The sequence below is a fragment of the Cervus elaphus genome, chromosome 23 (assembly GCF_910594005.1).
Source record: "Cervus elaphus chromosome 23, mCerEla1.1, whole genome shotgun sequence".
Classification (NCBI taxonomy): domain Eukaryota; kingdom Metazoa; phylum Chordata; class Mammalia; order Artiodactyla; family Cervidae; genus Cervus; species Cervus elaphus.
Window position 1 is genome coordinate 36,772,727 of NC_057837.1, and position 219,121 is coordinate 36,991,847.

At 39.5% G+C, this 219,121-nt stretch overlaps 1 protein-coding gene and 1 long non-coding RNA gene across 5 annotated transcripts; one reads left to right on the plus strand and one right to left on the minus strand.

The window, feature by feature from the left end:
- Positions 1 to 991: 991 nt before the first annotated feature.
- LOC122682008 lies at positions 992 to 8,415 on the minus strand. Its single transcript, XR_006337187.1, has 4 exons — positions 8,302 to 8,415; positions 7,213 to 7,311; positions 6,452 to 6,568; positions 992 to 3,896 (listed from the first exon to the last, which is right to left on the minus strand). It is a non-coding gene; the product is annotated as an uncharacterized LOC122682008 (long non-coding RNA).
- Positions 8,416 to 8,591: 176 nt separating this feature from the next.
- On the plus strand, positions 8,592 to 158,606 carry ODAD2 (outer dynein arm docking complex subunit 2). 4 transcript variants are annotated; one of them, XM_043884662.1, is made up of 20 exons: positions 8,592 to 8,683; positions 12,617 to 12,879; positions 19,996 to 20,153; positions 22,482 to 22,683; positions 23,298 to 23,404; positions 23,572 to 23,708; positions 26,445 to 26,561; positions 38,259 to 38,455; positions 47,733 to 47,831; positions 53,315 to 53,462; positions 69,484 to 69,630; positions 70,057 to 70,266; positions 74,483 to 74,725; positions 75,289 to 75,399; positions 77,694 to 77,848; positions 78,874 to 79,116; positions 99,975 to 100,089; positions 114,344 to 114,532; positions 116,410 to 116,631; positions 158,112 to 158,606. In XM_043884662.1, exons 2-20 carry the CDS (start codon positions 12,656 to 12,658, stop codon positions 158,223 to 158,225), a joined length of 3,138 nt encoding a protein of 1,045 aa, XP_043740597.1. In that variant the 5' UTR covers positions 8,592 to 8,683; positions 12,617 to 12,655; the 3' UTR covers positions 158,226 to 158,606. The 4 variants fall into 4 exon arrangements, with proteins under 4 accessions (XP_043740597.1, XP_043740599.1, XP_043740598.1 ...); XM_043884663.1 differs by having other exon boundaries at positions 8,641 to 9,144; XM_043884664.1 differs by lacking the exons at positions 99,975 to 100,089; positions 116,410 to 116,631; positions 158,112 to 158,606 and having other exon boundaries at positions 114,344 to 114,526.
- The last annotated feature ends 60,515 nt before the right edge of the window (positions 158,607 to 219,121 follow it).

Below are 219,121 nucleotides of genomic sequence, written 5' to 3' on the forward strand. Positions count from 1 at the left end.
TTGTTTTCCATAAAAATCACAGAGATGGGCAAGACTCTTACTCATCTTTGGTATTGCTCAATATTTCTAAATTTCTAAATGACATCCTTAAACTACTATGGCTTGGTTTTCCTTTTTAGGAATTATTGTTGACTTCTCACTTTGGAAGTAGAGGGTATGATTCCGTTGGCACCATTCCTGCCCCCTGCTACCCACACATGTTCCCTCTTGCAACACTTGTCTATTTGATTGGAAGAACTCTCAAGAGACAGCTCCTGTTGATCTCTGCCTCCATGCTGGTCAGCGTCAGGCCTGCCTGAAAATAGACATTGGGTTGCCAGTGTGAGGAAGGGGGCCAAGAGACAGCAGGGAAGGGTGTGTGTGTGTGGTCGGGAGCCCGTATTTCCTTAGTTCCATGATTCCCATAGTGTGTGTGTGTGTGTGTGTGAGTGAGTGTGTGTGTGTGTGATTGGGAGCCCTTATTTCCTTAGTTCCATGATTTCCATACAGTGTTTTCAGCTGTTTCTGGTGCTCTGAGTGATAAACCTTTAGATTGGGGGAAAAATTTATATGTCCAGCTACTCCTTGAACAAGGTTTTCAAGCTGTCTTCCTGTTTTCAGTCCACTCTGCACCTTCAGAGATGCCTCCAAGTTCTGAGTTTTTCCAGGGTCCATTTTTCTGCAAATGTTTTATTTTTATTGGCTTTGATCCCTTCAAGCTTTTAGGTTTCAGCTTTCTCCTCTCGGTTAAGCCATTTCAACCCTTCTGTTTTCTATTACCCACGTTCTGTTGGTATGTTTCACCCATTTCATCTTCCCTCCCATTCTCTTTCCTCACTGTCATTTTTGTGGGTTTGGGTGATGTGCACAATGCACATGTTTGATTAGAAATTTAGGTTTAATTAATCCTACAGACAAGTTTTTATCATTATTATAGGTGTGGCTCAAACTAGTAAGAGAATGCACCTCTCTGGGTTTATTTTTTATTTTTCACTTATATGGAAATGAAGCATACAACATACTAGCCCTAGTCCCCCCTCCTCCCACTCAATTAGAGACTTCTCTTATTTTATCTTCTCACTCATTACAGGCCAATCAATTGCACAATGTGTAAATGCGAGATAAAGATCAGGGGAAACACTTTTGTGTTTTCAAATGTTTAAGGCAATGCTACACTTTTATTACCTTAGAATAAAAATCATTTTGTTTGATGCATATGAAATGACCATTGATATATGGCCTAAATTTGAATAATCTGCATAAAGAATTTAAATTTACTTGTGCTTTCTATGACTGCTGTTTCTTACACAGTCCTCATCATTTACTGTAGGAACACAGGCTCATTGCAACACACCAAAAGATAAGAAGGTATAAAAACAAAAGCATTCATATTTCCTCCCCATCCATCCACTTTCTGACAAAATGTACAGTATTGATTTGTTCTGCACATCATCCACAATTTGTACATACACCTAAGAAATAATATGTTAAAATTGTTTCACTCATTCAAGACATTAGGATTCAAGATACAATAGATAATTTATTCCAGAGTACGGCACTAGGCTGAGACGTAAAATTGTAGAGGTTATAACTGGAAAGTCAATTTCCTGCCTCACCCATATTGAAGTTATAGAAGGGAAATGAGTGGATTTCCAGGGAAGAGCTTTTTGGAGAGAGCTGTGCTGGCCATCTCTTCTCTGTTCACGTGCCCCTCAACCTCAGTTTAGAAGGAAGAAAGAAGAGGGACTTTAAGAAGACTACTTAGAGAGCTTAATACATGTCCTTCATACTGTGCAGTTGTGAGTGGGGGAGGAGACAGTGGATGAGCCTGGGGGATAAGAGACATGCAGAGTACAACTGAGGAAAGCCTCAACTGTGACAGGACTGACCTGCAGAGTTAGTTGAGCAGATAATGTATGAGTGCTTCCCATGGGTCAAATTTTGGCTGTGGATGAAAAATATACTAGGGGTTGGAGGAGGTGGGATGGCAGCTATAAAACCTCAGCAGAAAGTAAATGTATGAACAGCTAGATTCCCAGGAATAAAGTCAGGGGAGGAAGCTTGTTCAGGGATGGCACAAAATACAGTGAGAAGGACACCAACACTGCAAGATTTTTGAAATCCCAAGAAAAACATTCATAAGAGAAAGAGCCAGATCAGGCTTAATGCAAAGAATGCAGAGTTAGTTTTTGACAGGACAGACAATTTATAGAGACTCCTTGTCCTTCTACTTCTCCCTTCACTGTTCTTTCTCACCTAAAGGGCCAGAGTGGGACTACAGGAAGGAAATAGTGAAGACCAGGGACAAATAAGAAGCTGGCCATGCTTATCCTATAAGACCAGTATCATCCTGATGCCCAAACCAGAGAATGATGTTACACACACACAAAAGAAATCACAGGCCAATACAGATGAAGAGGTGGAAAAATCCTCGACAAAGTATTAGCAAACCAGACTCAACAATACATTCAGAAGATTACACACCATGATCAATTGGAATTTATCTCAAGGATGCACGGATAGTTCAGTATCTGTAAATCAATCAATGTGACACACCATACTAACAATTTGAAGAATAAAACTGTATCATCTCAGTAGGTACAGAAAAAGCTTCTGACAAAATTCATTATCCATTTATGATTAAAACTCCCCCAGAAAGTGGGTATAGATGGAGCATACCTCAACATGACAAGGGCCATATATGGCAAGCCCATTGCTAACATCATTTGTTGCTCTTGTTGTTCAGTCGCCCAGCCATGTCTGACTTTTTGTGACCCCATGGACTGCAGCATGCCAGGCCTCCCTGTCCTGCTAACATCATACTCTATGGAAAAAGCTGAAACATTTCTTCTAAGATCAGGAACAAACCAAGGATGGCCCACTGTCACCACTTTTATTCAACACAGTATTAAAAGTCCTAGCCATGACAATTAGAGAAGAAAAAGAAACAAAAGGAATCCAAATTGGAAAGGAAGAAGTAAAACTGTCACTGCAGACGACATGATATTAATACTATACAGCGAAAATGTTAAAGACACCATCAAAAAACTACTAGAACTCATCAACAAATTTGGTAAAGTTGCAGGATATAAAATTAATATACAGAAATCTGTTGCATTTGTATATACTAGCGACTAATTATCAGAAAGAAAAGTTAAGAAAACAATTTCAGTTACCGTCCCATCATAAACAATAAGATACCTAAGAATAAACCTACCTAAGAAGGTAAAAGGTTTGCAAACAAAAAACTATAAAATACTGATGAAAGAAACTGAAGTTGACACAAACACATGGAAAAATATACTGTGCTCACGGGTTGGAAAAATTAATATTGTTAAACTGACTATACTCCCCAAGGAAACCTATAGATTCAATGCAATCCCTATAAATATCAATGGCATTTTTCATAGAACTAGAACAAATAATTCTAAAATTTGTACAGACACATAAAAGATCCTGAATCATCAAAACAATTTTAAGAAAGAAGAGCAAAGCTGGAGGTATCACACTCTGATTTCAAATTATACTACAAAGAAAGCTACAGTAATCAGAACAATGTGGTATACACATAATAAACAGTGAGGTCAGCATGTTCTTCCTCACTCTTCTAAAACAGCTGTGTAATAGTCCTTCCCATGGATACACTGCATCTGTTTAAACCAGTGCCATATTGGTAGATGGAGCTTCACAAGTGCTGCAGTGGTAAAGAATCCACCTGCCAATACAGGAGATGCAAGAGACTCAAGTTTCAATCCCTGGGTCAGGAACATCCCCTGGAGTAGGAAACGGCAACCTGCTCTAGTATTCTTGCCTGGAGAATTCCATGGACAGAGGAGTCTGCTGGGCTATAGCCCACGGGGTGGCAAAGAGTCAGACACGACAGCATATGCACCCATAGTGTTGCAGGTCAATTACACCTGAAAAACAAACAAGCAAACTCATAGAAAAAGAGATCAGATTTGTGATTACTAGAGGCAGAGGGTGAGAGGAGGGGAATTAGATGAAGGTGGTCGAAAGATAAAAGCTTCCAGTTATGACATATAATTACTAGTAATGCAATGTACAACATGATAAATATCATTAACACAGCCATAGATTATATATGGAAGTTCTTAAGAGAGTAAACCCTAAGTGTTCTCATAGCAAGGGAAAAACCATTCTCTAGTTTTACAATTTATATCTATAGGAGATGATTGAATGTTCACTAAACTTGTGACAATAAGACATTGTGATAATGTATTGTGACAATCATTTTGTGATGTAAGTCAGATTATTATGCTGTACACCTTAAACTTACACAGTGCTGTATGTAAATTATATGCCAGTAACACTGGAAGACAAAAAGGTGAACTTAGTGTGTAATGGAGATAACAAATGAATAAAGATTTGGATGTGCGGGTAGAAAACGTAAAGATAACGAGATACAAAGGCCCACCAGTCCCCTTGCCTCAATATGGGAAAACCCTGTAGGGCCATCCCAGACCCAGGGCAAACTAGCTTTTCTCCCCGTCCAGTCCTGTTGCCTTCACGCCCCTCGAAGGGTTCCTCAATGCATCTTTCACAGGCCTCTCTCCATCCTGGACTGTTTCTTAGGGGCCTGACCCACCGTGGTAGGCTATTAATAGTCATCCTGCTTCTACTCTTGCACCTTAACACCTGGACTTCTTAGCAACATGAATCAGATCATGCCACTCTTTCCTTAAAACCCTCCAATAACTTTCACTTGCTCTTGGAATACAATCTGCCTCTTCATCATGGCTTCAAGGTACTACCCTCTGTGACTGCCCACCTTGCAACCTCTTTTCCTCTTTGCTTACTATGCTCCCTGCCACAGGCCTTACTCCAAGGATTTTGAATAGAGTTTAACAGACTCCTTTTTTTTTTTTTTTCCAGAACTGGAACTGGACAACCCAGTTCTGTGAACAGAGTGCCTGGAGGCACATATCAGTATCCAAAAAAAATACTTATCAAATAAATGAAAGTCTAGGAAGTTAGAATGTACACAGAAAGAACCATTTCATTTCCAGACCATGGACTTGGTCCATAGTCCATCAGCTGAGGCTGCATTCTTTGATGGCTGGTCTCTGTCTCTAAGCAAAGGTTGGACTTGGGGAATTTGGCCTTTAAAGCTTCATCAGACTTCATGCAAATATTCCACCATCAGAATTCTGTTGAAGTCTGAAAAATTCCATTAACAGGGGATCTTGTCCCCTCTTGAGACTTAACTCCATTATTGCACAATAGAGTGATTGTACTTTCAGGCTAGATTTGTGAGGTTCCACTGTTGGTCCCTTGGACTGCAAGGAGATCCAACCAGTTCATCCTAAAGGAGATCAGTCCTGGGTGTTCACTGGAAGGACTGAGGCTGAAGCTGAAACTCCAATACTTTGGCCACCTCATGCGAAGAGTTGACTCATTGGAAAAGACCCTGATGCTGGGAGGGATTGAGGGCAGCAGGAGAAGGGGACAAGAGAGGATGAGATGGCTGGATGGCATCACCGACTCGATGGACATGGGTATGAGTAAACTCCAGGAGTTGGTGATGGACAGGGAGGCCTAGCGTGCTGCGATTCATGGGGTTGCAAAGAGTAGGACACAACTGAGTGAACTGACTGACTGTCAGTCCTTTGCGGATTGAGGTAGACACTCAGGCCAACCTTCTCCTGATTCTGGCCTGTATATGCTCCTGTTGGCTACCCCACACCAGGGGGCCCCACTCTAACACAGAAGAATGGGCCTCTGAAACCCACCGACTCCCCTGTTTACACAATGCCGTGTCTGGAACTGTATTCTCCCCTCCCCAATCATATGTTGAAGTCCCGTTCCTCAGAATGCAAACCTGTAGGAGACAGGTTCTTACAGAGGTAATGCAAGTTAAAATGAGTTAATGAGGACAGACCCTAGCCCAACATGATGATTGTCTTTGGGAAAGGGGCCTTTTGCACAGACAGATGTACAGAGAGGACATCCCAAGACATGAAGATGGCCGTCACAAGCCAGGGAGAGAGGCCCTGAACAGATCTTTCCCTCACAGCCTTCAGGAGGAATCAACCCTGCCAACACCTTGATTGTGGACTTTGAGCTCTTAGAGCTGTGAAACAATGTATTTCTGTCGTTTAAGGTCCATGGTATCTTGTTAGGCAATCCTAGCAAATGCTTACATGAAATCTGTGCCTCAACATTTACTGTGCGCTGGGGGAGCTGAGCCACCCTGAGCTGGGGTGGATGGTTTCATGGAGAGCTTATTTAGCCAAAAACGTTCCAACCTTTCTCAGATGTCTACAGCAGACTTTCTCTAAAGTTCCACTGGACAAAACTGGGTCATGTTTCAGCTGCAGGCAATGCTGGGAGAGCCCTCTGCTACAGCAAAGACCTGCGCGCCCTCAGTGTTGAAAGCTCTTTTCCATAACACAGCCACTCAGAATCGTCAAACGGGTTCTATCGAGTGTGTCCAAGGAAACGTGGGCCTTACCTGTCTGCTTCCTGGTTCAACAAAGAACGTCAGGTAGCAAGCCATCTTCGGTCAGATGATTCATCAGTTTTGCTCCTTCCGCAGATCAGTCTGTCTTCCAGCTTTTAGGGATACACACTGGAAGGAAAGAGAAAAGGTCCCTGTTTCATGGTGCTGACTGCAGTGGCAGGAGACAGGCAAAAAGACAAAGAGGAGTTAAGTTCTACCGGGAGGCTTCTTTAGGTGGGATGGTGTGTACTCTGAGAAATGGTCAGTTAAGCTGAGAGCTGAAGGTCAGCCAAGTTAGTGCTTCCACGAGGACAGAAAAAAACTGGAAGAAGCCAGCTGGTAATTCTACAAATTTAAATATTGTTAGAATTTTTTTTTTTTTTAAATCTCAAAGCTAATAAATTCCAATTTGGAATAGGAGTAAGCAATGATAGATTCTGACTCGGCATGAATGTGGCCAATGCTCAGATCTTGGTTGGTGCTGATTTGTTCCCACTTTGCAAACCAATGTCAACTGCCCAGCATTCTGTAGATCTCTGGCCAGTTTCTACACTGGGCACAGTAAATGTGTTCTCATATTCTACAGCTGATTAAAATGCACAAGTGAAATGAAATACCAGAAGAAGCTTCATGCCTCTGAAAGGTGGCCCCTCCCCAGCTTGTTGAACTTCACCAGGTCATGACCCTGCTTCAGCCCTACAGGTGTAGAATGTGCTCCTGAATGTAATCTTACCACCTTTAAAAAAAATTTTCATTGGGCCCCTTACACTTACTGGCACATAATCTTCCTTTCTGGTGCTTGCAACTCTAGGCTTCCCTGGAAGGCAGGCCCCTTCAGGCAAAAAGATTCCACTGCTGAGAAGTTTCACAATCTCAAAAAGAGAAGAAAAGAACCCAAAGCAAAGGCCACATCAACCTTATTTCTCTGTGTGTCTGCAGAAAGCTGTTTTTGAGTGGCAAAAACATACTACCCTCACACGTGACACTTGACATCCTCAGACCTGCTGGCTTTAACGAAAAACAATCCAGTTCTAGTTCCTGAACACTGTCTCCCTCCCTCCTTCCCTGCTGCCCCCCACCCCCCAACCATCCCGGCTGTCTCCAAACACTCCATCAGCCAAGACAGTACACTGTTCATTCCTCCCCCTTTTTTTTCACCCCAAAAATATTTTCCTTTTTCCCACTCCCTCCCTCTGGTTTTTCAAGGTTGGTCTCCTGTTAGTGGGCTTCCTAGGCGGCTCAGTGGTAAAGAAGACATCTCCCAATGTAGGAGACGTGGTTCAATCCCTGGGTCAGGATGATCCCCTGGAGAAGGAAATGGTGACCCACTCCAGTATTCTTACCTGGGAAATCCCATGGACAGAGGAGCCTGCAGGGTTAAAGCCCATGGGGTCGCAGAGTCAGACACGACTTACCCAACTAAGACTTAACAGACCAAGACTTAACATCTCCTGATGGTAGTGTCTGTTGGTGGAGTCAAACTCATCCTGGCACGCAGAGGTGAAAGGCATTTAGAAACACGGGGAAATGTCCTTATTTCATTCTAGTTCTACGAACTAGAGTATCCAAGAGCAGTTTTTGCTTTTCCAGTGAATATCCCAGAATTCTAGTTTATTTGCTTTCTGGAGAGAAATATGTGCACCTCAAACATCCTCTAAGAGGCCCTGTGCTATTTTTCAGAACCCAGGAAATATTTCGGGTACACAGAACTCCTCAAGGAACGCGATGGGACTTCTGTCTAGAAGCCTAGCGGGAAACAAAACGGCGTTTCCAGTGACTATTTTCCATCTGCTTTCGGTTCTACCGTGAAATTGCTGCTAAAACCTCTCACCGCGCGTTAGGGAAGGTGACAGGTTTCCCACCTGGTGGAGCCAGGAGGACGCGACTTCGGGGAGCTGGAGAAGAGAGAAGAACGGAGCGCGTTTGTCTCCAAGGCGGCGCGGGGCTCGGGGAGTGGACGCGGGGCTGGGGCGGGGGCGGGGCTCGGGAACTGGGCGCGGGGCTGGGGCTGGGGCGGGGGCGGGACTCCGGGCTGGACGCGGGGCTGGGGCGGGGGCGGGACTCGGGGACTGGGCGCCGGGCTGGGGCGAGGGCGGGACTCGGGGCTGGACGCGAGGCTGGGGCGGGGGCGGGCCTTCGGGCTGGACGTGGGCGCGCGCCGGGCGCCTTGTTTACCCGGCGTCCTAGCAACCGGCGGGCGCGCGGGCGGAGTGCGGAGCGCGGGGCGCGGAGCCGGGTGCTGCGGTGAGTGCGACCGGCGGGCGCTGGCGTCTTTGCAGCAGGCCGCGGGGATGGAGAAGTTGAGGAGCCGCGCTCAGCCCTCGCTTCTGTCCCCTCCCGCCTTCCCTTTCTCCCCTCGGACCCGGTATCCGCCCCCTCTGCGTCTGTCCCATCCCGCCCAGCCCCTGCTTCCCCGCGGACACCCCGCTCCTGCCGGGCCTGGGACCTCGGCTCTGCAGTCTCCAGCCTGGACCGCATCCACGTCCCCTTACCCGGCTGCCGCTCCCGCCGCCCCTGGCCTGCCTTCCCTTCTCCCTCCTCCGTCTCCGCAGCTTTGCCTCCATCTCCGTGCGCCTTCGCTGCCGCTTCTTCACGCCCGTCTCTGTCCTCCCAGCCCAGGACCGCGGCCTCCCGAGCAAATACTTGACTAGACTTTACTCAGTTCGAGGACCGGCTGGTGCCATCCTTGCGCATCTCCACATCTGGTCTGTTTGTTTTTATTCAGGGCTCGATTCCTGTCAGCCCTTAAACCAATCTTTCTGCAGGTTTCACCGCCTGGTATCCTCGTTCTCTGGACGCCAGCGCAGGCACTGCTCCTAACCCGCCAGATCTTAGAGTGGACGCTTATATTCCCTAGTCTCGTAAAGAATTGAGTTTTGCTTCTGCTCAGGTGTTCGAGAAGTTATTCACGAATGGGTTTTATTTTATGAATGATACTGGAGGCTTGCAACGGACCCTTAAAAAGAAAAAAAACAAACTGTTGTATCTATTGGATGAGTAGACAATGTGAGTGTAAAGTGATTTCTCAGTTTATGGAAACAAACATGCACAAAAACCTTTTCCTTTGTCACTGTTAAGTTTCAAAATCTTGGTTTAACTCAAAATAAGTACTATGTATTCACATATGTTCATTGTAACCATGATTCTCAGGCCCTAAGATCTCATGGATTGGTGCTGGGTGTAAACGTCCCATCAACCTGTCTTGATAAAAAAATGTTACTGGAATTAGAGGAATAAATGCTGTAGCTTTTGTTCTCTTTGCAAATTAAGAAGTCATTGGAAGTTCCCATACTTAAGAAGAAAAAAAAAATATAAGACTACCTGTTTTTTCTTTTAAAAACTCAGTTGAGTCTGCAAAGCCTTTTTTTTTTTTTAAATCTTTTATACATGGTCTTCTTTTGGCGATTCTGTTCCACTCCGCACCGCGCCCCCCCCCCCAATACTAGTCTAATAATATTGTGCTTGTCTTCTGGATAGTCATAGGCTCACTTGTTGTTGTTTATTGACTAAGTCATGTCCAACTCTTTGCAACCCCATGGACTGTAGCCTGCCAGGCTCCTCTGTCCATGGGATTATCCCAGCAAGGATACTGGAGTGCGTTGCCGCTCCTGGAGTTCCTTCTCCCGGGGATCTTCCCGACCCAGGGATCGAGCCTGCATCTCCTGCTTGGCAGTCAGATTCTTTACCACTGAGCCACCAGGGAAACCCCAGTTTTTTCTTAGGCCTCCTTAAGTCAAACCTGTCCATTGCTGCACCTCCTGGGTTTATTAGACTCAGAAAAACAATTTGAATAGTGTCAAATATGTTACGCACATTCCTAGAAAAATTTATCATGATGAAAAAAATAACTTTTTGCGTTTCTTAGCTCCTTTTTAAGTGTCTTCCAGAAAATTAGTATCTGGTATGTGAACTGCTATAGCCTTATGTAATTTCACAAGTTTAAAAAAAAAAGGTGCAAGAAGGAAATGATTTAAACAATAACTTTATAAACTGAAACAAATTTACCTTTAGTTTAAAAACAAACAGAACCATCCACCTGAGCCTTTCCATATGAAATAGATCTATCTGCACTTTCTTTCATAGTATTGCGAAACTCAAGAGTGTCACACAGAAACATCAGTGCTTGCTTATGTGTTCAGAATGTAGCAATAGAAACTGGAATACTAAAATGAATGCACAGAACAAATTTATATATTTTTGGTATTCATTTTATTTCACTAGCATTTTTACAGATATACATATGTGTGTATATGTATATTATGTGTATGTATGTATATTATGTTGTTCTAAACTTTATCTGATCCAATACTTGCTGCTTATATTTTGTAATGCTCACTTTATTCTGAAATCAAAATCATAGTTTTAAATCTCAATGGTGCTCTAACTGTAAAATAGAAGAAGATAATTGTAATAAAATATCAGCATGCAAATGCTCAGCTAGCCGCTATACTAGAATATAATGAAGCCTGGTGTGCTGCAGTCCATAGGGTCACAAAGAGTTGGACACAACTTAGCGACTGAACAACAAAATCAATTAATTACTCCAGTCTTATGTTGAATTGTTGTGTATGCAGTAGCCCCAAATACAGTCGTGTCACAAACTTAAATTGTGTGACTAGAATTTCAATCAATGATATAATTTTTCAAAATGCTGACCTCCTGGTAAAGTTCCATATAAAATAAGTGTTTACAACCATCCTTTGATTTATATGGTAGTTTCAATTCTGGAAAATTCAAAGCATATTTAAACTGTGAAAAATCCTTTGTGATTATTTGTAAAGTAGCAATGGGTTTTAGGCTTAGGTATGAATTGTCTGAAATTGATGACGTGCTAAATGTTGGAGTTTGCATCACGGTTCTTCCTTCTAGGGAACCGTCCTGCACACGGCAGGACATCTGACATTCTTGGTCTTCATCACTAAGTGCTCACAATGTCCCCTTTCTATCATTTTGAAAATAAAACATCTGTACAATACTTCTTCACTGCTGCTCAGCAGCCAATACTGCCCAGTCGAGGACCTCTGATCTAGATATCCCTCTTACTGGATTTGAAGATATAACAACAGGCTGAAAAGTAAAATCTCCAAACCATTTCTGTAGAATCTTGGTTCTGAGCTTTTGTAATAATTATGGGAAGTGGGAAGCTAATTATATTTTTTATTTAACTTTTAAACCATTCTTCTATTCCAGGTGAAAGGTTTTAACGATCAGTGTTAATTGCAAATGAGAAAATAAACAAGTATAGATTATCTGAAAAAAAAGACAAAGTTCCATAATATAGTAATATCAGGGCTTATTTATTAACTTGGCTCTTATTTAAGTATGCAGATAATGTTATCTTTTCAGATATCTCTTTTAAAGGCTAATTTCTATTTATCAAAAATGAAATTTATTTCAATTTCTGTTTTACACATTTTAATGCTAGAATCATCTGATAATTGACTTAGATAAACAGGCTAAAAAGATTCTCATTCATGCTTATATTTGCTCTTAAACAAGTTATGAATTATGATAAAATATTCTGGGCAGGATATATGCAGGGAGTATGGAATTTGAATTACTCAAATATTTTGATTAATACGGTCAATATGTGCCTTGCCAATTTTCAGAAAGAAATTAAAATTCTATTTTATTTAATGTTCTTATTCTATTTCTTATGAATTCTGAGGGCATTTGGGGAACGTTCATCAGCCATCATTGCACAGATACAGATGTATGTTACAACAAAGAATAACAGAATTCAGTTTAATAGCATAATTCTAAACAACGTGTGATCCAACTCAAAAGAGCATCTCTCAATCGCTGGCCCCAGCAGAGTTGCAAACCAGAAGCCGTGCCTCCTCGGATTCTTTTTTTCCTGCTCTTGGACTTTTCTGTTTCCATTTTCTGACCGGAATTCTCTGTCTTAGGCTGAAAATGAGAAAGAAGTTATTCATTCCAGGGCAGGCAGATATTGGAAAATCCTTATGTCCTTGGGTCAGTTTTACTTAGAGCTGGTTCAGGGAGCATTAACTATTTTATTGACTTGAAGAGCGATTGGATAATTTTTTTAAAAATCCATCTCTAAGATGAACAAGCAGAATGCGGGTTGGGTAAGTACTAGCTTAAAATCTTGAAAATGAGAAATGTCCTTCTAGGAGGATGGATGCTATTGTCTGTCTCTCTGCTCTATTGCAGCGTGTGTGCTGAGCTCGGGTTTGAGCATCCTGGGATCCCATGGGCGTGGCACTGACCAGGTCTGCGCAGTGGACTGCTGCGGGGCATGGGGCTAAGACCCTGGAACTGACTCCTCTCAATGAGGCTATAGTGAAGGAAATCATGATGTTTGTGGAGAGTTTTATCTATAAATATCCCCAAGAGGCAAACTATGTTTTTGTAGAACCGCTGGAATGGAAAACAAATTTGGACCCCTCAGCATTTGGATCAGGCTATGCTGTCAGGTAAGCCAATGAATTGCTTCTAGAGTTTAATGTCTTCAGTTGCATGTTTTTTATTGATTGGTTGTAGGTTTAAGGCAAATCGCTTAACCTGTGTAAATCACAGCAATCTCAGAAACCTGGAGGGACTTGGATGAAATCTGAGGATGTGTAGTTTGGCCAATACACTATCTAATTTTTACATTTGAACTTTCTTTTGATTGGGAATGTGTTTCTAGGTCACTGTACTCTCCAACATTTGCTGTTGCTTTGTGACTGGTCTTTCCACTCACACCACCTGCCAGATGCCACCAGGCATTGGTTTCATGACCTGAGATAAAGACAAAACCCCTTCTGGTATTTAAATCTGTAAAATCTGTGGGGCAGCAAAGGGAGAAATGTACATCTTGCTTAAAATAAGGAAAAGACTTCCTAACAATTAGCGTTGTCCTTAAATGAGAACCTTCCAAATCTGAGATTCAAAAAAAAATCCTACCTCCACCTCAAACAGCAGGCTAGCAATTTATGTCTTTTGATCATAGCTAAATATATATTTTATATAAATTACATAGGTTTATAGAAATATAATTATACTTGTATAAAATGTATTCTGTAAATATACATTGTAGATGATAAATATATATAAATTCATATATTCTTTTTTTTTTTTGGTCAACTTCAGTTTATGTGTCACTTTAGGCATTCTGATCCTCTTCTTTTGTTCCTCTTTAGTTTTGCATATGAACTTTTAAAGTCTGATCTTATGAAAAACAGTTCTCTAGCCAAAGTTTGCTATACATGCCTTATCCATTTGGGATTATTTTTGAGCATAAACTCAGAATTTAATTTTTAGAGAATGTAAAATCATTCTTTTTTTAAAAAGTCTTTATTGAATTTGTTACCATATTGCTTCTGTTTTATGTTTTGGGTTTTTGGCCCCGAGGCATGTGGGATTTTAACTCCCTGATTAGGAATCAAACCTGCACCCCTTAACTGGAAGTCTTAAATCACTGGACCACCAGGGAAGTCCCTGGAAAATCATTCTTGAACTGTATTTCAAGAGCACTTTGGTTCTGATATCATGGTCTATTTTCTCTCTGAATTTTCATAAATCTTTTTTTTAAATTATATTTTATGTTTAACTGTGCTAATGGTCAGTTTCTCCAAAGTATTTCATTTCTCTCACCTAAGTTCAATGTAGCATCATGCATTATTTTTTTTTTTAATTTTTGAAAGATGAACTCACCTGAAAAATCAATTAAAAACATAGGAACTACTTAGTACAACCATGGATTTTAAAGCACATGTCAAAAAAAAAAAAAAATAAATAAAGCACATGTCAGAAGAGATCGTGATTATTGTTGCAACTTGCCTTGGTACTGATTGTGTATTCCAAATACAGATGATCACATCTGTGACCTAGTAAGGGAGGGCTGACATTCACATGTTAATGTTGTTCAGTTGCTCAGTCATGTCCGGCTCTTTGCAACCCCATGGACTGCATGCAGCACACCAGGCCTCCCTGTCCCTCACCACCTCCCTTGAGTTTGCCCAAGTTCATGTTCATTGCATCAGTGATGCTGTCCAGCCATCTCCTCCTCTGATGTCGTCTTCTCCTTTTGCCCTCGATCTTTCCCAGCATCAGAGACTTTGTCAATGAGTTGTCTGTTCGCATTAGATGACCAAAATTACTGGAGTTTCAGCTTCAGCATCGGTCCTTCCAGTGAATATTCAGGGTCCATCTCCATTAAGATTGACTGGTTTGATCTCCTTACTGTCCAAGGGACTTTCGGTACTCTTCTCCAGCACCACAGTTTGAAGGCATACATTCTTTGGCATTCTGCCTTTTTTACGGTCCAGCTCTCACAACCATACGTGGCCACTGGGAAGACCATAGCCTTGACTATACGGACCTTTGTGGGCAGAGTAATGTCTCTGCTTTCCAACACACTGTCTAGGTTTGTCATTGCTTTCCTGCCATTTTGACATTCACATAATGCATCCCTATATCTCTATCCCCGTCCTAATGCATCCCTATATCTCTATCCCCATCCAGTTTCTTTTTGCTTTATTTCTATTTTTGTATCTCTACATGTAGTCTCTAGATGCAGTATTCCCTCAAGCAGGATGTTTGGACATTTTGACACCATGTATGTTTTGAACCGGCTACCCCTTTGTTGTGATCCTTCTGTCAAGTTTACCATGCAGCTTTTCCATGGGCTGGTTTTTCTATTTGTCATTCCTGTTTCTGACTTCGGTCGATGATCTCTTTGATGATAGCCGAAATGAGAGGGGTGTGATAGTAGCAGTTGCTGCATAGGGTGGAAACTATTCCTGTGTGTCTTGATGGAAACCAGTCTTCTTTGACTGACCCAAAGAATACAAAAGATATAGCTGAAATTTTGGTGGCCATTGTCATTTAGTCACTAAGTCATGTCTGACTCTTGCGACCCCATGGACTATAGCCCACCAGGCTCCTCTATTCATGGGATTCTCCAGCCAAGAACACTGGACTGAGTTGCCATTTCCTTCTCCAGGGGATCTTTTTGACCCAGAAATTGAACCTGGGTCTCCTGCATTGCAGGCTTTACCGACTGAACTCCGAGGGAATGAAGGAGAATACCAAATGCTCTCACATCCAGGTCCTGACCCACCCTGTGCTCTATCCCCTAAACCAAAGAACCTTCAGCACCTAAAGTCATGTGGTATTTGGTCCATCCAGCAGCATATCACGTGATGTAAATCAGCGATGCCCTCAATGATGAGAAGAATGTGTAGTTAAACAGTCCCTCTGCTTCTTTCTTTGCTCTTTGGTTCATAGGCACTCTTTTGCTTAGCTGCAGGGCCTTAGAACACATTTATTCATTTATTTAAAGTGGAGGAAGCCCCCTAGTCAAGATTCATATCTGTAAGACCATGTGGATACCCAAGTCATCATGAGGATTTAAGCCTGGAGTTTCCGGACATGTTTCTACCAAATAGTAATATCCTTGGATGTTTCAGAACAAAGGCAGATTCTTCTTGGGGCTATTCATTCTCTCAGTCCTCTTCTTCCAAAGCAAGGCCATTTCATCTATACCAAAACTCTGTTAAAGCAGTCAAGCGACGCCCCCCCCCCCTTTTGCTGATCTCTGCAGATATATCGGAGACCACACTTTTACTTGTGGCCTTATTTCTTGGCTGCTGTGAATCTCCAAGGGCACACTCTGTAGCCATCAACACAGGTGTGATGAGCCTTCTTCTGAGCTAGACTTATTGGCATCTGACGTTGAAACTGATCCTTTAGTCACACAGGAAGTTTTATGTTTCATCCACCATCTTCTTTCCTTTTGTGCAGTTGGTTATTAGTTGACTAGATGAGCACAACACTGGCCCAATTCTTTGATCTCCTTTAGACTCTTTCCCGAGGTACACCTGTTCATCCTGTATTATCTCTCCACATTCAGTGTTGAGGAGGAAATATCTCTTTCATTTTGATGGAAATCGTAGGTCTCTTTTATCACTGTTTCCAGTTGTTTTTGTTCTTATCACACAGGATGAGATTAATAATCTTCCTAAAACACCTCAGAATGAACCCCAAATCACTGTAAATTAAGGACAGGTGACAGCACTCAGCGGTGACACTCTCTGTGGGTGATACCCAGAACTTAGTTACTTAGAGTCGCTACAGAGTAGCTTGGGCATTTTTTTCTTGTTTTTAAAAAATTCTATTTTATATTAGAGCATTGTTGATTATCAGTGTTGTGTTTCAGATGTACAGCAAAGTGCTCAATCCTTGGTAATAACCTAAATGGGAAAAGAATTTGAAAAATAATCGATTTATGAATATGTATAATTGCTAGTTATTTTTGAATAGTTTTTTATTTGCTTATTTGCCATCTGTAAATCCCTGTTAGTGTGATGTATGTTCAAGTCCTTTGCCCTTTTTCTTTTCTTTTCTATAGTTTTTATTGGCGTATAGTTGCTTTATCTTGTTGTGTACAGCATGTGAATCAGCTATGTGTGCACACACATGCCCTCTTTTTTGGACTCCTTCCCCTTTAGGTCACCACAGAGCATGGAGTAGAGCTCCCTGTGTTACACAGTAGGTTCTCATTAGTTGCCTATTTTATACATAGCATCAACAGTGTGTGTATGTCAGTCCCAATCTCCCAGTTCATTCCACCTTCTCTTTCCCCCTTAGGATCCATACTTTTTTTAAATCGGGTAAGCAGTTTTTGATTGGGTAAGCATTCAGAATCACTTGGTGAAAATGATGTTACCTGTTCTTTCCTCCCCTCTGGTAGAACTAGGATTTTTGAATCATGTCTGCTTTAATATTGCTGTATGTTAGTTGTGACTGACTGTCTGCTATGTCTCAGTGATCATAAATAAATGATTTGGGAGAAATTATATGCTGGTATAAGTTCTGTGTGGATAAGACATCAGGACGTTGGAGCAAGATGCCTCCTCTACTGGAAATGCACATTTCACACCCAATTCACACCTTTATGGTCCTTAACCTTCTGATCAATATCACTAAGGGCTGAAACATGTGATCTCCAGCCTTAAAATGGTATTGTTTGATGAGACAATGATTATTGTATTTTGATTAAAATTTCAGAGTCACAGACCAGTGGCCTGAAATTCTGTTACTGAACTCTTTGCTTCTCATCCCTGAGAATTACTGAATAGTTTCTCAACTACAGCCTTATTTCCTATGTTACTATTCAGACATATATCTGTGGAGTGATTACTGTGTTCTGGACATGGAACTTGACGTTGGGGATTAAATAAATGAGACATTTTTCCTGCTCTCTATTGTATTAGCTGAGCATTTTTAGCTCCCTTCTCAATTCCAGTTTAAAAGTCTTCTTGATCAGGTCGACGGATTTCATTTATTCTTTCTTTCATTCTTCTTAACCTTATCAAGATGGCTACAGTAGTTTTCTTCCAAAGAGCTCTGTCTTCAGGGCTAGAGACTGCGAGCCTGAAGTGGGAGCCTGCTTTTCAAGAATCCTCTCTGTCCCTGGCATTTTAGCTCCTCCGGCTCTGTTCAGCTGCATACTGCAGCTGGCAGGACAATGAGACATGTCCCCATACCCTGCCGTTCTGGTCTCCCCAGGAGTGTCACTTTCTCAAGTTTAGGAGCTTGCTCCTGTGGGTATTTATTCTGCCTGTGACTTCATCCTCTCCTCCTTCTTTTAGCACCAGTGGTCCTGCCCCAGTACAGACCTCTAAGACTACTCCTCAGTCCTAAGGGAGTTTTTTCAAAAGCTTTATTCCAGGGAAAATAAACATTCTATAAATTATGCCTAGCACTGGCTAATCTAAAACCATTTTGCTCCTTCATTTATTCCTTGTGCATCTGTCAAACACCTTCTGTGCACAGTTACTCTTCAAGGTCCTGGGAACGGAGCAGTGGGGGGAGACTAATAAAGCCCCTGTCTTCCTTTCTGGTTGCTGCTGCAGCAAATTACAATGCACTTAATGGCTTAAAACAACATGGATTTAAATCTTACAGTTCTGGAGGGGACAAAAATTCTACAAATGAGTGTGGGCAGGGTTATGTTCCTTTATTCTTACCTTCTGCAGCTTCTAGAGGCCACTAGTATCCTTAGGCTTGTGGCCCGCATCACTGACCCGTTTCCATTGTCATGTTGCCATCTCTGACTTGACCCTGCTACCTGCCTCTTCTGAAGGTCCTTTTGATTACATTGACCCACCTAGATACCCCAGAGCAGTCGTCTCATCTCACAGTCTTTAATGTCAGCCATCTGCATAGTCCCTTTTTCCACATAAGGTTACCGGGACACCCCCTGTCCCCCAGTTTCAACCCTCTTTCTATTTTAGTGAAATAGTAATAGATTGACTGAATCTGTTGGTTTACTTTTTATGATGAACTGTCAACATCTCACAGCTATTTATCTGTGTTACAATTTAAAATAGCAGGTCTTGAGACTTCCCTGGTGGTTCAGTGGTTGAGATTTTTGCCTTCCAATGCAGGGCTTCCCCAGTGGCTCAGATGGTAAAGAATCTGCCTGTGATGCAGGAGACTCAGGTTTAATCCTTGGATCGGGAAGATCCCCTGGAGGAGGGTATGGCAACCCACTTCAGTATTCTTGCCTGGAAAATCCCATGGATAGAGGAGCCTGGCAGGCGGTAGTCCGTGGGGTCACAAAGAGTCGGACACGACTGAGTGACTTCACTTTCTTTCTTTCTCAGTATTCTTGCCTGGAAAATCCCCATGGACGGAGGAGCCTGGCAGGCTATAGTCCTTAGAGTTGCAAAGAGTCGGATGTGACTGAATGACTAAGCACAGCAGGGAGTGAGGGTTCCATCCCTGGTCAGGGAACTAGATCCCCACATGCCTCAGCTAAGACCCAGTACAACCAAGTAAATAAATAGATGCTATTAAAAAATAAATATCAGATGTGGACACTTTTACTAGGGATTATCAGTATGTGATGAAAAACTGGGCAGTGTTAGTAATGTTGTTAAGTAGTATAGATATATCGTGGCCATAAAAAAAACTTAATATTTTAGAAATGACAACCTAAAAAAAGTTAAAATGGGAAAAAGACCAAGAGCTAACAATTTCTGATCAGGAAAAAGTCTAGTTAGAAAAACTTCTTGTTATCCTAAAGTAAACCAAATTAGGGGTTTGGAGGGGGGAAATAATCCACAGAGGGGATCTAGTTTGTCTTTTTTTCATAGCACTTTTTTTTTTTTTTGGCTCAGAAACAGAGTAGCCAAGAAAGTTCCTAACCACTAATTACTGTGGTGTAAAAATTTTATAAATAAAATAACATTGGAAATCCACAAAACATAAATGATTCCCACAGAACCAGTGATTTTAAAAGAGATGTCCAATGCATTATTGGAAAAACAAAACCCAAAACTGTGAATTTACATAGGTATTCAGGAGATTGCTTAAAAATTTTTTCCTGGATATATCATATTGCTAAAGAAGTTTGGGGATTTAAGGGCCTAAAAGTGGATGAAAGTGGGAAAATAGATGAGCTTCTGACAAGACCTATTTATATTCTCTGTATTTTATCATGAGACACGGAAATAATGTGTTGAGATGTCTTAAATTAACCTCTACTGGCCTTCAGGTAACCCTAAGCCTTCAAGAAAAATTTTTTTTTCATTTTTTAGTGGAACAACAGTCAAATCAGAAGAAGTTGATAAAAATGGAGAGCCTTTGCTATATCTCTCTGTACCACAAATTAAAATTAGGAGCTTTGGGCAGCTGTCACGTATGTTATACATTGCTAAAAGTATGAAGCTGAAGGAAGCACAAGCGTGTATTGAAGGTGATATTTATACTCCAGTCTGTGATTTGAACTTTCAGAAACATAATCTTGGGGGCTGGGGAGGGAGTCATTTGTTACAGTATCTTGAAAAAGTCCTCTAAGCTAAAAGGTAAAAAGTACTAAGTTCAGCTTTGTAAAAATGTCCTTAATTTTTCTTGGCTGAAATGTTATGCTCATATCAGCTTTCCACTTTAAATGAAAACCCTGATGCTTTACCATTAGTCAACTTCTAGATTTCTAATTTCTGTGTGTGGTTTAAAGCAAGCCTTCTTAGCTTCTGGAAAGACCTGAGGCCTTTAAGGTTCATGTCAGGGAAAGAGACAGATGTCCAGGGCCAGCGTTAGGAGCCATCCTCTTGCATCCTGCTGTACCAGATAGTGATCAGTTTCCTTTAAAATGAATGTAGCCTCTTCCTTTAGCAGACAACCCATAATAATCTCACTTCCCATTTGTCTCAGCCCAAATACACAGCTTTCTGTGAATTGTTACTTTCATTCAGCGGGAAATATTTTCCCTCTTCACTAAAGTTATAGAATGTTCTTCTTATTGCCTAATCATCTGACATGCAAAACAGAATGTGATTGCCTGCTATAACTGCGCTTTAAATATTTCTTATGAGTAGAAATACCTAATAGTAGGTAATTATGTCCTGTGTGTGCTTTGCTTCTTTGTGATCATGTGACGTGTAGTTCCCAGGCATAATGTACATGGGTTCTGTCTCTCATCATTCTTTGCCACTATCTGTGTCTGTGAGATGGAAAGTTGGTCATTTTATATTCTTTTGATTTTTTGAAAGATGTGAACCTTAGGACAGCAGCCTCTTTTTATGTCTTCTCTACTCTTCCTATACATCAGAGCTACTTTTCTGAAGAGGGATGGTATCTTGAGAATAAAACTGAATTTCAGTAAGAGTTAATTGAGGGCACAGCCCATTCATTAAATTCAACTTAATGTGTAAACTTAAATCCACAAAGTGTTATATACCCAATCCGGCTAAATATTGCAACCTTTGCTGCATTTTGCCCTTTCTGTAAGAGTTCTAGGTAAAGCTCTTAGTTTTAGGTCCAAATTGTATAGTTCCTGACAATTTGGAGGTCAGCTCATGTCTTTCCCCAGAATTCACCTGGTATTTCTCTTCATAATCTTTAGAGATGACAGCTGTAAGGTGATGAGTGGAGATGCTCACTAAGTGCTTGGCCCCTGGGTCTCCTTCTCGTGATGCCCGCGCCCTACCCCGTGCAGGTTTTTCTAACAGCCCCCAGCCTCTCCTGCCAACAGTTCATTTGCTGTGGGAAAGTTAAAAACCATGCCGTCTTCTCTTCATGTCCATCAGGTCATGCTTTCTAAATTAGTCCCATGAGCATTCCCCCTCAATCCAAATGCATATGTATTTTCATCTGGCTTGCATTTCTCCTTCCTAAACATGGTTTTGCCCATTTCTCCCTCATTTTCAACCGTATAGTTTTTTGAAAGTGTTAGTGGCTTAATCATGTCCAACTTTTTGTGACTCCATGTACTGTAGCCTGCCAGGCTCCTCTGTCCATGGGATTCTCCAGGCAAGAATACTGGAGTGGGTTTCCTTTCCCTTCTCCAGGTGATCTTCCCAACCCAGGGATCGAACCTGGGTCTCCTGCATTGCAGGCAGACAGACTGTTTACTATCTGAGCCACCAGGGAAGCCCCATTTTGACCTTTATTAAATTCTGTTTTCAACATCTCTAGATTCAACTTTCAGCCTTGGTTATGAGTTGGGATTTAAAATTTTCACTGTAATTTTAGCATTTATGTAAATACTTGTTATATTTGTTTTCCCAGTTAACATCTAAGGACACTGGAAATATAAGCAGTTCAAACAGGTGGAAATGATTGGCAGTAGATTTGTAGACTGAGAAAAACATGCTAGTTTGGAGAGAAAACATTTGTGAATACTGTTCACTGATACCACACACAGACACACACGGTTCTAGTGATCATTTTTCTAAGGAGGCCAGTATTTCTCTATCTTCAAATCTGGATGCATTAATTGAATGCCTATTCTGAATAAGGCCCCAGAGTCAACTTAAAAAGAAACAGACCTCTTGGCTTCTGGCCTATTAGGGTGATGACATATATATATGATATTATAGCACAAGGTGAACATCTCAAGAGGAGTAAGAAAGTTTCTAAGTGCACTAGAATCTGAGAAATAGAGATTAATTCAAATTGGGTCAGTCAGAGAAAGCTTAATGAAATAAACGTGTTTGAGTGGGCTCCAAAGGACTTAATATTCTATATGACTCTAGTAATAGACAACAAGAAGATAATTTTCAAAATTTACTTTTTTGGTCAGCAAACAGAAATCCAGTAGCAAAGATCTTGGGCTTGGATTATAATTTAATAAATGGAAAAAATGGAAACTCATTTGTATCTAGTGTTCTTGACAAAATGAACAAAGATGATGATCCTGAAAGTGAGATTAAGATGAAGATTGCCTTGCAACTCAAGCAGCTGGATCTGCACTTACTCAATCATTCTCTGAAACACATTTCCTTGTGAGTCTTTTCTTTTTTTTAAGAAATCTCTGAAAATTGGTTCTAAAAAGTACTTTTAGAACTTTAGGGGAAAACACAAGAAAAATAATGCTTAGAAGTGTTTGCTATTGATTTAACATTACATTATTTGGAATAAAATTTTAGTTCTTGCATGAATATTTCTAGTTCCAAATGTAAAATTTTCAGCTAAAACATTCTAGTAGAATTTCATCTAGTTCTGAAGCCATTATGTGGCTTTTTATCCCCAAAGTCTCTCAAATCATTAGATAAAGTTTTAAATTATCATACACTTATCATGTAGAGTTTGTAAGATTTAAAACTTGTTCATCTTTCTAGTCTTTTCTAGTACTTTGATAGTTTCATTAAGAAATTAAGTGACTGTTTCAATGAGTGTATTTAAGTGTTACATTCAACATTCTCAGCATTAAATGCAAATCACTAATTCTTTAATGTCTGGCAAAGTTATGAGATTGTAACATGGTTAAAATTCACTACAATTTTGTTGATGTATAACTTAACTGATATTTTAATTACAAAAACTATATAATAGAATGTTTTCATGTTGTTTTCTGTGGATTCTCTTTTAAAATGGATTTCTTAAACATTTATTTCAGAGAAATACGATTAAATTCAGGGACTGTGAAGAATGACATAGAGCTGCTTAAACAGTTCTCAGGAAAGGGAGAACAGACAGTCTTGGAATCTATCGAGTACACCTCAGGTTCATGTTACATTCTATTTATCTTCATAATTACATTTTCAAAATGCTTCAATAGCTAAATATTTAAGAAACAAAAACTTGAAGTATCAATCCTATTTTTTGAAGCCAAGCTGTGTTGCAAGTTGAGGTTAAGAAGCTCCTTTTACTTGTGTGATAATTGGTTTCAGATTATGAATTTTCAAATGGATGTCGAGCCCCACCTTGGAGACAGATTCAAGGCGAAATTTGTTACGTGCTGGTGAAACCTCATGATGCTGAAATTTTGTGCATTACTTGCAGCAAAGAAGGAGTGTTTTTAAATGGTGTAAGTAATTTTTTTTTTAAACCAGTATTGACTTTGGTCCTGAGGTTCATCTGTAAGTGCCGGCATGTCTCCAGGATTGAACCCCAAAACCAGGCAATTGAAGGATTGTCCTGTAGGATTCAAGCAGATCCCCTTGCTGTGTTTGCTGCTTCAGTGGCCCCTACAGGTCCTCAAGTCAGCATTCTAAGAAGTGACCTTCAGAGTGACCCATTCTGCTATCTAAAACCTCTTTAACATGATCAGTTTGCTGATTAATGATACAAGTATTAGAGGGGAAAAATCTAAGTCAAAAAAGGAGCTCCAAGGTAATACAAAAGCCATAACTGGCTTCTGTCCTCAGTGCTGACGGGACCAACAAAAGAGAGGAGGGGGTCCACAGGGGAAAGGCTCCCGCAGAGGGGACCCTGCTACCCAGGGAGGGGCTTCCAGGCTGTGCTGGGACCTCAGCATCTCAGGACAGCGCCTGCACGGAACTGGGACTTACACCTCTGAAGAGTGGGCCCTGCTTGCATTTGGTGGTGGTCCCTTAGATGCTCAGAGGGTCCCCACAGAGCTGGGGCTCACACGTCTGCAGAACAGGCACCTCCAGGCAGTGCTGGTCCCCTCGGAGCCCAGGTATCTCCCTGAAACCAGCTGGGGCCCCTGAAGAGAGGGTGCTGCCCAGTTAGCAACTGGCATCTCAGGGGCTGAGTAGGATTTGACAGAGCCGAGTCTCTGAGCAGGGGCCCCAGCAGCTGTTGGTGGTGTTTCTGAGGGATCCTGATGAGCCTGGTTCTGGGCCTCTGGGAGAAGCCCCCAGAAACTAGAACCAACTGTTGCTACTGGAAGCAACTGCCACTGTGGGGTGAGGGGCCGTTGCTGGGTGACTGAGAGGATGTAGGAGGGAGCAAGTCCCTCCTGCCTCGTCCAGCCTCCCCGGCGACCTCTCCCCTCTTGCTGACGGAAATTCAGCCAGCCTGGCAATGGAGAAACAGCTCTACAGACTTTGGCCCAAGTGTCAGCAGAGTGTGGGGTGGGTGGCCCTCCACCTGAGGGAGGTGGCACATGGCCTTCTGAATCTTCTGGATTAAACCCTGGATGTTGAGGCCCACACCTACTTACTGAACTTGGCTGGAAGGAACCGCTCAGCTTTCTTCTCTGCAAAGCCCTGCCCTCGCTGTCTTCATGTAAACTTGGGACTCACAGCAAAATTCTGCAGGGAGGATCCAACTCCTTAACGGGGACCCAGCCTTCCCAGAGGACTGTTTGGAGAGTGCTCATGCCTCGGCCTGGGTGGGCATCGAGATGCGGGGCCGTGTCCTTAGTGGCAGGAGGCACGTCTGCTAACCTGCCTTTCGGTGCTCATCTTGTCAGTGTGACCCTGGGCTTGTTCCTGCACAGACAACCTAAATGTGATTTTGCTTTCAGTTTGTTTTTATTAATAGAAAAGCAGAATATCCAATTGGAAAATAAGAGACTGAGAAAAAAAGAGGAATGCTTTTCTTTGGCCTTCCAGAGTGGGGTGAGGAGCCTTTGCTTCTATAAAAGGCTGTTGATGCACATACAACGTGGTTTGATATGGAAATATCCGGGTGTTCCTCAGCTTAATAAATGGAAGACAAGGAACTGAAGCTGTTCAGTAATCACAAGGAAATGTATTAAACACTACAGTTTATATGTATAACTATGTTATATATGTGTGTATATATATATACACACACACACACACAGGGGGCTTCCCCTGATGGCTCAGTCAGTAAAAAAATCCCCCTGCAATGCAGCAGATGTGGATTCCATCTCTAGGTTGGGAAGATCCCCTGGAGGCGGGAATGGCACTCCTCCTCCAGGGGACATGACAAAGAGTCAGACATGACTGAGCAACTAACACTTTCACTTTTCATATATATCTGTGTGTACGTGTGTGTATGTATACATACATGGTGGTGTGCAACTCTTTGCGACCCCGTGGACTGAAGCCCACCAGGCTCCTCTGTCCACAGAATTCTCCAGGCAAGAATACTGGGGTGGTTGCCTTTCCCTCCTCCACGGGATCTTCCTGACCCAAGGAATTGAACTCAGGTCTCCTGCATTGCTGTCTGAGCCACCTGAGAAGTTACATATATATACACACACGCAGTTTTATACACACACAGACACAGTTATATATATAACACACTACAGTATATGTGTGTGTGTGTGTGTGTATACATATGCACACACACACATATGGTATAGGAACAGGAAAGGAAAGAGACAAGACAGACAGACAGAGGCCAAGGGAAGGGGGACAGATGGACATGGAGGTCAGACCCCTGGTAAAAGAACCTATAGCAGTCATGCTCCACACAGAATAAGAGCAGGGTGTGACCAACAGAAACATAGGCTTTTGTGTGGTGACATTCTTACCTCAGAGGCCTTTATGACTTCGTCAGTCTTATGAAGTCGTAATGCATTTTCACAGGACAGAAGAGCAGAGAGGAGGGGCTTTCAGGTCTCTGCTGTAGCAGCGAGCCCTGTGTGTCTAGGAGGTCCTGTGTGTCTAGCAGGCCCTTGGTAAAGGCTTGCTGAAGGAGTAAATAGATAAATGAATTTACATTACATTAAGAGGGAAGGGTTTGCCTGCACATTTCATGTGTAAAGACAAGCACATGGATCCTCTAGAGAAGAAAACATTACTTGTGGTTGGGTTGTGATTTATTGATCAGGTTCTTATGTTGCTAGTCCATTAATTACAGCACCAAACTTTTTCTTCCAAAGGGCAAAACAGATGATGAAGGGCAAATTAATTATGAGAGAAAAGGAGAAATTTATAAAGACCTTGTCACACTTTTAAAAGAAAAATCAGCAATATTTTCAGAAAATATGTCTAAACAGGTAAGTTTTACAGTCTCTTTTGAACTTTTATAGCATCATAATTTTTGGCTGCAACTTTCTGTAGCATAAAAACTGGAGACTAATGCTGCCTTGTTTTGGACAGTACTTTCAATTATTGGAGTGTTTTCCACAATATAATATAAAGTAATACATGTTGTAAATGTAGCAATTTAAGAATGTTTCTGGTTTTCTTTAGATGACAGGAATGATATTTCAAAGTGCTTTCTAAATAGGACTTTTTCATTTTCTGTTTTGAATTAATTACACTGAGAACAGAGGACTCAGTCCTGGTAATGAAGCCTACATGTTTTGATTTCATCCTTTCCGGGACTCCTGTGATTACTGCCTAGTTGGAGTGCCTTGATAAGTGTGTCAACTACATGTGCATAAGAACAGGGTTTTTGTCTCCCATGGTTTGTAAAATAGTGCTGCTAAACAAAGAAATCAGTCAGTGTGATATTTTGTGAAATAAAATTTTGGTTGAAGCTGATGTAGGTAGAAAACAAAATTCTAAGAATACTAATATGATCCACTTATGCTCTGGGCTGATTCTCAGGCTGATGGCAACTCTATAGACCCCCCACAAGAGCACATTGATCAGGTTCATAGTCTTTGTGATGCAGCTGCTTCTGCTGTTTCCTTGCCAGACTGTTGTCATTCAGCCTAGCGTGGCTCCTTGTCATCATTTCATGAATTCTTTTTGTTTCCTGGTCTTTGATCACGTTTCCTGGACCCCAGTTTTCCATTGTTGTTGTTATTATCATAAAACACATATATACATAAAATAGAAAATGTGCAGTGTTAACCATTTTAAGTGTACCATCCAGTGGCATGAAGTACATTCACAAAGCTGTGCAACTGTTGCTACTATTTCCAAATCATCTTCGTCATCTGAAACTAAGCCATAACTCCATTAAGCAGTAACCCTTCCTTCCTTCTCCCCCCTAGCTCTTGGTAAACTCTAATCTACTTTCTGTGTCTATGCATTTACATATTCTACGTATTTCATATAAGTGGAATCACATGATGTTTGTCCTTTTGTGTTTGGCATATTTCACATACCGTAATGTTTTCAAGGTTCATCGGTGATGTGCCTTTATCTGAATGTCATTCCTTTTTATGGCTGGATGGCATTCCATTTATGTATGTACCAAATTTTGTTTCTCTGTTCATCTTTTGATGGACACTGGGTTTTCCACCTTTGGTTATTGTGAAAAATACTATGATTATTGGTGTACAAGTATCTCTTTGAGTCCCTGTTTTCAGTTCTTTTGGGTGTACACATCAGGGTTGATCTTCTGGCTTATATGGTAATTATATTTAACTTTTAGAGGAACCGCCAAGCTGTTTTCACATCAGCTGAATCATTTTACATTCCCAATAGCAGTGTATGAAGATTCTAGCTTCTTTACATCCTCACCAATGCCTGATATTTTCTGTGTGTTTGTGTTTACTATAGATATCCCAGTAAGTGTGAACATGGTGTATCCCATTGTGGTTTTGATTTGCATTTCCCTAATAGTGATGTTGAGCATATTTTCATGTGCTTATTAGTGATTTGTATATCTTCTTTGAAGAAATGTCTATTCAAATCCTTTGTCCATTTTATAAAATTAAATTGTCTCATTTTTGAGCTAGAGTTCTTTATATATTGTGGATATTAATTCTTTATTAGAAGGTTTGCAAATGTTTTCCCCTTTTCTGTGAGTTATCTTTTTACTCATCTTGATAGTGCCCTTTGGTATACAAACATTTAAAATTTTGATTAAGTCTAATTTATATTTTTTCTTTTGTTACTTGTGCTTTTGGTATCATATTTAAGGAACCATTGCTAAATCTGTCATAATTAAGATTTGCCCTTAACTTTTTGACCTTCCTACAATTTTTCATTTCAGTTTTCTCAAGTTTAGGTCTTTGATTTGTCTGGAGTTAGGTTTTGTGTATAGTGTTAGAGTCCACCTACACTCCTTTGCACATGGATGTTTGGTTTTCCCAGCACCATTTGTTTCAGAGGTTATTCTTCCCCCACCGAATGGTCTTGTCATCCTCATTAAAAATCAATTAACTAGTAAATTTCAAGGTTTATTTTTGGGCTCTCAATCCATTCCCATTGGTCTATATGTGTATCTGTATACCAGTATCATACTCTTGACTACCATAGCTTTCTGTTAGTTTTGAAATCAGGAAGTATGAATCCTCAAACTTTGTCCTTGTTTTTTCAAGACCGTTTTGGTTATTTGGGGTCCCTTGACTTTCTGTGTGAATTTTAGTCTTGGTTTTACTATTTCTGAGAAAAACATTGAGATTTTGATAGGGATTGTTTTGACTCTGTAGATTGCTTTGTATAGTATTGTCATCTTAATAATATTATCTTTTAACCCACGAATGTGGAATGTTTTCCCACTTGTTTATGTCTTCTTTAACTTCTTTCAGCAGTATTTTGTAGTTTTCATGTACAAGTCTTTTGTCTTTTTAGTTAAATTTATTCCTAAGTATTTTATTCTCTTTGATGCTATTGCAAATAGAGTTGTTTTCTTAATTTCCTTTTTGATTGTCCACTGCTAGCATATAGAAATACAACTGATATTTGAGTGTTAAAATCAGAAGTAATTTTTGAATGTGAAATTCAAAATCGAATCCAGCTAATGTGCCAAATTTATTTAATTCAGTTTCTTTTGAATCTTTAGGTTTTTCTACACATAAGATCATGTCATCTGTGAACAGAGGTAGTTTACATTTTCTTTTCCAATTTGGATGTTTTAAATTTCTTTTTCTTACCAAATTCCATGGCTAGAACTCTCAGAACTATGCTAAATAGAAGTGGCGAAAGTAAATTCCTTGTCTTACTCCTGATCTTAGGGGAAATGCTTTCAGGCTTTTGCTATTGAATGTGATGTTAGTTGTGGGCTTTCCATATATGGCCTTTATTGTCTCATCAGTTTTCTTTTTCTTGGTGTACCCCATCATTTTGGTAGTGCTTCCTGAGTAAAAGAGGCACATAGGAGGAGAAAAATTGAGGGTTAGCATGTTTGAAAATATCTTTATTCTTCTCTCTTAGCTGTTGTTTCTATAATGACAGTTTCAAAATAATTTTTTTTCTTAGAATTTTAAAGGCACTTTCCTATGTGACCTGTTTGTTTTGGCTTTTCCCATATAATGAGCCTTTAGGATTTTCTCTTATCCCTGATGTTCTGTAATTTTCATGATGATATGGTTGGTGCTGGTTTCTGTTTGTTTTTCATTAATGATGACATATGTCTTTTAGAACTGGAAAATATTTTTGTATTACATCTTTAATCATTTTTTCCCTCTATGTTCTCTTTGTTCTCTTTATGAGATTCTAGTTGGATTTTGGGGCCTCTGAGATTGATCTTCTGATTTTCTTTTCTCTCATACACCCCACCCCACTTTCTGGAAATACCTTTACTTTGTCTTCCAAACATTGTGTAAATCTTTAAAATTTAAGCTTTCATATTTTTAATGTTTTGTTTTGGGTGTATATATATTTTTTCAGACCATATTCTTTCATTTCTCTTGGGTAAAACATAGGACTGAAATGGCAAGGTTATGTGGTGGTTATATGTTTAACTTTTTAAACAATTGGTAAAGTGCTTGCCAAAGTGATTGCAACATTTTCCATCCACTCTGTGCACCAGACTGACAGCTGAGCCGCATACTTGTCAATGAGTGATACTGTCAGTCCTCTATTTTAGACCTCCTAATAGGTGTGTACCGGTAGCTCACTGAATTTTAATTTGCAGTTCTTGAATGCATCTTCTTATATGCTTATTGAATGTGATTCATATATCTTAAGTGGTAAAGTGTATATTCAGATCTTTTGCCCATTTTTTATTGTGTTTTTTTAAAATTTCTTATTACTTAGTTGTGAGATATATACCTACCTACCTACATACATACACACATACATATAAGCTTATATTTTCTTTCAGAGCTAGGATTTATAAAATACTTCCTCCCAGGTGGTGGCTTGTCATTTCATTCTCCAAAAAGTCTTTCAAAGAACAAATGTCCTCAATTTTGATGAAGTCCAACTTACTAATTTTTTAGAGTGTTGTATCTAATTCAGCTTCACCAAATCCAGTGTCACAAAGATTCTCTCCAGTGTTTTTTTTCCTAAAAGTTTTTAAATGTTAGGTTTTATATCTTGGCGTATGATCCAGTTTAATGTATTTTTTGTACATGCTGTGAGGTATGGATCAGAGTTCATTTTTTTCTTCTGCATACAGACACCTAATTGTTCCAGCATCATTTGTTGAAAAAGAATTGTCCTTTCTTTGCCCAGTTGTCCATTTGCATGGGTGTATTTCTATTCCACTGATCTGTTTATTTTTATATCAGAGCCATGCTGTCTTGGTTACTGTAGTCAGTCAGTCTCGGGTCAGGTGTTGTCAATCCTCCAATGTTGCTGTTCTTGAGTTCCCAGCTGTTACATATCTTCTGCATGTCCATTTGAATTTTATAGTCAGCTTGTCATTTTTTTCATAAAAACCCCGAAGGAATTATGAATGATACTGTATTGAATCTATAGATCAATTTAAGACCTGATGTCTTAACAATATTGGGGTTTCCAGGTCATGGAACTCAGTGTTTCTTCCTGTTTATTTAATGTTACTCAGCATGTCTCCTCATCTTATTCAGTTTCTCTCAGCACTGTTTTGTAACTTACAACACACGTCTTACACATCTTTTGTGAAACATCTGTAAATATTTCCTATTTCAGGGCTATTGTTAAACAATAGTTTTAAGGTTTCAATTTCTGGTTATTTGTTGCTACTATATGAAATGCACTTTTGTATATTGATTTCACATCCTGAAACCTTGCTAAAGTCACTTAATAGTTTTGTCTGGTTTGTAGATTCTGAGGGGTTTTCTACATAGATGATCATGTTGTCTCTGAATAAAGATCATTTTACCGCTTCCTTTCCAATTTCGATCATTTTATTTTTTTTTCTTTCCTTAATGCACTATCTGGAACCTCCAGTACAGAACTGAGTTGACATGGTTTCTTTGTTTCTTGTGGTAAACGGAAAACGTTCAGTTTCTAATTATTGTCACTGGTCAGCTTTTCATAGATGAAATTTATAAGGTTGAGGAAGTTCCCCTCTATCAAAGTTGTTGAGAACTTTATTAGGATTGGATGTTGGATTTTATCAAATGATATTTCTGTACCTGTTGCATTAGTCATTTTATTTTATTTTAGTTTAACATGGTTAATTATATTGGTTTTTGAAAGAGAAGCCAGCCTTACATTCCTGGGACTAACTTCATTTGTGCAGGGTGTATTATCATTTTTATTTATTTATTTTAAAATTTTAATTTGCTAACATTTTATCAAGAAATTTTGCATCTGTCTAGGATTATCAGTGTGTAGATTTCTTTTCTTCAATATCTTTGTCTGTTTGGGATATCAGATTAATACTGGCCTTATAGAATGAGTTGGAAGATTTTATCTCCCATTCAGTTTTCTGGAAGAATGCTTAGAATTGGTGTCTGTCTTAACTGTTGTGTAGAATTCACCAGTGAAGCCATTTGGGCCTGGAGTGTTCACTGTGGGGAGGTTTCTAACTACAAATTCAATGTACTTACTAATTATAGGGCCTTGCAGGTTATGTTTCTTCTTGAGGGTGCTTGCTAGGTTGTCTTTAAAGGATTGTGTATCCCTTTTGTCTAAAGTTGTTGAAATGATTGGTATAAACTTGTTTATAATATTCTTTTGTTAACCTTTTAACAACTGTAGAAGCTGTAACTATTGTTACCGGTCTCGTGCCTGATATTAATCATTGTGTTTTATTTTTTTCTTGGTCCATCTGGCTAGAAGTCCATCATTTGACTCAATTCTCTCAAAGAAGTCACTTTTGGTTTCATTTACTCTTCTCTAGCTTTTTTTAAAACCATACATTTGTCTAGTCATACTTGCATTGAAAGGAATTTTGGTGATTTCAGGTATGACTAATATTAAGATAAAGATTTCTCTTCATTCTGCATTCATCTATAGAGAAGCTATTTGCCTTTTGGACACACATTCAGACATTTTGTCTGTCAGACACAGTGAGCACCTCTCTCGGGCATGGCAGTGGTAAGACGTTGGGAACACTCCACTTTGCTGCTCTCAGCAAAGCATTGACACTTCAGAGATGTGTCTGTTTTTATATCCTTCTGCCTGTTTTGAGTTTATATTGCTCTTCTTTTTCTAGTTTCTTAGGTTAACAGCTTAGAGTCTTGATTTGAGAGCTTTCTTCCTTTCTAGGTAAGTATTTAGTGCTATAAATTTTCCTTGCAGAACTTCACCTACCTACCTGTCACACATTTTGGTGTTTTATTATCATCGTTTTCATTTTCATTCAGTTTTTGTATTTAAAAAAATTCCCTTAAGTCAACTATACCTCATAAATTTTTTTTTCCTTGAGGCTTCCTCTTTGACCCATGATTATTTAGAAGTTTGTTACTTAGATTTTCCCATTACTTGATTCATTATTAGTTTGATTCCACTGTATTCAGAGAACAAACTCTGAACAACTTTATAAATTTGGTTTTTGGTGTGGTTGAATTCTTTATATCCTTGCTGATTTTCTATCAGTTTTGAGAGGGATTTGAAATCCTCCAACTATAATGGTAGATTTGTCTGTTTCTCCTCTTCATTCTGTTTTTGTATTTGCAGTTCTGTGTACACATTTAGGATTACATTTTCTTGATTGACTATTTTATCATTATGTCATGTCCCTTTCTGTCTTTGGTGATTTTTTTTTTTTTAAGTCTAATCTACTATTCATATAGGTACTCCTGCTTTCTTTTAACGAATGTTGCATGGTATATCTTTTCCCCTTCTTTTACTTTGAGGCTACCTATATCATTATATTTGAAGTGAGTTTCTTGTAAATAGCATAGAGTTGAGTCATTTTTAAAATTCACTTTCTGAAACTCTGTATATTAATGTATCATATCCATGGTGTGTTTAGATCATTTACTTAAAAAAACTTTATTTTCATTCATTCTTTCATTTTTGGCTGTGATGGGTTTTTGTTGTTGAGCTCAGGCTTTCTCTAATTTCTGTGAGTAGGGGCTACTCTCTAGTTGCTGTGTGAGGGCTTCACGTTGCGGTGGTTTCCGTTGTTGAACCCTAGAATGCTGGCTCAGTAGTTGTGGCACATGGGCTTAGTTGCTCTGCAGTATGTGGGATCTTCCTGGACCAGGAATTGAACCCATGTCCCCTGCATTGACAGGTGGATTCTTAACAACTGGATCACTAGAGAAGTCTGTAGATTATCTGCTTTTACTTATTGATATTAGGGCTTAAGTCTGCCAGCTTAGTTTTATTTTCTGTTTTTTCCTTCTGTTTTCTGTTTTGTTTATCTTTTTCTTTTTCCTGGTCTACTTTGGCTTACTTGAACATTTTTTTTAATACCATTTTGATTTTTCCATAGTATTTAAGTATATCTCTTTGTGTAGAGTTTTTGGTGGTGGTTGTAGATATTGTTATACATAATTTGTCATAATATACTGGTTTAATATTTTACCACCTGAGTAAAGTATAGAAATCATGTCTCCCTTTAAGTCCCTATACCCTCTCTTATTTGTATTTGTCTTTATTTCCTTCATATTGATAAACTGTATTAGACAATGTTATAATTTGTGCTTCAACCATCAAACATCATTTAGAAAATTCAAGAGGAGGATGAAAGTCTTTTGTGTTTACCCATGCTTTTTATTCTTTCTCTGATTCTTTCTTTCCTTTCTGGTGTTGCCAATTTCCTTATTTTATCATATCCTTCCTGTTTAAGAACTCCTTATTCTTTGGAGGTAGGTCTGTTGGTGACAGATTCTCTTTGTTTTCCTTTATTTGAGAACATCTTGAATTCCCCTTTATTCCTAATGAATATTTCCACTATATATAGTATTATGTGTTGACTGCTCTTTATTTTCAGCACTTGGAAAATGTTTCCAGTCTTTCTGGCCTCCATGTTTTCTAATGAGAAATCTGCTCTTATTTTAATTGTTTCTGTCTTATAGGTAAAATATTTTTTCTCTCTCATTGCTGTTAATTTTCCTTGACTTTGGTTTTATGGAGTTAGATTATTATATCTCTTGATAGGATTTTCTTTGGGTTTATTCTGTTTAGGGTTTGCTTAACTTCTTGAATCTTAGATTTATGTCTTTTTCCAAGTTTGGGAAAGCTTCTGACATTCTTAGAATGCATTTTCAGCCTGACCTTCTTCCTCCTCTCCTTCTGGTGCTCTAATAACATGAATGTTGGATTTTTTTTTCTATTGTCCTACAGATCTTGAGGCTCTGTTTATTTTTTTTTTCAATGTATTTTCTCATTGTGGTTCAAACTGGGTAATTTCTATTGTTTGTCCTCAAGTTCATGGGTTCTCTCTTCTCCATCCTGTTGCCAAACTATCCAGGGAGTTATTTTGATTTGTAAATTTAAATTTCAAAATTTCTATTTGGTTCTTCTTTATATCATCTATTTATTTGCTGAGACTTTCTAATTTTTCATTTGTTTCAAGTCTTATTATTGATTGTTGAAGCATTTTTATGATGGCTACTTTAAAATCTTACTCCAACATCTGTTTCAGATTATTCCATCTATTTTATCTTGGTATAAGCATCAATTATTCATCGTCCTTTCTCATTTAGGTTGTGACATTTCCTTGTTCTTGGTGTGATGAGTGATTTTTTTGAAATTGTGTCTTGGACATTTTTGGATTATATTATGAAACTTTGGATTTTATGGAAGTCTTTTGTTTTAGCAGGATTTCTCTAAGTGTAGGTCTCATGGTACTAGGTTTAGGGTACTGCAAAGTGCATGTGAAAATCCAAGTTCCTTGCTTGGACTCCATTGAGAACCTGGTAGTGTAGGGTGCCTCAACACCACTGGGCAGTGAGTGGAAGTTTGGTCTTCCTACTGAGTCTCTGCTTACATTCACCTGGACAGGAGGACATGCTTCCCATGGGGCCTCAACTTACACCATGGGAAATGAGTCCATGCTTGGAGGTGGTGATTTTACTGCATCTCTTCAGATGATCACATAGTTTTTCTTCTTTAGTCTGTTGATATGGTCATTGATTTTTGAATTTTGAACTAATATTGAATCCCAGGATAATTCTGACTTGGTCATGATGTCTTACCCTGTTTAACATTGCTAAACATAGTATGATAATATTTTACTGAGGATTTTTGTAGCTATAGTCATGAAGGATATGGGTTAGTAGTTATCTTTTAATGTCTTTGTCTGGTTTTTGTATCTGGGTAATGTGGCCTCAAATGAATTTGGAAGTATTCACTACTTTTCTTCTTTCTGGAATCCTTCATATAGATTGAGTCTTATTTCTTTGTTAATGTTTGGTAGAGTTTACCAAGGAAACCATCTTTACTTGAAGGTTTCTTTGTTGAAAGGGTTTATGTTGAGAATTTTATTTCTTTAATAGATACAGAACTATTCATATTTCTTTCTCTTGCTGAGCATTGGTGGTTCATGGCTTTCAATGAATTTGTACATTTTGTCTAACTGATCTAATGTATTGACATCAAATGCTACGCCACTATTATCTTCTGGTGTCTAGAGGATCTGCTCTCTTGGAGGATCCCTCTTTCATGCCTAATATTGGTCATTTATATCTTCTCTTTGTTCTTAACTCATCTGGAAAGAAGTGATCAATTTTATTGGTCTTTTCAAAGAACAATTATTTGTTTCATTGATTTTCTTTATTGTTTTCTTTCTATTTTATTTTATTTCTGCTCTTATAATTTTATTCCTTCTGCTTTCTTTAAGCTTAATTTGCTCTTATTTAATTTCTTAAGTTGGAAGCTTAGGAATTTGTTTGAGACCTCTATTTTTTAATATGAAATTTTATGCTATGAGTTTCTTTATCAGCCCCATATGAACTGTCTCCCAGAGACTCTGATATGTTTTCATGCAAATCAATATAGCTGAAGATTTTCCACATATCTTTTTTACGAGTTTCTAGCTTATGTCCATTTTATTAAGAGAAAGTGTTTTATATCATTACGGTTCTTTTAAATTTGCGGATGTTTGTTTTATGGCTTAAAATTTGGTCAGTTTGCTATTTTCCTTGTGCTTTTGAGAAGAATGTGTATTCTGCTGCTGTGTGTGGTGTGTTCAGTAAATGTCAGTTACATTCAGGTGGTGGATAATTTTCCTCAGGTCTTTTATATTCTTATTAAGTTTTGTTTTGCTCATTTTGTTGATTTCTGAGAAGGGAGTTTTGAAGTTTCCTAATGGTGGATTTATCTGTTTTTCCTGTTCTATTTCTGCTTTATGTCTTTTGAAATTCTATTGTGAACATAATTAGAATTGGGTGGTAATTGGCTGTGTCATTATGTGTCTTTCTCTTTACCACTGATAATATTATTTGTTTTGAAGCCCCTTTTTGTCCGATGTTAATTTAGGCATTTCTGCTTTGATTATTGGTTTCATAGAATGTTTTTCTTCAGCCTTTTACTTATAATGTATTTATATATTTATATATAAAGTGGTTTCTTTTAGACTACAAATAGTTAGGTTTTCCTTTTACATCCAATCTGATGATTTCTTTTAATTGAAGTCTTTAAATCACTTTCATTTAAAGTGCCTACTGATAGAGTTAAATTAAATTTACTATTTTGCTATTTGCTTTTATTGGTGTCATTTATTCTTTGTCTCCTTTTTTTCTTCCCCTTTTGGATTAATTGAACTTTTAGAAACTATTCCATTTTGTTTATGCTATTAGTTCATCAGTTATGCTACTTTTAAAAAGTATCTCACTTGGGTATATATGTCTCTAATTTATAGAGTGTGCCTTTGAACAATATTATACAGTTTTGCCACTAGTCCAAGAACCTTGCAAGTGGCTTCAAGTGCCACTCCCAGTCCTTTGTACTATTGTAGTCATGCATTTTACTTTGACATGCTAGTAACCCCTCACCACAAAGAGTCTTTTATATTTATTTTTATCATTTCAGCATTATTTTATCTAGATCCATGTTCTGTCTGGTATGAGATTCCTTCTGACTGAAGAGCTCCATGAACAATTTTTATCCTAGGTCTTTCTGACAGTGAATTCTCTCAGCTTTTCTTCATCCGTGAATGTCTATTTTATTCTTATTTTCAAAAGATTTTTTTCCTCTGTGTAGAATTTTGAGTTGAGAGGATGTGAATTTTTTTCCTTTTCATCACCTTAACTGTATCCCTCCCTTGTCTTCTGGATTGCATTGTCTCTGATGAGAAATCTCTTTTAATTGTTATGTTTCTTCCTCTATCTATAAAGTGTCTTTAATTTCTGGCTACCTTCAAAATGGTCTCTTTATTCAGCAATTTGATCTCAGCAATTTGACTAAGATGCATCTCAGCCTTTATAGGGTTTGAGTATAATTTTTTTCAGGTGGTGGTAAGGGGCGAGTCAGTCCAGCCCTGCTGCAGTATCTGTGTGGGCTGCATAAGAGCTGTGAGTTTAGGATCATCCCATTACTGTCAGCCTAACTCCAGTAGAGGGCTTAGTCTTGAAGTTGCCCAGATTCAATTTGTGTTGCTAAGCAACACAAGTTAGAGCATCTTGAAACATCTTCAATTTATCACCAGGGTGGTGAATTTTCAGTTAGCATGAGCTAATTCAGAAATGGTATCATTATAAAAATATGCTCTTTTTTTTCTTTTTTTTTTTTTTATTTAATTGAAGGAAGTTAAATTCAGTGAACAACTACAAAAGGATCAGCCTAACAAGGCACCTAAGGAGGAAGTGGCCGTTACACATAAAACTAGTATTACTTCCCGCAGGAGTGCACAGGAGAAGAACCGAATTAATCTGGGAAGGAGTCAACTGACCAAGAGATTAGAGCCAAGTTTAAACTGGAGGACCAGTGTCAGTTCCAAAGAGTAGGTAGATATTAACATAATGGGTTTTCTGATACATACTTCCCTACCACATGTTTATCTAACTTTTCACATCACTTTATTTCATTGGAGGAAAATACAGAGTATTTACATACACCTCTTTCCAAAGTAATTACAGGTTGGTTCCCTTTTCCCCTCTTCATGTTTCAAGCAGAAAGATTTGACATCAAACTGGGTTTGTGTACAGAGGACCACAGAAGGAGAGCACAATTCACTTTCATGTGCTTGGTGAGTCAGGGCAGATAACACATGAAAATGATGATAAAACACATGGAGGAATCGCATGGGGGAATGTAAACATTGTGGTAGGGACCTGATTAAGTAAGTGTTAAATTATGTGATTAAATATAAAATCAGGAGGCGGTCCTAAGATGCCGGCGGGATAGGAAAGTGGTCTCCCGACCCACAAATTCATTGAAAGATCATTTGAACACTGAGCAAATTCCACAAAACAACTTCTGAATGCTGGCGGAGGACATCACGCACCCAAAAAGGCAGCCCATTGTCTTGAAAAGGAGATAGGACAAGATGTAAAAGATAAAAAGACAGCCAAAAGAGTTAAGGACTGAGACCGGTCCCGGGGAGGGAGTCGTGAAGGAGAAGTGTCCAAACACCAGGAAACCCTCTTACCGGCGGGTCTGTGGGGAGTTTTAGAATCTCAGAGGGCAACATAACTGGGAGGAAAAAATAAATAAATAAAACCCACAGATTACGTACCTAACCACAACTCCCAGCAGAGAAGTAGCCCAGACGCTCGCATCTGCCACCAGCAAGTGGGGGGACGGGGCGGGGGGGGGGGGAGCTGAACAAGGAGGTGTGGGCTGCATTGCTTAGGTTAAGCAACGGGCCTGAATGCCCTGAGGGCAATCTGAGGGAGCTAACGTGAGATAGCAACCCAAACTGTGGGATAGCCAGAGAGGAAAAAAAAAAAAAGCAAGCGAGACAGAACTTTCCCGTGAAAAGCTCTAACCTAAGGAACTGCCGGGCCACTCACAGAACAAAGGACTGAGTGAATACCAGAGGAGAGTTAGCCGACTGTGGACCAGCCCATTTCCCACCGGAGGCAGAGAGGCAGGCAGGCGGCAGCCAGAGCCAGCAAGGGGCAATCTTGGCCCCAGAGATGGCATTCTCTACCAAACTGCGAGCAGGCTTCCAGTTGCTAACCAAGTCTTCCTGGGATCCTGGATGGTTGACATCCACCAGGAGGGTCGCAGCCAGAGATCAGCTCCCTAGAGGAGACACACGGCACACCTGAGACGGCACTCGCTTTGCGCACCCAGGAAACCAAGCGACTGGGACAGGGGAGGAGATAATATGCACCGCCCAGCTGGGAAGAGTGCACTCTCCACTGCTCGGACCTGGGAAGGGCACAAAACGCAGGCCCAACTGAGTCTGTGCTTTTGTAAAGTACCCGAGAACCTGAACCTGAGTGGCTTAGACGTGGGAAGTGCATGCAACCCAGGGCCCGCTTTAGACAGTTCCCCTGCAGAGCAACCTGGAGCTTGAGCAGTGTAAACTGGGAAGGCACACATGTCAATGAGGGTAAACCCAGTGTGGCCCAGACACTGCAAGCGCTCCCCACACACGCCAATGATATTTGTCTGCAGTGTTCCTCCCTCCCCACAGCACAACTGAACAAGTGAGCCTAAATAAATGACCACCTTTGCCCCCTTGTGTCAGGGTGGAAGTTAGATACTGAAGAGACTTGCAAACAGAGGAAGCCAAAATAAACAGGGAAGAGACAGGTGTAACAGATTAAAACCCTGTAGTTAGCATCTACTACATTGGAAGGGGCCTGTAGACCTCGAGAAGAAGTATAAGCTGGAATAAGGAACTATCTGAAACTGAACTGACCCCATACTGCCCGCAACAGCTCTAGAGAAATTCCTAGATATATTTTACTATTATCATTTTAAATTTAAAAATTTTTATAAATTTTTAAGCCCCTTATTACTTTAATTTTCATTTTTATAATCTATTACCTTGACAAAAAAAGACCCTATTTTTAAAGCAAATTTCATATATATTTTTTATAATTCTTGTGATTTACTTTTTTTTTTTTAATATTGTATTTTTGAGAGTCTAACCACTACTTTTAATCTTTGTTTTTTGGTATTTGTAATCAATTTTGTACCTTTAAGAATCCAATCTTCAGTACCCATTTTTACTTAGGTGTGTGACTACTGGCTTGATTGCCCTCTCCCCCTGACTCGCCTTTTTCTCCCGCAGGTCACCTCCCTCCCCCTTCTCCACACCCAATACTGTGAATCTCTGGGTCTTCTGGGCTGTGGAGAACACTTAAGGAACTGATTTCTGGCTAGATCTGTCTCTCTCCTTTTGATGCCCCCTCTTCTCCTCCTGGTCACCTCTATCTCCTTTCTCCCTCTTCTCTTCTTTGTGTTACTCTGTGAACCTCTCTGGGTGTTCCAGCCTGTGGAGAGCACATAGGGAATTGATTACTGGCTACATTGCTCTCTCCCTTTTGATTCCCCCTCTTCTCCTCCTGGTCACCTCTATCTTACTCCTCCCTCTTCTCTTCTGTATGTAGCTCTGTGAACCTCTCTGGGTGTCCCTCACTGTGGAGAATCTTTTCTCCATTAACTTAGATGTTTTATCATTGGTGCGGTATAGGTGGAGAAGTCTTGAGGCTACTTAAGAATAAGACTGAAAACCAGAGGCAGGAAGCTTAAACCCCAAACTTGAGAACACCAGAAAACTGACTGAAAGGAACATTAATTGACAAGAGCTCATCCAAAAGCCAAGCTCCACCCAAGAGCCAACAAGTTCCAGAGCAAGACATACCATGCTAATTCTCCAGCAATGCAGGAACATAGCCCTGAGCATTAATATACAGGCTGCCCAAAGTGACACGAAACCTACAGACACTTCAAAACCCACTGCTGGACACTTCATTGCACTCCAGAGAGAAGAGATCCAGCTCCACCCACAAGAACACTGATGCAAGCTTCCCTAACCAGGAAACCTTGACAAGCCACTCGTCCAACCCCACCCACAGGGAGGAACCTCCACAATAAAGAGGAACCACAAACTTCTAGCATACAGAAAGGCCACCCCAAACACAGCAATTTAACAAGATGAAAAGGCAGAGAAATACTCAGCAGGTAAAGAAACATGATAAATGCCCAACAAACCAAACAAAAGAGGAGGAGATAGGGAGTCTACCTGAAAAAGAATTCCAAATAATAGTAAAAATGATCCAAAATCTTGAAAACAAAATGGAGTTACAGATAGTCTGGAGACAAGAATTTAGAAGATGCAAGAAATGTTTAACAAGGACCTAGAAGAAATTAAAGAGTCAGTCAATAATGAAAAATACAATAACTGAGATCAAAAACACTCTAGAGGGAACCAACAGTAGAATAACTGAGGCAGAAGATAGGATAAGTGAGGTGGAAGATAGAATGGTGGAAATAAGTGAAGCAGAGAGGGAAAAAGAAAACAAGAATTAAAAGAAATGAGGACAAACTCAGAGACCTCTGGGACAATGTCAAATGCCCCAATATTCGAATCATAGGAATCCCAGAAGACGAAGACAAAAAGAAAGGCCATGAGAAAATACTTGAGGAGATAATAGTTGAAAACTTCCCTAAAATGGGGAAGGAAATAGCCACCCAAGTCCAAGAAACCCAGAGAGTCCTGAACAGGATAAACCCAAGGTGAAACACTCCAAGACACATTTTAATAAAATTAACAAAAGTCAAACACAAAGAACAAATGTTAAAAGCAGCAAGGGGAAAACAACAAATAACCCACAAGGGGATCCCCATAAGAATAACAGCTGATATTTCAATAGAAACTTTTCAGGCCAGAAGGGAATGTCAGGACATACTTAAAGTGATGAAAGAGAAAAACCTACAAGCCAGATTATTGAACCCAGCAAGGATCTCATTCAAACATGAAGGAGAAATCAAAAGCTTTGCAGACAAGCAAAAGCTGAGAGAATTCAGTACCACCAAACCAGCTCTTCAACAAATGCTAAAGGGTCTTCTCTAGATAGGAAACACAGAAAAGGTTTATAAGCTCGAACCCAAAACAACAAAGTAAATGGTAATGGGATCATACTTACCAATAATTACCTTAAATGTAAATGGGTTGAATGCCCCAACCAAAAGACAAAGACTGGCTGAATGGATACAAAAACAAGACCCCTATATATGCTGCCTACAAGAGACCCACCTCAAAACAAGGGACACATACAGACTGAAAATGAAGGGCTGGAAAAAGATATTTCACGCAAATGGAGACCAAAAGAAAGCAGGAGTAGCAGTACTCATATCAGATAAAATAAACTTTGAAATAAAGGCTGTGAAGAGAGACAAAGAAGGACACTACATAATGATCAAAGAGTCAATCCAAGAAGAAGATAAAACAATTATAAATATACATGCACCCAACACCCAACATAGGAGCACCACAATATATAAGGCAAATGCTAACAAGTATGAAAGGAAAAATTAATGGTAACACAATAATAGTGGGAGACTTTAATACCCCACTCACACCTATGGATAGATCAACTAAACAAAATTAGCAAGGAAACACAAACTTTAAATGATACAATGGACCAGTTAGATCTAATTGATATCTGTAGAACATTTCACTGCCAAACAGTGAATTTCACCTTTTTCTCAAGTGCACACAGAGCCTTCTCCAGGATAGATCACATCCTGGGCCTTAAATCTAGCCTTGGTAAATTAAAAAAAAAAGTGAAATCCTTCCAAGAATCTTTTCTGATCACAATGCAATAAGATTAGATGTCAACTGCAGGAAAAAAACTATTAAAAATACAAACATATGGAGGCTAAACAACACGCTTCTGAATAACCAACGAATTACAGAAGAAATAAAAAAGAAATCAAAATAGGCATAGAAATGAATGAAAATGAAAACAGAACAACCCAAAACTTATGGGATTCAGTAAAAGCAGTGCTAAGGGGAAGGTTCATAGCAATACAAGCTTACCTCAAGAAACAAGAGGAAAGTCAAATAAATAACCTAACTCTACACCTAAAGCAAGTAGAAAAGGAAGAAATGAGGAACCCCAGGGTTAGTAGAAAGAAAGAAATCACAAAAATTAGGGCAGAAATAAATGAAAAAGAAACAAAGGAGACCATAGCCAAAATCAACAGAGCGAAAAGCTGGTTCTTCAAGAAGATAGATAAAATAGACAAACCATTAGCCAGACTCATCAAGGAAAAAAGGGAGAAGAATCAAATCAGAAATGAAAGTGGAGAAATCACAACAGACAGCACAGAAATACAAAGGATCATAAGAGACTACTATCAGCAAATACATGCCGATAAAATGGACAACTTGGAAGAAATGGACAAATTCTTAGAAAAGTATAACTTTTCAAAATTGAACCAGGAAGAAATAGAAAATCTTAACAGACCCATCACAAGCACAGAAATCGAAACTGTAATCAGAAATCTTCTAGTAAACAAAAGCCCAGGACCAGACAACTTCACAGCTGAATTCTACCAAAAATTTAGAGAAGAGCTAACACCTATCCTACTCAAACTCTTTCAGAAGATTGCAGAGGAAGGTAAACTTCCAAACTCATTCCATGAGTCCATCATCACCCTAATACCAAAACCAGACAAAGATGCCACAAAAAAAGAAAACTACAGGCCGATATCACTAATGAACATAGATGCAAAAATCCTTGACAAAATTCTAGCAAACAGAATCCAACAACATATTAAAAAGATCGTACATCCTGACCAAGTGGGCTTGATGCCAGGGATACAAGGATTCTTTAATATCCACAAATCTATCAATGTGATACACCACATTAACAAATTGAAAGATAAAAACCATATGATTATCTCAATAGATGCAGAGAAGGCCATTGACAAAATTCAGCATCAATTTATGATAAAAACCCTCCAGAAAGAAGGGATAGAAGGAACATACCTCAACATAATAAAAGCCATATATGATAAACCCACAGCAAACATTATCCTCAGTGGTGAGAAATTGAAAGCATTTCCCCTAAAGTCAAGAACAAGGCAAGGGTGCCCATTCTCACCACTGCTATTCAACATAGTTTTGGAAGTTTTAGCCACAGCAATCAGAAGAAAAAGAAATAAAAGGAATGCAGATTGGAAAAGGAGTAAAACTCTCATCTGTTTGCAGATGACATGATCCTCTACATAGAAAACCGTAAAGACTCCACCAGAAAATTACTAGAGCTAATCAATGAATATAGTAAAGTTGCAGGATATAAAATTAACACACAGAAATCCCTTGCATGCCTATACACTAGCAATGAGAAAACAGAATTTAAAGAAACAACTCCATTCACCATTGCAACAAAAAGAATAAAATACTAGGAATAAATCTATCTAAAGAAACAAAAGACATATATATAGAAAGCTATAAAACACTGATGAAAGAAATCAAAGATGACACAAATAGATGGAGAAATATACCATGTTCATGGATCGGAAGAATCAATATAGTGAAAATGAGTATACAACCCAAAGCAATCTATAGATTCAATGCCATCCGTATTAACCTACCAACAGTATTTTTCAGAGAAATAGAACAAATAATTTCACAGTTTGTGTGGAAATACAAAAAAACCTTGAATAGCCAAAGCAATCTTGAGAAAGAAGAATGGAACTGGAGGAATCAACCTGCCTGACTTCAGACTATACTACAAAACTACAGTCATCAAGACAGTATGGTACTGGCACAAAGACAGAAATATAGATCAATGGAACAAAATAGAAAGGCCAGAAATATATCCATGCACCTATGGACACCTTATTTTTGACAAAGGAGGCAAGAATATACAGTGGAGGAAAGACAATCTCTTTAACAAGTGGTGCTGGGAAAACTGGTCAACCACTTGTAAAAGAATGAAACTAGAACACTTTCTAACACCATACACAAAAATAAACTCAAAATGGATTAAAGATCTAAATGTAAGACCAGAAACTATAAAACTCCTAGAGGAAAACATAGGCAAAACACTCTCTGACATAAATCACAGCAGGATCCTCTATGACTCACCTCCCAGAGTAATGGAAATAAAAGCAAAGATGAACAAATGGGACCTAATTAAACTTAAAAGCTTTTGCACAACGAAGGAAACTATAAGCAAGGTGAAAAGACAGCCTTCAGAATGGGAGAAAATAATAGCAAATGAAGCAACTGACAAAGAATTAATTTCAAAAACATACAAGCAGCTCCTGCAGCTCAATTCCAGAAAAATAAATGAGCCAATCAAAAAATGGGCCAAAGAACTAAACAGACATTTCTCCAAAGAAGACATACAGATGGCTAACAAACACATGAAAAGATGCTCAACATCACTCATGATCAGAGAAATGCAAATCAAAAACACAGTGAGGTACCATCTCACGGCCGTCAGAATGGCTGCCATCAAAAAGTCGACAATAAAAGCTGGAGAGGGTGTGGAGAAAAGGGAACCCTCTTACACTGTTGGTGGGAATGCAAACTAGTACAGCTGCTATGGAGAACAGTGTGGAGATTTCTTAAAAAACTGGAAATAGAACTGCCATATGACCCAGCAATTCCACTCCTGGGCATACACACCGAGGAAACCAGATCTGAAAGAGACAAGTGCACCCCAATATTCATCACAGCACTGTTTATAATAGCCAGGACATGGAAGCAACCTAGATGCCCATAGGCAGATGAATGGATAAGGAAGCTGTGGTACATATACACCATGGAATATTACTCAGCCATTAAAAAGAATGCATTTGAATCCATTCTAATGAGATGGATGAAACTGGAGCCTATTATACAGAGTGAAGTAAGTCAGAAAGAAAAACACCAATACAGTATACTAACACATATATATGGAATTTAGAAAGGTGGTAACATTGACCCTATATATGAGACAGCAAAAGAGACACAGATGTAAAGAACAGTCTTTTGGGCTCTGTGGGAGAAGGCAAGGGTGGGGATGATTTGAGAGGGTAGTGTTGAAACGTGTATATTATCATATGTGAAGTGGATTGCTGGTCCAGGTTCGATGCATGAGACAGGGTGCTCAGGGCTGGTGCACTGGGATGACCCTAGGGGATGGGATGGGGAGGGAGGTGGGAGGGGGGCTCTGGATGGGGAACACATGCGTGTCCATGGCTGATTCATGTCGATGTATGGCAAAAAACCACTACAATAAAGTAATTAGCCTTCAATTAAATAAATAAATTAATTAAATATAAAATCATGTGGAGTTAATTACGGGAAACTTCATAGAGGTAGTACCATGTGTATTAAGAGAACTTTAAGTGAATACTATAAAAAGGATAGAATCTGAAACATGTGACAGGCCTGAGTAAAGTGGACACTGGTTTTATGAAAGTCTGAAATGTACAAGCCTAGCTCCATTCAGGACTCTTTGTAAATTGGTGCCAAAGCAAAGAATAAAGGCCAATGTTACCAACACCACAGCAGTCAGAAGCACCTAGAGCACTTTGTGAAGTTTTAGCAAATGGGTTACAAGTTTCAACCTATTTTTAATGTTCCATGTTGTCCCCTTATTGATTTAAGAACGGGCTCCCTACTGGTCATGTGGGGACACTCACCTATAGGGATTCCAAGAACCACAGGTGATTGTATTTTGGACACAGGCACAGAGAGCTGAGAGAGGGGAGACTTGTGGGAGGTGAGACACCTTGCTCCTCTGATTCTCCCTGATTTGGGGGTATTTGACCTTTTGGCTCTCTATGAAAGAGTGAGTCTGAAAATGATAAGTGTATGTTCTCATCTGTTAACTTGGGGATGAATTATAAAATACTGCTTTTTCCATGTGCTTATTTTTTTTTCAGTTAAGAATTTACTAAACAAGGATTTAATGCAAACCAGTATGTGCCAAGGAGTATACTAAGCTTGAGAATGTCCAGAAAATCAGACACAGGCCCTGCTGTGATGTCGGGTGGGCAAGGAGAACACAGGCAGTTGGGACTCAGGGCAGAAGACATAGACTGAAGGACCTTTCCAGTGATAGCAACCTGTGAAGACCTGTTTCTGGCACGAAGAAATACTGGACAAGTGTTTCTCTATTATATAAAATGCATGGCTCTGCTTGCAGGGCAGAAGGGACCTCTCAGGTGTCAGATGAGACTGAAACTCATAGTCATTCTCTGTCAGGAAAACACATCATTCGGGTGCATGATAATGATGGAATATTTGTACACATTTATATTTTTAATATTATATTAGCATAAAGTAATTAATACAATTGATATTTCTTTAGGAGCAGAAATACACTAAGAGACACCCAAGTAGAAAAACATGGAGGAAAACTTGAAAAGTCCAGATCATCTCTTTCACCTGGAAGAGCACAGTTAATGCGGTGAGTTTCTGTTAACGTGTGCGTGCTCAGTCATGTCCAACTGTTCGCAACCCTATGGACTGTAGCCCAGTAGGCTTCTCTGTCCATGGGATTCTCTAGGCAAGAATACTGGAGTGGGTTGCCATTACTTCCTCCAGAGGATCTTCCCGACCTGCAGATTGAACCCATGTCTTCTGAGTCTCTTGAATTGCAAACAGATTCTTTACCACTTGAAGATCAGTTCTTTAAAGCCACTCCTACTTAACAGCTAGTTAATACTGGTTAATGGTGTTTTACTTTCACATTAGGGCCTTATGATATCTATATTGATATAGTAGAAATGCTGTAAGAATGGTAATAGTGGGTTTGTTTAAATATACAGGATAATTTTCTTCTTTTTTTTTCATTTATTTTTATTAGTTGGAGGCTAATTACTTTACAATATTGTAGTGGGTTTTGTCATACATTGACATGAATCAGCCATGGAGTTACATGTATTCCCCATCCTGATCCCCTCTCCCACCTCCCTCTCCACCCGACTCCTCTGGGTCTTCCCAGTGCACCAGGCCCGAGCACTTGTCTCATGCATCCAACCTGGGCTGGTGATCTGTTTCACTATAGATAATATACATGTTTCGATGCTGTTTTCTTGAAATAGCCCACCCTTGCCTTCTCCCACAGAGTCCAAAAGTCTGTTCTGTACATCTGTGTCTCTTTTTCTGTTTTGCATATAAGGTTATCATTACCATCTTTCTAAATTCCATATATATGTGTTAGTATACTGTATTGGTGTTTTTCTTTCTGGCTTACTTCACTCTGTATAATGGGCTCCAGTTTCATCCGTCTCATTAGAACTGATTCAAATGAATTCCTTTTAATGGCTGAGTAATATTCCATGGTGTATATGTTCCACAGCTTCCTTATCCATTCGTCTGCTGATGGGCATCTAGGTTGCTTCCATGTCCTGGCTATTATAAACAGTGCTGTGATGAACATTGGGGTGCACATGTCTCTTTCAGATCTGGTTTCCTCGGTGTGTATGCCCAGGAGTGGAATTGCTGGGTCATATGGCAGTTCTATTTCCAGTTTTTTAAGAAATCTCCACACTGTTCTCCATAGCAGCTGTACTAGTTTGCATTCCCACCAACAGTGTAAGAGGGTTCCCTTTTCTCCACACCCTCTCCAGCATTTATTGCTTATAGACTTTTGGATAGCAGCCATCCTGACTGGCGTGTAATGGTACCTCACTGTGTTTTTGATTTGCATTTCTCTGATAATGAGTGATGTTGAGCATCTTTTCATGTGTTTGTTAGCCATCTGTATGTCTTCTTTGGAGAAATGTCTGTTTAGTTTTTTGGCCCATTTTTTGATTGGGTCATTTATTTTTCTAGAATTGAGCTGCAGGAGTTGCTTGTATATTTTTGAGGTTAATATTTTCAAAGTGGACCTATTTTTGGGGGGATAAAGTAGAAAAGAATACCTTTATTGCTTGGCCAGGCAAAGAGGGGTACAGCGGGCTCCTGCCCCAGAAAACTGTGTGTCCCTAATGTGGAGTTAAATGCACTGATCTACTGGTATTAGCTAACTGTTTGTGAACACATATATTTAATGCAAAGAGCAGTTAACTGCATGCATGTTCAGTTGCTCCATCATGTTCAACTCTTTACAACCCTTTGGATTGTAGACTGCCAGGCTCCCTTGTCCATGGGATTTTTCAGGCAAGAATACTGGAGTGGATTGCCATTTCCCACTCCAGGAGATCTTCCCAACCCAGGGAATGGTAACAAAACGGGACCCTTAGCTAATCTCTTGCCTCTGTCATAGCAAAATTGTCATCTTTCTGAGCCTTACTTACTGATCACCAATGGCTCTGCTAATTCTAAAGTTACATATGTTATTTCTCATTAAAACAGCCCTTAGTCGAAGACCAACTGTTAAGCTTCTTACCCAATTTTCAGTTTGACAGTAAAAGTGACATATCTGGGGAGAAAGTTCAGCCACTTTTATGTTTAGGAGGCAGGGAGAAATGGCAGGAATTTCATATTATAAAATTTGCACAGTTCAAAAGAAAACAAACTTTAAGACACTCTACAACATATATGCCATCTTGGGAAGTTAGGCATAATAAATTATTCAACTTTTTTGACAATTCTTAAAAAGTTCTTTGAAATATTTGTAGATTCACAGAAAGTTGCAGAGGTAGTGCAGAGAGATCCCATATGCCCTCCACCTAGTTTCCCCCAACAGTTAAATCCTGCATCTTACATAACTACTGTACAAGATCAAAACCCAGAAATTAACATTGGTACAATGTATATGTGTTTTGCTGTATCACTGTTCACTGAACCCAGGGTAGGCAAAGAGAGAAGCCGGAAGAAAACTTAAGGAATCGTAGAAACTGCAAACATGTTTATTCTCTCCTGACTGGCATAGCAGCTGTAGCAGCAGACACGCTGCATTCTCTTGTTGTTGATCCAGCAGACACAGCCATAACACGTCCCTAATGCGGCTATAACATGGCCGTAACACAGACATAAGGCAGCCTCTAGGGCTTTTCAGGTATACAGAACAGAAGTGGCACACGGCCAAGTGGGTACATCATCATATTGATGCACAGTGCTGTAAGTGATGTCAGCTGTCACATAACCATGTATTTATAAAATGTGGGGCAAGATGAGAGGCTGTGGGGCAAGAAAGCGAGCTGTGGGGAAAGAGAGCCTGACCACCACCATCTTGGCTAATTTGCTCTTTCCCTCTATTGGTACAACATATAGTCCAGTGTCATTTTACCATGTGTGATTTTGTATGGTGACCGTGGCGACCAGGCTAGAGAAGTATTCACCCCATGCATGTCCTCTGGCTACCCTGTTATGGTCACAACCACTTTTGTTCTCCCATCATCCCTGATACTAGAAAAGACTGAAGGCAAGAAGAGAAGGGGACAGCAGAGGACGAGATGGTTGGATGGCATCACTGACTCAATGGACATGTGTTTAAGCAAGCTCTGAGAGATGGTAAAGGACAGGCAAGCCTGGGGTACTGCAGTCCATGGAGTCGCAAAGAGTCAGACACAACTGAGTGACTGAACAACTGAAGATTTTGGTAGAAGTTACACTGAAACCCTGTATCAATTTTGAGAAAATTCATATCTTTACTGTGTAGACTGTATGACTATTTATTTAAGGCTTTGGTTTCTTTAACCAGCAGTTTGTAATTTTCAGCATAAAAGTCCAGTACATGTTTTATTAGATTTACATCCAAAAGTAGAAACACCAATACTATGTTTATTATCAGTGATCAAGGTGAAAGTCCTTCCTTCCTTCTTTGTCTTAAGAGGACAGCATTCTGTCTTTCACCAGTAAGTATGATGATAGTTTTTGTGCAGATATTCTTTATTAAGTTGAGGAAGTTCCCCGCTACTCTCATTTTTCTGGGTGTTGAATTTTGTCAGAAAGTAATGTCTTTTGCACAGATTTGGACACAAATAATGCAGCTTAGCAGCAGCAGCAGCTTTTTAACATGTTGTTTAAAAGGTTTGTCATAGCTTTTCTTCCAAGGAGCTAGTGTCTTTTAATTTCATGGCTGCAGTCATCATCTGCAGTGATTTTGGAGCCCAAGAAAATAACTCTCACTGTTTCCATTGTTTCCCCATCTATTTGCCATGAAGTGACGGGACCAGATGCCATGATCTTAGTTTTCTGAATGTTGAGTTTTAAGACAACTTTTTCACTCTCCTCTTTTCACTTTCATCAAGAGGTTCTTTAGTTCCTCTTCACTTTCTCCCATAAGGGTGGTATCATCTGCATATCTGAGGTTATTGATATTTCTCCCGGCAATCTTGATTCCAGCTTGTGCTTCATCTAGCCTGGCATTTTGCATTATGTACTCTGTATATAAGTTAAACAAGCAGAGGGACAGTATATAGCATTGATGTACTCCTTTCTGAATTTGGAACCAGTTTTTTGTTCCATGGCCAGTTCTAACTGTTGCTTCTTGACCTGTATACAGATTTCTCAGGAGGCAGATCAGGTGGTCTGGTATTCCAATCTCTTGAAGAATTTTCCACAGTTTATTGTGATCAACACAGTCAAAGCTTGTGGTGTACCCCTTAATAACTTTTATACATACATACATACATATATATATATATATATAGTGGAATGATTGCAATAGGTTCAGTTAACTTCCATCTCCTTATATAGTTACAAGTAATTTTTTTCTCATGATGAAAACTTAGATTTACTCTCTAAGCAACTTTCAAATACACCCCACAGCAGTGTTAACTGTAGTCAACATATTGTACATTACATCCTTAGTACTTATTTATCTTATAACTGTGTACCTTTTGACCTTCTTCCTCCAATTTCTCCTCCCTCCAACTCTGGTAACCACAAGTCTGATTTCTATGAATTTGGTTGTTTTTTGCTTGTTTTTGTTTTGTTTTGTTTTGAGATTCCACATATAAGTGGAGTGATATACTATTTGTTTTTCTCTGACTAATTTCACTTAGTATAACGTCTTCCAGGTCTACTAATCTGATCTGTCAGATTTTCCCTTGTAACCAATTCAGGTTTCCTGACATCTTTTGGACAAGAGAATACGTAAAACTGACACTCAGTTCATGTGGCTTGTTCAGTTGGACCAGACACTTGGTTCAGGATTTCACTGCACTGTGTTTCAGAGAGCACAGTTGTACCTTTCTGACTTTTGAAAGTACAAGAATTGGAGCTCTCTGTGCCAAAAAGTCTTTGAGAAATTAAGAAAATGGTAGAACGTTTTGAATTAATGAAACTGGAAAACTACCTGTCCTCCTACTATGCTTCCAAATGGGGGGAAAAAAAGATGTTTATGGAGAGCACACTTGGGGGGATAGAGAGAGAAAGAAAGAAAATAAGAGTGAATTCAATATATTCCATGTGTCCATGACCTTGATATTGAGTTAAAAGCCTCAGAGCAGAGTGGAATAAAGTGAACTCTCTTTGGTAAGGGAATAAATGCCTTTCCCTTTGGGGCACTGGCAGTGTTGCCCAGCTGAACTTCCTGCAATAATAGAAATGGTTTATTTCTGAGCTGTCCTGTGTGGTAGCCACTAGACATACATGACTGTTGAGCAATTGCAATGTGGCCAGTGGAATTGGAAAACTGAATTTTCAATTGTATTCAATTTCAAGTAAGGAAATAGAAGAAACAAATATAAATAGCCATACATTATTTAAGTTATTTAATCACTATGACAAGTAGGAGTCTTAGATCATTTACCTAATACCTTTTTCATTTTTTACTACTTTTTTTTATTATTATTGCACCATAGCAATAATATTGAAATGCACCTGCTATAAAGGCATGTGTTTATTCATCCCCTCATATAGACATTAACAAAGATCATCCACATTTCAGATGGTGTTGGTATCTTATCCATAGCTTACATATCAATGTATGTTCCTGAAATAGTAACATAAACATACTGTAGCATAAGCATACTTATTATATGTTGTTGTTCCTAGCAAGAGTGTTGAAAAGATTGAGGAAATTATTAGTGACAGCTCCTCAGAAAGTGAGGAAGATGAAGAACAACCTGATCATCGTCAGGAAGCAAATGCAGATTTGCCATCAGAATATTGGCAAATTCAGAAGCTGGTGAAATATTTGAAGGTGAGAGAGAAACCTTTTATACTGTATTTGCAATGTTTATTTTAAATTTTTTCCCCAAAATATATATTCTACTTTCAAGTTTACTATATATTTCTTTCAAGTAAGGATAGTAACTATCCCTATTATTATTTAAGTGTGCACATAGGAAGGTCTTATTACTCTGAGGATAGTGAGATTTGTCCTCATGGAGCAGTTGGGCTGCCTGGTACCGGCCCTCTCCCCTAGGTGGGGAGAAGGCAGTGGACCATGGCAGCCATCAGATATTGTGACTTACACCATTGTGTGACTAGCAGTATGGCATGATGGAAAGAGCAAGGGGTTTTGAAATTGGATTTAGACTGAATTCTAGATTGTGTCACTAACTATCTGTGACTGTTGAAACGTTATGGTTTGTAGTCTTAATCTTCCCGACCCATGGAATAAAATTAGTAATATCCACTCTAGGATTATTTTAAGGACTGAGAAAACACACTTGAAAGATGTGGTGTGGTGTCTGATACATTGTATGTAGTTAAAATATGTGTTGGTCTGTTTCTGCTACTCTCTTAAGTGAGATGCCATGTGTGAAAACATTTTGTAATAATAAATGAATGACCCATATAATATTGTATTTAAGTCCTCGAATGTGGGGTGGGGCAAGGAAAATGATTTGCTCAAACCCAGATCAATGTTAATTTCTGATGTTGGACAGTGAATCTTGGTAATAGCTAGGCCCTGTCTAAAGTTACCACCCAGAAGTCCTTATGAAAACAACACTCTGACTTACCTCAGCTTGTCCTCCTGCATTTGCTAGGCTTTGCATATTTAAAGAAACTTACATGACTCCTAAATTACTGAAGGGTACTTTTCCTGTACCTTTGAGGTCATCCCAAGCTGACAGCTCAAACAGCCCATATGCACATTTTCATGAATTCAGAAAAGCTCCCCCTGCCGCCAGGTGAGCAGTCTGGTAGGTATAAGTAAGCTAAAAAAGTTTTTCCTAAAAGAAAAATATGTCCACTTCCTCTGTTGGCATCATCTCAGCTGCAGTTCTAAGCTCTTCTCAGAAAATTCTTTTATGTTTCCCTGAATCCTGAGAAAAATTAGTCAAGAAATTGGGAAAATGGGAAATTAGAATTAAAGTTGACAGTTAAAGTTTGATAATCTTCCTGAAGACATGACGGGTTCAAAGGAATCTACTGACATCGTGGAGAGCAGGACAAGTTGATTATCTTAGTAATCATTCTACAGTGTTTGTGGTTGTCAAAGCAACACACTGTGCACATTAGATACACCAAGGATTCCCAATGTATCAGGGTCCCCTGTGTCAGGCCGTGGACTGTTAGCAACTGGGCACACAGCGGGAGGTAAGTAGCAGATTAGTGAGTGAAGCTTCATCTGTATTTACAGCAGTTCCCTATCGCTTGCATTACCACTTGAGCTACACCACCTGTCAGGTGAGTGGCAGCACTAGATTCTCATAGGAGCACGACCCCTATTGTGAACATTGCATGTGAGGAGTCCAGGTTACATGCTTCTTACGAGAATCATCTCAAAAGCATCGCCTTCCTGGTCCATGGAAAAATTGTTTTCCATGAAACTGGACCCTGGTGCTAAAAAGGTTGGGGACTGCTGAAATATACAATTCAATTTGCCAGTTAGCCCTCAATAAAGTTTAGAAAAAGAAAATTCTGGCAGCAGAATCAAAGGTGAAGGTAGACATTTCCAGGCATTAGGACAGGAGCCAGTGAGAGAAAAGTGGTCCCAGCCCAGGTGGCCAGCCTCACTCATTGCCGTGCTCTGAATGTGTATGTGCAGGATGGCGAGTCTTTCTTGCAGAAATAAATGGTACATTTATATGCATCGTATCCTTTACACAAATCCTGTGAGTGGTGTTCTAAGAAGTAACAAATTTGTGAAGCAAAATAAGTCATTAAATGTGAAATTTTGACCTGTGATTCTTGTAACCTTGCCGAACTTGCTGGAAATCTGAACGGTAAGCCATTTGGATGTACTTGGGCACTTTTTCAGTGTTTACATATTCACTGTATTGTATATATTATGTATTACAATTTGTTCTTTGCAAGTAATTTAACAGAGGAAATGCAAAGTGAGGAAGATGTGAATGTGGGTTGTGCAAGTCCATCATGATATCAGAAACTGATCTAAAATCTGAATTAGCAAACGATCTGATTAGCTACTGATAATTAGCAAACCATTTAACCTCAATGCTTAAATCAGAATCAGGGCAAGCAGATAACATATTTTCATCATTGAAAAAGAAAATGAGGGTATATGAAGCAAACCCTAATGCCCACCTTGGCTCTGCTTTTGGAAGTTTCTTAACAATTTGACTGATGTCAATGCAAAATGAAAGAAAAAATTTTTTAACATCTGGCATATTTGTACTGAAATAAAAATCAAGACTATTGGATAGGACAATTGATGCTTTGCTCTGTGTATTTTAAAATTATATTTTAAGAATATCTTATAAATGATAAATATCTTACTTTTTTCTTTCAACTCTTAAAATGGCTTTTATTTAGCATTTATTTTGTGTGATATTCCCTCTTCTAGTGTTTACTGTTATCAAATATCAGGTGGAGATCACTTTTACATGTCAATGTAATATGTATAGTTTTCTTTTTTTTCCTTAAAAAAAAACCTCTGAAATTTTTAGCATTTCTATCACAAAAAAGACTTGTGGTTTATTACAGAAATAATTTACCATTATAGTCATCCTTACTATTTAGTTACATGTAAATAAAGTTTAGCAACACATATGAAATAACATGATTTCAGGAATTCCTGGGCACTGCTGGGAATTCCAATTTCTTATTCTGGAATCTGGAAGAGTCACATTTGCTGGGAATTTGGAAGCAGTCTTGTGGAGCACACACAGGCTGACGTTTCAGTCCCACAGTTCTGCCCCCACCTTGGCAGGAGTCTTTCTTCACAAACCATCCAGTCAGCACAGTGGCCAGTCCTGCAGGTGGGGCAGCCATGTCCAGACTCTGGAGACCTTCCTGACCTTTCCTGAGTCACAGGGCCACCCATAGCCTCTACGCACAAGGAGTGTGTTATCTGAGGACACACTGGCCGCAGTGATCTCTGCCACCAACACTTGAGTCAGACAGGCAATGGGGCTTGGACACAGCCTCTGGAAGAAGATTTGGAAGAACCCTGGTGTTTATGCATAGAATTTGGATCTGTTAACTTTTTTTCATTAATAAAAGTAGATAAAGAATTGAACAGCAGAAGCATCAGCCGGACCAGGAGGCAGAATAATGGAGCAGTTAGAGACATGACCTTCAATGTCAACAAGTCTTCAGCTGAGTTGGGCTTCCACCGCCTACTATCTCAGCAGCCCTGGGGGTGCTGGACGTCTTCTGTAAGCTTTGGTCTCCTAGTTGTTCAAGATGGCAAGATAAAAGATCTCACCTTTTAGGATTATTAGTACTATTAGGTGAGCTCTAACACATCTAAGTGCTTTAGCACGAAGGGCTCAGCCCCTGTTGGCAATGATAATTCTTTCTATTGCACATTATTATTATAAACAACATAAGGTGGGGAGTCTAATGACCTGCACAGATGGTCTTTGGCTTTTGCTTTAAGATTCTGGTAACCAATAAAAGGAAGAAATACAGTGAGTTCATACAGTGAGGGACTCTTTCCATCACAAGGTAAAAACAACCCCCTTGCCAATGAGTGTAACTGATCCTGGTGCTAAGAACAGAAAGAATTTCCTCCCCGAAGACATAAGGGGGCAAATCGTGGGTTGGTGGCACCCGGCATCCTCCACAGTATCCTCCCCATTAACACTGCTGAGAGTGTTTCATTATTGAGTCACTAGCCTGCATTTTTCAACTATTTGGGATAAATGCATATAGTGGTGGATTAAAAAGAGATGCACTGTTGTGCTCCCAGACAGCTCAGGAAAGTGTGTATTGATGAAGTGCTACTCAAACTCACACAAGTTACCCCTCAGTAACTTGTGTGCAAATGTTATCCTTTTGGCCAGACAGTAAATGGCTTGGAATTATTATAGTTCCCCACAGGTAAATATTCTTAACATAGCCAATAAAAGAAAAACTATATCTACAAAAGCTTTCAGGATTTTCAACACAGATAAATGTTTTTCTGTGGAGACACAAAAGGATATGAAAAATCTGTGAAATGCAAATTTGAATCTCTCTACGTAATCTCAAAATAAATAAACCTGATACTGTAATTTACAAAATTATGTAAATTTAAACTTCATCCAGCAGAGAAATGTTCATGTTGACCTGACTCTTCACTTACCGTTTTCCAAGTACAGCAATGTCTCTGATTGTTGAAAAAGTTTTGATGAGTTCATTAATACCCAAACAAGTCAATGAGTGATACAGCTTAGTATTTATCCAGAGCTATGAGCTCAGATCTTGGCACATGATAAAGGGACTAAGTCTTTAATAATTTGGCTTTGATACATGTCCATTTCAACTTGCACATTTTACATCTGTGTGTATTCTTTTAAACTGGAGTTTTAGAACACGATTTAATTTTTAAACTAATGGATACATTGCATTTTTATTCACCAGCCTTCCAATGTCTTTTCCCCCACATCACTGATGACTCTGGGCTTCAGTTCTAAATGAAGTAATAAGTTCCTTATTCAGCTACCTTCTATACTTATCTTCTCACAGCTTGTCTGTCTCATCAGCTACAGCTGATTAATCTTGTTTCTGAATCTTGCAGGATGTCTCCAAGGCTTGCCTCTCCATCTTTTGCTCAGGAGGGACAGTGACAAAATGAGGTTCCCAAGGGGCCAGACCATCCTTCACTCTCAGCTCCTTGAGAATAGTGCTGTTCCCTCTGCTGTTGGTGTCCTTCTCCACCTTCTCTTGCTCCCCCTTCTCCCTTTCCTGCTCCCCTTCTCCTTGAAGACATATTGTTTCCTTGCTGCATTTGTATGAATATCATCTTTTCCCCATTCATGGTTGGTTCAAAATCTTGCAACAAAGATATTTTGCTATATATGAGTATCAGTGACTGGGGGAGACAGTTGTTAAGGTCTGTACCCCACACTAATGCTCTAAAAGTACAGCAAATTTTACTCTTTTCTAAATCAGAAATGTATTGAACACCTTTGTGAGATAGGAGGAGAGTTGGGGGATTTGTTGTTGTGGCTTGGAAATGTGGATTTCATCACAAGTATTCTAATATTATTATAAGTAGGTACTCTTTGGGCTTCCCAGGTGGTGCCAGTGGTGAAGAACCCGCCTGCCAATGCAAGAGACGTAAGAGATAGGGGTTTGATCCCTGGGTTGGGCAGTTCCCCTGGAGGAGGGCACAGCAACCCACTCCAGGATTCTTGACTGGAGAATCCCATGGATGGGGGAGCCTGGCGGACTACAGTCCATAGGGTCTCAAAGAATCGGACATGACTGAAGTGACTTAGCACCCATGCATGCAGGTACTCTTTAGTAACATGATATAAAATGCTGAAAGATCATAATTATAAGTAGATCTACATTTCATACGTCTTAGTGCAGTAGTCCCCAGCCTTTTTTGGCATCAGGGAAAGGTTTCGTGGAAGACAGTTTTTCTATGAACCAGGAATGGGAGGATGGTTTTGGGATGATTCAAGCGCATTGCATTTATTGTATACTTTATTTCTATTATTACTATATCAGCTCCACCTCAGATCATCAGGCATTAGATTTCAGAGGTTGGGGACCTCTGCCTTGGTGTAAGTATCCTTAAAACTAAAGAATGAATTTCTGGATCCAGAGTTGAAAGCCTGTTGGAATCCATTTCTTTGTGGGTTGAAGCTGGTTTGGATATGGAATTTAAAACTATAGGATAGGGAAATTCAAGAGAACATAGAGGAGACTAGAAAATGTTTGGTGAACTTTTAGATAGCTGGAAGGGATCTCAGAGGCTAGGTCTAGAATCCTGCTTTATGTACCCTGTGGGCATTTTGGAGGGATGTCATTTGAGGATAAGACCTCTGCCCCGTAGCGCCAGGCTCATCTGAGATGACATCAGCAAGCAGATTTGGAGCCCTACTGGGAAGGGCTTTGTTCCTCTGGGCTTATTCTTGAGGACTTGCTGCTCAAGAGGAATCCAGGGTGTGTTCCCCAGGGCCACTTCCCCAGGTGTAACTCCTCCCTGCAGAATGACTGTTTCTGCACCTGAGATTTTGATCCCTGGGGACGTGCGCAGATAAAAGCGTTGCTTTAAAAAGCTGAATTCAGCAGCAGGTGGTTTGCAAAATGAATCCCAATGGAAAGACCGGAAGCCAGTGACCTGTGGCCCTGATGGAGAGTGTTGGGGCCTTGGAATGGGGTAGTGTTCTTGGAAGCAGCCAGGAAAGGGCCAAGAGAGAAGGCAGGCCAGTTTGTCAGGAGGGTCTGGGTTGGTGCAGATTAAGTTTGGAGAGAGTGAAATATCCAAATAGAAAGATCCATACGGTAGTTGGAAATAAAGGGTTGACGCTCCAATTTTCGTTAGAAATGGGGTTACCTTTTTGATAGAGGAATGAAAGGCTTAGGAAAATGTGAGCAGATGGGCCTGTTTGTGTCTTTTTATTCATGACTCAATGTGACCTCTTAACAAGCTAATCAGAAACTATAGTGCTTGAATTAGTACATACAACCAACACAGTGTTTATGAATCAAAATATTTATATTAAATGGCAGCCTTTAAATATTAGTTTGCCACCTTATAAGAAGATTGCTTTTTTGGTCTGTTTTTTTTTTTTTTAAATCTTAAAGAAAGTAACATCTGGGGACTTCCCTAGCTGTCCAATGGTTAAGACTTCGCCTTCCAATGCAGGAGGTGTGTGTTTGATCCCTTGTCAGGGAGTTAGGATCCTGCATTGCCTTGTGGCCGAAAAACGAAAACATAAACAATATTGTAACAAATTCAATAAGGACTTTAAAAATGGTCCACATTAAAAAAAAATCTTTAAAAAAGGGGTAACATTTTATTTGGTAATTTTTTGCAACCTGTTAGTGGATTAAAAAGATTAATTAAAGGAAGACAAAAAATTAAAGTTTGAAGCAATAAGAGAAAAAATAAAGTCATTTTCCCTTCAATTGATAACTCCTACATGTTAACACTGTGAAGAGCTAGGTATATGAAGGCCGGGGAAAGAAGGGCTTTTTAAATTCAGAAGTGTGTTATCAGCCTAGAGTATGATGGTGGGGCAAACTTTGTTCCCAAGTTCTAGAAGGGTGACCATGGCATCTGATCACAGGTCACTCAGCGGAGAGTGGCTGGCGTGGACCGCTGAGTGACAGCTTATGATCATGGTGAGGCATCACATATTAATCCTCTCCTGCCATCCATGATGTGTTGGTGAGAGCTAGTGACTAATTTATTTATTCTATGTGATTAAACTTGTGTTGGTTTCACCTTTCACGTGAGCCAAGGATCTTGCTGGTTCTTCTTCTGTTATGTATCCACAAGCTCTGAATCCTCAGGCCATGAGATGTGAAGATCCATGGTGGTTCCCCCAGCTCAGCAGTGACAAGGACTCTACTTCAGGGCAACATCTATTAATAGAGGACGTCCCATCAGAAATCCTAGGAGGCTTCTGAAGAGACTTTCCAGGCTGCTTCCCTGGAATGTTTCGATTTCCTCTCTGGAGGAGTATTCTTGGCAAAGACATTTTCAGACTTGAAAACCTTTGTTAAAGACTGCATTTGTGGGGCTCAGTTCCTGCATGATCTTCCAGGAATTGATTAAGACACACACATAGACATACACACACACACACACACGACCTTCATTGGTTAGAGAGTTCTCCCAAGTGGAAGCTGGGAGTTATATGGTTTTTCATCAGAGGAATTTTGATGTAGTTTGTGTCAATTACAGTTAATTAAATTCCTTTCCCATTACTTGGTTTTGGGGATGGAGTGGCAGGTAGTGTGATCCCTGTTTCATTGGTGGAAAAGTTGAGAAATGCTTCACTCCAGGCCACACAGAAGGTGGCTGTGGGCCGGGAAGGCGTCCAGAGTCTATGGTTATTGCTCGTTGCCTGGTTGCTCTGTCCCTCGGTCCAGAAGCTCAGAGCCCAGGGGACCCAAAGGCCTCAGTGTTGAACACTCCTATTTTCTCTCCTGTTTGGCTGTTTTTCACTCTGAGTAAGTGACTAGTTATGCATGGACTACTACTGCACAAAGGAATTCTGTGTTCATTTTTGGGAGGCAGTATCAGAGTGCACTAGGTTTTTACTTAAAGAGATGGAGAAGAATGTGACAGTGCAGTGTTATTATTATTAAAAAGAATCTTCCAAAAATGGAAAACAGTGGTCACTGCCTATGCATCCAGATAAACTCCAGTAGTTGAGAAGGAAAATTAGTACCACTTTCCTGAGAAACATGCTTTAAGTTAACACACATGTTTTGACACTGTTATGAGTTGATTTTTAAAATAGTCTCCAAGATGAAAAGAGTGGGAGGACTTTTTTAAAAAAGTTACCTGATCATCATCTGAAGATGTTTCTATTCCATTGTCTAATGTAATTCCTACTCAGCAGAGCCTGCATTTACATTTTCTTAAATAGTGTGACCTGGAAGTGTTAGCTACTCAGTTGTATACAACTCTTTGCAACCATATGAATTGCAGCCTGTCAGACTGTCCATGGGGTTCTCCAGGCGAGAATACTGGAGTGGGTAGCCATTCCCTTCACCAGGAGACCTTCCCAACTTGGGATTGAACCTTGGTCTCTTGCATTGCAGGCAGATTCTTTACTGTCTGAGTCACCAGAGAAGCCCCTAAATAGTGTAGTGTAAGAATTTTACTTATTCAGTTTGAGATGTGTGTGACTTGTATAATGCCCACTAGGAAAGGATTAGTCATCTTTTATTTTTATAAGAGATGGTGGAAGTGGCGAAGGGGCCTCACCTTCTGAGCTTTATAGATGCAACAGTAACGTATTTTCAGTTTTTGAGCTTTAAACTTGCTTTGCCCCAGGGCAATCATAAATTAAAAAGAGTGGAGAAAAGGCAACGCTAACTATATGGGTATGGTAAATACACCACTGAATCATAACCATGTGTATGGCCCCTAGCTCGCATTATACAATCACATACACTTAACTACTGAAAAATGACAATATGAAAAATCTCTAGGGAGGTCTCTTAAGGTTTAACTCTATTCATTCTCTCAAGAACACGTACCACTAACTAGTCCAGCTAGAGCATAATTAGAGCATACACACTGCCATCTAGCAATTCATATGATTTTTGATTAGAAAGAATATTGATATCTAAGGCAGTTTTGTGTAATGATCTGAAAATGTAACAGATCTGTTCAGGAAATTTGCTGACTGATGTGTTTGCAACAGCAATATTTTTTTATTCCTCAAAGCATGCCTCCAACCCAAAGCTATTTCAGAGGCTAAATAGAGAAAAGAAGTTTTTGTCTAGTTCCCGATTTATGTAACACAGTGGATTGCTTCACTTTTTTGGGTTAAAAACACATGTTACAGAAGTTTGAATGCTGAAGAATTTCTAAGTGTAGGGGTTGAGGAGTAGGAGGTACCAGATTTGGTATAAATGATGTTTCATTTCACATATATCTAGAACTCCTCTGTCCCTTTTTCATCCACTAGCCTTTGAGTTTCCTGCTGGCAGGGGCTGTGGATCCTAATCCAACTCTTGGTCTGGCTGGCCATGCCCTGCTGATACTTCCGTGACACACAGAGCCTAGCAGAGGCTTGTGTTCCTCTTCTGGTCCATCCTTTATCTCCTCTGTGTTTAGAATATTATAAAATAACACATTGACATATACTCATTGTACCTATTCAAGCCATGCAAAAGAATAAAAGTGAATGCCCTCCAGATGTTTGTGTATATACATACACATATGTAACTTTTATACATAAAATGAAGTCGGACTGTGATTCTACAGTGTATCTTTTGTCTCAATATTTCATACTATGTCTTGGTGATCTTTCATATCTACCTTACTCCTTTTAACTGCTCCATAGTATTTCATTATACATATATCAGTAATTTAACAATTCCCTTGTTGGTAACCTTTTAGGTTTTCTCCCCAAATCAGTTTTTGTTCTAACAGTGCAGCCGCAAATGTTTTTACATATGCTTTGGACGTTGTATGTATTTCCATAGGATGAATTGTTTGAAATAGAATTGCTTGCGTGTGAAATAGAATTGCTTGCGTGCTACGTGTATTAGTGTACAATAAGTGGGGAGGCATAAAGAAACTTTGGGAGTTGATGAGTATATTAATTGCCTTGATTGTGGTACTGGTTTCACAGGTATATGAATGTGTCCATCTTCATTAAATGTGTGCATCAAATATATGTAGTATTTTTGCATATCAATTATACCTCAGTAAAGGTGTGTTTTTTAAAAAAGAATATATGCACAGTGAAGTTGGAGAAGTTCTGCATTTTTTATTTTATTTTAGAGGGAAATATATTGAAAAGTAATCAACCACATAAAAAATTTTTGATAACTCCCTTTGGAAAGTAAACATCCATTTACACTCAATCAGTAATAACATCAAAGGTTTACAACCTCAGACACAATGAAATCAAAAACCCAGCTCTTAACAAAACAAAGACCTGATGCACAGGTACCATTCATGGAAGTTTGGATTGAATTGGTTTGGAATGGGGTCTGGGCATTGATAGTCTTTAAAATCTTCCCAGGGTGTTAAAATTACTCACTGAGGATTTACTGTTATAAATTTTAATCCGCAGTCTTTTTTTGTTTTATAGGGGAAAAAATGTATCTTATGTGAATTTGCATGTTCCTGATTGTTAGTGAGATTGATACAGTTTTCATATGTCAAATAGTCATATTGTGTACCTTGCCTGTTTTCCTGTGTGGTTGTCTTTTGATTCTTGATGCAAATCAATCCTTTGTTATATGCAGATTTCTCTCAATTTGTCATATGTCAAAGTCTGAAGACAGGTTCATCCTCTCTTTCCTTCAGTGATCTGAGTTGCTTCTTTTATCAAATATTGTCATTTCACTTTAAGGGTTTATGTCTAGGTTTTCCTACATTGATTTATTTGGATGTTCCCATGCTGTTTTAATTATTATAGCTTTGGTATATTTAAATATTTGGCCAGAGAGTTTTCTTAAAATATTTAAAACTACTTTTTGCATATTTTCCATTCCAGATCATCTTGACAATGAGTCCAGAACCAAGATTTTTTTTAAAAAAGCTAAAAAACGATGCTAGGATTTTGGTTGGCTTACATTTATTTGTAAATTATTTTTGGATAAATTACAGTTTTAATAATGTTGAATTATCCTATTAGGAAATAATATGGTATGGTATGGTATAATATGGTATGACCATTCACTTATTTAATCTTTAATATACTTCAGTAAAACTTCATAGCTTTTCCTGCATATATTTGCAACACATTTCTTGTGAGATTCACTGATAGATATTTTTACTACTATTATTTTGCCAATACTGGCATGGGAACTTTTTTCAAATTACATATTTTGATTTGTTACTCTCAGTGTGTGGGGAGCTACTCATTTTTGAATATTGCCTTTGTATCCAGTCACTTTACTGAGCTACTTTTATTATCATAATGATTCAGTTCACTCTTGTGAATCTTTCTAGAATGACTGTTAAATTTCCTACAGATTTTTCCTCATTGAAGTAACATTCCAGTAAATTATCAATTTCTGTAAATGTTCCATGGTGATTTAAAAAGAATGTGTAGGGAATCCTTGCATTGTTCCTTAACCATTCCTGACCAAAAAAAATAAAATAAAATTCTTAGCAAGCCTGCAATCCAACAATCTGAGCCTAATTTCTTTTTTCTTCTGCAACAGTATTTTCTCTTTTTCCTTGCAGTTTCCTTTTGAGTCTCATCTCTTGCAGCCCAGGTTTATGAGTGCCGAATCTCAGCATAAAATCAGTCTGCAAATAAACAGAAGGCAAAGCGATATGTTTTACTACCTCAACTTATGTGGTTCTGTGCTGCTCACTCAGGGCTCTGACTCTCGACCGTTTCTGCTCCTGAGAGATGAAGAGTGTCTCTGAGCCAAGCTCCGCGCTGGGTGCCTGCCTCCCTGTCATCATTAATAAACAGTAGTTGGCAGGGGTCATGGCTCTTGCTTGGTGAGTGGCATGTTTGGAGGAAAAAATGCTGAGGACCTTGGACGCCAGTTGGATGGCTGTGATGGTTGCGTCACCACACCAGGTCTCACCCCCGCCTTCTGATTGTGGACGGTGGGGACAGGAACAGAGGGATCTCTGCTCCCCTTGCCACCCCTGCCCACCGCGCTGTCTTCCTGGGTCTCACAGGACTCCAGGAGGGATGACCCTGGGAGTGTGTCTGCCATCACAGTGCCGTCTGCCAACTCTGGCATCCTTTCCTGAACTGGGTCACTCGAAGCCGTTACAGCGCCTGATGAATCACCTGAGCCTGCTTTCTGTCCAGACCTCAGCCCAGGCATTCTTTCCTCAGGGGAACCTTCCCTGATGCCCCCTGGCCTGGTTAAAGCCTCCCTGGTGTGGGTTTCCCTGGCCCTATGCCCCATTCCCTTACGGCACTGCTCAGACTTAAAGTTTCCGTTCACCGGGATGGACTTTAGAAAATTAAAATCGGTCTTCTCTACTAAACTGTGAGCTCCATAAAAGCAGAGCCCAAGTCTGTTTTTGTTTCCCAGGATGTCTCCAGGGCCTGGCATCAGACTTGGCAAGTAGCTAAGTAAATAGTAAGCAAATTTGTTGAATGAAAGAATACAAAAGTGATTTCAGGCAGCTTTCTCTCTGTTTTACTCCTGAATACATTCTTCATCTCAGCTTAGACAATGTGTATTGCTTCTTTATCAGCAGTAAGGGAGGATATTACTCTATACTGGATGGGGTAATACTTATTTCAAAAGTTTTATTTAAGTCCAGGAAAACATTTTTATTATTATTATTTTTAAAAAATCCTCTATTCATCTTTTAAGAAGAAATTTTGAGAAAAGCGAGAAGCAACATTCATCTTGTCTCGTCATGTTTGAAGCGTGATTGCAACCACGAATGAGGGCCTGCTGGTCATGGGAAGGAGCATGAACTGTAAAATATCTGAAGGTGGGCAGAGGTTGGAGATGTTTAAGAAGCAGGAGGGGAAGGAGGACAACTAGCAAAGGAATTGCATTAATTCAAGACACGGAAAAGCTTATTGGAAGCATTCTTCAAAACCCTTCAGAAGCTAGTAAAATAATACTTTACTGTGTTTTTCTCCAGCTCTTAAAAAGCCTTACAAACGTAAATCCATGATAAAATGTGAAAATAAGTATTGGCAACTAATTACATTCTCGGGAAGATTTAATTTAAAAGGAGCATATTTGTATATTTGTACTACTCTTCAGTAAGATGTTTATGGCGTCTGGTCAAAGTAGAATGGACATTTGAAAATCCTTCGACATAGCTGGTATTTAAAGAATAGCAATTGGCTAACGTTTGTGGCTCTGTACATTGAATATTTTGGCTCCCATCTGCTGGTATTCATTCTGAAAGATTTATAATCCTTTGGGGAATGTGGTCAGTGACAAGAGTAGAAGTAAATCCTGAAATGTGGAAAAACTAACTTTCCCTCATAAAAAACTGTTCTAAAAAAAATCCCTCAAGCCTATGAATATGTTTCCAGATTTTCAGAAAAAGCTGATGATTTACAGAAAAAAAAAATTTTTTCTATAAAGATCTAACTACTTAATGATAAATGTATATTTTCCATCATTTGGTTTCAAAATTGGCCTGAAGATAGTTCAGCAAAATACAAGATCTTATGTTTTGGGCATCAGCTGCAATTACATGACTTTTAAAAGTTTATGTCATCCGTTATAGTGTAAATAATGAAGTAAAACTCAAAAGGTGGAAATACTCTACAAGAGAAAAATGAAAAGAACTTGAAAGAGGAAGCCAAGCTGGTGCTGAATGTCTAAGCAGAAAACTGCTACCAAAGAAACTCGATGCAGGAGTAGGGAGTCAGGAAGGTTCCTCATCATGTATGACTGGGAATAGCAGGACAGAAATTCTTCAGGGAGTTGGACCTGGTGGGAAGGACTTTCCTGGCCTGACCGGGGCAGGACATGTTGTTGGACAACTACTTGCTTCCTGCTCAGACTCCTGCTTGCGCTGAGTCTGAAGCTGCTGCCTGAAGAATCCTCTTGATCTGAGGCTCTCAGCTTCCATTGTCCAACCTTTAATCTAAGAATCCAGCTCTGTTCCTGCAGGTGCCTGGGAAGAACTTTCTGCCTCCTTTTCACCATTTAAATTCAGAAAAAGAGCCTTGTTTCTCTTATCTTCTTTGCTTTTCTTTTTTCTATGTTATTTTCCTTAGTTAATTACAGTTAGTATTTTGATTCTCTCTTATGGTTTACAAAATATCTACCTTTTTCTAAGAGAGGCACCAGAGGAACTGGTGTGTGGGGTCCTGTGTCCCAAACAGGGGGTTCATGATACTGACAGTAATGATAGAGGACGCAGTGCTTTATGTTTTAAAACCAACTGTGGGAGAATTGGTGGCTTTAAAATTTCTCTTGTTATTGAGAAAAAGATGCTAAAACCTCTAAGAACAAAACTTATTATTTTAAATGTAAGTAATAAAATTAAGCCTCTTGTCATTCTAAACTTAGTCTTGAATATAGAAGACAGCCTAGATTACCCAGAGGGAAAATTAGAAGGAAAAGCAGAAATGTCATTCAGAGCACTTTTAGAGACATGGAGGGTATATTCCGGAAGCAAGTAGAGTCTCTGAAACCTAAACATTTCCTTCTTCACTTTTTGATGCTCACCCTCTACAGATCCCACTTTAGTTATGAGCATATTGTGTTGAATTTATAGGAGGATTGGCATGTGTGTATTTGCATGATATGAAGGTGGGAAGCTTGAGTATAGTTTCCGTTTTTTTGTGCTAAGTCTATCTACCTACACATATAATGTATAAAATATATATATAATATATAGCAATGTAAAGCCATGATTAGCAAATGATAGTAAATATAATTTGAAGATGTCTTCCCTCAAAAAAAGAAAAAGATGTATTTAAGCCATTGCTATTGTGTTTTGACATATAAACCCAAGGCTGTCTTTTATGAACACCTTTTGCATAAAATAGCTTTTTCTTGGCTCCATTAGAAGTATTGCTTTTCTGTCTTATTAACTATTTCGGGAACTGTTATTTAGCAGCACTCTCAATAGCAGTAGCAGTAATATATGTATGTAGAAGTAATATATGCTATGTTCTTAAAAAGTTTTCAAAGCATTAATGATCAGTGGATGTTACTTAATTGCAGCAATGAATTCTTATTTAATTTCCTAGCAGGCCTGATTCATTGATCATCATTTAAAAAATTATGTCTCTGGGATTTTTTGAAGAAGCTGTTCCCCACTGCTCTTTACATGTGGTGATTAGCTAAACAGACGTTGATTTGCACGTTGTTGGGCCAGCATCTCATTCATGACAGTGAAACGACCTTTTTCTCTCCTTCAGTCCACCCATTGGTTCCCAGGTTTTAGTGGAATCACTTCCTGTTTCCCAGCCTCACAGCCTCACCCTGCTTATTCTCCATCCCACGTGGATCACTGTGCTGCCTACCAGGCAGTTTGCTTTATTCACGTTTTCTGTGTTCTAGACTATTCTGTGAACATCTGTAAGAATAATCCTCAGACACAGTTTGCGCTGCAGCACACACAGCTCAGGGACTGCCTGTAACCCCACGTAAACCTCACCTTCCTCAGAATCTCTCTCAAGGCTTGCCCCTGGCTCTTTTTCATATTGTAATTCCACCTGATTTTGTAGCTGTTTAAAGCAGACAGACCACCTTAACACGGCGACTCTTAATTGGAATAATGTTTTATGACACCCTGGACAGCTTTCTTGTGCTTTAGCTCAGCATGATCCATTTAACAAATTATAACCTACTCAGAGAATTCTAAAAAACTAAACATGCTGTGTATGGAGACACGCACTTGCCAGTTCGTGGATTCATCAGTGTTTAGTAAATTTCTGTGGGAGCGTGATCTTATTTAACCTTTCTGTGGCCTTGGGTCTTTGCAGGGAGGAAATCAGACGGCTACCGTGATTGCGTTGTGTTCAATGAAGGATTTTAACTTAGCACAAGAGACCTGCCAGTTGGCGATCAGGGATGTTGGAGGCCTTGAAGTTTTAATAAATTTACTTGAGACAGATGAAGTCAAATGTAAGGTGAGTGTCTTGATCACAGTGGATGAGGAGCCTTGATACACACGTGCTTCTGCGTCTCTTCATGTGCTTCTCTTCTCAGTGCTGGGCATCTGCCCTTCCTGTTGCATGTTGCTGGTCTTTTTTTTTTTTTTTTACTGATAACTCATTTCTATTGCAATTAGCTACCCTTGTTGACTCTCTGTTTTTCTTCCTTGTCTTTTTGGCTCCTTTCCATTAGCTTATGCTTCTTAAATGATGAATGTTTGTTTATTTAACTGCAGGAAAATGCGGGGAATTGGGGGATGTGTATAACACCTGGGAATAGGAACAGTTCCCTTAAAAAACTTAATTGGGGAAGGATTTTAGGTAGACTTTGAATTTTTAAAAAATATAGCACTGGTTCTGCATTAAGCACCCATTCATGTGTAACTTTTTCTTCTCATTTAGATTGGTTCATTAAAAATCCTGAAGGAAATCAGTCATAATCCTCAAATCAGACGTAATATTGTTGACCTTGGGGGCTTACCAGTTATGGTTAATATACTTGATTCTCCACATAAGAGTCTGAAATGCTTGGCAGCTGAGACAATTGCGAATGTTGCCAAGTTTAAGAGAGCCCGGCGGGTGGTGAGACGCCATGGAGGCATCACCAAGCTGGTGAGTAGGTGCCACTCACGGGGGTGGGCATCCCCTGTTCTTCCCTGCTCCTCCTGGACACTCAGTAACCCCTGGCTGTGTTCTGGGAATCTTTTTCATGTGTAACATGCCCTTGAAAATTATTTTTGTGTATGTACATTGGCAAGCAGCCAAAAAAACATGTTCAACCTAATTTCTCAAAGAAATAATGAATTTTTTAAAATAGATGTCATTTTCACCTATCACACAGTTGGGGGTACATTCATGTGGGGGCGGGCAGTGTCGGTGAGAAGGTGGTGACTGACTTCACTCAGTCTGAGACTGCCACAACATTGTTCATCAACTAGAGTCCAATATTAAATAAGCAGTTTGAAAAAAAAGAGGGTGACAATGGATGAAGCCCTCTGCAGTGGGACGCCGTCTGGAGACCCACATCCTATGAGGAGATAGAGATAATTGTACCCACAGAGACAGAGTGGCAGACACTCATCCTACTTACAGAAGTGACAACTGTAAGTGTTACTTCAGAAGTGACAACTGAAAACAACATGTTTCACAGGATGAGATTAGTACAACAGTAAGTGACGCATCCATAAGAAGTATCCATTGTCAGCGGTCAGTATTGTATTTTAGAAGTTTATTTAGTAACAAGGAATAAATGTATGTGTGAAAGTGAAAGTGTTGGTCACTCAGTCCTGTACAACTCTTTGCGACCCTATGGACTGTAGCCCGCCAGACTCCTCAAAGAGAGGAACTTCCCAGGCAAGAATATGGGAGTGGGTTGCCATTTCCTTCTCCAGGGAATCTTCCCAACCCAGGAATCGAACCTGGGTCTCCTGCATTGCAGGCAGATTCTTTACCATCTGAGCCACCAGGGAAGCCCCAAATGTATGTTTAATATTATGTAAAATCATCACAGGATTAAAAACTAATGATACCCATGATCCCAATTTTTAAAGACCTTAGCTAACAAGTATAGAAAAATCACTTGAAATACATAAAATTGTTCCTAAGGGGTTTTCTCTGAAATGGCTACCAAATTTCCCCCCTACTGTTCTACATTGGCCAGTTTGTTATATTACGTATATAATCAGAAAACATTATTTCAGTAACTGTCACTGGAAGAAAGAAGCTGGCTCAGGGTCCCTGCCCCAGCAGGAGGGATATTTATAACGTGCAGTATGGAAGTGCGTTTTCATCCTCACTGCGTCTTGAGTTGCTCCCACAGCATTTATCACACTGGATGACATCACCGCTTTCCTACTTTAAATTTCTTAAAGATGAGAGACATGTCTTACTAATCTCAGTGTCATCCTCAGCACCTTACCCAGGACCCCACACACATTAATAGTTAAGAAATATCTATTGAATTAATGCAGATTCCATGTGAATATGTACATGGTGAAACATGTTCAGAAATTTCCTGAAAGAGATGCTGTGTATTCACTGGTAATCTGTAGAGCACTGAAGCTTAGAGTTATTTGCCTCAAAAATAAGATGGACTTGTGGCTGGATAGATGGATGAATAGATAGCTATGTAATGAAACAGATGTGGAAGAATGTTAATTATAGAACCTAGGGGATGGATGTGTGGGTGTCATCACATGAATATTTCAGCCTTCATGAATATTTGAAAATTTTCATAATAAAATGTTGGGGAGAAAGGGAATTATTACTGTGATTATCATTATTCTGCTTAAATAATGAATTTATGTGATAGGCTGGTGTGACTGTCCACTGAAACTACTTCATAAGAATGATACAACACTAAAATGTTTTTATGGGCATCTTATGCAACGTGTGCTGTAGACTGGAGTTTGGACAGTTGCAGTCACCTAATCAAAATAATGACATCCATTTTATTTTAATTTTAAATATATAGCTTTAAATGGAGTATATAGAAATATTGAATGGTGTACAACTGAAAATAATATAACATTGTAAATCAACTATACTTCAATAAAAATTATTAACATTTAAATTACTTACTTAATAAAGATAGAAAATTTTTAAAATAAATTTAAAAAAGAGAGACTGAAGAGAGGAGATGTCACATGCATCTTGAAAGGTAGACAGGTATGTGTTAGACAGATACATCAGGGAAAAGCATTTAAAGATGGAGCTGTGCTGGTAAAGCCTGGAGGTAGAAAACAATACTGCATGTTTGGAAAGTAGGTGGGGTAATGTGGCCAGACCCAGGATGAGATGGGCTGAGCAGTGAGAGATGAAGGTGGAGGACCATGGGGATCATTGCATAGTCTTATCCAGTGGGCTGTGGGAGAGTGGACGTGGTACAGTTAAGGAGGGAGTAACCAATGGGCAGGTCCTTTTAGAAGGTTCTCCCTGTGATCAAACCCATCACCGTGCTGTCCTGTGCCCAGAAGTTACCTGAAAGCCACTACATAGTCTCCACTCTTGTCCTTGGGCCACACTGTTTAGACCATGTGTGTGTGTATGTGTATGTGCTCAGTTGACTTTTTGCCACCCCATGGACTGTGTAGCCTGTCAGGCTCCTCTGTTCATGGGATTTTCCCTCCAAGAATTCTGGAATCAGTTGCCATTTCCTTCTCTAGGGGATCTTCCTGAGCCAGGAATCACATCCGAGACTCATGCATCTCCTGCATTGGTAGGCAGCTTCTTTACCACTGAGCCACCTGAGAAGTCCAATTAGACCATGCATGAGCACTAATTAAAGGCACTGTCCTCTCTCTATGATCTTGGAATTAGGAATCAGTGGAATTAGGAATTGTCTGCTGCTCCCTTCCAAATGGCAGTCAAGATTAAGTGGGCAGTATCCATGGAATTTGGTCTCTGGTGACAGAGGAATGGAGGAGACATGCGGGGGATAAAGACAGTTTGGGGTGGCTGGCTTCACACCCTGTCCTTTATGCGCAGCCTGACACCCCGCTGTGTGCATGTACCTTGCCTCTCCCTTGAGGGCTTCAGTGATTGGTTACTGCAGAGAGGAGAGAGGGTCCTGACAGCTGTGTATTTGGTCTAGTTGGTTTCGAAAGTGCAGGGTGGTGGCTGTGTCCTCCAGAAAGGCCTCATGGTTTTAAGCATGTACAGGCCAGAGAACTTTTCAGTTCTCTCTGTAAAGTTCTCACGGCTCTAGGGAGCCTACTTTCTGAGATACCAAGAATCAGGATGTGGTTTGCAAATCTTCCTCATTAGATGTTACAGCCATATTAAGAAAATGCTATCTTGGGATTAAATTCCATGTGGGAAGGAAATGTAAAAGCTCCCAAATCTGGAGGACGTTGTTTTGAAGGTTCTATTTGTTCCTTTAACTGTTGGAAATTAATTTCTTAAAGGATTCTTATTTTTGAGGGAGGTGAGCTTAGTAGCAACCCTGAGGTGATTGCAAGATGGGTTGTCTTTTTCTTTGTTTCAAATAGTATTTTATTTTTTTAACTTAATTTTTATTGGAGTATAGATGCTTTTCAATGTTGTGTTAGTTTCTACTGTACAGCAAAGAAAATCAGCTATCTATATCCATATATCCCTTTTTTTTGGATTTCCTTCACATCTAGGTCACCATAGAGCACTGAGTAGAGAGTTTCCTGTGCTACACAGTAGGTTCTCATTAATTATCTATTTTATGTACACAGTATCAATAGTGTGTGTGTGTGTGTGTGTGTGTGTGTGTGTGTGTGTGTGTGCGCGTGTGTGTGTGTGTGTGTGTGTGTATTTCCTTTGGAGAAGGAAATGGCAACCCACTCCAGTATTCTTGCCTGGAGCCTGGTGGGCTGCTATCTATGGGGTCGCACAGAGTCAGACATGACTGAAGTGACTTAGCAAATATATATATACACACACACACACATATATATATCTATATCAGTCCCAGTCTCCCAATTCATTCCACCAACCCTTTCCCCTTGGTATCCATACATTTGTTCTCTACATCTGTGTCTCTGTTTCTGCTTTGCAATTAAGATCATCTATGCCATTTTTCTAACACAAAGACCCATATATATGTGTAAATATAGGTATGATATTTGTCTTTCTCTTTCTGACTTAATTCACTCTGTATGATAGTCTCTCAGTCCATCCAGGTCTCTACGAATGACCCAATTTCATTCTTTGTTATGGCTGAGTAGTATTCCATTGTATGGATGTACCACATCTTCTTTATCCATTCCTCTGTTGGTGGACAGTTAGGTTGCTGCCAGGTCCTGGCTATTGTGAATGGTTTAAAGATCCCCATCTGTGTTGTATTGATCTGCCCTCGTAGGTCGCTCTGCTTGACTGTGGGAAGCATTCTGCAGAACCTGCTCAGTCCAGCCTGTATGAGACCCGAGACGTGGAGGTGGCCCGCTGCGGGGCGCTGGCACTGTGGAGCTGCAGCAAGAGCTATGCGAACAAAGAAGCCATTCGTAAAGCAGGAGGCATCCCTTTGCTGGCTCGGCTCCTGAAGACTTCTCATGAAGACATGCTCATCCCCGTGGTGGGGACGTTGCAGGAATGTGCCTCAGAGGTACACAGGCCAGCTCTGCTCACTGCTCTAATTTACCTTGACTTCCTTTAGTGGAAAAATAATTTAGGAAGTTATCATAACTGCTAAGGAATTTTTTTTAGGAAGTCACCATTCTTTTAGAAAAGCAAGAGATTTTCTAATCAGATAGAAAATTAATTACATTGGTGTTAGTCGCTCAATCATGTCCAACTCTTTGTGACCCCATAGACTGTGGTCCACGAGGCTCCTATGTCGATGGAATTCTCCAGGCAGAAATACTGGAGTGAGTTGCCATTTCCTGCTCTAAGGGATCTTCCCGACCCAGTGATTGAACCTAGGTCTCCTGCATTGCAGGCAGATTCTTTACTGACTGAGCCACCAGGGAAGCCCAATTATATTGATACCTGGATGATATATTTTTTAAAATGTTGACTGAATTCTCTTACTGTTATATCAATATGTTAAGCTCAGACTATGGTGTTTATTAAGAAAGTGTGTGTGGTGGTGTTATTAACAAATGTGAATAGACACTTACATTTATGTATATTTATGCGTTGTATAACTATTAAAGTTTCTTTTCCTAGGAAAACTACCGAGCTGCAATCAAAGCTGAAAGGATAATTGAAAATCTGGTAAAGAACCTGAACAGTGAGAATGAGCAGCTGCAGGAGCATTGTGCCATGGCCATCTACCAGGTACAGTGGGCGCTCCTGCGTGGAGTTTAAGGTGCTGTTTCATGAGCTCCCGTTGTCTGGGGGTGGGACTCAGGAATCTGCATTCTTTGTAAGAACCCCTAGGGATTTTGATGCACACGTAGGTCTGAGAACTACTATTCTGTTACAATGTGCTTTGTGTAAAAAAGCCAGATATGTACATGGTGGCTCTGTGTTGCCTTTCATATGTCCTATTCAAACACAGTAGTTTTGGGAAATACTTCTCCCACCAAGATGTGATAGATGAATGACTGTGTGTATTCCTGTTTTATCTTTTTATTAATTTTATCTTTTTATTTATTTGCTTTTTAAAAAATCTTCATTAACTCTTTGTGGGTTACAAGTTCCGTAGTAAACACCAGATTAGAATGGTAAAGGAGACGGAGAGCTGGCCTTAACAGATTCGTCTCTGGCTGGCTACAAGCAGCACCGGTTTCTGCCTAATCAGAGCAGATTTCCTAGAAGAACACATTTTAAATGTGCAAAGTGAGAGAATGAGCCAGAAAGGTGGAGTCAGAGGAGGGTTCATATCAGTGAAGGGTTGTGTTAGTTTCCTGGAGCTGCCATAACTGTACACAAGTGAAAGTGTTAGTCACTCAGTCATGTCCGACTCTTTGTGACCACATGGACTGTAGCCCACCAGGCTCCTCTGTCCATGGGAATTCTCCAGGCAAAGATGCTGGAGTGGGTTTCCACGCGCAGTGGGTGGCTCAGTGACAAGAAAGGAAGTTTCTTCACAGTCCTGGAAGCTGGAAGTCTCAGGGGAGGTATCAGCAGGGTTGTTTCCTTCTGGGCAATCTCTCCTTGGCTTGCGGATGGACATCTTCACTTTCCCCTGCCTTCCTCCCTCTGTCTCCACATGTCTTTCTCTGTGGCCTGAAGTCCTCTTCTTATAAGGACCCTTGGCATTCTGGACTCAAGCCCACCTCCGTGATCTCATATAACGGTAACTACCTTCATCACATTCTGATATAGGGGGGTGAGGCCTTCAACGTCTGAGTCATGAGAGGAAACAGCTCACACATAGCAGGGATATATCATAAACTTTTGTATTTTTAGTTTTTATATAATTTTAAGGGTTACTTTCCATATACAGTTATCACAGGGCTTCCCAAGTGGCGCTAGTGATGAAGAACCCACCTGCAAGTGCAGGAGACGTAAGAGACGCAAGTTTGATCCCTTGTTCGGGAAGAGCCCCTCAAGGAGGGCATGGCGGCCCACTCCAGTATTCTTGCCTTGGAAATCCCACGGACAGAGGAGCCTGGCGGGCTGCAGTCTATAGGGTCGCAAAGAGTCAGACGTGACTTAAGTGACTAGCATGCACAGTTTTTACAGAATATTGGCTGTATTCCCCATGTGGTACAGTGCATCCTTAATCCTATCTCATACACAGTACCTTGTCCCCCCGCCAGTCACCCCCATGATGCCTCTCTTCCCCACTGTAACCACTAGTCTGTTCTCTAGATCTGTGAGTCTGTTTCTTTTATGTTATATTCACGTTTGTTGTATTTTTTAGATTCCACATATGAGCAACAGCATACAGTATTTATCTTTCTCTGACTTACTTTATTTAGCATAATGCCCTTCAAGTCCTTCCGTGGGCTGTACATGGCACATATGTTACATGACATGCAGCCCACAACCTTAGAGACCAACTGTACGCTTAGAACAATATTAAACCTCTGCTACATTTGTCATCTTTTGGCTTTATAAACTGGGAAGGGTCATGAGTTGGAAACATCTATGCAGTCTTAGTGTTATTTCAAAGGATAACACAAACATATGGATAAACATGTGAATAAAATGCGGTTGCTGTCCATACAACCCGCTGTTCTGGGCTCTGTTGGGGAAATTCGTCACTTTGGGGGTTTATTAAAGATCTGACTGAACTCCCTTCTCTTGTCTGTCTTCTCTACTGTTTTCCCAAGGCTGTGGGTTACATCACTGCAGAAATTCTCCAGCCATGCATGTGGTTTTCTAGGTTCCTCACTGACCTTGCCTCTGTCTTGGTAGAAGCCCAGATTACCCCAGAACTGGCTTAGGAGGTTAGCCCAGCATATAGCCACTGTTAATATTGCCAAAACCACGTCAAGGAAGAGAGACGCTGTCAGATAGTGGCCAGTATAGACTAGAATTGCGTCTTACTTGAAGGCTCCTTCAGAAAATGACTCTTTTAAAAGTAGTTTCGTGGCAACTAGATTGGCAGCCTCTTTAGCAGTCCCTGAAAGCTTGAAAAACCTTGACCATGACAGCGTCTGACTTGGCTTTTTGTGTAGTGTGCGGAAGACGAGGACACCCGCGACCTGGTGAGGCTGCATGGAGGACTTAAACCCCTGGCCTGCCTCCTCAACAACACTGACAACAAAGAGCGGTTGGCCGCTGTCACAGGGGCCATATGGAAATGTTCCATCAGCAAAGAGAATGTGACCAAGTAAGAAGACATTCAGTGTTCTGTATCAAGCTGTGGCCATCAAAACACATCCTTCCATTTTAATGCTATTTTAGTAAAGAGTTGATTCTAATGCTACCCCTATAATTTTGAAAGCTGCACATTCTGGACTAAATTGGTAGAAATAAGGGATTCTTAGAATTGAAAGTGTCTGCTTCTCACCCCACCACCCGGAAATGATTTTCATGCGTTAATTGGAGGAAGGGGCTGATGTAATCTCCCTGTTCCATGGGCTGTTTTGCATGTGGGCAGCCATTTAAATGAGAAGCACCCCTGATATTTCCTGTAGAGACCATTCAAGGTGAAAGAAGGAATTTCCCACAGAATCTTTAGACAAGGAACTGGTTTTATTCTTTCTCTAAAGATAAACAAGATGAGTCAGCTAAAGACCAACTAACCAATTAATCTTCAAGTGTAGTCATTTTCAAGTATGCTTTGACTGAATTTTAAAGTATTTGTAAACTTATGATCATTTGATTGATTTTAATCTTTGAATTTATCTTTTTATATATTTTTAGAGTTTACACACTCTATGATGGATGTTCTAGGCAAGCTTTTTCCTATCTCAGGGTGATGATTTTCTTTGACAAGAAATGTACATGTTCTGTTTAACACAGTGATGATTTATTTTGCTTTGATCATGTAAGATAATTCCTGAAATGTGAGAGAAAACCCCTAGGGCCCTGGGATTGTCGATGCTCAGATTTGAAAGAAGTTATAGCTGTCTCAGAAGCTGTACAGTGTGGTACTTAGGAGCACAGACAATGGGTGTGGATGCAGGTTTCACTGTTTACCAAGCTTCAGATTAGCCTTTTGAAAATGGGCGTAATAATAGTGTCCATATCACAGCATTGTTATAATGATTGAATGAGCATATAGTTGGCATTTAGTACATTTTAGCTATTAATATTATCACTGAGATTGCTATCAGCTAACTTTATATCAGAAATAACATTGTTCACCTCTTTCCTTCCCTTCCTACCCTCTTTCGCTTGTGATGAACTCAGATTTCGGGAGTACAAAGCCATTGAAACCCTGGTGGGACTTTTAACTGACCAGCCCGAGGAAGTGCTTGTGAATGTGGTTGGTGCGTTGGGAGAATGCTGCCAAGAACACGAGAACAGAATCATCATCCGGAAATGCGGTGGCATCCAGCCACTTGTGAACCTCCTCGTTGGGATAAACCAGGCTTTACTTGTCAATGTCACAAAAGCAGTTGGTGCTTGTGCGGTGGAGCCCGAAAGTATGATGTAAGTGATCCTCAAGGCGGAAAGGTTTTGTCTGAGAGTGTTAGAAGGAATGCTGAGAAGTCTTAGAAGAGTGTCATCTCTTAGAATTGGTGTGCACGAGTGATGAGAGAGTAAAATGTGCTTATAAATAACTGCAAGGTGACCAAATCGGACTTGCAGAGCCAGATTATTCCCTTGAATAAGCTGGAGGGTACTGACTAAAATACCCAGTGATCAATCAAAACAGTGGTGGAATTATCTTTAGGGGAATCATCTATATTTTATAGATATTGATAACAGTAATATAATAATACAACTGAAAAAAAGAGAAGAGTGGATGAGTAGGTGTGCAAATTCTGTCTTGCACATAAATAAATCAATAGATAGTTTTTAAAACAGAAATTTTATCTATCTATCCATGTGCCTCTTCACCTATCCATCCATCCATCCATCCATCCTTCCATCCATCCATCCATTTCTCTCTCTCTCTTACCTATCCATACATGCTTTTATCTAGCTGTAGGCATAAAGAGATAGCTGAAATAATTTTTTAAAAATAATTTTATTTATGGCTGTGCTGGGTATTTGTTGCTGCTCGGGTTTTTTTTTAGTCGCAGCGAGCAGGGGCTACTCTCTTGGTGCCGTGTGCAGGCCTCTCTTTGCGGTGGCTTCCCTTGTTGCAGCACACAGTCTCAAGGGGGCGTGGGCTTCAGTATTTGTAGCATGTGGGCTCAGAAATTGTGGCTCTAGGGCTCTAGAGTTCAGGTGCAGTAGTTGTGATGCACAGACTTAGTTGCCCTGTGGCATGTGGGATCTTCCTGGACTAGGGATCAAACCTGTGTCTCCTGCATTGGCGGGCAGATTCTTTACCACTGAGCCACAAGGGAAGCCCTGGAATAATTTTATTGATTATTATTTCTGCATGGTGGTATTTGGGATCTTTTGTACTTTCTAAGGCTTCCCTGGTGGCTCAGACAGTAAAGCGTCTGCCTGCAATGTGGGAGACTCTGGTTCGATCCCTGGGTTGGGAAGATCCTCTGGAGAAGGAAATGGCAACCCACTCCAGTACCCTTGCCTGGAAAATCCCATGGACAGAGGAGCCTGGTATGCTACAGTCCATGGGGTCGCAAAGAGTCGGACACGACTGAGCGACTTCACTTCACTTTTATATTTTCTACACAATTTGTATGATAAATATGTATCATCTTTAAAACAAAATAAAGATCTTGTTTAGTACCTTGGACAATCTCATTTTCTTCTGAATAGTGTACAGTGGTTCAGAGTATAGATTCTGGAGGCATTGCCTGGAATGCCAGTCTCATCACTTACTATGTTTCCTTCAGCAAATTATTAAAGTACTTGGTGCCTTGGCTCCTAAATATATAACTTGGAGACAGTCATGGTACCTGTCTCATTGGATTGTTGTAATGACTGAGTGAATTAATGTATGTAAAGTACTTAATAATAGTGCTGGGTAAGTGTTGGCTAGTATCATTCACATAGTCATAGCTTTAATTAATAGCAATTTAAACCAATAATAACACAAATACAAAATTAAAGTCAGAGGGTCTAGTATCTGTACTTATCTATAGATGAGTCCATTTCTCTTATATCAAATTAATCATGTTATTTAACTTGCTATAAATAAAGAATAAGAGGATCTTGAATGGGTCCTCTCAGCTACAGTCAGGAAATTTGAGGGTGTGGCATAGACATGTCAGTAGGTGATTATAATTCAGGCCTTTGTGTATTGTGCTAAGCTTGGGTTTTGTTTTAAAGTTGGTAGAAATTTACTAAAGGATTTTAGGCATAACCTGAAACAGAGATGCTTATTTAGGAAACCATTGTGGGCCAGAGGTGAAGGTGGTTTACACTAAGCATATGGAATATAATATATAATACTAAAGAATAAAAAAGTGACAGATTAAAGAAGAACAAAGTAAGAGACTAGATAAAACCAGGTGAATGGCTGAGCGTGAGTTGCAAAGAAGAGGGAGGAGTCGTGGGTGATAATTAGGTTTCTGACTTGGATAACTATGAATAGATGAGATGGATGTCTGTACCACTTACTGATATAGGGAAGGTAGCTGGAGGAATGGTGAAGGCAGAATGAACTTCACTAGGGCAGAAACAAGGCCAGTTTGTTCATCATGGTACGTTCATTGTCTAACCCGGTCCCAGGCGCTCAGCATAGGCACTCAGTGAACATTTATAAGTACACGAAATGAATGATGAATTCAGTACACATTGAGGTTTTGTGGTGATGATGACTAGTCAATTGGATAGTCATTCATGTCTAAAACTTAGGATAGAATGTGGGTTGGGCATGTAGTATTATGAACATTTGGCAACTTAAGTGATGAATACAGGTGAGGTTGTGAGGAAGAGGAAAGAAAAGGGCAAAGAAGACAAAAACAGAATCCTGTTCAACCTGATCTTCTAAGGAGAATGAGTGAACCAGAGGAGGTGCCTATATAGAAATAGCAAAGGAACAGCCCCAGCTGTGAGGGAAGCCAGGGGAACAAGTTACTGAAAAAAACAAAGGGAAGAGAGAGTTTAAGGGGAGAATGTGGTCAAAAGTGTCCAGTTCTGTGACAGAGTCTCATAAGATAAAGACTAAACTGTTCTTTCTTGTGCACCAAGGAGGTTGATGAACTCTCTTGTACTTGTGGATATGGTTTTCTTACAGATATTTTTAGAAACACACACAGTCTGTTTTAGAAAACAGTGTTTTGAGTTTGGTAAGGATCCAACAGCATTACATGTGGTGTCATATTTCAGACGTGGCTATTATTGCTAGATTTGTAGGATTTATTGAGTCTTCAAGCTTCAAGTTAAATGGTAAGGAAATGACAAATACCTCTCCCTTGTGTAAGTCTTAAATAATTCATAGGTTAGGAACTTGTTTTAATGATTAGCAGTTTTATGTTGTTTTTTGAGATGTCTGTGGCTGTGGCCAAAACTTAGGTGTGGTATATGAGGATGGACATCTATACACATAGCAGAGTTTTATTAGCTCTGTGATAGAATGCACAATTCTCTTCCCATATCTATTTTTCAGTAAGAATACAAAACACGTTAAAAATAACAGTTTAGCTACTGAATCAAAAATTGTTTTTAAGACACCAGTGATTTCAGAAAACTCTACTGACTTTTTTCAGTACATCAGACTACTTAAAGACTCAGTATAAATAGTTTCATATTAATTATGCCCTTCCTGAGGACCTGACATGGAATTGCCGGTATCCTGATGTATTAGGTTCATGAAAAAGTAGATTTATTCATGCTAGATTTTCTTTTTTTGTTGACTTGTTAATGTCTATTTGATATGTACAGAATTCATCTGGAGGTAATTTGTCCTTCAAGTATATAAAAATCACACCAACATTGCAAAAAACTGTTAACACTTATGTTTTGGGGAATGTAACTTTCTCATAAAGTGCTATAAAATTTCAAATGACTAAAAAGTATTGAAGCTAAAAACTTAAACATCTAAAATTTCTTTTCCATACCTCAGGCTCTTTACTTACCTTTAGAAAATTAAAAAAAAATTTTATTGAAGTATAGTTAATTTACAATGTTGTGTTAGTTTCAGGTGTATAGCAAAGTGATTCATATAAAAATATACATTCTTTTTCATATTCTTTTCCCATATAGGTTATTACAAAATACTGAGTATAGATCTCTGTACTATACAGTGGGTCCTTGTTGTTTATCTATTTTATATGTAGTAGTGTGTATATGTTACTCCCAATTCCTAATTTATTCCTCCCCCTCCTTTCCCTTTGGAAACCAAGACATTGTTTTCATGTCTGTGAGTTTGTTTCTGTTTTGTAAATATAAGTTCATTTATATCATTCTTTTTTAGATTCCACATATAAGTAATATCGTAGAATATTTGTCTTTCTCTGCCTGACTTACTTTAATTAGTATGATAATCTCTAGGTCCATCCATGTTGCTGCAAATGACATTATTTTGTTCTTTTTATTGCTGAGTAATATTCCATTGAGTATATGTACCACATCTTCTTTATCCTCTTCTCTGTCAGTGGATGTTTAGGTTGCTTCCATGTCTTGGCTGTTGTGAATAGTACTGCAATGAACATTGGAGTGCATTTATTTTGTTGAATTATAGTTTTGTCTCAATGTATGCCCAGGGCTTCCCTGGTGGCTCAGAGGTTAAAGCGTCTGCCTGCAATGCTGGAGACCTGGGTTTGACCCCTGGGTCGGGAAGATTCCCTGGAGAAGGAAATGGCAACCCACTCCAGTATTTGTGCCTGGAGAATCCCAAGGACAGAGGAGCCTGGTAGGCTACAGTCCACGGGATCTCAAAGAGTCGGACACAACTGAGCGACTTCACTTCACTTCATGCCCAGGAGTGGGATTGTAGGATCATATGGTAGCTCAGTTGTTAGTTTTTAAGGGAACTTTCATTCGTTCTCCATAGTGGCTGCACAAATTTACATTCCCATCAACTAAACTTTTATTTTGAAATAACACTAGACTTACAGAAAAGTTGCAAGAATGTAGAATGCATGGAATAGAGAGTTCCCATATGCCCTTAACATCCTATATACCACGGTGAAATTATAAAAACATTTTATTTGTTCAAGTCTAATGTTTTAGAATTTGAAGAGTGTTGTATGTGGATTTTGTCTTTTTTTGTTCAGTTCATTCCCTAGTATTTAATCTTCCTTATTGGTGGTATAATTTTTTTTTCACTGCCATTATGTTCTTCAATTGGTTGTCTCTATGAGAACTATTGAATTTTGTGTATTAATTCTATATGCTGCTACCTAACAGAATTCTCTTATCAGGTTCACTTTATTATTGATTCTATAGCACAGTTGTTGGAGAAGGCAATGGCAACCCACTCCAGTACTCTTGCCTGGAAAATCCCATGGACGGAGGAGCCTGGTGGGCTGCAGTCCATGGGGTCACTAAGAGTCAGACACGACTGAGTGACTTCACTTTCACTTTTCACTTTCATGCATTGGAGAAGGAAATGGCAACCCACTCCAGTGTTCTTGCCTGGAGAATCCCAGGGATGGGGGAGCCTGGTGGGCTGCCATCTATGGGGTCGCACAGAGTCAGACACGACTGAGGTGACTTAGCAGGAGCAGCAATAGCAGCACAGTTGTTGACTTACTATATGTAGCACATGGACCAAATCCTGTTTTTGTAAATAAAGTTTTATTGGAACATACTCAGACTCATTCATTTATGTATTGTCTTTGGTGACTTTTATGTTACAAATGAAAGGGTTGAGTAGTTGCAACAAAGACCAAATAACCCACAAAGACTAATATACTTGCTACCAGGGCTTAATTTTTAAAAAATTGCTGAATTCTTCTCTAGGATATTCCTGAAGAAGTTTTATGTCTTCTTTATAAATTCTTACTCTTTAGATTGAGTTCTTGTTTGATTTTATTAGCTGATTTCCTACCACGATGCTGACTAGTAATGGAGATTACTGGTTTTACTGGACATGCCTTTAGTGCTATTTTATTAGGTGAAATAATGTCTTGAGGACTAAGGTATATACATTTTATCATATTTTTCAAAACCTCTTAATTTTTATTTTTGAAGAGTGGTTTTTAAGTCACATATAGGTATTGAAAAGACTTTTCACAGAAAAAAAAATAGGTATTAGATTTTGTCAGATATCTTTTTAAGCATTTATGGAGATTATGCTCCATTTGATCCAGTATGATTTTTCCCTTTATGTCTATCAACATCATGAATAATACTCATGGGTTTCTAAACACTGCACCAACCTTGCATTCTGGGAATAAGTTTCACTTGGTCATGATGTGCTGATTTCTTAATGTGGTGTAGGATTCTGTTTGCTAATCTTAGTATTTCCATAATGATATTGAGTTAATTTTGGTCTGTAGTTTGTTTCTTTTCCTTTCTTTCTTTTTTAAAAAAAAAACTACCTTTATTAAATTTAGGTATCAGTATTATACCTCCTTCAAAAAGAAATTACAAAGTTTTCTTTTATTTCAATGCTCTGGAATAATTTATTGAACAATGGGATAAAGGTTTGGTAGAAGTATACTGTACAGTCATGTGGGCCCAATCTGTATGTGTTTTATTAGTTCTTTATTGGTTTCCTCTAGTTCTTCTATGAAATCTGATCCATTTATGCTTTTTACTAGAATGGGGTCAGTTTTGGCAATCTGCATTTCCTCATAAAATGATCAATTTCATTTACATTATCAAATTTATTTAAACAGTGATCTGAAAAGCAATGTCTTGTGATTTTTAAACTTTGTTTTTTTTCAATGGTTATTTCCCACTTGTCAATTTATGTTTGTGTGTGTGAGCGTTCTCCTGTTTTTTCCCTGATCAAATTATCTGGTATAGTTTCCCTATTTTGATTTTTTTCTGAAAAAAATTTTATTAATCAGGTATACTGTGCTTTTATTCTCTACCTCATAAATTTCTTTTATCTTTATGTTGTCTTTTTAGAGTTTATTTTGTAACGATTTTTCTAATTGTTTGAGCTTAGAAGATATTTTATTTTATTTTTTTGACTGTGCTGTGCAGTTTTTGGAATCCTAATTCCCTGACCAGGGATTGAACCCAGGCCACCTGTGGTGGAAGTGTGGACCCCTAACCACTGGACTGCCAGGGGATTCCCTTGTTTTATAATAATAAAAGTAGTTTGTGCTATGAACTTTTCTTTGACACGTCTTTAAATGTCCCTTGTAGATTCTGATCTATAGTGATTTCATTATCATTATTTTTAAGAAATTCTTTAAATTCAATTTGTATTTTCCCTTTAGACCATGTGTTGTTTAATGGAATTTTTTTTTAATTCCACAGAAATGAAGCTTTTTGTTTTTTGTTTATTTTAGCTATTTCTTATTATGTTGCAGTTTACTCAGAGTGTTTTATTTCTACTTTTTATGGAAAATACTAAGGTTTCCTTAATGACTTACTCTAAGATGAATTTTTACAAAACATCTATAGGTGCTTTGGGTGAAGATATATTCCCTTTCAACAGAGGCTAGAAGTGAAGTGAAGTTTTAGTCGCTCAGTCATGTCCGACTCTCTGGGACACCATGGACGGTAGCCTGCCAGGCTCCTCTGTCCATGGAATTCTCCAGGCAAGAATACTGGAGTGGGTTGCCATTTCCTTCTCCAGGGGATCTTCCCGATCCAAGGATCAAACCTGGGCCTCCCACATTGCAGGCAGATTCTTTACCACCTGAGCCACCAGAGGTCAACAGAAGGTACGTAATGAAACAGATCTTAAGAGTATACAATAGAGGGTAGAATCTGATGTATATTCTTAAGATCTGTTTCATTATGTTACATAAGCCCTCTGTCCCTACTATTTACTTATCATGCACATGATCTGTCTCATACTGAATGTGATGGCATTATTAGCGTGCTTCTACCTGTGTTGTCTTACAGCTGATACAGCTTTTGCTTCTTAAAGGCAGGCTGTATATTATTTGGTGCATAAATGTTCTAATCATTGTGAGCTATAGCTTTTAATACTTCAAGAGATCTTCTTTGTCAGGTTTAATGAGTTTTGGCTTGATATTTCTACTTTGATATAAGAATCTTTACCCCTGCTCTCATATTTTTTTCATTTCCAGAAATATCTTGGCCTACCTTTTGTTTTTCATCTTTCTTGAACCACTTTCTTTTAGGTGTGCTATCTTATGTAGTCTATAGATGGGTCTTGCTTTGTACACCAAATTAAACATATTTTTAATAATTGAGCTAAACCCACATACACTTATTGATGTTTGGTCTCATAATATTTTATAATTATTCATATTCTGTTATATTTGCTCTTCTATTTATTTCAGCTTTGCTAGATATAAAATTCTTGGTTCCCATTTTCTTTCTTGAATTAAAAAAAAGTCTGCTTCATTGTTACCTTACTTTATACCTTTCTTGTGAAAATTGTGATATTAGTCAAATTCGTTTTTCTTTGTGAGTTTATCTTTTTGCTTAGAGGCCTTGAGAAATTTTTCTTTACCTTTATAATCTAATACTTTTACCCGCATCTCCAGGTTTATCTTAGAGTTCATTGCTAATCATTTGGTTAACCTGAAATAGAATTAATACAGAAAAATTAGGATAAATGCTTTTTTCTCCCTTTGAAAAAGTCAAATTTCAGATACATGAGTTGTCAGGAGCCCTGGCAAATGCCAATAGTGATGATAAAGGCTGTTTTTCAGACTTACTAGGAACTTATAGATCCTCATGGTTTACTTTAGTCTCTGCTGTTAATTGTAAGACAGAATTCCTGCCATACATGATTCAAAACATGCTAAAGTTCTAATGTCTCAAGTTTTTCATTACTTAAGAACTAACCTTAAACCTACAGATCAGCTTTCAACTCTTAAGTGCTGGCCTACATGCATGCTAAGTCACTTCATTCGTATCTGACTCTTGTGACCCCATGGATTGTAGCCCACCAGGCTCCTCTGTCTGTGGGATTCTCCAGGCAAGAATACTAGAGTGAGTTGCCATGCCCTTCTCCAAGGGATCTTCCAGACCCAGGGATCAAACCTCTGTCTCCTGCGGCTCCTGCATTGCAGGCAGCTTCTTTACTACTGAGCCTACAATGTAAAGGGTTAAATTTCATGTTTTTTTAAAGATAATCAAGAAAAATATTTATATTAATATTCTGTAAATGTCCAAGATTCTAAGAAGTTTTACATAAAAATTTTGCTAAATAATATACTAATTTCCTACAATTTATCCTATAAAATATTTTCCTTCCACACATTATAAAACAAACATTTGCTGAACTGATTGTTACATAGTCCAGTGTTATGTGATCATGTAATGAAAGACTCTTTTATAAAACATATACACAAGGATAGAATTAAAACTTACCATGGAATCTGTAACTCTAAATTTCCTGTCTTCTGTGGTTTAAACATAATTATGTTGCATTTACATAGTTTTTTTTTTTTTACATTTGGGTTTATTTGTTCTTTTTAAAAAGGGGAGAAAAAATAAAGCTATGCTTGTTTGCATACAAACAGGCTGCCCAGAAATTTCATTTACCACAAAACCAGTCCTTATGACATTTTAGGGCTTATGCAAGATATAGAATAGAATATATGTTTCAAATGTTTGTGTCATTAAGAACATTTTTCCTTCCTTTTTACATTTTTGGTTATTTGTTTCTTATCTGCATACTTTTAAAAGTATGTGAATTTAACTGAGATACCGAAATGCCACATGAAAAGTAATTATGTGAATCATTTTATCTTCTGAGTCTTAGTTTCCTCATTTTAAACACGCTCTGAGGATGTTTAATTTGAGGGTTATGTGGGTTTTATTTATCTGCATTATATATCTTATTCATCCAGTTGTAACATGTGCATAAGTTCAATAGCTGAATAAATTAATTGTTCAGTACTATTTCCTGTGTATGAGAGAGTATGTGTATGTGTTTACAATGAAGTTAAAACATTTTTTAAACTTTTAATTTGTGATATGTTGTATACATAAAGTACATGATGCAAGTGTATCCATTAGTAAATTTTAAAAAGGGAAGACTCATGTATCTGCCCCCCAAGCCAAGAAGCAGAATATTGTTGTCACCCTACAAGACCCCCTAGCTGCCTGTCCTTCTCCCAGCCTACCCCGTGCCCACCTCCCTGCAGGCTGGGGAGAGCACACCCTTACCTTTTATGGTAATTTTTATCTTGCCTTGTTTTACACATTTTACAGTTGAGAATGCCTCCCTATAAAGTATAGTTCTGTTTTGTTTCTATTTGGGAACAAATAGAAGCATGTAGTATGTGTTTATTTTTGTCTGATATTTTATTGAAAATTATAGGTTATTTTAATACTTAACTGTTCTGTTTGATGCATTTTAACAATTGTATACAATCATATAACCAGCAGCCAAAAGAAAATGTAAAACATATCCTTCACCCAAGAAAGTTCACTCATGCTATTTACCAGTCAGTCCCCACCCTAACCCCACGCAGCCACTTTCTCATTTCCATCACTCTAGGTTAGTTTTGCCTGTTCTGGGAGTAGAATTTCTGATTCATAGGGTAGAAGTTTAACTTTATTAGAAAATCCCAGATAGCACACAACTGTGGTTGTACAATTTTACATTCCCATTGGTGCCAACATTCAGTGTTCCTTTTTTTTTTTTAATTCAGTCCTTCTAACAGGGTAAAAGGGCTTCCCAGGTGGCTCAGTGGTAAAAGAATCCACTTGCAATGCAGGAGATATGGGTTTGATCCCTGGGTCAGGAAGATCCCCTGGAGGAGGAAATGGCAACCCATTCCAGTATTCTTTCCTGGAAAATTCCATAGACAGAGCCGTCTGCTGGACTACAGTCCATGGGGTCGTCAAGAGTTGAACAAGTCTGAAGCAACTGAGCATGCATGCCCACAGGCTCAGCTTAATGTTCAGTAGGTTAGATGTGTTAAATGTGTTTTCAACATATGATGCTTTTGACTTCCGATGGGTTTATTTTTATTAGGATATAGCTGCATCATCATTCAATTGAGAGAGATCTGTGTGGAGATAAGAAAGTGAAAGTGAAGCTGCTCAGTTGTGTCCTACTCTTTGTGACCCCATGGACTGTGGTCTACCAGGCTCCTCTGTCCATGGGATTTTCCAGGCAGAAATACTGGAGTGGGTTGCCATTTCCTTCTCCAGGGGATTTTCCCAACCCAGGGATTGAACCCGGGTCTCCCGCATTGTAGGTAGACACTTTACCATCTGAGCCACCAGGAAAGTCACAGAGATAAGAGGGGAAAGTCAAATGAGATCTTGAGGAAGCAACCAGACAAACTCAGATGGTGGGACTTTCTACAGCAGTCTTCATCTTTTAAAACAGTCAGTGCCATAAAAAAAATTCTAGATTAAAAGAGACTAAATAGATACATCAAAAACATAGTGTATGATCCTTGTTTGAATCCAGGTTTCGTTTGCTCTTTTAAAAGCTCTAAGGAAGTTTTGAGAATTGGGAATATTTGAATCTGAGCTGGATATTTGATTATATCAGGGAATTACTTTTACCTTTCTTAAATGTAAGAATAGTATAATGATAATGCAAGAGATTGTGCTTATTTTTAAAAGGTGAAAGTTTTAGTTGTACGCTGTTGTATCTGTAACTTGCTTGCAAACAGTTTAAAAAAAATGATACTTGTATTGATAGATGACACAAGTAGATCAGATTTTGAAGGCTGTGTCTATTGGTGTTTACTTTACTGTTTTTAAGAAAACTCTTAAGTGTGTTTGAAATTTTTCATAGAAGGGAGAAAAAAATAAGATCAAAAGTTTTTTGCACTTAATAGAATGGTAAAATATAAGAAAACTGATGGTGACTAGTATTCTCATGATCTGTTTATGGGAAACAAATTAACATAACTTTTATGGAAGATAGTCTGTTGATACGTATTTAAATTTAAAATATATAAAATCCTTACCTAGTGATTCCATTTCTCAGTGTTTGTCCCTCTGGTTCCGCCCACATTGCCTGCTTTCCTGTCCGCTCACCTTCCTAGTCTGCAAACGCCTCTTTCGTCTCTCTTAGTCTATATGCATATAGTTCTGACATTCCTGATGAAGTTGAGATAGGGATTTAAATTCATCACTAAAATGTGGAATTTTTGCAATATTCTAATCAATAGTGTATGATAAATCTTTGTTGTCTAAAGTAGAACCGTTTATTTCACTGATCACATAGAATGTCAATGCAAATTTATTTAATTGAATTCAAATCCAAATCAACTATATTATCTTTGCTATCTCTACTGATAGCGTGGTGCTCATATACTCAAGTGAGGCTGTATGCCTGAATAAAATCAGAATTTTTTGGTTCAATACTTTATATTTCTAGTGTATATTAATAAGTTTATAGTATACTCTGAACAAATATCCACTTTAAATCTTGACTTAGCCTAATTACTGGATATAAATAGAGCCACAGATCAATCTAAGTTTATCTGCATGTTTATCAACCTCGGAAATGAAACTAACATTAATTGCATATCTATTTGTAATTATATTGGATATCTGATTAGTAAGGTAATATGACCTGATTTTAATAGATGAGGAAATTCAAGCTTCAGGAGATTAAATATTTGCCCAATATCGTGATTCTAGGTAGTAGTCCTGGTATTTGAACACATGATTTATAATTATCTAGTTTCAGTTCAGTTCAGTCACTCAGTCGTGTCCAACTCTTTGAGACCCCATGAATCGCAGCACACTGGGCCTCCCTGTCCATCACCAACTCCCGGAGTATACTCAAACTCATGTCCATCGACTTGGTGATGCCATCCAGCCATCTCATCCTCTGTCGTCCCCTTCTCCTCCTGCCCCCAATCCCTCACAGCATTAGGGTCTTTTCCAATGAGTCAACTCTTCACATGAGGTGGCCAAAGTACTGGAGTTTCAGCTTCAGCATCAGTCCTTCCAATGAACACCCAGGACTGATCTCCTTTAGGATGGACTGGTTGGATCTCCTTGCAGTCCAAGGGACTCTCAAGAGACTTCTCCAACACCACAGTTCAAAAGCATCAATTTTTAGCACTCCACTTTCTTCACAGTCCAACTGTCACATCTATACATGACCACTGGAAAAAACATAGCCTTGACTAGACGAACCTTTGTTGGCAAAGTAATGTCTCTGCTTTTTAATATGCTATCTAGGTTGGTCATAACTTTCCTTCCAAGGAGTAAGTGTCTTTTAATTTCATGGCTGCAATCACCATCTGCAGTGATTTTGGAGCCCCCAAAAATAAAGTCTGACACTGTTTCCACTGTTTCTCCATCTATTTCCCATGAAGTGATAGGACCAGATGCCATGATCTTAGTTTTCTGAATGTTTAGCTTTAAGCCAACTTTTTCACTCCTTTGCCTTTCACTTCTCTTCTATTCACAGCTATTTGTAAGGCCTCCTCAGACAACCATTTTGCCTTTTTGCATTTCTTTTTCTTGGGGATGGTCTTGATCACTGCCTCCTGTACAATGTCACGAACCTCCATCCATAGTTCTTCAGGCACTCTTGTCTATCAGATCTAATACCTTGAATCTATTTGTCACTTTCACTGTATAGTCACAAGGGATTTGATTTAGGTCATATCTGAATGGTCTAGTGGTTTTCCATACTTTCTTTAATTTACCTCTGAATTTGGCAATAAAGAGTTCATGATCTGAGCCACAGTCAGCTCCTGGTCTTTTTTTGCTGACTGTATAGAGCTTCTCCATCTTTGGCTGCAAAGAATATAATCAATCTGATTTTAGTATTGACTATCTGGTGATGTCCATGTGTAGAGTCTTCTCTTGTGTTGCTGGAAGAGGGTGTTTGCTATGACCAGTGTATTTTCTTGACAAAACTTTGTTAGCCTTTGCCCTGCTTAATTCTGTATTCCAAAGCCAAATTTTCCTGTTACTCCAGATACTTCCTGACTTCTTACTTTTGCATTCCAGTCCCCTTTAATGAAAAGGACATCTTCTTTGGGTGTTAGTTCTAGAAGGTCTTTTAGGTCTTCATAGAACCATTCAACTTCAGCTTCTTCAGCATTATTGATTGGGGCATAGACTTGGATTACTGTGATACTGAATGGTTTGCCTTGGAAGCGAACAGAGATCTTTCTGTCATTTTTAAGATTGCATCCAAGTACTGCATTTCAGACTCTTTTGTTGACTATGATGGCTACTTCATTTCTTCTAAGGAATTCTTGCCCACAGTAGTAGATATAATGGTCATCCGAGTGAAATTCACCCATTCCAGTCCATTTTAGTTCACTGATTCCTAAAATGTCGATATTCACTCTTGCCATCTCCTGTTTGACCACTTCCAATTTGCCTTGATTCATGGACCTAACATTCCAGGTTCCTATGCAATATTGCTCTTTACAGCATTGGACTTTACTTCCATCACCAGTCACGTCCACAACTGGGTGTTGTTTTTGATTTGGCTCTGTCTCTTCATTCTTTCTGGAGTTATTTCTCCACTGATCTCCAGTAGCATTTTGGGTACCTGCCGACCTGTGGAGTTCATCTTTCAGTGTCCTGTCTTTTTGCCTTTTCATACTGTTCATGGGATTGTCAAGGCAATAATACTGAACTGCTCTGCCATTCCCTTCTCCAGTGGACCACGTTTTGTCAGAACTTTCCACTATGACCTGTGTGTCTTGGGTGACCCTACACAGCATGGTCATAGTTTCACTGAGTTAGGCAAGGCTATTCTGCTTTATTGACTACACCAAAGCCTTCGACTGTGTGGATCACAATAAACTGTAGAAAATTCTGAAGGAGATGGGAATACCAGACCACCTGACCTGCCTCTTGAGAAACCTGTATGCAGGTCAGGAAGCAACAGTTAGAACTGGACATGAAACAACAGACTGGTTCCAAATAGGAAAAGGAGTATGTCAAGGCTGTATATTGTCACCCTGCTTATTTAACTTATATGCAGAGTACATCATGAGAAACGCTGGGCTGCAAGAAGCACAAGCTGGAATCAAGATTGCCGGGAGAAATATCAATAACCTCAGATATGCAGATGACACCACCCTTATGGCAGAAAGTGAAGAGGAACTAAAAAGCCTCTTGATGAGAGTTAAAGAGGAGAGTGAAAAAGTTGCCTTAAAGCTTAACATTCAGAAAATTAAGATCATGGCATCTGGTCCCATCACCTCAGGGGAAATAGATGGGGAGACAGTGGAAACAGTGTCAGACTTTACTTTTTGGGGGCTCCAAAATCATTGCAGATGGTGATTGCAGCCATGAAATTAAAAGACGCTTACCCCTTGGAAGGAAAGTTATGACCAACCTAGATAGCATATTAAAAAGCAGAGACATTACATTGCCAAGAAAGGTCCGTCTGGTCAAGGCTATGATTTTTCCAGTGGTCATGTATGGATGTGACAGTTGGACTGTGAAGAAAGCTGAATGCCAAAAAATTGATGCTTTTGAACTATGGTGTTGGAGAAGACTCTTGAGAGTCCCTTGGACTGCAAGGAGATCCAACCAGTCCATTGAAGGAGTTAAGTCCTGGGTGTTCATTGGAAGGACTGATGGTGAACCCTGAAACTCCAGTACTTTGGCCACCTCATGTGAAGAGTTGACTCATTGGAAAAGACCCTAATGCTGTGAGGGATTGGGGGCAGGAGGAGAAGGGGATGACAGAGGATGAGATGGCTGGATGGCATCACCGACTTGATGGGCATGAGTTTGGGTAAACTCCGGGAGTTGGTGATGAACAGGGAGGCCTGGCATGCTGCAATTCATGGGGTCTCAAAGAGTCGGACTTTGAGTCCGACTGAGCGACTGAACTGAACTGAACTGAATGGTCCATGTGATCAGTTTGGTTAGTTTTCTGTGATTGTGGTTTTCAGTCTGTCTGCCCTCTGATGGAGAAGGATAAGAGGCTTATGGAAGCTTCCTGATGGGAGAGACTGACTGGTGGGGAAACTGGGTCTTATTCAAATGGGCAGCCCCATGCTGAGTAAATCTTTAATCCAATTTTCTGTTGATGGGTGGGGCTGTGTTCCCTCCCTGTTGTTGACCTGAGGACAAACTCTGGTGGAGGTAATGAAGATAATGGTGACCTCCTTCAAAAGGTCGCATGCACGCACTTCTGCACTGAGTGCCCTCAACCCTGCAGCAGGCCACCGCTGACCCAGGCCTCCGCCAGAGACTCCTGGGCACACATGGGCCAGTCTGGGTCAGTCTGATATGGGGTCACTGCTCCTTTTTTCTGGGTCTTGGTGCACACAAGGTTCTGTTTGTGTCCTCCCAGAGTCTATTTCCCCAGCCCTGTGTAAGTTTTGGCAGCTCTATGGTGGGTTTATGGCAACCTCCTCCAAGAGGGCTTATGCCATACCCAGGTCTACTGCACCCAGAGCTCCTGCCCCCAGCAGTCCACTGCTGACCCGTACCTCCACAGAAGATAAGCAAACACAGTTCTGTCTCAGTCTCTGTGGGGTCTTGGGTCCTGGTATGGACAAGGTATTTTTGAGCCCTCTGAGCATCTCTGGCGTGTGTCAGGTTTGATTCTAAAGGCGATTTCACCTCTCCTACCATATCTTGCTGGGGCTTCTCCTTTGCTCTTGGATGTGGGGTATCTCCTCACAGCCACTCCAGCGCCACGCAGCTGCCTATATGGTCTCGTATAGTCTCTTTAAAAGAATACATAGAGATAGAAACATTAAAACTTTGAGAATTTTTATAAAAATGTTAAATTTTTTCTAATCATAGTTTTTTTCCAGTCATTAATTCTGACCAGCATTTATGTTTTCATTTTTGCAGAATTGCCAACCAGGTTTTATTTATTTATTTTTTTTCCAACCTGGTTTTAAAGCGTATAGATTTCAGTTGCAATTTATAATGTGGCTTAAGAACATCATGTTCTTTCAGGCTAACCACATTTAGGTTGAGCCATTGTCTGACAATGGTATTTATCAGCACAATTTGCAAATATTATGACATTTTTAGACATGATGCTAAATTATGGTTTCAAAATAGATGTACTGGCTTTGCCAGACAGAAATTCTGCAACTTCAGCCATACTGGCCATGTGGGTGCAAACTGTCCACATTTGTTCATATATGTGGCCTTGGTGGGCAGGCAAGCCAGCCAGACTTCTTAACAATCCTGACAAGAGTTAACATGACAAAAGAAACTGAAACTCATAACAAGCCGCTGTGTCTTTTCTTGTTTTTCTTTTTTTTTTTTTAAAGAGCCAGAGTATGAACATGTATTCGTCTTTCAAAAACGATTATTTTGTCAGCCCACAGTTTGATTTCTATGATAAAGCTGAGGATTTTGGAAACATGTAATTCAGTTTTGTTTTTATAATATCAGAGTATTAATGTAAAACTCTACTGATAATAAAAATAGGAAGAGTTAACATAGTGCTGGAGATGAAATCAAAGCAAGATAGTAGTAAAATTAAAGAACTATACGAAAGGAGAAAGATCCATTGAAAATGGACAATGGTGTAATTAATACCACCTATAAGCCCATCATTGTATATTCAAAAAGCAATAAAGTTGTAAAGAAGATTTATGAAAATGCACTTTCAACCTAGAAGGAACTCCAAATAAAAATTTACTGGTTAGATTTTGAATTTGAATGTATGCTTTTCAAGTATGAGGTTAAAAATGAGTGTATTTGTGTAGGGAGAGATTTTTGATTCAGTGAAAAAAGGAGTAGGCAAAGACTTCTGTTTCAGGTCCATTTAACCAATATTCACTGGCTCAGGAACGTGCGCTAAGCATGGTGGGCAGTAGCAGATTCCTGCTGTCAAGGAGATTACACGGCACTTGGGGAAATAAGATGCATACAGACATGACCACACTGCAAAGCAGTATATGATGAGAGCCAGAAACGAGGGCAGCAAAACTCAAAAGGCTCTCAGAGGAGGGAGGAACCAGAGGATTTGAGGAGAGGTTTTATTGTAGACCTTAAAAGATGCATTGTCACAGCGAAAGATGGAGGTGGTGTGGGTAAAGGTTTAGAGCTGGGAGAATCTCTGTGACTTGTGAGTTAACCAGTGTCTCCCCTCTGTGTTCACGTGGAACCTGACACCCACATCTCTTAGCAGGGGTCCCCAGTCTCTGGGATCTAATGCCTGGTGATCTGAGTTGGAGCTATGTAATAATAATAGAAATAAAGTAAGCACAATAAATGTAACGTGCTTGAATTACCCTGAAACCATCCCCTCAACCCCTGGTCCGTGGAAAATTTGTCTTCCATGAAACCAGTCCCTGGTGCCAAAAGGTTGGGCACCACTGTCCTATAGCATTTACCAGAACAGATTGTAATGGTCTCTTTATCACCTTCACTAGTTTGCAGTTTCCTGAAGGACAGTGAAAATCCCTATTATTTGCAGAGCCTCTATTCATGTATTCACAGCTTGCTGAAATGTATTTGTGATCCCCCTAACATATCACTTTTGCAGTTATTCCATGCACGTGTTTCCAGCTGGAGTTGAACACGGCCATACTCTGCCTTCTTGTTTCCGCTCTCCTTTTGTAAACGTGTCATCTTCATAGTATTTAGTGCCATATGGTTTGCATTTTTGTGCTTTGAGCTGGTGATCTTCCTGTTTGAAATGGCCCCTAAACCTAATGCCAGAGTACAAGAAGACTGCCATGTGCCTTACAGAGAAAAATGTGTGTGCTGGATTGCTCGTGGATTCAATGTTAATGAATCAAAAATGTATTATTAAGGAAAGTGTCTTTAAATAGAAGCACACATAAAACAAGATTATATGTTGATCAGTTAATGAAAATATTCTCACCAGAGGCTCTTAGGAACAAAACTTCATATTGCCCAAAGAGCAATGATTTGGTATTTACAAATTCACTGCTTGCTGTGACTTTATACAATGTAAGTACCCTGAGCAACTAGAATTGAGTGTATCTATTACTTCTGTATGCTCAGCACTTAGTGTTTAGTAGGTGGCCACAGAGTTTTATGAGCAAACACCTGAATACAGGGAATTGGGAGGAATAAACCAGCTCATTGGAAATGTTAAATGCTGAGTTCAAGACTGGGGTGTGAATACCATGCAGGCAGTGGGAAGCTGTCCGAGACTGTCCCCTGGGAGTGATCTCTCAGTTGTGAACTGTTCACCAAGTGTTAATTGAATGTGTTGGCTGGTGTGATGGACAGAATGAATATCCCTGGGGCCTTGCTTGCAAGGAGATACTGCAGAAGCTCTAAAAATACTCTTTCAGCAGGATTAATTTCCCTGGGATCTATAGGAGGGATTGGAATTGAGAGAAACTGAAGACACAAGGAAATGGCAACCCACTCCAGTGTTCTTGCCTGGAGAGTCCCAGGGACGGGGGAGCCCGGTGGGCTGCCGTCTATGGGGTCTCACAGGGTCGGACACGACTGAGGCAACTTAGCAGCAGCAGAAGACAGAAAACCAAGTTACTGCTGTAGCTGTCCCCACATGAGGTAACAGAGACTACAGCCAGGGTGCCGGCAGGGAGAAAGAGAAGTAGGGGAGACACTTGACTTACTGTGAAGTAAATCCACAGCATGACTCGACTCGGAGGACGAGGGAGATGGAGGAACAAGATTAAACTCTGAAGTCTGCTGCCCTTTGTTAGTCCCTCTGTTCGCAGTTTTTGTTTTTTTTTTTAAATGTTTTCCTCATCTCAGGTAATTACTCTGTACCATGCTATCTTTTAAGTCATCTGTAATGAGGTCACAGTCCTCAGCCATTGTAACTAAGCAGCTGAGGAATTGTCTAGGGTTTGGGGTGACAGTCAAAGACAGCGTATCTGGTTTTAGAATGAACAGTGAATTTTTATTGTTAATTGTGATATTTTGCCTGGGGTAGGGATCCAGAGTTGAATTATCGCTCTTTATAACTGAAAATGTGTGCCATCCCAATGACTTCAACTCTAATGATAAGCTATGTCCTGCATTGTATGGCTAAATATTCCTAATGCGAATATTAGTACTGACTACATTGGTGAGAGAGTAGGACAGATTATCATTCACTGTTGTTCTTTGAGAAATCATACTTGGAAAAAAATACATAGAGACCCAGGGATCTCCATTAATTATGTTTTCAGTGGCATGTGTAAAATAGTAAGCTTTTTTAAGTTGGTAAAGTAAATCCTTCATTGTGAAGTACAGTGTATTCACTATCTTTCTTTATACTTTCTATAAATTGAGAAATAAAACCTTTAATTTCCCTTAGCAAGATAGTGACAGAGAGCTTTAGTTTTAGAAAACTATTTAGTTAAACATGGGGTTAAAACACTTTCTCAATGCACTTTTTCTCATTAAAGATCATCTTTTAAAGAGATAGTTTATGTCTTACTATAAGCTATTTGCCCTACCAATTTTTTTTTAAGGTTATGGAAAACTTATACCCAACTTGGAACCTTTTGAATAATACATTTTTTTTTTCTGGCAAACTCATCTCAGATAATCAAGAAATGTAGTATTTTTAGTCAATTTTCAAGAAAAAATTTGAATGGCACTAAGCTAGGAGTATTTATTCTATCTGTGGCTAAGTACTACATGTATTTAACTCAAGGTTTAAAATCAAAGGAATTTTGATATTCTTTATCTTTTTCCATCTGCTCGTAGTTTAGTATATCTTTCTGAACAAAGCCATGTTTGTAAAGGATATTAAGTTTTGTTTGGCCTTCTTCTCAACTGTGAGTACTCAACGGACCTTAATGCGAGGTTATGCTCCCTGGACTGATTGATGTATAAACAGAAGACAGATGGTGTGGAGATGACTCTGATGATAATTCATTTTTCAGCTAGTCAAGAAGATATTTTGATTACAGTGTGTTTAAGTAATTATAACACAGTCTGCAATGTTAGTCTCTCTGGGAAGCAAGCACATGGAAAACAAGTTACGTGTTATTGCTGCCCAACAAAGGAGGCAGTGTGGCATAATGATTTTAATTCCTAGTGCTAGATTAGGACTGGAGGAGTTTAAAATATGTCATGCCGTACGGTAAGTCAATTAAACATAGACCAAATAAAAAAGGTAACTGCACAGTTTTGAGGCGTAAATATTTGTCTTGGAAAGTATTTAGATGTTACTATATGAAAGAAACCAGTATTTTTGCATTCAGGCAACAGTCTGTATACAGCTAATTAAAAAATTACATGGCTTGATTTTTAGTTTATGTGAATCATAATTATTATAGAGCTTGCTTTTTGCATCATGAGTGTAAAACTGAAATCAGAGAACTGACATCAACAGCATGTAAAGTCCCTGCTGTTCTTAAAGTTTTGAAAAAAAAAATAGCAAGCAAAATGTCAAAAGGAGAAAAAAATAATTAGAACTGTGTGGATAGGCCATTTAAATTTTATTTTCATGTGCTAATTACAGTATATACCTCTGGGTTTTGTTATTGTTTGTTTCACAATAGGATAATTGATCGCTTAGATGGGGTTCGTTTGTTGTGGTCCCTGCTAAAAAATCCTCACCCGGACGTGAAGGCCAGTGCAGCTTGGGCCCTCTGTCCCTGCATCCAGAATGCAAAGGTAAGAAGAGACCGCAAGTCAGTCCATCCTAGAATCTCTTAATACCATGGTGAATGATGTTACCACAGGTCACCAACTGCTTTTCACTTCTTTATGGTCAGATTTTTACCTGGGAAAAAGAATACTGAACTTTTGTGCCAAAATAATTTTTGAGCAATACCTTTTCCTGGTCAGTTTTTAGATGTCCAATGAAACTGGGCTAAGATGGCAGAGCTTACCATGTTCTACCTGGCTGGTGGGATTGAAACAAATATCACAGGTACATCAAGGGGAAGGAAGGTATACTGTTCGTACCTCTTGGGTGGAAAAAAAATTGCATTACTGCTACTTTCAGAAGCCCAAGATAACTTGTGTCTTACTTACTGCCTGACTGACTACCATGAAAAATCACTAAGTTCTTTGTTACCTTGAAAAAGTCACATAATGTCATGAATTGCACTTTTCTTATGTGTTAATAAAGACTATATGTAAAGTCTAGAGATTTCTCTCTGTCGAGTATTGTTACAGAAAGCATTTAATTCCTGGAATAAATTTAACATGCCTCTAACTATCTTCCTAATATTTGTGACTAGAAGTAATTGTAAAAAGTGAACTGTGATATATACTAATATTTAGAAAAGACTTATTACAAACTGGTTAGTGGACTATTTTTTTATAACAACAAAAAAGGGAAAAATAAAAACACCTCAAATGTTAGCCTATAGGGAAGTGAATAACAAGATGACAGCACAGTCATAATATGTCATCTAGCGCAGCAATAAAAAATGAATGTACTTCAGCAATGTCTGCATCGATGTCAGTATATCTCATGAACATACTGACCAAAATAAAAGCAAGTTTCAGAAGCAGAGATACAATATAATCCTACTAAATAGGATCCAAAAATTTTTTTAAAATACAAAATATAAATGATATTATTTAGGGAGCAAGAAAGAAGCCTATTGAAGAAAGGTTGCTACACGTCTTTGAAGGATTTCTTTAAGGATATTCTTTAAGAAAGATCTTAATCCTCCTTAAACAATCTTTCATATCTTTAATGATCCTAATTATCTTTAAGAAAAGCTAACTGGTTTTAGAGACAAGCCAAGACTGATAAGCAGAACTAACTTTAGAGGAACAGAAGACAAAATTAAATTTTTAAAATTAACATCCTTAGAATGACCCAAAGGATACTGCTAAACCCAAAATGGCTAAATAAAAAGTATTCATAGATTAAGAAAGGGCTTTTGGAAATTAAAAATATATTTGGGAAACAATAAATTTAATAAAAGAGACATACTACATTATGTATGGTACTGGGATGTGACTGAGTAATTAATCTGGATGATAAAGTCTAGTAAACAACTAAAAATGTAAAGTAAATATAAAAAGAAAATAGGAATTGCAAGCACACAAAAGGAAAGCAAAAGGAATAAACAATCATTTATAAAAGGGGGAGGTGGTTTCTATAAGCTGAAGAGTTGAAGAAAGACTCCAGTCTCCAGATTGAAAGATCCATTTAGTGCCAAGTAGGGAAAAAGAATTTATCTATACCTAGACACAAATTCAAATTTGGCATTTCCAGAAATTAAAGGAAAGGAAAAAGTTACATAAGAACAAGAATCACACCAGTATTAGACTTAACATCATTCACAGTGAATTCTAAAGCAAATGGAACAAAACTTTTTCTGTCTTTAAAGGAAAACATTTTTTTATCCTGGAATTCTATATCCTGCAAAACTAGCACCTGAGTTAGTGTAGGGTAAGGATGGAATAAAGACATTGTTCTTTTAGAAATGTTGGGATTCAGGAAAGTTATCCTCCATGAATCTTTTCTGAAAAAAAATTAGAATGTTTTCCAGCAAAACAGAAGATTATAAGAAAGGGAGTAACATGAGTTATAGAAATAATAATGAACAAATAAATCATTAGAATTTTTGCTAAATAAGAATTTGTATTATAATATGGCTTTCAGTTTTTATCAAATTGTTAAGAAAGAATTTCTTTAAAAGTAATGGTATAAAATAAAAGCCATTAAAATAAAAGATGGTATTGTCACAGTAACAATCTGAATCTAAAGTATCAGATGATTAGGAAAGTATGTTAGGTAGTGGAAGGTAATAGGTAAAAACATACCAAAGGTCTTTCCTTTTCCTGGAGAAGCTTGTTAGAGATACTGGGTAACTCTCAATCACCATTGACAATAGGAATTTAGTATTATCATTGGTGAGGTACCATTTTGTATGGTTAACATTTCTATTAATGTCGTTATTACATGTTAATTATACCCTTTATTCCTATGGATTTCAACTCTAAATCTGCCTACTTATCTGTAATTGGCTTTAAAAGATTTTTCAATGTTTTCATGTTCATTCTTCTTGCCCAGGATTTCTGTCCTGAATACCCAACTGGTCTTCTTTGCTAACAACCTAAACTGAACCACATTGAAACTTTAAAAATAACCCATCTTGTCTGTGTTTAAGCCCTTGGCCCGAAGGACCAGTCTAGACCCAAGCCTCCACAGAGAGCTCCATTCCTCCTGAACCTCTCCTGCCTTCCACTGCCTTCCACTCCCACCAAAGACCACATGGACTATAGCCAGCCAGGCTTCTCTGTCCATGGAATTCTCCAGGCAAGAATACTGCAGTAGGTAGCCATTCCCTTCTCTAGGTTAATCCACTTTGCAATGTTCAATTTAGAATCTTCAAGTAGTATTTTGTATATTCTATTGTTTGGAGGTGAATTTAAATTGTTTTCAAATAAGAGTAAGTTCTGTGGGAGAACAGAGGCAGGAAACACTTTGAACATGCCGGGCATCCTGCTCACAGTGAAATAACAGAATCAGACGAGGTCCTGCCAAATATTTTGGCCCATTCTTCCTTCCCCCTCCTCCTCACGCCTTCTTGTTTCAGGTAAGTTTATGACTCAGCTTTCTAGGAAAAAATTCCTTTTATTTGGTAAGAAAGCATTTCCACATTTTTCACGTAAGATACTTTTGCAAGTCACTTTAGAATTATTAACTTATGAATCATAGGAGTTGGCATCATTTTGAAATAAATAAATAACTTCTTTGTCTAGATTAATGGCACTGACAGCAACGCGGCAGAAACCAGCTATTGTCAGTTACAGCCAAGGGCAGCCCCAGTGGGAAGAGAGTAGAAGGCATGTCTTCAGACAGGTCATTTCTACTTCAGGGTCCCTGAACATCTGTCAGGCATCATAAAAGCTGAGCACACTACATACGTGTCCATGTGGAGTCAATGTGGTGAGACGTCAGCTGTTGAAGACAGATGTTACCCATTTTTTATACTGTTAACAGCATATCCATGAGAACACATTTTCAGATCTGTTAAGAAAATGAGATGTGAAAATTACATGTAGTGAATGGACTGCCTCTTTTCTTGCTGGGAAATATTTAAAGCTCCCTATCAGTGAATGAGTAAGGCAACAGAGTAGTTCAGTAACGAATCGTGGGATAATTGTGACAAATTAAGAGTCACCACGTAAGCTGCCACTGGACTTGCATTGTATTATGTTGTAATTAGATGTATTAAACAAATGGAATGTGGGATTTTTGTAGGATGAAATGTTGACGTTTTTCCCAGGAGGTCAGTGTCTCAGCTAGAAGCTTCAAATAATCCTTCATTCTGGAGGAAGTCTGTATATTATAGTTTTTGATCAGTTACTGGTGATTAAAAAATGTACGAAGTGAAAGATAAATGTTTTACCAACCTAATAATTATCTGTCCATACCATATATGATTGAAAAATCAGGGTGTGAAATGTAAGTCTGTTTTATGTCCTTAAACTTTAAAGAGTATTTAAGATAGGAAATAAGCATCTTCAGTTTAAAAGCTGCTCAATGTTCTTTAGTCTCTCAAGCTCTAAAGAACAGAGGCTGAACTAAAAGTGAACTAAGTATAAAAATTCACTGCATATTTTTCCAAGTAGTTTTATTTAAAAGGATTTATTTAAGACTTAAGGAAAGTTTGTTGTTGTTTTCCTGTTACGATTACTAAAAAGGACAGAGATTGTAAGATGTGACCTCTGTAGTGATGTTATTTAGCAAAATTCATGAGCTGCAAGTCTGGCTGCAGATGAAGAGCTGTTTTGTAAAAATTGCAAGATATTTGTAAATGGAAGTGAAAAGCTGTCCCTTTCCAGCTGAATGATCAAACACACTTTGGAGAAAAACAGTGGTTGAACAGGTGTTCAGCATTATGAACTTGTGCAGTAAAGAATGCAAAAACTGAATCTGGCAAAGATCCATGTATTAAATTCTTTGTTCTTAAGAACCAAAATTTCCTGCTGCAGAAAATCAACTCAAATTTGTGCTCTGTGAACAATAAGATAATGAAAAATTACAGAATTCACATAAAGAATGTATAATTATGTTACATCACTTACCTCAAGCATTTTTCCAGCATTGATAAGAACATGTTTCTTTTTTAAACTATAACTGCCTTTTGTAATATTTTATTTTTGTGAATGATGTAAGATAATACTTAATTTTCTTAATTCTATTCCTTTTCATTAATGACTTTTAAAAGTTTTTATTAATAAAAAGTAGAAAGTGTTAGTTGCTCAGTCATGTCCGACTCTGTGCGATCCCATGGACTATAGCCCACCAGGCTCTATTGGCCTTTTTATAAGAAATGATTCACATAATTCATATTAATTTGCAGTCACCACTTCCTTGTGAATTAGATGGGAAACAGGTACCTTATTTTGAAATAAATACTCTCTATAATTAAAACAGCTGTCGCACTGGGAAGAAAACTCAACCTGTCTACCAAATCAGTAATGTACCTATGCGATCACTTGGCCTCGTAACCTTCTTAAACCCAATTTTGCTACTTGTTTAGAAAATAATATTTGGTTGTGAATTTTGATCTCAGAGGGAAAAAAAATCTCTAGTAACTTCAAAACCAGTGGCCTCAGGATCTGCCCCAAACAGACGCCAATTAGAAGATGTTTGAGAGCTATTCCCCAAAAGAAACGAGAAAAAGTTAATGTCTGAGAGATTAGAATACAAGCTTGGGCAGTTTTAGCTTCCTGACTACAGGTGTGACAGAACATAGCTGATGAAACCAGGCAGGAATCTGACATCACCCTCTGTTTAACTTCAGCTGCCCAATGAGCCATGCCCAATGAGGAAGCCAGAGAGAACCTGGACAAGAAGTACAGAGAGCTGTAATTTCACACTGAGACGACTGACACAGACACGGCTTAAGGAGCTCGCATTTGGTCTCGTTTGGGCCAAAGAATGTATAGCTGTCCACCATGTGCCAAAGAAGCTGCACAGGTTCTTAAAACACTGAAAAGCTGTTTAAAATGTAATCTGTGTTTGGTGGCCCACCTATCTAGGGTCGGCTGTTATTTTCAAGTCACCAAACAGTTTCAAGCATGCTCCTTATCTAGCCCACAGTTTCTAAAATCCTGTAAACTAAAGTGAACTGTATTACAGATATTTTTTTCTGTGCGCCTGATTTTCAGCTTGGGACTTAAAGGGCCACAACAAGTGAGGGTGTGATTAAGCTTGTCTTCAGGTCCCAGCTGAAAGGACCACTATCTGTGGGGCAGATGTATTGCTTTCACCTGGATTCCCCTCCTGCCCTGCTTCCCATTCCAGGCTTCTCAGTCTCTGTTCTGAAGAGGGCTGCAATGAAGTTGCTAGTTTAGGATGTCCCCTGCTTTGGGAGCATGGAGACTTAGCCTCTGGACCACCAGGGACATCCCCATTTAACCATTTTATTTGAAAATACAGTTTATCTGTCCCATCACTTCATGGCAAATAGATGAGGGAAAAGTGGAAACAGTGACATATTTTATTTTCTTGGGCTCCAAAATCACTGTGCAGAGTGACTGCAGCCACAAAATTAAAACGTGCTTGCTTCTTGGAAGAAAAGCTATGACAAACCTAGAAGGCATATTAAAAAGTGGAGACATCACTTTGCTGGCAAAAGTATGTATAGTCAAAACTATGGTTTTTCCAATAGTCAAGTACAGATGACATAAAAAGGCTGAGCATCAAAGAATTGATACTTTCAAACTACAGTGCTGAAGAAGACTCTTGAAAGTCCCTTGGACAGCAAAGAGATCAAACCAGTAAATCCTAAGGAGATCAACCCTGAATATTCACTGGAAGGACTGATGCTAAAGCTCCAATACTTTGGCCACCTGATGCGAAGAGCTGATTCATTGGAAAATATCCTCATGTTGGGAAAGATTGAGGGCAGGAGGAGAAGGGGGCGATAGAGGATGAGATGGTTGGATGGCATCACTGATTCAATGGACATGAGTTTGAGCAAACTCTGGGAGATGGTAAAGGACAGGGAAGCCTGACATCTGCAGTCCCATGGGGTCACAAAGAGTCAGACACGACTTTAGTGACTGAACAACAGTTTATCCGCTACCAGTTACTTTGTTAAATGAAAAATGTCATCCATTGTTACATCATTATCTCTTGCTCAGCCAGGAACTCCCAGGAACACACCCTGTACTTGACCACCATCAGAAACTGTGCCATCACAGTTCACAGACTTGGACATTGACTAGGACCCCAGTTTCTGATGCAGTGTTGTGTCCCTCCATCTCTCTGGGCACATAGTATTTTTAATTTTTCTAAATTGAAATATGATTGTTTACAATATGATATAAGCTTCAGGTGTACAACACAGTGATTCACAGTTTTTAAAAGTTAGATTCCATTTATAGTTACTATAAAATATTGGCTGTATACCCTGAAAACAGGCACACTTGTTCCTGATCTTGGAGAGAAACTTTCAGTCTTTCACCATTGAGTATGATCTCAGCTGTGGGTTTTTCCTACTTGGCCTGTATTATGTTGAGATCATTTTCTTCTATTCCTAGTTTGTTGAACTTTAAAAAAAAATCATATGAGGATATTAAGTTTTGTCAAATACTTTTTCTCCATCAACTGACATGCTCTTACAGGTTTGATCTTTATTCTTAGTGTAGGGCAGTATATTGATTTTCTTATGTTGAATCACCCATGCATGCATGCTAAGTCCCTTCAACTGTGTCAACTCTTTGTGACCCTGTGGATTGTACCCTGCCAGTCTTCTCTGTCCATGGGATTCTCCAGGCAAGAATACTAGAGTGCGTTGCCATGCCCTCCTCCAGGGGATCTTCCCGATACAGGGATCAGACCAGCATCTGTTACATCTCCTGCACTGGCAGAAGGGTTTTTTTTTGTTTTTTTTTTTTTTTTTCACCACTAGTGCCACCTGGGACGCCCTGAATTAGTCATACTTTCTAGGAATAAATTCTACTTTGTCATGGGGTATAATCCTACTGAATTTGGTTTGCTAGTGTTTTGTCGAGGAGTGTAGTTCTTTTTTATATTGTCTTTATCTGGCTTTGATGTCAAAGTAATGCTAGCCTCATACACTGCCTTTGGGAGTGGTACCTCCTCAATTCTTGGAGGAGTTTGATGATTGCTGTTAATTCTTATTTAAATGTTCTGTAGAATTTGCAAGTGAAACTATCTGGTCTTTTGTTTGTTTGAGGTTTTTGATTACTGATTCAATTTCCTTACTAGTTATAGATCTATTCATATTTTCTATTTCTTTATGGTTCAGTCGGTGTAGGTTATGTGTGTCTCATTGTTTGCTAAACCCAGGGTAGACAATCAGGGAAGCTGGAAGAAAATGGAAAGCTGGAAAAAGTCCCTACGAGGAGCCGTAGGGACTGCAGACAGTATTTATTTGCAGCAGCAAGGGCAAAATGCTTTATTCACTAATGGTTGATACTTCCGCAGTGGGCTGCAAAGGCTTTTCACGTGGGGCTTATGTAGGTATGATGCGCGTGCGCTCTGCTATAAATGATATCAGCTGTTGCATTATAACCATGCAAAGTCATTGTTTACAGACTTTGTAAACAATGTGGGACGAGAGAGAGAGAGAACATGGGGTGAGAGAACCTGACCACTGCCATTTTGGCTGATTGTTATTTCCCTACAAGGTGTTTCTGGAAATTTATCCATTTCTTCTAGGTTATCCAATTTGCTGGCATACAGTTGTTGATGGCAGTCTGTTACAATCCGTTTTATTTCTCTAAATTGTCTTGTGCCTTCTTTCATTTTGGATTTGGAGGGGTTTTTTTTTTTTTTTCCCCTTCCTTAATCTAGCTAAGGATTTGTCAGTTTTGTTGCTCTTTTTGAGTAGCCAGCTCTTGGTTACATTGATTTTTCTTTACTGTTTTTCTATTTTCTTCTTTAGGAAATAGTTATTTCTTCTTTAACTAATTGGTTATTTACAAGTGTATTGTTTAATTACTGATGAGGAAACAGAGACTTAGAGAAGTTGGGTAGCGGCTCAAAGCAATACAGCCGATAGTAATGAAACCAAGCTATGCTCCCAGCTGCTCTCACTATGTGACTTAAAGTCTTAAACCAGGGCTTCCCAAACTTTGATGCACATTGGAATTGTCACCTAAAGACCTTATAGGCACTGGCTCCCACCGCCACATGCTTTGATTCACTTGGCCCAACTTGAGCTGATGAAACATTAAAAGGTCTCCCAGGTGATGCTAATGTGCCACAAAGTTTAAGAACTACTGCCTTAACAACTGTATTTTTACCTTCTTAAGGATTTTTTTTTTTTAAGGTGAGAATGCTTGGATAAATTATTTACCTCTAAATATCCTAGTTAGCTTACTTGGTTTCTCAAAGGACAGTATTAAACAGAAATAGATGAATTTTACCATGTGAAATTTAATCAAAAGCTTCTCTCTTTTACATGAAAATCGTCCAACCCAATTTATACAATAAAAAGCAGCTAGAATCCTCAAAAATGCAGGACAGGAGAGTGCTAGCTACACAGTAACTCACTTGTAGAAGATGTAGGGGTTTTGGCTGAATTGCAGAGCTTAACATGAGTTCATTGGCCCTGTACCTGCTGAAGTAGCCGCCACAGCAGAAGCACCGAGTGGAGCTCTTGGAGGTGAGAAGTCTGCCAACTTCTGCTCCGGTCAGACCACATCTGCTAAATTCTAGGTGTGTTCTAGGTGTGTTCTCAGAGAAGCTGATAAGTAAGAGGGAAGACCGTTGAAAACCACTTACTATGAAAATCAGTTACAGGTACACAGAAGAGGAGGAAGACCAGAGAGCCAGTTTCAGATGTTAGAACGTTCCTGAGCATGAGGATTCTTTGCAGGTGTTAGGTTGGTGCAAGCATAATGGTGGTTTGGGACCATGAATTTTAAATCATTATAACTAGGTTCAAACTCATCTTTATTAATCAAAACAGGAAGCATTCCAGTCAACACCTTTTTGCCAACGAGAAATAAGTTTGCTTACTCCTGTAGCGTGAAAATCCACTCTTCAGGATTTGACGAACTCTGCCTCCTGCTGGTCATGGAAGAGTTTACCCTGCAAAAAGTTGTCAAGATGCTTGAAGTGTAATTGGTTGTCAAGAGGTCAGGTGAATATGGCAGATGAGGCAGACTTCATAACCCAATTTGTTCAACAGGAAAATATAATGTGACAGACCCAACAAGTAAACTGTTGAAGAACCTCTTCATAAATTAAAGACTTTTTTTTTTTTTTTAAGAGTGTAGTATTTCATACAGTTAATTTTTTTAAGTTTGTGGTTTCAAGTATTATTCTTGGCCTGACCTACACAATTCACTGATTAGATCTTAACCAGAAACTGTCTTACACATCTTAATCTGTGGGTTCCTGATTACAAGTGGGAAAAATTCTAAATATATGTATTTTTAATTAAAATATATATAAGCTTATATATGCACAGTTGATTTACATATAATAGCTACTAGATGATAATACATCTTATATTATTTAGCATCTTGTACTTATAAACTTCTTTAAAATATGTCATCGGTTAAAAATGTCCTTTAATTAGCTCTATAAGCCTCTGAATACACAATAGTGAAAGTGAAAGTGTTAATTGCTCAGTTGTGTACAACTCTTTGCCAGGTTCCTCTGTCCATGGAATTCTCCAGGCAGAATGCTGCAGTGGGTTGCCATTCCCTTCTCCAGGGGATCTTCCCAACCCAGGGATGGAACCTGGGTCTCCTGCACTGCAGGCTGATTCACAAGGGTGCTTCACAATTTAGACTTTCTCATTAATAGAATTGCATCTAAAGTAGAATCAACACAAGGCATAGTAAAATGGAAAAAAAAATCCACAGTTGACTGTGATATTTTTAAAAATTATCTTAAATTCAGCTAAGGTAATAGAGAAAAATCAAAACTATTAACTTAAAAAAATTTTATCATGTGCAAATTAATTGGATAAAGTTGAATACAAAGTTTAATACATTTTCTGCTACATAGATCTAGACTGAGCCACTGCATTATTTATTTTACCGAAAATTAATTTATTTCTCCTTCAGTTCAGAAGGAAAGGAATAATAATTGAGGTTCTACTTTCCAGTTTTGAAGGATTATATTTGAAAGTGTCAGGTAATTCCAACTTATGTGTATATATGTGTATGTATGTATATGTATGTGTGTGTATATTTAAGCTGTAGGACTTGTTTACTAGCAACAGAAAAAGGACCTTATTATGATAGAGCCCACAAACTAACTGTTCTTGAGTATACAGAGGTATATTTAGAATTTGAAAAGAAATTTACTGAATTTACCTTTAGGACAAGATTTGCCTGTTCAGTTTTAGCTTCGTGGACGTGCTATTCTAATGTGAATGTAGTATTTTTGAAATTTTTTTTTATGTGCAGTGTGCTATTTTAAAATCTGTTTCAAATGTTATGCATTGTATGGTCTCTATATGGCCCGGAGTAGTGTAGTGTTTTTATAGCCCTTCTGGTCAAAAATTTTTGTCTTAAGTCACGTTACACTTGCCTTGCATGTGCTTTAAAAGTTGCATTGTATGTATCTCACCTCATCAGAAGGCTGCCGGTTCTTTTTGCTGGAGGCAAAAGAGGGAATTTCAAGCCTATTAGTTTACTTGCTCTGAGCCAAACATCCAGTTTTCTGTTTTATTCATTAGTCTGTAAATAATAATCTGCACTAATGTTTTCCTATTAGTTGAATTTTAACCAAAAATATTTAATATTAAATACTTAATTTTGTTTAATTTGAACTTGACCCCTTCCCCTACTTATTCAACCATTCAAGCTAATAGCAGCATGAAGGTGTTTCATATTCTCTTTTTAATTATGGTTTTTGTCTTAGGAAATGTCACTGGCAAACAGCTGCATCCCTTTTGGAATTATTAACTCTCTAAATTGGGAGGCTTCTTCTGACTGTTTATAAACTAACTTTAATGTGACAACTTCAACTATTGGTACTTCCAAGTCCACGCACACAGTGTGTAGTGAAAAGCTACTAAATGAGAAATCGAGAGATCTGCTTTTCCAGCTTTGTCACTCACTGTGCGTGAACCTTCAGACTGCCTGTCTGTAAGATGAGGGTGCCGTGGTTCCTTATGCAGAGCTGTGGACTCCAGAAGAGATAGTGTATGCGGAAGTCTTCAGTAAATTGCAAAAAAAAAAAAAAAAATAGGCTCTTGTTATTGTACTACTATTATTACTATCATCATCATTATCATCATTATTATTAAAGATTTTTCCATTATAGATGAAAAGTTGAATTGTCTATAACCAATGTTGTACCAGTGGCAAAACTGGCCAAGACTAGTTTTTAAGATATGTGAGAAGGTGGAAAATGTAGTGAATTTGCCCAGCCGCTCAGCATTAGTGAAAGACAGTTTTGGCAGAGGAATTACTTTTTCCATCCTCAAGTTTACTGTCTCCCTTTCCATAGAAACTATGTGAGGCAAGAAGTCATGTGTCTAAAACCTTTGAACCTAAAAACGAAAAAAAAAAAAAAAAATAGAAAGCTCACCTTCAAAACAAACTCTGGAGGGGCCCGTAGCCTTGAGTGTAGCACAGATCATCAGTGTAAACTGTTCTAGACCCTGGCGAGCCGCACCCGTGACCTTGCTGACACCGGAGCGCTGGATCTCCTACCACACACGTCAGGGAGCCCCCGGATCAGAGGCAGGTGTGGTCACTGTTGCTATTCGTCCTGGTGCTGCCCCGGTGCTGCGGCCCACAGGCTCCATGATGACCCCCCTCAGAGAGCCAGGAAGTCACCAGACTGGCAGGCCAGTTCATTTACACTCTGTCTTACCAAGCCAGCACCCTCTTCTTTTTAGTGTTTGCGACTGTGGTTAAGTATCTTAACGTTATAATCCCCTTATTCCTTTTATTTTTTCATAATTCAACAAACATTTATTAAAAGTCCTCTGAGTGACAGAGTGAGATATCCCAAATGAGAGTCAAAGACCAGGTGTCTCTCTCTCTTTTTTTTTTTTTTTTAAATTTTTATTGAATATTTACTCAAATAAAATTTTATTTAATTTTTATTACATTTTATTATTTGATTTTTATTTCTATTGTACAGCAAAGAGCATCAGCTATGCAGATACATATATCCCCTCCCTTTTGGATTTTCTCCCCATTTAGCTCACCACAGAGCACTGAGTCGAGTTCCCTGTTCTGTAGGTTCTCATTAGTTCCCTATTTTACACATAATATCAATAGTGTCTGTTTCTCAGTCCCAGTCTCCCAGTCCATCCCACCTCCCCTTCCCCATTGGTATCCATATGCTCTCTACCTCTGTGTGTCTGTTTCTGCTTTGCAAATACGATCCTCTATAGCATCTTTCTAGATTCCACTTATATGTGTTAATATAAAATATTTGGTTTTCTCTTTCTGACTCACTTGGTGATTGGTCTTGAAGAACGGGGAAAGGACCCATAAGAAAATCATTACAATACGATGGAAAAAATGGTTATAGATTCCTTTGGTTCTAAATAGCCAGATCAGACTTTAGCATTACTTGACTCAGCATCTCAGCAGTGTCTCCAAGGACCAGGCTCTTGTCCTCCTGTTCTACCATTCTCAGTGTTGTTATAAATAGGAAAACCCTTCCAGAAGACTTCTGATTTGTCATCCAGAACTCATGTGCCATAATTGGGCCATATGTAGGCTGCCCCTAACCAAATCGTTGGCAAGGGGCAGGAGACTTCCAGGACAGGCTGAAGCTCCAGGTCAGAGGTGGTCTCTCCTGATACTTGTCTGAGAATTAGATAACCAAGCAAAACCAGGACTTAGCAAACACAAGAGGATGAGGAAATGGATTTTTGGAGAAAACTACCTACAACAATGTGGAGGGGAGGGAGTGACCACACGGAGAAGGGAAGGCCAGTGGGTGGGTGGGGAACTTCATGGAGGAGCTGTTATTTAAGCTGCTATCAAAAGATGTCGGATTTTCAGAATGGAGCAGGAGTTTGTAGTTGGGTAGGGCTTAACTCCAGGTAAAGAAAATAACTTGGTAATTTAGGGAACAGCAATAATCCTAGAGTCTGGAGTGTTGTTTATGCAGAAGAGTATAATGGGAAGTAGAGCTTCCCATTTGGCTCAGTGGTAAAGAATCTGCCTGCAATGCAAGAGACACAGGTTCAATTCCTGGCTTGGGAAGATCCCTTGGAGAAGGAAGTGGCAACCCACTCCAGTATTCTTGCCTGGGAAATCCCATGGGCAGAGGAGCCTGGCAGGCTACAGTCTGTGGGGTTGTCAAAGAGTCAGACACGACTTCGTGACTAACAGCAACAACAGCATGCTGGGAAGCAAGACAGGAGATTGGGAGAATACGTGAATGTTGTTTCCACCTGGCCCTGAAGGAAATGAACTCTCCCCCTCTTTTCATCTGTACATTCCTGTCTCTTCTTCCCATTGTCTTTGCCTTGCTCAATTGTGTTTTGTTAATTTTTGTGTTTTGTTAATTAATCAGTAGTGTTTTGTTAACTTCTGTATCCCCAGTAGTTATCACACTGACTCATGTAATAGTTGTTCAGTACACATTTGTTGAAGCTGAACTGTGTCTGTGTATGTGCTGTATATTGTTTAGTCACTCAGTCGTGTATGATCCTTTGTGACCCCATAGACTGTAACCCACCAGACTCCTCTGTCTGTGGGATTTCATAGGCAAGAATATTGAAATGGGTTGCCATTTCCTTCTCCAGGGGATCTTCCCAACCCAGGTATCAAACCTGCATCTCCTGCATTGGCAGGTGGATTCTTTACCATTGAGTCACCAGGGAAGCATGTATTATATGTACATACATACATAAAAATTATATAACATATAAATAAACTGAATTTTTTCATACCACTCACAGTCTTATCATTACTTTGCGCTTTTCAAAAAAATGCTAAATATGGGTTTCTGTTTGATATCTTTATTTTTATTGTTATCTAGGATGCTGGAGAAATGGTTCGTTCCTTCGTTGGTGGTTTGGAACTTGTTGTCAATTTACTGAAATCAGAAAATAAAGAAGTGTTGGCGAGTGTATGTGCTGTTATTACCAATATAGCAAAAGATCAAGAAAATTTAGCTGTTATCACAGATCATGGAGTTGTTCCTTTACTGTCCAAGCTAGCAAATACAGTAAGTAATGCATCTTTTTATTTCAAAATGCATATTGTCATAAGTAGCAGAAACAATGACCTCAGAATCCAGAGACTTTGATTCAAGTTTAATATCCATCACTTGGATATTATGAGATTTAGTGAATTCATTTAATTTCTTTTAATTTCTCTGAGACAAACAACTGTGAAAGTATATTTCAAACTGTAAAATGTTTAATATGCAGAATCTTTGTAAAAATAGAGGCTATTTTTCACTTATCACTGGCAAGTGGTGGCAAGTATAAATGTTACTATCAAAGTGTTAACTATCATATCACCACCATCATTATTATGAGCCTTAAGATGATTATTCATGCCAACTTTAGAAGTTAAATACTCCTTTCTAAGCTTAGCAAGCCTGTGTCGATGGCACCTTTGAGCTAGAAGATTTTGGCAATCACTGTATTCTTTATCCAGAGCTGTGCCAGATAGAACAAGCAGCCTTCAGAGATAATGACTTCACCATGACCATAGGTATTTGAGCATGGCTTGGTCTGCCACTTGGCAGAAAAGTCATAAAGCAGAAATTCAGTGATTGGAAGCTTGTTTGATCTAGAAGACTTTTGGTCCAGTCTGATACTGAATTCCTAAGAATATCTGCCAGTTCCAGTTAAGGACTCCCAAGTCCTTAATCAAGAGAACAGTGTAATTAATAAACAAAAAATTAGAGCGTTATTCAGTTGTATTACACCTGTATGAGGTAATTACATCCAAAAAGAAGGATATAGTCTACATAAGCAGTACAGAAGGACTTCCCTATAGCTCAAAGGGTAAAGAAACTGCCTGCAATGCAGGAGACCAGGGTTCGATCCTTGGGTCAAGAAGATCCTCTGGAGAAGGGAATGGCAATCGACTCCAGTATTCTTGCCTGGAGAATCCCATGGACAGAGAGGCCTGGCAGGCTACAATCCATGGCGTCGCAAAGAGTCAGACACGACTGAGCGACTAACACACAAAAGCAATCAGAAAGGAAAATGGTGGACTCAACACCTGACCTTGTTTACTGCATTGTCTTCTTCCTCTGAGGAACCAAGGTATATTACTGATGTGTAAGTATTCCTAGGGTGAAGAGGTAGAATGAATCCACTTATCCAAGTTATCTGACAGGGTCCCTTAAGAATGTCCAATATTCCTTAATTATTTTTTATTATTTGACCACTTGCTGATCTGTAGCTCTGTGTTGTGAGTAGACTTGCTCAGAAGGAAATTGAGCCTTGAGCAAATAACTAATGCCTGACACCTGATCACCTTTGCCTGCATGTATTCCATTCAATTCATAAAAAGAACCTTGATCCATTGGTGACCCACCAAAATACTAGTTTCCATCAAGACACCAGCTATGTAGCCAGTGGGTAGTTAACACCTGAGAGTGGTTCCCAACCTTTTTGGCACCAGGGACTGGTTTTGTGGAAGACAGTTTTTCCATGGACCGGGAGTGGGGGTGGGGGATGCTTTCAGGATGATTCAAGGGCTTCCCTGGTAGCTCAGATGGTAATGAACCTGCCTGCAATGCAAGAGACCCAGGTTTAATCCCTGGATTGGGAAGATCTCCTGGAGAAGGGAATGGCTACCCACTCCAGTATTCTTGTCTGGAAAATTCCATGGACACAGGAGCCTGGTGGGCTACAGTCCACTGGGTTGCAAAGAGTGAGGCAGGACTGAGCAACTAACAGTTTGACTTTTAAGCACGTTGGCATTTTATTGTACACTTTATTTCTATTATCGGCTTCACGTCAGATCATCAGGCATTAGAGCCTCGAGGTTTGTTGTTGTTCAGTTTTGGGGACCCCTCATCTAGAGCATAAGCATCACAGGGTCATTACGATGCACATACCACAGTTCGTTTTCCTTGTGCAGAATAACGACAAACTGAGGCGTCACCTAGCAGAAACGATTTCACGTTGCTGTATGTGGGGCAGAAACAGAGTGGCCTTCGGCGAGCACAAGGCAGTGGCTCCCTTAGTGCGGTACCTGAAATCAAATGACACCAACGTGCACAGAGCAACAGCCCAAGCCTTGTACCAGCTCTCGGAAGATGCCGACAACTGCGTTACCATGCACGAGAACGGCGCCGTGAAGGTACTGTTGATCAGCTTTGTGCGATAGTCCAAGTTAAGTCAGTGTACGCTGGAAAGAAACTTAAGTAATGTGAAGGTTTTACTAAAAGGGGTATTTGAACACACAAAACTACCCACATGTTACATCACGACTGTGGATGGGTCATGTGTTACCATTATCATGGTTTGTCGTGCCGAAAAGTTGTGTGAAAATAGATTCCTTCTAAATCAAAGAACATAATATGTACTCAGTTAACTAAGTAATTGTTCCATAATTTGAATTGGATTAAACAAAACATATGTTTTCAGGGAGGGACTCTGCTGGCTCAGATGGTAAAGAATCCACCTGCAGTGTAGGAGACCCCAGTTCAATCCCTGGGTCAGAAGATCCCCTGGAGAAGGGAATGGCTACTCACTCCAGTATTCTTGCCTGGAGAATTCCATGGACAGAGGAGCCTGGCGGGCTACAGTCCATGGAGTCTGAAAGAGTTGGACACAACTGAGCAAACAACACTTTTCAAACAAAATATATAGTGCATGAACAATCAGTGATATTCATAACTCTGTTTAATGTTTTATTTACTTAGCACTTATATAGTAAATAGAGGCACCAGCTACACAGGAAAAGAGCTGACAAGCAGCAGCTTGTCTTGCCAGTCTTACCCATAACAAAGAGCCAAGTCAAAGGCTTTTTTTTTAAAGAAAACTGTGTGTCAGATTTTCTTTGCCTTTAACTAATATCCAGTAGGAAAGTTTCTGTGCATAGACTTTGATGTATCTGTGTTGGGAACCACCTTGAGCTTCTGAGTGGAGTAGTTGTATGACAATGTATATAAAAATACTTAAGAGTACATGAATAGCTTACAAGTATTAGGAAAAATTGATTTCAAGTTACAGGTCTTTTCTACAGCTTGTTTCCTTGTACAATGTAATTTTACTGTCCAGTGTCTCAGTTTGGAGCTTATGACAGCCAGAGGCATTTACATTTTGAAGTGTATGTCCAAAGTTAGCTTGATCTGTTAAACAAAAGCTAATAAAATCTTCAGTTAATGTATCTTTCAAGCTTATATGTGCTGAATATGAAGATAAGCCTGGTGAGCTATAGTCCATGGCGTTGCAAAGAATCAGACACAAGTGAGCAACTAACTCTTAACTTACAAAACATCTTCAGAGGAATAAGATTCTTAAAATGCCAGTTGGTAATTTTTTGAGGTGATTATTTTAATTTATCCTTTAAACCTATTAGAGCTGAAGAATATGATGTTAATTTTTCTGAATTTAAACCCAATTAAACCCAAGTGTGTCAGTTTTTCCATCATAAATCCATTTTTACAGCACACAAGTTAGGCCGTATTGATTTCTTCAAGCAAAAAAACTGGCATAAAAAGCACCTTTTAAACCAAGCACCAATTTTTTAAAGTTAATTATACAAGATATACTGGAATGTTAACTTCAAGTTGCTGAAGAATGGTAAAAATGCCATCACTTCTATGTGATCATGTTCACACTTCAAAAAAGATTTTCTAACTTAAAATTATACATTCTATTATTGAATAAGTACAGTCTAATATGCATAGCCTAAAGACTTTTTAAAAAATGAAGCTATAAAAGTTAAGTACCTGGTAGAGTGTCAGACATATACCATGCTTAGACAATTGCCAGTTCCTTTAAGAAGAGAATTTCTAGACTACTCAGAATTCAAATTTAATAATGTTTACCTGTTACACTTCAATTTCCATATATACCAGCTATATATGCAAGTCTCAATGATTTCTTCTAATACAAGTCCATAGGTAATCTAAAATCATTTACGAATTGTGATGTGCTACGAAAAGTGTTGAAACCATGTTCACCCACCCACATAGCTTATGTAAATCAGAAAATAAAGTAATAAAAATGATTAGGGTGAGGGGACAGGATGGAGAACAACACAGAAAGTTGGGTTTGTTGCCCTTGAGACCCCTTCCCAGGTCAACTAAGGGTATCTTGAGGGTCTCTCTGCCTTGCTCACCTGCATTGCCAACTACCTGCCATTTCTAATAGAGGATGAGTGTAAAAATATGATTCTTATAAGCTTATTGTAGGCTGCTCTGTCCTGACACAGAGACTGTCTTTATGGTGGGCTCTCCCTCATGTGGCCGTTGGGGAAGCCTAAGGACCTGTGTCTTCCTTCTTTGGTTTTAAAGAGTTAAAATTGTGGATGATAGTGTACTGGGTGTTGGTAGAACCCAGTGGGGTTTGATAGTTTCATGGATGTGAAGAATAAAGGAAAGTGTTGAGTCAAAATTAACTCCAGGTTTTGGGCTAAGTGAAGAGGAAGGACGTTTCCATCAACCAAGACAATGCAAGAAAATATAGGCACTTGTTGTTATTCAATTGCCAAGTCCTTTCTGACTCTTCGCAACCACATGGACTGCAGCATACAGTCTCTTACCATCTCCTGGAGTTTGCCCAAGCTCATGTCCATTGCATTGGTGATGCCATCCAACCATCTCATTGTCTGTGACCCTCTTCTCCTTCTGCCTTCAATCTTTCTCAGCATTAGGGTATTTTCCAATGAGTCGGCTGTTCACATCAGGTGGCCAAAGTATTGGAGCTTCCTTCCAAAGAATATTCAGGGTTGATTTCCTGTAAGACTGACTGTTTTAACCTCCTCACTGTCCAAGGGACTCTCAAGAGTCTTATCCAACACCACAGTTCAAAAACATCAGTTCTTTGGTGCTTAGCCTTCTTTATGGTCCAGCTCTCATAAGCATATCAGGGTGTTACAGTACCTGTAGTCAGTGTGTCGCATTGTATAACTGCTAACATGCTAACATTTCTGACTTCAAATGCACATGAACTTTATCCACTAATTTGGCAAATCCCTGACTGTTTTTGTTCCTAAATGCTACAGCACCTTACTAGTCAAATGCTGACAGTCAGCCCTTCTTATTGGTGGGTTCTACTCCACAACCATAGATTTAACCAACCATAGATCAAAAATATTTAGAAAAAAAGTTCCAAAAGGTTCCAAAATGCGAAACTGGAATTTTCCACATGTACTGGCAAATATTTACATGTCATTTACATTGTATTTACAACTATTTGCATTGCATTTGCATTGTATTTGTTGTTATTCAGTCGCTCAGTCATGTCTGAGTCTTTGCAACCCCATGGACAGCAGCACGCCAGGCTTCCCTGTCCTTCACTATCTTCCTGAGTTTGCTCAAACTCATGTCCATTGAGTTGATGATGCCATCCAAGCATCTCATCCTCTGTTGCCCTCTTCTCCTCCTGCCCTAAATCTTTCCCAGCATCAGGGTCATTGTATTTCATATTGTAAGTAATCTAGAGGTGATTTAAAGACATACAGATGGCCAACAGGCACATTAAAAGATGCTCAGCATCATTTATCATCAGAGAAATGCAAACCAAAACTGCAGAGAGATAACACCTCATACCGTCAGAATGGCTGTCATCAGAAGACCACAAATATCAAATTTGGCAAGAAAGTGGAGAAAAGGGAACCTTTGTGCACTGTTGGTGGAAATGTGGATTGGTGCCACCATTGTGGAGAACAGTGTGGAGATTTTTCAAAATGTAAACATAGAAATACCATATGGTCCAGCAATTGCACTTCTGTGTGTGTATCTTAAGAAAATCAAAACACTAATTTGAAAAGATACAAGAATCCCAATGTTCATATCAGCATTATTTACAATTGCCAAGATAAGGAAGCAACCTAAGTATCCATCAACAGATGAATAAATAGAATGTGGTGTGTATATATACACAATATGTATATACCTATACACAATAGAATGTATGTATATATACACAATAGAATATTACTCAGCCATAAAAAAGAATGAAAATTTGTCATTTGCAACAGCATGGTTGGATTTGGAGGGCATTAAGTGAAATAAGTCAGACAGAGAAAAGTGAATACTGTAATGTTTTCACCTATGTATGGAATCTGAAAAAGACAACAAACTAGTGAATATAAGAAAAAGAAACAGACTCACAGAAAACAAACTAGTGATTAGCAGAGGGGATGAGCAAGTGGGATGGGGAGAAGTAGGGGTGAGATTTTAAAAAGTATTAATGCAAACAGTGCTTAGTCGCCCAGTCGTCTCTGACTCTTTGCAACCCCATGGACTGTAGCCATCCAGGCTCCTCTGTCCATGGGGATTCTCCAGGCAAGACTACTGGAGTGGGATGCCATGCCCTCCTCCAGGGGATCTTTCCAACCCTGGGATTCAACCCAGGTCTCCCGCACTACAGGCAGATTCTTTTAAGACCTGAGCCACCAGGGAAGCCTATTAATACAAACTACTATGCATAAAATAAACTACAAGGATACATTTTGGTCTTCCCTGGTGGCTCAGTGGTAAAGAATGCATCTGAAATGCAGTAGTAGCAGGAGACACAGGTTCAATTCCTGGGTAAGGAAGATCCCCTGGAGGAGGGCATGGCAACCCACTCCAGTATTTTTGTCTGGAGAATCCCATGGATAGAGGAGCCTGGTGGGCTGCAGTCCATAGGGTCACAAAGAGTTGTACACGACTGAAGTGACTTAGCATGCACACATATATTGTACAGCACAGGGAATATAGCCAATATTTTGTAATAACTATAAAGGAGTATATAATCTTTTCAAATTGTGAATCATTGTATTGTACATCTGAAACTAACATAATATGAACCATCGACTATACCTTAGAAGCACAAGCTGGAATCAAGATTGCTGGGAGAAATATCAGTAACCCCAGATATGCAGATGATACCACCCTTATGGCAGAAAGTGAAGAGGAACTAAAAAGCCTCTTGATGAAAGTGAAAGAGGAGAATGAAAAAGTTGGCTTAAAGCTCAACATTCAGAAAACTAAGATCATGGTATCTGGTCCCATCACCTCATGGGAAATAGATGGGGAGACAGTGGAAACAGTGTCAGACTTTATTTTTGGGGGCTCCAGAATCACTGCAGATGGTGATTGTAGCCATGAAATTAAAAGACACTTACTCCTTGGAAGGAAAGTTATGACCAACCTAGATAGCATATTAAAAAGCAGAGACATTACATTGCCAACAAAGGTCTGTCTAGTCAAGGCTATGGTTTTTCCAGTGGTCATGTATAGATGTGAGAGTTGGACTGTGAAGAAAGCTGCACACCGAAAAATTGATGGTTTTGAACTGTGGTGTTGGAGAAGACTCTTGAGAGTCCCTTGGACTGCAAGGAGATCCAGTCCATCCTAAAGGAGATCAGTCCTCGGTGTTCACTGGAAGGACTGATGCTGAAGCTGAAACTCCAATACTTTGGCCACCTCATGCAAAGAGCTGACTTATTGGAAAAGACCCTGATGCTGGGAGGGATTGGGGGCAGGAGGAGAAGGGGATGACGAGGATGAGATGGCTGGATGGCATCACTGAGTCAATGGACATGAGTTTGAGTAAACTCCTGGAGTTGGTGATGGACAGGGAGGCCTGGCGTGCTGCAATTCGTGGCGTCACAAAGAGTCAGACACGACTGAGCAACTGAACTGAACGGATACCTTAATAAAAAGCTTTTAGAAAGTACATAGGACAATGTGTGTAGGTTATATGTAAATACTACATCATTTTATATAAGGAACTTGACCATCCATGGATTTAGGTCTCCACGGGAGTCTTAGAATCAATCCCTGAGGGATAGCTGTGTAGTTTTATTTCCTAGACCTGCGAACACTCCTGTAGCAGCTGCTTGTGAGCAGTGTGGACAGGTTCCTTGACAATTACCAGAGTCATCCTGTCACCCTGTTCATAAGTAGTTTATTCTAGAGTTAGCTGTTTCCCTGTACAATTTCCTCAACAGTAGCAGCTGCCATTATGCAGTGTATCTGTCTCATGCCAACTGGTGTTTATTCTGTAGTAACAGCGAAGGAGCAGGCTTGAGGGTCTGGAATAGATTGAGTTCAGTTTCTAATGTGTTCCATTCAAACGTCCGGCTTGAGTTTTAGGTCTAGAGCAATGCTATCCAGTAGAAATGTAATGTGAGCTACATATGCCATTTTACATTTTCTAGTAACCCTGGTTTAAGTGAAGGTAAAGAAACAAGCAAAATTAATTTTAGTTATATATTTTATTTAACCCAGTATACTCAAGATATTATTTCAACATATAATCATTGAGATAAAATGCTAATGTTTTACATTATCTTTTTTTTGGTACTAAATTTCCAAATCTGGTGAATGTTTTTACACTTATGATACATCTCAATTTGGACTGGCCATGTTTCAAGTTCTCCATAGGTGGTTAGTGGTTTTCTTATTCCACAGCATCGGTCTAAGAACAGAAGAGCGGGAAGATTCAGGAAGTGTCATTGGAGAGGTATTAAGGCATGATGAAGGGTGGATAAGATGTTTTTGGCAGAGAGTTTAGTGAAGCCTGGGAAATGTCTACATTTTCGGTCATGGAGACTGTAAACCATGAGGAAGAGCCATCACAGTGAACTTAGAAGTCAGCAGGTTAACCAGGAGTTCTGGGAGCCAAAGAAAGAGCAGGTTACCGAAGGGTTTGTGTTTAAACACTGCTAAGCAGTCAACAAGGATTTCCTAATTCAGTTATGATGAAAAATAATCCTTGCATGCTGTCCACCTGAAACTATCATAACATTTTTAACTGGCTATACTCCAATATAAAATAAAGAGTTGTTAAAAAATAATCCTTGCAGTAGAGCCTCTCCAGGTTAAACTCTCTTCTATAGGAACTAGTAAATACTCTGCTCTGATGGATACAATGGGACAGGAATAATCCAGTTGTAATCCTTTTATGGTTTCATGCAGATTCCCTTCTCCAAGTATCAGCCCACGGTCTGTGTCATCACAAAACCCTGTGAACATGGAAACAGAGCTGTTGGCAACTATTTTGAAAATATAAGACATCCAGGAGATATATCAAAGTCATTTGCTGATCATAACAAAACTGTAATATAAGAAAATGATTGAAAGAGGGCAAGAAGTTGTAGAAAATCTGAGCAAGACAAGCCCTCTCCTAAGACAGAAAAGTGATCAAATAGAAAGATGATGAGTACCTTTAAGAGGCATGAAACTGCCTTCTCCATAGTGACACTGGGTTTGTTTATGCAGGTGTCTATACCAGGCAGATAAAAACTACCATATCTTTCTGAAAGGCAGGAAATTGAAGAGGCTGCAGAAATGCAACCTGGAGTAGTCCCAGCAGTGGCAGAGTGAGGGGAGAGTGCTTCTATTTGAGTAGCGTTCCAGTAAGTTAGGTTTTAGTTTATCATATTTAACTTTAATATTATTTATGTGTCAAGTGTTTTCCTCATTTTATTTTTATTTTTAACTTACAAATGCAATAGCTTTATTAAATCTATGTGTAATTAACATATACATGTATATAATTAGAGTATATTATTTGGTCAGTTTTGCCATTTATATGTATGTACTATGCATACACACCCGCACACACATGCAGACAAAGACACACCCCCCACACACATGAAACCATTAAAATATCAAGATAATGATGTCCCAAAGTTTTCTGCTAGCCCTTGGCAAACCTTCTTTCCTCCTCTCTGTCTTGGGGCAACCACTGATCTGCTTTCTATCAATATAGATTCATTTTAGCATTTTCTAGACTTTAACATAAATAGGGTCATACAGTATGTGCTCGACTTTTTGTTTGACTTCTTTCACTCAGCTGAATTGTTTTTATCTTCATCTCTGTTCTTACATGTATCACTGGTTCAGTCTTATTGCTGAGTAGTATTCCACTGTATGGACATACCACAGTTTGTCTTTTCACTTGTTGATGGACTTTCGAATTATTTCCCATTTTAGGTTATTACAAATGAAGCTTCTGTAGATATTCATGTCCAAGTCTCATATGGACATATGCTTTCACTCTTCTTGGGTAAATACCTATGAGTGAGTGGCTGGATCATATGGTACCTGTATGTTTAACTTTTGAAGAAATTGCCAAATCTACTTTCCAAAGTGGTCATGCTGTTTCACATTCACACCAGCAGTGTTTGGGAGCATCCCTACCAACACTTGGTATGTCCCGTCTTTTTTATTTGAGACATTTTGATAGATGTGTAATGGTATCTTGTGGCTTCAATTTCAATTTTCCTAATGACTAGTAATATAGACTATCTTTTAATGTGTTTATATGCTAGCTCCATAACTCCTTTGGGAAAATGTTCACATTTTTTGACCATTTAAAAATTTCACTGTTTCCTTAATATTGAGTTTTGAGAGTTCTGTATATATTCTGGATACAAGTTCTTTACCATAGGTATAATTGGCAAATATTTTCTCCCAGTTTGTAGCTAGTCTTTTTATTCTCTTAACAGTGTCTTTTAAAGAGTAGACATTCTTAAATTTGGTGAAATCCAATTGATCTTAAAAAGTGAATCATGCCTTTGGTGTTACATCTAAGAAATGTTTGCCTAACACATGGCCACAAGGATTTTCCATGTTTTCTTCTGGAAGTTTTACAACTTTTGGTTTTACATCTAAGTCTATGACCCATTATAAGTAAATTTTAGTTTATGATGCTAGGTATGAATTGAAGTTAATTTAGGGAAAGGCATAAGGACATCATTTGTTGAAAAAATTTCCCTTTCTCCACTGATTTCTTTTGCAATTATGGCGAAAGAAATCAGTGAATACGTATCTGTTTTGTTCCCTTGTTGTATTCATCTATATCTCTGCCAGTACCACACTATCTTAATTACCACAGCTTTGTAAAAAGCTTTAAAGTTACATAGTATAAGTCTTCCTACCTTATTGTCTTTTGAAAGTTGTTTTGCATATGCTAGTTCTTTTACATTTCCATACAAACTTTAAAATCAGCTCATCACTTTCTACAGTAAATGCTTCTGGACATTTTTGATTGAAGTGACATTAAATCTGTAGATCTTTGGGGGAAAATTGATATCTTAACAATATTGAATCTTATGACCCATTAAAAAGAACTGTTTCCATTAAATTAGATCTTACTTAAAATCTCTCAGCTACATTCTGTAGTGTTCATCATATGGGTTTTTCACATCATCCCTATGTAATCAAGATTTTTTGATGCCACAGTAAACAGTATTTTTGAATTTCAATTTCTGTTGTTAATTGCTATTATGTAGAAATGTGATTGATTCTGTATATTAATCTTATATCCTGCAATCTTGTGAAACCAACTTATTTATTTACTCTAGTAGGTTTTTGGAGATCTGTCATTTTCTACCTACACCAGGAACTGGCAAACTTTTTCTTTAAAAAGTCAGATACTAAAAAAAAGTCAGATATTGAATATTTTAGGCTTTTGGGTGGCATATAGTCTATATTGCAGATTCTTCTTTCTTTTATTGTTGCCATTTTTTGTTATTATTTGCCATACAAAAATCAAAAAGCCATTCTATATTCTGTAAGCCATAAAAAAACAGACTGTGGCTTGCCAACTTTTCACATAAACAATCTTGTCATCTCAAATAAAGACTTTCTTCTTTTCCAATCTGGATGTTTTTATTTCTTTTTTTCCTGATTGCATTGGCCAGAAAACTCTGCATAATGTAAGAAGCAGTAAGAGCAGATGTCTTAGTCTTAAGGTAATGCATTCAATCTTTTACCATTAAGTTTAATGTTAGCAGTAGGTCTTTCAGAGGTAGTCTTTATCAGGTTAGGGAAGTTCTCTTCTATTACTACTTTAATGAGAATTTTTTATCAGGAGTAGATGCTCATTTTGTCAAGTGCTTTTTGTATATCTATTGATATCATCTTAGGATTATTTTTAGTTTGTTATTATGGAGAATTACATTCATTTTCAAATGTTAAGCCAACCCAGAATTCTTGAGGTAAACCTACTCTGTCATGATGTATTATCCTTTTCATACATTGTTGAACTTAACTTGCTAACATGCTGCTTATAGTTTTGCATCTATATTTGTCTTTATAGTGTTTTTTTTTTTTTTTTTGCTTATAATGTCTTTCTCTGTGTTGCTATCAGGATGATGCTGACTTCAGTGAATGAGTTGGGAAGTATTTCTTCCTACTCAATTTTCCTGAAGAGTTTTATAGCCCTGGCATTATTTCTTCCTTAAATGTTTGGTAGGATCCAATTTCTTTAATCAATATAGGGCTGTTTATGTTACTACTTCTTGAGTGAGCTCTGATACCTTGTATCTTTCAATGAATTATTTCATTTCATCTAAATTGTCAAATGCTTTGGCCTAAAGTTATTTTAAGTATTCCCTTATTCTTTTAATATATATAGAATCTGTAGTTGTAGCACAACTTTCATTCCTGATATTGGTCATTTTTGTCTTATTTTTTTTATCCTGATCAATATGGGTAAAAGTCTATCAATTTTATTGATCTTTTCAAACAACCAGTTTTGTTTCATTGATTTTTCTCTATTGCTTTTTATTTAATTGATTTCCTTTATGATCTTTTTTATTACCTATCTTCTGATTAATTTGGGGGTCTCATTTTCTCTTGTTTGTCTAGTTTCTTAAAGTGGAAACTGAGGTAATTGGTTTGATACGTTTATTGTTTTCCAATAAAGGTGCTTAGTTGTCCAAATTTTCCTCTAATACTGCATCTCAGAAGTTTTGATAAGTTATATTTTCATTTTTATTATTTCATTTCATAAGTTAAATTAGAAATACTTTGTAATTTCCCTTTCGATTTCCTCTTTGGCCTATGGATTATTTAAAGATGTGATGTTTAGTTTCTAAATACTTGGGGATTTTTTCAGTGGCCTTCCTGTTATTGATCCAGAGATCCTTCTGTTATTAAATTATAAATGATCCTTTATATATGATTCTTTCTGTTATTAAATTATAAAATTTAATGCCATTGTAGTCAGAGGACACACATTGTATGACTTGAATATTTTTAAAACATTTTCAGACTTGTTCTATGTCCCAGAACATGGTTTGTCTTGTTAATATTCTATGTCCACTTGAAAAACATGAGTATTCTGGTGTAGTTGGGGTAAAGTGTCCTATAAAGTTTAATAAAGTCAAGTCGGTTAATATTGTTGTTCACGTATTCTACATCTTCACTGAGTTTGTAATTACTTGTCCTACCAGTTATTGTGGATTTGACAATTTCTACTTGCAGGTCTATCAGGGTTTTTTTTTCCTTCATATTTTGATGCTTTATTATTAGTTGCATAAATATTTAGGAATAGTATATCCTATCAATGACCCTTTATCACTCTGACATGATTTTTATCTCTGGTCATATTCTTTGTTTTGGAATCTACCTTTTCTACTATTAATAGAAACCCTAATATTTTTTCCTTGGTTACTAGTAGCATGCTAAATTCTATAGCTTTTTCTATCCATTTATCTGTTTGTATGTCTTTGTTTAAAGTATTTATAGGCAGCATATAGTTGGGACTTGCTTTTTTGTTCAAATTGCAACCTCTGCCCTTGTGTGGGAAGTAAGAGGGAGTTGCTGCTGCTGCTGCTGAGGGAGGGCCTATACTATTTACGTTTAATGTACTTTTGACATGACTGGCTTTAAATATATCATCTTGCTTGTTTTCTCTTCTTCCCTTCTTCTGTCTCCCCTTGGGTTTATTAAGTTCTTTATTATTCCATTTAATCTCTTTTGTCACCTTACTGGTTATGATTCTTTGCTGTATTTTAGTGATTGCTTTCGACTTTGAAGTATGCGTATTTAATTCAGCATAGTAGTGGACTTCAAGTTACAGCATACATAGAAACATATAGTCTGAGAATCAGACAACATAAGTTCATTTCTATCCTCTCAACTTTTGTGCTATTGTTGCCATGCACTTGACCCCTGGTGGTGGTGGTTTAGAATCTGTCGGGTCCGACTCTTGCGACCCCATAAAATCCACAGTACATTGTTCTCATTTTGGGCTATAAATAGTTACCGTTTACAGATATTTAAACCAACAGGAAAAAAGTACTACTTATTCTGTTCTGTAGTGCAGCTTTTCATCCAGTGTCCTATTCTTTCTGCCCAAAGCACTTTTAACATTTCTTAGAGTACACTTCTCTTGATGATAAATTCTTTCAGCTTCTGTTATGTCTATAAAAGATTTTATTTTGTCTTTGTTTTTGAAAAATATTTTTGCTGGGTGTAGAATTTTACACTGACTTTTTTTTTCCTTTCAGAACTATAAACACATCGCCCCATTTTATTCTCACTCACCTTATTTCTGAAAACAATCTGCTGTCATCTTTATGTTGCTTCACCTATATGCTATGTGTCTTTTTTCTTTGGCTACTTTAAAATTGTATTATTTTCACTGATTTTGGGCAACTTGATTATGATGTGCCTTTGTGCCTTTTTTTTTTTTTTTTTTTTTCATGTTTCTTGTGCTTGAGGTTTGTTGAGCTTCTTGGATCTTTGGGCTTAATTTCTTCAAATTTGGAAATTTTTGAACCACCATTCTTCAAATATTTTCCTTTTCTCCATCTCTTTCTACTGTCCTTGGAAACTCCATTTCCATTGATATGTGGCTGCTTCAAGTTTTCCTACAGCTCCCTCCCATGGTGTTAAATTTTTTAGTCCTTTTTCTTTGTGTTTTAATTTCTGATATTTCTATTTCTTTGTCCTCAAGGAGAATTTTTTTGCAGTGTTAGTTAGCCTTTATTTACACTCAGTGAGTTTTACATTTCAGATACTATAATTCTCACCTCTAAAAATTCAATTTGAGCCTTGTATCTCTACTTAATATGGTGAGTCTTCTCTCTGGCTTCTTGCATGTACAAAGTTGAGTTCTAATTACAGTTCTAATATCATTTCTGGGTTGCTTTCAATCATCTGACTTTTCTATTTATCATGAATCACTGGACATCAGACCATGAGTTTTTAATGTGTTGAGTATTGGCTATCTTTTTCTTGTATTTATTTAAGTATCCTTGAGTTTTGTCCTGGGGTGCAGTTATGCGACTCTGACACAAGTTGGTCCTTTCAGTTCTTGCTTTTATGCTGTTTTGGCAGGAATAGAGTAGGTCTCATTCTTCCCCACTTCCCAGGCAAAAGATCCTTCTGGTTATTCTACCTGACACCCTGTAAATTATGAAGTCTGCTACCCTGAGGCACTGTTCCTGACTGTGTGTGAACTTCAGAGATTGTTCCATCTTCCAGGTGGTCCTTTTCCTGTCCTCGAGTAGTCTCCCAACAGACAGGTGATGATCAGTACTGCCCCAGAGGTCCAGGGACACTGATGCGGGTCTCCAGAGGTCTTGCCGCTCCCCTCTAGTAACCTGCCCTGAAGACTCGAGTCACCACAGTCCCCCAGACTCCCCTCTCTGACTCTCAGCTTAGGGAGATGGCTGAGCTTTGTGTGCATTCTCTCTTCCTGTGCTGCAACCTGGAAACTCTCTCCAGGCAGCACAGTTTCTCCAGGCAGTAAATTTTCTCTAGGCAGTAGGCTGGGAGACCCTTTAGGGCTTACCATTTTTGTTTCCCTTTTCTCAGCGATCACTGTGCTTTGTTTGCGTCTGATGTCCAATGACTGGAAGGCCATTGTTTTTTATATTTTTCCATTACTTGAGACAGGAAAGCAAATCCAGTCTCTATTACCCTATCTTGGCATGAAGCAGAATTCTTATTTTCCTTTTAGATTTTCTCTTATGTAATAAATTCATGGAAAGTGATAGCTGGCCGAGGCAAGTTATCCATTTTAAACACATGTTTTGCAGATGAGAAAACAAAGAGCCAGGTAAGTGAAGTTCCTGAAACTATGCAGTCAATAGAGGTCATAACATCATTAATGATTGTGATGTCTAGTTGGGTGCTGTTTCCACTAGATGAGTGAATTTCAAACCATGTCTCATGACCCTTAGAGTTCCCCCAGGGAAAAGTCAGCAGCCGGTAGTCAGGCCCCGGTGTAGCAGGGCAGGCAGGGTGTAGTCATCCATGTTAGTCAGAGCAGTTATTTTTTCCATTTTGTGTATTAAACTTGTGTAGGAGATTGCTTCATAAAAGCTTTGGCTGCTTTAAAAAGAATAGAAAATTACTGCCCGAAGCCATGTTGTCTTTTAATAGTTTTTTATGCAACCTAATAGGAGACATCCTCTTCATATTTATTTTGCACTTTGCTTTCATTTGATAGAAGGTTTCTAAAATAAGAATCTCTCCAGTAGAAAATAAGAATTCTAATCTTAGTTCTTTGTATTCTGACAAGTATGCTGCATATAAAAATCTGATATGAGCATGACTCTTTTTTTTAGTCTAAGTTTTCCTTGGAGAGTTTTCGGCAATGCCTTTGCCCTTGAGGTGATCAGTGGTCTTTCAAGCATTCAGGCAGCATTTGGGGAGAACTGACTGTATCTCAGAGGGTCTGAGCCAACAGAACACGTGTCTTCTTCCACACCAGCTCTGCTTCACTGGAAGGAATCCACCCTCTGTCTGCTCACTCACTCTCCCCACCTACAAAACAACCTCCCTCCCCCCTACAAAACAACCCACCGCCTTTTGAAAGCTAAAGGTGAGACAAGATGAGAGGATAGCTGCATGTAAAGCAAAAGCACTAGATAATAATTAAAGTCATATCATTTTCATTTATTCAGCTTGTTATGTACAGATTCTATTCTAAAAGCACATTCACATATATTCTTTCATTCATTCTTCTCCACTAACCAGTGAGATGGGAATTGTCATTTTTCTCCCTTTATAGATAAAGAAACAAAATCTCATAGAGGTTAAGTAACTTGCCCCAAATCATCCAGGTCATGAGAAAGAGGGACCCAAGGAATCTGGTTGCAGAGTCTGTTCTTTTCACCCCCCTTGCAATGTGAAGTTGAAGTCCCCCCAGTGCACACCTGGGTGTAGATTCTGGTCCTGAAGGCTCTGTCTGAAGGACTGAGTCTGCTTGAGGAACTGCTTTATGGGGCAGAGTAGCTGCCAGGGAGCAAGAACAGGAATGGGACTTGGCAGAGAACATGCTTGCTTTGTGGTGGTCGAGTACCTGCTCCTAAGCCTAACCCTCACATCCTTTCTTGAATTATATCCAAAATGCTATAATTTTCTCCTTCATTTTCATGATTTTCCAGCCTCTCATGCTGCCCTTGAAGCTCTTGCATATTCTTAATGTATTCCAATTAAACATTATTACCAGAGAGAATTATAGGATGTAAACTTAAAACCAGATGATTTTGTGATTTAAAAAATTACATTTCTAATCTTTGAATGTGAAAGTCACTCAGTCGTGTCTGACTCTTTGCGACCCCATGGGCTGTACAGTCCATGAAATTCTCCAGGCCAGAATATTGAATCTTTTCCTTCCCCAGGAGATCTTCCCAACCCAGGGATTGAATCCAAGTCTCCCACATTGCAGGTGGATTCTTTAACAGCTGAGGCACAAGGAAAGCCCAAGAATACTGTAGTGAGTAACTTATCCCTTCTCCAGTGGATCTTTCTGAATTGAACTGGGATCTCCTGTGTTGCAGGCAGATTCTTTACCAGCTGAGCTAGATGTTAATAAGGGTAGCTGCCTTTTCCAAAGGTAATAATATATTAGTTAATATTGGTTAATTTAGTTAATATGAATGGCATTTTATGCTCTGTGTGTATGTATATACTTGACATTTTTAGAATTAAGAAAATTGGAACTAAAATACAGTTCCATCAAGCTTTGTGCTGAATTTAAACTTTTTTGCTAATCTACAGCAGGTTTTTAGGTCTACATGAGGTATATTCCAAACTTCCAAGATCTTTGTATTGTTTTTACTTTTAAAAGCATCTTTTACCACCAAGGGGCATACTTCTAGGCATTATAAATACTACTAATTATGACGTTATGAAAGGAGAAATCCCTAATCAAAGAAACTAAATTCAAGATCTAAGTTTAACCTGGAAACTTGGGGTAAAAGTCTTAGACCTCTTAGCATATCATGAATGACAGTGTCCATTCTTAAAGTCATATGACATCTTGTGAGTCAAAACTCTCCTATCTCCTCACCCGATATTCTGAGTATCAGGAGCAGCCCCACTCCTGGGCCACCTGAGTGTACTGTGGTCCATTACAGCATCCTGTCCCAGAGCATGGTCCACAGTCTGCTCATCTCAAAGCAATATGGAACTTGTTGAAAAATGCATATTCGCCGGTCCTTACCCTAAATTGACTGACACAGAGACTCTGTAAACAATACCAGGAAACTGTATTCTAATCACACTCCTAAGGTGATGGGGAAGCATGTGGAAGTTTGAAAACCACTGATCCACTGAGGGCGCCAGACCATCACTGACATTTGTCATCCCCTGACACTCAGAACTCAGCCTCTTCAAAGGTAAAGGTTAGAGAGCCCTGAACCTGGTGAGTCCTTCGCACCCACGAAATGCTGGTTGTGCACTCAGAATTCTCTGGGGTGTGATATCATAGTGAACAGGAATCATGTGGCTCCTGTCTGTATGAAATTAGGGAGGGCAGGCAGTTGTGGAACTCTGTTTTCCAGGACCTCTGCCAGTGTGAAGACAGTCTGTCTAAGATGCTTTATTTGCTCCTCATCAAAGACAAGACAAGGGGGCCTTTTTTATTATTAACTTGTAACTTATTTTTGGCTGCACTGGGTTTTCATTGTGGTGCACAGGCACTTCGCTGCTGTGTGTGGGCTTTCTCTAATTGAGGCAAGTGGGGGCTACTCTCTAGCTACATTGGGCAGGCTCCTTGTTGCAGTGGCTTCTCTTCTTGCAGAACACAGGCTCTAGGGTGCTTGGGCTTCAGCAGCTGTGGCGCAGGGGTAAAGTTGCCCTCTGGCCTGTGGGATCCTAGTTCCCAAACCAAGGGTTGAACCCATGTCCCCTGCATTGGCAGGTGGATTCTTAACTACTGGACCACCAGGGAAGTTCCGACAAGGAGGACTTTCTGCTAATATTATAAAAATAAAATTTCCTCTAACTGAGACAAGGCTGAATTTATGGGTTACTTGCATTAAAATACCATCTTCAAAGTTTGCAGCTTTGAAAATAGGAATGTCGGATCTGACAGTGTGCCAGTCCTGGCCAATCCAGTTTAACTGAATTGGCTTTGAAAGGATATCAAAGTGTATGTTGTATGATTATCCTACAGAATAACCTTTTTCTCCTGTCATCAGAAAAACACTCAATATTTGTTAATGGACAAAACTGTGGGGCCTGGAGGCAGCTGGCCGGGGGCCCTTCCTGGCCCTCGGCCTCTCCTGGCGCCCTAGGACTAAGGGCTTGTTATTTGAAGTGTGGTCCCGGGCACAGAGCGGCACAGGGTGCTTGTTAGAAAGGCACAATCTCAGACCCTATTCCAGACCTACTGGATCAGAGTCTGCATTTTAGTAAGATTCCCAGATGATTCGTATCACAGTCAAGTTTGAGAAACCTTGGATAAGGCACATCCTCTAAGCAAACTTAGAAAAAGAAACCAAACAATACTGCAGTATTCCTGCCTTTACCGGCTATTCCAATTTGTTGTAGCTTGAACATTTTCTCCAAATGTTGACTTAGATGTGACTTTTATGCGATTATAAAACTTTTTTCTATAAATTGCTAAAATTTCTGGTTAGGGATCAGAACATGTGGTCACTATAACTTTCCTAAGCCCTTCTTAGGTATTTCATATATTTATCCCAAACCACCATTTAAACAAGAAAATCCTTAAATCTCCTACGCTCCATATAAAACCACCTTTTATTTTCCCCAGCATTGCTGACTTCATAGTTGAAAAGGACACCCTTTTGTTCGAATGCCCTGAAATTTGATGAACTAGTCCACGTTTAGTCCACTAGTAATCTTAATTTGTTAAGTTTAAATGCTAACATTTATAGCTATCTCTCAAGTAATCGTATACATGAAGAGCTGCTTTTCATCAACCAGTTACTTTTCTACTCAGTTACACTGTGGAGCATACCACAGCATCCACTACAGTGGTGTTCATCTACTGCAGTATTTTCCAAGGAAACAAATTATTATTATTATTTATCCAGCTGAATCTTTTCCTAATCCTCAGGATTTTCACACACAGATTTGTGTGCAGATGGGCTCTTTCTATTTTATTTTTAAGGCTTTATACTCCACCAGTGGCTTCGGTCTATTTTCTTTTTTAACTATGACACCAGTTTCTAATTTATTCCAGATACGGTTTTCTAGTTTATTTTAGATACCAGTTTCTAATTTATTCTAGGGAATATATATTATTTTATATGTAATTTCAAACATTTAGTCACAAATTATACAGTATTTATCCAACTTCTGAAAAATTTGTGAATGGATAATTTGAACATGAAGCATTGTTTTTTAGAATCCTCTACTTATTAGAGTCAGAGTAGTGAAAGTCGCTCAGTCGTGTCTGACCTTTTGTGACCCCGTGGACTATACAGTCCATGGCATTCTCCAGACCAGAATCCTGGAGTGGGTAGCCTTTCCCTTCTCCAGGGGATCTTCCCAACCCAGGGATCGAACCCAGGTCTCCCACATTGCAGGGTGATTTCTGTACCAGCTGAGCCACAAGGGAAGCCCAGAGTGCTGCTGCTGCTAAGTTGCTTCAGTTGTGTCCGACTCTGTGCGACCCCGTAGACGGCAGCCCACCAGGCTCCTCCGTCCATGGGATTTTCCAGGCAAGAACACTAGAGTGGGTTGCCATTGCCTTCTCCAGAGAATGAGTTGGGTCTATTACAAATGGTGTTTCTATGAGCATCCTTGACATAACTTTTTGGTGGACATAAGCACAGACCGAGTGCTATAAAGAGGGAAACACTAATAGTGATAACAGTTGCTTGCAAGTCCATTTTCATTTTAAATTTCACCAGGTAATTTGGAGTCACCCATTAAATGAAAAGTTAGCAAATATTAGACTATTAGACTTAATAATAAGAGATTGCAGTGCTTTTCTTAGACTAATGATTAGTATGAATAATTGTATATATTTTTATAACATATATTACAGGATATTCTCTTCTTAAAAGTGCAGCCAATGACTTAGTGTTTTCTGCTGATCTATGTGCTTTATTCTTTCTCTCACTATATTCATAGTCACCCCATGATCCTGACATTACCATGCCTGATGTCCCATAGATAGAATGTCCCATAGAGAGAATGCAGGATCCATTTAAGATTCCAGAAATCAAAAAAGCAACACAACTCAGATAAACTTGGGCTCCAAAGGGGAACCATAGGCATTGTGACAGATCTTATGGGCCAGAAAGCAGCAGAGCCTAAGAGGATGCTGGGTGGGAAAAGAGCTTCAGCATTTGTAGCATCTTTTCTTTCATTTGTGTTCTCACTTCCTTTCTGTATCTGTTTCATTTTATTCTTTCTCTGAGAGTTGTCTCTGTTTTTCCACATTTGTCTCCACTGTTTTGGCTACGCTTACGCTGCAGTCACCCAGGGAGGCCACATATTATTTTCATTTTTAATTCAAAAATCTCAGAGAAAGGAATCTGATTGGCACAGTTTGAGAAAAGTACCTACCCTTAGTCCAATCAGCTGTGGATGAGAAAACAGTGTAGTCTCTTACCAAATGGCTGTCCTCCTGGGGATGAGGAATGAGGACAGCTAGGGGTGCTCCTGGTGAGCTGGGAGGGCAGCAGAAAGGGGCGCACCAATGCGACAAGCCACGACTTAGATTTCTGGACCCACCAACATGAGAAATTTCTGTGTCAGTGAACTGTCTTATCCATCGTGCTATTATTGCCTGTATTTAGAGTTTTATATATATATACACATATATATTTGTGTGTGTGTGTATACTTTTATTATGACATTATCATTGTAAGTCTTTCAAAAATGTTCCTAACACTTCTAAAATGATGTGCTTTTTTTGTTAAAATGATAAATTCTGCTAACAGCTTTGGCTAGCTTTATTTATTATTAGTATTTTATTTTTATTGAAGAACTCTTTCATAAAGCAAGCTTTGTGAGTTAAATGGATATAAACCATAAAATGTGAGAGGTAATTATTTATAATTTTTACTGAAAATATTCCAGATCTAGCTATTGCCAACTGCTGGTATGGATTTAGCATTCTGAAATTTAAAGCAGTAACTTTTGGCTCTTTTTTTGTCAAATACTTTGTGATTAAACTATTATACTGTCAACTGAAGTTTAAGGAAAGACACTCCTTCACCATTTAAAATGCTATGCAAAACAGTCTTCATTTTATGCACATATAAACCTGTGAAGCTTTCACATGTTGGTTTTGGGATTTTAAACTTGGCAAATTACAGATTCTTATTTTTATATCTGTCACTGTTGGCTCCAAACTTTAAATTGAAACCACAGGATTTACCTGGCACTCACACCAAGGTAATGCTTTTCCCTTTCTTTAAATTAGCTGCTACTTTGTGATTAAGAATGATGCACAAGATGACAAATAACATCAGAACAATAATATATTCAAATTACTGTCAAATCAATATCCAGATACAAAGGCTGCTTGAATTTGGGGCTGTTTAAAAACCAAACATCTGTTTGTAGCACTGTTTTCAAAAACTTCACAGCAAAATGTGAACACACTATTTATAAAATTTTTTTTCATTTAGTTTAGAGGAAACCAATGAAAGGTAAAAACAAAAAGTCATTGCCATCTGAGTGCATGGAGGACTCTCAGATGTGCACCTCCCCTCCTGAGTTGAGTGAAGCCAGAAACCGTGACCTTGATATCTGTTCCTGAATATCACATTTCTAGAGCTTGTTATTCATACATCCTAATAAGTTGACTATGGAATCACTGCCAAATAAAAAAATTTAGGGCTAAGGGGTGTTGGAGTCCACAGAATTCACATTTGGGACTGGAGAGTTAGTCTTTCTCTTAACCTAATCATGTCCCAAAATTAGGAACATCAGGCTCCACTACAGTTTTCTGATTACAGATAAAAGAAAATGACAGGACTAGGTAGCTTATCTTGACTGAACTGTACAGTCTGGGACTCCTGAAATTTGAATGGATCAGCTGTCAAGGTGCTAGGTTGGCATAAGATGCTCTCAGCACAGGTAAAGCCAAGATCTCCTGGTCTCAGAAAAAGATGCTTTTCCTGCCGAACTGCAGGTCTGTTGAGCCCTTCAAGTAGTCGCTCTTGCCCCACAACTTTTTTGTTAATAAATGATTCATTTCAAATAAATGCAATTGCAGCCAACTCTGCAGAAAAAATCACTTTCTTAAAAAAGAGAGTCAGTCTGAGAGGGTCAAAAATGCACAAACAGTATGGTAAAATAAAGTATACGCTGCTCCTTTTAATGGAAAAGAGTGCTACTGGCTGCATTTGCCAAATTCAATCAGCCTGCCAAAAAGTCGAGGAATCTGGCAGGGGTTCTAGAGAGTAGTTCCATGTTTCATCTGTATTTCTTCTCTGTATTTATCTAGCTTCAGAAAATGCCGGGAATGTTTTTTCCTTCCGACTTGGCCCTTTTTTGAAACCACAGAAATATACCGGGAAGCTTCTCGTAATTGTTTGGTTACTTACAGTGCTGTCAGTCTTTAAACTTGTGAGAAATACATCGTTTCCATTGGAAATTTAGAAAAAGTACCAACAACTGTTTGTTTTCACTTTCTGAAATTTATCTCGGGAACAAAAAAGAAAAAAAAATCAATTTTATTAATTGGCAGCTGCTGGCCTCAGTGCACAAAGGCAGGAGGCCAGCTCATTATTTTTGGCCTCCAGCTGACCCAAAATGGTTTTCTCGTATAAGAAGCTATTCACAGATGCTAGACATAAGAATTAATAATAATAATGGTATTTCAGACTTCATGAATAAGTAGGTTTTGGCACTCAGAAAATATCTTCTGTTTTTCCCTTGCAAACAGCAATCCTGTTATATACAGAAAGTAAACAGAGCTTGAATTAGCAAGTTGAAGTCTTTAAGGTACCGAAATTATGCATGCATTAACAGTCCCTTCTAAGGCTTCTTTTTTTTCATTTCCTTCAAGATCAATCAGTTTTTTTTTTAATTAAAAAAATACAAAGCCCTTCAGTTCATAGAGGCTGTGATCTCTCTATTTTGCAACCCATTGCCACGATGTAAGATGTCTGCCTTTGAACACAAATTTAAAAATACATGTGCTCAACAAGAGTTATGTTTTTAAAAATCAGCTTAATTATAATGTATGCATATTTAAATTAAAACAACGATGTCTGTGCTTCAGGAGTGATCAAACAGAATGGCTTACGCTTCTGGTTAACAAGTCAAGACTTGTTCATAATATCCTAGTTTGCAGTATGCTTTTGGTTTTTCAATCACTTCATTCTCTAGGTCTTTGTTTACCTGTGAGTAAAAGTAAGAAAAATATTTCTAAAGTTTAAGCTAACATTCTTTATAACCCAAGTTTAAAGTCTGAATCCCTAGGGACGAAAAAAATCAGAAAAACCCTGCTAATGCTCTATTTACAGCAAGGAAAATCGGCATGCAGTTTGAGGGGGTCTCTTTACAACTCGGGGCTTAGTATTTATACCTCTGATTATTGTAAGAAGTAACTTAAAATGTGCACACTGACTACTGCAAATGTTGATATTTTTCACTAGACCATGATTTTCTGATTGGGGGAAATCTGATCAAATTTCTGTGAAAATTAATTTCTAAGGTCCTTTTTCTTAGATGGTCGGTCACTTGCCAGTGAAACTTCATGTCAGAATGTTGACCCACTATTTTTCATTCCAATTTGCATGCAGAGAAGTAAAAAACAAAAGCCTCTTTGAACATTGTCATCTTGGCCAAAGAAGGGTAGAAACTCTCATCCAAGCTGTGGTGCCTGGTCACCTAGAGACACATCTTGGAGAGCCAGCCTCCTGTGCATGGCTTGAGGAGAGCACAGATGGACCTGTGATGTCCTCCCTGTGACTGGAGAGATGGCAAAGGTGCTGGTTTGTTGAAACTGACGTTGTGTGTTGACGACAAATTATCATATTTTGGGACATATACCTTTCTTGTGCCACAATGTCCTTCAGTTTTGCTTGAACAAGTCCTAGAAACCTTCACAGTGGGACTGTCTGGGATCTAGAAAGGGAACCTCAAGAGCCTAACTGAAGCAACATTGGGTCCAGCTCTTTTCTGCAAAAGGGCAAGTCCCCGTGTGTGTGTGTGTGTGTGTGTGTGTGCGCGCGCGCGCATGTGTGTGTATTTACATATCTGACAAAGGACTTGAATTATTCAAATTATGTAAAGAATTTTTACAACTCAAGAAGAAGATAAACAACTCAATTAAAAATTCACAAAACATGATCCAAAGAGATACATGCACCCCACTGTTCACTGCAGCACTGTTTACAATAGCCAAGGCATGGAAGCAACCTAAATTGCCATTGGCAGTGGAATGGATAAAGAAGATGAGGTGTATATATACAATGGAATATTATTCAGCCATTAAAAAGAAGGCAATAATGCCATTTGCAGCAACGTGGATGGGCCTAGAGAGTGTCATACTGAGTGAAGTAAGTCAGACAGAGAAGGAGAAATATCATATGACATCCCTTGTATATGGAATCTGAAAAGAAATGATATAAACTTACTCACAAAACGGAAAGAGACTCATAGACTTATAAAATGAACTTAAGGTTGCCAGGGGAATGGATAGGGAGTTTGGGATGGTCATGTACACACTGCTGTATTTAAAATGGATAACCAACAAGGACCTATTTTACAGTGCAGGGAACTCCATTCAACATTATGTGGCAACCTGGATGAGAATGGAGGTTTGAGGGAGAGTGGATACGTGTATATGTATGACCGAGTCCCTCTGCTATTCACCTGAAACTATCACAGCATTGTTAATTGGCTATACCCCAGGACAAATTTAAAAAGTTCAAAAGAAAAAAATTGCAATTAGCCTCCAACCAATAAAAAAATTAAAAAAAAAAATTAAAAACTTTTATGAAATAAAAAAAAAAAAAAAAGAAAAAAATTCACAAAGTATCTGGAAGGTTCAGCAAAGATAAATGGATGGCAAGCACAAGCACATGAAGAGATGCTCCACACCACTAGCCATCAGAGAAATGCAAACCAAAACTTTACAAGACACAAGCATACACCTATCAGAATGGCTAAAATTCAGAAGACTGACAATACTAAGAGCTGATAAGGATGTGGAGGAACTGGAACCCTCACACACTGCTGACAAAAATGCAAAATGGTACAGCTACCCCCACCCTGGAAAACAGTTTGCCAATTTCTGAGGAAGTTAAGCATGCCATGTGGCCCCACACTTTCACTCCCAGATACCTACCTAAGAGAAACACGAAAATGTGTATACACACAAAGACCTCTCTGTGAATAGTTTCAGCAGAATTATTCACAGTCACCCAAACAGAAACAGAATATCCCTCAACAGGTGAGTGGAAAATAGCTGTGGGTGCCTTTGCCCATTGGAATATCACTCAGCAACACGAAGGAATAAACCAGTGAAACATTCCATAACATGGATAAGTCTCAAAAACACTGGGCCAAGTAAAAGAAGCCCCAGGCTGAGTCATGATTCACTAACTATCCTCATTAGGTGTGACTTTTATTAAATCAGTCCTCCATGGTTTAGCAGAGAAAGCAATGGCAACCCACTCCAGTACCCTTGCCTGGAAAATCACATGGATGGAGGAGCCTGGTAGGCTGCAGTGCATGGGGCCACAAAGAGTCGGACACGATTGAGCAACTTCATTTGCACTTTTCACTTTAGTGCATTGGAGAAGCAAATGGCAACCCACTCCAGTGTTCTTGCCTGGAGAATCCGAGGGACAGCGGAGCCTGGTGGCCTGCCGTATATGGGGTTGCACAGAGTCGGACCCTAGCAGCAGCAGCAGCCGTGGTTTAGCACCATTTCAAGTTTTAACTCTGTTAACTGTTCAATTAATTTAATAATAGGTGAATCAGAATTTAAATAATTGATAACCCTTGTAATAATTAAATCAAAGCCACTAGTATGTGTATGCACATACATATACACACATATACATATCTGACAAAAGACTTGTGTTATACAAATTACATAAAGAATTTTTATAATTCAAGAAGAAGATAAACAGCTCAATTAAAAATTCACAAAATTTCTGGACACTTCAGCAAAGATATATGGATGGCAAACACAAGCATGTGAAAAATGCTCCATGCCAGTAGTCATCAGGGAAATGCAAACCAAGAATGGCTTACCCATATTTCTCATATTCATTGAAATCCTAAAAGAAGTGATGGCCTGTCATAAAAAAGAATGATATGATAGTGAACCATGAAAGCAAGGATCCTGAGAGTGTGCAGACACTAAAGCTACCACGAACCCTTCTGCAAGAATGAGAACTTGTTATAGGATATAGTCGGTGATTTTATGCAAATATAGGTAGGTTTTGGGAAAAAAATAATTTTAGGTGGCTCAGAGCCATAATATACTATATACAAGTGTAATTTAGACAGATATCCCAATTGTTCATTAATCCAATTTAGAAAATGGATAAATCTGAGGGAGAAAACTACCCGTTAAATAAATAACACAGCGTGCAGAGAAATGAGCGTGTGTCTGGTGCCAGACTAGACATGGGCTTGAGTCCTGGTTTGGGTACAGCCGCCAAGGCACCCTGATGCCCTGAGTTGTCCTGACTGCTTCCAGAAGGATGATGATATTTTCCTCAGAGAGTTACAGAGAGGATGAAAGGAGAAGCATGAATATATATAGAGAGATTTGTATCTATTAACAGCCTGCCTGATGGAGGTACATTCAGATGCTGCTGCTGTTTTTATCAGGAGCAGAATTTTGACTGGTGAAGGCGGTGGGTATAGGGTAGGTGTCTGAAGCTCTCCTCCTGGAAACCAAATCCTCTTCTTGTGCAGTGAACCAGATCAGATGGCAGCTCTCATGTCCTCGGCCTTGGAGTTTCCAGTGTAGACACAATTTAAGGGGCTGGCTTCCTGCAGCATTTCTCCTGAGGGGCTGAGTGACATGTGGGTGGATCCTGTGCCCTTGGCGGGATCAGACGCTCCTCAGGGAGGCTGCTGGCAGGTCTGTGCCACCCCCGAGAGTGGGTTGGTCCTCCTGTGGCTTGGCGAGGGTGCAGGCCACGTTTGTTATCTACAGATGCTGTCACCTCTGCACCTCAAAAGGGGTGTGTTTTGTTGGGACCTGGGACTGTACATAAACTCGGAGCATGTCCGAGGGTCACGACGGGGGAAAGCTGAATAATACAGGATATTTCAGGTTTCTGTCTGTATCCACCAAAACCTTTCTGTTGAAATGTAAGCTCTCAAGTAGGTCCTTCAAGGCTGTGTGACTCAGATATACATCCTCTGAATGCAGAATTTGGATTGTTGCTGAACAAAGACACATGATAATTAAAAGGGAGACTCATTGGGAACCTTAGCTTGTGTCTACCATGATCCAGCCTTTTCTGCAAGCGAATTCTCATAAGTCTGTCCCTGCACTACTTATAACACTAACCTTTCCTTTGAGCAAGACCTTGCATAACCTGAATCTTGCCTGCCTCTCTGCCACCATCTTGCCTCTTCCTTCCCCCACCATGTTCAGCACAGCACAGAACACGTTTTTCAGCCCCCCCGACCCTCACTGTGACCAAGTGACTAAGTTCTCCAGCACAGGACATATGAGGAAGTGATGTGGGCAACTTGTGTTTTTTGCAACACATCAAGGATGCATGCATATCCCTGGGTCCCATTCCTAACTCGATGGCTGAGGGGTGGAGGCCACTGCGGCAACTTTAGACTCAGAGTTTAGCCAGCATGTTGAAGATAGCAGAGCCGCGCTACCAGCCTTGGACCATTTGCAGAGTTACACAAGGGAAGACAAGCTTCTAGGTTGTTTAAAACACTAAACTGGGTTAGGGTTAGGGTTTGGAGGTTGTTATGTGAAAACTGTTTATCCTGGACTCAAAGTAATGCATTCATGGGACATGGCTTGGCAAGCTCTGGCTACTTTTGTGTGAAGAAAAACATGCCCTTGGAGGCAGCCACCAGCCAGGATGTACTAGTGGAGAACAGGGCGGGGTGGAGGGCTGGATGTCATATGTCTGTGTTCTGCAAGTCCCTTCTAGGTGCCCCCACTGCCCTTCTTCAGCTGAAATGCCCTTCAGCCCCCCGCACCACACTTTGTGTTTCCACATCCATCTCTCAGGCTTCAGACTCTCTCTTGTACCTCAGGGACATCTCCTTCTACCCTCTGCCCCCATCTGTATCTCCTGAGACTTGTGCATCTCTTCTTTTCTGTCATGATGGGACTGTGGGTCTCAGGGGACCATGGTTGCTGAAGACAGAAGCCAGGCCTGTCTCGTCCACTTCTGCATTCCCAGGCATAGTTCATGCCACGCAGCAGAACATGGTAAAAAGTTGTCGAATGAAGCAATGAACCTCTCCCCATTTTCAGTCCTGCCACCTAACCGTAATGTCCAAATATCCAAATATTCTGCAACTGTGGAGACCAAGTGAAAAGGATTTGACAGAGGGTAACATATTATAATATTTTTCTTCGCCATAGCCGCCTAAGCCCTAGAGCTCAAACTGCTTAATTTATGGACAGTGTAGAAAAGGGCTGAGTTCCTCTAATGCATTTGGTTTTCAACTCTGTATTTTTCCCTGCTGCTTGAGTAGAAAATTTTTCTCTTTGATTTTTTTTTTTTTTCAATTTGTCCCCTGGAAAAGTGAGGTGATAAATACGGGCAATGATGGCAAAGTATGACTATTGCCGGGTGCTAATGTTTTCAAATTGCTGATGATTTTTAGGGACACCACAAACTGGCCGCACTGTCAGAAGCATTTGGCAGTCATAACTGGCAGCAGGAAATCAGACTGTAAATTTAGAAGGCATTGCACCATATTTGGGAATGCACCTCACAGTCACCTCCAAATATGCCATGGTCATGTAGCTGGGGGTGCGGAGTGAATTTAACTGCCCTGTATTATGTATTTTGTGGTACATGAAAAGCATCAAAATCATAGCTGGGCAAAGGAGAAAGCTATTCTGTTGCATTAAGGTAAAAAATTCATCATAGACTCCACCTGCCACTGCCAAGTTGGCAGAGCCATTTTGCCCTGATACTTTCTTCTTATACCCTCCAACTTTATTGAAATAATTTTTAAAAATCATTTATGTTAGTTATTCCTCTAATGTTCATTAGTTTAATTTTCTCAGCAATGGCTTATGTCAGAATAAACTGACAGGCTGAAAAAGAGAGGTTCAGCTTTACTGCATGAGAGCTTTAACATACCATTGGCTAAAGGAGAATAAGATTCGCACTGTATCCACTTGAAATGCATCATTAAGTCATTTTGCCCTACATGTGAAGCAATAAGGCTGGAGGGGGGAAAATGAGCGTTTCTGGCTGTGTGTATTTGGGTAATCCTTGAAATGTGCTCACAGGTAGTTTATGGACTCTTTGATTGCCCCCAGAAGCAGCAAACTGGTCATTATGTAGATTTCTAGGACATTTGTGACAAAGTTCTACACCAAAGCGATTGAAAAGAAATGTGTGTGTGTTTTTGAGGCAGAACAACACAGGGGGCAGGGGAAGGGTAAGCTTTGTTATGGGTGGGAAACCTGACAAGGGGACAGGGACAAGAGGCAGAGTAGACAGAGGAAGCAGCCGTCCTTGACAACATTCTTCCAGGGTCAGTATTGGGAAGAATCTTATGGAACATGTTGAAAAACAACATACACAGTGGAGTGCAATCTGTGAACGCAAGTAAGCTGTTAGGAATATTAAATCAGAGAGATTTAGACTTTGTGTCCAAAAGAGTGGAAAGAGTGACTGACAAGTTTTCTCTTGTACCAGAGAAAAATAGCTCAAGTAAATTTCAAAAGGGGTACGACTGGGAGGATCAGGGGAGTAATTTCAAAACCATCTCAGCCTCGTTTGTGGCTGGGACTGAAACACGCAGAGCATTGTAACTTCAAAACAGTGCGGGACTGTCATAGCCCCTGAGGATACGCAGATGAAAGGAAGGGGTTCAATCTTCAGGAGAAGCTCTGAGCACACTGCAGGTCAATGTGGTGCCAGGGTGATGGTGCACCACTGGTGGAGACAAACGTCTAAAAGGCCAGCCCCAGGTAGGGCCTGGACCACACAGGTTGCACTTGGTCTGCAGGGGGCCCGCAGGGAGCATTTGCAGAAACAAAGAGGCCCCTCTGAGTGGGATCATTGCCAGTAGAGGTGGCTGACTGTGACTACAGAGTTCAGTACTGGGTGTGGGCATGATGGCCTCGGGGAATGCCAGCACCAGGAGTCCAGGGACCAGGCCAGACCAGCTCCTTCTCCATGGACACTCAGGTCAAGGGAGGCAGTGTTCATAATGGGTAGAAGCATGGAATCTAATTGTTCAAATCCTGGCTTTCCCAAGCTCTGTAACTTTGGGCTGCAGTTTCCTCATCTGTAACACTAGAATATTAATGATATTTAACTCTGGGTTTGTTGAGAGCATTAAATGGATTAGTACATACAGGGTGCTTGGATGGTGCCTCATACATGGTGAGCATTAACTGCTGGTTGAAATGTTGGTCATTGTTATTATTACCCGCTTTTCTTCTTGAGGGATAGCCAGCCTCCCTGCCTTTCCTGGATCTCTACGGAGGGATGGGTGGGGAACGTCATTTCTGATAGAGACCGGGTGATGAACTGAGAAAAGCCTGCCTGAGTTTTAGCTTGTGTCCTGCCTAGGCTTTGCTTTGTAAAAGGGGAGAGGTACAGCCCACACCTGTTCTCTGAGTCTCTGAGAGGACATGGGGCAGAGGAAGGGCTGCTCGCCTGGACTGCCGATCACCACTTGGCTCACTCTGCACCCCCTACCCTCCTCGAGGGCTAGCCCATGACTTCCTCATCGTGCCTTTCACATCACACTGCAGGTGACCAGTCAAGTCTTTTTCTGGTCGCCAAGGAAACAAAGACCTGCCCACCTGTGCTCATCACAGCCAAAAAGATGGGAGAGGGGAGAAATTAAAAGGAAAATCTTGTCAGACATGTAAGATACACATTGAAGAAAGCTAGATTAACACAAAATAAGTATTGACACAAATGAACTACTTTAGTACCTGGGCTCCACATTGACCTTAAAGTGAGATTGAAAGGATGACTGTATTGACATGTTGGATTAGGAGCTCTGGGTCGATCCTGGAGCAGGCTCAGGGATGTGGGTCCATCTGGGTTCCGTCAGGAAGATTTTGACTTAAGTCACACAGAAACAACGTTCTACATGTATCACTTCAGGGGCCCCCAAAGCCCTTCCTTAATGCAACTCTTGCGTTTGTACCACCTAAGATATATCACTTTGGTACATAATTTGAAATTTTGTAAGCTAAAGATTGAGCCTAAAAACGCAAATTTTGAAATCCAAGAAGCATAAGGCAAGTCTGTCACTCATTTAAAACTGAGCCGGGGTTGTTCTTAAACTGTTCCTTTGCGAACTGTCTAGCTGAGACCATCAGAACTGAGGGAATGACTGTTTTTAGGATGGTGGGGCAGCTGGTGGTGGATTGCGTGTGGACTGAGAAGATGTGTGTGGAGTGAGCAGCAAAGGGAGCTGTTCTGTTGTGAGGCTGGAAATGAACAGGTGACAGGGTCAAAGGTTATGGAGATGAGTGGTCCAGATCCTGAGGTTCCATGTGGGGAGCAAGAGGGAACAGGAAGAGTTCTAGGAACCCACACCCTGCATCCCCTCCTGATCTTCCGGTTTGCCTTACATAGTATGTTTATGTACCTGTGAATTTCGTAGAAGAGTTGAATTTTTGTCTTGGGGGAAAAAGAATAAGAGTTCTCTTACTCTTTATAAGTTCCTAGGACTTTCTATTCCTAAGTCTTTCCAGAACTTTAGGGAAGAGTATATGAATTTATGTATTAAGAAAGAAATTACTTAGTCATTTAAAGTTTATGATAACCAATTGCAGATGTACCAGTAAATACATCAAAACTTTTCAGAGTTTAATGTCTTTATCCTTTTTTGAGAACTACATTTAAAACAAAGATGCTAAGAATCATTGCACAGCTAAGGAATGCTTCCACTTAAACTGAGAAAGTTTTCAAAAAGTTATATAGGTATTAGTTTTACATGGTACATCTAGGAGTTAAAATTTCTCCCAACTCAAGGCACTGCTAATAAAAATTGGAGGAGATATATGTGATACAAAAAAAAAAAAATGCATCTGTATCTGGTAAAGATGTATTTCATCATTCCAGTTTGTACCAATAGCTTTCAGGCCTAAATATTCTTATTAATATTGCAAGATAGTTCCAGGATTAACAAAATATATTTTTCTTGCTACTTACCATTAATATTTTGTGATAAATGTTTGTAACTTTTGCTTCTGAATATGCCTGTAAATGAGATTATATATTGTTAATACAGCAATTCACAGTGATAGTTCAGTTCAGTTCAGTTCAGTCGCTCAGTCGTGTCCGACTCTTTGCAACCCCATGAACTGCAGCATGCCAGGCCTCCCTGTCCATCACCAACTCCTGAAGTCCACCCAAACCCATGTCCATTGAGTCAGTGATGCCATCCAACCATCTCATCCTCTGTCATCCCCTTCTCCTGCCTTCAATCTTTCCCAGCATCAGGGTCTTTTCAAATGAGTCAGCTCTTCGCATCAGGTGGCCAAAGTATTGGAGTTTCAGCTTCAACATCAGTCCTTCCAATGAATGTGATAAATGCTCGGTAAATTTTTTTTTTTTAAGGAAAGGAAAAGAGTTCTGCTGCTGAAAAAAAATTTTTAATCACTGGCCTAGATACCATGCTTAGAGCCAGCCCTGTGGTTCTGAACAGCTAAAGTTGGTAAAAAGTCATGCAAGATGGGCTCTGAAATGAACAGGGCTGTTGCCAGAAGAGGAAGAGATCATTCTGTTATAAAATTCATTGTTTCTTTCACTGAAACTTGAAGTTCTTATATAGATGAGACCAATAAGTATCATTTTGTATAAATTTAGCAAAAGGAGAAGAGGAAAATTAACATTTAGTGATGTATTAAAACATTTTAGGGGGTAATCATGGTTTTTTCTGAGTTGGTAAAAATGTCTGTGAAATCTTGTAATATTGTTTCAGTTCCATTGTTTAAAGATCTTAGATATCAGAGATAAGTTTTTAAAAGAGAAATGAAGAAAGCACAATCGCTTTTGACTTATTTCTGCCCACAAATTGTATCAGAGAAGAAAAACATTCCCAAGATGGGTAGCAATCGACGAGACCGACTTTTAAGGTCACTTGATACGGACAGTGAGATGGGAGGAAAGGAGAGGAGGCCTTGAGAACGAGGTTAAGTCAACTGCAGTTTAAGAAAAGCAGTCATCGGGCCAAAAGACTCTTTCACTTAAGGTTATTTCCCAAGAAATTAGTCATTTATTTTCAACCTTATGAGCTTAGTTCCAATTTAGTAGGAGCAGGGAAAGCTATTTCTTTGACACTGAAGAAGAAAAATTGTGGCTCTTTCCTCCAGGCTTGTGCTTTATTTTTCCATATTAATCTGCTTCTGAAAGTTAAAAAGAAATCAAAATAAAGTTGGGAAAGTGGTTTAACTAAAGGTTTTTTTTCCCCTCTTCAAATCTTTGGCTTCGTTTCTTTTGGATATCTTTCCGTGTTTACTCCTATGAGGAATGAATTCCAAACCCAATAAGGTATTTTTAAATACTAACATGTTTTTAGTTTTGAATTCCTTCTAATAATGTGCCAATGTTTTAGAGATACATATAAATGCAAACAAGATAACATTAAGAATTTAGACTGACTGTAAAACGCAGGAGACGAGGGTTCAAACCCTGGGTTGGGAAGATCCCCTGGAGGAGGAAATGGCAGCCCACTCCAGTATTCTTGCCTGGAGAATCCCGTGGACAGAGGAGCCTGGTGGGCTACAGCCCATAGGGTCGCAAGAGTCGAACATGACTTAGCAACTGAAAAACAACATGTTGGTTTTTTTTTTGTAACTTTAAACTTTTTATTTTGTTTTGGGGTATGGCTGATTAAAAATGTTGTGGTGGTTTCAGGTGAACATCAAAGGGACTCAGCCATATGTATACATGTGTCCATTCTTATCAAACCCATCTCCCATCCAGGCTGCCTCATAATATTGACTAGAGTTCCATGTGCTATACAATAAGTCCTTGAACAGCAACAATGTTATGGAATATTGTGGACTATATTGTTATGTTGTTGTGGAATATATTGTTATGGAATATTTTTATCCATTTTAGTGTATATTTAGATGATTCTTGGCCTGGCCTTATTCTTAAACAATTTAGAATTCTTACTTAGCTTGATAAGATGCAATTTTATAGATTTATCTCAGATTTTATAAATTCTTACCGTTTCCTAGAGCAAAGTTGTAAACCAAAACAAAATTATTCCATTGAAAATGCCTTTATATAATTAAGGTAATTGTTTTCTATTGAGGAGTGCATGTCTCTTAATGTTTTAAAATACTTCTACATGAAATTATAAATTATAAGGCTATGTGTTAAGTAACTAGGCCTTTGGTGGTGATTAATTTATATTGTATACAGACATTGAATTATAATGTACACCTGAAACTACCTCAGCTTCCCACACCTACAGATTCACCGGTAGCTACATTCAGTGTGAACATCTCTCTGGCATTTCAGCATTTCTTCTCCAGGCTGTTCCCACCCACTGCACTCATGATCCCATTTTGTCTTTTTCAGAAGCTTGGAAATTCTGACTTTAGCTGTTTCCTCTAACTTCTGCATATTCAATCTTTGTCATGTTTTATTGAAAGACTGGTATATAGCATTAAGTTTCAGGTGTTCATAATTCAACATCTGTATACAATACAAAGAGATCACTACCAAATGCCTAGCTGCGGTCCATCATCAAACAACTGACCCACTTCACCCATTTCACACACCTCCTAACCCCCTTCCCCTCTGGTAACCACCAATCTCTTCTCTATATTTATGAGTTTTTGTTTGTTCATTCTTTTTTTAGATTCCATGTTCATGAAATCATATGGTCTTTGTTTTCCTCTGACTTATTTCACTTGACATAATACCTTCAGGGCCCATCTATGTTATCACAAATGGCAAAACTTCATTCTTTATTATGCTTGAGTAGTACTCCTGTGTGTGTGTGTGTGTGTGTGTGTGTGTGTGTGTGTGGGTGTGGTGTGGTGTGTTTCTGGGCACAGAAACTCTGTAGTGGAAGGCTCATGAAAAGACAACTTGAAAAACCAGAGGACAAGCCTACTCCAGTGTGAAGGAATGTTTGTCTATGAAGAAAGGGCACTAGATGGAACCAACAGACCCCTCCCAAACTGTGTGGATGTAGATCTCAGATCACAGGGCATGCACTCCTGTTTCCTGGAGGCAAACAGACACCACAAAAGGGCAAGCTCCTTGCTTCACTTCACCGACTAAAGACAATCAAAGGTTTGCCCCCACCATCAAATGTAAAATGTGTTTTGAGGCCCATGGCTCTGGGGAGCTGCCATATGAAATGAATTACCAAGGCTCTGTGTGGGGGTGGGGGTCCACTGGGAGCCTCTGCAGCAGAGCCCAGCCGCCTGGACATCCTGGGGGCCCCAGGGCCTGCAGGACATGATCCAAAGGCCTTGCTCATTCCCAGGTCATGCAAACCTCACTTTGTTGCGTGGTAAACAGACAACAGAAGATGGGTTCAGATCAGCTCTAGGAATGCCAGGACTGCCTGGAAAACCTGCTGAGCTCGGTGTGCATGCAGGTATTTCAGGGCTCCTCTGGCTCTAATGAGCACTCCTATTTCCAGTCTGGGTTTGCCCAAACAATGTCAAGTCAAACCACAAGAAAATCTGTTATCACTCAAATTGGTACATACTTTTCATACAACTGAAATATTATATAAAAGTCATGAACTGTTAGATGTAAAAGCAGAAATTGGACGCAGACACGGGTTCCCTTGCTACCTCTGTCTCGCCTTCCAAGGGCGATGTGAAGTTCGGGTCACAGCTGTGTTCCAAGGGTTTGTGCCTGTGATCAAAGCCTCTGCCACTGGAGGAAGCGCTCGCGTGAGCCCAGTCCGCAGACCACTCTCATTGCCCCTCCCCTTGTTCTTGTTCACGCCAACGCTGTAAAAAGTTATGTGTTTGAATGATGTTTTAAAGCTCTCTGTGCAATTAAGTTCTGAAGCAAGGGAGGTGGTTTTCCTTCAGCGCATATATGAAACTGCCAATAAATGTAAGACCTGGGTGTGTCTGGGGGAGGGGGAGGTGAAAACGAGGAAAGTTTCTGAAAGGAACAAACACTTCAAAAAAGTAAACCTGAGGTGTTTTTCCTCCTCATAAGATTTTAAATGTTTTTATAGTTGGAGAAAGTCTACAAATCAAAAATATATACCAGAAAAAAATGCATACCACTTCCATAATCACTTGTACCCAATTTGCATCTTTCCTTCCTAAAGAAGCTTCCTGGATAACTCAGTTGGTAAAGAATTCACCTGCAATGCAGGAGACCCCGGTTCGATTCCTGGGTTGGGAAGATTCACCAGAGAAGGGGTCAGCTACCCACTCCAGTATTCTTGGACTTCCCTGTGGCTCAGCTGGTAAAGAATCTGCCTGCAATGTGGGAGACCTGGAATCAATCCCTGGGTTGGGAAGATCCCCTGGAAAAGGGAAAGGGTACCCACTCCAGTATTCTGGCCTGGAGAATCCCACGGCCTATATAGTCCATGGGGTCACAAAGAGTCAGATACGACCGAGCAACTTTCACTTTCTAAGGAAAGCACTCCTGTTAAGTAATGATCGCAGAGAATTTCATATCACCTTCTTGCCGTGTGTGTTAGTGATTTGAAAACATGGTGCTCCTTACTTTCTGTTAGCTGCCCTTCAAATGCAAGATTTTTTACTGGAGTGGGTGGTCTAGCCCTTCTCCAGGGAATCTTCCCGACCCAGGAATTGAACTGGAGTCTCCTGCACTGCAGGTGTATTCTTTACTACCTGAGCTACTAGGGAAGCCCTCTTCCTAAGGAAAACACTCCTGTTAATTAATGATTGCAAAGAATTGCATACCATCTTCCCCTTGCCATGTGTGTTAGTCATGCTGTTCCTCACTTCCTGTTAGCTGCCCTTCAAATGCAAGATTTTGCCCTAAGTTTCCATTATGTGGCTCTTCAGAACCATTTGAAAGCATTCCTCTGGGTGGCCTAGTTTGCTTGTGAAGCTCCTAAGAAAAATAAAAGCCTCTATTCCTGAATCTGATTGGAAACCAAGACACATACCCAGCACATGTTGTTCAGAGAGTGGTTTGGGAAAGGTGACACATCCTTAAACAATTTGTGAAGCAGCGTTAGTTGCACAGCCTCTGGGTGTATTAACAATGCAATGAGTAGCATTTATTGAGAGCAAAATAAAGTTCAGGGAAAGTAAATTCACAGAGCAGCATCACCAAAAGAGGGCCCTAGCAATGCCTCTCAGGTGTCAAGCCCTTCATACCTCTGTGTTTAGTCACTTAGTCATGTCCAACTCTTTGCGACCCCATGGACTCTAGCCTGCCAGGCTCCTCTGTCCGTGGGATTCTCCAGGCAAGAATGCTGGAGTGGGTTGTCATGCCCTTCTCCAGGCCTCTAGCACACAGAAAATTTTACACTTCCATCTCTGTACCCTTGATTGAGAATGTTCCTGGCTAAGGAAAATGGCCAGAGCAGGATAAAATTAACCAATAAAGAAAGAATTCCAGTGCCTGGCACAGAGTAAGCTTGGTAGCTAATAAAATCATTTCACGTTGTACAAATGTTAGGTAAGCTGTGGCCTAAGGCCAATGAGTCACTGACGTTCTGTTTAAGGAAGCCGCTCTCACTGCCCACCACACGTACCTTTCTAAGCCATACTTTTCTCCTTTCATCTATTTTTAAAACTTTCAACTCTTGTCTACCTTTTAGTCATTTAAAGTCTGGACTGCTGGACTCCACTGATCCAGCTTTTAGGCTAAACATTCATTAACCACCATTATTGGATGTAGGAGGAAATCTCATGGTTAGTGCAAGAAACTTAGGGAAAGTTAACTCCACAAAGAGTAGGAGTCATTTTGATGAACTCAGGACTATAAGTTAGGTAACAATGTCGTTTATGGAGTTGAGTCATAAAAGGCACTGGCATTGCGGAAACACTGGATTCTGACACAATGCGTGTGACGGTCCGGTGCACGCGCCTCCAGAAATCCTGTCCGGGAGACTCCAGGGACAGCCAGCAAGCACATCGCGGGCTCCATCAATGACCCAGGTGCTCACAGCATGCCAGACGTTTCACACGTACCCTTCATTGGTTTATGTAATATAAAATTATGTAACTGGCATCAAGGGCTTGGGAATAAATGCCTCTGACTCTTGGAAATCTGGAGAGGGAACCACAGAACCACTACCAGGTCTGGGGGGGAGGAGAGGCAAAACAGTGGTTTATTTCTGAGAGGCATCAGCCAGAGGGGCTGCTTTCTAAGGGAGTCTGCAAGGCAGCGGGGGCAATGGTGATGCCATGTGAAGCCTGGACCACTGGTACCCCGGGACCAAAGTGCTGATGGGGACCGACTGATCCCAGGGCCAAAACTCCTGCTCCCTCGTCCCTCTCACACTAACCCTCAAACTACCCAGGGCTGGGCTCCAAGGAGTAAATGCCAGAACCAGACTTTAGACCTGGTGAAGTCATCACTCTGATAATGGATAGCATTTATGGAGCACTTAACCTTGTCCTGGGCCCTGGGTTTATGGGATTTGAATGTGTAACCTGTATAGAGCCAAGCTCCTCACGGTCCATTCGTGACTGGGACGTGAAGTCCTAGACACAGAAGCCTGGCAGGCAAGGAGCAAGTGAAAGTAATTGTTACCCTAGTCTTTGAAGCTAAGAGCACAAGTATGTACTGGGAAGCTCTTTAAAAATCTCCTACCTTTGCTCCACTCAGCATTCCCCCTCTCTGAAGTTGCTCCCAAAATAACCCCCGTACTCCCAAGCTCTCTTCAAAACAGGGTGGGAGGGAGCTCTTTCCTCCCTTCGCCTCCCTCCTCTGCTCCCACCTGTGGTTCTCTCCTCTCCCACAAGGAATCCTCTGCCCTTGCTGGGATAAACTTCCCCTGCCTGTGCTTCTTTACATGTTTGAGTTTTCCTTTCATACGTGGCACACTTGGATCCACAGAAGGCTCAGGAAACAATCACACCAAACGGGATGGGGGAAAGGGGGCAGATAGAAAGATCAAAAGATATAAAGAGAGAGAGCCCGTGAACACAGGTGGAAAAGCATTTCTATTAAAGGTGGTACTGTCTCATTTCATCTTCCCAATGACCCTCAGATGACCCATCTTCCCATTAAACACTTGAGAAGGCAGAACCAAAAGGTTCCATAACTTGTCCAGTAAGTGGATGAATCAGGATACAAATCCATGCAGCTATGATCTCAGCGCCCATGACTTTGACCTCTATTTGATGCACCCTTTTCCATAGAGGAGCTGAATAGCATAAGGCAGCTGTCTCGTTCCTTACTCAGGTAGTTGGGTTCACCACCTAAGCAGTGAACTCCATATCACCTCTCCCCAGGTTTAAAAACAACAACAACAAAAAACTACTGAAGGAGAGACAGAGGCTAGAGCAGAGCAAGGTAGGCTGGCCCTGGGAGGGAGGCATTATGTGAATTCTCTGTTGACAGTCTTTGCAAATCTCTTTCCCACCAACTTCTTACACAACGTATGCCAGGCAGTTGGACACTAGACTATTTCTACATCCCATTTGCTTGTGGAAATCAAGCTTTTAATGTAGCATCATGCATGTGTGTTCCATCATGTCCCAAGCTTTGTGACCCCATGGACTGGGGCCTGCCAGGCTTCTCCATCAGTGGAATTTTCCAAGCAAGAATACTGGAGTGGAAAAAAAAAAAAAAAAAAAGAATACTGGAGTGGGTTGCTATTTCCTACTCCAGGGGATCATCTCGACCCAGGGATCAAACCTGTGGCTCTTGTGTCTCCTGCATCTCCTGCATTGGCAGGTGGATTCTTTACCACTAGCACCACCTGGGAAGCCCCAAGATGTAGGGAGGTTTGCAGACTTGGTTGGAACAACTCCTGTCTAATGACTTCTGGCAAGCTTGTAAAGGAGCCCTCACAAGTTGTCTGCTGAGGAAGAGTTGGCAATTAGAAAAGAAGGAGGATTTTTAAATAGGCATTGAGAAGAACAAGGAAGTAACCTAATTAGAGAGAGACATACTTAGATTGCTGGGGAATGAGAAAACCCAACTGAGGTTGGATTTATGATGAATTCATTTGCCTTGTTGTGCACATATCATCCCCAGTAGGGCTTGATAAGCTGAGGGCATGGGGAAGACAGAGTTGATTATGGTTTTGTTGGATGGATATCATGAGGAGGTTTAAGAAACTGGTAAGAGAATGAGAAGATGGACTGTGGAATCTAAACTGGTCATGGGAGGAAGTGAAGACAGGATATGGTTTAAGGAAAAGCTTACAGGCCAATGGACTGGAGGTCATGATGAGAACAAACAAGTTCAGTGGCCAAATCAGAGGGGAAGACGTTGTTGTAAGAAAATTTGGAGGCTAGTTTGTTCAGAGTGCTGAAAAATAAGAATCAGGGTGTGACTCTGGCAGTGGTAGCTCAAATGTGGTGAAGACCATTGATAGGAGGGGGGTCAAGAAACAGAGAGGCCAGCCAGCCTTCAGTACCCTAGCCTGATCAAGGTCGTCTCATATACAGCCTCCTAAACATTTCATATTTTACTTTCTTATTTAAATCATCAGTCTACCTGGGATGGATATTTATGTGTGATATGAAAATACCATTTTTATTTTCTTCCATTTGGATAACCAACTGTCCTTGGGCCATGTGTTGAATAACTTAGTTCCTAAATATCCCTAGAAATCCTTCCATCTATGCTATTACTGATTTTGCTTTACTCAGTCCATATCACTCTGGGCTGATGTACTATAGGACCCATCAATCTTCCCCCTCCACAGTCCATAAAATTTATCTTTCTAAAATACAAATATGATCACATCACTCTCCTGATTAAACTGCTTCAATAACTTCCTTTCATTCCCTGCAGAATAAAAGCCAAGCTCCTAAGCATGTCATATTTAAGATGTTTCACAATATTTTTATTTACAACATTTCTTTGCTTATCAAGACATCCTCATTCTATGACATTATCCACATTTGTGAAAGTGACTCATTCATGTCTGACTCTTTGCAACCCCATGGACTGTGCGTCCATGGAATTCTCCAGGCCAAAATACTGGAGTGGGTAGTCTTTCCCTTCTCCAGGGGATCTTCCCAATCCCTGGGAGACCAGGGATTGAACCCAGGTCTCCCACATTGCAGGAGGATTCTTTACCAGCTGAGCCACAAGCTGGTAAAGAGTCCAAAATGGTTAATTCAAATTACATTTTAAGTCATTTATCAGAACTATTAGATAGACTTATAATTGATAGATCTTAAAAGTTCTAATTAAATTATTTGATATTTATTTGGCATCTACCTGTATCAAGCAGTATATAGTAGATTCTGTATTTATTCTCTCTCTATATATATAGTATATAGTATATAAGATTCTTCCAGAGTTTACAATCTAAAGGAGCACAAAAAGCATGAATACAAATATCTGTGGAAAAGGGGAGAATGTAAATGTAGCAACAGACATTTGAGTAAATAACTATGAGAGCTCCGATGAGGGAGAATTGGCACTTTGTTTGGCAGAAATCAGTGGAGGCTTTGTAGAAAAGTTAACTGGGTCATGAAAGGTGGATAACAGAAAGTTAGAGGAGACAGGAGGACATTTTAGGTAGAGTAGTGGCACTGATCAAGGCAAAAGAAATGGGAAAGTGTGACCTTGGAGTACAGAAGGACATGGAGAAAGATGAACAGCCAGAAAGGTAAGCTGAGGCCAGAGCACAGAAATCCTTTAAGGACAGGTTAGGAGACTGGACTCTAGTTCGTTGCCCTGGAGTCAATGAAAGTCTCTACTAAGGGACTGACCTACCTAGGTCATGACATAGTGGGGCAGACTGGAATGAAGAGAGATTCAATCTAAGAGGATACACGAACAGTCTAGGCATGACATGCTGCCGGCTTGTCCCAGGAGGTAGAAAAGCTACAGTGGATGCAAGAGAAATTCCAAAGTGGAAAAAGTCAGATGACCAAAGAAAGAAGGGAGAAACAGGTCTCAGTTCAGTTTACTAGCTCGGTCGTGTCTGACTCTGCAACCCCATGGACTGCAGCATGCCAGGTTTCCCTGTCCATCACTCACTCCTGGACTTGCTTGTCCAAACTCACGCCCGTTGAGTCAGTGATGCTGTCCAACCATCTCATCCTCTGTCCCCTTCTCTTCCTGCCTTCAGTCTTTCCCAGCATTGGGGTCTTTTCCAATGAGCCAGTTCTTTGCATCAGGTGGCCAAAGTATTGGAGCTTCAGTCTTGCTCAGCTCTAAAAGATAAAAAGATGAGAATTTCATGAGAGATTCCTGCATCTGATTAAATACCATTTATATTTACCTTTGCCGCCATGAAATTTCTAGGATTTTTTTTTTTGGTGACTTAAAAAATATTTCACATTTAATGTTATTTCTATAGCCCAACTTTACAGGTTTAGATTAATGTTTTTATTCTTGTTTCCCTCCTCCCCCTCTCCCTCCATGTGCGGCAGCTTCTACTGGACATGGTTGGGTCACCTGATGAGGAACTCCAGGAGGCCGCTGCAGGTTGTATATCCAACATTCGCAGGTTGGCTCTTGCTATCGAAAAGGCGAGATACAGTTGAACCTGAATGGACATGACAGCTACCAAATTTTACATGACACTGTACATGTCCCTCCCAGAGCCATGAAGCCTAAATTGGGAAACACTTCATAGCAGATCCTTTAGAAACAAATGTCTGACTGAAAACACAGGAAGTTAGAAATGCAGAGAATGTGGTTCATCCCAAAATTGTATGGGTATTTTTGTTCTAATTTAGGGATATGCCCTGTGGTGACACATAAACCCAATATATTTGTGATAATTTTTCAGGAATTTGAGAATATATATACATGTATACAGCTGTATATATGTATACAAATATATATATATATATACTTACATGTACATATATATATTTCAGCGATTCTTTTATATTTGTGGTGATTTTAATAAAAGATATGGTCTTCCCGTTGTGTGTATTTATAGTCATCCATGAATGTCTTTAGAACTCCCTTTCTGTTAAACCAGTCTAACTGTCCTGTCACTATAGTTTTGTTTGTTTGATCACTTGCAACCCACAGGAGAGCTCTGAGATGTGCTGACTTCACAAACAGTTATGGAACAGAATCCAGAGTTCAGCAGCTGGGTTGAGAGAGAATGTCCTGAGGTCATTCCAAGTTTCTCCTAAAGCTATCAAACATCTGAGAAGACAACGTATAACTGTCACTGTACCAGATAACACAAATCACAACAACATAAGCACTGAGTGAGATTTTCACTTTTGAGTTTCCCAGGCATAAACAGTGAAATGTTTTATTTCCCTCACAGGATACACCAACACTTTTATTGAAAGAATTAATCTATGCTGATGTAAGCACACCTCACAACACAAGGATAATATTACTTCACATAAACTTGCTTGGAGTTTCTGAACTTGTTTTCAGAATACAAAGTACTTTTTAAAAAGTGGCTACAAAGGATTAATAGCATTTTATCAAGTTATAGAAACATGAGAAGCCACTTAAAAGAATCACATATGTAACCTTGGTGTGCTACAATGTTTGGGAACTAACGGTCCCCCCATCTAGAACTAGCTAGAAAAGCAGCTTCATGTATATCTGCTCAGTAAACCGACAATCTCATGCTTTAAAGAGCAGGCGAGGTTTTATTGAAAAATATTAAGTACTGTGTATGTTTGTCATAATTTGGAGAAGATCGTAAACTTAATTGAGTTAAATGTAAATAATTTGTATGAAATGAAAACCCCATACAGGATGAAAATTATCCTGGTGATAGACTCTCTGATAAAAAGGTAAGGCAGTTCTGAGAATTTTAAGGTTTTATAAAACACCAAATCATCTTTATTGCTTTTCAAAGGAGGTTGTAAAAGAGGATAATAGAAACAAGGAAATGGTATCAATGCTAACAAAGAATTGATTTTAAATAATAGTGTGAATCCTCAAATGCATATCCGACTCTTTGTGACCCCATGGACTATAGCCGGCCAGGTGGCTCTGTCCATGGGGATTCTCCAGGAGTACTGGAGTGGGTTGCCATGCCCTCCTCTGGGGGACCTTCCTGACCCAGGGATCGAACCTAGATCTCCTGCATAGCAGGCAGATTCTTTATCATCTGAGCCACCAGGGAAGCCCTTTAAATAATAGTGTAAATCCTCAAACTCTCAACGGTAGGTATTATTAAAGACACTGGTTAACTGTGTTTCACTAATATTAAAAACACATGTAGAAATCATGGATTATGACAGTTATAGAAAATGAATAAATATATTATTGTTACATGATTATTAAAGGAAGCTTTCTGCATCATTTTAAGATTGTTTGTTACATATTCTTGGAATTAGAGGGTCCTGAGAGCTTCCTGAAGAATCCCACGGACAGAGGAGCCTGGAGGGCTACATTACATAGGGTCGCAAAGAGTCAGGCTCCACTGAAGCAACTTAGCATGCATGCATGAGAGGGGAAGGAAGCAATAGAAAACAGACAATCAAACATCTGCCGCAGCACAAAGAGAACTGGATGAGTAGTTGAGAAGGATAAGTTCCTCTATCATGTGCAAGTATGGGACTTTCATTTCTATGATTACTAAAGACAAAAAATGAGAGCAACAGTACCATTTTAAAGGAAACTGAACTTGTGGGAACAGATACAGTAAGCTAACATGAAAATAATTTGGGGTATTTCTAAGAGTTGTTTCCTTTTATTGGTAAGCACCCTGGATGTAGTGGTCTTCCCACAGGTGGCTCAGTGGTAAAGAATCCGCCTGCCTATACAGGAGACACAGGAGATGTGGGTTTGATTCCTGGGTCAGGAAGATCCCCCTGGAGGAGGAAATGGCAACCCACTCCAATATTCTTGCCTGGAAAATTCCATGGACAGAGGAGCCTGGTGGGCTACAATCCATGGGGTCGTAAAGACTCAGACAGGACTGAGCATGCATGTACCAGGGATGTAGTATCTTTAAACAAAAGAGAAACTGAATTTAAAGGTCAGTTTTGGCTGTGTGTGTGTGTGTATGTGTGTATATAATGGTATAACACAAAACTCTGACCTTATTAAGAAAATGTCAGAGGCAGTGAGTGAAAGTATCCAGAGATAACAGAACAAACAAGCTGAGGATCACACCATTTCTTTGCTACTCCAGGCCAAAGGACCATTTCTTGGTACTCTCCATGGAAGAACAGTTTTTCTTTCTTTTTTTTTTTTTTGGCCTAGGTTTCTGTATAGGATTTTTGTGTGTGATTTTCTGCTTTAAAGCTGGTGACATTAATTCTGAGTTTTTAGCAGCAAGTTCTTTTTTAGGTTTTATTCTTCGCCGGGACATCCTAGGAATCCAATATGCTCTATGTGATAGCTGGCTATTTCTGCCTGGAGAACCTTAAGGTGGAAGGAATTTTAAATAGATATTCTTTGCTCTTCCACTGTCTTTAGTTTGCAAGGTTTCCTTTTAGAAATCCTGGCCACAATCATTCTGCTATTTGTAGTCACTATTATTTTGCCTCTTTCAGAATGACTTGCACTAAAATAATTTCTTTTTAAAACTCTTCTAGGCTCTGAAAGTGGGTGGAAGGTTAGATGTCTTGTGAGATGACATTGTAAATCCTATCATTTTGATAGATTTTGGAATTACCATTATGCCTCTCTAAGGCATGGACTTTGCATGGACTTGAAGGCCAATGATTCAAAATACTTGGAAATTTTATTTCCACTTAGGAAAACTATTTCATAGTTCTAATAATTGACAGTGTGTAATCTCATTTCATAAAAGACAAGGATGGAGTAGTATACGTCCATTCTTATGATTCAGTGAAAACAGTAGGGACACCCACTTATTTAAGAACCTTGCTGCCTCAAATGCATTAAGTGCCTGAAGATATCTACATTCCTCACATACATAAGTTCAGAAAGTGAGAAATCTCTTCTCAATGAGAGGAGTAGGAAGAGAACAACGTGGTATATGATGCCACCAAATGCTGGCACTGTGTTAGGTACTTCTTACTGGCTATCTGGTTTAAAATAGAGAAGTGGTAAAATAGCCAATCTCACATCATACTAGGGTCTATCTAAATGGGCACAGTTATTCCAAAAGGACAATTTGGCAATGCATACCAGAAGCTCTATACATTTTTGTGCCTTTTGGATTATATGCAAGGGTTTATGTACGAGGGTATTCACAACATCATTATTTATAGTGATGAAAATATTTGGGAAAAATTGGTTAATTCCATTCAGGTTCAACCTTACCATAAAAACATGTGGTAGGATAATAGTTCATGACAAAGTTTTTCATAAGATACTGTTAAATTGGAAAGCAGATTCTGAAGCAGTGTATACAGTGTGAGTGCATTTTAAAAATTATATACACATAGCTAGTCACAATGAAAGAAAATGACTTTTACACACCAAACTGTGATAAGTCAGAGAAGTGATTATTTCTGAATGGTGGAATAAGAATGATTTCTGTTGTCTCTCTTGTTCATCTGTGTTTTCTAAACTTATTTACAATAAACATGGATTACTTTTTTATGATAAAAACACTCCCAGTGAATTTTTTTTATTCTTTGGAAACTTCTAAGGCAGACATTCTTCCTCATTGTTTTTGTTCAGGTGCTAAGTCATGTCTAACTCTTTGTGGCTCCATGGAGTGCAGCATGCCAGGCTCCTCTATCCTCCTGGAGTTTGCTCAAATTCATGTCCATTGAGTCAGTGATGCATCAGAGGATAAGCATCTCATCCTCTGCTGCCTTCTTCTCCTTTTGCCTTCCATCTTTCCCAGGATCAGGATCTATTCCAATGAGTCAGCTCTTAGCATCAGGTGACCAAAGTATTGGAGCTTCAGCTTCAGCATCAGTCCTTCCAGTGACTATTCAGGGTTGATTTCCTTTATAATTGACTGGTTTGACCTCCTTGCTGTCCAAGGGACTCTTGAGAGTCTTCTCCAGCACCACAATTCGAAAGCATCAATTCTTCGCACTTGGTCTCCTTTATGGTCCAACTTTCAGATCCATCAGGACTACTGAAAAAAACCATAGCTTTGACTAGATGGACTTTTGTCTGCAAAGTAGTGACGTCTCTGCTTTTTAATATGCTGTTTAGGTTTGTCATAGCCTTTCCTCCAAGGAACAAGTTTGCTTTAATTTCAAGGCTGCAGTCACCATACACAGTGACTTTGGAAACCAAGAAAATAAAATCTGTCACTGCTTCCACTTTTTCCCCTTCTATTTGCCTTAAAGTGATGGGACCAGATGCCATGCACATACCTAAAATAAATAAGCTTTTATATATAAAATAAGAATGGTTGTTTCAGCATCTAAAATCCTATAGTACATTTTAATCTACAAAACAGACATTTGTAATAGCTTTCAACTATAGCTAAGTATAGTACAGTATACTTGAAGCATACTTGAAGTATATACAGTGAACTTGCTGGGAAAGATTGAGGGCAGGAGGAGAAGGGGGCAACAGAGGATGAGATGGTTGGATGGCATCACTGATTAAATGGACATGAGTTTGAGGAAACTCTGGGAGATAGTGAAGGACAGGGAAGGCTGGCATGTTGCAGTCCATGGGGTCACAAAGTGTCAGACATGACTTAGCAATGAACAACAACAATACTTGATGCATGCTGAAATGGCTCATAGTAAATTCTGAACTTTTATTTTTGTCTTAACAGCTGAATTCTATTCCAAGGGCACTGAAAACAAATAAAATAACTGAAAAATCACTGCCAGATTGCTTTATACAACATTATTGTTTTGAAAAGAAAAGAATGATTTTGATCCATTCATTTGTTTATTGCTGTAGATCCCTAAGACAAACATTATTGTGATTTACTGTCTCTTTATATATTTTCCTTGAATTAGTCTAATGGAAATACACTCCCAATCAATAAATAAATATAGTACAGTTTCACAAACTTCTATTCTCCTTTAAAGCATCATGTTTTTCTTCTTTGTGATTTTTTTTTTTGCTCTGTTACATTAATTTCCCCTCATTCAAGCAATTATTTTCCTTGCTTTTCCTCCATTCTACTTTCTGTGTCTCCAGATTCTGCTCCCATTTTCTCTGACAAATGGTTATTGCATTTTCTGCTTCTTAAAATGTCTCGTGCTTTAATTTCTGTAAATGCAAGATATAAAGTTAATATTTCAATATGCTTTTGATGCAACTGTCATGGGTGACTTGAAATCATGTAACAGATGGAATCTTTGTACTCCAAATCCATTATTTTCAAATTTTCAGGTAAAAGTAATTTACTCTTTATTTGCATCTGTCAAGACAAAAGGGAGCTTTTCTTCTGCCAGTTCATGCCACCCTGATTTATTAGTTGATAAAAGACATTCTTTGCAAATTATGTAATTGGTTCATGGTGTTCAGAGTTGAGATTTGTCATTACAGTTTAGATTTATGTCCTAATTTATTTTCATGATCGACAGGTATAATAGTGTATTTCAGTATGGTTCATATATATACAGAATCTACAGCTGGTTAGTGTCCTCATAAAGAAAGACCGTCTATCAAAAGGGAGTTCAGATAAGATAGTGTGGATAGTTGAATGCAAGTCCGACTTCATTATTGGAAGAAAACTGACCTTTTGTCAGTAGATTAGTGACATTATCAGTTGCAAACCTAAATTCACAATGGTAGGGTGGACATGACTTTGAGCAGGCTCCGGGAGTTGGTGATAGATAGGGAAGCTTGGCGTGCTGCAGTTCTGGGGTCGAAAAGAGTCAGACACAACTGAGCAACTAGACTGATCTGAAGGTAAGTAATGTAAATGAATGAAAAGAGCTAGACTAAAGGTAATAATACTGATAAAATTGCCAGTTGACCATTAGCCTTCATGTCTGGGAGACAAGAGGGGGTTGTAGAGACTGTGGAGAAATGGGGAGTGCAGATAAATGACTGACTACTCATCTCTAGCTGTTACCAGATCTTATAATTTTTCAAGAGAAATTCAGACTTTTATAGGCAGTCTCCCAAATTTTAAGTATTGGCGTAGCTTGCCAGCTGTGAGAAGAAAAAAAATGTCCGTTGTTTAAGCCACCCAGTTTGTTGACAGACAACAGACATTTCTTTTTCTCACAGCTCAAGATGCTGGGAGACCAAGAACAAGGGGCTGACAGGTTGGTTTCTGATGAGACCTCTTTCCCAGCTTGCTGTGTGCTCACAAAGAGATTAATCTCTGGTATGTTTTCCTTCTATAAGAACACTAGTCCTGTGGGATTTAGGCAGGAGACATAAGAGACATGGGTTCAATTGCTGGCTCAAGAAGATCCCCTGGAGGAGGGCATGGCAACTCACTCCAGTATTCTTGCCTGGGAAATCCCTGGACAGAAGAGCCTGACAAGCTACAGTCCATGGGGTCACAAAGAGTCGGACATGACTGAGCGACTGAGCACACACACACACACACGCATGCAGTGAGTAACAGCAACCATACAGAAAAATCAAAATGTTTCCATGAGCCAAATACAACCTTCAGCTTGTCAGTCTGCAATGTCATCATCTTTATCTACTAGAATGAGAACGTAAAGCCCTGACAGGAACATTCCTAATGATGCCTGGAGCTAATCAGTAGAAAAGCAAGGAAAATAATTTGTGGAAAAGGGCACATGTCAAAACTGTCTTGGTTCATATTGATTTATACTATGATATCAGCACTACAGAATGCAGCATTGAAGAGGCTGACTTCCTCAAATTCAGGCTGACACTTGGAAAAAATACTCTGAAGATGTAAATAATCATGATTAGGTTTAGGGTCAAAGAATCACAGAACTGGAAATAACTTTAGGGCTCAGCTACCTGCCCTCAATCAAAGCTGCTCAGGACAGAGGCTGATTCTCTTGCAAAGGATATCTAGATATTTGCTTCCCATTCTCTCTCAGACAGATTAGACTAACCAGCTTATGAAAATAAAAAGAGCCATGAGAAATATTTTGAGGAATTGGCTTAATTCTACAGACCAGTGTTCCCCAGGCCTTCTGCATAAGGCCAGTCTGGGATATCTGTTAATACGCAAAGTCTCAGTCCTGCCCCTGACCTGCCCATACAGAATTTCTGGGAAACCTGGATTTCTGCAAACCTGGAAACCTACAAACTTCCCAGGCAGTAATTTTTTTGATCATGAAAAAGAAAATGTATACAAAGGATTTCCTAAAAGTTATTCTGGTGGGGGTACAATGAATAGAATATAGAGAGGAATGAGAAGAACAAACAGTGGGCCTGCTATAGAGGCCAAGACTAAAGCATAGGAATAGAAAGTTAGCAGAACTGACAGTCTTAAAAGTTGGTCTCTTATGCCTTAAAAAAGAAGCCCATAGTCATGAAATGAAATCTACTTCTGTGCTGTCATACCATGAACCACCCCATATACCTCCAGAGCAGTGCCATCCAACAGAAACACAAGACAAGGCACTGTGTAATTTAAAATTTTCTGCTCAACATCACTAATCATCAGGGAAATGCAAATCAAAACCACAATGAGATAACATCTCAGACCCATCAGAATGGCCATGATCAAAAGGCCAAGAGTACGTGTTGGCAAGGAGGTCGAGAAAAGGGAACACTTGTGCACTGTTGTTGGGAATGTAAATTGGTGCAGCCATCATGGAAAACAGTATGGAGATTCCTCAAAAGATTAAAAGTAGAATTACTATGTGCTTAGTCGCTCAGCTGTGTGCGACTCTTTGCGATCCCACTGACGGTAGCCCACCAGGTTCCTCTGTCCATGTGGATTCTCCAGGCCAGAATACTGGAGTGGGTTGCCATGCCCTCCTCCAGGGGATCTTCCCAACCCCGGGATAGATTGCTTTGTAGGTGGATTCTTTACATCTAAGCTATGGTGCAGCAACTCCAGTTCTGGGTATTTATCTGAAGAAAATGAAAATGCTAAATTGCAAAGATACATGCACCCTGTTGCTCACTGTAGCATTATTTACAGTAGCCAAGATAATGTAAACAATCTAGGTGTCCATCAGTTGACAGATAGATAAAGAAAATGTATAAATATATACAATGGAATATTATTTGGCCACAATAAAGAATGAAATATTGCCACTTGCAACAATATGGATGGGACTTCAGGGCATTACACTAAGTGAAATCTGGCAGAAGGACAAATACCATATGATCCATTATTGCAGAATCTAAACCCTCCCCCCCAAAAAAATCCCCATAAAACTGAACACATAGATAGGATAAGATATACAAAGGGTAGTTCGGTGGTTACCAGAGGTGGTGGTGGTGGGCAGTTGGAGGGTGAGCAGAATGGGTGAGACTTCAAAGTGTACAAAGCTTCCAGTTATAAATAAGTCATGGGGATATAATGTACAACATGGTGACTATAGTTATCATACTGAACTGCATACTTGAAAATTGCCAAGAGAGTAAATCTGAGAAGTTCTCATCACAAGAAAAAAAATTTTGTCACTATGTATGGTGACAGGTGTTAAGTAGACTTATTGTGACCATTTCACAGTTGATACAAATACCGTATCACTATGCTATACACCTGAAACTAATAAAATATTATAAACCAGTTATATTTCAATAAAGTACACACATTACATGCATATACAAAATAAGATTTTCTAGTAGCTAAAGTAAAAAAAAAGTAAAAAATAAAAGATGAAATTAATTTTAGTATTCTTAGTTTAACCAAATGTCTCCCAGATATTGTAAACATTTCCCTGGTAACTCAAACAGTAGAGTCTACCTGCAATTCTGGAGACCTGGGTTCGATTCATGGGTCAGGAAGATGCCTTGGAGAAGGAAATGTCAACCCACCTGGATATTCTTACCTGGAGAATTCAGTGGAGGGAGGAGCCTGGTGGGCTATAGTCCATGGGGTAGCAAAGAGTCAGACATGACTGAGCAACTGACTTTAACTTTTTAAACATTTAATGAACATAAAAGTTACTAATGAAATATATTACATTGTTTTTCACTAAATCTTTGAGGTTGGTGTGTATTTTACACTTATAGCACAGTTCAATTTGGGCTAGCTACATTTATGTGGCCACAGGGTACCATGTCGATAAATTTTAGTCTATCCATTTAGCTAGTTTAAGGGGTTGGTTTCTTTTATCAAAACTGTTTCAATGTATGTGAGTTTTTACTATTTCTTTGGATTAAGCCATCTTAGTGCTTTTTCTCCTGACCTCTCAGTCATGCTATTTCTATTGACATGGTGACTTTTTAAATTCAAATTGATATGAATTTTCAAATGTAATTCATCTAGAAGACCACAGTCAACATTATATTTTGTGTACAATTATTTTTCATTTTTTATTGTGGTAAAATATACATAACATAAAATGTGCCATTTCAACCATTTTTAAAAATTGTACAGTTCAAGGGCATTAAGTATTTTCATGTTGTGTGTAACCATCACCACTGTCCATCTCCTGAATGTTTTCATCTTCCCAGACTTAAACTCTGCTCCCTTTAAAAACACTAATTCCCAATCTCCCCTTCCTCCAGTCCCTGGTCACCACTTGTCTCTATAAATTTGATCTTCCTAGTTACCTCACGTAAGTGGACTCACAATATTTGTCTGTTTTGGGGTTTTTTTTTTTTAATTAAAAAAAATTACAATTTATTTTTAATTGGAGGATAATTGTTTTACAATGTTGTGTTACTTTCTGCTGTGTAACAACATGAATCAGACATAAGTATACAAATGTCCCATCTCTCTTGAACCTCCCTTCCACCCCCCACCTCATCCCACCCCTCTAGGTTGTCACAGAGCAGTGGGCTGGGTTTCCTGTGTTATATAGCAACTTCCCATTAGCTATCTGTTTCATACATGGCAATGCATATGTTTCAGTCCTACTCTCTCAGTTCATCCCACCCTCTCCTTCTCTGCTATGTCAACAGGTCTGTTCTCTATAAAAGGGAATTCTCTTGCACTGTTGGTGGGAATGTAAATTGATACAGCCACTGTGGAGAACAGTATGGAGATTCCTTAAAAAACTAGGAATAAAACTACCATATGACCTAGTGATCCCACTACTGGCCATATGCCCTGAGAAAACCATAATTCAAAAAGACATGTGTTACCCGTGCTCCTTGCAGCACCATTTACAATATTTGTCCTTTTGTGTCTGGTTTATTTTATTCAGCACATTGTCTTCAAGGTTCTTCCATGCTGTAGTGTGTGTCAGAATGCCCTTCTATTTTATGGGTCAATAATATTTCACTGTATGCACATGCGATGTTTGGCTTGCCCATCCATCCATGGGTGGTCATGTGTGCTGCTTCCGTCATGAGGCTGTTGTGAATAACATTGACATACGCATGAGTGTACAAACGTCTGGTCAAGTCCTTGTTTCCAATTATCTTGTGCGTACACCCAAGAGTGGAATAGCTGGATTGAATAAAATTATTTTTTTCAAGCCTAACTAGTCAAATCTATAATAATAAAAAAAAGTTGGTTCGGGGTATCCTTACCAGCAGAATCAGTGGGCATGAGATGCACTCCACAGTGTCTCTAGCAGGCACTCTATTTATTAAGCATCCCAATAGTTGCACAGTCACTGACTCAGAGACAAAGAATCCCCTCATGTTACCTCAGTCAGTTCAGTATATTTTTAATTCTGAATAAGCCAAGTTCTCCCAGTGTGTGATTCAGTGGGTACAAATTAGGCATTTAAGAAGACATAGTCATACTTTTGGAAAAATAGTAAGGTCTTACAACTGTGCCACTAATAGTATCAAAATGGCCTAAAAATGATCATAACTCTCATAAATTCCATTGGGTGATGTTTAGGTTGTGTTAAAAGGCAAATGTGAGTTTTCTGCAACTCCTGTGAACAATTCAGCACTTTTAGAGAGAAAAAGAGGCTGAGGCCTTTGAAAAGTTTGTCCTGCAATTGTGAGAACTATTCCCAGGGTAGGAGCTGCCATGAGAATTTGCTCAGTTTGCATCATGGGTGAGATCCAGGCCCCATGAAGATGGCGAGCCTGGTTCCCTGCCGGCTTGCAGATGCCTCTGTCTGTGTTTGTACTGCTGTCCCTTCTGCGACAGAGAGATGTTGGCCCCAACCAAATCTCACTGTTGTGCACACATGGGGAGGATGTCACAGTTAGACCCCTGTTTTGCTTTGAAGGGAATGTGTTGCTTTTTTTCAGTTTCAGTGGTCGTTCCTAATCTTCATTTGCAAGGTATAAAACATGAAGGGATCACCTTAATTATCATCTCCTGTTTGAAGCAATAAACAGCTGCTGACACTGATTTAAAACAGAAGACAAGCTACCACACTGTCATCCCTGAGGTGAATTTATTCAGATTATTCTCTTAAACTGAATTACTTATGAGCTAAGACCGGAGTTGAAGGTGAGAAGGAAAGGAGCATCAATGAATGCAGGAGACAGATGTGTTCCAGCCAAGACTGTGGCCCATCTCCTCCGAGTTCTGCAGGTTCTGAACAGGGGCCCAGAGGTGCTCAAACGGACCTTCCCTCCACTCTGGCTGTGTGAGACTTTCATTTAGGGGGGATAATATTGTCGATCATTTCCTCAAAAAGGGTATTTATTATGCCCTTTAGTCAGGGGACTGATGTTTCAGAGAAAGAATGAAAGAATGCTTCATGAGCATTAGACAACCCTCAGGTCTTGAAAAACAAAACAAAAGAGCTTTATTGAGGTTTAACTGATATGCAGTGGGCTTCTCTGGTGGCTCAGCCAGTAAAGAATCTGCCTGCAATGCAGGAGACATGGGTTCAATCCCTGGGTCGGGAAGATCCCCTGGAGAAGGAAATGGCAACCCACTCCAGTATGCTTGCCTGGAGAATACGATGGACAGAGGAACCTGGGGTCGCAAAGAGTTGGACATGGCTGAGAGACTAACACTTTCACTTTCAATTGATATACAAAGAATGCACAATTTGAATGTGCACAATTTGAGGAGTTTGGTCCCACCAAACACCAGTCACGCCAGCACCGCAATCAAGGTACTAGACATATAACACCTTCCAGAGCTGTGTGCAGCTTTTGTGTGTGTGCCGTGGGTGGAGAGAACTTAACATGAGGTCTGCCCTCTGAATAAATCTGAAGTGCACAGTGTCTGGGACTGTAGGAATGATGAGTACAAAGGTCTCTAGCACTGTTTAGGGCAGTGCAACTCTAAATAAAACTTTACATCTTTGAACGTCTAGCTCCCCATTTCCCCGTCCCCAACCATTACTGTATTCTCTGCCTCTGTGAGTTTGACAGTTTTAGACAATCTCACAGATGTGGAATTGTGTGCTATCTCTCCTTCAGGGACTAGCTTATTTCACTGAGCATAATGTCCTCCAGGAGAAAACTTTCTATTTATTCCCATATTATCAAGAATAACCCCAACCTTTCTTTTCAGAGATTCTCCTGTGTTCTCATTTCAACCTACCACCCCATCGCCTCCCCTCAAGGTTCTGCTCTAAGTATACTCCACATGTACTCTGATCAAAAACAAAAGTCACAACATATGGATACCAAAGGGGAAAGAAGGGGTGGGATGAATTGGGAGATTGGGACAAACACATATACACTGTTGATACCATGTATAAAATAGCTAATGAGAGCCTACTCTAGAGCATAAGGAACTCTATTTGGTGCTCTGTGGTGACCTAAATGGGCTTCCCTGGTGGCTCAGATGATAAATAATCTGCCTGCAGTGTGGGAGAATGGAGTTTGATCCTTGGGTTAGGAAGATCACCTGGTGAAGGGCATGGTGACCCACTCCAGTATTCTTGCTTGGAGAATTCCACAGATAGAGGTGACCTAACTGGGAAGGAAATCCAAAAAAGAGGGGATATATGTGTTTATATGGCTGACTCACTTTGAAAGTGAAAGTTGCTCAGTCATGTCTGACTCTTTGCGACCCCTTGGACTATACAGTCCATGGAATTCTCCAGGTCAGAATCCTGGAGTGGGTAGCCTTTCCCTTCTCCAGGGGGATCTTCCCAATCCAGGGATGGAACCCAGGTCTCCCGCACTGCAGGCAGATTCTTTACCAGCTGAACCACCAGGGAAGCCCCAATAAAGCTGAAGAAGGATATAAAAACAAAACCAAAAAACAAAACCAAATCTGCTCCTTGGGGTTAACTCCTACAGACTTCAGAGTTTTCCTGCTTCTCAAGTGTCTCCCCTCTCCTCTGCCCTGCCCTCTGCACAGAGGGGGCCCGCGCAGAGACCTGCAGCTACGGCCACTTGGCCTCCAGGAGCTGAGTCGCTGGTGTCCTTGGGGCTCTGACCCTGAAAGTGCCCTGGGTCCCCTTGCGCCCCGTCTCTGCAGCCTCCTTTGGGAACCTGGCCTCCTCCGGCATCCAGGAGGGTCTGGGAGGCAGAGCCAGGCCATCTGAGGGGCCGGGACAGTAAAGCCAGACATGGGGACTTGGGGAAACTGCCCCGAGCTCCATCAGTCCAGCCACACCTGCTCCTTTGCCGACTTGGAACTTCTCTGGAGGTCGCACCCGCTCTAGGCGCTCTCCAGTCTCGTTTCCCACAAACTTCCAAGCAGACCAAGCTTTTGGGGCAACAGTGTTCCCTTCTCTTCCTGACGCTGCCAGGCACTCAGTCCTCCGTTGTGTGACTTGCTCTTCTAGAAGCATATTCTCCATTTTTCTCTGAAAGCAACCCTCCAAGCTTTTTATATAAAAACTCTGCTGGAAGAGATCTGAAAAAAATACCCTACTCCTGCTTGAAAGTCTAATTTTGTGAGACTGCTATTTATCTACCAACTTTACATTGAAAAATATAGTTTGAAACGCAAAACTGAGCAAGGCTTTCTTTTGTTCTGTGTAGTATTTGTCTTCTTTTCCCTGTAAAAAATTATCTTCAGCTTCTTGGCTCAATGGAGGGGAAGGCTGCAGGGTTTTAAAAACAACCAACTAACCAAACAAACAAACATGAAAACCAACTCTGGAACTACTAAGGAGGAAAAAGACATCGTATGGCATTTCAAAACACTGCCCACTGTAATCAGCCAAGCTAAACTGTTTCTATTCCCCCAAATATGCTGGACCATGCTGCTTCCACATCTTGCCCGTGTTGCTCCCGTCCCTTCAAACACATCCAGGGGAATTCAGTTTTGACTTCACACTCAGACAACTCTGCTGTTGTCTGGCTTTTCACATTGGTTGGTGAGAAATTTTTCCTTTGATTCCAGATGAATTAAAAACATGTTAGCAATGAAACGATGAAAATGACTTCGTACTGATTCTGAACTGATATGCCACACAATTTCAAAATGAATGAAATAAAAAACATTATGTATGGTCAATAGAAGCTCTGTATAACTTGATGCCAGCTCCTGGTGGCTGAAAGTTCTCTGGTTTGCGGGTGTGATTTTGCCCACTAAGATTTAGACAAAAATTGGCTTGAACCTCGATAGAGTGAAAAACTCAACACTCTGAGCATTTCCAGAGCGGGACTCAACATTTCCAGAGTGAAAAACTCAACACTCTGAGCGGGACATATTCTTCCAAGTGACCTCATGATTCTGGTCATTGCCTGCTTCCTTTAAATATTCAATTCTTTCCAGGCTCACCTCTGGCAACTTCCCTTTCCTTCCTCCCTTCCTCCCTGTGTGATGGCAGGTATGTGATATGTAATACAACTCCTTTTCTCTGATTTCTGAAAAATGTCATTCATCCAAGACAAATATGAGTGGGAGACATTTGCAGAAGATTCTGGGGTTAGGGCAGCATGAAGAAAACTTCACTGTGTGATACCAACCTCAGCTTTGTCTCCCAGTGTTTCTCCCCATCAGGAACCTCCCACTTCTGGTAATCTCACTCCTGGGCATATATCTGGAGAAAATTCTAACTTGGGAAAAAAAATTACACTCACCCCAGTGTTCATAGCAGCACTATTTACAATAGGCAAGACATGAAAACAACTCAAGTGCCCATCAACAGATGACTGGTTTAAGAAAATTATATATATATTCCATGTATATTCCATTATAATGGAATATTACTCAACCATATAAAAGAATGAAAACTTGCATTTGCAGCAACATGAATGGGCCTAGAGATTGTCATACTAACTGCAATAAGTCAGCAGAGAAAGGCAAATATTGTATGATATCACTTATATGTGGAATCTAAAAAAAATGATACAAATGAATCTATACCCAAACAGAAACAAACTCACAGACATAGAAAACAAACCAAGGGGGAAGGGGTAAACTAGGAGTATGGGGTTAACAGGTACAAACTATTGCTACTATGCACAAATAAGAAACGAGGATTTACTGTATGGTCCAAGGAACTATAATCAACATCATGTAATAAACTGTGTGGAAAATAATCTGAAAAATGTAACTGAATTATGTTGCTATGCACCTGAAACTAACATAGCATATTGGCCTTTTCTCCCTCACCACCTATTTTTCCTTCTCAGACTCTTGCCCATCCCCCACACCACCTCCTGGCCCCCATGAGGTTATCCTTAGAGATTTAAACATTTCTGTATCAATTAGTTTTTATTGCTTCACCACCCATTCCAAAAGTGAAAAGAAAGGGTTAGTCACTCAGTCATGTCCGATTCTTTGTGACCCCAGGGACTATAGCCTGCCAGGCTCCTCTGTACATGGGATTCTCCAGGCAAGAATATTGGAATGGGTAGCCATTCCCTTCTCCAGGGGATCTTCCTGATCCAGGGATCAAACCCTGGTCTCCCGCACTGCAGGCAGATTCTTTACCGTCTGAGCCACCAGGAAAGTCACCTATTTCAAACAACCATTTATTGACCTCATGAATCATGAATTTGCTGGGAAGCAATTTGGACTGGACTTGGCTGGGCACCTCAGGCATCTGCTGACGAGGCAGACTGACGTTGTTTTTAGAGGCTGGCTTCTTGTGTTCCCTGGGGTTTCTACTGGGTCAAATGGGCTGATTTGAATCTGCCACGGGTCAGTCTCTTATCCTCCAGTGAACTAGCCAGGGCTTGTTCACAAAGAGGTTGGGCTGGTTTCTGTAAAAACAAGCAGTAGCACCCAAGGCTCTTGAACCTTAGGAACAACTGGTCCGCCAACTCTTCGCTGCACTCTATCGGTCAGAGCACGTGCAATGTCTCCATTGATGGCGTGAGCTACAAGTCACGCTGCAGGAAGTGTGCCCATGGCAGGCTGGGGGTGGGTGGGGAATACCAGAGCATTTAGCCAATAATTTACTACAGTTCCTTACTTTCCTGACAGACAGCCATTTAGCTCTCTTTGCCTCACTCTGGACCCATCCAGGACAAATCCTTAGGGCTATCTTTCCACAGTCAATAATCCTTAAATTGCTTTTACAAAAAGCTACGTTTTACCCCCCTCAGAGGAATTTTTTGACCACCTCTTGAAGTTCTGGGTTGTCGCTTTAAAAAAAGAAATTATTTAGTTAGTTAGTTAGTTTTGACTGTGCTGGGGTCTTCACTGCTGCGTGGCCTTTTTCTCTAGCTGCAGTGGGCAGGGGTTACTCTCAAGTTGCGGCGCGAGGGCTTCTCATTGTCATGGCTTTTCTTGTTGTGGAGCACAAGCTGTAGGATGCACAGGCTTCAGTAGTTGTAGTTCTCCAGCTCCAGAGCACTGGCTCAATAGCTGTGGTGCACAGGCTTCGTTGCTCCAAGGCATGTGAGGTCTTCCTGGGTCAGGGATCGAACCCATGTCTCCTGCATTGGCAGGCAGATGCTTTACCTCTGAGCCATCAAGGAAGCCCCTGGGTTGTCTCATCTTAAGAACTCATAGAAATAGGGCCAGTGTGTGTGTGGAGGGCACAGGTATTAAAAATAAAAGTCCCCTGGGTTTATGATGTTAATTTCATTTAAAATTTTGTAGTGTCTTTAAGATAAGCCAACAATATAAATACATATTTACAGCTTCTTTACTTTGTTTTATCCAATACAGAATTACATAAGGACATGCATCTTAACATTCCATTGTGGTAGTCAGACAGGTTTCTAACTATCCTGCTATTTGCTATAGAAAATAGGTCACCCACAAACTGTGAAATAGATTTTAAGTCCATTGGAGATAATTACTTGTTACCAAATTCATCAGAAGGCAAAGATCCTTTCTAATTCAATTTTCAATAATGGCTGGGTTCATAAAGAACCAAAAGAGAATTGAAACTTCTGTGAAAGTAATAATTTTTAAAAGGCTGAACATTCCTAAGGAAAAGGAAAGAAGCTGATGAGAAAAAAATAATCAGTTCTGGGAAAGCAAATTTCAGCAAGTTTAGGGCATTGGCAAAAAAAAAAAAAAAAAGACCTGTTAGGAAGAAAGGAGCCCAAAGAGCTGGATGGTCTTTAAACAAACAATTCTGGCAGGTGAACAGACTGCATAGGGCGTGCGGGACAGGGAACAGCTGGCCAAATTGGCAAACCAGAGCTGTGCAGAGTTCTGAAAGGCAAATTAGGGAACTAAGAAACGTCGTCCAGCCAGATCACCAAGGATGAACAAATGTGTAGGGACCACATCAAAAGTGGGAAAGATAATACAGGGTAGGGTAGAAATAAAAGACATCAGAAAGTACTTAATCAGCTGCAGTAATAAAAACCAAGTTATTAGTGACTATGCTACCATTTGCTTAAATAACCATTCTGAACCCCACGAGAAGTGTGCCCTGTGATTCTTGTGGGTGTGAAGTGGTGTGGAGGCACCACTCGGATATTTTTCTCTGTTACCACCAGGGGCCAGGATATCCGTAGGCAGATCTGGTCAAGTAAGTGACTGGATAACGCACCCCCTCAAAGACAGGTGAAGCTGAGGTGTCCTGTCACCTACATTGACCAGTCAGGTGACAACAATGACAACATCATCATAGAGAGGTTGAGTCATGAACTTTATGAGTAATTAGTGCCATCCCTCCAACATTGACTGTCAAGATACCCTTCAGACCAGAGCTTCTATCAAAGAGAAATCAGTTAATTCAGCATTAAAATTAAAAGTTAAAGTTGGTGGTTGTGCCCATAAGAAACAAACAAAAATATCATTATATTGTCCCAAATGGCTCAGATGGTAAAGAATCTGCCTGCAATGCAGGAGACCCAGGTTTGATCTCTAGTCGGGAAGATCCCCTGGAGAAGGGAATGGCAACCCACTCCAGTATTCTGGCCTGGAGAATTCCATGGACAGAGGAGCCTGGCAGGCTACAGTCCATGGATTCACAAAGAGTCTGACATAACTGAGCGACTTCCACTTTACCTTTTTTTAAATAATTGTAATATCATTGTTATCCCATTTTACCTCTGTTCACCCTGTCTGCAGACTAGATCTAGAGGGGGTTGGTATTATTTATTATCCCATTTTACAGAGGAGGAAACTGAGGCACAGATACTAAGGCTATTGGTTTTCAAAGGCATTTGAAATGGCAGAACTTTTTCCTTGGTAAGTTACTAAGACTCACATGTCATAACTTCAGACTTACTAGTCTTTCTTACTTTCCTTGAACATTCTTCTGCTGTGTTTCACCTGAGTTCTAAGGACCCTGTGTGTGTGTGTTCACATGCACGTGCGTGCACGCGTGCGTGTGCACTCAGTTACGTCCAACTCTTTGCAACCGTGAACTGTAGCCTGCCAGGATCCACTGTCCATGAAATTTTCCAGGCAAGAATACTGGAGTGGTTGCCACTTCCTACTCCATGGGATCTTTCTGACCTACAGATTGAACCTGCTTCTCTTGCATCTCCTGCATTGGCAGGCTGATTCTGTACCACTAGTGCCACCTAGGAAGCCCACTGAACATCCCACACAAATATAGTTTACATATTATTTTCAAGTACACATTGAACATCTTCAAAAACTGATCATATTCTCCACCCTAAAGCACTACTCAACTAATGCATTAAAATTAGAAATACAATTTATAAATACCATCAATAGCTAAAGATAGCCAAGAATCAATATATTCAGAAATTTGAAACCCACTTCTAAATAATTCATGGGTAAAAAAGAAATCATATTGAAAACAGCCAACTAGAAATGATTGACAATGTAAGCCCTACATATTAAAAGCTCACCCAGGATTATTTGCAGGGAAAATTCTTTCTAAGCAAACCGAAGCTAATCTTCCCCTAATAGCATATTTCCATGCAAAATGTTGACATTGATAGAAAAACTTAGGGAAACATTTTACTTCTTCCATGCTCGTTGGGAAGACTGCCCTCTGTTCTTTCTTTCCCTGGGTGTTTCCGTGAAGTCTCAACTAGAGTCCATATGCTGTTCATTTTCTCTTTAGTAAGCATTTTTGTGGCAATTTTACAGAAATAGCCAGTTCAGTAATGGTTAGCCTTTTTGTGCTGCCTCCCAACACACACACACACACACACACACACACACACACACACACACACACACACAGAGGAATGCTTTCTTTATTCTATCAGGTGATTATCAAACGAGTCTCTTACTCCCTTCTTGGACCATTCGACCAAGAAACTGCCCCAGGTATTGCCAAACTAACCATCCTCTTGTCTACTCATCATTAGCTTCACAACGCTGCACACTGGTGATTTCTTGCTGGAACATTCCTCATATGTGAATTTAAAAATCTATGGATTTCAATTATTTTTTTGGTGCAAAACCATACAACATGTCCCTTCTAGCAGTAGCTCAAATGAACTGTGTGATCAACCTGATGCAAAGAAAGAGGAAGGAAGAAATGATCATTTCAGTGTCTGCCCTACAGAGAGTGGGTTTGCAGAAGAGTCTCTCACTTGACTTGTCTAATAGGGCTGATAATAAACTTAACTAAGGAGGATGAATATAATGATTTCAGCTTCCACCTACATTATAAAAATAATACATTCTTGTTATATTTTAAATTGATTTCTTCTCATGGGTATTTAAAAATCCACAAATATTTTTACAGATCATCTGCTATAATAAAGAGCGATTCTGCACATGGTTGCATTAAGGAAAACCCATTTTAGTTTCCTTTGACTTCATCCTAGGATCACAAATGTTGGCACTCATAACCGAACAAAGGATAGACTTCCTTAAGCATGTTTCATGATAATAGTTTTCATTTTATTTTGGTTGGCTAGATGTATATTGCCTCTCCAAGACCTCAATTATATAACCTGGGATTTCCACATTGTTTTTGACAGAAAAGTAGAACAAAAATAAGTTATGCAGACTAAATTTGAAACACATGATATGGAATTGAAAGGACTTAGTGATGAAAAAGTTGTCTGAGTTAGTGGTAATCAAATCTTGAAATAGACTTCTTCTTAAATAAGCAAACAGTTCCAAGTATTTGGCTATGCATCACTGTTTGTTCAAGCTTGAAAAGATTATATTGCTCCATCTCTCAACTATAGTATATTTACAGCTGGACTTTGAAACTGATGCAGTAAACATCAAACTCTTATCCCAATCTTGGGTTATAGCCTCCATTAAGCCTCTGCGAGGTTCTGGCTTCAGTGTCATAGACAGCAAGCAGGATTTTGCACACTTGAGGAAAAACAGCAAGGTTTTGAAAACCACGGACTCTTGCAACAGATGTTCTGCTTTTGTCATTCCAACAGGATTAAACTGCTTTAATCTTCTAAATGCTACAGAGCCAGGCTTGTATTAGACGCTTATTTACTACCTATTATTTGATACTTTACAGGTTCTTAATCTATTTGGAGGTCACAGACACTTATATGCATCTGATGAAACCCATGGATCTGTATTCTCGAAATTTTGCCTGTCATTTCTATCCATATTATAGTCCCAGAAATCCACTCAGGAATCCAAGTTAAGAATCTCAATCCTAAGGAATCTGAGAATGAAAACTCCAGGGGAACAAAAAAGGATTTTGAGTAGTTTTTCTTTAAATTTTAGAATACAAGATTCTCTAATTGAACATTGGATGTGTATACGGACTATCCATTTTTAGGTAAATTTCTCTAGAAAGATTCATAAGGATTTAAAAATATATGTAATTGTAAAGGGATTTCAACATTTACATTTTTTTTTACCAAAAATCTACATCAATCTTAAAAAGGAATAGCTAAGTATTAGGTCAGGGTTCAGGTCCAAAATTTTTTTTTTTTCTTTTTTCTTTTTTATTCTACCAGATAAGAAAGTTCTAACTCACAATTACAGTTCATCAGAACAGGCAGAAAATGTTTTCTGGCTCTGACAAATGGATGTGGATATCTGGATTGAAATTATAGAGAAATTTCCAACTACTTTCAACATTCTGTCAAAGACTAAATCAAGGAATATAACACACTCAAAAGCTGGACTGCTGTAGCCTTCGACTTGGGAGTTTGGAGCAAATGGTTTCCATTCTTTGCTTGCACTGGACTCTGGAAAGCATTCCCACTGTTACAGCATATGTATGTGGTTTTATAATGTGCCCAATATGATGTCATTATTTTTTTTTCCTCTAAAGATGGAAGAAAATTGAATATTCAGTGTTTGAGAAGTCAAACAATGATAGAGCTGTTTGCACCAAAGTTTGGTTTTCTTAAGAAATTCTCTTCTCTCATCCTCAACATTAAAAATCAAGTTATTTTTGGCTCTAAAGTGATAGAATCAGGCATTAACAAAACCAATTAGACTGAAACATATGTTCCTTTAGCAAACCACCAGTAGTCATTGAAATGGTCTTTATTGTCCCAATATTTAATCAAGGATAGAAAGCATATTAATGGCCACTATTGGGGAGTTGGTAATGGACAAGGAGGCCTAACATGCTGCAGTCCATGGGGTCGCAAAGAGCTGGACACGACTGAGAAACCGAACTGAACTGATTGGGCTTCCCAGGTGGTGCTAGTGGTAAAGAAACTGCCTGCCAATGCAGAAGACGTAAGAGACAGGGGTGTGTTCATAAGAGACTGAAGCGACTTAGCATGCATGCATGCATATCACTTAGAACATAAAAACTGTTGCAAGTCAAACAAAAATACAGACTCTGAAGGAAGACAGATGCTTATTTTTCTGCATCACACAAACATCCAAGCTGGTACCAAAGCTCTATCCCGTACGATCGTTGGATGTCTGTGCTCTTTCTCTCTTAGCTTAGTAATCCTCTGCAGTGTCGCCTTGTATTCATAACCCAGAAGAACTCACTAAATTGACAATTAGAAAAAAGAAGGACCATGTATAAATCTCAGAGGCTGCATATATGATGAAAGTGAAAGTGTTAGTCTCTTAGTCGTGCCTGAGTCTGCAACCCATGGGCTGACTGTAGCCCACCAGGCTCTCCTGTCCATAGAATTCTCCAGGCAAGAGTCCTGGGTGGGAGCTATTCCCTTCTCCAGGGGATCTTTCCAACCCAGAGATTGAATCCGGGTCTCCCGCATTGCAGGCGGATTCTGTACCATCTATGCCATCAAGAAAATATGTGCATGTATCTCATCCAGGTGAGCACAGTCATATATGGTCACACCTACCAGCAATAGACACTGGAAAATGCCACCTTTATTTTAGGTGGCCATGTGCCCAGCTAGAATAGTCTATTACCATAACGGTGGCTCAGTGGTTAAGAGGCCTGGTGCACTGGGAAGACCCAGAGGGATCGGGTAGAGAGGGAGGTGGGAGGGGGGGATCGGGATGGGGAATACATGTAACTCCATGGCTGATTCATGTCAATGTATGACAAAACCCACTACAATATTGTAAAGTAATTAGCCTCCAACTAATAAAAATAAATGAAAAAAAAAAAAAGAATTCTCCCGCCAATGCAGAAGACGCAGGTTCGAACCCTGGGTCAGGAAGATCCTCTGGAATAACAAATGGCAACACACTCCAGTATTCTTGCCTGAAAAATCCCGTGGACAGAGGAACCTGGTAGACTACAGTCCATGGGGTCACAAAAGAGTCAGACATGACTTAGTGACTAAACAATAACAACAACATTAAAAAGGGAAAACATGGATCTTGACTATGTTTAGCAGTATCTGCCAGAGTTGCCAACTATTTCCTGTGAATCAAGCATTATGGCTTTGACCTTCCATTGTAACCTTTGATTCCCAAGCAACACCTGTCTTTGCACACAAACCTGTGCTCCAACGAAACTGCTTTTAACTCAGCTTTTTTCCTGGTTTTCATCACAGATCACAATTGTAAACTAAACAAACAAAGAAGATTATTTGTCTATAATAATGGTTTTCAATGATAATTTTTTTAAAAATCATTGAGCACTTTATCCTAATACTTTACAGCACATATTAATATTAAACATATACACAATTTAATCCAATTGTAAAGTGAAATATCTGCAGATATACATACACAATCAGAGTTTTATTTAGTTCCAACTCAAATTGGGAATGTGTTGGTTCTGATAACAGGAACTTTAAAGGGGGTGAGACTTGTTTCCAGCACCCATGGTCTAGAAAACACATTTGGGGAATGGATTTAGGGGTAGGTCTCAGAGTCTTTTTATTGAAAACAGTAGAAATAGACTCTGGCTGGCTTAAAGAGGAAAAGAAAAAGAATTTAACGTAATGATACCAGGGTTACTCATAGAAAAGAAGAGAAATATCTTTCAGGAAGGACAGAAATTAAGGCAGAACAACCATGGGGATCTGATAGAGAGACCTTCCCAGACACTCCTGCCCTGGTGAAACTGTCATGTTTTCCCTTGGTCGTTGTGCTTGAGATTCAGAGTCCTGGAGAAGAGTCTGGAGTGTGGTGTAGTGGGCTGATCTGTGCCCACCTCCCATTTGTATGTTGAAATCCCAGTACTTCAGAACGTGCTGCCTGTATATGAAGAGGGGGGTCTTAAAGGAGGTAATCCAGTTGTAATGGGACTTCCCTGTATCTCAAATGGTAAAGAATCTGCCTGCAGTGCAGGAGACCAGGGTTCGATCCCTGGGTCGGGAAGATCCTTTGGAGAAGGGAATGGCAATCCACTCCAATATTCTTGCCTGGAGAATCCCATGGACAGAGAAGCCTGGAGGGCTACAGTTTGTGGGGTCGCAAAGAGTCGGACATAACTGAGTGACTAACGCACACACACACAAGTTGTAATGAGGTCATCAGTGTGGCCCTAATCTAAGATGACTACATGTCATCTTAGGATGGACATCTAAAATGTCCTTACAAGAAGAGGACATTTAGACACAGATACCTATAGAGGGAGAATTCTCCATGAATATAGAATATGACTGTCTATAAGCCAAGGAGAGAGGCCTCGGAAGAAATCAGCCATGCTGACATCTTGATTTTGCACTTGTAGCCTCCAGAACTGTTAAAAAATAAATTTCTATTGTTTAAGCCAGTCAGTCTGTGGTGCTTTGTTAGGGCAGCCTGAGCAAACTAATTCATTTGGCTTATCTTTTTCTTAATACTGCATGCAATGAAGCAGAGGCAATCTGCCAAAAGAAGGGGGAAAGATGGGGAGGAATGTCCAAAGTACAAAACATTGTACATTTCTTCCAAATAGTTGAAGTCTCCTTAGTTGGAAGAGATATTACATTTATTCCACGTTACTCCATAGAAGAAAATTTGTGACCTTGGAAGTTCTGAGAAAATACATAATTACCTAAATATAATAACAAGCTCCTCAGTAGAATAGAACGGAACCAATTGGTTTGTAATATAGTAGAAATTGAAGCAATTATTATTATTATAGGCACCATTTATTGAGTACTACCATGTGCCAAGAGCTGGGTGGGAGACTATTCCAGATTATGTTATTTGATAGCAAGAACCTCATGAGCAAATGAACAAGAAAAGGATGCCCTCTCTCACATCTCCTATCCAATAAATCTGCTGATAGTCCTAACTAGTCAATTAGGCAAGACAAAGTAATAAAAGCAATCAAGATCAGAAAGAAAGAAGTAAAATTGTTGCTATTTGCTGCTGAAATAATCTTATACAGAGAAAATCCCAAAGAGTCAATCAAAAAACTGTTGACACTAATCAACAACTTCTCTATTAAGCTGCAGGATACAAAATCAACATATAGAAACCTGTTGCTTAGTTGCATTCATGAATGCATACATGAAGGGTGAAACATCTGAAAAAGAAATAAAGAGAACCATCCCATTAACAGCAGCATCAAAAACAATAAAATACAAATAAATTTAATCCAAGAAGTGAAAGATTTGTACAATGAAAAGTGCAAGAATTTGCTGAAAGAAACTGAATAAGATGGATCAGAAGAAATAATATAGTTTAAACATCCATACTAGTCAAAGCCATCTACAATTCAAAATACCAGAGGCATTTTTTACAGAAATAGAAGAAACAATCCTAAAATTTGCATGGAACTGAATAACCAAAGCAATCGTGAGGGGAAAAAATGTTTCCTGATTTCAAATTATACTACAAAGCTGTAGTGGTAAAAACAGTATGATACTGCCACAAAAATAGACACATGAGCCAATGGAACAAAATAGAGAGCCCAGAATTAAATCTCAGCATACACAAGTAACTAATATTAAACAAAGGAGTCAAGAACACCCAATGGGAAAGGATAGTCTCTTCAACAAATGGGCTGGAAACACTGGAAAGTCACATGCAGAACAATGGAAGTGGACCCCTACCTCAACACCACTCACAAAGATTAACTCAACAGACCTGATACCATAAAACTCCTAGAAGACAATGGATAGAAAAGTCCTCAGTATTGATCTTGGCAATGATGTTTTGGACATGACACCATGAGCTCAAACAATACAAGCAATAATCAATAAATTGAGCTATAGTCAAACTCAAAAGCTCTCACACAGCAAAAGAAACAAAAAGAATAGGAGAAAAATTTTGTAAGTCATATATTGAATAAGGGGTTAATGTTTAAAATATATAAAGAACTCATATAACAGAATAGCAAAAAAAAAAAAAAAGTCCAATTAAAGAATAGGCAGAAGAACTAAACAGACAATTTTCCAAAGACAACATCAAAATTGTCAACGGGCACATGAAAAGATCCTCGACATCACAAGTCAACAGAGAAACTCAAGTTGAACCCACAATGAGGTAGCACCTCACACCTGCTATAATGGCCATTATTAAGAAAACAGAAGACAATGGATGCTGATGAGGATGGTGAAAAGGGAGCAATTGTACACTTTTGTGGGAATGTAACTTGGTTCAATCACCATGGAAAACAATATGGAGATGCCTCAAAAAATTAAAAAATGTATCTACCATATGATCCAGTAATTCCACTACTGGGTATATACCTAAAGGAAATAAAAACAGTATTTTAAAGATATGTATGCACTCCCATTTTTACTGCAGCACTATACACAATAGCCGAGATATGGAAAGAATCTAACTGCCCATCAGCAGATGAACAAATTTTTAAAAGAGCTGACACATATAAACAGTGGGGTTTTATTCAGCCATGAGTGAAGAGTATATCCTGCCATTTGTGACAACCCAGGTGGACTTTAAGCACATTATGCTGAGGTAAGTCAGATGGACAAAAACAAGTACTGTGTGATTAATCTTATATATGGCATCTAAAAATGTCAAACTCATAAAAATCAGAGAGTAAAGTGGCAATTACCAGGGTAGGGGGGTGGGGGATAAAATTAATGTTGTTTAAGGGTATAAACCTGCAATAAGCAGTAAATAAGCTGCAGAGATCTATGTACAGAATAATAAACATATTATATGACAGTATGATATTCTATGTACAGTATAATAAACTTATTGTATTATATGACAATAATATAGTATTATAATCATGTATTTTGATAAATACCACTACAATGATGATCATGTTACATTATATAAAGTAACAAGTTGTACACTTTCAATGTCCACAATGTTATGTGTCAAATACATTCAATATAAATGCTGGAAAGAGAGAATTTTTTTTAATTAATTATTTATTTTACTTTACAACATTGTATTGGTTTGCCATACATTGACTTGAATCTGCCATGAGTGTACATGTGTTCCCCATCCTGAATGCCCCTCCCACCTCCCTCCCCATCCCATCCCTCTGGGTCATCCCATTGCACCAGCCCCAAGCACCCTGCATCAAACCTGGACTGGCAATTCGTTTCACATATGATATTTTACATGTTTCAATGCCATTCTCCCATATCATCCTGCCCTCACCCTCTCCCACAGAGTCCAAGATTATTCAATACATCTGTATCTCTTTTGCTGTCTCACATACAGAGTTATCATTACCTTCTTTCTAAATTCCATATATATGTGTTAATATACTGTATTGGTGTTTTTCTTTCTGGCTTACTTCACTCTGTATAATAGGCTCCAGTTTCATCCACTTCATTAGAACTGATTCAAATGTATTCTTTTTAATGGCTGAGTAACATTCCATTGTGTATATGTACCACAGCTTTCTTATCCATTCATCTGCTGATGGACATCTAGGTCGCTTCCATGTCCTGGCTATTATAAACAGTGCTGCGATGAACATTGGGGTACACGTGTCTCTTTCGATTCTGGTTTCCTCAGTGTGTATGCCCAGCAGTGGGATTGCTGGGTCATATGGTGGTTCTATTTCCAATTTTTTAAGGAATCTCCATGCTGTTCTCCATAGTGGCTGTACTAGTTTGCATTCCCACCAACAGTGTAAGAGGGTTCCCTTTTCTCCACAACATCTCCAGCATTTATTACTTGTAGACTTTTGGATAGCAGCCATTCTGACTGGCGTGAAGTGGTACCTCATTGCGGTTTTGATTTGCATTTCTCTGATCATGAGTGATGTTGAGCATCTTTTCATGTGTTTGTTAGCCATCTGTATGTCTTCTTTGGAGGAATGTCTGTTTAGTTCTTTGGCCCACTTTTTTTTTTTCCATTTATTTTTATTAGTTGGAGGCTAATTACTTTACAATATTGTAGTGGTTTTTGTCATACATTGACATGAATCAGCCATGGATTTACATGTATTCCCCATCCCGATCCCCCCTCTCACCTCCCTCTCCACCCGATTTCTCTGGGTCTTCCCAGTGCACCAGGCCCGAGCACTTGTCTCATGCATCCAGCCTGGGCTGGTGATCTGTTTCACCCTAGATAATATACATGTTTCGATGCTGTTCTCTTGAAACATCCCACCCTCGCCTTCTCCCACAGAGTTCAAAAGTCTGTTCTGTACATCTGTGTCTCTTTTTCTGTTTTGCATATAGGGTTATTGTTACCGTCTTTCTAAATTCCATATATATGCGTTAGTATACTGTATTGGTCTTTATCTTTCTGGCTTACTTCACTCTGTATAAGGGGCTCCAGTTTCATCCATCTCATTAGAACTGATTCAAATGAATTCCTTTTAATGGCTGAGTAATATTCCATGGTGTATATGTACCACAGCTTCCTTATCCATTCGTCTGCTGATGGGCATCTAGGTTGCTTCCATGTCCTGGCTATTATAAATAGTGCTGCGATGAACATTGGGGTGCACGTGTCTCTTTCAGATCTGGTTTCCTCAGTGTGTATGCCCAGAAGTGGGATTGCTGGGTCATATGGCAGTTCTATTTCCAGTTTTTTAAGAAATCTCCACACTGTTCTCCATAGCGGCTGTACTAGTTTGCATTCCCACCAACAGTGTAAGAGGGTTCCCTTTTCTCCACACCCTCTCCAGCATTTATTGCTTGTAGACTTTTGGATAGCAGCCATCCTGACTGGCGTGTAATGGTACCTCATTGCGGTTTTGCTTTGCATTTCTCTGATAATGAGTGATGTTGAGCATCTTTTCATGTGTTTGTTAGCCATCTGTACGTCTTCTTTGGAGAAATGTCTGTTTAGTTCTTTGGCCCATTTTTTGATTGGGTCATTTATTTTTCTGGAATTGAGCTGCAGGAGTTGCTTGTATATTTTTGAAATTTTAAACAGAAATGGAAATCATTGGTGTAATTTTGTTAAATACTAGAGAACAGGAAGGAGGGCCTTGGCACCTGCTTGCTATTATCCATCATCTATCTAAATATGACTGTTAATCCCTGTGAAATATGGATATATTATAAACCAGTCAAGGAAATTTGAAGAAAAAATGTTACAGTGAGAATATTTCAAAGCACACAGTTAAACCATATCATAGTATATCAGTGAAGTCACTGGAACTATCAGCAATAAACTTCATGGCAAATAGATGGGGAAAAAGTGGAAACAGTGACAGATTTTATTTTCTTGGGCTCCAAAGTCACCATGGACGGTGACTGCAGCCATGAAATTTAAAAGACTCTTGCTCCTTGGAAGAAAAGCCATGACAAACCTAGAGAGCATATTTAAAAAAGCAGAGACATTACTTTGTTGACAAAAGGTCTGCATAGTCAAAGCTATAATTTTTCCAGTAGTCATGTATGAATTTGACAGTTGGACCATAAGGAAGGATGAGCACTGAAGAACTGATGCTTTCAAATTATAATGCTGGAGAAGACTCTCGAGAGTCCCTTGGACTTCAAGGAGATCCAACCAGTCAATCCTAAAGGAAATCAACCCTGAATATTCATTGGAAGGACTGCTGCTGAAGTTAAAGCTCTAATACTTTGGCCACCTGATGCAAAGAGCCAACTCACTGGAAAAGACCTGTTGGTGGGAAAGATTGAAGCAAAAGGAGAAGCAGGAGCAGCAGAGGATGAGATGGTTAGATGGCATCACTAACTCAACGGACATGAATTTGAGCAAATTCTGGGAGATAGTAAAGGACAGGGAAGCCTGGCGTGCTGCAGTCCATGGGGTTACAAAGAGTCAGACATGACTTAGCAACTGAACAAAAACAACAAAACAACTACTCAGTAGTCAACTACTAAGAAATACAAGAATTAGGTTTAAGACACTATATTAAATCTCTCAATAATTTAGCGATCAAGTTTGAGTTGCTATTCTATAAAATTTCATATTACTTGTTTACCTGACTTTAAGTAATAAAGCAGATGCTTGGCAGATATTATTTCAAAACAGAGCTTGACATCTTCCTAATAGCTTAGACCACAGTTCATTTGGTCTTCTCAACTTCAGTTAGGTATTTCTTTAAATGATTCCATTTATATACAAATACAAATAAATGTGGTTCTTAGACCTTTTATCATCCCCAGATCTGGCATAACTCTTGATCTGAATAAACAAAGTTTTTTAAACTTTGGAAAAATACTTTGAACACTCTGTATGATATTCAGTGCAATTATCACATGATTTTGAAGATTTGGAATATAGAAGATGTTTCTCTGAATATACTAAAATTGATTTATCTTTGGATCAGATTAATTACAGAAGTAAAGGAACAATTTATTACTAACTACCTCCACGTAGGAAGCAGAAGAATAGAAACCTGTGGTTGACTTTTAAAATCTGGCATAACTATGATAATAAGAAATTACAACATATGCATGGTTTTTTAATATTTAGCTATCATTTTTTCCACATTAAAGAGTACTTTTCCATAAATGTGTTATATACGTGTGGTATTGGAACATCAGTATACTTTTTAGACAAGAACATTTCTGTACTTGAAGGAAACTTAGAGGTCACCTTATGTAGCCCCTCAATTTATAGGGCTGGAAAGTAATCCTCAAACAAGTTGAAGTGATTAGCCTAAAATTATGCAGCAATTTAACCCATCATCATGATAATATCTATTACTTATGTAGCCTACAAAGCATTTTACATTCACTGCATCCACTAATTTTAATAACAACTCTGTTAAAGTATGCAGTACAGTTTTCATCATCTTTATTTTTCAGATGAGTAAACCAAGGCACAGAGATATTAAGTAATTTATCCAATGTCACCAAACTGTAAAGGGAGTGAACAGTTCCATTTTATACCTCTGTTTCCTTACAGCATCAAAGTAGCCCAGTTGGCAAGTTGAAATCACAGTGACAGACCACCACTCACCCACCACAATTAGCATTTCTAAACCCAGAAGATTGTGCCACGTGTTGATGAGGCTGGGGGGAATTGGAGTCATACTTTGCTGGTGGGATGTGATACAGGACAGACACGTTGGATAGCAGTTTGGCAGTTTCTTTAAAAGTTAAGCAGATACTCACCTCTGACCGACCCTTTCCATCCCTAGGGGCTCACCCAAAAGAAGAGAAAGTACATGTCTTACAAGGGCTTTGTAGCACGGATGCTCATAGCAATGGTTTTGGAAAAGCCCTGAACTTGGAAACACAATATAGAAGACTCTCAAAATAACTATGCTGATTCAAAGAAAAGCCAGACAAAAATGAATAGATGATTCATGGTTTTATGTATTTGAAACATAAAATTAAACTAGTCTTTAGTGACAGAGAGCTAATGGGGTAAAGGGGCAGAGGGGGCAGGTATAATCTGGGAAGCATATGAAGGGCCAAGAGAAAACTCAAGGGTGATGGAAAGCTTCATCATTGTCAGTGGTGATGCTTCCACCAGCACACATGTCAAAGTAAGTCAAACTGTACACTTTAAAATATGCAATTTAATGTCATTGTTGTTCAGTCCCTAAGTCACGTCTGACTCTGCAACCCCATGCCCTGCAGCACTCCAGGCTCTCCTGTCCTTCACTGTCTCCCAGAGTTTGCTCATATTAGTGTCTGCTGAGTTGGTGACGCTAACCATCTCATCCCCTGTCATCCCCTTCTCCTCTTGCCTTCAATCTTTCCCAGCATCAGAGTCTTTTCCAGTAAGTCGGCTCTTCACATCGGGTGGCCAAAGTATTGGAGCTTCAGCTTCATCATCAGTCCTTCCAGTCAGTATTCAGGGTTGATTTCCTTTAGGATTGACTGGTTTGATCTTTCAGTATATATGTCTACCTTGATAAAGTTGTTAAAAAGAGGCCTGAATGAAGTCAAGATTCTGAAAAATCTACTTAATTATACTCAAACATGCTAGCTCACACTGATACCAACAAATGTCTTTCAACTTTTTTGGTTGAAATATAGTTTCAAAGTACACATATAAAAAGCAATAATAAGAGCAACAACAGTAATAATAGCATTGTTCCACCTTTATGCCTTTTAAGGCAATAGCAATTATTTCTATGGTCTTTCTAACCCCCCAAAGCATTATAAATTCTAATGATGAGAAGTTAATTGTTGGTGTTTTGTTGATTTGTTTTATTTCAGTAAAAGCAAGGATTCAATCAGAGAGGCACACTTAACCCATGCTGGTGGGAATATAAATTAAAATAATCTTTGTGGGACACAAGTTGGCATAGATGTTCCAAGAATCTAAAAAACTATCCTAGTTTTTGGTCAGATAATTACACATTTGGCAGTTCAGCCCAAAAAAATGACCTCAAAACAAAAAGATTTTTGCAAAGATTGCTCCTCCAAGTATTATCTGTAATAGCCAAAAATGGAAACAAATGTAAGGTCCAAAAATAGGGGGAATTCTTAAATAAATCATGCTACAATTCGCTCAGTGGACTATTATCTAGCAATTAAATAAATAATTTGTAATCTTTTTGGAGAAGACTTTCCCAGAAAAAGCAAAGCCAACTTGCAAAGTGCCCGTCCCCTTAAAAACGAATGAAATGAGCACAAATAGGTAAAAGCAGAAGGAAAAAGCCAGCACTCAGAAGGCCAACTTCTTATAATAATACTTGAAAAGTGGCAGTCGGGGCAAGAGGGAGACAATAAATTATATCATTTGGATGAACTCCTGGCTCTCCATTCCCAGACAGTGGGGAAGTGAAGAAGAAGGAATCCCAAACATGCTTGTGATCCCTACTCAGCCTGGGGAGAGGCTCACTGGGACAGAGGGGAAGCAGTGTCGACAAGAACGGAAGCAGCTCTTGCAGAAGGACGAGTCCTTTCTCAGCATCTCACCACTGACGGGGGAAAGTGTTTGACTCTCTGTTCTTGACTTTCTTGACAAGGAAAAGACACAACAGACCCTAGGGAGCTGTCAACATGAGGTGCAGACAGCAGTAAACGAGGATTTACACAGACAGAAAGCAAAGGAGAAGGGGTAAAAAAGAAAGTCCACTTGCTGGAATAGGAAGATGGAGTGGAGAGACCCAGGGGAACATCTCACGGCACCATCTAAGAATGCCTGGACCAAAATCCTTAGGGTTTTTCCCCTCTTAAAACCCCTGAGATATCCCAGCATTATTTGAGAAAGGTAAATGGTGGAAACAGTCCAAATGCCCATTAACTGATGATGAATAAACAAAATGTGCTAAAGTCATGGGCTTCCTAGGTGGCTCAGTGGTAAAGAATTCTCCTGCCGATGCAGGAGATGTGGGCTTGATCCCTGAGTTGGGAAGAACCCCTAGAGTAGGAAATGGCAACCCACTCTAGCATTCTTGTCTGGGAAATGCCATGGACAGAGGAGCATGGTGGGCTACAGTCCATGAGGTCAAAAAGAGTTGGACAAAAAGCCATAGGACAGAATATTATTTGGAAACAAAAAGAGATGAAGTACATCTACATGCTACAAACATGGATAAATATAAAATATAGTCTATAATATACAATGGAATATTACTCAGCCTTAAACTGAAGGAAATCCTGCCACATGTGACAGTATGCATGAACGTTGAGGACATTATGCCAAGTTAAATAAACCAGTCACAAAAGGACAAATGCTACATGATTCCACTTACATGAGGCATCGACAATAGTGAAATACATAAAAGCAAATAATAGAACAGTGGGTGCCAGGGATTGGGCTGGAAGTGGGGGAGATGCTAAAGAGTGTGTATAAATTTTAAAAATAAGGTGTTTTTTTTTTTTAAATAAGGTTTTTAGAACCATGGAAATTGTGATTTAAAAAATAATACACTTATTACAAAACAAGCCATTATAGTACAAGAGACTTCTGGTATAAGGCTCAATTTAAAAGAAACAAAAATACCTATATTATGATTACAAATAGTTGTTTCATAGGATTACAAGAAAATTCCTAAGGCTGAAAAAAGTCATTGGTTTGAGGTGATTGGGTAATGGATCTTTTTTCCTTCCTTTTATGTTTTGTCATTTTCCAGGTTTTCTATAGTAATATGTTCAGTCTGGCTTGGAGAATTTTGAGCATTACTTTACTAGCGTGTGAGATGAGTACAATTGTGCGGTAGTTTGAGCATTCTTTGGGATTGCCTTTATTTGGGATTGGAATGAAATCTGACCTTTTCCAGTCCTGTGGCCACTGCTGAGTTTTCCAAATTTGCTGGCATATTGAGTGCAGCACTTTCACAGAATCATCTATCAGGATTTGAAAGAGCTCAACTGGAATTCCATCACCTCCACTAGCTTTGTTCATAGTGATACTTTCTAATGCCCACTTGACTTCACATTCCAGGATGTCTCCAGGTGAGTGATCACACCATCGTGATTATCTGGATCATGATCTTTTTTGTACAGTTCTTCTGTGTATTCTTGCCACCTCTTCTTAATATCTTCTGCTTCTGTTAGGTCTATATCATTTCTGTCCTTTATCGAACCCATCTTTGCATGAGATGTTCCCTTGGTATCTCTAATTTTCTTGAAGAGATCTCTAGTCTTTCCCATTCTGTTGTTTTCCTCTATTTCTTTGCATTGATTGCTGAGGAAGGCTTTCTTATCTCTCCTTGCTATTCTTTGGAACTCTGCATTCAAATGGGAATATCTTTCCTTTTCTCCTTTGCTTTTCACTTCTCTTCTTTTCACAGCTATTTGTAAGGCCTCCTCAGACAACCATTTTGCCTTTTTGCATTTCTTTCCCATGGGTGTGGTCTTGATCCCTGTCTCCTGTACAATGTCATGAACCTCCGTCCATAGTTCATCAGGCACTCTGTCTATCATATCTAGTCCCTTAAATCTATTTCTCACTTCCACTGTATAGTCATAAGGGATTTGATTTAGATCATACCTGAATGGTCTAGTGGTTTTCCCTACTTTCTTCAGTTTAAGTCTGAATTTGGCAATAAGGAGTTCATGATCTGAGCCACAGTCAAGCTGATTTTAGAAAAGGCAGAGGAACCAGAGATCAAATTGCCAACATCCGCTGGATCATCGAAAAAGCAAGAGAGTTCCAGAAAAACATCTATTTCTGCTTTATTGACTATGCCAAAGCCTTTGACTGTGTGGATCACAATAAACTGTGGAAAATTCTGAAAGAGATGGGAATACCAGACCACCTGACCTGCCTCTTGAGAAACCTATATGCAGGTCAGGAAGCAACAGTTAGAACTGGACATAGAGCAATAGACAGGTTCCAAATAGGAAAAGGAGTATGTCAAGGCTGTATATTGTCACCCTGCCTATTTAAGTTATATGCAGAGTACATCATGAGAAATGCTGGGCTGGAAGAAGCACAAGCTGGAATCAAGATTGCCAGGAGAAATATCAATAACCTCAGATATGCAGATGACACCACCCTTATGGCAGAAAGTCGAGAGGAACTAAAGAGCCTCTTGATGAAAGTGAAAGAGGAGAGTGAAAAAGTTGACTTAAAGCTTAACATTCAGAAAACTAAGATCATGGCATCTGGTCTCATCACTTCATGGGAAATAGATGGGGAGACAGTGGAAACAGTGTCAGACTTTATTTTGGGGGGCTCCAAAATCACTGCAGATGGTGATTGCAGCCATGAAATTAAAAGACGCTTACTCCTTGGAAGGAAAGTTATGACCAATCTAGATAGCATATTAAAAAGCAGAGACATTACTTTGCCAACAAAGGTCCGTCTAGTCAAGGCTATGGTTTTTCCAGTGGTCATGTATAGATGTAAGAGTTGGACTGTGAAGAAGGCTGAGTGCTGAAGAATTGATGGTTTTGAACTGTGGTGTTGGAGAAGACTCTTGAGAGTCCCTTGGACTGCAAGGAGATCCAACCAGTCCATCCTAAAGGAGATGAGTCCTGGGTGTTCATTGGAAGGACTGATTCTGAAGCTGAAACTTCAATCCTTTGGCCACCTCATGCAAAGAGTTGACTCACTGGAAAAGACCCTGATGCTGGGAGACATTGGGGGCAGGAGGAGAAGGGGATGACGAGGATGAGATGGCTGGATGGCATCACTGACTCGATGGACATGAGTTTGAGTAAACTCCGGGAGTTGGTGATAGACAGGGAGGCCTGGCGTGCTACCATTCATGGGGTCGCAAAGAGTCGGACACGACTGAGCGACTGAACTGAACTGAGGCTCAGTCTACATATGCTGAAGAATTTCTTAGGACAAAAAGCAACTGGAGTTAAAAGGAAACCAGAGGTGAGTGTCCATAGCCCCAAGCACATGTAGGAGAGGACTGATAGCAAAATACCATCGTTCCATCAAGAACAGCCTCAACCAAAGGTTAAAGTGAGCTACAGGCTTGTAGAGTCATGCACTGAAAATTTTACAACAGTACTAAGCTAGGACCCCAAAGAAACTGTGGCATTTTCACCCCCCAAAAAACTGAAAAACTGTTCTATAAATAAAGCAAAGGCACTATAACTGTGAGATCCTTATGGAACTAGAGGCTAAATTTGGTTATTAAAAAAGAAAAGCTGTGAAAGAAGCTCCATACACGCATAAGACATAGCTATGTCATTAGTGTTAATTTCAGATTTACGCCTAGTAGGCCACATTTTATCAAGCATCTAACAGTTATTGTAATGAATTCGCATCTAACTTTAGATCAGAGAAAAGAGTCGGACAGGACTGAGTGACTTTCATTTCACTTCCCCAGCCTGAACCAATGTGTTTTTTCTCCTGAAAGAGACTCCCCCAATCCATGCAGTGACTGTCCTACTGATTCAAAACTGTCTCCAGGGCAACTGTGTCCCTGAGTGTCCTATGAAAGAGGGAAGTCCTTTGCCCAAGAGATGATTGGTAAATTGAGAAACGGGCGGGTCTTCCCCGGGTGGTCCAGTGGTTAAGACTTCGCCTTCCAAAGCAGAGGGTGGGTTCCATCCCTGGTTGGGGATCTAAGGTCCCACATGCCCTAGAGCCAAAACAAAACAAACAAACAAACCCAAACCTAAAACAGAAACAATATTATAATGAACTCAATAAAGACTTCACAACTGGTCCGCATCAAAAAAATCTTTTTTTTTTTTTTCATTTATAAAATCTTTTAAAAAGAAAGAAGTGGGCATCTTTTGAGATGTTTCGGAAAGAAAGAAGGAGTTTCAAAAGTGAAGGAAACTGGGCGTCCGTGGCTGGAGGAGAGGATTTAACCTCCTCCTTTTCCTATGAGTCTTCCCGTTCCTTCCTTTCACCACTGAGCACTCCCCCAGCGTTCCCTGAGGAAGCGATGCTTATAAACAACACATTCTTGTTATCAACTTGCCTCCCCGTGTAGTCACCGCAGGTCCCTCAAGACAGACAGGGCGGAGCTGGGCTGCTGACACATCCGAGGCGTTTAGGGTCTCTCCTCACCCAGGGAGGCAATGATTTAAGGAAGCAAAGACTCTCATCACCGCCTGACTGTCGACAGGGTTCCAAACGGACAATTTGTGAAAAACGATCCCAAGGAGCTTATGAGTTTCTTCCACGTTTAAAAGAACCTGTTAACACCAAGCCACAGGAAAAAATAATCCTCTGAAGGGGTTTCTCCCCCGCCTTCATGATGCGATTCACATCTGAAACTACTCAAATTATGCTCCGACGAGGAAAAACTTAAACAAGAAAAGCTCTCTTGGACGTTAAAAAGAACCTGCTTCTTTGGGAATCTGCCCTTTGATCTCCAGAACGCCCCTCTGTCCCGGCCTCACTCCCCGCCCCCAAGTCCAGCTCTTCTCAGGCTGCACGCTTTGATGTTGGCGTCAGATGGGTGGACAGTCACAGGTTTTGAAGTATTTTGAAAGCATTGCTTAACTGCTAACAGTGGAGACACATGAGACACAATCCTCTGATGGTGAAAATATCCCCCAGGGTTTGGATAACTCCAGGTTTGCTCCAGGCTTCATCATCTGAATTTGGCATTTTATCTTTGTCCTTTCTGTCTTTCCTTCTGGAAAACATTTTTTTTTCTTTCCTTTGATCTCTGTATGATCTTATGTCAAATTTTAATTTAATAGTCAAACCAAACCAAAGAGAAGCTACTTGAAACTAATAAAAAGAGGCAGTGAGGTGTGTAGTAGAAAAATATTCATAATGAAGATCAGGCAGGCCCTAATCAGACCCTGTGGCTTCTTTCAGCACCCCCAGTTTCCTCATCCATGAGATGGGGTTAATCAGGACTCTTCAAGGTTTTTAAGACTTGATTAACACATGGAGACCTTTTAAAAAATAGAACTCTATGCTCTGCGATGACCTAGAGGGGTGGGATGGGGTAGGAGGTGGGAGGGAGCTTCGAAGGAGGGGACATATGTATTTGTTGTTTAGTCACTAAGTCATGTCTGACTCTTTGTGACCCCACAGACTGTAGCTGACCAGGCTTCTCTGTCCATGGATTTCCCAGGCAAGAATTCTGGAGTGGGTTGCTTATTTTTCTCCAGGGGATCTTCCTGACCCAGGGATCAAACCTGTGGGCTCATCTCCTGCATTGCAGGCGGATTCTTTACCGCTGAGACACTAGGGAAGCCCAGACATATGTATACGTGTGGCTGATTCATGCTGTTGTATAGCAGAAAGTAGCACAACATTGTAAAGCAATTATCCTTCACATAAAAAAATTTTAAAAATCAAAAAATATAAGAGGAAAAAAATAAGAACTCCAGTGTTGACTCAAAATGTTTTCTAATGTAATGTTGCTGATGTATAAATAGAAAACTAGGTATGATTTTTTTTATGCTTATGCCAATTGTGTTAGTCAACAATCACTAAAATAGTGCAGCAGAGCTGACAACCCCTAAATCTCAGCAATTTACACATTAATTTTTTTTTTTTTTCCAGTTCACAGCAGGGTTTGGCTCAGTTTGGCTGGACTGGAAAAGGATTAGCGCTAGGTTACAAGTAGGTTCATTCTGCTCCCCACACCCACATGTGTCTTCACTCTGATACCAGAGGCGACACAAAGCATGGATTTTAGGGTTTGTTTGGTTGGTTTGGTTTTCAGTGTTTCCTTACAAACTGAGCTGTCAGGGACGCCTTCTGATGTATCACAGGACGGCAAAGATCAAACCAAGTCATGCGTACATTTTTAAAGCCTTATCCTGTGTCACGTTCATTAACATCTCACCCAAGTTCAGCTTCCAGTGAAGTACACTCTGCGTGTTCTGTATTGGAGGGGCTGTGGAGTCCCACAGTGAAAAACAGGAAAGTGTGAGTCTACAGAACAGAAGTCAAGAACAATTTACCAATCTCCCTCACAGTAACTATTTACTTTGTATTCTTATGCAAAGTACTCTCCCCACCCCTCAAAACACCCCGTAGCCTCATCCCATGATCTTGGAATCAGGCTCAGAACCTGTGCTCTCCCCAGGGCCAGATGTGGCTCTTCTTAATCCAGGTATCCACCAAGAGCACTTAGTCGCTTTTCTCACAGTCCTTTTGTCCAGGTAAAAGTATGTTCTGTCAGACAGGGCAGAAAGGTTTCTCTTACTGGGGTTATACCTGGATTTTGTTGTTTCCCTGAAGCTGTTTTAGTAGGTCTTTCGAATACAAGGCATTTTTCAATTTTATTTTTTACTGATTGGAAACAAAACAACAATTTTATTTATCACCTCTACAGCTGCTGGAATTTCTAGCCTCCACATTCCCTCTTAGCTTTGCCTACACACTGGCCAATTCTTTTCTGAGCTCATCACTTTCTTGTACCTTTCCAAATGCAGTGAATTGCAGCGTGTCCAGATACTCCACATTCTGATTCAGAACTTCCCTGTCCAATGCTTTAAGTTCATTAGGTACTTTTTTGTTTTTGGCCTTTAGGTCATTGAAAGTGACAGTTTTGCTAATTTTCACTGACAAGTAATATAGGTTGCCTTTTCCCCAGATGCCTATAACATTCTGCCTTCTCTGGTAGCAGGTACTTCAAAGTCACAGGACACAAGCTTGGCTGTATCCTAATCTAATAGAGGAAGGCTGAAAAATTGGGAAGAAAAATCTAACTTACACACCAATGTAAATCAACACAAATTTGTAAATTTGTTACAATACTCATAAAAATAACAAAACTCAAAGAAACAACATTAACAGATGCTATTGTCCTGTTTGTACAAAATTATTAACCTGATGACGTCCTTTAGAAGATGACTCTGCTGCCACATGCCAGGGGAATCTCCTAGCCCTCTTTTGAATCTAAACTCCTGCAAAGCCACCATTCATTTCACAAAATATGAAGTCTTTTGGCCTCTGCTTGGCACACATGTGTCATTTGTTAGGTCTGCCTTTGTGCCTTTCTCATTGGTCTACCTCAATTAAAGTAGCACACTGAAGTACTGTGTGACTCTTCAGTTATGAGTGTTTGATTATGAAATCAGTTCTCCTGACGATCCAGAATATGCTCATGGGTTTTGTATTAGTCTCATCTGTTGACAGTGATGTTATCTCTAGCAACGCAGAAGGTTCTCACCAGGGCCCACATTACCTGGGGTGCAGCCCCGCAGACCTTGACCAATGAGAGCCAATGCCATGGCTGGACCAGCCCTTGTCATACTTATGAATGCAAGATGCACCTCAGCCACAAGCATCAGGGGACTGGAATAACAAGGATTACTGCTCTCAAGTTCTGGTGGGTACACAACACGCCCAGGTACCACACAGCAAGGTCACAAGTGGAGAGAGAGGGAGCGTGGACCTGGGGCTCTGCCTTTACTGGAGTCTGAGGGTGGATGCCTAGGGTTTTATGGGTTTACTCTTTATTGGTAAATTTTAAAATAAGGTGGGAACTAGGGTGCAGGAAGGAAAAAGTGGAATCGCTCCAGCAGTCAGCTGTCAAGCTTACCCCAGACTTTCTAAAAGGGGAACTTCAAGGGTAAGGAGGTCGGTCTGGTCCTTATCAAGTTGTTTAGTTACTAACTGTCACACAGCTGGTGATCTATTTATAGGAGACGACATCTTTGAAACGGATGATTCTGCAATCAAAAGCTCAATGTCAGGCACTTCCATTCAAAAAAACCTTATCATCAGGCATTTACACTAAAGCATTTTAATACTATTTTTGTTGCTAACACACAAGCCTTTTAGAAGCTCACCACTCATGGACTAACAAGAATATGATCTGTAGATCCCCAAGCTGAGAACACTGATCCAAAGGGTTAATGGGGGTTTTAGATGGCTCAACATTGTTTAAAGAGCTTAACACAACACTTGAGTAAGTGCTTGATAACTTTTAGTTCCCGTCCCTTCCCTTTGCACTTTATAGATTAGAGTTTCATAGTCCACTGTGAGCATTAATTTGTTCAGTTCTGCCTTCAGGTGGAACATCTGTATAAATCCAGCTTTGTGAATATTTTTAAACTGAGAGATTTTTCCATCTGTTTTGGAGTTATAGCAGTCCACATTATCCTCACTAGAGCTCTTAATGATATATGTGTGATGGAAACAAGACGTTTGAATGTGTTAGTGTTCACAGCCTGCCTGTTCTGTTGGGGTGGATTCTATCCTTCTTTCACCGTCTTGGCATCCTTTCTTTGCCTGTCCAGTTCTTGGCATTTTTGTGATGCGAAATTAGGAGACAGGGGAGATGCATGAAGAAAAGGGAAAGGATTTTTGCTTTCTGGGTCAGCCCTGGGTTCCTTCTTGAGGAGAGTCCAGGTAATGAGCAAAGCAGAAATGAAACTAAAAAAAGAAACTCAATTCTAAATTGATCTAAATAAGAAGGAGCTTTGATGTGGGGGCAGGAGATAGAAGACAGAAATCATAAACAGTGGATGTTAGGAAAACTGGGGGAGTTTGAGAGACTCTGGAACAAATATGAAGAAGCATGGAAGAGAGATAATATTTTAAAAATAATTGTTGTGGGTTATAACATAGATCTCCTTAACATCTCTGCAGAAATACATATAAAATATTGAAATTCCTTTTAAGTTACTTTGGGCCACTGGAATATATATTTGTTCAGATGGAACACCATGTTAAAACTGATTCATCTGAAGCCACTTCTTCAACACACACACATACATACACGTGCACACATGTTATACTTTGATCATATGCAATATTTCCTAAGTAAATAACCAGCATCAATATTATATATTGATTACTCTTTAAAACTTTGCAAAATCACTAAAGTGCATTTTCCAGAGTGTCTTCTGTGTACTTAGTGTAAGATTTTGTATTTGAACATACTTTCAAGAAGAGAAACTTACTACTATTGATATCACCTATAAATACAGGTAGTTTTGTCAGACTTCAAAATGCATTTTAAAACTTCTAAGCAAGGCTATGTCATTCACGGGCACAGAGTCACAAAGTGTTGGAGAAGATCCCTAATTGACCCTCAGTCTGTCCTCCAGACATCTAGCCACAGAGCTCGAGACTACATTTCCCAGCCTCCCTCTGAGCTAGTTGGCCACTGGACTAAGTTTGTGTCAGTGGAGGGAGTACAGGTGATTGTGCAAGCTCTGCATCACCAAGAAAACCACCTGCTCTCTAGAGTTTCTCTTTTTGCAAGCTGAATTGTGGACAAGAAGCTGAGCCAGTTTCAAACACGCAGCTAGAACAACACAGCAGCAGGCACAACACATAAGGAGCCCAGGTCTCTACACTAACTTTCGCCCGTCCACCTTGGTCAGCTACCTTCTCCCAAAAGTTCCCTCGAGAGAGAAGTACACCTCTATTACATAAGAAGTATTTGTTATTATAGTTTGTGTGTGCTTAGTCACTCATTCAAGTCCCACTCTTGGCGACCCCATGAACTGTAGCCCACCAGGCTCCCCTGTCCACCCGGATTCTCCAGGCGAGAATACTGGAGTGGATTGCCATGCTCTCCTCCTATTGTAGCTTAGGCTATACTGTAATCAATACATTTAGAATACATTGCTTTTCGTTTAGGGAATTACTAACTAAAATGGGTAATATAATATAACTTATATAGACTTTCTGTACCATGCAGCAGTCTGGTACACTAAAATATTCAACCATAGGGGATAATCATCATGTCTGAGAAGCACCCTATTCTGGAATGACAATGCATCTCTTCCTGTACAATTATGTTGTGATTGATTAAAATGCAGTTCAGATTTGTGAAAATAGAGCAAACAAGGGTAGTGAAGCAACCAATAGTTGTCCATTCTTATAGGATTTATTCAGCTTATTTGTAAAAGGTTTTGAAGGCTTTCAGTTTCCAGCCCAGCATGCAAGGAGCTTGGATGTCATCTCTCCTGTCCACTCAAAAGAAAAAAGGCTGAACAAACAGAATCAACAACTCCTCTTAGATCCATCAGAGAACTGAGGTCACAGGGCAAACCTTCAAAATCCCTCCTGGATTAAGGACAAGAATGAAACCTGTTTGGTGGTCCTGCTTGTGGTGCAAAGAGTCATTTCTGAAAATCGACCCAGACTTTATTATTTCGCACCTCCCTTCTCCCTGTTCTAAGCTCTTAATGATTTTGTATGTCATTTAATGTCCTGGAGCGGTGATGGACAGAGAAGCCTGGCATGCTGCAGTCCATGGGGTTGCAGAGTCAGACACAACTGATCCACTAAACTGAACTGAATTAATATCCTGTAATAACCTTTCCTGGTTAAACTAGCTAAAGTGGATTCTGTTTGCATCAGTTTAAGACTAGACCCAGATGTGGAACAACTATAAACCTTACTTTGATAAAATAGAGAAAAAGACAGTGATATGGGGGGACATCTTGGTAAGTTATTCCTGATATCCTACACCACAGGAGGGCTTCCTAAGTGGCACTAGTGGTAAGGGACCTGCCTGCCAATGCAGGAGATGCAAGAGATGCAGTTTCAATCCCCGAGTTGGGAAGATCCCCTAGAGGAGGAAAAGGTAACCCACTCCGGTATTCTTGCCTGGGAAATTCTACAGACAGAGGAGCCTAGCAGACTACGGTTCATGGGGCCTCAAAGAGTTAGACACGACTGAGTGACTTAGCACAGCACACACCGTGGGAAGTGCAACTCCTGTTCAGACCCTACTTCTTAGCCCTTCAGAGAAGCTGCTGGATTTTATAAATGACTTAAACTTGGCTAAAGATGAGAGAAGAGGGAGAAATCATCTAAGAAATGTAACAGAGGCTTCAAGTTGTCCCTCCTTTTCTTTCATAGCAGGGATCAGCAAGAATTTTCTTTAGAAGGCCAAAGAGAAAATACTTAGACGTTGTGGCCCATGTGAGTGCTTTCTCAACTGCTGAGCTCCACCACTGCACTGTGAAATCAACAGTAGGCATTGTGTAAATGAATGGGCATGGTGAGGTCTTACTCAAACATTATTTACAAAAATACACAGTGGCCAGATTCAGCCAGCAAATCATAGTTTGCCAATCCCTCCTCCCATAGTAACAGTACCTTGCACTTTGCAGATGTGCACATGGCCACCTGGAATAAAGACTACATTTCCCAGCCTCCCTTGCAGCTAAATGTGGTGCATCATCTATGGGGGACAGAGAGGTATTGTGGGAGTGCAAGAAGCATGCACTTTTATCTTCTGTCTCCTTTTCCTCTGGTTGGGATGTGGTTGTAATGGTTGAAACTCCAGCAGCCACTTTGGCCCAGATAATAATCTCTAGACTGAAAGCCAAGCATTGGGAAGCAACAAGATGGAAGGTTACTAGATCCTTGACATCTTGGAGTGCCAGGTGGACTTGTGGATATAAGAAGTAAGCTAGGATCTTGTTGAAACCATTTTGATAGGTTTTCTTCTGTCCTTCACAACCAAACAATACTAACAGATCAGGCAAAAATTCAAAAAGTATCATCAATGAATAAAGAGCTGCTCAGTAAATGTTCCACTGAATTATTAAATGACCATGAATTGAAGTAAGCAGTACATGAAATAAGGCTATTCAGACTTGGCTCAAAAGATCTTTGGGTATAAAATATAAAATTTTAATTGGTTTATGGTATTTGTAATACCAAATTTCTGTATATGAAGCTTTTCTGTAGAAAGTTATTTGGTATTTTCCTGATACAAAATAAAGAAAAATAAATTTCATTAAAGGGGAGTAAAATAAGTGTAACTCTAGCTGCAAAGTGTGCATTAAAAATTCAAACTATTAATAAAACATCAAGCAATTACAGCTGCCATTATATATAGCATTCAGATATATAGCCACATTCTAGTCACTGTGCTACAGAAATAGCTTTCTTTATTAATTTTATAAATTTTGTTCATGAGTTTATCAGTGGCCTTATTAAACTAATTATGAATAGTTTTAATTAGAAATTCAAGTATTTTGCTATACCAATAATACCATAAAGGTCCTTTTTTCTCATCCCTACCCATGTCCCCACCTTTCTTGATAATGATATCATCTCATTGGGTGCTATTTGTTTTTCTAGGTTGAGAAGGGAAAGGCTGAATCAGGCTGTAGATACATTATTTACAATCTTATTATTCAAAATGTAGTTCTTGGAGGATCAGCACCATCTAGGAGTCTGTTAGTAGCACAGAGCTTGGACTACCTTGTATCAGAATTGGATTTTAATAAGATCCCGCAGGTGAATTTGTCTGCATGTTAAAGTCTGGGATATCTGTTTTTCAATTTTTCTGTACTAGCATCAAGTGGAAAATACCCCTTAACTTCTGTTAGCTCTTTGAATCTCCAAAATACTAACCACCTAAATAAAATATTTCTAATCCCTAAACAACCCACCAAATGCAATAACTCAGGTCAAATATCTGGAAACCAGAAAGAGGACTAAAATTAAAACCTATGTCTCATAGCATCATAGTCTTTCCCTTTTATGGGCTCAAAGCACTTTTTTTTTCTTTTTGCTAGAAAGCATCAGGAGTAGGCTCATCTCTGGTCCTGAGATGAAGAATGAGATTTTAGTGATAAATCCTAAGAATCAGATGTCATACCTATAGAAACGTGTGTAGGTCCTACAAAATCTATTAAACTCTGAAGTTAAACTAATAGTTTTATTCCTTGATATGTGAATTTACTGATGGTTTTCAACAATAGGTTTTTATGTAATACTTTCTTCATTACAAATATGTCAGTTTCTTGAGCACTATAATTTAACTATAAAAACTTACATTACAAAGTAGAAATTGTTTTCTCCCAAAGAAAAACCTTTGCTTGCAGCCCTGCTTGGTTAATATACCCAAATCTATGCTCCAGGGATTTAGAGAGCTACAAATGTAACTAAAGATTTGAAAATACAAACTTTGAAAAAAATTAAGATCTTCCAGAATTAAAATACTTGAATGAAATTAAAAAATAATCTCTAAATTTTGTCAAAGAATGCTCCCCTGCAGTTCACAATTACTAGCATCATCCAGAAAAAAAAGATTGGTCTCCTGTAAAGTGTGAGAACTTTTAGGTAAGATATGAAATTAATGATAGAATATTCCCCTCTTTGAGGGTATTTAAAAACACATTGGACAGAATTCCATTATGGTCTAACTGTGGCCTTGACTAGACACAGGAAGATAAACATTATCACTTCTCAAGGTCCCTTTCAACCTAACATTCAATGACTAGTCTCTCTAGAAATAGTACTTATTATAAATAAAATTCCATAGTGAAAATCAACTCAAGCACATTGTGCCTGACACCATTCCATTTTCTAAGCTTTGGCTGAAATATTCAAAATATTGGCAACTATATTAACTCTTTGAAAGTAGTGAGATACTTGGACTCTTTTATACTGGCAGTTTTAGACCCTTTTAGTGCATTCTTGATATCTCTGACAATTCAAATGTACTGAAAAGGTTATTTTCCTGCCAGTTTGACATATCAGTTTGTTTCTGAATTAAAGGCTTTGTTTAACATCTGAGTCAAGACTAGGATGATACATCAGAGATCTGTTGCTTGAATGCCAGGCTGTTACTTATCTGACAAATTTTGGGTTACTAACCATCCCATTTTGCCCAGGACTGGAGTGCTTACTGGGATACATAACTTTAGTGATAAAACTGAGACAACTGGTCACTCTACAATTTAGCAAAACACCTCTCAAGGTGTGTGTGTGTGTGTGTACATGTTCACACATGTTTACTATTATCATTTTCATATGGGTTTAAAGTCATTTTAGAGGGGAGAATAATAACCAAATATAAAGCTCTTTTCAATGGACGTGTTATGCAATGAACTGTGCAGTTAAGTCATTTAGCAACTCATTTTTTAAAAAAGTATAAACTTCAATAGCCATGGTGGTGTGGTTTTTAGTCACTCAGTTGTGTCCGACTCTTAGCAACCCCATGGACTGTAGCCCACCAGACTCCTCTGCCCCTGGAATTTTCCAGGCAAGAATACTGGAGTGGGGTGTCATATCCTACTCCAGGGGATCTTCCTGACCCAAGGATCGAACCCATATCTCTTGCTTCTCCTGCATTGGCAGGTAGATTCTTTACCACTAGTGCCACCTCAAATAGAAACATCTTGTCTGCATTGCATACAGGTGAACAGTGTAACAACTTTATTCAATACATGGGCCTGAGTTAGACTCAAATTTGGGCAATCTAGATCTAAAGGGTATTTTGGGGAAAATAGAGGAAATTTAAATGTGGATAGACTATTAGACAAACAAAAGTTTTGAATTGTAAAGTTCATTAACCTAGAGAATCAGGACATGAAACAACTTGCAAAGTATTATTTCATCTTAATAAATACACACACACGGTACCTGAAAATGTAACGAAAATGATATTAAAGATAATCTCCAGTAGTAGGAATTCAGTGCTTTTATTTTCTTATTTTTATCTTATTTTTTGTCTTTCTCAAGGAACATATACAGCTTTTGTAAAAATAACACATATTTGTTTATTAAAAAAGGAAAAGCACACGCTGAAGCTGGGCATGCCTTGATTCAATGAGCTTAAAGTTTCAGACCTTTCTGGTACCTGGTACTATTACTGCAATAAATTTAAATTCCTTTAAACAGAGAACTTTTAATCCCAGGAAAAGAGTACTGGTGAAGCTAATAATATATCTTCTGATAGTAAAGGAATTCTATTTTAATGAAAAGAAGACAAAAATAGAAGTGTAGATGGGAGGAAATTTGTGCAGAGGAAATGGGAAGGAAAATGGGGAGTGAAAGGAAGAACAGGTAACATCCATTTTCAGGTTCTGTGATGAACAAATGGAAAAAGGCCACCACTCCATCCAGCAGCCACAGACCATTCCTTCTGCAAGCCTTGTCTATCTTCCCATCTGTGCACAGTCATTTAAAAAAATTATTAGCATTATATTTTTTTGGCTGTGCTGGGTCTTTGTTGCTCTGCACAGGCTTTCTCTAGGTATACTGCTCAAGGTTCTCATTGCCCTGGCTTCTCTTGTTGTGGGGCACTGTCTCTAGGGCACATGGGCTTCAGTAGTTGTGGCTTGTGGGCTAATTTATCCCAAGGAATGTGGAATCTTCCCAGACCAGAGATTGAACCTGTGTCCCCTGCATTGGCAGGCAGATTCCCAACCACTGAACCACCTGGGAAGTCCTGTGAACAGCTACTTGTCCCTATAAACAATCTCAACATAGTATATGAACTACATACCCAGTTACCTGGTTCTCTCTAGACTGTCATTTTCCTGAGAGTGACAGATCTCTGAAACTTCTGAATCTCAAGAATCTAACACAACATCTGGAACAGAATGGTTGCTTATACATTGACACTTTTGGAGGAAGCGTTCCAAGAAAACACAAACTAATACTTACAACGGTCCAAGAAAATGCCCCAGCCACTAATGTTACGTCTGTATATGTCACCAAAATTAAAGAAACACATTTTGAAGATAATGATGTCCAAAACAGCCAGACAGAAAATTCTTGCCAAGAAGTCTGCATGCGTGCATGCTAAGTCACTTCAGTCAAGTCTGACTCTTTGCGACCCCATGAACCGTAGCCTGCCAGACTCCTCTGTCCATGAGATTCTCCAGGCAGGAATACTGGAGTGGGTTGCTGTGCCTGCAGACCTCAGGAAATCCATGCCCCACAAGATCAGCTGATAATCTCAAATACGTCAGTCTCTGCTCTGTAGATTTGACCGCAGAGGGCAGCTTCTGCAAGAGGGAACTTCGGTTGCTGAGTGTGGAGCATTCAGACCCCAGGTGCCCTCAAGCGCCATCTGACTGGGAAGGCAGAGTTGAGTCCTGCTGAGTAGGTCCAGGCCCTGACAACACTGTGACTTCCTGTGTGCACAGCTTTCATCCCCAGACGTGCTGACTCCTGACTCCTTTACTGACCAGATGTAATAACCCCGCGCCAAGGCTCCTCACCCATAAAAAGGCTGGCACGTGGACTGTGCTTAGGTTGGTGTGAGTATTAAATGAAGTGCTACGCGTGGACGCCCCAGAACAATGGCTGCACCCAAGGGCTCTGTTAGAGTCAGCTCTCGTACCTGTTACTATTCTGTCTCACAGCGAGGAGTCCATCGTCCACCCGCTGGGGCCACGAGCCCTTCCACAGTGAACTGGGATGTCCACGACTGCCATTTATGACTGCTCTGCTCCCAGAAGATAGAAACAACAGCCATGGCATAAAATAGAGGCCTCTCCTTATTTAGTCTTTGCCCATTTCTTGGCAGTGTTGTGATTTTCACTGTTTTCTTAGTATCTCCTCAGTCAGTCCTCAGTGGTGTCCGATTCTTTGTAACCCCCTGGACCGTTGCCCACCAGGCTCCTCTGTCCATGGGATTCTCCAGGCAAGAATCCTAGAGTGGGTTGCCATGCCCTCCTCCAGGGGATCTTCCCAACCCAGGGATCGAACCCAGGTTTACTGCATTGCAGGTGGATTCTTTACCATCCGAGCCACCAGGTAAGCCCAGTACCTCTTCAACTTCAGCCTTAAACCACAGTAATTTGTTCCCCTTCTCCAGGATGTGATTTCCATGAGAATCTACAGTTATTTAAAAATGAAAACCATAAAACACTCTTCATCTGCCCCCTTCAGGTAAAGATGACATTTCACAACAATTGCAAAAGTAACTGCTTTCTAAAACACATGTGATTAAAAATGTCCCCTTCATGGTGTGATTTTATTCCTGGAAATGACTGTATTGCCAATGGAAACTCATCACATTTTAAAAACTTGGAAACAGAATTTTCAAATCTATTTTTAAACTTCTCAAAGAGTTTCAGCAAATAATTAAAGTCAATTTTTTGAAAATAAAAATGTAACACTTTATGACAAATTGACAAGAACTGACAGATCTCAAAGAACACTGATAAGCATGACTTCAGCCAAACCCTTTATGTAATTTGTAGATAGGACTGAAAACAGGTAGCAAATACAGTCAGAAATTCACCTCTTCTGTGTGAACCTAGCTTGTCCAGAAGTATCACTGTTAAAGATGGCATTAAAAACAAGTCTCTAATTAACCTGAACTTGAGTCCCAATCTTTAAATCATTATTAAATCTAGATTTAAAAAAACATATAAATCAATTCGAACTATATAGCTTTCACTAAAAATAGCCTGTTTATCATATCAATAATTATTTATCCATTAACAGTGACATTTTGATGGGAACAAAAAATATTTTTGTATCATCAAGAGATAAAACAAAATCATTTCAAAATATTGTTTATATCATTTTTGCCTTTTAGAAAACTTTGTTTTCTGTGTTTTACTATTTATATGATATATTAGCATAATAGTCCATATGTATAGTTTGTAAATAATTGACTATATATCAGATCCACCTGTTCAAAATATTTTAATGATAAGGGTGTATAAGTAAAAAGTTTAAGGGTCATTAATCTGGATGAATTCTTCTCAAAACCTGGTTTGAAAAGCATCTGTGTCAGCATCACTCTAGAGCCTAAGCTCAGAAAACCTCACTTGGTGCATGTATAGTTGAGATCTAGAAACTGCCTTTTTAACAAGCACTAAACAAACTAAACAAACTAAAGGTGGTTCATGGGCTATATATATATATATATATATGTATATATGGTACTGAAGGAAATAAAAAGCCTCCTATGGAGACCACAAGTGCCTGTGTGTGGCAGCCACGTGCCATAGGCAAAGACCATCATCATCTGTCTCCTTGCTAGACTTGTTGAAAGTTGAAGGAAAGACTTTGCAAAACTGACTTCTCCCCAGTGTATAAACCTCTGATGCCCAGTGAAGACATTACTTCTTAATGGATGATTCTGGAATAATCGCCCCTGTTGAAAATCTATGTTGCCCCCCAGAAGGGCTTAAAAATGACTCTAACTTCCCTAGATGAGACTCTGCCTGCCAATGCAGGGGACATGGGTTCGATCCCTGGTCTGGGAAGATGCCACGTGTTGCGGAATGTAAGTCCATGCCACAAATACTGAGCCTGAGTGCGGCAGCTACCGAAGCCTGTGTGCCTGGAGCCTGCGCCTGAAACAGGAGAGGCCACCAGTGAGGGTGCAGGCACTTCAACGAAGAGCAGCCCCCGCTCACTGCAACTACAGAGCCTGAGAGCAGCAGTGGAGACCCAGTGCAACCCAGAATCAATCAGTAAATAAAATTTTAAAAAATGACTCTGCTTTCTGCAGTTTCAGAAGTGGTGGCCTGTATTAATCATTGCAGAATCATCAGAGGACAAAAACGGAAAGGCTCCCATAAGTGTGATTTCATTTTGTTGCAGCTGAGAGTCCAAGTTTAAAACTTGAAAAAAAAAAAAAAAGAATAAGTAAAATGTAAGTAAACAAATGACACAAATTTTAAAACATTTCCCCAAACGGTACCACTTTTAGACCCAGGCAAAGGGCCAGTGCCCTGAGCCCTTCTTTGAAAGACCCTGCATCACACACACACACACACACACACACACACACACACACACACACACACGAGGGAAATTAAAGAACATATGATTTCTCTGTTATTTGGGAGTCAGGACTGAACAAGGATACAGTGCAACTTTAAACTTCAACATCTGCTCTTGTGACTAACTCCATTCAGGACCCATGGAAATGCTTCTACCATTTGTTGTGTGTCCTCAAAGTAGAAGGCATTCACATCCAAACGTTGTAAACATTTGGGCTATGCTGCTCAGAACACTGGAGGTGAACACTGCTTCAAGAGCAGGCAGAAAAGACAAATGAATCAACCTGGCAGACCCCACAAAGGCCTTCCCTCATGCAGTATCATTTCCCAGCAGGCCTGGCACTGTGTTCTTGCTTCTCTAATACACGGCTCTGCAGGTATTGAATGTTTAGCAAATCCTTGGAATAGCTGCCCCTGGCAGCAGAACATTCTACTGTCAATTCATATCATTACCAGGTTGGTAACTATAAATCCACACAAGTAATTCATGAAATCGAATACCAATACCTTACCTTGGAAACCAGCTACATTAGCAAATACTTGTATTTGTTTAAAATAGTTCAAATTTGTTTTCCAAAAATTAAATAAAATTTCAGCTTTTAAAAAATCTTATATTCATGAGTTATAATTTTTCTTTTCTATTTGTATGTATAATTTGAGTATTTTAGAATAAAAATAGCATATTATAAATAGTAAGTATTAAATAAATTTAACTTTAAAATTTTCCATATTCATATTAATGCACATTCTTGATAAACATATATTCAAATTTTTGGACTCTTTTAGTAGAATTACAGTGTATTTGCAACCCTTCAAGGACACAAATTATGGGATATTGATTATAACAATACAGCGATTTTTACTGAAATGCAGACAAAGAAATCAACTCAATGGGAGAGATAGTAAATTATGAATTATTTCTCTTTCATTTTATCACTCATCTAAACATTTCCAGCCCAACAACAAAACACCCAGACATATGCAATAACAATTATACTTACTTGTCTTTGATATTTTCCCAACAAAAGCCATAACTTTACATAGTGTTCCACTTTTTACCATGATGGTATATTTGTCAAGGTAGAAGGATGGAACATATTTTATTTAACTGTGTTTTAGCTGATTTTATAACTTTTAAATATTTAGACATATGGTCTGTGGGTGTTCATTTGTACTCTTGCTGTGGGCTCTGCAAATGTTAGAGGCTGGCGTGACAAAGGAAAACAAGACAAAACAAAACATAACAGAGACAAAACAGCAAGCCAAAGGTTAGGAAGTTGTAAGGACCACTGTCATCTTAACCAAAGCTTCTTAACCAAAGCTGCTGGGCTTTAACCGCACTCAAGATATGCCACTTTCAACCGTGCTGTGCCCACTCCTACAACAGACAACGTTCCAGCCTGCTGCGGCAGTTCTGAAGCATGCTGTTTTTCATTGCTGAAGCACTTCAATACCCAAAGGGGAAGGATCCTCTCTGGATTTAGAGAACCCGCAGAAGATGCAGAAGTCACTGCCTTTTGAGTGTGAGCTCACACAGGCAGACTGACGTGACCTACAGCCTTTTCACCGCCAGGTCTGGGCCGTGGGGTGTCACATCCGGGTGACACTGATAGTCCACATTCTCCCCATCCCGGGAAAAGGCCATGGACAGAGGGAAGAAGAGCACAGTGGCCTCGAATGCCGTGCGGTTCAGTGAGGAGCCAGGAGATGTGCGACCACACAGTTAGCTGTGCCTACAATTATCCAGCACGTGTTTACAGCTCTTTTTCTCTGTCCTGCCAATGGACCTTCAAAGAAGCAGTTAGTCTGAGCTGGGTGACTCAGCAAACAAGCTCTGGTATCTGCCTGATTCCACTCAAATCCTGACTTCGCCAGTTACCAACTAGGGACGTAGGGCACTTCTATGCCTCTTCTACAAGGTGGATACTAATGGGTACTTCCCCCAAAGGATGGCTGTGAGAATTATGTGGGTTGGGTTCCTAGAAGAGTGTGGGAGCACGTGTTACTGTTGTTCAGTCGCAAAGAGTTGCGTCCGACTCTTTGCAATCCCATGGACTGTATCACGCCAGGTTTCCCTGTCCTTCACTATCTCCCGGAGTTTGCTCAACTTCATGTCCATTGAGTCGGTGATGCTAACCATCTCATGCAGTAAGGGCAAATAAAAATATTCTTAATTATGCCCCCATTTAAAATGTCTGAAGGAGTAGTATTAGGACATATGTCTTTTCAAGAATTATAGTGTAGTAGATTTACAATATTATATTAGGTTCAGGTATACAACATGATGATTCAATATTTTTTATAGACAATGCTCCATCTAAAGTTATTATAAAATAATAGCTATATTCCATGTGCTGTACAGGCTTCCCTAGTAGCTCAGATGGTAAAGCATCTGCCTGCAGTGCAGGAGACCCAGGTTCAATCCCTGGGTCAGGAAGATCCCCTGGAGAAGGGAATGGCAACCCACTCCAGTATTCTTGCCTGGAGAATCCCATGGACAGATGAGCCTGGTGGGCTATAGTCCACGGGGTCGCAAAGAGTCGGACACGACTGAGCGACTAACACACACACATGCTGTAAAATATATCCTTATATCTTATTTATTTTATACATAGTAATTTGTATTTCTTTTTATACCCTCCCCTGTCTCACCCCTTTACCTGCCCTCTCCCCACTGGTAACCACTAGCTCATTCTCTGTTTAGTGTTATCTATGAATCTATTTCCAATTTGTTATTCATTCCTTTGTTTTATTTTTTAGACAGCACATATTTTTTAGACCGTTTCTCTGTCTGACCTATTTCACTTATCATAATACTCTCCATGTCCATCCAAGTTATTGAAAATGAGGTCATATGTTTTGAGCGGACTGCTACTGCAGGTCCAAGAAAAAAAATCCGGGCTATTTGTCTATTGTAAGGCTCCCCTTATCCTAGACTTTAGGTCACTTAAACAGAATAATTAACTGGCCTAACGTCTTTTTCCTTTTCCCTTTCTCACAGCCCAAGCTCCCCTCTGAGCAGTGTTGTGATAGCCTACAACATCAAAGGGGTTCCCTGCTGGCTCAGTGGTCAAGAATCCCCCAGTTCATGCAAGAGATGCCAGTTTGATCCCTAAATCGAGAAGATCCCCTGGAGAAGGAAATGGCAACCCACTCCAGTATTCTCGCCTCGGAAATCTCATGGACAGAGGAGCCTGGCAGGCTACAGTGCATGGGGTCGCAAAAGAGTCGGACATGACTTAGCAACTAAACAACACAACATCAAAGCCCACTTCACGAAGGTCAATGAACACCAAAACAAAGAGACAGAGAATTACTCAGGGCCACAAATGCAGTCCAAGGTGCAGCTGCTTTCCTGTGGCTCTTTGGCCCAGACATATGGGCCAGAGTTACAATTTCTCCCCTGCAACCTCTCTCTCCCTTCAACACTTTTCCTAAAAGTGTAAAAGTGGAGGAAGGTTCAAAGAGGCCTGGACATGGGAAGGAAGAGAGATGGTGCACTAACCTCAGTATATTTATTTATTCTTACTGTTCTGGTTGCTGTTGTTCAAGCAGAAGCCCTAAAATTCTCTCCTGAAACTCAGACGTTTGGGGCATAAACCTAGAAAAAGTCTGATGTAAGAGGTCAAGATGCTGTTTTTCAATCAGGCTCATATTTCTGAAATAACGATCTTTTTTTGCATGTTTTTGGGAAGGACTGTCTGTGATTTGGTTACAAAATTTTTAGCAGACACACCAAATGGCCCTTCTATCATCTTCAAGATCCCTCATGTGTTTCCACAGATGATTTGCAGATTACTGGATTCAAGCAATCTTTATATCAGACACTCAAACTTTTTAGATGAGGTATGTATGTCTCCCTGTGTTTTCTTAACAGATCTGAAAGCTAGGCAAGGATCATGTCTTTTAAAGTAAATTTAATGCCGTTGTTGGCAGGATTTTGCATACAGGTGCCCCATAAATATTGACTGTTGATTATTAAAAAAAAAAACAATGAAAAAACAGCTCAAATTTTGTGGGACTTTTTTTGGTAGGGGAGGGCTAAGCTAGAAATAGTCATTCTTATCAACTAATCACTATTTTCCATGACTACAAAAAACAAGCATCAAAAGTCAAATATCAATACCTTAAAAGATGCTTAAAATTTAAAACGTACATGGCTTCAAAACTATCGTGCAAACAATTAGACTGATTCTCTAAACATACAGCCTGTTTGTAGGAGAAGAGAAAAGAAAGCAGTTTGTCACTCCACCTCCATTCCAGTTCATGTCTGTGGCAGCTTCTAGTCACACAAAAAGCACTCCTCCAAGGTCACTCAAGGTAACTAAGATCATCTTTGCATAGGAGTGTATTACATAAGGTACCCGCTAGGTTCCTTTAGCCAGAATCCTCAAAATACAGCAACTCAAAGAAGAGGAAATTTGTCTCCCAGTAGAGTCCAGAGTTCAGTAGCCTAGGTGGTAGTAGGGGGAGTGAGGGGGTAGGGGAACAAACACCGTGGTGGTTTAGTCAGCCGCTAAGTTGTGTCTGACTCTTAGGGCCCCACGGACTGTAGCCTGCCAGATTCCTCTGCCCATGGGATTCTCCAGGCAAGAATACTGAAGTGGGTTGCCATTTCCTTTTCCAGAGGATCTTCCCAACCCAGGAATCGAACCCAGGTCTCCTGCATTGCAGGCAGATTCTTTACCAACTGACCTACAAGGGAAGCCCACCTGGGGTCAATCTAGTTTGCTGTCTGTTTCTAAGGTAAGAGTAATTTCCACATCTTTAAATGGCTGGGGGCGAGGGGGGGGGGAGCGTAAGAAAGGTAGCATATTTCGTGGCACATGAAAACTTTATACAATTCAATCTTCAGTGTCCATTAAGTAAACTTTTACAGGAACGCTGACCCACGACTCATTCACAGTCAAGTATTATCTACCTCTACTTCTGCACTACAAATGGCAAAATAGAACAGAGAGGTTATGACCTGCAAAGCCTAAAGCACTTATTATCTGGCCCTTTACAGACTTAGTCTGCTGAGTCCAGGCCAGGGAGCTCTAACTCAGGTGGTCCATCCGAGGCCCCCGGTTCTTTTCATCTAGCGCTGGCTCCACTGTTTTAGAGGCTGTTTTCCGATTGGCAGATTCAGGCCACGCCCACATCCGTGCCCCAGCCCTCCTTAACAAAGAACAGTTAAAAAGAACGCAAACAAAACCTCTTTTTCAGCATGGTAAGCGGAAGTTGCACATAGCAGTTTTGTTCCCAAGCTTTCTCTTGGTGAACTTATTCAGATATCCTACACAGTTTGCCCTACAGCAGAAACCAACACGTCCCTGTAAATCAACCATGTAAATCATCCAATAAATTTTTTAAGAAAGATTCTACCCAGAGATGAAAACAAGGAGGCTGAAAGTGAACGCAGGGAGGGTGGATAGAGGACGGGGTGGAGTGAACCAAAACCTTGATACAGGCGTGGAGTACATATTGTAATTAAATCTTAAAAACCTATTGAGTGCCTTAAGTCCATTTTAGGTTCCAAATATGGAGAGTCATCCTTGCTTATGATGAAAAGTCTTCATGATATTTATTAAAATGGCCACTTTTTGATGTGAAGGCAAATTGATTTTCAAGCTAGAACTTCCGCCAAAAATTCTCATATTTCAATGCACATGTTGAGGACAAAATGTTCTCCAGGTTCCCCTCAGGACCCATGCAGTAAAGACAGAAAATATTCTGGAATTAAGAGAAAAGATGAAGCCTCAGTTAGGGCTCGGGGTTACTTCCAGTCCTGTCTCAAGCTGTATGAGGTAGAAGAAGACATGAACTCACCCAGATCTCAGCTCTGCTGACGCTTATTACAAGTATTTTCTGCACTTATATGTAGGTAATTTTTTTTAATTGCAGTGATAAAATTTTTGCATTTTTGTCCAAGTGAACTTGCCTAATTTGCGATCCTATCGAAGGTTCTCTTCTTGACTTGCTGTTTTGGGGGGGAATTAATTCACATTCTATGAGTATTTATGCTAGAAAAAAGATGAATTTTCTTTTTTCAAATCACAGATGGCAGGGACTAATCACTTTTACAAATAATGTTACATTGCTGGTGGTTGGTTATTGCTTGGTATGTTTGAAAAGCTCCAATCAGCTGTATTCTATCCTGGAGAATATGGCTGCCTGAAATTACTCTCTTGTTTCTTAGCAGAACCAAAAAAAAAAAAAAAAAAAACCAGCAGCTTCATCCTAGAACAGTACTGAATTAGCCTTCTAAACGAGAACCATAACCAGGCTGCACATATTACTATTCTAATACTTGACATGTTCTGAAATTAGAAACAGAATAATATTGGAAGTTTTTGGAGCCCAAGATGATTTTTAAAAATTTGAAGATTAAATTTATTACAGTCTATTGGGTACAACATCTCTCAAAACCTTGCTAGACCAATCTACATATGGAAAGGAATTCACCACATATACGAGAAAAGTTATTTCAAATTGATGGGGGGAAAGCTCTTTCATAAGTTCCATAGGAATAATTGACCATTCAATTGAAGAAGAAAAAAAAAATAAAATTTGACTCCTCCCTTACAACACATGCAAATTCATCCCAAAAGGATTAAGGAGCTGAGTGAAAACCATTTTTTGAAGTATTAGAAGAAAATATAGACTTTTGCCTGCTTGCTAGCTTGCTACAGTTGTATCTGACTCTTTGCAACCCTATGGACTGTAGCCCACCAGCCTCCTCTGTCCATGGGATTCTCCAGGCAAGAATACTGGAGTGGGTTGCCATGCCCTCCTCCAGGGGATCTTCCCAACCCAGGGATTGAACCTATGTCTCTTATGTCTCCTGCATTGGTGGGCAGGTTCTTTACCACTAGTACCATCTGGGAAGCCCTCTATTGACCTGTGTTCATGTTTAAACCTTCTGTAAGGCAAAAACCAAATTAGGTAAAAGGCAGTCTTCTTAATTCACATTGTCAATATATAAAGTATATATTTCATGGAAGAAATGTTCTTTAAAGAAGCTTTTTATAAATGAATAAGCATCTAACAAGGATATAAGCACATTTCTTCAACAAAGAAATACAAATGACTTATAAATTAATGAAAAGTCTCTGAAACAATGAGACCTTATTTTACTTATCATACAGGCAAACATGATGAAAACCAAACATATGGAATGCTATGCAACATGTGAGGAAATGGAAACATTGTAGTTGTAAGTTGGGAGAAGATTGGGGGTATAAGTTGGGGGGAAATTTCTAAGACCTATAAAAATTTTTAAATTCTGTTTCCCCCAATCAAGCAATTCTACTTCTGTGGTTATTCCTTGAGAAACACATACATGCAGAAAGAGTCCCCTACAAGAGTATTTAATGTTTATAATAGTGAAAACTGAAAAGACAGAAAAGTTCATAGGAGAACGCATAAGCAGATTATGGTGCATGTCATACCAGTTTAAAAGGTGGAGTTCCATTTATATGGACCCATATGAAAGTTCTTGATGAAATCACTGAGTGAAGAAGCAAGTTTTAGTTTACTATTGTGTGTGTGTGTATGTTCACATATGTAAAGTATGGTCTCATTTATTTCAAAAACTCATAAAACAATGATTTGCTTATATTTGTGTATGTCACTACATGGAAAAAAAGTTGAAAAGAATGGCCACCTCTTGGCTGTTGCCTCTCAGAAATGTGACTGGGTGGAGCTGGCTGAAGAGGAACTTTCACTTGTACTATTTTGATGTTTGAGAGTGCATTTATGGAGAAGGCCCTCTGAGGGAGTTTATTCTGTACGTGTATGCAGTTACAGTTATATTATAAAGAAAGCAAAAATGAGATATTTCGGGGTCATCCGTCCTCCTAGTTTGCTCAGGATGTCTCTGCAGCTGGTTCTCTGGCTGCTTGCTCTGTTGTTTCACTTACCCACTCCAGTGTGTATCTTTACAAGTCAAACTGGCCAAGTGTGAGGAGGACCGGCTATTTGTTCATAAATTTACTATGTTATACTGTTTGGCTGGGGAGCAACAGTTATTCCCTGGCTTTGTAATTCATTACATTGCTTATAAGTAATAATTGAAAGAGAATTTAAAAGCAATATTAGTTTCAAAAACTTTGACCAATAATTGTTCTGAAGTGTCAGGTTCCTTGGTAACATACCAAAAGGCTTAACATGAAGACTTCTTATTTTTTTCTTTATTAGAAATTTCAAATTACTTACATTTATAACTACACTCAAAGTTCAATAGGATGGATGAAGATTTCTGCCAAATGCTCTTACTTAACATTTTTCTAGTTTTAGCAATAGCAATTGTTACTTGCACATTAAAAAAAAAATCTTAGTAGCATAAGGCAAGTTTGTGGAAAACTTAAAATCTGTATTTTACATGTTAGTAAATTCAGGCTAAACCAACATCAGATTAATTATAATTAAGATTAGGGTTCAAGTTTTTTGACTTGTGGCCTAAGTTTTGGGTTTTTTCCCCACATGTGACCAATATCCACAAACTACATACACTTTCTTAAATCTTCTGATAGTTCTTTCTAAAACTGAAAGTTTTACTTCGGAGGATTATAAAACAGTATTTCATATACTGGAGATTGGAATATAGCATAAGAAATTGAGTAATATTCATTTTAGAAAAAGGTGAAATTTAAGATGATAAATGCATCTGTACTGTGGATTAAAAGAAGGAATTTCTCTCTTGCATAGATGACACTTGCAAAAATAAAATTCTTGTCTATCACACAGTACACACTCATTTGTATATTACAGAGGAATTCTCCACACTATTTCACTTTAAAATGGATCCTCCACTGTTCTTTCATTTTTAAAATGGATTCTAATTATTAGGCTACAGTCTAAAGGAATTACCATGTATTAATTTTTCAGTGACTTAATTTGAGACTGAGGTGTATGCTATTCCTATGACAAAAACATTTTGCAGAAAGACTTTTTGCTGTGT

Coding starts and splice junctions, on each gene's coding strand:
- ODAD2 (XM_043884662.1), top strand. CDS start 12,656: ATGGGCGTGGCACTGACCAGGTCTGCGCAGTGGACTGCTGCGGGGCAT. Junction 100,090..114,343: donor CCTGCATCCAGAATGCAAAG/GTAAGAAGAGAC, acceptor ATTGTTATCTAG/GATGCTGGAGAAATGGTTCG. Junction 116,632..158,111: donor ACGAGAACGGCGCCGTGAAG/GTACTGTTGATC, acceptor CATGTGCGGCAG/CTTCTACTGGACATGGTTGG.